Genomic DNA, 280,400 nt, shown 5'->3' on the forward strand with positions numbered 1-280,400 from the left:
CAAATACAGATTGTTAACCCAGGATTAATCTAAGCCCAGGGCTATAAGACTCACACTGCACTTCTACTAGCCCTGGGTTAAATATCTGTTGAAACACTAATGTTAACGCTATAATGTTGTGTTCGACTCAGTTTACTTTAGCTCCGTTTCACACTAGATTTTCAGGGCATTGTCTTTTCTCTGTAGAAGTCCCATCGTTGTTACTGCTGCAACAATCCAATCGCCCGCCAGGGATCAATACAATTTCTGTACTTATGGTCCCTCTAGAGGGTTTTCTCAACAGATGCTGATATTTGAAGTGATCTCACTTTCCTCTTCCGTCATTAATCTGAAAATCCCTGCTGTTCCCTTCAGAAAATCATCTTTTCAAATGTCCAAATGATGGTATTGTATGACATACTGTATGTCTAGGTTATATTTTAAGAATTAGAAAGGTCTCTTTTATCTTATCTTTATTTTTACTACAATATTATCACTTCACTATTCATATTTTTAAAAAATAAAGCATTGGTCAATTACACCCATTACAAGAATAAACATAAACATCCCGGAGGTTAAAGGATAAGTTCACCCAAAAACTAAAATGAGCTTGTGCAGCAACTTCAGACAGGGTGCGGACTAACTCTTTTAGCTTAGCAGCTACAGTGCAGACTTCATCTTAAAGAAGGGTGTAAAAAACATCTTTTCCAAACAATTTATGAACTCAGGGCTTCTGGAGAATTGGATTACGCTGAACAAGCTGAATGGGACCATTTTATGCTAGTTTTTTTTTTTTTTTAAGTCCTGATCTAGGAGAATGCTGCAACGCTGTTTTTCTTGTTGAAGCTCCAGAAATGTTTTGTGGACTACAAAACCTCCCCCGACTTTGAGCCGACTGAGTTTTCATTTTTTTAGTTGAATTTATCATTTAAAACAATAACGCAAACATGCAACATTGCGATTATATTTTCAGGATGTAGCATTTTTGTTCCTTTCTGTGCTTGGATTCGTGTGTGTGTGCCTAAAAATGTCCCCCAGTTTCAGATTTAAAAGTAAATTTAACAAAATTGAACTTTTTGCAAAGGTATTGAATTGGACAGCATTATGCCCTGCAGGTGTTCCTGATATTGTGGCCATCAACCCCTGTGTGTGTAGCTTAGCTCCTATAAGATGGCACTATAAGATGCAAGAGAGAAAATGTAACCAGGTGGACGTGTTGCTGCAGGCCATCTGGGAGCAGTGTGCAGCATTAACATATAATTAAACTATGCTAACAACAGTATACAGCACAGTATATATATGTATATAACACAGTAAATACAAAAAAAAAGAAGTCGGTGTCAAGTCGACATATTCTCAGTTGTAGTTATTTTTTTTGAGAACTGCTGAGGCTGTAGAGAGGCACAAATTATGATTTTTTAAAATAAAGACACACATTTTGTTCAATCCAAGAATAAATCTAATCAAAAACAAAACATAACATTTATTTTTATGTGTCGTGATGCTAAGGTAAACTATAAAATGGATCGGTCACAGACTTTGAACACAAGCAAGAAAAAAAATAACACCCTCTCTTGGGTTTCATCCAGTGCTTTCTGCCTCTCTCTTCTTTCAGGAGGATGTGAGCAGGCGTCACACAATTAAACACATATCTGTATAGGGTCACACTCAAGAGGTTGCACTTTTACTATCTGCTGTTGCTACGGCAACCCATTCTCTTTCCAGGTCTCTGTTGAACCGTTAACACGGAGCGGGAGGAGCAGAGATGGCCTGCCGTCCCTGTCATGACCAAAAGAGGGCGCTCACTTCTTTCAGGACATGTACAGCATGAAACAGGTTTTTTGAGGAAGGGGTAGAGATCAATTGTAAAAATGCTTGTAAATTATTTATAAAACCATATAAAAACTGTCTAGTAACTATTCAGTCATAACATCTCCCTCGTTTATTTTAGGCATCGTCTACTTCTGGCTGGTGTCTATAAACAACCTGGCCGTCCTTTGTTCTGAGGATCTCTCTTTATTCCTGTTGAAGGGTTGTTTTTATTGAGTTTTCCTGTTCAATATGAGGTCTAAAGGTTGCAGGTGTTTGTTACTCAGATTTTAAAGCACCCCCAGGCCAATGTATGACTTTAGGCTGTATAAATACATCGGACATGACTCTAAACACATCCAAATTCTTGTATGAGTTATTTGATTGATGGTGTTGTAAAGCCCGGTGGTTACTTACGAACACATGCTCGTGATGTTGTCTCCGTCATGGATGCTTTGAGGGCTGTATGGGCTCAAACTGATTTTAGCCAAAGCGCGTTAGCATGCTTCAGGGGCTGGTGCCAAGTGTGTGGGTGCATTTAAAAAGGTTGCTGGTAGCTTCATATTGATCAGGGCAAAGGTTTTTGGTACCAGAGAGGTTGCTAAATAGTGGCTATGTTTGTGGAGCTGAATAAACAGTGATGTCAACTGCACAGCTGGTGGCAAGGCATCAAATGAAACTGCCTATCAAACCAGTGGGGCCAGCTAATGTCAGATTATAGGTCAAAACATTTATTAACATTAATGCTGAGCTGCAGTAGGAGAGCTCATCCTCCAACTTTTGGCACATTTCATAATGTGTATTGATAAAAACAGTAAATAAAACTGGCAGGATGTGAGATTCAAATCATTCAAGAATGGTTAAATTATTACTGAGGGTGATGCTGCCTGGATCGGTGGCACCGGCGTCGACTGATGCCACCGAGTCTAGCAATCTAGCAAGCTAGTAAGGCATAAAAAAGCATTAAAAAGTTCTGAATGTCATCATTTTCCTCAGGCATATTAATTGATTGATTGACTGGTATAGTTTTATTTCGAACAAGTAACAAGGCAACAGTAAAATAAAAGCTTTCAAAAGGAAAGAGAAAGAAGAGTGAGTCTGTACAACAAATTCAATAAAAACCTTTCAGTTTAACATATTACGCACTTACATAAAATAGAATAGCTTTGTTGTCCAGCCGGAGCAGGAAAATTGCCTCTGGTCTCACCCAGGAAAATACAAACACAAACATGTCCACAGGATTAAGACACATCACATCAGATATACATCTACATATATACATATACCACATCACATACACTAAGTACTTGTGAAGTTTCTCCTATACATACAAATTAACTCTCTCTTTTACATATATATTAACTCATTAGCTCATTATTGTATGTAAATATATATTACTCATTAACTAATAATCTTTACGAAGAGAAATTTGCCAATAAAAAACTCTAACTAAACTTACTCATTGACCGTTAATAATGAAGTGGGTGTTAATAAGGACTCTTCCTGCGAACATGATAAACTCGACTCTGACACAGCTAACGTTAGCTTGCTAACATGTAAACCATTCAGAATGAGCATACACAAGTACACCATATTATATGATTGACACTTTAAAGGGGCACTATTTACAATATTAATGAGGTGATAACACAAAGTTAGAAATATGTACTTTTGACTAAATAAACAAGCTGTTCTCAGAGGAAAATAAGGAAGATTAGCTAGAGAGGTGGCAGGGTCCGCCAAATCAACTCAGTCCTTTAAGGTCCGTTTGTTTATTCAGTCATGAAAACAAAGACAGTTTGTTTATTTAGTTTGTCTCTTCTGATTACAATTTCTTCCCCAAAACTACATAGCGCACCTTTAATAATGAGGTGAATTTGGAAGATTACAAATTACGTTCCACAAAAATAACAACAAACCTCAAATAACGAAACATTATGTTAATAAATCTTTGCTAAATTACCTTCTAACGTTAGCTCGGTTAGCATAATCATATATTTCCCTATAATTCTCAACTGTGTGAACACTGCTAACTCTAAAACACATATATTCCTCTATGTATGCATATATAAATGCAGGGAATTTACAGTGGATTAGCTACTAGGTTTAAAATACTGTTTGCCTGACTGAAACTGTAATTTTTGGAAGTTGCAGTGACTGTTTGCACAGCATTACAGATGCTTTCAGCAGCTGGCATACACATTACTAACGCCTTAACTAGCTAAGCCACAATTTAGGTTTTAATGGTGCAACCGGATTTAGTTTGCTAAAGTCACTACATTGAAATTAGCTCGTTGTCTATTCAGGAGAGACTTCCCATTCAAACTTAGTGATGGATTCATGATTAGCTGGTGCAATCCAGTCAATATTTAGAAAAGAACAGGAGTCTTACTTTTAAATGGACACAATCTATTCATTTCGTCCACATTAGTAGCAGCCAGACAGAGAAGTCACACCCAGAGCTTCACTGTGGCAACAGCAAATGAGCAGGTGAATTTAGTTTAGCTTGAGTGCTATGTCTCTTAATACAGCAATCCCTGTGAAGATGTATGACACACAACCAAAGGCTATGCAGCGGCTGAGGTTTGGTTAATCGAAGACTAAAGAGATATTGGCAACATTAACCTTTCGAGCACCTTTTTTTCTCCAGGTAAATATGCACGTTAATGACTAAATAAGCAGGAGATTGTGTTGTTCTGCCCAAGGCCAGAATAGATTGTGCTCGGCTGCACACATAAGAGAAGCAATTTACGATGTTGTGGTTGTCTCGGCTTAAAGTGACACTGCCCCTCTCTCTGCGCGTATGGTATCTTTTTGTTTAAAGGTGTCTGCAAGCAGACATCATCCAAAATCAGCAGTTTCTAATATATATTATTACACAAAATCAGTTGCATTGAATACTGTGAAAAAAGCACTTAAAATCCATCCTTTCAGTTGAGAAAACCTGATTTAGATGTGTAATTATCACATAAATCACTGTGATTATACTTTATCCATTAATATATATGTGTCGTCACTTTTCTCTGCTGTGTTATTTTTTAATAAAAGGCTCAGATTGAAGCCTGATGTGTAAAATTATGTTATGTTTTGATGTAAAGTGCCATAAAAGGCTCAAACACCTACCTCACATAGCAAACCATTTAACATTTAAGGAAGTTAAATGTCATAACCACCAGGGGCTGCTGTCATGCCAGTAACAACCGGCTCAAACTCATATTTCCAGTGACATTCAACAATTCAACAACAACCTGTTATTTAATGGCTTGAGAGCAAAAAGATCATGTAAACAGTGTATTTATAGAATATGTAATCGGTGAAATATAAACAGTGATACACAATAGGTGCGTATACTTGTTGCTGTACAGAATACCTTATTTTTATTTCCCTACTGTGTTTCCAGTATCAGGCTTATAACTGCACAAACATCCGTCACGCTAAATCAGGAAACTGTTCCATGAAAATAATTAGTTTTTTCCTTAGTTTATGTCTGCATCATTTCAAAAATGGTAAAATAAAAAGCACACATGAGGTTTTAGTGAGAAAATGTGGACTGCGTTCAGTCTACTCAGCAGACACCCACAGAGGATTGATATTTTTAGATCAAAGGTACGTATAACATCCACATAATGTACTTTAATGCCCTTTTTTTGTGATTTTGGCATCCCACTAGAAGCAGAATTTTCTATCATCTCTGAATGCCAAAATTCAACATAACTCTGTCCCTCCACACACACACACACACACACACATGATTTACTGGATAGACATTTGTCATAAATAAACTTTTTAAAACTATTTTCCGGTTCTTCATTATCAGCAGCAATTTCAATGCCGATAATAATCATTTTTTATTACCAGCCGGCTAGTAATTTTTTCACCTAGTGAGTCTGTGTGTGCCGTCAAGGCAAAATGTGTTCCTGGAGACAACGTTTGTAGCAGGAACGATCCACAGAATCATTTCTGAGGATCTTGGCAGGTGTTTTTATGTCCGTCGGCCTGTGGCTGACAACCATGTGAGATGTAGTCACAAGACTTCACAGGTGTGTAGTTGAGATAAAAATGAAGGTGGATCTTGAAGATGGCTGTGGTGCGAACAAGGAGGCCAGAAGTAGAGGGATGGCCCCCCTCACTTTACACCCCCGGTCTACATTTGTTTTGATGCAGTCACGAAACTTTTGGGAGGATAAGTCTGATCCGGCCCATCAGTACCGAGTGCTCATGCAATAATGTTGTAATGACTACTGAGTAGTCATGGGTGAGAACGAGGGCTGTCACGATATCCGAGTTTCACTGGACGATCATTGCAGCCAAAAGATATATATATATATATAGAAATTCATCTAGATTTTGTTGATTGTGTGTTTTGTCTGTGTTTTGCTAGTTAACAGTTAACTGTTACTGCACTTTTTGCTCTTCTTCTCTGTTAGGTGGCAGTTGGCAATCAGTGTTAAAGTGCATTACCGCCACCTACTATGAGACAGCGAGAACAGAAAGAAACAAAACAATTTAAAGCAGCTGGATTATTTAAACACTATTATCATAGTCTTTTATTGACACATTATGGATATTTCAATATAATTTTAATAATAGTCAGTACCAGTTATCAGCGACAACCCCAGTCAGAACTTGTTGCTGGGAGTTAAGGCTAGTGTGATCCCATCGTGTGATGGTCTCTCTAAAGTGCCAGTTATTTTCTCCATAAATAGTTTGGTGTAGAAAACATCAAAAAATTATGAAAAATGCCAATCACAATTTCTGAGATAAAAATCCATCCATCCATTATCCATTATAAGTGCTTGTTCTTGTGCAGGGTTGCTGGGGAGCTGGAGCCAATCCCAGCTGACATTGGGCGAGGGGGTACACCTTGGACAGGTCTCCAGTTCATCACCGGGCTGACATACAGGGACAAACACTCACATTCACGTGGCTACGGGCATTTTAGCGTAACCGATTAACCTGCATGCCTTTGGCATACGCAGCGTATTTCAGTGGCTAAACTTAATGCAAACATGATATCAGGCTGCTTGTTCTACACAGCGACACAAAGAAACGTCATAAATAAAAACCTCTTTATACTGGTTTTTGTGATCACTCTTATTAGCGACATTTTCTTTTGTTCACAAGACGACTTCTGAACTCAGAGGAAAAGACGTTAACGTAACAGTTTGTGTTTGACAGAACGCTGTAGGTCCAGTTTTCCCTTGTGCACACTCTGTACCTTAGATGTAATCTGCACTGTAGCCAGCCCCTTATATAAAAGAGTTCAAAGGTCACACCTGTGACAACTGTCAGCCGGCCAGCATCTCAAAAAAATATATCACTCACACGTGGAGCATATGGCCAATCTCTCTCTGCCCTGGCTGACCCGTTTCATCTTTGCACAATATTGCTTCAAACAGACGGTGACAAACTGACTCATTTCTATGTCTACCAACTTGTGGGCGTTTTTAGACAGTCACAAGCTCAATTTTATATAATCAAATATCAGCAGATAGTCTGTGTACCCCCAGAGTTCAATAAAAAGATGACACGCTGATGAAAAGATGCGAGACACAAACATCATATTTTGTCACAACCATTAGATTATAGTTTATTTCAGACAGAGGGATTTCCATGTGCCCCCTCCTCCGCTGTCTTCTTCTTCCACTTATCATCATTGTTATTCTTCAGCTCTTTAAATCTTCCTCCATCAGTATGATTCAACATTTGTTTAGCAAAGGAGGACTTTTATAGTAAAGTCTTGAAAAAGCAGCCCAGTCGCCAGGATTACATTTTTGCAAACCACAATTACATTCACATTAGACACCACATTACATGTTTATTACCTGACTTCCATATCAGGAGGTGCAGATGGTGGTGAAGTTACAGGTGGCGAGGCTGGCAAGCCAGAGTCTACGTTTCAAACATTTTTAAGGAGACCATAGGACACGTCCAGCTGTGTTTGTGGCAGCCAAAACCGGATATTATTCATAGGAAGTCCAGCCATTTCCAGCCGTGTTTGTGGTGACAAAACTGAGTATTTTAAAGGAGACCTTGGGCTATCTCCAGCTGCTTTTGTGGTGACAGAAGCACGTTTTTTAAGGAGACCTTGGCACATTTCCAGCTGTTTGTGGCGACCAACACAAGGTGTTCTGAAGGAGACCTTGGGACGTATTCCAGCCATCAATGTGGTGACAAAACCAGGTGTTTTAAAGGAGACCTCGGGACATTTCTATCTGTGTTTGTGGCGACCAAAACCAGGTATTTTTCACGGGAAGTCAGGCGATCTCCAACCGTGTTTGTGGCAACAGAAGCAAGTGTTTTGAAGGAGACCTCGGGGCATTTCCGGCCCTGATCGTAGCGACCAAAAGAGGTATTTTAAGCCAAACCAAGATGTTTTCCTAACCACAACCAAGTGTTTTTTGTGCCTAAACCCAACACCTAACCAAACGGAGAGCCGCAACATAAAGAAACTCAAAGTTTTAACTTATCTGTGGTTTTGCAGGAAACGTGCTGTTCCAGCATTTATTCTGCAGATTGGGTCGGGAAAAAAAGGGGCACACGGGCTCTTTGTAGGGGGATGAGTGAGTGGACAAAACAACCAAAAACAGGTCAGAGCTGTCATAAGCAGAGGGGTCACTCTAAGTCATACAAGTTCTGCGGGAGCTCTAATGAATCCCATCAACAAAGCGAAAATCTCGTGACCTCGGCATTTGCATTTTGAGTAATTCCCCTAATGTATCCATGAAATGAGAGACGTCTGGGGGCAGGCGATTATGCCTCAGTGGCTAGTCTTTTTCACTGGGATTTTCACTAGTCACCGGAATTAACATGGCTTAAATTCTCTCCGCCCCATAGCTAATTGAAACAAGTAATCTCCGGAGTTCGCCTTGCACAGAGGGACGGGGAGGACTCAGCGGCGTAACATGTTATCCTCACAGCAGACACGTTCAACAAGACCGTCACCGTCTCCCAGTGCACTGCTGCAGAAAAAGCAAAGCAGGAGCGGAAATGGGTCCCCTGGTAGAAATAACTTTTGTATCCATTCTCCACAGCTAAATAATTCACTTATTATGCTAACTGTGCTAAACAGAAATAGAACAGTGGTTTGAGGAGCTGACAGATGGGAGAGAGTCGATGCTTTGTAGGGTAATAAAGAGATGTAAAACACTCTGTTCAATAATATGCACAAGTGAGATCTGAATTCTTTTCTTTTGTTTTTTTTCTTGTTGTTGCACGGTTTATACAGTCCCCTGACAGCCCACAAGACTGCCAGTCAGTCTAGTCGTGTAGCTGGAATTTGCTCCAGCAGAGGTGGGGATGAATATTCAGAGGCTCAGCTGCCTCCAAGGCCCACAGAGACAGGGCACACACCCCTCCAAGGACCCCCTCCACCCCCCTCATTTCTCTCCACACACACACACTCATCCACTTTCCACTGATGTGGTGGAGTCAGTCCAACACTCCACAGGTGTGACCCACTCAGACCTGTGAAAGCCTCCACACACCACTTGGTCCTGTGATCGGGAAGGCAGAAAGAGAGAGCAGCTGCGCATATGCAGGAAGCAAAGGCGGTATTATCAGCACGAGGCTTCTATTGGATATCATGGAAAATTAATCAATCCCTCCTCCTCCTCCTCCTCCTCCTCCTCCTCCTGCAGGACTGGAGGTTGCGCCGATGCCACAGTTCAACCTGATTGATGAGGAGATTCTTCTTCTTCTTCTTCCTCTTCTTCTTCTTCGCAACACACTTTGTAGACTTTGTGAAGGTTAATAGCCAAAAGATTGATCCATCAATCGCATGAGAGTCTCAAATAATAACACTCCATGCCTGGTTTAAAACTAATTTCTCGCTTTTTTGGCTGAAGAATGTCGGACATTTACAGGCATGCCCTTGGACATGATTTCATGTGCTCTGCTGCAGAGTGCTGTCCGTCTGTGACACACACACACAGCCACACACACAACCACACGCACACAAAATAAGATTGAGTTTTCGCACTCGGTGATTGGACTTGATGTGCTCGTCAATATCTACGCACAGCATCCTATACGCGCTGCAAAGGCTGCGCAACAGCACCTGTAAGAGTCGAGAAGCCAGAAGCGTCATATTTCCAACCATCACACCACGTCTGCCTGCCGTCAGCGTGATACTGTGAGGACTGAGTGGATTTAGGAGCATAATTGTAGTTCCACCTTGTCTTGCAAGTCCCCCCAAAACACCCATTAACTGCCTTAAATAGTGAGATTTTCTATTTCCATTTTTAAAAGAGACATGCAGTGTGATTTCCAGACCCTGACACTGAAGTCTGTCTTTTAAACAAATGGCTGCAAAAGGCTTCATCTAACGTGCCGTAATCTGGCATTCACACCTTTTTCTCCCCCACATGCATTGATGCTGCATTTCTTCCCTGATAAAGGCGGTGTGTGTGTGTGTGTGTGTGTGTGTGTGTGTGTGTGTGTGTGTGTGTGTGTGTGCGTAAATGTGTGTGTGTGTGCTGCGATGCATTTAACATCAATCACATCCAGTGCACGGGGCGCATACACTCTCTCCCCGTCTATCAGCTGGAAAGTGCTCACGCCTCGGGTGCGGGATGTGCGCCGCTCCGCTCTATTATCCCGTTCAAATCTGATCCTCTCATCGCAGGGAGCCGTGTAATGTGTGAGCGAGTGGCCCTGCCGGACGCGGACATCTATCCCCCACAGTCTGCACAGAGAGGAGCCCTAAAGTTGGGGACTTGAGACTTTTTTTTTTTCTTTCTTTTTTCCAGCACCACTTTTCTCGCGGACGGCGCTCGCAATGGTCTCGTTGGATCGACGCAGCCTCGAAACGCGTGCGGATTCCCTTTGGATACTATAACAGTGTTTAGATGTTGGGGAAAACCCTCCGTTCACAGCTTGATGGACTCAACGAGACGCGGTTTTGCTTTGGATATGGGTCACTTCTTATGAGAGGATTCTTCGCGGGCAGGAGAGAGGGGTAAGTACAGCCACCCAGGCTGCAAAAAAATGGGTCATCCACGGCAATCAATTGTTTGGAGAGCAGAGAAAAAAAAACATCGTGACTTAAATTTACTTAAGTGCCAAGGCGGGGAAACGGAAAGATACCCACAGTGATGCAAATCTGAATTTTTATTATCATTATTATTATTATTTTGCATCAACCAATCAATGACTCATAATGTTAGGACAGTTTTGAAAAGTGCATCGCCTGTAACGCGCAGTGCAACGCCCAGGACCGGAGGTGCATTGGTTGTATTTACGCGTTAAGGCGCTGCGTTTTTGTGTGGAGCTGTGTGCCTCCCGTGCTGCGCTGCAGAGGCGCCCGAAGTCTCACGAAATATGATAAAAGAATGACTCAATATCCAAACTGCTGGAGCCACAGGGGGGGGGGGGGGGGGGTTGACGTGTAGTTATAGTGACAGTTTTTGTAAGCACGGATCGGACCATGGGGACATCTTTGCAAAAGAAGAAAGAATAATAAAAAAAAAAGAACCAGCCTCTTCTTCTTCTTCTTTTCCTTCTTCATCACCAGCTCCCACAGATTTATCTCATCTCCACCTCTCTCTCCTCTCATCCCCGTGTCTCCCCCCCCTCAGCCCTGAAACAAGTTGAGTCACGTAGGGTTGGAGGGGAGAGGGGGGGGGAGCACCCCGGCTGGGTGGTGTCTTGTAAGTGTGTGTGTTGGGGAGTGAACGGTGTGTGAACCATCGATTGTCAGTCACTGTGCTGTGCAGATGTGCAGCCTCCTGGCAGTGGAAGCCAGATTGGAGGCAGTGGTAGAGCTGCTGATGTGAGACTGCTGCTGTTGTACCCCTGAGCAAAACTTTAATGGGTTACTTGGGCATGCATGCTTGTTATTGTGTTGACAGGAGTATGTATATGACGCCCTTGCTTTGCGTGCATGCTGGCATATGAAACATGGCCGGAGGTGGTGGTCAAGCACAAGGTACCTGACACACAAAGCAGCCTTGGTATCAACACCGCTGCTTCTCTTCCAGGCTGCTCCCTCTGGCCTCTTTTTTTCTTTTGTGGGGCCAGAGATTAGCTTTGTGCTATCTTACTCTCATGGCTTCAATTCATGATGATGAGGAGAGGAGGAGGAGGAGGAGGAAGAGGAGGAGGAGGTGGGGTGCTATGATTGCAGCCAAGTATGCCATTGTCTGCATTTCCCTCTGAACTTACAGCCAGGAGGGGAAATGTTCCTCATATCAGTGGGTAATTATCTAAAGAGTCTGACTCAGCAAAAGAGAGATTTTAATTCAATCTCGGCCAGCCTCTGAGCTCTCCCACGAGATAGATTTTATGTCTTACGTTGGGTTATTCTTGTTGGCATGTTCTTCACAACTGCAGTGACTGATAGCCTACCTGGATCTGGCTACAAAGCATGCTTAAGAAATCTCCCCCAGAGAGAGATTGGGAGGAATACTGGTAGCTGGCAGCGAGGTGCAGCAGGGCTTATTCAAACAGCCTTAGATTTACTTTTCCCAGCTTTGCCTGGCTTATCTTGTCCTCTGAGTTAGTTTAGCAAGTGCAGACTCAGCGTAAGACCCCTGGTTTGCCTGCTGCTAAGTTCTTGTTAATACGTCACGGGCCAGAGTGTAAGCAGCTATGAGGAGATACTGTAGCATTGCCTCATTCTCTGCTTCATAATACATGAGGACGCGCCGGCACACCGTGGAATACAAATGCTTCTTCTTTATTTCGTTCTGTTGCTATAGGGGTCCTATAAGACATCACATTCAAATGATGAACGATCAAAGTAACTGGAATCATTCCAGCGGAGGAGGGGAGGCTTGATTCCTGCTCTCCAGTATCCACATCTCTTACACTAGCAAGTCTGCAATAAACAAACATGTGCACTGTTTCCCAAAACAGACCTGTGGTGAAATTCCCAACAGACCTCCGTTGTTCTCCCCTTTTTTTTTTTTTACAAAGGCTTGTGCTGGAAATGGGGATGTGTGTGTGTGTGTGTGTGTGCATGTATGTGTGTGCGCAGCGTATAGAGCCCAGGTTCCAGCTTCAGTCTCCTCCCGGCAGACGCCATCTGCTCGCTGGGGAGGTTTTCCAAACAATCCCATAGTAAAGACGGGGGAAATGAGAAACATGGCTACACTACAAACACAGCACGCTCAGGTTTTTTCTTCTCCCCCCCCCCTCTTTAAAATGAAAAACAGGTCACTTAATCTAAAAGAAGAAATAAACGAGCGTATAAATACATGAGTAAATAAAAAAACCCTGCCCTAGTTCGTGCCCTCATGTTGCATTAGCACACTTACAGATGTATTTTCCTTCCTGTTCATCCAGAAGCATCCATTAAATTCTTGGTGATATGTCAGGTTTACGAGAAAACATATCATTAATGGACGGCGTGTCCCTCTGAGGTAACACTTCATTTTACAGGTCTGCAGATTTCATGGTTAGCAGGTGGTAATTACCAAGCGACATATTTGAAATTTCTTTGAATTTACCACAGAATTACCACAATATTTATTGAAAATGCCTCCAACATGGTTTCATGATAATATTCTGCTATTTTCCAACAAGCAGTTCATAAATAGCAGGTAATATCTGTAATTCATTTCAAGGAAACTTCCCACTGGTTTCTGCTTAACTTCTGCTGATGGTGCCGTTTTAATTTCCAACGGGTTTCCGTCCATTTTCCCCTCAACAGGCCACTGAATCGAAGCGAGTCATTGCAGCTTAATTTCCAACAAGTTTTCTGGTTAACATCTGCTGATCACGGCAAGTTAATTTCCGACTACTTCCCGTCTAACTTCCCCTTAGCAGGACACTTAAGTGAAGTGTATTAAAAGAATGTGCTTTGATTTATTGACCTGCACAAGTTGAGCAGAAACTACGACGTTAAAGGGTCTCTGAGGAACTTCTGTGTTGTGCTGGAAGCCGGTCGTTGTTGACGTGTGTGTTAGCAAAGTACGTTTCTGCAAAACCACATAAGTTCGAGCTGTACGTTTCTTGATGTTGCAACTTTAAGTTTGTTTGGGTTCAATTTTGTATTTCTCTCATGTCACAACACTGTGGTTATGCTCTGGTTAGGTTGAGGCACAAAATCCACTTGGTTATGGTGAGGTATCAAAGTGGTTTGGCTGAAAAATACCTGTTTTGGTCCCCACGAACAGCTGGAATGTTCCAAAGTCTCCTTAAAAACATTTGCTCATATCCCCACGAACATGGCTGGAGATGGCCCGCCTCTCCATGAAAAATATCCAGTTTTTCTTGCAACAAACGTGGCTGGAAAATTTCCCGAGGTCTCCTTATAAACTCTCGCTTCTGTGTCACGAAAACGTCTGGAGATGGCCAGACTTCCCGGGAAAGATATCCAGTCTTGATCGCCACAAACACACAGTTGGAAATGTCCCGAAGTCTCCTTCAGAACAGACTGGTTTGTCGCCACAAACACAGCCAGAGTAGTGAAATATCCAGTGGTGTAACGCTTACAAATGATGGAACACAGACTCAAACTTGCGGTCGATCGTTTGACAGCCTTGTCGCCTGTAACTCCACAACCAACTAACGTTAGCTACTTTTGCGCTCTCTTAGCCGAGCGGAAAAAGGCACTGAGACGAGCCACTCGAGAACGTACATAAACTCACATCCTTTGGACAATGGCGAAAATTACAACCCGAGTTCTTCACAAAGAAATCCACAGTCCAGCAGCGTCAAACAACATCAACAAATCATCCACAGGCTCGTGTAGGCAACCGAAAGAGACGGGGAAGGTCTCATTATTCACGTCATGTTACAATCTGCTCACATATGGACAATAAAAAAGTGATTAATGTGTATAAATAGCTGCAATCTTTTTACATGGAGCTCCTTAAGGCTGCAACAACTCATGATTTCAATGTAATGGCCTGCTGAGCTGAGAAGATAAACACAAACTACTTGGAAGTTTCCTGGGAACTAATTAAAGAAATTACCAGCTATTTATGTGCTTGTTGGAAAAGAGCAGAATATTATTGTTAAATCATGCTGGGGTCATTTTCAATACATTTTGAGGGAATTATTGTGGTAATTTGGAGGTAATTTTAAAGACATTTCAAATACGTTGCCTGGTAATTACCAGCTTCTGACAATGAAATTTCCAGTCCTGTAAAATGGAGTGTTTTTTAGGGTTATATATGTTGACAGTGAGAGTCTGTGTGATATTTAAGCTCATAGATACATGAGGAGGAGTTCAAGAAGACCATTTATTCTGCATTTTAAGGAGCACTGTGCTACTTACTACAGGCTTATAAACAACGACAGATTACTTGATACCAGAAATAGCAGTTTGTAAGACCAAACTTGAGTTTTAGAAGTCCTACAGTTGGAGAATAAAGGACGATAACCAAAACTATTACTAAAATAAAGGTAATAACAGGCACTCTGACAGCGAGAGGATGTCCCATTCTTCGGCTGATGGATGTAAATTTAATGTTTGTCCTTGTAACAGGTAATCACATCCAAACAGACGCTATTATCTCTCAAGGTTCGGCTATTTCACTTTTTGTGCATCAGGGTTGTAAATTTAGAGCAAAGCAACAGGTAGAAATTAGACCTCCGAATAGCATTTTAATGTCGGTAATACATCTTTTGAAGTAATTTGCCTCTAAATATTGACTTCCATTGACGAGTATGAATTTCACAAAGAACACGGATTTGGGCCCTTATTATATTCCTGACATATCATTAATTCTGAAACAGTGTGGAAAAACGATTGGATTTTTATTAACAATGGAGGGAAACAACAACAGAAAAGATCCAGAAGAGTGATGTTGTGCATTTCCTGAGTCATCATACATACAGATTCTTCCTGGGGCAGCATTGTGTGAAATGGAGTGTGAAATGAGTGCACTTAACATCCCTGCAGTGGATTATACACATTATCTTACACTAGGGTTCGAGAGCATCTTGCCTCTCTCCCGTGAATCTGTCATCAAGTTACGCTCACCTTTACTCCAGTCCATTTAATGTTTCCTACATGCCTGAGTCCATTTGTTCGATCAATCCGTGCCATGCAGGACTTCAAGACGCGAGTGAAACAGTATCCTCAAATAATTCTTTACATTTATCTGAACTCACTCTGAGCATCACACAGGATTCGCTTCGTTAGTGTCTCGTACATCGTTCACCGGAAAGTTTTCAAGCTGACTTTTTAACCCGTTTAAACTTTCTTCTGCTCCTCAGTTTGCCCTTTATCACAAACTATATACTCATCTAGAGGTGGTAGTATGCCTGTCTTAATGATAGAAGGGAAATGTGCTTTTGTGCTCATTTATATGAATAATAAATGAACACCTCTACTGAAGCAGCAAATTCAACTCAAAGCACTTTGACACCCATAAAAGCAGCTAATGCACTGTGCAGTTTGGGTTTGTTTTGTTTGTTTGTGATTTTTCTTTTTCCATTTGGATAACTGGCCGAACGTAGCAACATAGGGGCACATTAAAGCAACACTATGTAGAAAATTGGCATTTTGTGCGTTTTGGCGCCCCCCACAGTTTCTGAGTGCAACACCACTGTCATAAATACAAATCCCAGGTGTGTAGCAATTTGTTAGAGGTAATGTAACTGACTACAATTAAAACTCATGATGTCATAACTGTTATATGTTGAAGTAAACATGTATGTAACGCTGTGATCCTACCCTCTCACTGAAGTTACATAGTGCAGAAACAAGTGACAGAGACACCATTCACCCTATTACAAGACACTGTACCATCAACATGATTTTGAAGCTGTTATGTTAAGGGAAATAAGTTACATCATGTTGCTTTGATATTATTGCAGATTCAATTTAATTATCATTATACAACCAGGAGTGTAGAACTTAATGATGGCTGTAGTCCCTTTATGCTACTCACAAACACAAAATTATATCACTGGATGAAACTAATAATAAAACGTAAAAACAAAAACGACTTATTTCAGGTGAGGAAGAATTAACATTAGAGATATTATAATACCAGTGATTAAATGTAACTAAGTGCATTTATTTAAGTACTGTACTTAATTACAGTTTTATACCTTTCTTGAGTTTTTCCATTTTCTGCTACTTTATATTTCTATTTGACTACATTTTGGAGGCAAATATTGTACCTTAAACTAAATTTAATTACTTTAGTAACTAGTTACTTTGCAGATTGAATGCTGCATCATAGCTAAAGTAGCACAAATTAAAGGAGACTCATTTTCAGATTCATACATTTATTTTGGATTACTACTAGAACAGGTTTACAGGCTTTAATGCTCAAAAAACGTATCAGTTTTCTCATCCTGCTGCACTGTATTCTCCTTCTGTCTGAAACGCTCTGTTTGAGCTCCTGTCTCTTTAAGGCCCCTCCTCCCAAATACCCAGTCTCCTCTGATTGGTCAGTGCACACATGCCTGAGCCAGCACAGCTCACCGTGTCAGTGATCATCTCTGTTATGTTTTCAGCTTCCAGTTAGCTTCACTTCTATCGTGAACATAGACAAAAAATAAGCAAATGTGTGACATGATGACGTAGTGTGATGTCAAGAAGTCACAGAATTAAAGGCGGGACTACTGACGAGGCGTTTCAGGAGCAGTGTTTTCTGTGGGAGAGAGGAGCTCCTGTTTCAAGATCTTACATGCACAAGAAGCTAAATAATAAACTGAAAGAAAGAAGAAAAAATGAAAAAGCATAAAAGGTTTTCTTTAATTTATTGTATTGACAGTCAGATTAGAAAACACACTGATTCTGATAATCAGTGAAATGCTTAAAATTGGATCCAGATTTGTAGTATACAGTGTGTACATACATGGAAAGTATGACTTTATAGTACTTTTTATAACACTGTATAATGCTACATTTAAACAATGCAGCATGTTGTAAACAATGTAAACATATCTGATGATGCCGTTTAGTGCAAATATGAAATGACCGGTAGGATCAAGTTAAAATAGTGGAAAGATACAAAATACAAGAAGAGCAACTCCTTATGGAGATCAATGGTCCCACGTCACAGTCTGGTACTGTCGAGGTTTCACTCCCTCACTTTTACTTTCTCCGCCATAAGTGGCCTTGACAGACCAGAAATGCCACTGGGAAAAAAAGTGCTGCTTTCCAAGAGTAAAAGGAAGAACAGGGATCACAGTTACAGCCATGTGTGCCCACAGGTTCATTTTTGCTGGAAATGAGTGTAACAGCTCTGGGAAAGCGAGACTGTAGAGAACCATAAACTGTAATAGATGAGTAATAGAAACAGCTGGATTGAAAACGAGCTCACAGAAATGAAATTTCACCATTTCATCATAAATCTCAACCACCAATGCATCAAATATCAGACGCTGATGATGTGAAAAACTTACGCTGATTGATTTCCTGGCATGTTGAAAGTATCATCACCCATTAAATTGATTTGGCAAACATCTGCCTTTTCACAGATTCAGCAGGAACGGAGCAACATTATCATTGATTTGGAGTTGTGTTTCTTCCCACCTGGTGACTGTAAGACTGCCATTTACTCTCTTTTAGCTCTGTTTTTGGTTCTTTGGCTGCTACATACCTCACCAGCTGGTCACTAAAGTAACTTTCCACTGCAGCGTACGGCTGGACTCGACTCTACTCGGTTTTTGTACCAGGTTCTTTATCGACTTCGTTTCTCACTGTAGATAGTTACTCTTCAACGTAAGCAGGATTCTGAGCTGATCGTCTCACGGCGTTGTGCCTCAACAACACACAGAAGCTTTACTTTGCTCTTCATAAGCTGCAGCCTTTACTCACCAACAAACTGTAATCACACGGTGCATTTACTGCTAAACTGACAACTTCACTGCTATCCCTTTCCTCTTTCTTTTTGTCTCAACTACGCGCTTAATACACACAAACATATGAAGAGGCTACTCTTATAACAGAGGTAATCGAAAGGATGGTGTTCTTGATGCGTCTGCACTTTGTCGATTGATGTGTTTGGTGTGGGGTTTTTTCCTGGGCTGCCATTTTTAAAATCTGGGTCAGGAGAATAAAAAGATTGCAGCTGCTATTGATGGTAGCTTGGCAATATAAAAATGCTGAGTATGTGCAGGATGCCCCAAGTTGCTCGAGTGACAATTCTCTGATCAATCAGTGCCTCGACCAAGGAAAATATACTAGGTATTCAGAATCCAAAAGACAAAAAGTGAGTCGAGTTTTACCATGCAGTGGAAAAACAGCTCAACTCTGTCAGCTGTTTGGTTCGGGCAAGTTGCAAACAGTGAGTCAGTAAAGCTTTTTGGGTGTAAACAGCTGACTACAGTGGCCTTAAAGCGATGTTATGAGAGTGAACCAAAACAGTAAAGTTAGGGCAAAAAACAAAACAGTGAGAGGAATCAGGTGATAATTATCTGTTGGTTCGTGATAACAGGTAACACCTTTTTACATCACACATTCATTTGATCCATTGTTAGAACAAGTCAAAAGAAGTCTTGCGAGGATAATCTTTCCAAGTTTCTAAAACTCCTTGAAGTGTTGTCTGGTAAAATTTTCTTTTGTTAGGATCAAGTTTCTGAGTGTTTATTGTCATATTCTTAATTAAACCTCGACCCCAAGTTATAAATTTGACTAAAAGCACGTGTTTTCTTCCAGGTGAGTTTTCATTTCTCCAAACACAATGTACATGTACAGGTGTTGTGTGTTAGCAAGTTATGTAACATTACTGTCATGTCTGTCTTTTGGCAAGAAATGTATTGTAATTGGCGCTAATCTGCCATTAGCATTAGCTACACTGACATTAACCGTTAGCCTGCCAGCTAACAAGTGAAAAATATATTGTTAATAGCTAACCAGCAGCTACACCTGGAAGGAAACATGAGTGATTGTATTCCTGTTAAGAACGTCGAGTGATGGGGCACTTCTTTATGTTAATTTTCCTCTCAGGGCTTCCTGAAAAATACTGACAAGTATAACCGATATGTCACTGAGAGATTTCACCTTTTCCATGTTGACATTTTAATTGACATAAATCAGACAAAATAGAGATTTCATTAAACCCGCAGAGGGAGAAAACAAATGCGTGAAGAATGAGCCTTTCGGTAATCACACATCAAACCGACTTAAAACCACAAAATATGAGCCGTGCCTTCCCTCCCTGAACCTCACACGGCCCTCAGCTCCCCACAGGCTGCATTAACATATAGACCTGGGCATCTCCAAGACAATATATATTAATGCTCAGCACCTGAATGCGTTCTTTTTTTCCCGGACATGAAATTATGGCTGCCATAAAAAAAGCGAGCCGCAGCCTCTTGTGTTCCCTTCTTTTCCACCCATAGAGTGACAGTTACAATGATACCGGAGACGAGAGCCTCGGCTCAGAGCGAGAGCTCTGACAGCTCTGGTGTTACCAGTAACAGTTGCCTCCTATTTTCCCAAACTATCGCCTGTGATTTCTTCTCCTGCTATTCATGTGGGGTTGTGCCATGTTTGCTGATTTCAGTGCTTTTTCCTGTATTCCATCTGCATAATGAAATAATGGAAAAAGGAGCTGCTGTCATGTAGCAGCAATTCATAAACCATATTTAAATCTACTTTATTTGTCCTCTCAGATAGATAGATAGATAGATAGATAGATAGACTTTCTGATTCTGTTCTTCTAGTTGAGCTCAAGTGTGGCCTGAGTAAAATTTAACAACACAGCAACACTGCTGCTCAGATATTCTTTCCACCTCTGAATGTGGGTGTAACCGGACAGAGGCACCAGTCCACTGTGATCACGCTGCACTGCACTCCTATATATCCCACTTGTGCTCAGTTTTCCCTTGAAACCTCCAGAGGTAGTTTAAAAATGTATTTTTATCAGCTCCTTTTTCAAAAATATATATCAAGAGGTTATTTTATTATTTAAAGTTCATGTTTTTTATGTGCAGGCCTGCATAGTTGGGTTTTTGTCAGTGTTCTTGCCTTCAGATCCAAGTAAAAATCCATGATAACGTGGACTAAAAATCGTTTCCAGGCATAGAAATGACAAGATAACCTCTCAGTTTCCTGCAAAAGTCGTGAGTGTATCTTAAAGGGGCACTATGTAGATTTGGGGAAGAAATTCAAACTTCGAATTTTAATATTTACAACATTAATGAAATAATAATACAAACTAGGAAGTATTTATTTTTTCCAGTACTGAATAAACAGTCTCAGAAAATAAGGTCCCCAGAACACTGTTTGAATTTATTAAGGTGGCAGGGTCCGCCACATATAAACAAAGTAAAACAGTATGAAACTGCGTTATCCTTTAAGGTCAGTTTGTGTATTCAGTCATGAAAACAATGAGTTTGTTTTTTTAGTTTGTTAAGGCGTCAGTCAATGAAGATCTTTCTCTTCTGATTTTAATTTCCTCCCCAAAACAGCATAGTGCACCTTTAAAGAATCATAAAAATGAAAACTCAGTCATTGTACATTGTACAATCATCCCCATGTAGAAGGAAAGTCAGGTGAAGTTTTGCAGTCCACAAAACATTTCTGGAGCAGACGCCCTACCTGAAGCAGTTACACAGGCTCAAACAAGTGTACACTTTGTTCCGTGCATTTTTGGACGTTAATCCTGCGGTGATAAGTGTTCACAACACCTGCAGACTGCACGGAGGGATTCAAAGCTGAGATTCAGATGAAGAGCGATTAGCCACAATCAAAGTCTTTCTGGATCAGGTCTGTGGAAAGTTTATTTTATTATTTTACATAGTGTCCCAAATGTTTGTGAATTGTGTTTTCACAATTTATTTTTGAATGCAGCTAGAGGATTTAGGTTCAGGGTCGGAGAAGTCCACAATAAGAAACAAACAAACAAACAAACAAACAAACAAACAAACAAACAAACAAACTTATCTGACGAGGAAGGTGTGACAAACTAAGTAAAATGACTTACTGTATCTCCCCTAACAAAACTCTCTGGAAACACAAAAGCATCACAAGCGTGGCAAATATCTTACAGACTACAATGCAAACAGGATTGGCTGGGAGCAGAGGGAGATGAGTTGTGCCTGAGAAACAACCACCTCAATCTTGGCCCCGCATATAGTCGAGTGGTATCAGGAATGAGCTGATAACCGGCACACCTGTCACACATCAAACACCATCAGTCAAACTGAGCACACATTCATAGCACAACAAAATACATCCACAGTCGTAACACTGTCGTTTGGCGCTCTGTTGAAAGATGCTAAAAGCTCCGACTGAAGAGTCAGATGGTCATTTGCTGAGGGGTTCGTCACTATAAGCAACCGTGCTCACATTATAACACAGGAAGGGACATGTAAGGGAACATTAAAAAGACATAACTAATGCAGAGGTCCCCCCTATTGCTGTAGTCATTTGATACATGCACCAGTACTTACCTCAAATCCTCATAGATGGTATTACCTCCTCCTGTTTGTTGCTGGTTGGTTTGTCAGCAGCATTACATAAAAACTACTGAACAGATTTCCATAAAACTGGATGGAGGCTGTGTCTCAGCACAGCATAGACCCCATTAACTTCTGGTGTGAATCTGGATAAAGGGACGGTTTTTCTCACTTCCTTTAATATTGTGAGACAAAGCTTTTTTTTTTTTTAAAAAACATTCTAAGGGAGAGATGCGTGGATCTTAATTTTAAAAATCAGGCATCTTAGGTGGCTGGTATCTACGAGTGAGTACAATTCAATGCACATCCAAATAAAAATCCGGATCTAGCGGATTTGAATATATTTTATTTGATATTGGATTAGGCTTGATTGAATTAAAGGCGACTGTTGGGCCTTGGCGGACACGGCGCCGAAGGACTAAATGCAAAAAAATACAGCTGTAAAGCTTCCAAAAGTCTTGGCGCTGAACGGTGTGATGAGTATGAAAATAATGTAAATCTTGCGGCTGTCACAGTCAACAGGTCTTAACCCACTTATACACCTATAGGATACCCTATATTCCAGAAACATTTCCATTTATATACTAGCTTAACAATTTGATGTACCAAATACATTTTCAGGTTGAATGTGGCAGATGTAGAGCTTTATTGAGCTCACTTTTTTCTTTCCCTTACCTTAATCCAACGCTTTGAGTGCCTGAACAGAAACAATAATAATAAAAAGTTTAATAATCCTTTAGTTTGCTATGAATGGATGTTGTTTTGCATGAGCAGATATAAATTACAAATATACAAATCCCATTCTCTGTCATATCTCTGACACTTTAAATTGTTTTAAAAACTTTAAATTAAAATGTTTCTGATACAAAAATGAATCCATGTGGAATTAAGTTTCTCTCAACACATATTTTTCTGTTGCGAGTTAGTTGAACAGCAATATTTCCAGGCATAGGCGTCGTTTGCGGGGACGTTGTTTTGTAATAAATGATGAGTGAATGTGCATGTTTCAGTTTTCGATTTCATATGTTCGACTACTAAATGGTTTTAAAAGTGTATGTGGAAAATTAAAGGCTTACAGGTTAATTTCGCCTGACACAAATTGATAATAAGGCCCGTCAACATCAGTTAGGCCCCTCTCTGTGCGGATTGCATGTTCTCCCCGTGCTTGTGTGGGTTTCCTCGGGGTACTCTGGTTTCTCCCACCATCAAAACATGCACGAATAGGTTGATTCTCCACCCAGTACCCTTGATCAAAGGCACTGGCTACGATCTGGAGTTAGTGCGAGGGTTAACCCGCGCCCACTGCTCCCTCGGGACTGGTTAAATGCAGAGTACCAGTTTCACTATGTCGTACATTGTATGACATGTGATCAAATAAAGATTCTTCTTCTTCATAAAATCTTTGCCTCCCCCAGCACAAACTTCCAACTCCGCCTGTGTTTCTAGGAGACGATGTTGCAACAGTAGATTTTCGACCAATGTGATCAACAGCACTCCCCGACATTATCACCAAAACACAGAATGAGAGAATATCTTTTGGGAAAAATGATGAGAGTTCATGGACTTCAGTGAAGGAGCACTGACGCTCTTCTGGCTGCTTGTGACGGCCATTTTTAAATCACTTTTTCATTTAATTTCTTACTTAAATGTATAAGAAACTGTACCTCCAGATTAGCAGTTTGTTACAAATCCATATGGCAAATGCTTCTCTTGTACTTTAAAATGCTGCTTTTATCCTACGTATTGCAGTCAGGGGTCCAATAGGATCCATTCCAGTGAAAATAACACCCTAAATGAGGTGTCCAAGGGTCTTCAGTGCACACAGATTGGAGGACGGGGCAGTGGAATATCTTCTTCTATCTTCCCAAATGTTTTCCCGTGTAATGAGCACAAGTATGAATTATGCATTCCACTTTTTTTAAGACTGTGCATGAACCAACCCATTCAAGGTGAAGGTGACAGGCTTGTTGAGTGGATTCCAGGTCAGGTAGTTACAGTCATTTATAATGAAGCCTTGCAGATGTGCTACTTTTGGCTGTCCTTCTGCTCTGTTGCTTCGCTGCCAATTGGGACACCATAAAAAAAATCTGTTGTTTTAATGGTGTTTGGTGCAGGTGGAGTTGGTTTCTACAATGACTCCCTCTGTAGCAGAAGATGTTTATGCAGCCCTCATTTAAAAACAGTGGTGCCGATAGTGTGGCTGCAGTTATTGGCTCTGACGTCAGCATTACAAAGGATACCTGCGGACAGCTCCGGCTCTCACATTCTCAGTCCGCCTGCTGGAGGAAGGTGTTTGATTCAAAAAAATGACTCTCTCCTCAGAAATAGATTTCCGAGCTCGCTGGGATGAGATTAGTGTGGTGCAGGTTCTGGAGAATCGACAGAACATGAAGAGAGCTTTATAGCTGCTGTATGGCTGATGTGCCCTGGCATTAGTGTCTATGGGCACCAAAGTGAAGCCTGAATCCTCTGATGTCCTGCGGTGATTCATTTAGCTTTGCAGCGGCTGATTAAACTGTCTCTGCTGTCATTTTAACAAAGGATGACAGGATGACAGTTTGACAGAGACCTGTTTTATTTTGAATCCGCAGTGCACCGTTTACAGCTAACAGTGGCGTTGACGTATTAAAGTGAAACTTGCCATCACTGGCGCAGATGTATGCAGGCATACAAAGGCAAACTGGCTTGTGGCAATTTAGGGTTTCAAATTGTGGTTGCAAACGAATGAGCAGGAATGTTTTTGCACACGTGGTTTTGGTTTTAGTTGTTTCCTGTTTTATTTTGGTGGATTTATCCTCATCTGGCTTGTTGTGACTCTCTACTTCCTGTCTTTGTCCTTTTCCCGCCGTTTTCCTGTGTTTATACCTGTGTTTCATTGGTTCATTCGCCCTTGCACACTTAAAGTGATAGTTCGGGTCTTGTGATGTGGGGTTAGGTACTTATCTCTAGTCAAGTGTGTTACCTGCAGTAGATGACCGTCAACGGGAAATGAAAAGCTACAGAGCCAATGAATGGGAGGCATGAAAATGTCGGATCCTGTGGAGACGTACCTTCAGTTCATCTGTCTCCTGTTTTTTCAGTCCTGTCTGTACTTAAATTTTTTTTGCTTATGGATTACTCCTGTTTCGTTGCCCGCCATTTTTCAGCCCAGTCGCCAGGATATTACAGCATGTTAGCAGTTAACGTTAACGCATTTAATATCCGAGGCTGACGTGTACCCAATGTGGCATATCACGTCTACATAATGCTTACTAGCCGCCTGTTGCAACAGGAGGTGGAGGTGGAGGCGAAGGTGGCGGCGTTATTACTTCCAACAAGGCTGCCAAACGGGTGACCGGAGTTTGAGTCACACCACTGGATATTTTTAAGGAAACCTGGAGACATTTCCAGCCATTTTTGTGGTGACCAAAAACAGCTTTTCGTTACAGGAAGTCAAACCATCTCTATCCGTGAGCGTAAAACTGGTATTTTAAGCCAAACCATGATGCTTTCCTAATCCTAACAAAGTGGGTTTTGTGCCTAAAGCTAAACAGAGCACAAGCACAGCGTTGTGACAAAAGAGACAAAGAAAATTCAACCTAAACAAACGTAAAGTTGCAACATAAAGATGCTCAGATTTCTGCATTTGGGTCCTCTTTCGACAACATTGACAACATTCTCCCAGCGATGACTTTTGATTTATGGAAGAATTAACTAAGGAAGGAAGGTGGTGAGAAGGCGAGGAACGTGCAGAGGGGGATATGTGCTAAATTGAGGTGAGCGCCAGTTATTCTTGTAGTGTTTTTCATATCACAGCAATTAAAAAAAGTCAAGCGGACTTATCAGGGCTCACACATGTTAATATTTACTGAATCTCTGCACTAATATTGCCTTAATCCCCTGCATGAGGGTATCATTAACATGGGCGTCTTAAAATAAAATCATAAACCTATATCTCCTCTGACCAACTGCTGTGCACACACACGCATAAAAGGCAGAATATGATTTAAGTTCTGTGAATATCCGTCTCAACCACATCCACCCACACTAAACACGCAGAGCGGGAAAAGCATATGCACATGGTGTTGAAAGGCACACAGAGAAAATGATACGTGCTCTGGAATAAAGGCACTTATTACAGCGTGCTATACACATGACGTATCACATACATCTACAAACATGCAAATCACAAATGCACGCAGGAGCTAAGGGGGCGGATGCAAAGAGAGCGAGTCCATGAGCTGTATGAGAGCTCTTCTGAGATCTCTCTAGCCCACCGTGGGTGTTTTGTCTTTCCCGCGAGGGATGCTCGTTGTTTTGCGGAGGCAGGTTCAGCTCCAGGATTAATGAAAAGCTCCATCTTAGTCATGAAAAGAGCATTTTCACAATCTATTTAACATCATGCATACCAAAGGCTCACATTAGGCGCTGTTGACTTATGCTCGCCTACAGCAGTGTTTTCTGATGCATTTATTGCCACTGCTGTGATCTTCAGTGGGTAGGCTGCCCCCCTCCAGCCGTGCCCATTGAGTTTCTTGCATTTCTCATGTTCGCTGTCAGAAAACTCATTCTTCAGTGCCGAGATGAAATATGGCACGCAACTGGAAGTCTGAGGGAGTTATTGAAGAAATGAGAGTAATAAAGCTTCCCGGGACTTTAGTGTTCTTTTTGGTTAATGTCTTTTATTTCCCGTCTGCCGATGGATGATTGGCCACAGAAACAGAGGATTCAGTGGCACAGAGCTCGCTATTAGCCAATTTAGTCATACCTTTATAGGTCAAACACAGCACTCTGTGAGCTCGCTGTGTGAGTGGGACCGGGTCACGGGATCGCAATGTTGGATGTTTCTATCTCAGTGGCCGTGCTGACCCGAGAGAGCCTAAAGTGGTGTAATAGGCAGCAGTGGGAAAGCTCACAGAAGTGCATTCCATGAGTGCTTGATGTTATTTCAGCGGTTGCACCTGGTGAATTATTTAGCACAAATGGTTGTAATTACACAGTGACTACAGTGAGGGCGTTTAGGGTTGTGGTGTGTCTAGATCTTCGCAGGGATCACAGGACTACGTGATGAACTCAAAAGGCATTCCAGGAAACTGCTGCGTGCTCCGGCTCTCCTCCTCCCTCCCTCCCTCCCTCCCTCCGCCTTTAGCTCTGTCAGCAGTTTCTCTCCTGTGAGTGGCTGGCGTCAGGCCGGCCCTCTCAGAGCTTTTAAAAGGCTGTTAAAGGTCCTTGTGAGACACGGCCCCTATCCTTCCGCCGCCACCCACACCGTCCACCCAGTCCGCCCACAAAGCCCTCTAAGCAATCACAGCTTCTCAGCATGTCAGCTAGCATTACTGTAACCCCCCTTACGCCTGCAATCAGGGCTCACCCATGCAAGGGAACTGGGGCAAAGCGAAGGCACTCGCTCGTAACAGGCAAAAAGGAGAGACCGGTCATCTCCGCCACAATGACCTTTGAGGGCCTTTCGAGGATTGTGAAGTGATGGCGTGGGCGATGAAAGATGGTGAAAGCAATGCTCTGATTCAACTGTTGGCGTAAACACAGAATGACTAGCACAGCAGAACAAGATGCAGCGAAGGACACAAATAAGACACAAATGTCATCCAATTCCATTTTTTTAAGGAGGAAGACAACTGGAGGGCCCATTATGTGGCCCCACACTCCATGTCCTGTCCAGGTTGGTTCGTCTGTCAAGGTAAAATGGCAGCACTGCAAATTCTGCATGACAGCCGAAGCTCCCCTTAGGGAGACTAAGTGGCGTCAACCTGTCGTAGTCACACACTGTTGCTGACAAGGTGATGATGAACACCTTTCATTAAAAGGCAGAAGCTGGGCTTTTCCTGTGAGGGAGCATGTTCTGGTCTTAATGTCAAAGGGAAAGGATCGAGGCTGGAACAGAAAGCCTTGGGGGTCCAAACTCTGTATGATTTCTAGGACATGCCATGAACTCCTTCGTGACACCACGATGCACACTCAGAAATTCATAGGACTGAAATCAGAGTTGCATTCCTGCTCGGATTGGAGCACTCCCACGAAAATTGTTTGAATCCTGTCACAAGCTGTCAACATTGTCGATGCAGCAGTCAACGTATAAAATGTGGATTTATGGTGCTTAAAGCTGCACTACAGCAGGAGGCGACTACTTCGACAATTTTAAAGGTGCACTATGGAGAAATTTTGATCAGAAGAGAAAGATCCTCATTGACTGAAATCTTTTTAGCTCCTAAATAAACAAGCTCTCTTTGTTTTCATGATTGAATAAACTGAATAAGCAAACCGACTACTGACTTTTAATATTGTAAATAATAGAGTTTGAATTTCTTCTCCAAAACTTCTTAGCGCCCCTTTAAGTTCACTTCTAAGAAAAACCATGGCTTGAGTAGTCATTAAACTAGACACAGCAATACTGGCCCAGGAGAGGCAACAGCTCATAACTGGCAAGAAAAACAGTGTCCAGTTTTCTCTGATCACAGCACTTGCTTCCTGCTAATTAAGAAGCATCTAAGACCCAAACTTTGATTCACACGTCTGTCCCCAACACCAGATTTTAATTTAATAAACAAGGTTAATCAATGCAGTCTCAGTAACCCTGGATGGAGCGTTGGATTGCAGCCGTATTTTCACGAAAACAAACATGTTTTCATAAAGAAAGTCCTCGCCTGCTGTAGCTTCAAAATATAATGCAGCGCTCCCATTAGGTTTTTGAATAAATACTGTATACTGTAGCTAAAAATACCGATTGTTTTTCCGCCATCACACTGTCACACTGCTGAGAATTTTTGACAGATGTTCAGAATCTGTTAGGGAGTTAAGGAGTCAAACTGTGTGGCACAAAAGCAAATCCCCTGCCAGGATTTCACACAACGGCTCATCACAGGCAAAAAAAAAAGATGAACCACCTGCTATAAATGTTCCATCATGAGTCCAAAACACACAACAGTAACAATAATAATTATGATAATAGCGACAGCACTACCACTCAAACCTCTAGTAGGGAGACTAGCGGTGCTTGTAGCACTTTCTGTGTCAGCAGGAGTGACTCACCGAGTTTTTGTGTTCGAGCGCTCAAATTTTGACACAAAGTACCCTCGTTTGTCTACTACACACAGAAATGTTTCCAACTATCACAGAATTCATTTGATGATTTCAGGTGTAAGGAGATTCATTATCTGCTGCTCCAATACTCGGCTCAGTTGTAACACAACCCAATTTTAATGCACCTGAGAACCAATCCGGACCGGCCATGTTGTTCTCATCCCACAATGGATGATTGATGTTGCACTCTGCTGTAAGTTGATACGGCGACTTCCTGTCTTAAACGACCGCTGTTCCAGACCACTCTGAGACCACCGTTCACTTCCTGTTACAGCTGACAAAACCGAGCACCTTTAGCAACCGTTGGACATTTTCCAGTTGAGTTTGTGGTGACGAAACTCAGTAATTTAAGCCAAAACATGATCTTTACCATTATCTTTAACCCTAACCAAATGGTTTTTGTGCCTTGGCCTAATTAGACCTTAACCACAGTGTTAAAAAAAACATCAAATTTGAAATTAGAAGAAACAGAAAAAATTTTCACATTCGGCATCTGTGGTTTGCAGAAAACTAACGATTATTACCTCCGCCAACTAGGTCATGTTTTCGCCCGTGTCCGTTTGTTGGTTTGTCAGCAGGATTACACAAAAACTACACACCGGATTTCCATGAAACTTGGACGGAGGATGGGTCTCTGTTTTGGTCACCACAAACACGGCTGGAGGTGTCCTGACTTCCTGTCAATAATATCCGGCATTTGTCGCCAGCACATGTCTGGAAAGTGTCCCGAAGGTCTCCTTCAAATAAATTCAGTGGTTTCACTTACAAATGTTGAAACACATCCTCATCCTGATATGACAGTCCGGTCATAAACATTTTATGTGAACGTGATTTGACACGTATTGTAGAGAAGTCAATATGGTACATAGCCTAAGAAAAATGACTGACTGATTCATCGATCATCAAAATAGTTGCCAATTAATTCTGACTAATCTTAGCAGCTGTAGTGGAAATGTACAATGCCGACGTTTATTCTGTCGATTAGGATGAAAAGTGATACATACCTTACCTGTAACCTCTGACCTGTAGCTGTCAGATGCTTTTTGCCTGCTGTGATAATCCACATGGGTACAGCTGTCTTGATCCTTGTTCTCTGAGGTTTTGTAATTTCTTGCAGTATCTGCTCAGTGTCACAGGAGAGAGTATTCTTTGCATGCTTTGGTACCTGTCGGTTTTTCTCACCCGCTGTCGTTGCATGCTGAAAAAAAGGAGTGTAATAAATGTGTTTTGTTCTCATTATAATTTTATTAGTAACTGTTGTATATTCAGTGGCGATGCAGTTGAAGATGTTTGAAGAAAAGCTCCGCCGACACTGTCTTAGTTGTATAACAAATTTATTACAATAAGTTCAGTATCGTATACAAGTAACACATTACTTGGAGAGTCTCCAGCCGAATAATGAAACTCTGCCGACAATATGCAGACAGCTCCTTATATACCGAGCTTGTTTTGGTCAAAAACTTAGTTATATCATAAGGTTCATATTAAGAGAGAGACAGAAGAACAGTAGAGGCATCTCTTGTAGGGTGCCTCACCACACTGTCCTTCACCTCTGACCCAGAGCCTCCATGCCTCTGCTGATCTAATTATGTCAGTATCCTGGTACCCCTAACTAAATAACCTCCAAATCAGGAAGGCCCAAACAGCAATTAACATTCCAATATATTCTCCTACTACAAACCATTTGTATACGTATGCTGCATCTAACAGCAGACACCTCATAACACTTTTTTGAAAAGGAGTTACAACCACCCCCAACCTTGGAAGACACTTGTTTAGCTCACTGTCACAGCATGGTGGCTTGAAATTTGCATAGATGAAACGCCTCCACTTTTTACCTGATGTAATACGAGTAAATAATACAAACTTCAACTTTGTCAGTTCAAATTAAAAGTACTTATACTTTCTCACCTGAAAATCAGTTTATTGTCAGAAAGTTCACATGCCATGTCAGGACACACTGACTCTTTTCTCGGTGAAAGTGGGGCGATGCCATCATAAACACAGATATAGCGCGCCGTCTGGTCAAAAAGATGAAACCTGCATTTCCATTGATTATTCAGCTCAACAAAAAGGGGAAGATGCATAGCAATGGATCCATTAGTGTCCAAGAGCAGAATGTAAATCATGACATTAGCTCGGATCTCTCAGTAAACACTAGTGTCTGAAGTACCCTGGAGGCCAGCGCACGGCTTCAAATGAGACACAGCTCCCACACCTACAATCTATCCACAAATCATTACCGGCCTAATGAGCAACATCAAACCCTGACATTACGACAACTTACTACCATCTCCATGACAACTGGGATCGCAGAAAAGGAGCGATCCGTCACCGGCACTTCCTCTTTCCTTTGTCTGCTGCAGGTTTCATACCCTGAAACTTTATATCATCAAATACTTCAGAATGTGCCGTTTCAGCTGTCTGGGACGATGATGCTTCTGCACATTTTAACATCAGAGGATTCTATCTACACTTGCTTTCTCGGTGACCACACAGTGTTCAATTACATTGATTTTTTTCCCCTCTTCCTTTGTTGTCCTGCTGGGTATTTTATAAGCTTGCAAGGTGCACTGTGTAAGGGTAGGCAAGTGGAAGAAAACAACTACAAAATAAGATATCATTTTATTATCAGATAATTAAAACGCATAAAAAAAGAGGATGAAAAGAATTTTTAATGGATAAATTAACATATTACTGCTGTTGTGGAAACCTTGAAATCCCAGATGTTAATGTTTTTACACAAGAGGAAGGACTCCACTTGGAAGAAAAGTGCACCCTTTCAAAATAAATGAGAAAAGGCTTTGTTTTGCTTGTCACGGCACCCCGGTAGTCCTCGTAGAGATTTAACTCTCTCTGTGTTTTCTAAAGCAAAGTCTCCCTTTTTGTGATGAAGATCGTCAGTATGTCTTCAGTTGAATGAAAGATTTGGGGCTGTCATACTCACATATTGTGCCAATTTTAGCTTTGTGCAGCCCTATTTGTGAATATATTCGAGGCCCTCGTGTATCTTTGACAACATTCATCCCTGACTGCACTTATTTCATTCGGCTGTTATGATGGCACAGCACTTTAAGGGCCATACATCTTGTTTACATGCGTATGGAAAATGCATTGGTAATGTAATTAAGACGGTAATGTGAGTAAGGTGAGACTCATGTGCACTGTGCTGTGAATGTTTGTATGATGATGCTCTTACCGAGAGAAAGCATTGTTGGAGTGACTCGTGTTGAGTGTACAGGCATTCACAGAAACCATTCAAGAATAGTTATTGTCTTAATGTCTTAATAATTGATCAATTTGTGGCTAAGTGGTGTTCTCTCATGGCATGATAATGTGATTATTGATACTGTATATAAATAGCTTAATCGAGCTTTTGTTTTACACAGACTATAAGTAAGATTTGTTTTGATAGTATCTTTACTTACAGCGTCTGCGTGGCTCTAGAGATTAATTATATATTCATTTAAACCTTTATTTAAACATGGAATGGGATAAACAACGAACAGGAAATTTAAAAAAAAGTAGTATACATCTTTTCTTGGCTCCAGGCGAAGCTGCATGTAATCTGATCTGTCTCAAGTGATGTCACTCAATGGCTAAATTGCATTGTTGGTAATGTAGGCACCAGGTTTTGAAAGCTGTCCACTAGTCTAACATTGCACTCCTTTGACACTGTTGGACTCATTATGGACCAATCAATACAGCAGAACCAGACATATCGCCTCTTTTATTGAACACAATCTTCTTCCTTTTCAAAACCTATTGACATACTCACATATTGTATCACACTTAAACACATTTGAATGTACTAAATTGGTGGAGTTACCCTTTAAATAAAGGATGGATTGCCGTACATTTTTTTATGACAATGAAGGACCCTTGACTTACGTATAATCTTGCTTAAAATAGGTCAAATTCTTCTCTCATCCTGTGAAATATCTCAACATAAACTAGATGTTTGTCCAGACCTTCATTGTTACCAGACAAGAATCTTATAATGGCTTTTTTGATCACCTCACTTTTCCACCACGATGTTCCCAGTTGTGATTTTGAGTGGATTTTCTCAGCAAATATTGAAATTTGGCCCTGACATTTTGACGTCCATGTTCCCAGCAGGATGAATATTTATTGTCCAGCATTTCAAGGCTCACATTATTTAAAGAGTTGTGGCTCCAGAGAAGCAGAACTGATGTCTGAGCTTGGTCAAGGTTTCACGATAAGTCTAGTTTCTAAATTATTTCTGGTTTTATTAGTTCATTCAGATGAAAGTGTAAAACGTTCGGGTTCTACTTTATATCACAACAATGGCGCTGGTGTCCAAAATTAGGTCAGGTTGCAGGTGCTATTCTGGAGACAAGGTTGTTGTAATGGAGTCCTTTGTGTTACTGTGAGTTTGCATGTATTTAAAAATTAGCATAAATAATTAGCAATCACTCTCACTTTGTGCTGAAAGGCCATTTCAAGTTTTTACTGAACACATTACACCTGTTCATGAATTTATGCATGTCTCATCAGCCACACTTCGTCGCACAAGAAGCACCTTTCATATTCACCGACGCTATTGTTTTGCATGTGGACGCGGGGCTTGAGTTGGTGTGTTCTTGTAGTAAGACGCTTACACTCATCACAGCAAATGGGATGGCTGTCTAATAAGCGGCGCATACTTTTTAAAATTAAACTGATTGAACTGACACTGTCATTTCCTTGTTTAGTTGTTATTACCTCAGATACTGACAATTTGGCGCCATCTTCCAAATGCATTTCTGAATATATCTTTGTTAGACATAATGGGCTAGGAGCGGGAAAAGAGAGGTAATCACAAATTGGTTTTTAAGGTTGTGCCAGTTAATTAGCACCTGATTAAACGGTCAGTGGAGATGTCCACTTACTGCTTTGGGGTGAGGCTGTGAGCACCATTAACAAAAACTGTTTGAAGTAAAAGGAGAGATTATTAGGCTGCACAATGTCGGAAGAAAACAAAGCACAAAATCCACAAAACTTTGGTAAACAAAAATAAGTACATAGAGTTTATGTTAATGTCCATTTAGCTGTGCACAACGAGAGCACAAAGTAAGTCGTAATCAGAAACACTGCCATGTTGTTGTCCTTGTTTTTTTTTCTTTTATAGGAAGTGATTTTGTCCAGGAAATGAGTTGTTGTATTTGCCACTGGTAGAAGAAAAAAACCTCATTAGCAGTCAAGCTATGCACTCTATAAATCTGTCAGTGACATCCTTCTCTCCTGCCCCCGAAGACTTGTTACAGTGTTCAGGGCAACTTGTGAAGTCATGGCAGTGTAAACTGATGTTTGAATTGTGACATGAATGCAGACAGAGAGGCGGCGTTAGTTTCTGGAAGAGACATCTTTCTCCTCTAACAATGTCCCTTTCTCTTTCATTCAGATAATCTCAATTGAGATTACATTGTTGTGCCGTCTTCCAAAGTGTCACATAGCAATCACACACTTGTAAAGACCTTCAGAGTTCAGACAAGTGTGGATTATTCTCAGTTGTAGGCTGATATGTTGGAAATTTCTGGTGTTTGTTTTTTTCTTTGCGGCTGCCTCTTCTTCCAAAAGATGGAAGAGTGGAATTGCTTAAGTTGTGCTCCTTTTGTCCTGTTTGTCAGGATCTCTACCAACAGTCACAACAGTATTAATCTGTCTGGGGTTGAGGACTGACAACCGGCTACATTTTGGAACAGATTCTAACTTAAGGCTCCTACGCACTGTGCAATGTTGGGCTGTCACAGAGGAAAAACCGACAGTCTGAAGAGAAACGGGGAAATCTTTGGTTATCAGTTTGAAACGGCTGCTGCTACGATCGCTGTCTTCACAACAACCTATCGGTTATGTTATAAAAAAAAGCATGCTGACCTCTAGACTTTCATCCAGGAGACTGCTGTTTGGCCATAGTAATCACAAGGGGAGCAAAGCAAGAAACCTAAGAAAGAAGGAAGGTTACGTTACGTCACTGAATCTTACTTTTGTGCCAGACTGTGGTGACAGCTGTATTGAAGTCTATGTGAGATGCATGGAGAAACACACTGAAACCCTGACATTTCTACGTCATATGACTTCTGATGAAGAAACGCCTCCAGTGAATGAAAGGACACACTTCAGAGAGTAGGTTAACAACTGTCGTTTTCCCCAGATGATTGACAGGGCTGATAATACTATGACCAAACCGGGCAAATATCGCTGATGAGACTGCAATTACACTGCGAACAGGAGTTTTCCCAAATGAACACAAGGGATGAACAACATGTTGATAAAAACATCTTTGTTAACGTATGCTCTGAAGTGTGTTCTTTCTTTTTCTGGAGGCGTACGACGTAGATATGTTGGGTTTTAGTGTGCTTCTCCCATAGACTTCAATACAGCTGGCACCAAAGGGAGATTTGGTGACATAATGACCCTTCCTTCTTTATTAGGTCCCTTTAATCAGCAATTCATTGCAGATTTTGACAGTTTTGACAAAATGGAAATCAAGATAAAATCAGATCAATTTTATTTATGTAGCCCAAAATCACAATCACATTGCCTCAGTGGGCTTCACAATACTTAAAGTGAACGGTATCCTCTGTCCTCAGACCCTCGATTCGAGTGAGGAAAACCTCGCCAAAATGAAAAAAATGCCCTCCTAACAGGGGAAAAAAAGATGAAAGAAACCTCAGGAAGAGCCACAGAGGAGGGACAGACATGCAATAGTTATCACAGTTTACAAATTTCATTGACAGAATGTCTGATACAAGTAAATTATATAACACATCCTGTATGTGAAGAAAAAAAACAAGATTTAATTAGGCTCATCTCTCACAGTGTGACAAGCAAATAACCTGTAAAATTGCTGTTAAATCACTGCACAGAGGTCTTTGGTAAAGATTTGCTAATCCCCACTCAGGCAAAACCCTCCTCTTATCCAATCACCTGTCCCTACAGAACCAGTAATGTCAGTGGCTTACGTTAATGGTCTGCAATGCAGGATTTTCTGCTGCAACCCCCCAAACTCTCTGAGCTCGAATACAGTCTGGTTGAGTTGCTGTCACATTTCAGCAGATATTTTCCGAGTCCTCATTGACAAGCGCTGTCAAAGTTTCCCATTGCTGTTTCATCGTAACAAAGACATCAGCCATCACTTAGAGACTGTTTCCAGTCACCATTTTGCTGCTGATGCTGGTGAACAGAAAGCTTTCCAGCCTACACACTGACCATGCATTACACGCTGAGTGCCCGTGCCCACCTGCAGCTTTGGAAGGGGACCCCGCACTGCCAACATCTGCTGAGGTCTCGCTGGACCTGTGGGCTGCAGACCGCTCATCTGCACTTCTGAGTCTGTTTGTCTTTGTCTTCACATGAGAGCTTGAAGGATAAAAAGTGCTTTGTTGTTGAAAATCCACATTCATTTTCTCAATGCAGAAAAAAACATTTTTTTACTGGACCAAGAATTCATCCTGAAGCCGTCTGACAGGTACATTTGTAGGTTAAGGAACAGGTGTTCACACTCATGAGCTGGCAGAATAATTTGATCAATTATGCATAGAATAGCTTCCCCACATGCATGATAAAGTCTCTCTGTGGAGCAGCCTATAGATCTAGCATCTGCTGTTGCAAGAAGAGGCTCCATCCTACACAACATAACACACACTTTCAACACGTATTGTCAATACATAGTTGTCTCTGATTTAAAACACAGCACTGCAAAGTAATGAGACATTGGTCAATAGATATTCTGATGGGGGCGAAGGTGCCGTTTTTGCTTCAATTTTGTTGTGGTGATGAATTCTTGTCTCAGACATTTTTATTTATTTTCCATCCTTATTGATGGGCATTATGGGTTTGATCATTACTAGTAGAGGTCTGCTTTTTCAGGCCATTAGAGTCATTAGATCAAAAGAGCATTTGCATGTGTTGTAATGACTCTACAAGTCTCAGAGTGTACGTCTCCTTTGACATTTTTTTAGATATCTTCTGGCTTTGACTGAAAGAAACAAGAATAATAAAGCTCCACTAAACAAAAGGTCAGATCATCAAAGTTCAGAACATGATCTGCGACATCAAAAACCTTTTTAATCCTCGCTGCAATGTTTCATTTTGGTCACTATGGGGCAGGTATACATCAAATCTAGCTGAAAGACATAGAAATAACAACACATTCTATAGCTTATAAAGTTGTTATCGTTACTTCAACCTCATCCAGACATAACTAGGGCTTCAACTCATTATTGTTTTCATTAACGATTAAATGTTAATCGATTGATTACTTTGTCTACGAAATGGCCATTATAATCCAAATTCCTTGTTTTATTCAAAAATAGCCAAAACCCCAAATACAATCTACAATCAGAGCAAAAATCATCACACAAATGTAGCTGAAATCACAAAACGTTTGGCATTTTTGCTGCAAAAGTGACTGAAAGCTTTAACCGATTATCAAAATGGTTACTAACTTTCAACTGACCGACCAATTGATTGATTGACTAATCGTTAAAGCATGAAGTAATGAGTCAAAGCAACATAAGCACGTATTTTGAGAAGTGCTTATGTATATATATATATATATATATATCACTTTTAGTAAAGTAATATTTTAAAACAATGTATTTTCTTTTACGTTAGTTGAACTTTTGAGTACCTTGATAACACTGATCGTATTAAATATTTACAAACAACATTCATGCCATTGTTTTGTGGTGCTCACAGTTTCCATTGAGTTGATGTTGGTGGTGAAACAGCGCCCCCTACAGGAACACGTCTGGTCACTGCTGCCAGTCAATCTACGTTCAGAGACACTCCTGAAGTCACAGGACATGGATGTATTATATAACTGGATACCGGACTGGAAAATGGCGGCCGTTGATTTCAATGGAGTTGCTCGCCTGGCGCATACGCCGAAAAAGTTTCTGACTTCCGGGTTTACTTCCGCGTTATGGGGCCCATAGAGCATGCGCAGTTGAGTCACCCCCCATGTTGCTCTGGGGCCTCCCATCATGTCCTGGGGCAATGAGAACGAGCAAATTGCGTGCTTGTGGATGAGTTTGACCGGTAATGACAAATCTACACAATCAAATGATGGATTTATAGGGCACATCAACCGGTGATGTTCTCAAAGTCATGGTTATAGAGTAGTTGTTCTCCACTGTTTTCCTAACCCTCCTCCCGGTCGTATGCATTTGTTTTCAGTGAAGTCAATCGGTGGATCGATGGATTATCATATACATGTTATGTTGTGTGTATTTGTGTAGTCTGATCTGTCATAAACAACAGATTACATGTTACGGGGCGCGTTTGTGTCGCGGACTCACGGTGCCACAGAGATGGGAACTCTTTTTTTTTTTTCACCGAGACAAGAGAGCTGAGCCTGTGGCCAAGTTACAAGTCATTTATCTACCATCACAATTAGTCTGAAGCTGTTTAATGAAGGTAAAAATGAAACACAAGGTAAATACCCTGCATAGTTCTTCTCTGTGCTACTCTGATCAGAGTGGCGTCCTTAACAATGGGTCTGGCAACCGACTGCAGGAATTGCTTTATCTGTTGTTGTGACTCCTATCTCTGGTCAATAGGTGGTGTTTTTTCTGTTCACACTCAATATTCAGCCTTTAACACACTGCTAACTCCTAACCCCCATGCAATATTTTAATACACCCACTCTTACTCCAAACAAAGATTAAGCTTTCCACCATCTACACAAGACATCTCTCACTGATATAGTCCCTCCTGGAACTATAAAGAGGTGTCCCCCAGGGAAGCCTTCTGCCCAAAAACCCTGGAGCACAGAGGACAGTTTAGTGTTTCATACTGTACACAATGACTCAACTAAATGCACACACTTATGGCACTATATTCTACACATGTAAACCACAGTAATTATGGCACATGTTCCACCAAATACTAACAAAGTGATACACCATGTCCAATCTCCCTCTATTCAGGATCCTGACTATCTCCCTTTCAGGCGGAGCTGGCGTGACGTGTAAACAATGTTGTTTGCGAATCCAATAAAGTGCGAATATCTCTACCGAAGTGCAAGTGCCATTATTCATGTGCATTGTTAAGTTGATTGTGCATATATGTATAAAAAATAATTGTAAAATATTTCCAAGGCTCAAACAAATCTGTCCCAAGTAAAAATTGTTTAATTTGTGATTACAGTCTGCAAAACTGAGAAGAATAGTTTGTAAGAGCCAAGTGAGAGTATAACATATGTAACTGCATGTTGACTGTTGTTTCTTACTTTCTTTAAATAGAGAATGCTTTGACATTACGTAAGTAAAATGTGCATTTCTTAATTAATTAATTTTCTATTTTTCTATTTTATTATTCATCTTTATTATTTATTGCGTTGTAGTTTATACTTGCATCATCATCAGTGTGCTCTGCTGCAGATTGCATAATTCCAGGCCAACAGACTGAGACGGTTCAAACCGTAATAAAAGGTCGTTATGATAGGATGAAAAGGATATTGAACATCAGTCAAGGTGACACACATCACCGAAACTATCACATGCATGGTAAATAACTTTTCGACTTTTACACAGCAGTGGCACTGACAGTGAAAGTGAAAATGCGGTCATTAAGCGGGTAATTTAACGCCAAAATACCTTTTAGAATTGCATTTAAAAATACATGCCATTAAAATATGAAACTTCATGAAACCCGTTCAGAGCTGTCATTAAGCCAACAGGCATCCTCGCTCCCGAGACACAGCGGGGCCGCGCTTGGGAGTTCACGCACACCATAGACGTATGTAGGCCTACATAGACGCCTCATTGAGCGGGTTGTTCCGCTGCTGCGATACGTCGACGTCGCCGCCATATTGGAGGAGGCAGCTCTGCCCCGTGAACTAATACAAGTGAATGGAGTGAACTTTAGAAAGCTCCTTCTACAAAGTGCTATAAGTTAATGTCTCTCATTTACACATTCACACACGAACGAATATATTCAGGAAACAGACAGGAACCAGAAACAACGTCTGTACCGTCCTCTGATGATTATAAACGTTAACTACTCCTCACATGTTCAGTATACAGGTGGGCACCAAACCACCGGATGTACTTTTATAATGTTTTTATGAGTGTTTACAGCTGCCAACGTATGCAACGCTGCTACTGTGATGTTAAATGACAGTTAAATATTGAATCTGTGTTTATAATAACCAGATCCTGACACGTAAATGTGATGTCTGTTGGAATAAAAAAGTACCAACGTCGTTTTTACACAGTGATGTCTGATAATCTAAGTAATAAAATTAACAATCATGGAGACAAATAATTAAAAAGTCCGCAAATCAAGATAAGAAACTGCAACTGGCAGTGAGCCTGCTTTCTTTTCTTTTAGCAGTGAAGTGATAAACTCCATGACAGAACATTATAAAATATGATATTGTATAAAATAACATTACATGGTAAAAAGTAAAAGTTGCAGTAGGCTACTTTTTATAAATATGCACTATATATTATTATTATCATCATTATTATTATTGTTATTATTATTACTATTTTTCTGCATATTCTTGACTTTGAATGGGAGCAACTGTAACGCAAGCAATTTCCCGTCGGGGATTAATGAAGTATTTCTGATTCTGATTAATATATTACGCAGTCAGTTGTCCATATTTAAGTTGACAGTATGGTAGACAGATGTCTCATTTACATGTCAGGATCTGGTTATTATAGACACAGATTCAATATTTAACTGTCATTTAACATCACAGTAGCAGCGTTGCATACGTTGGCAGCTGTAAACACTCATAAAAACATTATAAAAATACATCCGGTGGTTTGGTGCCAAGGTGTCTGCCTCCTCCAATATGGCGGCGACGTCGACGTACGGTCCAGTGTTCAATGAGGCGTCTATGTATATATGTCTATGACGCACACAGCTGTGACGTCACCATGGAAAAATGAGACTTTGGGGGGGCTTTTCTGGCCTTTAGAAAACATTTTGACGTTTTAAAAGTCCATGACTTAAAAAAATATGGAATACAAAGATTAGCAATTAACAGTGGTTACAGCTGGAGGTGTCCTGAGAACAGATTTACAGGCTTCTCGTTTACTGTTGCGGTCTATGGGAACATTGCGTTCTGGGCCCCGTGGGATTTTTTTGTTGCAATACCACGAGTGGCGACTGAGAGGGCGGCGCCATATCCAGGTTTTATAACAGATTCATGGCTGCTTAGAGACTGTAAATGGTAAGCAAAGTTAAGTCAAGCTTACTTGTCTTAAGTTATTTCAGTAGTTAAGTCAACAAAGGGAAAGTTAGCAGGTTTTTTTAGCAGGGGACAACAGGTTAACATTAACACAATGGTCTTAGCTGTTTAAGCCGAATTCAAGTCCAACCAGGGAGAAATTAGGAGACTGTTCAACTATTATCCGCCACGAAGGACATTAATCTTCATCTACAGGTAGTTGGTAAGTGAAATAAACCGCTCTTAAGTGTCGTTTCTGTGACTTTTTGGACGTTGTCGAGGTTATTGTTATGGGGCGTTCCCTTGCAGTCGGAACTTGGAAAACTTCCAAGTCAATAGCCCGAGGTCTCCGACATAAACACAGATTACATAACAGCCGTAGTGAACAATTACTTTGGTTAAAATACTTTCATGTAGGCCTGCCTCAACATTGTACAATCAATTACAATACTTGAGTAAATGTACTTAGTTACATTCCTTGGCTCTGGTTGTGTAAGGCTGGCTAATAGAGATGAGAGATGCCCATTAGAAATATTAGCAACATCACAATATGGTCAAGTGCTATATCCAAATTGCAAGAAGCTGCAATTTTTTGATAAAGGTAAATTGTGTGACAAAACAGCATTATAATAAGGTGCTGTTGTGCTGCAGAGATGCCCTGGCCTGCAAATCTTGTTCTCCAGAGTTTGTTTGGTTAAATGCCATGAATTGCAGTTATTTTTAATTATTATTTGATATTTCTGACATGAAATGTTTGTGTCTTCTCATGCCTAGTCACATCATCATGTTAATAGTTTTTTCAGTGAACTCATGAAATGGAAATTTTGCAAAATTGTGATGCAAAAATGATCACTTGCACTAATTGTGAATCATTTTGCAATCGTAATAAATGTCAAAATAGTTTTTTGATTTTTTTTTTTTACCATATCATGCAGCCCAATTTGTTTTTATGCGTTTTTTGTTTTTTTAAGATGATATGAGAGATAGATATGCACATTTTCTTTTACTGATTTAAACATGACTCTGAGTTGCACAAGAAACAGAATATTATGTAGTTTTGTTCCTCAGGCTCATGACTTCAGATTAAAGTATTTTCCACCGTTTTAAGTAAAGGGGCAGGGGCTCTCTTGGGTGTACTGGAGCACTGTGAGACAACCTCAGCAGGTAACTGAATACAAATTGATGGGCAGAGGCTCTGAAAGTTGGACTAGAGCTCAACTTTAACAGATTTTGGTTTGGCATATTTTCTTACTGTTTTATGCTGAATTTAAGAAAAGATGGTTATGTGAGAGTTTTAAAGATTAATTTGACATTTGAAATACTTGAATAACTTGTCCCCTTGTTCTCTTCCAGTGTTAGTTAATTTCGTAAAATGACCCATTAACCTGTCTTATCATCTTTGGTTGTAGACTTTGTGTGATTCCAATAACATGATAGATGCAGACACTTGAATTTTCAGCCTTTCTGCACATTTTGTCGGATACCTTGGAACAGAACAGTTCTTTTCTCCGGATGTGCTACAGATTATAACAAAATTGTACTCGGGAGGGAGGCCTTCTGTTTCTGGATCTCCTTCCTGGAGTCCCTGGGTCTTATGCATTTTGTATTAGCTGCAGGAGATAAATAGTGTGTATTGAGTTTTGTGAAAGTGATGCGGGAGATTAGTAGACTTTCCCAGTGCCATTATAAGAGAGGAGACAAACCACCTCCAGCATTTTGAATAGAAAAGTTCGTAATGCCAGAGCTGGCGGTCGTACGACACTTATCTTGCACAATCGTCTTCTTTATCATAGCTGAACCGGGAAAGCAGCGAATCATGTTCTTGCGCTGACGCAAGCGCACAGTTGAGATTAACAACACTGATTTGGTGTGGCTGCAGACAAACTTCTTATAGGCATGAAAGAGGAGGATATCACTCTAATGCACAGGATTACTAAGAAGAAAGGTGAGGTTATTTAAAGATTAGACATTAAACTTGCATTTGTTCAAGTGCTCTGGTGGGATGAGCTGACGGCGTCACTCACAGATCTCTGGATTGAGTTCGTCTTGTGAAACCGTGCACATTGGTCGTAGAAATATATCCTGTGGATTTAGAACCTTATTTTGGGGCAAAGTCACTCCAATTTTAAGTGAATTTTATCTGATTTGACTGGTGACTCTTAACATGAAGTTTTTATGTCCTGGTGAACATTGAAAATGAAGACATGGCTCTCTCCCCATTCATTTAGATAGGGGCCTGGTCTTGTAAGCCAGAAATAACTGCCAAAGGGTTGTTGCCAAGATGGCAAAAGTTGCCCAGATGGACTTGGACTTCACTCTGCCATGCATTTTTCTTTTTCCCAAATAGTTTATATAAATGGTTGGATGAGAGACGGGATCGTATTCAGAGTAAATAAGCAGCTCTGAGGTCAGATTGAGACTCGAATCTCAACAGCGTCCACTCAGATACTTGATGTTTGTGTGAGAGTTGTTCCCATTATCTCGAAAAATCCTAACAATCATAGACTGTACTTCCAAACCACTCACTCATGCTGATATGCCCTAGTTTTCCATATGTTGCAGCTTCAAGTGATTCTGCTGGAAACAGGTCTCCCAGGGGCACAGGTTTGATAAGACAAATTCTTTAATCCTGACAGACAGGCAGGTCTAGCTCAACAGATACAGTAAATCAATCAATGTGTCTGAGAAGTAGCAGCTCTGTATCGACTGTGACCCCACTCCCCCTACACAGACACATTCTAGGACATGCTACAGAGTGATGGCTCGTGATACAATCTGTCTTCATGTTCACAGCTCTGAACATGCTAAGCCTTTTTAGGTTGTATTCTAAAAAACAAGGTTTTTATTTGACCTGCAAGATGAAGTATGCTAGGCATCATTACCAAGCCCCGCTTAGAGTCAACAGGAGGCTGGAGATGGTTCACCTCATGCCATCTTTTCATCGGCCCATTAACCAGCCTCGGAGAGCTGGCGAGCGAGAGAGCAGCTTTCAGCGCCAGAGGCTTTGAGAGGCCAGGACGTTGGGATATATTTTAACCTGTAGATTCAAGATTCAAGCCTGCCCTCTGACTCATATTCAATCCCAACCTCAAGGTGTGCCTGTGATGATAGATGGGAATTCAAAACTTTATAGGGAGGAAACCTAGTATCAGTGATGAATAACAAGTAGAGTTGGTGCCTTTATTCGCCCCACGAGAAGCCTAAACAAGAGTAGAGTCAGTGAATAAAGGATAAGACTCTGTAAAGACGAAGGAGAGGAACCGAGGAATATGTGGGTGTATATTTCATCATTATAGCGAGATGTTAGTCATTGAATCAGTCAGTCAGTGAATGGGAAGTCAACAGTTTTTAATATGCTCCTCTGATTCCCCGATGGCTTCCCCCTCATAGCATCTTCATCCTTTTCAAGCAGCATGAGATTTCTCCCCCTGCTCTTTCCAGGGCAGGAGAATCAGAGCTTGTTCTCCCATTTCAGCCCATTTATCTCCTGCTAGCTGCAGCTCAGTGATCTTAGCCCTCCATTAGCCTGCACAGAAAAGCATCCAGTGCAAGTAAACAAAAAATTTAGGAATGGCCCATTTCTTCTTTCCTCCCACTGTTCTCAACCTTGTCATCCAAATGACTTACCGTATCTTCAAAACAACACATTACAATTTGCCGTGTTGAAAAAAACAACAACAACCCAACTCTGGCCTCGTGTTAATAGGCCTTGTTTGTATGTCCTAAAATTTCTGTAGCTGGCACAGAAATGGAGCAACTCTCTGGTGTGGTTGTCATAAAGTTGATGTTTCAAGAGATAAATTACACCCGTGCGTCCTCAGGGTTCTCAGCGAAGGGAAATCAAACGGCCACAGTCAGCTATTGCATAATGTCATGTCTTAGCAAGATTTACCACATATCTCAGGGTTCTAAATAAATCACAACTGTCAACTGCGTTTTGCTATTTCTGTAATTAACGTGCCCTAGAGTTAAAATATTAAAGCTCCCCGCTCCCATCTCTGTTTATATCCAACAGTGACAAAACACTTTAGATGACAAGGGAAAAAGATTGGGATCATTTGATTCATTTTGTTGTCTGTAAAAATGCTTTTCCCACTAGACGCATCTGGCAGTGATGTGAAAAATACAGACATCATGCTGAACGTGATCCCATCCATTTTGAATGAACACGGCTATTAACCTGTTTGCTACTTCATTTTTGAAGAAGCCACAAAGGTAGGGCTCATGTAAAAATGTTCAAACTATTTTGATATTAAGCCCAGAAACTAGACTATACCAGAGATACCGAATGTTACCACTAGGTGTCGGACGTGACTCAGCCTCCCCTGATAGGATCATAATGAGAGCCGCTGAATGACATAGTCGTGGCACCATTAGGGCAGCTGTGACACGCGTGTTTTTATTTCTCACAACCATTCAACCTAACTTGTCTTCCTCTAAAGTTTAACATGCCAAGTACAACTTCAGACAAGATGGCAGTAGCTACATTTCAAGTGCGTATTTGAACCTTGCTACTTCTGATGCAAACCTAACATTTCCCACAGCTGAAGCTTCATATTAAAAACATTTAACTGGTGAAAAAACAAGTTGACTTTCATTATGAAGTAGGACAGTCACAGGAAATGCAATGTGTCCAGTGAGTTCAGCACTTACCACTATTGTTCATCAAAAATGCGTCTTCAGAGCACAACATTAGTCATTTTTGGCTTTTGTTGACAGCGGATGAAATATGTCAGGTATTAGTTTTATTCAGGCTGTGGGAGTAATGAACAAGAGGGAGCTGTTTGTATGGAGGCAGCTGCACCCTCCAACTTCTCAGTGAGGTAACCAACCCCTTTTCCCTCATTAACGATATCAGGCTTCCTGTTAGCATCAGGTTTAAATCTGAAATAGGCAATCGGCAACAACTTGTTACTGTTCAGCGTTTTCTAATGTGGTTGTTGGTAATAGAGTAGAGTAGTGTAGCAGCACTGTGTACACGACTGTAAACTCTAGTACATCACAACAAAACGTAGGGAGACATGAGCCTGTGGAGCTAGCTACTCCACTGTCGTGGGCCTCCTGCTTACTAGCTGCAAGCTGTAAGCTCTTTTCACCTACACCTGCAGTTCATGCGGTTTGCAAGACGTCACACCAGAGCTCATACACCAGACTGGACCAGCAAAACCAGAGACCTACCCAACCCCAACAGCCACTTAGTTTTCGATGATTTGTTTTAAATCCTCACACTCGATGGGTGTTGATTAGTTGATCAATAAACCATTAGTCTATCAACATCAAATTTAACTAAAAACTCTACAAAACATCTTCAAAAGGTTCTTCTTCTTCTCAAATGTGAAGATTTGCTGCATTTTTCTGTTATTAAATCACTCTAAATTGGATATCTTTGAGTTTTGGAGTTTTCTTAATTTTCTGATGTTTTTTTCTGCATAAAATAATTGCTGATTAATTGAAATAATAATCAATGGATGAATCAATAATGAAAATAATCATTAGTTGCATCATAACACTCTTTCAAGGTGAATTCTGGTATATAAAAAGTTGAGACACACAAATTCTAAAATAATATTGTTGCAAATTTAGTAAGAAACCAAGCAATTAGGACATCTCTTACTCTGTGACATTGGCATTAACTTTATTGCAGTAACTAGTCATAATTAGCTGTCCTCTGTATTAAATTTCACTCCTGAAAAGATCTTTAAAATATTATTAAAAGTCAGAAACTGAAGTGCTCTGAGCAGTGTGCTGCAGAAATTCTCTTAAATTGATACTGATATACTGATAATTATTGCATGAGAAATGCTTATTCCTGCTGATTTCCTCCAGATTTTAAAGACGATCATACTAAGTAAAGGATGGATAAGGAATTACTGTTGAAATTGATTCTGATTGATTGTATTCTGGCCTTTCAGCACTATTTTTTTACCTCGCTCAGTTGTGTAAAACTGCTTAAAATGGTATCGAATAAAAATGGGGCCACACTGAACCAAACAACTGTCGTAATTAGAGCAAACTGAAATACATGGTCAGCTTATATGACAATTGTGTTGAAAGCTTGAGCTGTAATTTTCTACAATTTGGTCCACTTTGTTGCAGTTTATAGCCAGCTCTGCTGTGAGAGATACTTTCCTCTTTGGCGACTGTTTACTTTGACAACTGTAATCAGTTATTATTGTGAAGTATTCAAAAATGCAGGGAAACACGACTCAGACTCTGCGAGGTTTGGCTGAGGTGCTGCTCCTCGAAAACACTTTGAAACATAAGAGAGAAGAAACCCCATGTTCAGGCTGCACAGATCTGAGCGTGTGGAGGATTCTCACTATTGTGAAGTATGACGCAAACTGGTATAAAGACTTCTTTATGTCTCAAATGCATAGTTTGACAGCTGGCAATAAAGACTACGTTCATCAAGACTTTTTCTGTACTGATGCATGGGGGTGTACGCGGGCCTGAAGATTTGCTGTCAAAATTATGCACATATTGTAGCAGCAACGGAAATTTTGATACTTGCAAATGTCCTATAAAACCCTATGCTTTGTAACATTTGCATAATAACAATTGCATAATTGTACTGCTGATATACAGTATCATCTTAAATTCATCACCATCTAAGAACTTAAGAGACAGAAAAAATGGACTGATTGAATAGTAATTCCAGTGTTGGGTTGGCTACTTTGAGTGGCGGGGGTGATTGTGGATGAATACTTGTAGAATTGAAATATTACAATCGTACAGAGTGAGTTGTATTGATAGCCAGCATTAACTTAAAGCATTTTAAGTATGTAAAATGTGTTTGGCATACTCTTTGCGACAGCAGGTCGCAAGAAGTACCTATATGTTCAGTCATAGTATAGTATACTTCACAATATAGTTACAGTACAAAATAAAACTTTGTTGTAAACTAGTTGTTTGCTTAAACTTTACTAATCTTACGTTTCAAGTTTGCTCAGATATATACTTTTATAAACTAAAAAGTTAGTCCCAAGAAGTATTGTAGTACACTTGCAAGTATACTACCAGTACATTGATATTAATACACTTACAACATAAAGTACACCTGGGAAATATACTTGAACTGTACCTAAGTTTACTTGATAAAAGGAAGTGAAAGTGTACTTCTTTTGAATGCTAAACATCAACTGCTGCTGTAGCCGCTATTAATCACATCACACTGAAAACCACAAAACTGTGTGTTCACAGTAATACAGCGCAAGCTATGTAGGCTAGCCAGGTAGCTTAACACTTAAAAAGGCTAATTTCTGAACAGGCTGATTACTGAAATGAATATTACCGGCTATGCAGCGGTATAATAAATACATGTAACATCGACTGGACATTGCAACATGAAATACAGAGAGAGACTTGAGTTATTTTGCGACATGAACCTTACAGCAGTAATATTAAAATTTACATCGTCAGTATCTACCGTAATGACGGCAGACACACGAAGCAGAGGAAGGAAAGAGAAACCCAAATTTCAAAATAAAAGTCTCTGAACATAATTTTTTCTGAATGCAAAGGATTCACAGCATAAAATAGGGACCATCCGTACACATGGGTCAGACAATGCCCATCTTCAAATTTGGCCTTCATTTTGATCTCACCTACAAGCCTTTAAGGTTTCGTGACTGTATCTTGCACAGTTGTGACAACAGACAGACAGACTGCTGGCAAAATACTCAAAAGTTCTTCTGTGGTTGTTCTCGGTACAAAGATGTCTCCAGGACCACATTTTGCCATGATGACACACACAGACACACACACTCTCAAGGTGAAAACATTACCTGCCGAAGCTGTTGCGGCTGGCAATGAAATATTGAGTTTCTTTCAGGGGTGGCTTGGGGACCCTTTGGGTGGGTGGGCCGCCCCCTCAAGGCAGTGCAACGCTGAATTCTGATCACTTGTAACAAAAATATCAGTCATCATCTAGTTTTTGTTTCTCCAGTGTGAGGATTTGCTGTTTTTGTCTGTTAGATATCATTGTAAACTGAATGTACCTGGGTTTTGAATATTAGCAGACGAAATAATATGACATTTGAGGACATCACTTTGGATTTTGGGAAATTTATAATGAGCATTTTTAACAACTTTCTGAAATTTAGTTGAGTTTAATCGAATTATTGAGAAGGAAGGTAAATCAATTTTCAATGCAGCCCTAGAAGATTTACTATTTTTAACCAACCCGTTTGCTACAAAGGCACTATAATGCTGCACAATACAGCTGACAATGATTATAAAACTGCTGGCAAAATAAAACATTAAGTGCTTTCACTGAGAACAGTGTCAGAATTTCTCAGGCTGGGAAAAGCTGTGTTGATGTGCTGAAAGAGCAGATCAGTGACAGATGGTGGGCTCAGTTTTAGTGTATTGCACTAATTGCATTGCAGTTCTCTGGTGTTGCTGCTCAGAAATTAAGGTATCACCCTCAGACCAGTTACAAATGTGAGCAAAGAACAACACCGGAAGTTTGATCCATTCTTATTGATGCATCTCTTTGAGGCTCATTTTTTCTTTACTATAGAAATATTGTGACCTCTTCTAAACTCTCCGGTCCTTGTGTGCAGCTTAGCTCTGCTCTCTCCATTCATTTTCCTCAGGGCAGCCTCCCTCTACCTTCCTATTGATCTGCTGTGCAGCATCAACATGCTGGAGTGTCAATTAGAGAGCCCCTCCTGCCCATCTGTGAGAAGAGAGCTACAGCACTTCTCTAAAAGTTTCCCTCGCTGGCTTTGCCAACCAGCAGATGCTCAGGTCTGTGAAGATGAAGAGGGGAATAATCTGCTGAAAATAAATATACATTTATCTCAGATGTGTCCTTGTTTGTATTTATTATGTTCCTTATGCAATACTGATTGGATTGTGAAATGCTCGGGCTTGAGCTGTAACATTTCTAATGTGAAGTGTTGAAAAAACATGAGGCTTTCAAGGTGAAGGGGTTGGTCTGCAAAACACTTCATCTTCAAAGACAACACATCAAGTGAAGTGTATTTGTAAGGGCAGGCTGGTTGAGGGACACCTTTTCTCAGTGAAAAGATATTCTGTTCGTAGCATTGTTGTTCTTTGCAAACCGAATATTTGCAGTTCTTTTTGGATCACATCATCCCCATGACATCTCTATTTATGTTCTTTTAGAGCACAATCTGTCTCTAGACCTCCCTCAAACATCAACAAAACGGCTGCAACACTTCCTAAATATTAAAATGGCCTGCGTTCTTGAAAACTAGTCTTTGTGACAGATGTGTAGGCGAAGCGAGACCGACACAATGTAAAACACCACCCACGCTGTCGCTTCCTGTGCACATTAAAAATCACCATTCTTTTTTGATAATCTTTCAGTTGAGAATCCTCAGTAAGTTGAATCTTCTATAATAAAGTTGCCAAAAACAGACATATTTAATGTGCAGAAAGGAAAATTGGTGAAAATATATTGTAAACAGACAGATTTTGTGCTTTTCAGATTAAAGGCGTTTCTGTATGCCGGTGTAGCTTGCATGGCCTTGTAACAACAAACACTTATTTGCCTGAAGGTTATTGTATGGCCTTTTGAAACAATGCATAGTCTATTGCAAAACATGCTTTTGCACCTGAGGAAAGGTTGTTCTCCTGATATGAATCTCTCCTTATTCCTGCAGCTGTCTGTGACATTTGTAAGCTGGTAAATAGCTTCTCTGTTTTTCTCGTGTCTCTGTTGTACATGGTTATTGAGGTACACCATTATAGGTTGATCTGTAGATATCACATTTTGTCTTCTCATTCGGCGCCCTTTTATTTCCTTTTTGAGCACTGTTTAAAAGCAGAGATGTGAATCTTCACTGGCCAAACGATTCTATTTGATTATGATTTACCTGTCAACGATTCAAATGCACAACAGTTTTTTGATGCATTGTGATGTATCTCAATGTATGGCATCGTCAATTTTCTATATTACTGCACATGGCTACTTTTTCATAATTTAATAAAAGCAGTAATATGAATCTAACTTCCCTTTTTATTTAGAAAGTTTTAAAAAAAAATCTTCAACAGTCTACTGCTAAAAAGCTGCTTCTTTTCAATACCAAGATCTGTGTGCAACACAATCACCAGAATAAATGTTAGCTAAGTACATTCAATTTTCTATTTCTCTTTTGCACAACGCTGAGCTTATGCTCTGGTTAGGTTTACACACAGAAACCACTTGGTTAGGGTTGGAAAAAAAATCATCGTTTGGCTTGAAATACCTGTTTTTGATGCTACAATCATGGATTGAAATGGTCTGACTTCCTGTGATAAATAGCTGATTTTGATCACTAAATAAATGGCTGAAAATATCGGCATGTCTCTTTAAAAAAGCCCGGTTTTGTCTCCACAAAGACAGCTGGAAATGTCCGCAGATGTCTTCAAAATATCCAGTAGCGTGACACGAACTGCAGTCCGCCATCTGGCAGCCTTGCTGGATTGTAAAAACAGTTTGTTCTTCCCAGTATGTTCAGAAAATCCTAAATGTCCTCATCCCTGTTTTTTTTACTCACTGCTGATATCTCCCTCACTTTTGCAACTTTAGTGTTATGTTCTCCAGCAATTACATTCAAGAGCACAACGTAACCTAACCACTTTTTGTCAAGCTGAGAAAATCGAAAATCAACAATCAACATAGGCTGCAAACTCCCGATTATGCTCCATCTCTGCATTGATGCAGAATCTTCCCCATCGGCATTGAGATGCATCCTGCAATCGATAATTTTCCACACCTCTTTTGAAAATCTGACCAAAACTAAGGTGCAGTGTGTCAGACTTGAAAATTTAAGATGATTCACACAATTGAGTCTGTGTGACATACAGTAAATTTCCTCAAGCTGAAAACAGTGATGATGTCTAACCAGAATTCACACTGAGTATGCTAATACTGCATTTTCCATTCAGTAACTACATCACTACATGTCATGTTGAATAGAGCTCTGAAAGGTGGTCTTGATTAAAATGGGATTTTTTTTTCCAACAGTGGCGGTAGTTTCTAAAATGATTTATTCAGTAGATATAGCCAGCCCACCCGCATAGCACTGAGATCTTTAAGATTAAAGAATGAATTACCTACATCCTGGCCAAAAAGGAAACACTATAAGATATTCATGTGGAACAAGACAAAACAAGCTGATTAACATGATAATGCATGATGTAATCTTGCGAGGTGTGAGATCCTTTTTCCTTCAGCTGCACTCGAGATACTCCTTCAGATTGGCTCCCTGTTTTTCAGTCTGAGGGAGACATATGAGCTGTCTCCCCACCAGCTCTTCTTTTGTACAAACATGAAGTTTGATGACATCTGTCTTGAAATCTGCAGTCTTGCAGAACAATTTCTTATTTGAACCGTTCAATGTTTACAGCTGTATTTTTTTTCCTTTTGCCTATCTATACTGCGCTGTGTTGGCAGCTCGCTGCCTCCTCCTCAGTGAATGCTCTGATATGAGATATGCTGGTGCATGGTTTGTATGTGGTTATGGGGGCTAAGGTGAGTTGGCTGGATTTCCAGTTGTCATCTGTGCTGCAGCAGTTAAAGTGGACCTGCAGTGAATCAACTCTGAAAAATTACTTCGTGCTCAGTAGGAGATAGTTGGGTGTATTCAAAGGACCTTGTCACTTCCAATATGCTCTCAATGAATCTCAGCCATTGCCGATCCAAGGCTTCCACCCACTCTGCTGGAAATCCAATGTCTACAGCCCTATTCTGTGACTGTGTGCAGGGAGATTGTTCCTTCAGAGCCTATTAAAGCTTCAGGAATGAACAGGGTGTAGATATGTACATACGAGATAGCTTGTAGTGGCATATTTTGTGTCTGTAAGGTATGCATGTAATGTGTGTGTCAGAGGGAGAAGAAAAGAGAAGGGAGGGAATGAAACTGTCATAGTGTGTAGACGTGTGTTACAGGATGGAGATTAGAAACTTAAAATCAAGCTGTAAATCTGCACCTGAACCTCAGCAGCTTGTTTACAACAGTTGAATCTGTGCAGGATCTGCATCTTATAACCATCACAGCAGTGAAACAATAAACAGAACCACATGAAAACAGATGTAGGCATAGAGCTGAAACACTGAGTTGGTAGACAGAACATAATCTGCAACTGTTTTTGATCATCAAATATGGATTTCTGTAAGTTTTTAAGGAAAAATGCCTCATTTGAGTCTCAACTATGAGGATTAGTCGTTTATTAGTAGATTAGTAGTTTTTCATGGCTGACAGTATCATTAGTAAAAAGAACTGATAACCGTTAATTGGAACTGATGTACATTTGTTGTAAAAATGAAAATCTTAGTGTCAAAACTTTTTTTTAAAATTAAAAATAATAAAAAAATAACCAGTGATGGAATATAAATTACTCCAGTATACTCAAGTGCTCTACTTAAGTACAATTTTGAGGTACTTGTTCTTTACTTGAGTATTTTCACTTTTGTCACTTTATATTCCACCACATTTATTTGATGACTAATTTGTTTGCAGATTCAGCCTGACATGTAACCAATCAGCGTTGTGGGCGCCCCCTACATAACACGGCAACTTGTACACCACCGCGGTGGTTGAGGAAGACAGTACACCACAGGTGATCAAAAATAAATGGAAAATGTTAATACGAAAGGTAGCGATTTATCAACAATGAGGCAAATAAATAACTATAACTACCTCTTCTGAATATGTGAGTAAAAGCTCACAAAAGATGGCTTGGAAAAAAACAAAATACTTTGAAAAATAAGTATAAATATTTTAGCAGCCGGATAACCAATTCTGCATTTTGTGTATCTACATATGTATAGGCGCTTCATATTACTCTTGACTACAATATTTATGAAAATGAAATGTAGGTTTTTCTGGCCTTTTTCACAGCTTTATTTTTTAGGACAGCTTGAAGAGTAACAGGAAATGGGAATGAGAGAGAGAGTGAATGGCATGCAGCAGAGGGCCACAGGCTGGATTCGAACCCTGGGTGCCACTGTGGCAAAGGCCCAGCCTCACTCTACAAACCGAGACCCATGGGGCCCCTCATGAGATGTAGTTTTTGACCTCTATGTGACCAAATCCACCTATGAACCCTGCACGAACCATATTTGCTGCAGCTGGATAGCCTTGCAGAATGATGACTGACAGACAGAGAGAGGATGCTGCATCAGAGCCAAAGTAGCAAATTTTGAAATGAAATAATTTCATCACACACACACACACACACACACACACACACACACACACACACACACACACACACACACACACAGACACAAGAAAAGCGCTAAGTATTTGATCCGATAATCAGGCATTATTATCGATCTATTCTTAATTTGAAGAACTCACTTTGCGCTCTGGGAAATAATTATCTCAAATTTTCACTATTTTTTCATGTTTTATAGATCAAAGAACTCAACAAAGCAAGCGATAATGAAAATAATCATTAGTTGCAGCCCTCATGAGCTACAGCTGTAATAATAGAGCCGAGCTTTGGGCTTCAAGTTTTCAATATGTCGAAGCGCTGTTTCTATATCAGATCAGTATGTGTAGAATATTGTATGAAATATAAAAATATGTATCAAATATCCCGGGCTAAATTACAGGCACCAGTGATCTGGATGATATATCAGTCAATTTTGGAACCTTAAAGTATCTTCTGCTGTGTTAATGGCTGCTTAAAATCAGAATGTGCCTTCTTAATGCAGTGATTTCTTCAGGTGGATATTTTTCTTCTTGCCAACTTTGGACATAAAAGCTGCTCTCTATCTGTAATAGCATAATTACAATTTCAAACCCATTTCTTAGACCATACCCCCGTTGGGTTGTTGTACTCTTCTACCCTGCAAGGCGTAGACTCAGACATGCTTAAGAGACGCTGAGACCCACATGTGAAATCCATTGTAATATAGGTAATTGATTTAGCCTGTTTTTTTAAGCAGAAATACCTGGGTAATGCTGCAGTTGTCCATTTGGCACAAAGAGATATCAGCTTCATCATTAGCCTCTTTGGTCCTTTTGAACCTCCCTTTTAAACTTAAACTTTTAAATAATTTGACAGGGGCTGAAGAAGTATTGTAGCAGCAATGGTGATACATTTTCTAGAAAGTAATAATTTCTCAGCAAAATACCAACACACAACGGCATTCCGGCGACTACTGCCAGTGCCGACAGCGCGGTCTTGTGTTATTGGAACCTTACAAATTTTTTTTATGAAACATAATAGTCCAAGATTATCAAAATATTGTGACAGAGGCTGAGTGTGCTTGCAGACAAGGCTGATAGCTGAGAACAGAGCATGGAGCTATGACACTCAGCCATGTCAACGTTGAGAGTTCATAGAAACCTTTTGAATTCAAAGAGGTTGATGTAGGAAAAGTATATAAGAGAAAGAAATGAGTTTGGGAGTGGAACTGTCTCTTCATTCCACATAATGCTGCAGTAAAAAGGTTAAGCAAGAAAAAAAGGCATTGAAAAGCTCATACCAATACAAATGCCCTTTTTCTGTTTTCTCTGTGCACTGTCTCACTGCTCTTCTCTTTTTCATCTTTCAGGAATACACTCTGAAGCCTGTGGACCTAAGCAGGCCTGAGGGCTCTGACATATACCAAATCCCTGCCCAGGGGAACGGGGGAGATTAAAAACTTCTGATTGAGGTGGAGAGGAAAGAAACACAGAGGGAGAGGAAGAGAAGAGGGGAGAGACCGAGAGAGAAAGCTTATCGTTTCACCTTTGTTCTTCCTAATGCCCCAAGTGAAGGATCTCCATAGGCAAGTCTGTGAATAACAGCAGACACAAGAGCCGCTGCCCACCACGGTGGTCAGATGATGGAGTGAGGCAGTGAAAGAGGAGAAGAGAGCGGGATTACATCCTGTGAAAGAGCCAAACTCGTATTCTACATTAATTGAATGCCTGGGAGAGAGGAGAGACATGAGAGGAAGCCTTTTCTGTGCCAGCTGCTTCAAGAGGTATTGCAATTAACCCTCTGGCCATCATAAAATAATACCTGGCTTCTGTTGTTTTCTGATTGCTGGGTTTGGTTGTACAGTGTGGATGTGTGCTCGTGCCGTGGTCATGTTTCAGCCCCCGGCGTGTAGACCGGATCGGACCGGCTGTCAACGAAACAGCCTGATTGTGCCGCTGCTGCTGCTGCTGCTGCTGCTGCTTCTAAACAGCTCCCTCAAGGCCGCTCAGGCTGCCAAACCCAAAGGGCCGGGACACACACATTTGAACTCCATCCGCATTGACGGGGATATCTCCTTAGGTGGGCTCTTCCCAGTACACGCCAGGGGCCACGATGGCAAGCCATGTGGGGAGCTGAAGAAGGAGAAGGGCATACACAGACTGGAGGCCATGCTCTTTGCCCTTGACCGCATCAATAATGACAATAATCTACTGCCTAACATCACACTGGGAGCACGTGTGCTGGACACCTGTTCCAGGGACACTCACGCCTTGGAGCAGTCGCTCACCTTCGTGCAGGCTCTGATAGAGAAGGACGGGACAGATGTCAAATGTCTTGGTGGGGGATCGCCAATCATCACTAAACCTGAGAGGGTGGTGGGCGTCATTGGAGCCTCTTCCAGCTCCGTCTCAATTATGGTGGCCAACATACTACGCCTGTTCAAGGTAAGAAAACAGCACACTAGTTTGTGTAGGTTTCTTAGGACAAGAATTAAATCATTTGCAAACAAACTAAGTTTACCACAATGGTTTAATTAAGTGTCTCAGAGACCATGTAGTAACATCCTCTGTATCAGGGGTACTCAAAGGTCCACTTCTGATTTTTTATTTAAGGACAGTTATTAATTAGTAACTTCATTAATGTCACATCTCTCACATCTCATGTCTTTAGTAAGTAATAATAAAAAAATCTCCAGTAGACAACCTTGAACCTTACCAGATATATGCTCCTTGGGGACCTGTTGTACAAAAATATGGTTGAGTTTGCTGATGAAGATTTTTTAATAGAAATGTTTTTTTAAATCTTCCTTTGTAGAAATGAAATACATTGGGAAATGTCAAATAGTCTAGCATCTAAAAATGTAAACTTTCCTTCTTTAATAACCTTTGTGGCCATTTGAGTATAGATTTGTGAGTTAATGTGGTGCATCTTAATGCACCATGATGTCCCTGTCGACGCACATGCACCCTGCCATATAAAGTGATGTAGATTTAAGAGTTTACGACATTTCCATTAATGCATCATGAGTGTCAAACTAATATTTCTGTGGGGATAAATAACACCAAAGCGAATCAAAGTCTCTCAGCATCTTTTATTTCATGACTGTTTCGGTACGAACATTCATTGCCAGTGTGGCGGAGAGCCTTACAAGATTTACTTGCCAAACAGAAAAATATGCCCAAATTTAGAGCTTGGTAGACTCTGACAGCAAATTCTCTGGTGTAATGTTGATGCATGAACTCAGCAGCAGCAACACACAAAACTCTCCCCAGCAGTTAACATCGCCACATTGTCGACAACAGGGAAATAAGCCACATTAAAACACACTCATCTGTGGACATGATTGCTGTAAATAATCTCCAGATTCACTGTGTATTCAACGTCACTAGCAATTTATTTCAAAATAGAGAACATTACACTTCATAACGTATTGTAGTCTTCATAAAAGAGGTTTTTTGCCCCAGCGTTGCTTGTGACAGACTGAACCTTTTGAGGATGCTTCCTTCATACCCAATCAAGATTCTATGACCTGTTACCAACTCCTGTCCCAACTTGTTTGTAGCTATTGTTGAGGTTTTCAGTTGAGTATATGCCAAAAAGGATTAGCAAATGATTCCATGTAGTTGTATTTGTTCTACACAGTGTCCCAACTTCTTTGGGAATCAGGGGTTGTAAGTATGAAATGCACAGACCAAAGAACAGGAGCTGCGTCTGCTGTTGAATACTGCGTAAAACATAAAACCTGTGATTTGTGATGTTCTCGCTTTATCGATCCTCCTTATATATTAGTTTGAATAATTAATAACGCCGGCTGGAAAAACAACAGGAGCTGCTGAAGATTGTGAGAGAACAATATGTGTTAGTTATCTGCTGCCACGCAATGGACACTTTCATAAGTTTGGAGAGGAGATCTCTGGGTAAATCTCATCACTCTGACTGTTGCCCTGCAGGAGTCGGTTGCTAAGCAGTGAGAGGTATTGCCTGTCATAATACAGAAGTGATTAATAGCAATACTACTCGATTTCACATTTACCCCATAGCCTTTCCTCCAATCAGTCTTGTGTTTACGTCTGCTTACACTACTGAAAGAAATTATGTCCTGTTCATGTACATTAGGACATTTGATGAATTATTTAACACATATTTTATTTTCTAGCCAGCCAGCAATGGCGAGTGTAATAGCTCTTTCTACTTTACTGAAGGTGTGATTGCTGTTTACTGCTCGGCTCACTGCAAAAATAATACACCTTTCTTTGACTTTCAAAAGAATGACTTTTTATAATGTACTGTCATGTGTTTAAATTGTTTCATGGGCAATTACACATTTTAGCACAGATATTACTCAAATCGCTTTCACTGGGATCGGCGAGGTGGTGGCTTATTTAAATTCAATGGTAATTAAAAAGAGGGATTTTTCCTCAGATAACACTCAGACTTCAAAATGTATTTCAGATCCTCTGTGTCCTGCCTTTACCTAAAAAGCTGATTATAATCCTGGCTCCAAAGTACTACTTTCACCTTGATCTCACATAAAAATTCATGCCTAATCCAGACAAAAAATCCCTCTTGTCTTGCTTAAAAGTACTGGGAGGTCAGGTGGTGGCTCAGTCACAAAACTGTCCCTGCAGCTGACTCAGTGTCTTACATAAGGACACATCAACAGACCAGGTGTTAACTCTCACCAAAATGGGCTCTAACCTAATTGAGGCGTCGCAAGATTGCACCTTATTTCTTTTTGCTGTCATTTTCAAGAGCAACACAAGATTGTCATTTTTATAATTACAGTAATTTTATTTGTATAGCACTTACATACAGGAAAAAGTATGAAAACACAGCGTAAAAACAAACATACAAACATGCACAAACACTATCATGATACACGGACAAAAAACAGACAAAAGGGGGGGCGAAAAAGGGAGTATTCATAAAAACACTAACCTATAGAACTGAGTTTTCAGCAGCCGTTACAGCAACATTATGTAGAAATTGGCATTTTATGCGATTTGGTGTCCCCTACAATTTCTTAGTGCAACACCACTGTCCTAAATACAAATCGCAGGTCCGTAACAATTTGTCAGCTAATTTGTAGGTGCTAACTACAAAAAACCTCATTAAGTCTTAACAATGTTATGTCTTGAAAACTTATGTTGTACGTATGTATGTATGTTGATGTAAACATGTATGTAATGCTGTGATCCTACCCTCTTACTGAAGTTACATAGAGCAGAAACAAGTGATGAGGGCTGGAGTGGCTGAGACAGAGACACTATTCACCCTATTACAAGACACTATCATCAAAATGAATTTGAACCTGTTATTTTAAGGTTAAAAAGTCACATAATGTTGCTTGAAGTCATTTTGCTTGTGGTTTTGACAAAACAAACAATCTGAATATTTCCCTTAGGCTCTGGAAAATTGTCAAGACCATTTAAACCTCTTTTAATGGCCAAAAAAATAATATAAAAAATAACTTACTGGTTAATCAGTAATGAAAAGTAATCATTAGTTGCAGCCACAGGCGATGGAAATGATGTTTCACCCTTGTTTCTGCTCTCGACACTAAAGCTCTCAGCTCTGGTGCTGAATGCTAGACTGCTTTTGAACCAGACCAGACTCTGGCACTGCCTCCTCTACTGCCTTCCAGTGTGATCAACACTGAGCCATCTATGCCAACACCATGGAAGACAGACGCTCTGCAGTGTGTCTGGATATTATTACAGAACTATGATTATGACACAGACTTCCTATTTTTAATGTGTTTTTTTAATGTTTAATGAGTGAAATCAGTTTCTTTTTTCACATAAAAAAAATAATCGAGTCAGATACTAGCTGTCTGCACAGCTAGTAAAATGTTAGTCTTAATGTCGAACATGAGACTTCACATGTTATACACATGTTGTTTGGGGTGCCTTGTCTGTAGTTGTGCTGCACAGCAGTGTAATTGGGCAAATGCTGTAATTATTATATTATTCGTCATAATTCCCGGTTGGGCGCATTACTTATTTATTTGAAACTATGACTCATTGACTTTGGAAACATCTTTCATATTGAACAATTTAAAAAGAAACTTTTCATTTTAAGAGTAGATTTCCTTGAACTACGAATATAATTAAGCTGAAAAACAACAGGAAACAGCAGCATAATGGGCTTCACTCTGCCCAGTTAGTTTCTCTCGGCGTGATACATCTCAAGTTTTCTCGAATTCATTCAGTATTGAAAGTGCTTGGTGACCAGTGATATATTGGCAGCTCTTGGGCATATTACGCACGCAGTGATCACTGTAGTGTTGCAAGCTGTCTTTTAGCTTCTTTGTACAAGATTTTTGGACTGCCAAAGTGTGTAATGACCGTTCCTGCCCGCTCCCCCAACATAAATTCACTGTTAACCCTTTTGGACCAAGGCTGTTCAGGTTACTCTGGAAACAGTTTTTTGCATTTTTGAGTGGTCCAAGCATCAGTCATGTAAGGCACGTAAAGCCAGGAGCAACGCTTGTAAGGAGTCGATGAAGTCCACCATAGTTGTTCTTAGCAATGATGGGAAATTGGATACGTATACAATGACTGAATGGTGTGTCTTTACAGTGGCTCTCATGCCTGTGGAAAAGCAAACTGGTTCTTAAAACCAGAGACAAACTCATCATTCCAGAACCAGCACTTGGTTTGCTTTGGTCGAAAAGAGTTATATGAATATGGTGTGATATCTTCCTGTCTCACAGCTGATTTTGTCTTACCTGTCTTTTTGACTGAAGGTTCTCTTTCTGTCATTGAAGTGAACTTGACATGCCACAGCCTGGCTGAGAGTGAGTTTGGGCTTTTAGGGAAGAACAAAGCCTACCTCTGTGAAGGAAAGGGGTGCGTTAGATTCAATACAAGACTAAACGAGAGCATCATTGTTGTACAATAATAGCTTTATCTCGATTATCTTGTTTTCATAATCGTTGGTAGGCAAATAATTAAGATTACAGATGACAAAGTAGGAACCACCTCACTGAATATAATCACTATCAAGTATCATCCCAAAGCGGTGAGTGGGAATTGTGCTTTTTTTGCATGTTAGTTTATCTAATACTCCCCAGCAACAGCCTCCAGTACAGTATATGTATAATTTGATAAGCTCCCAGATTCCAGGGTCTTACAAACCACACGGGATGTATCTTGCTTGTCGAGGCCCCAAGCGATAACCGGCTGAACCCAGTATGACAGAACACACACACACTGAAGTTTTCTGCATCTTTTATATGTTCTAATGTATGTATGTTATTTTCTTCATTGTATGTATGCCTTTGTGCATGGGTGTGCTTTATCTATACCTGTTGGTAATACACATAAAAATACTCGAGACGAGCATGCAAAGCCTGGCGCATGAACTCTATATTTCTTTCTGTCTCCCACACATAAAATATGCCTATATGCATGCTCACACAGGTAGGAGTCGGTGTGTGCCACAGTAATGAGCCTCTCCAGCAGCGTGTTCTTGATCCCACTCTCACATGGAAGCCTCAAATCCTTCGTCATTAACACAGCGCTCGTTCCCTCTTCATTAATGCACGTAAGCGGTGTCCTTGCATATTTAATTTGGATTTCTCTGATCTCCCTTCTCTTTATCCTCAATGTATATATTAGCATTCCCCTCTTCTTCCTTTTTACGCTCAGACAGCTGGAGGTTAAGAAAGCAGCTTCAGTCGGACGGCAGTAGAGTAGATCAACACAGTGAGATTTTTTTTTCCAGTTCATCTTCAGTTTCTGTCACTTGGCCTTCTTTGCGTTTCACTATTGAAAATCAAACACTTTTAATGGCGCTCCCCAATCAGTCAACATCCACTCTAATTGAATAGCGGTCATTACAACAATCAAATAAGAGAAAATGCTCCTGACATGATGTAAAGCAGTCTCGTCTTTAATATAGATTTAACAGTAAACCTTTAATGGAGAGTGGTGTGGTCATTTAGGTGGGGTCTTGAGTTATGGCTTCCCATGGAACCACGGGTCAGCCAGATGCTTGCTGGTTCTACTGGTCATGATGGACCTGCTGCTGCCCCCAGGAAAGCAAACTGACTTAACTTTACAGCCGTATCATAACACGCCCTGTGCCAGCAAGACATCATTTGCTGCATGATCTAGCCTGCAGAGAGGAGAGGGACAACCACATCTACAAGCACTGCGGCTAGACATAAATGTTTGCTTTAAATGGAGGCAATGCATGCACACGAGTACAAACTCAGCATACTGATGAAGACAGGCAGACCCTTAGACGGGTGCATTACTGTATGCTTGTACAACCACACACACACACACCACGTGCAATATCGCACCACTCAAACAAGCATGTATATAAACACTTCACACGGAAACACAAGCATATACACAAAAGCAATCAAGCACATTTGCACGCAAACCACTTTAAACCCAGCAGCAGCCGCCCCGATGTAGTTAGCAGGTTTAGAGCAAAGTGTTTCCTCAGCACTCGGCTGCATACAGATGTGGTCCAGAGCAGCTTGATGAATATTTCACTCCAACCTTATGTAACGGTAACACGGGTACCAGGAGCTGCAGCTCTAGAACATTTTTGTGTAGTTGACGGAGAAGTGGGAGAAGCTGTGACAAGCAGTCGGGGGAAATGATAATTCATGATCACAGACAAGCTATGTCAGATGATTACATTATTCATTTGCGTATTGCAGATGCGTTCGTAAAGTTGACACGCATCACGTCCAACACAGATTGTACTACCAGGTCTGTCCCTTTTCACTAGTGTTTATCTCAGCAGGAGGTCCTGACAGGGATTTCCTTTTTTAACACAGCTGTGACAAAAGTTTGGCTCTTGTTCAGAGAAAAGAAAAAGTATTTTATCATAACTTTCATTTGTTTCATAATGTGGTGCAGATGAGTGGCACAATAGAAAGCCACTGACCCAGCAATAAGAAGCTCACAGCCATCTAGCCTTTAACGCTCACTGGAAAACATTTTGGTGGCTCCTTGTTCTGACATTACACTTTACTGGCTGGCTGGACAAAGCATTTCACATTCACTGTAGCGGTTTCAGTAGCAAACAGACCACAGAAGAGTAAAAAATAAAAATCAATTCAGTGGAAGAAAAGTAGAAGAACATGATTTTTCATGCAAGAGCACCCAGGCCTTCAGCATCCCACTCATTCTGACATTTCCCTCACCCTCAGGTCATGCTCTTGTTTCCAAGTTTTACATTGGAAACGCAGCTGACCCACTGATTAACTGTTTATGCGCCTTCACATTGTGTAGGAACCCTCACAGCTAACGTGCAAAGACAAATCATGTGCCTTTGGTTTGTAAAGACCTCCAAACAAACAACTTCAATACTGTTGTGATCATCTCCTTCACATTTGATCCTGACCGGTTACTATGCTGCTCTCGCGTGACATTAAGGTAATTAGTGTTAAGCAGTTTAATTGGTCCGAACCCTCCGTGGGTTAACTGCTTCAAACTGTCAATAGCAAGTAAAGCAAATAATATTTAGTGCTGAATAAACAGGATAGATTATGAATAGTTTATTAGAGATTGCCCTGAGCTGCCATCTCTGAGCTTTATTTTTTCGTGAAACCTTTTGGGATTTTGTACATGGTAACATTGCTGGGAAAAGCATGTAAATAATGAACTACGGTGTTGAATAATACATCTTTTATGGCAATTTATTTTTTAGTAATTATAAATATCCTGTCTGTTATTCCAAGTAGTGTGATCTAATACAATGGATCAAGACATCTCAGATTTAAGTAGAGATTCTTGCTGTTATTTGTGGGAAAGGGTTGGTCCAGAAATGGAAACGCATTTTAGGGATAAAAAAGACAGAGTCAAAACAGCCTTTTAAAATCAGATTCATAGCCTGAAGTATCTAATGTTTGCTTTTACTACTATCGTGACTCTGAGTCATTTCTGAGCGTGTGTGCGCACTTGGGGAAATAATTAAAATTTTAGAGAAGCTGCAATTACATGACAGTTTGCAAGGTAAAAGCTATCAGTGTCGATCTCATTTAAAGTATATGCATATAGCGGCAAAACCCAGTCACACAGCAAACTGTCAGGAGGATGTCAGACGTCATTAGCAGTTGACAGTTTCTTTCACGATTCCTTGAATGAGCGAGCCGATCCATTCTGCAGCTGTTGTGGTCAAAGCTCCACCACATCCCTCTCTCCCAGAGGTGCTCGCCATCTGCTTTGTTGCAACCTCTCTTAGTGAGTTAATGGTTATTTCTCTCCAGTTGATCCTCTGCACTGTAAACATTTTAGCTTTAGACCAGTTTGGTAAAATCTGTTAACGTTCGGTTAGTATGATTGGTTAATGCACATTTCCTCTTTTCTCTGTGTGTGTGTGCCAACAGTGAATGAGCTTTGGTTTACAAAAGAAAGAAAAGCTGTTTGGTTTAGCTTTGAAACTGCAATTCAAGTGCAACCTTTGTAGCAAAAAGCTATCCATCCATTTCATAAAAGTAGATCTTAATTAACATTATGTTCATTAAAAGTTTCAATGAGAACCATCTCCTCCTTGTCAGCTTTTCAAAACATATTATTTGAGCAGCATTTTATCTTTTAGCCACCGGGCTCGTACTCATTACGAATGAAGCAATAACCTGGGCAGAGCCTCTATAGTAAATTTAATCAAATCTACAATTTTAAATGCATGCTCTTTGTTGTTAATTTAGAATTTCAGCTCAGACAGAATTGGATCAGAGGTAAAAAGAAATCCACTTGAATAGCAGGGTGTTAATCTTGCTTCAGATTTGTGTTTTATTTCTGTCCATGTGTTTTTTAAGGGAATATAAAGTTTGACAGTCCTTGAAATTTAGTATGAGAGGTTTTATTTTGAAATGGCACTTATCATATCCTTTACACCGAGTTTCATCACTGCTTGGTTGAAAATTAGTTACCCTGTTTATAGCATTTCATCATTGTGTCGGCCCACACTTTTAATGAGTATGGATCGACCTGATAATACCACATGGTTTCTTTAATAGTCGACAATCCTCAAATATCCGGTACATTTCGTTTCATTTTAACCTTGTTACGGTCGTCATATGGGGAGTTTTTTGAACGATAAAAAACAGGTTAATGTCATGAAATTTCATGCTCAATCTCACCTTGTTCTGGTGGATTTTATTCCCCAATAAACCCTCCAGTGACACAGTAAAATGACGGCCCTGTGTCACAATTGATTTAGCAGCCCATTTCGAGGGAATGACAGCTAAATCAAGATAAACTAGTATCAGCCTATCGAGGCATCTCACTTCAACCAAGCCCATTCATTCAGTGAGCCTGTGACAACACCATAGTTAACATTGGCTGCTTCACTATGAAGCCATTAAAGACTGCTCTCTTTAAATGTACTTTCATGCAACAAGGTGACATGATTAAACTTCTAGGTGACAACATTATACCATATACTATGTAGTAATGCAATGGGATGCTTGATGCAGATATATATTATAGTGACAAAGTTATATAATTTACAGAGACACATGTGGTCAGACTCTGAAAAAAAGAGCAATGATTGTCAGATTTCCTCATAGGTTTCAGTGTAAGCACATTTACAGTGAGAATATATTACATTCTTTGTTTGGTAGACTGTATCATTATTGCTTCCAAAAGGGAAGCTGCAACCCAAATGGATAGATAGTATAGGAGCATTGTTACTTTGTAATTTTAAAATGAGAGCCATTTTGGCCACAGTACTGTAAGCCATTGTGGGAGCTGCAGATAATGATACTGCTCAGTTCAGGGAGGTGATATTTTTCCATTTTCTGTATTTTCCTATGCCATGTTTTGTCCCTCCTCCCTCCTCTGCCCTGTCTGTCCTCCAACTACTCCATTAACGAAATGCTGACTGTCCGATTGTGAAGCCAACACTTTGTTTCTCCCTTCTTTGATATTTAATTTACAGTAATAGTATTGATCTGTCTCAGTTTTTGGCTTTTACCAGTCAGACATTATTACATTTGGTAGCCTGTTGTTCTTGGACCACCACAGGGGCTTCAGCATCATCCTTGTCATCTTATTCTGCTCATGCACACTTCCTCCTCCTACCGTGCAAGGCCCTACCTGTCTCAACACATGAGAGGGGCATATTGTGGAAAGTGTTTTTTTATCCTGATTTCCTGATCCTAAATCAGAGCACCAAACATCTCAGCTTTTCACAGAATGGGTTGTTTTGGGAGACACTGGCACCGACCTATTCAGTCGTTTTGGTGTGAAGTTGAGTGAGCATTCGACATGGCTGTTGATTCATGTCAATTTTTCCCAGTCTTTCTGCCTTGTGACCACTTAAATGAAAGCAGTGTCTTTTTTCGTTCAGCTGCATATGTCCACAAGTTATGAGCAGTTGAAAATGTTCTTGTGATTGGAATAATCTGTGAAGTCCTGAATAAATAAAATGGCTCAGAAATCAGTTTTCTATCCTAAATTTTGTAGTTCACGTTAATTTAGATTGTTTTTTTAAACAACAGCCTGTCAACCTGAAACCTTAACTCAAGTTTAGGTTTTACTAAATAACGCTTTAAAATTATTTGCATACTTTATAAGTGGAATTTCAACAGGGCGCACTTGTTTGACAAGAGTCATATCAAATCATAATGACAAATAAACTTTTAGTTTATGGACCTAAGGGCATGGAATGCATCCTAAATCAACCTTAGAGCTGATGTAATGCTTTCGTCTCCACCTATTTACATTTGCATGATGTCATTTTATAAATGAATTGTTCCAGACAAATCAAAAACCTACATTTAACGGGCACATGGAGGGTGGTATAAAGATGCCACAAGTGTCCTTAAACTGCCACTTTTCCACTGGGAGAATAAGAATATTTTAATCTTGAGCACCAGCGGAGATAAAACACGATAAATTTATTTATTTTTTTAAAAAACAAAAAACAAAAGAAAAAATGGTGGAGTAACAAAGGCATTGTGCAGCAAAAACAACAACAGTGTATTGAGGAAGTGACGGCGGCAAAGAGTTTTATCTGTGGCTGCTCTGCAATCTTTATTATGGCTTGATTCTCTACTTGTGTTATTTTGCTGCTGGATGAGTAAGTGTTGATTCATGGTGACTCATTTGTCTAAAAAAAGATAAGTTCTGACAATGCACAAGGCCACAAGACAGACACTTTATGATAACAAATGTAAGTATTCATGACACATATTGGAAGTGATTTAAATAATGTTAAAACCATTCCAGCAACCATTCCTGATTACAATTCTTCATGATAGTTGTGTTTTTTCTCTCCTTGATCTGTTTTGTTGTACCTGCATTAAAAACACAAATCACTGGTGGCAGGTGTTGGCCGCCTCTGAAAATTTTTTGCGCGCTGCGTGTTGTGCATTCCTTTTATAATTATATTGTTTTACTCTATAATTATATTTTGCCTTAGATGTGATCTCATCTCACCGAATTCAAGCGACTGGTTGTCCATGCACATCAGATGTAACTACCTTTCTTTATCTTTGGGAGCTGACAAACGTCCATCCAGAATTCAAATACAGACCTTGTACCATCTGTCAGTCTTCTTCACACGCCAGGCACTCTGGTGTTGTCTGTATGTGTGTGGGTGGGTGTGTTTGAACACATATGTGCATGTGTCGCTTACAGGCTGTTTATTTACATTTTTAATTCCTCAATCCTAAAATGGACACATGTTCATAATAAATCATGAAAACAAACAGTGTGAAAACCTCCTGTATTCCCTCCTGACTCAACATGCTGGCATGGAAAGCTAATTTTAATGACACAGAACCCATCGATGTTGCTTTTGTTGAAAAAGTGATGGCTGTAGTCGTGTGTATTTGTGTTGCCTTTAGTAAACCACGTCGGCTAATTCTAAACAATCATGTAGAGCTGTTCAGTTCATCTGCAATTCCTCAGCTGCCTCACAAGCGAACAAGTGAGCCCTGTTGTAGACCTCTGAAACACTGTTTGAATCTTTGATTTCTTCAGTGATTTGAAGTGAAATGAAATGGAAATTCAGTCTTATTATCAGGCCGCTAACAGGGGACTTCAGATTTATTTTTGTGGTAATGTTACTGCAGGCAGTTGCATTTTTAAAAAGCAGCAAAAAGCCTCATCTTTATCCACATTTCTTCCATCTATGGTGTTGAATCCAAACTGCTCATTACTTCACGGATGGTTTGATGTCATGATTATTTGTTTGTGTGACAAAGGGAAAAATAATTGTTAGGGTTATTAAAAGTGCAGGAGAGCCTGCTTTAGATAAAAAGAGTCAGGGAATTTGACAAACAAACACTCCTTGCTGGTGGCATGAACCTTCTGAGCTTATACACAATTAATGTTGAATTTGGACGGATAATTATAGATTGAATATTTAATTTTGATCAATATTGAGATGGTAATTTGAATTTTTCAGCTACTACTATTACAGCAAAATCCACCTCAAAACACTAGACCTGAATATTTGGATAATTGTTCATTAGGTATTCTGTTTTTCAAATTTGCTATTCGGATGTTCTTTTTTTATTAAAAAAAAAAGGCTGTCAATACAGGCAAACTGACACTAATATTCACTGTTGATCACAAGCAAAGCTCAAAAAAACACTAGGGATGCACTGATTAAATAGCTGAAAACTGATACTGGTTGATATTCGCCTTGCTGACTGGTATCAGCCTATTGACAATTAAGATGGCGATCACTGATGGCAACGGCCGACGTTCAGCTGGGTGCACACGCTATCCAATCCCGACTTCCTGTAGACCGCAGCCATCACTTTCTTTACAACTCTGGCAACATGGCGTGCGCATGGACCGAGCGACGTGCTGTGGGCATGTGTGTTTTGATTTCAAACAGATCTGAAAGAAAATTGCACCATGTGGGAGTGTGACACTGTCTCTGAGAAAGATCAGCAAGTTGCAGTTTGCGAGATATTCGAGTGACATTTACTGACATCATCCCCTCGGTGAGAGCCCTGAGATGTCTTTTAAGTGGAGGTTGACACGGGTCATGTTGTTAAAACAACAAAGATGCATAATTAGAGGCTATAAACAAGCACTTTGCTCAAATAAAGTCTGACCCAATTATCTGCACGACTGCTGCTTTGATCAGGATGATAAACAATGCGCACAAGCTGATCACCCAAAGAGGAGGAGGGCACAAACGGAGAGGACGCGGTCCATTCTGGATGACATGCTTGAGGAGATTCTGGAGGAAATTAGACCAGAAAGGCCATGTACGAGCATCACAGCAAAATGTTTAACTAGAGATTGTTTATATTAAACTATTGACGCATCCCTACAAATGATTCGCTTCTTCCAAACGAGAGTATAAAGTGTCGAGAGCAGATTTCAGAAGATATCAGAATATACTGGAGCTGTAGAATCACTTGAGGATCCACTTTCTGATGTTGGGAATCTGGTTAGATAAGTTATCCAAGTTATTCAAACCACACATCAAAAAGAACTGGACCAATTACAATCCAGCTGATCCCGCACAGCAGCTGGCAGTGTGATTCTCTCTCTCTCTCTCTCTCTCTCTCTCTCTCTCTCTCTCACACACTCACACACACACACACACACACACACACACACACACACACACACACACACACACACACACACACACACACACACACACCATGGCTGCAGTGTTGCCCAGGGTGAAACATTATTTTAAAACAAAATGCTCATGTTGGTTTCTTTGAAAGGGCAAAGTTCACTTTTCTTTTGTACAGAGTCTCAAAACTGATAAAATGTAGTCGAAGGTTATGAGAGAAGTCACAAATATAACTGAATACATCAATAGATTATAATGTTAGTTAAATAATGTAGTATAGCCTAGGAGAAGCAAGCATCTTTTTTATTTCATTGATATTTTTATACACAATTTTAATTATTTAACTAACACTATGTTTGATTTATGTCCTAAGTTATACTTTTGAATTGCGACTTGGCTGAAAGCCTTTTACTACATACTTCTACTTTATGTTTGAGATTCTTTCCGAATGTGAAAAACGCATATCTTATAAACAGAATTGACTTAACACGAGAGTGCATTTAATTTCTCTCAAAAACAATCAACTGTGCGAAGGCCTTTCATCCGTTTTATTGTGGGGAGCAGTCCTGGTCTTCTGTCTGTTCACCTCATGAGTCTCCAGCTTCCTCCCACTGTCTGAGGAGATGTAGGTCACGTCAGTTTGGACACTCTAAATTGCATCTTGGTGCGAGTGTGTCAGTGTTAAGTGTTAGACGATATTCTTTGCCTCATGTCTGATGCCAGCCCATAACGCTGTAAGACCCTTGATAGGAATATGCAGGCATGGAAAATCATGTATTGATTATTTGAAATAAATATGAGCGTTAAATGTCAGGTTTCGTTTAGCCCTTCAGGACTCATCATTTTGTATTTGACAGTTGCAATGATCTAACAGAGGAAGTGGATATACTCATTTCTCTATTGATTGTCGCTTCAATAGACTGCAATTCAATTCAAGGCGGAACCATGTTTGTGAATTAGCGTGTGAAATGCATCTTTATCTGAGCAGTAATTCCAGCCACATTGTCTTATTGTTTAAAGAATTCTGTCATCAAAATGAATGACTGCAATTTGATTATTTTATGTGATTCTACATACGTCATTTTAGACAAAGAAGACAAATCTTTATTTATCACATACAATCACACAATGCAGAATGTAGTGTAACTTGTTCTCTGCATTTAACTCCATCCCCGAGGAGCAGTGGGCAGCCAACACATGGCACCCTGGGACCAACTCCAGATCTGAGCCAGTGCTTTGGTCAAGGGCACTGAGCAGAGAATTTAACTAATATACATGTTTTGATGGTGGGTGAAACCGCAGCACGCAGAGGAAACCCACTCAAGCACGGCGAGAACATGCAAACTCCACACAGAAGGGCCAAGCTCCAGCCAGGAATCAAACCCACGACAGCAAGTCGTGTTGCTTCTTAGTCAAGCAACAGAAAACTTCTCACTTCCTAAAAGCTCTGCATATACACATAATATAGAAGAGCCAGTCACACTTCTCTCTGGCTTGTGATTTTAATCCCTTGTCCAGCAATGAGGTTGGAGCTTTACTGCTCGCTTTCACAACAGTGTACGTCAGTCACTTTTTATTTTGGCAGCTCTTCCAAGCGCCGGTGAAAAAGAGCCATATCGACTTAATGTTAGCTTGTTAACGGTTATCTATCTATCTAAACGGTCAAAAATGCTACAATCATTACATACAAAACGAATGGTAAGCTGTTAACAATATATACAAGCGAACTGTGAAAAGTATTTTACCCAAGTTGTGGATGAAAAAGCACTGAGATAACTTTAGAAGTATACTGAACCGACTGGACATTTCTAATATGCTGTCTTCGGGTGTGGTGATTTCTTTTGCGTTACTAGGGCAATCCTGGTATTATCACAATTAGGGGTGGGTAAAAAAATCAGTTCACATAAAAATCTACATTCTTATCTCCTGCGATTCAGAATCTGTTCACGAATGTCAAAATTCGATATTCTTAAAGTTAATTAATAGCGTGATGTTGACGGAGGCAGAGCTGGACTGCCATTGGCCCTTACACTTAACTACCCACCCCTTCATGGGTGCCCTGCCTGTAGTCATGGTGATCTTTGGCATGTGCTAATCTGGCTGTGAAGAAAATGGAAGTGTATTGATTTGATATTGAGCTACACAAGCTTGATTAAATATTTTCATGGCAGGATTTACAGACCAGTGAACTATATGATTGCATCACAAGGCCGGTACCTGTGCATTAGTGAAAAAACTAAAGAGCACAGCAGTATGTTTTATGATACCATATCAAGGTAAATACATGATATCAAATGCCTTTGATGGGGAAACGTGCTGATGTAGCCGAACTGTTGATTGCAGGTGTCAGTTTATCTTGAAAGGTCCATATCACACTGAGCTCTAATATATCTGTTGACAGTTAAAGGTCAGTGTGGTTTATTATCGGACAAGATGATGTATCGATCTTTGATGGTCAGGGCCAGTCTTTGGTGGCTCAGCCATGCTCCTTTCATCCTTATCATTCCCACAACACCTATACAGGTGATTACAGCTGCTTACTGATCAGTGCTGTAATAGACTGGTGTCAGACAGGCAGAGGGCCAGGCTGAGCCCACAAAACATAATCAGCTGTCTATGGGAAGTCTGAGCACTTCTTATCAAGCAGCTTGGCTGAGCAGCACAGATCGATTGTCAAGATGCTGTAACATCAGATTCACCAGACTGAAGAGAGAAGTTGAATCCTGTTGTGGCATTTTATTTTATTTTTTCCTCTGTGACATCTGGTTCATGAAATCGGACATATCATAACCTCTCTGAACATAAAAAAAGACCCAGTGTTTCTCCTGGGGCTGCTAGATTACGGTTGAGTGAGTAATTATTTAGGCAAGTTTGTTTTCAAGACACCTTGGACAACAGGCAATTTGGTTTGACCTATAGTGATTGTCAGTCTGACAGTGAAGTAGACAAATGCCAAACAGTGCGGAGAAACTGCAAACAAACTCTGCTTGGGTGTTTTTCCTTCCTGTGCACGTACACGCACATATTAGCAATGTGGGCATGTGGGTCCTCGTGTTTGTGCTTAAGTGCTGCCAACCTGTGTGTGTGTGTGTGCAGTCCGGGCCGTCTATTTGTGAAAAGGCCACTGGACCTGTCGGGAATTGTCGAAGAGCATTTGTCAACCCCCACCCACCAACTCATTCTGTATGTAGTTTTCGCAGACTGACGACAGTCTGCAGTGAGGCATGAGAGAGACCATTACACACATGTCTAGCACGCTCTAGATGATGAAGAGATCTGGGAACCTATCCTCCCATGAAAACTGCCTCTGGCCACGAGGCTGCATGCAGAGGAGAGGATACAGGCCCCAGCCAAACCTTGCCAGGCTCTGCTGACATAACCTACACATGGTGGAGCCAACCCGAGAAGACTTTATGTCACATTCAAGTGTTAATAATGCAATGAAATAAACACAGTGTTCTCACTACTGGAGGACAAAGGAAATACAAAGGATGTCTTTATAAAGGTTTTCAAGAAACAGTAGAAGAAGAGACTACGAAAGCAGAATTTAGAATAAAAAACATTTTTTGATTATTTTGAAAATATATTATGATTTCAATATGATTCATGATAGGTGGAAATGATCATTTTTGCATAATAAATTTCATTTTTGTTACTAAAGAAATGTTAAAGTCATGGTGACATTTGTTTGGGTCTGCACCTAATAAAACATGTTATCTTACATCTGGAAAACAAGATTTGTGGGCCAAAGAATATCTGCAGCACTACAATACTTCATTATAATGCTGTTTTGCAGGCATGTGACTCAAGTCATTTGGTCAGGGTTAGGGTTCCAAGTTATTATTTTCTTGGGCAATTTAAGTCGAAGGTTGTGTTAAGTCAAGTTGCGTTCCTAGTTAAGGAAAAACATGTCCAAAGTCATATCAAAGAGAAAAGACAAGGCATTAGTACCTGTCTTATAATTATAATATTGGTCAATTTATTAAACCTGCTCAAAAAGTATGATAATGAATTGAATTTGTATTCTAATTACTGATATTGCTATTTGCGTAATATTTTGATTAATTGTGCAGAACTGGTTGAGAAAATACTCTGTCCACAAATGGCTAGAATCACATTTAAACCTAAACCTCAAATATTTGGTGTAGTATAAATAATTATAGTTAAAAAATACTTGTTATTAGAGCCCGACCGATATGTCGGGTCACTAATATTATTGGCCGTCATTTGCCTATCACGGATATATCAGTATCAGTGTTTTTTTGGCCAATATGAATATCGGAATTTTCATCACGCCCTGATATTGGTATCAACCCCGAAAATCCAGTATTGGTTGGGCGCTATCTGTTGTCATGTTAGCATAGACCTGATTGGCATCAGTGAGTTGTATGTAGTTTGCTGATGTCATATTCAATAATTTCTAGACGCTGAAGTTCACATATTTCAGTCATCTTACAACATACTAACTTATCTACCTTTCAAATAAAAAAATGGACGTCAGTTGTTGAAATATCATGTTTATAGTGAAAGAGAATGCCCATTAAAACAATGTCCTGTGTCTCACTTACTTTTCAGGTCATGTTAAATGCCAGGCTCATGTTCTGTGTGAGCAAACCACATCAATGAAGCAATTAGGGGAAACTGGACTGCTCGGGAATGTTAAGTAGCCACATAGCGTGTCTGCCTGATCAATTCTGACCAATATCTTGTCAGCTGCTTGGGTGGAGGCAACATCTGTCCTATGTGGCTGGGAGAGCAAAGGGTGGAAATCTTTGAAATTTCTCACGATGTGATTCCATCTCAGAGGGGTGCTTTGATACCGTGAAAGACGGTGGCAATTGACAGAATCAACACTTTCTTATATCTGTTAATTATCAGGTCTCATCAAACTGGATGCGAAGCAGCCAAACAAAAGAGAAGTGTCTGCAGGGAGACGATTATATCTCGATTTTTTTCCAGTGTTAAAACCTCTGCAGTTCTTACGGGTTTATCTAGTATTAGAAACCAATTAAGACAAACTACATTTTGTGGCAGAGTGAGCAGTTATAACAATCAAGGTTTATTTATCAGATTTTCAAAAGTGAACCAGTCTTACAGTGAAGCAATATAAATTCAACATATTTTATGAAATTAATTTGTTTCAAACTTCTTGCACAACTGATTTGCTCTCATAATGAATAAATTACTCGACAATCCCCCGAGTAGTACGCATGGTCAACTGCACGGTCGCATTCTCTGCAAAGGTGTTATCATTTATTAGCACAACGAAAGTATGCATACTGGCACTAGCATGGCATGGCGTGTTAACTCCTCCATTCAGTGAGAGAAATTAGTCCGTTGTCGTGGAACTATTATGAACCTTGATTAAACAAAGTCAGTGCAGCTGTCGTCTTTGAACTTATTTTTCATCAAGCTGTTTACTCATTATCACTCGCTAGTTTCCTAGCTGTCTGAACGACGGTGACTGTCACTGCTCAGCTGTCACTCCGAGAGACACCGTGTTGTGCTACGTTATGTATATACACGTACACGACTGGACAAGATGGAGCAACAGACCGACAACCGCCCAGCCTGCAGTTGACAGCTCAGTCTCAGTCTGATCAAACAGCTGTAGACTGTTGCTGCTCATGCCTCCTCTTTAATTAAAAAAAAAAACCTCAGACATCAACTTAACGGAGGGTGAGAAAGAGGAGGAGCAGTGAGACTGAGAGATTAAAGTAAACTGTGAGAGACTAGAGCTTACGTGCTCCGTATCCTTGGATTTGTTTGGTACGACTCTAAAATGGCATAACTTGCAACTAAGCATTCATTTACCTTAAATTAGTAAGAAATGGAGTAGAATGGCAAAATATCCATCACGTTAACTTTCTTTATTTCGTCCATAGGTGGAAAAAAATACACATTTTTGGCATTGCAGTTGCCTGGAAACCAGATGAATCTGCTGAGCTCATTTTCTCCGTCAGATACGTCTAGTCTCCCTCCTAGTCAGATTTAAAGCTCATCCTATGTAGTCAGTCACAACTGTTAATATAAGGTGGGTTGGTAACAATAACTGATGGAGAGGCATTACTGGCCCAGCTTTGAAAAGTCACATGTTACACATTGCATTTCTCTGACTGGTTGAGGAGCTATCCAAAAGAGTCCAGTTTACAGGTCCGCCCAGCAGCGCATCAGACTCATAAAACTCAGATCAAACTAGTCAAACTAGGCAGTATTGATCAACTATAAATCAAGATTATGTTACTACATAGCATAGAAATTTTGTGACCAGGCGCCATTCTTTCCAAAGGCCAAAAATACAGATTTCATTAATTTTTAATGAAACAAGACATATCGAAAGTAATTGGCCATGTAAGACATACTGTGGATACATGTTCACAGTATATGCTAATATACTGAAAATGTAACATCTGTAACAACATTTAGGCCCATGTACTTCTTTATGACTTGTCAAATCATACTCCAAATCGTGTAGAAAGCCTCAGCTGACATGAGCTAAACTAATTCTTATTAGAATGACTAAAATCACTGTTTTAGACTGAGCGTCAGCATGCAGTCAAGTACCGAGCTAACACAGGATGTTTTTGATCTTAGCAGTGTAAGATGTTCCATTAAGAGAAAGATAGAAAAAGAAAGATCTCAAAGACCACAAATACACCCTGGAACAGAGTGGGCAACATAATCAAAAGGTGGAGATTATATGTCACCATCAGGACCTCACCTAGATCAGACTGTCCCTCCAAGATGGATGATAGTGCACGAGTGAGACTCATCAGGGAAGCCAAGAGGCCACAGTAACCTTAGAACTAGGGCAGCACTGTATGGTAGAGTCTGTCCACTCTGTGTTCAAAAACCCTTTAGAGTGTCTTGTGTTGTTCTGGGCTGAGTGGTACGATGGAAAATGGAGGCTGGTCCTGTCTTAATTGTGCAGGAAGACATTGTCAGCCTCAACAAGGGAAGGAGCATGCTCTTTAGCCTGATGAAACCAGGATAAAAGACTTTTGGTATTAATTACTAAAGAAAAGTGTGGCATCGAGCCCTTTTGTGCACTGTAACTCAGCGGGTGCACCACTAAAGATGCATCATTTCACACCCTTCAAATCCATGGAATATTGTGTCTGCTGGTAGGCAGTATGATGAAAGCACCATGCTGTGGGCTTCTCTTCAGGAGGGACAAAAGCTCTGGTCAGTCAGGCTGGAAGGGAAAATGACTAGTTCCAAATCCCAACATATGCTATGAAAACAATCTGCTGCCCTGTGCACAAAAATAAGAACATGAAAGAAGGATTTAATCTTTCAACGTCACGACCATATTGGACAAAAAAACAAAAAGAAGGGACTGCATGGAAAGGCACGATTTGACACATTTCAGTGAAACCTTCCGTCTGTTCTTTTAAAACTGATGCTCAGTTGTTAAAAAAAACCCTTTCTCATTAGATTGATGATGATGGTGATGATGATGATGATGCGTAGGAGGTATCTTTACAATTTGGGTATATTTAAAGTGGTAACAGACAACTTTCCGCCCCTAGCATTAACAAGTGGTGTAATTATTGGCGCCGCTGTCACAAATACAACTGGGTCACTTTCTGTTTCCCTCTTATATCTAACAACAACACAGGACAAAACAAGACTGTATTAGTTAATTAAGTCTATAGCAAAGAAGTGAAAGCAGATAAATGGTGACAAAATTGCACAATGATTGCAAGGTTTATTAGGAACCAATCTTATTCTACAGCCAGGCATTTTGCAATTGACGTTTAGGCCTACTTTGTAATGATATATCAAAGCGAAATTCTTTTCTGACATGTGCTACACATGACAATGCTAACCCCATTTTTAGGGATGTTATCATCATTATCTCAGTTTGGGATTGGAGCATGAATGTATTGTAGAGCTGGATACAGTGGCGTTGCAGAGCCTTGCTTCCAATTTTGCCCTGTGGCCACTCGTGTTATTACAGCAGAAAATTACCTTGTGGCCCAAAAAGCATTTTCCACATTGTTAAAGAGACATCTGTAAAACTGTTGCCAGGACACCTCAACCTGCAAACAAGGTCAGTTATAGCTTCATTTCAGGAATCTGTGATGGAGGTTTTATATTTGTAAAGGGGATGGACAGGGTGAGGAAAACGATTTCAAAATCCATGACATCATCACAATGTAAAGCCTGTGGGCTGAGTGGGAACCCACGGCTGAGGGGCAGATTAACCAAGAAGTAAACCTGGAAGCTAGAAATGTTTTTCGGCGTCCATAATACATCCAAAGCTTGGAGGTTATATTGCTCTGTTGCAAACTGGAGGTGAAGCACTCTAAAGACTTGGTAGATTACCAGGTTAAATTTAGGGTTCTTGTAGCCTGTTTCATTGGAACAAAAGTTAGGATACCATTGCCCTCTGTTGCTTTGATTAAGACCAAACCTTTTAATCTGTATTTTACAAGTCCCCGAACATTATGGATGAAAAATACTTACTTTTTTAAAGGATGATTCCATTTAATTACAAGCTAGATCCTAGATTGTCGTAGTTTTGGTCAGATACGTCATTTCTGTCAGTTATGATAACAGTGTTTTCACCAATTTAATTGCAGACATCTGAGAGTGGCATCCCTACAGCAAAGTCAGATAAGTTGAGAAATACAATCAACCAGATTGAAACCACTTTGTTTGGAGGTAGAAAAGAAGGTTAAAACACCTGAATTGTTGATAATATATTGAGTGAGGACGTTAGTTTGTAATCTCTAGAGATGTAAACAACTGACAGTTGTAAAAGCTGTGTGATCTGTGTGTTTCTCACCTCGCCTGATTTCTTTTTAGCAATGTCATTGAATTGTCTGAGTACGTTATTATAACGAACAAAAAGCATGTCATAAAATAAGATCGAAGTCTTCATAAACCCGAATTATCTTTTAAACTAATAAGAAAATGTCTTAAAGCCTTGAATTTAGATGAGATGATGAAACAGCCCTATCAACTCTCATTGCCCAAGTGAAGCTTGTCTCTGTTTCTCCCAAGTGTTAATTGAAGGGTGTGCATAGTTGTGTATCAAAGGTGTTTTAGCTCCCTAGTTTCAGCACACTGTCAAACAGACACACACCACACAGCGAGCAGCTTACAGCACACCACAGCATGCAAAAAAGCTTCTGGCAGAGCGCTGCGGGATGATGCAACAAGGTGTGCGATTGTTCACAACTCTATTAAAAAAGGCCTTTGTAAGTGAGCTAAATATAAGAGATGATGGAGTAGATGTAGGCCTGTATTCATAGATCAAGTGTTTGGCTGTGAAGCGCTTGGATAATGCTTCACCGGCTGAGAAACATGTGAGGGATGATAGGGTTTATATGACATATGTAACAACTAGGAACAGATGTGAACAAGTGTAGTGGTTATAGTGGTAGATGTAAGGTAAGGGTGTACAGAGATTATGTATTTTTGTATCTGTATGTAATTTGTTTATGACTCTATCTGTATATTAGTGAAACTTTTAAATCTGAAACTCCTCTTATGCTTCCTCTAATAAATGGTTTTATGAGACAAAATAAGATAAGATAGAAGTTTATTCATCCTGAAGAAGATTTTTGTGCCAGAGTATAATTTTTTATAAGAATAAAGCACAGTTGAGTAATAAGAGTGAGTGTAAAAAGAGCGCTTTCATTTCTGACAAAATATGCAAAATATGTCACTTTTCAGGTTTATAGCTTGAGGCTGATAATATTGCTGACTATTAAGACTGATTTTATATTTTCATGTGACTGAGATGTGTTAGATGCTAAGCAAGAATATAAACCTCAGAATTAAAAAAAGGATTAAATTCTCCTACATTGGCATCGCCAGACCAACCTCTCAGTTCATTAACGTTTTTCAAGGGTCGTCATCAACCGGTGCAGACAAAACTGCTTCTGGATGCAATTGGATAGACCTACAACCAGTCAGGGCTACAAAACTTGCGATGTAGCACTGAGCGTACCAAGCAGAATGGGCAGATGATGTTGTCTCACATCAACTGAAGGTCCCTGAATTGATTGAATCGAAACTGTATCAAGCCAGACTTTGTGATATTGGCAAATATCGTGTCACTGTCCAAAGAATCAAAACCTTATTGCGGTGTAACTGGTCATGCAGTCACTCTTGTCGATCTAATATGAATGAAGATTCAGCAACCGGGTCACTTATTTCTTGTCTAGAATTTGTTCAGAATCAGATTGCGGTGGACTGCCAAGGTAATATAAGTGAAAATACTAGCCTCCTTCATACAACAGAACCCTGCTACTCGTACTGAAACCCCATTGGCTCACAGAATGTCCTATGAGACCATAGTGTATTAATTCAAGGTATCAAGCCTGCCTCAATATTAGATATACAGTTGTGGTTGGTCTGTCACAAACCAGGATGGATAGAAATCTGTCTGAACAGGAGAGCAACCAGGAAAATCTGCCAGAGCTCGCAGATTTGTTGGGTTCCCTGACTAAATCCTTACTATACTCATGGAACCTGATACTGACCAAGATAATTACTAAGATCTGTGAAAACGCTAGCATTGCTCCAACAGTGTCTGATGAAGCAAGACACCTGAGAAGACAGATATTCAGACAGGTTGTAAGGTAACAGTTAAACCACATCATCTACCACTTTATTCGCTTGTACATCTATGGCAAGAGCGGTCGGCTAGTTAAAGTTAAAGTTTTACTGTTCACCTTCATTGTGTCTTCCAAATGCATTTGGCTAGTCTGGAGAATTTACCACATTCCCAGAACTGGAGTTATCTTAATCAGAATAACATAATTGTTAAAAAAAACTATGGTAAAGTAGAAAAATAAGATCCCACTTGTAATAAATCCATATTATCCAGTAATATAATGAAATGCTTTGAAGTAAGCTTAATTGCATATCCTACTTACCCGCAGTAATTACTATGTACAGTGGGATTCATTACCAGTGAAATTGAGAGATAAAACCGTTTGGGCATCTTTACTTCCATATTTGAATCATAGCACATCACTGCTAAACAGATGTTTATATTTTTATGACTGAAGATATTAGCCTTACCCTTGAAGTATATGGGATCAGATGGACCCAACTGACAAGACCTCGCTAATAACAGGGAGTCTCTGATTAGCTACTTATGAAATTATAAACATCTTAAGTGCTATTTACATCTTCAACAATCCCCTTCATCCCACACATACAGCTTCAATCTCCATGAGTATTTTGGAATAATGCAGAAGTACATCCGTCGGGACAAGAAAAAACAAAACATTGGCCTCACTAATGCTAAATAAGTAATCAAAATAATTGGCCTATTCATGAAGCAAACAAAAGCCAGAGAAATAAGCTGCTCTCTCTAACTATCTCTCTAAGTGAAGTGGGCAAGCAGACGGAGAACAGCAAATAAATCCAACTCATCCAGAGGATTATGGAAAACTTTAGTTGCTAAAATTTGCCTAATTTAACAATCATTGAACACTTTCAATAAAATGAATCAATTTGTTGTTCTTACCTAAATCTGACCTTATTTTTTTTGGTCATCAATCACATGAAAAGACCAACAACAACAATCAATTGATCCTACTAACAAGTATTGTCTGCGTAGTCAAAGCTTGATTCAACTCATTCAATGTAACACCTCTACTGGAAGGTATAAAGGATCTCTTGGCGCCGGAAGTCTGCAAAGGTGGTGCACTGTACCTCCATCCTGGCTACAACTTATATTCACCATGGAGAGAGTGTGATACATCACTGAGGATTGCCTGTCCTTTCCCTGCCAGTCTGGTCTCACAAAGCAGTGATATACTGTGCTGTTGTTGACCTGCATTCTTGCTAGACATATAAACAATCTTACGAAGTTTGTTCTTTTTTTACCACAGACAGTGAAATATACCAGCAATGAAGCAGAAAGTTAAAATCCACTCCAAACTGTCGAAGCTTCCTCATGAAATCGCTGTAATCATATTGTCCTGCTGTTGTAAATACTCACTAGTGTATCTTATCTGCAGATGAAAATAGTCCCCAACAATTGCACTATTTACGTATGTTTATGTATTTTGTGCTAGAAACTACAGTTGCCAGCAATTTAAGAAAATTGCCTTGTCTTTAAAAAGAAAATTAAATTGCTGTCTTTGGTTATATATATATATATATATTTGTGACCTGTTTTTAAAGATATATTTCTTCAGCAGGAATCAACAGGCCAGTGCCACAGACAGGTGGGGAAGGCTGTAAATTATTGAGAGATGAACAAACACATGGTTGGTTTTCAAGTTCAAGATCAACTTTATTTGTCCCCAAGTTTTGTAGCATAAAATGCAACCAAAAAAGAAATAAACAAACATGAAATAACATAGGTGCAGCAATTAAAACAATATAATGATGACTATCTTGCCACCCCCCTAAATAAGGTATGACAAGTGGTAGATAACAAAATCATCCAGCGACAGCAGCATTATCAGAATCAGCACAAACAAGCACAAAGTTGACCTTTCCAATTAAAATATATCAACAACTCTATTCCAGTTGTAACAACATGACAAAAAATGTACACAAATCATCCGTCAACGACGCCAACATGCTCGTAATGGGCAGCATGATTTTATCTTTTCATGTGGTGAGAAATTAATGGAATAGTGCCAATGTGTATCCTTTAACTTCTAGTTTTTGACATGACAAATGGGTGAAGTGGTGTCCAGATTGTGCAACTGTCACACAGTCCGATTGGTGGTGGAGAAATGTGGTGTTCACATAATTTCTGCCTGAGTGAGCTCATTTCGCAAAAAATGGTGTGTGTGTGTGTGTGTGTGTTGCCTTTTAAGTATAGGCAGAGTTGATACAAGTCTCTTTAGAAAGACACTCTTTCTGTTAATAGCTTTTGTACTATTTGATTTTTTTTTACCTCTTTATGCTAACAGGTCTTTCTCAATTGCAATTAATCGAAATACAAATAATTGCATAGGATGTATAAATGCAGACAGTGGGTCTCATATACAACTTAAAGTGAATGGTGTATTCCACTGACAAGTAGAAACATTAATTTTTAATTTGTCCGCAGTTAAATATTAATTAGTTTTATTTTTCTCTCTGAAGTCATGTAATTTTAATCAGCTAAAGTTACACTTTCTCAGCATGAAATGTATTTTAAACTTGCTGTGTAATCATCCAAATCATCCATATCCAAGTATGTAATAATAAATAATGAAACATAAATTTTTAATTGATTATCAACCACAACAAGAGATATCCATGTATTATGTGGTATCTGTTTCACAACCGTGCCAAACGGAAGTGAGCTCTAAAAAAAGAAGCAATGCAAACTTTTCTGCTTAGCGGAAATTCAAAGTCAGCATACCAAACGATGATTGGTCAGCTTCATCACAGAGCATCGCTAAGCCTTAAAACTAACCCAGTTTAATGCGTTTGCCACAGTCGTTTGCTCATTCTCCGTGGTCCTCTTCAATTTTCCACTGTAAGGACAAGAGGAGGAATATTCTGAATAGCTGTGAGGAGACATGTTTATCACTTTCCTGCAGATACACGTAACAGTAAATTTGTGTGATGTGATGCCGAGGAAGAAGATTTTCCTTTAGTCGCTCCTGACCCAGGCTACCTCTGCTCTGACATTTGCAAAAATGATCTGAGGTGGGAATGCTATCTGTCCCCTACAGCCCTCAAAGCCTGCAGGCTTAAAGTCAGTCACATACAGGCCTTGAAGCCAGAGCAAAACTTTTTTTTGAGTATTTTGCTGAGGGGTATGGCTCTTAAGATCCTAATTTGGCTGTTTTTTTTGTGTGCATCACATAGCATTTTAACGGATGGAGCCGTTGAAAATGTTCTGTGGGTGAAATTAAGGCTTTTTATGTTTAATGATAATTGAATTGTCAGAAATAAGTGTAGCATATAATTGTATTTTTGACGTTTTGCAGGGAGAGCTTATTTTTTAAAAATTGAGCTCAGAGGTGAACAAGATGAAGTTAATTAAGCGTCTCCTCCTTACAGCATGTATCTGAACCTGTGAGAGTGAAAGAACGAGGAATGTAACTTTTAACGACAAGAAAATCCCTCTTCTCCTCCACTTCTGCATCACCGCCTTCATTTTTCTTCCTCGTTTTTGTGTCTTCTAAGCCGGCCTTTTTGTTGTCTTTATCTGATAATGTGTTTTGTCAGTTTCCGTTTCCATTTAAATCGACATCCCCCATCCCTTTCTATTTCATAGTATTTTCCATCTTGTTGTTGATAGGGCTTCCAGTGGGTGAATGAGTTCACTCCCATTCTGTTATCCTCACTTTCTTCTGCTGACTGTGTCCCATTCAGCAGAGGAGTCTCCGAGGGGCCAGGCGGAGAAGCCGGGTGTCTGATGCAGACCTCCGTATTATAGCAATTGATAGCGTTTGTTGAACCATAACTTCTGCAGTGAAATAATAAAAGTCTGGTGTGTCAGCAAGGGTATTATTTGAAATACACCACTAAGAGAAGAAGAGCGATTATATTAAAAAAAAAAAAAAGAGGATGAACCTCGAGTGGTGAATTTCTCCCTCTATTTCTGATAAGTTGGCCATAGTTATTCTAATTAATCTGCCGTACTCTGAAAGGTTCCACTTCCGTCAGGCGTAGTCATCTTCTGTGGCTTTTATCAGGGGGCAATGTAATTTTCTCCCCTCGACCACATATCACAGGCACAGAAAACCGAACTCTGATGGCAACTATAGAACGTATTCTTTCAAAGGAACTCCAGTGGGTATTCATGAAAAATGCATGAGTGGCGACTGCACATGGATGCTCCCTTAAGCTGAGGCTCGGAAAATATGACAGTGACAAACAATGGTCTGATATGTCAGCGTTACTACAAGGAAGAGGAGTATCTGAACGAATGTGTGGGTGTGTTGCATGCTTATATGTATATTACAGACTCAGTGGGGCCGGTCACAGTCCCTTAGGCGCAGACTGTTGTACGACTAAACCTCAGAGGTATTCTCTCGGCTGCAGCTCCAACTCTGAGTATAATAGCCCCAAAAATGTACACGAGGAAACACTCAGGCTGCCTCTTGTTCTAGTTACATGTTAAATCCGAGATTGTTAGACTCCATCTTCCCCCCGTGTCTTTGAATTCAACATCATGAGATCAGACAAAAGACCAATAAAACCCACTCAAAGAGTAAATTATTATTCTTTTCCTTGAACCAGGCTTCCCATGTAGTCCTAAGATAATGTTATGGATGTAGATGGAAGATAGAGCAAATCATGAAACGGCAGCAGTGTTTGATCAATTGTCAGTGACAGACGATGAAGATGAGTTTGCGATAATTCACTCATCCCGAGTGGCACATGTTGCTTTGTATTCCCCCAGTGAGCCTCAGCCGATTAGGACTATAATTGCGACGCTTTAGCGCTTTATGAAATACGACCTTTCAATCTTGAACCTTTACCTCAATTCTCCAAAACAAGGGCCTCTAAATCAAATTGAGCGATTGAAGTATGAAACAAGGCAATAAATTAATTCTTGTAATGTCTTCCTGTAATGCTGTTTTGTGGTCACGGTCATCACAGGGGTGTCACGGCATGGGGCGCTGATAAGCCAGAGTCATGCTCACATGAAAGACAGGAACAGCTAACAGGCCAATGTTAAGCCCGTTTCCCCTCTAAAGCTGATAGTCATGGTCTATTTTAACCAGACCGCACTGAGCTGATAACTTTGCCGGTACATGTTTGGTCCCACAATGATACAAGATGTAACTACGGGAGGTGAGGAAAGCCAATTGGGAGGCGTAGAGGAGTTGCTGTGCCAGACATTATCCATGAAAGGGAAGTACATGAAAACGGACAGATATTAAGAATCAAGGGACCAAACAGCGAGTTAGTGAGGTGAGAGGAATAAAATTAACTTGAAAGGATGAAGAGTTATTGTTGTTAGCGGAACGCTACATTACTACAAAATGTCAGCAAATGCACATGTTGAGCTGTCGGGCATGTCTCTTTAATCAGCTGGCAAAAAATGTCATGAATATCATTTTTTCTTTTTTTTTTCCTACAGAAAGGCCTAATTTTCACATTTTCTTTTGTAATCCAAGTCAACCTAATTATTTTGGGACTCATTTCGGCTGGGTGTTGCCATGCTTTTACTTTTAGCTCATGCCCAAAGCCTCCTTGGTAATGGAATTTGAGCCGCCCTTTTTGGTGACTCATCCCTGTTCCATGAAAGGAAAAGAAGGTCACATTAAATGGGGATTTACATAAGGCTATCTGCACAACTATGAATTCCCACGCTATTATGGCAGATTTCAAAAGGCACACAAATGCTTTTGGAGAACCATCAAAAATTAATTGGAGACAAGATGATTGAGAAATCTGTTGCAAGACACTTTCCCATCTTGTCTGTTAGTATTGCTTGTTGAAGTGTGCACCGTTTTCTTACGTGGGAGAAGAGATGATGTCATTACACCATCTTCAGGGACCAGTGCTTTCAAAATGTCTAATGGATGCCTATGCTAAAAGGACTCAAATAAAAAACAGACATTTCTACCCCCCAAAATAAATCTTCCTGCAACCTGAGCCCTTCGTTGTAACTGTCAAAATCCGTAAAGCTTCCCATCACTCGGAGAATAAAGGAAGAAATCTTTGATGTTACAGCAGGGGACACCGCAACAACCTGGAAAGTTCTCACTTGCCAATATTAATGTTTGCTCTACCCTGTCGAGCGAACTGTTTGTACCACAATTTGACACACAGACCACAATATTGTACAAAGATTTGCATCCCAGGTGGTCCTGTTCACAATATTGAACATATTTGTTATATTGGACAGCACATAAAAGATACTGATCTGTTTAGGCTGCTATTATTCCATATGGGCAGGCCATTGATAAGAGGTGTCTAATTGAAACGGCAAAGTTGAGAAAGGGATCGATCCTTACACTGGTGCAGAGAGCTCTCCTTGTGTGAGTCATATTATTAGATTTCATAGAATCTGATAACCCTTTTGCTTTTGATTGATCTTTTCCATTTCAAACATTCAGACCCCGGATCAATGGTTCTGCCCTGCAGCTACAACTGTCAAAGCAGTAGCAGGCCTGAAAAAAAAAAACAGGACATGGTCATTCGAGGAAGAATTGTGTGTTGTGAATTGTTTTGACACGGGACATGTTGCCTTTTAACGATCTTGCCAGTACACATCATCAACATTATCTCACCAAAGCATAAAAACAGGCTAGTTTTGCACAGTTTTTTCCTTTCTTGAGAAGCTTCTGTCAGACATAATTATGAAACAGTGACGCTTTTATGGAGTCTGTCAGATGAGAATCAAAAAGAGCCTTTCACTCTCATGGTCTTCACATTATGTCATTTGATCTTTTCACAGCGGGTTTCTAAAGAACAGGGATTTGACAGGGAAGGGAGGAGAGTGAGTAAGCAGAGCTAAGTGCCCCTCTCTAATTCTCTCAGCCCAATCTCTTGAGATATCCTACTGGAGCTGGTGGGTGTAGCTATATGAACCAAAGGGCTGAATGAACTGTAATGAGATTAGTAACTACAGTACACAGGAACAACCATTTTTATGGGGCTGCATGGCTGGTATTGAATATCCTCCTTCAGCTGGTCCTGCGGCTCAGCTCGGTCTCAGTGTATGTAGCATAAGGAAATATAATCCTGAAGTGCCGAATCTACACGGCATATACATGCGTTCCTTAAGTCTTCAATGAAAAGGTTTAGCGTCTGCGGATCTTGTCGAAGGTCACAATATGTCATTCGTATGTATGTTGCATAATTCACACAGTGATCTATATATAAGCAGCTGGTACAAAATAGACAGAAAGAGAGAGAAAAAGGACAGAGAGACATCGACTACAAGAATACAGAATACTAATTTTCTGACTACAAGCACCTGTAGTTTGATTAATTGCTTGGCCCAATCCCACTCCACCCCTTGCCCCTACAAGTCCAGTTTTGCGCTTTCACATCTTAGGGTTAGGGTGTCCTGACTCTTGGTGGGATAGAGGGGTAAGTTGTAGTGCCCTGCAAATGGAGGCTTTTCAGAGGCGCACTTCTAACTTAGGGCTAAGAGAACTTTCCGTCGTTCCAATGTATTATGGGCCTTTTCAGATAACAAGCATAAAACAATCACTCCTAGTTCTTGGAAGCTAACTAGCTAGCTAGCTAACGTCACTTTGTTATTAGTAATTTGTGCGCTACAGCTCCTCATTTTGTTGTATTTAAATTCATTCTCTTAGCACAGGTTGCTACTGTAGAAACATGGCGGTGTTACATGGCAGACTCCCTCTGTAGATATAAAAGGCTCACTCTAAGGAAAAGAAAACACAATAATTCGTAGTTTAATGGGATTAAATACTAACAAAAATATAATGATTATTCTATTATGTTTCTGCCAATATATCTCCCTAAATCCCCCTAAATTCTAAACTCTGGACTCTTAATGAGAAACTACCAAATTAAATGATAATGGACAAAAAACAAAACACCTCTGTTTGTGTACAGAGCTCATACAGACTGCTGTTTTTACAGTTACTTAGTTGATTAGTTCAGCTTTTGAGTGCAGGGTATAATCACTTAACTACTATCATAAAATCCTGTAAACACTACAGACAAGCAAAACTAGGATTTTCTTGGGAGACCCACCTTTTCAAGGTCTTGGTTTGACTTTGTCCACTTCAAGTGAACACCGTTGTGGATAGTTTGTGTTATGAAAGCAAAACAGACCAACAACAGGATGTTATGATAGTACATTTGTGATTTGAATTCAAAAGTAACACTACTATTAAATCCCTCTGCTGATGTGTATGCACTTCACCATGTGAGTTCAGGGATTTTCTCTGTTCTTCAGACAGTTAAAAGTACTTGTGTCCCCCTGTATGTGTTTTTGTAGTTTCTCATTAAAAAGCAAGTGAAACAACCACACAGTAATTATCAGTGATACAAGAGGACACAAACACAAAAAAACATTTAAAGTGCTGCATGACTCATTTTCAGTTCCCAGAATTTGATTTCCCCATGAGGATCCATGTAGCAGTGATGACGCTGGATGGAAGTCACCATAACTGCCTCACGAATGAGTTACCCGTCAGTCCGTAAGACTTCATTCTTGCAGTTTGTTTGTAAAAACCCAGTGTTACCACAAACTGGGCCAGAACTAAAAGGTCAAAACAGTTTACCTTTTTTTTTCTTTTTGGAAAGAAAATGCCAAAGGAACAAGGGAAAATTCTCCCAAAAAAGTCTAATTTATTTCTCTGAAATGTTAATCTCTAGGTGTTTGTGGCTTAGATTAAGGGTAATGAGATATTTTTGACTTGAAATTAGATACATATACTGACCTGTCTCCATAGCCCTGGAGAAGCTGGTCTAGCTGCACCAATTCTCATTCTGGTATGGGGAAACACTCAGGCTTGATGGTATTTCTAATACCAATCACAATCATCTTGGGCAGGGCTAAACCCAAGATGCAGAGATGGTGTCTCTTTTCTTTTGGATGTGGAGAGGCGATTCCTGGCATTAAAATGGCTAAATCCTAGCAAAAGAAAAGGTTACAGCTGCTAGCTTGTTTATGTTTGTACTGTCAATGGCCAGGCTAGTTTTAAAGTAACTTGCCATTTTCAGCATGTAGTTTTCTAGCTTAGAGGTTGGCCTGAAATAGGTACCCAATGGCAGGCATATACCAACAGTCTACATCAGCTGAGTCAGACTTGTGTGGACCTAATGAGGTGAATTTGAGCTGTGACAGTGAAGACTAATTTCCACAGCATAAAAAGCTGCATCACTGTGCAAGAAGAACAAAACATAATACAGCATGCACCATGTTACTACTTCTCCGGGGTTTAGCATACGTTTACTATTCTGCTTCCCTGACGAAATTTAGATCTGACATTTGGGTTTTATAATAAAAGAAAAACTCTATAGTTCACACACTGCATGCTTTTTTACCCTTGAATTCATCCTCATGAAAAGTTAATGTGCTCTCACATACGAGCAGAGAAAAGATCAGCAGCTGATGAAGGGAATACAAGCAACATGCTCTCTCCAGTGAGCTTCCACATTTTAAAACGAATGAAAACAGAAGCCAGAATAACACTGTTATACGTAATCTTCTCATTTCGCCTTATTAAATCCAACCGTACACACACACACACACACACACACACACACAGACACACACACACACACACACACACACACACACACATTGAATTAAGAATGAAATACCAAATCAACACTTGCTATTCATAGAAACACCTGAACCTTAGAAACACTCTACACTGCAAAAACTGTCATGAATTCACTTTCCCTTCATTAGTGACTCTATAAAGGAGGCGTACTTAGGATCACCAATGATATTATTTACCCTCTAATCAGGTTTAACTTCCACATGGACCTTTAGTGTTTCCTTGACCACCTACACTAATCATTCAGACAGGCCGACCGGCAGAAATCCTCCCATGCTCCTCCTTGTTACTGCTGCTCTTGTGCCTAATTTGAATCCTTCTCCAGGTCATGTTGTCTAAATGGATGAAATGGGAAAAGAAATGCCCTCTCTGGCTCTAATTTGGACTTCACGGCCAATCTTTGCTACAATACTCATTTCGAAAATTGTTCCTCTAGTTACCCTATACGGTGGGAAATCGAGGGTGGGCTTAGAGTGTCTATATTCTATATCCTGTTGTAATTAATATGGTGAAACATAACTAAATTTGTTACATTATTAGCCTTTAAGAGCTTAAACCAGTTTGCTTAAAGCCGTTATTGATTAACATATTTTTCATAAGCTGGCTTCTCCACTTGTAGCATGGTAATTGCTCACCCCGACCCCGATGATCTGTGGTGCAGTCACTAATGAGCTTATGAAAATCATAAGTTCCTGGCAGGAACAGCGCTCAATATTAATGAACAAACCCCGAGCTGATTTAGGATATGAAATTAAATATGAGGATAAACTACACTCTATCTCAAGGTTTGGATGTATTTCTTTTTGTTACGGCTGACAACCATCGCAGATCCTCCCCTCTGCCTTCTTCATATTAGGGAGAGGAGAGACAATACGAGTGATTGGGGGCAGGGGCAGTGAGATTGGAGAGAAAGTGAGATTGGTGTGTGTGTGTGTGTGTGTGTGTGTGTGTGTGTGAATGGGGGTGGTGTGGGTGGTCAAAGACGGCAAGATTGAGAGGCAGTGTGTATAATTAGGTAGAGTAATTAGGTTGTATTTATAAGTCAAACAACGTAGGAACAGAATCTTAGAAGCATCCCCTGGATTATACAAAGAAACTAGGACTAATGCATTTCATTAATGATCAATCGATTTGCCAATCAACATCAACAGTTTTGATCATTGAGTAATCGTTACTGTGATTTATTAAGCAAAATTACATACATTAACTGGGTCTAGCTTCTGTAGTATGAAGATTTTCTTTTATTTGGGGTTTTTCACTGCAAATTGGACAGAAACAAGTAACTTGAAGGTTTCACTTTGGGTCCTGATATTTTTCTATGCTATCTGATATTTTATTGACTGAATCCTGCATTAATTGATTTATTTTAAGCCAGTTAAGATCAGGAGAAACACAAAACACAATATTAACATCACCTTTTGGTTTTCACCCAGCTCCTGAGTGACATTTCTGGATCTAAAGCTGCTAAATGGTCTCACGTGTTCAACGCCTAATTTCTAACTTTGTCTCTCTGCTTTTTGGTGCAGCACTGGTACAGTATTGTACACTCGGTTTATCGGAGCTTTTTTTGCTGAAAACAGCTGCCTGTTGCACCTGGAAATGACACTGATGAGAGCTTTCGAGCAAAATCAAATGTGAAGTTGTGGGCAAGAAAACAATGACAAAGCTCTGAAAGACACTAAAATGATGAGGTTATTTGATCCACTGTGATCCACATTGATGATATAAAAAAAGCCCTATAGTAGTAATGTTGCTAGGCCTGTCACAATAGCTACTTTCTGTTGGACGATATGTTGTCCCAGAAATAATTGCGATGGATGACCCAATTGGTTATAAATAAAATGTGAAAAAAATGCTTGGGTGCTTTACCCAATTCTTATAATGGTAAGGGAAACTCATTCTTATGTAAACAAACAGGCATATAAACAGGCATGCCTTAGCCGTTGCCAACAACGGCTAAGGCAAAGTCAGAATTAATGATCAAGGTCATGTACGTTCATCGATTGATGAAATAAGATATGTACATACGATAAGAAATGTACAGTAAGTCCATGACGTAATTGCTGTGATGGGGAAAGGTATCTATCCTTGTGAAGCAACTCCTGTTGTCACCTTTATTCCTCACCTTTGCAGACATGACTGAATCCAGCGCAACATGTCACATCCAATATTCATCCTAAAATTATGATTATGATCATAGATTACATTTTAACTCTCTTTCTACTGCCCGTCGGATCCAATTAGCCATGGGTAGCTCTGTGAGTGGGTTCGTTTTTTCCCCCCCTTCTTCTTCTTCCTGTCAGGGAGTGACTCGCCAGCCTTCTGTGACCCTGTCTGTGTTATAAAGCTGCCCATCATGCTGTTTTAATCATTTATCCAACCAGTCCTGAAAGCAAGCTGTGAACTGCCAATCCTTCCCACCATGTGCCAGGTTGCCCAAACCCACTGATCAAGGAGCACATGCCAGAAACGGAGTGTCCAGGGGCACCGTCCCAGGGCTATTTGAGGGTTGCTGTGACACATTTCCTCAACCACCCTTCACTAAACTGTCCGCTGTAGCATCTAACACATGTATGATAAGATGTTTCCCTGCATGGTGTGGCAGGAGGTCTGCCTCTGTGACATCCACTGAAATACTGAGTGCAGTCTTTAGGTTTGAGCCTTGCTCTCATAGGTCATGACAAGAGCTAAAAAATAATACACTCTATTGAATCGACAGTCTTCTCACTATCAAATAAGAACTGAACGGATTGCGAACTCACACATCATGACAAGTGAACAGTCTGTACATCATACTGAATGTGTTAATTACTTCTGAATTCTTTCTTGAAGCGTGATAGTGGGATCTCATTAGAAATATGCCACACCTTTCTTAAAAGGAAAAGCAGGATTTCATGGGAGACGCTCACAGCTCTGAGACTTCCATTTTCAATGACTTGCTGTGACCAATAGCATTTGCTCCAGCTGTTGCAATTCTCTAGCTTATTCTTGGGGCCGGGGAGACTATCTCACTGACTTGCCAATAAAATGTCTGTTGCCACTGGGAAAGAGCAGGAATCGTCAATTGGTTTCACCTTATCTACCTTAAACATGCCTCTGCTGACTTCATGCTTCTTCCCATTTCTTTTTCATTGCAGTTTTTCATTGTTTTCTTTTGCCCCATCCTCCCTCTGCACATGCACATAAAGAAGCTAGTCAATTACTGAAAATACATTATCGAGCAGAGGTTTTTAACAGAGACATCAGACAAAGTTAAAACAAGTAACTGCGCTTTAGGAGACAAAAGCTAAAGGTCTACTCGTTCCTTTAATTGTTGCCTGTCCCCAATTATCAAAGAGCGACAAATTAGTATTCAGAAGATTCAATTATACATCAAAACACATTTTAATAACCCTTTGATTTGATTCTGTCTCTTTACTGCAAAGGCGTTCACTTAATATCAACATTCTTGGACTTAATTGAGTGCACATGCAGGATTTGACAAGGACTGCATATCTCTTCGTCTCTGGAGACAAGAGAGGAGGTCAGGCGAGGTAATACCGATCGCCCCCTCAGTGCTTCTCAAAATCAGAACTCCAAACAATTGTGGAAATATAGATGACAAAGCCTGGCCAGGGAATTGCTCTCAAAGACTCTGATTGAAAGCTCATGTCAGGGAGGCTGAAGCAATCAAAGGACTTGTGTATTTCAAGTCGAAAGAGGTCATGTTGAGAGCATGATAAATCCAACAGTCTGATCCACCATTCAAAGGCAGCTGTTTTCTATTGCTGGTGCTGCTCGCTGGTGTTCCTTGCTCTCTGAAATATTGTCTCTCCACCTGCCTTGATGTGCAACAGTTCCTTAAGATGTCAGAAGAGAGATTATGCATCGTTGCTTCAGTGGCATCTAAATTCATTACCTGTCATATACACTTTGAGCCTCTTACATTGTAGTGACTCAAATCTAATATTATAAAGAGGGAAAGAATATTTAGTTGCAAATGTTTTTTAGATTGAGGCAAACTGAGCACACTGAGGTGCCCATACTGGCAGGTTTGTAAGGGAAACTACCCAGTAATTGAGAAGCTGCCTGTTGGCTCGTAATGCTGCCAAAATGCCAATTAGCACACAGGCACACAGCACCTGCCTGCTTCACAGAGAGAATGTAATACTGGCTAAAAATACTGTGATACTACGAGCTAGCATTGGCCGAAAATATAGTGATATTGTGATACAATGCATATTGAGTTCATCTTGCCCTGTATATACAGTAGTGTTGGGTACCCTTCACATTTGAAGTGATACTGGTACTGGTACCCAGTGCTACTTTTTTCGGTACTTTAGTCTCTTTGTAACAACAAAAATGTCATCTCGGTCGTAAAAATTTCACCAAATACTACAGCATTGCTTCAAAGGAGGAAGCTGTTCAAAGACCTGGAAGCAACTGGAGAAACAGTTTTTACTTTGTGCACTTTTCTCAACCTGGATTAAAATGACAAAACTGATAGAATATCAGCACAGTACTAAACTAAAAAAAAAGATATTACTATATATATGTGTGTGTATATATATATATATATATATATATATATATATATATATATATATATATATATATATATATATATATATATATATATATATATATATATATATCTTCTTCTATCCTTCTATATCCTATATATTATTCTCAGAAACCATCGATTAAAAAACGACAAAAAACACCTGATGACGATTTAGCCTCTGGGGGAAACTGCCAGTGCTTTGGGGCTTCTGGTGTAGCCAGTGGATCCCAGATAACAGATATCTGGGCCAAGACTTCCTTTGTAATTCACTGATCAATGTTAACAGTCTGATTAGCAACTTCAGACTCAAGCATGAAGTTGAGAGATGACTCTTAATTTATCTGCATATGAATGCAGATACATTTTTCAAACAAAAAGCTAATGGAAAGCTGCATCTTGGTCAGATGATAACTAATGGGTTCTGAGATTGCATTACAGCCAGTTTGTTCCACCTCTTTTGCTCTCCACATACATTGTTTACCTGCATGTAGCCAAAGCCCACTCAAACATGATAAGTCAATAAGTCAATACCACTCCAACTGCAAGTGGAAACCAGAACGCTTCCGATACCAAAATCTTGTCCCTTGCCTACAGATTCTGCATTCAAATGCGTCTGTTTATTTAAAATGAATACACATACAAACATTGTGCATACTTTTTAAAAGATGCTCTGATCAGTATTTTTATGGATGAAATAACAACGTTTAATGTGAAAGTGGTTGTGTAATGATAAGCCTACAGAGAATTATCAGCTCTGCAGAGTTTCAGCCTCTTTCAGCTCATAATTTTTATTTCCCGGCCTGCAACTGCTGTTGTTGTCAGGAGCCACAGCATGTAGATGTTTTCATCAAAAACATTCTGCTAAACCCACTGCACACTACCTGCCCAGCACCAAACAGTAGACTGACAAGGTTATTGACTAGCTGGTAAACATGGTGGAGCATTTAGCATGAACAAGCCGGATATTTCCCCCAGGAAATAAGAGCAAAACAGAGCTGAGTGAGAATATTGGACTTTAATTTATCAGGTGGACAGAAACATGACTCTAAATAAAGGCAAATGATCTTCTGGGTCTGCTGGAGGTGTAAATAGGCAACTGTTTGCTAACCTGTTTGTCATATCAATAAGACCTCATGAGATAATAATATGTTAATGTTGTGTTTAAAGCTTGTTCCACTTTGACCTCAAGGTGCATTCTCCCACCCAAGAAAAAAAACGAGTTTAGACTTAACACCAAATAATTATCCACCCCTTACTGCAAAGATAAGCTTATAAAAAGGTTTACACTATTACACTATCTGTACTTTTCCTCCGGTGTTCCACCTTGTGACACGATGAACCAGAACAGAGGGCACCTGGCGCTAATCATCACAATTAAGCAGGAGGTGTTTTTTTCTCGAAGCCGCCATATTGCCTGCATTAACCTCAGCGCTTTCAACTACAGGCACATTTTAATAATTAAGGAACTCTGAGATCATCAATAATTGAGTCGTTTATTCATTAAACAGCAAAAGGGAAGCAACAGGGGCAGAGTCAGTAAAGTAGACTCTGCACAGTTTATTCTGAGCTGACAGGGAAGCCTGATCCTTAGGCTGTAGATTGGACTAAACAACTTTATGAATTAGAATGTGGGAGTCAGGTCTCTTGTGGTTTGCAGACAGGTTCTCCAGTAGGATGACAGATATGTGGTATGGATAATTGGGCCGAAGATAACTGTCATCTGGCCACTTAATGAAGATAATCAGCTTTTAGTTTGACAGCTCAGTTAGGGCTACCCAGTATTTTACTCCCTCTACATACATTTATGAAGATGTAGCAGATCAGGCTGTCAATTACAGCTTGAAATATATAATGTTTGTTTTTAGGATTTTCGCTTGCTCACCAAAGAATTTCAGTTCCTTTTTATTTTTGTGATTTTTATTCTGAAAGAAAATACAAGCGAGAGTACTCTTTCTCTGCCTACCTTCTCCTGATCACAATCAAGACAAAAGCTGGTCATGACCATGATTTTAAAGCTGAACAATGATAGAAAGGAAACAAGTTTACCTCCATTAGTTTGGCTTTTTAAAGTCTTTTAAATCATTTGTTTTTATATTTAGAGCGTAAGGAAAAAAATGCTTGGGATTAAATATCATATAATTTTGAATAAACAGCAAACACCACTCTTCACAGCAGCAGGGGCGTGACTTCATGGCTCTGCAGACTGAAGCTCAATCTGAATCTCACGGGGAAGCAGACGTTAACAAAATGGAGATCAGCGTGGTGCAACAATTTGCGTTAGTAACAAGTTGCAAATCATGCTTTCAATTACATCTTAAATTACGTAATTTTTGATATTCTAGGTTTTTTCGCTTGCTCACCAAGAAGTTCATGTTCTTGAGGATTTCAGCTTTTTCTTTGTATAATATCCTGTATTTTTGTTTGAATTTTATTCTCTAAAAGATACAAGTGAGAGTACTCTACCTCCACCCACCTTCTCCTGATCACAATCAAGACAAAAGCCGGCCATGACCATGATTTTAAAGCTGAACAATGACAGATAGGAAACAGAAGACTGCAACTATCTTTCCATTAGTTTTTGTTTTTCAAGTCTTTTTGCTGCATTTTTCCCTTGCTTTGCAGACTCTGTGTGGATATTGTTAACAAATACAGAGCTGCTGCCATCAGCACCCTGCATACTAATGAAAACCATGGGAAGAATTTCTATTATTGCCCTCCCAATTTATGCACTGTTAACAGCTAGAAGCTACCCATCCCATGAAAAGAAGAAAATAATAAATAAATAAAGCAGCCGTTTATACTTTAAGCTTTGCCTGCACCTGCCTGCACAAAGTGATACTTAAATTTGAAGTGAAATCCGGGCAATGTTGTTTTGTTGAATTAATTAATTTGCGATTCTTTCAGAGATGAATTCGAGATAGACAGCTTCTCAAAAGACCATACTTGAATGTGTGGGTGGAGGTGTGCAGCAATCTGCCCTTGATGGTTTTTGTTTGATTGAATTCAAAACAGGAAACACTAAAGCTGTTCTTGTTGTATAATGTAATGCAGATGTTACCATATGGTTATTGTCTATAGTGTCACCTGTTTTCTGCAAAAAGGTCAGAACTTCTAATAAGACCATTGTAATTGTGATTAATGTCTGTGACTTGAGAGAGAAAAAAAAAATCATTTTCCTGAGTACAACCATACATGATTTCAGTCACACACCCTAAATCATGACAAACAGACTCACTGACCGTTCCTATTAGATTCTTCTCAGGCTATTTATTTTCATTGAGCACTTGTATAAGCGTCAAGCAGTGTGTGTGGTTTGTGGAGTGGGTTAGGTTTGCTGTTTAATTTGTAAACTGTTTAATACCATTGCTTGTGACACGAGATGCACCAATTATAGTATTCAGTAGGGCTGCAACTTTACTAGGGTTGTTCAGATACCAATATAGCTAATGCCTTGAGTTCATGTTGTAATATCTATTTAGCAGTCGTTCTAAAACGCAATCGTGTTTCACAAAGTGGTGAACCTCGCCCCATCCTTGCTTGTGAACGACTGAGCCTTTCGAAGGATGCACCTTTCATACCCAGTCGTGATACTGTGACCTGTTACCAAGGTGTTTCTACAGGTGTTTTTTGAGCATTCCACAACTCTCCCAGTCTTCTGTTGCCCCTGTCCCAACGTTTTTGTCTCCTTTTGTCCCAGCAGTCCAAACGATATTTACTTTACAATGATATAAACAAAGAAAAGCAATGTTGACAATGTTAAAAACGTCATTATCAAAATAGTTGGTTGTTTTTGTGCTGTTGATTGATGCTTTTTCAAATGCATTGAGATGATATGATTAGTTGACAAACCAAACAGCTGAAAACCGTGCATGGTTGGTGTCTGTGTGCAATTATATAATCAGTTGTAACTTTAAAAGCTTGGTGTTCATTCACAGCTGGAGAAACTACAAGCTTTAAATATGTGGTATTGTGGATCAATCATTGTAAAATTATACACTTGACTAGACTTGACAGTTAATCCACTCTCATCTGACATTCCCAGAAACTAATGGATGTAAGTGAACGAAACCCACCTACTAAATGTTTTTCTTAAACTTCACTTCATTGTGCAGCATGGAGACTTGGTTTTAATTTGCTCCTGCCTTGTTTTTATTCAATGCCTGACAGCTATTCATCAATTAACTTAGAATATAGACACAGTTTTGAGAATGTCCAAAAGTCACTGAAAGCAGGAGGGTAGGGTAATAATCATGAGCAATCGTGCATATCCAGCTATTTCAAAGGAGGACTTTAATAGGTTATTGAGCGACAGTGAAGTGAAGCTGAAGTTGTAGTGAAGGCATTCCTAATTGCAAACTCTAAATGTCAACGTCACATCCAGTCATTTATTTTTTTTATTTTACAAAATTTAGGGCTACTTACAGCAATTATCATCTTGATTGATTAATAATTCAGTCTTTGAAATGTAAAAATAAAAAAACTTGTGAGAGTGCTCATAACAATTTCTCAGAGCCCAAACTGACATCTTCAGATTGCTTCTTTTGTCACGATCATGGGGACACAGATGGGGAAACGTGAACACTAGGATCACAGGTGAGCGGTACGTAGAAAGTGACGAGACACAAGATGATACAAGTACAAAATAAAACAGAAAATAACTGATCAAAAACCAAAACCATGAGATTTGATTATCTTAATAGTTGGCAACAATTTTTTTTCAATTGACTAATCGATGAAAGGGGCACTATGTAACAATTTGTCGCAATGTACATGTATTAATCACTTTTTTATTGGTCATATGTGAGCAGATTGTAACGTGACATGAATAATAAGATCTTCCCCTGCTTGAGGGAAGTTTGTGGACAATTTTTTAAAGTTTTTTAATGCTGCCGTACTGTGGATTTCTTTGTGAAAGACTCAGATTAGATTTTCCTCGACAGTCTCAAAGTATGTAACTTAATGCACGTTTTCTAGTACACCGTTAACGGAGAGCAACGGCTAACATAAACAAACATAAATGACCAACTTCCAGCACAACACAGAAGTTCCAAAGAGCCCCTTTAACAGACTAATCGTTGCAACTCTAACAAATGATCATGAAAAGATTTAATTAATTGGATCACGACGAATGCTTTTTGCATATGTGCTGTGTGCATAAATCTGTCTGTGCTTGCTCTTTAAATGTATATGCACCAGAGACTCTTTGAGCACAATGTTGTGACTTCTTGCCCTTTTTACGTTTGAAGTAAAGGAAGGCGGTGACACTTTTTTTTGTTTGTTCAGGAAGACGGCGTATCGACATTAAAGAACAGAGAATCACACAGAATTTTAAATAAGCCTTCAAATGCAGCTGCTCCGTTTATATTCCCCTCTGTTGGATGGATAGCTGCAAGTTGAAATGAACACTGGAGATGTTCAGATTTAAGCCCACACAAAAGGCGAACATAACCTCAGAACATAACCTGCCAGTTCTGATAAGACGCCTGATTCACTCAAGATTGTGTGTTTAAAGTCAGGCGGATTAAAGGATGACATACAAGCGACGGGGCCTTTTTAAGGGTCACTGAATGTGACACTTTGTACTGCGTTGTGGCCTGCTCAGTTTGAGAAAAATAATTTTAGGTTGAAGGAAAACATCTTGCCTCTTGCTGTCATTCTACACCCTGCAGTGCAATAACCTTGATGGCTGGGAATTGATGATATCTCAGGATCTTTATGAGGACATTCAGTACCTTTGTTATTAAGTGGCATTTTATTGGATTGTGAGGTTTTATCTTGGGGTGTTTTTAAGCACACTGCAGAGAAAGAGACCTGGCAGAGGGAAGCTTACCCCCTTCTTTCTGTCTTTTTATTTTACAACCATGATTAATAATTTCTGCCAATTGTTGTGAAGGATGAGTCACTTGTATTTAAGTTTGGAGCGTCATCACACTGCATGATTAACATTTTGTTGGAAGCCGGTGGGTCTTTTAGAAGCCAAAGAGGAGAGGATAAAATTCTGTCTCCAGCATTTATCTTCAAAGTTTTGCCTCCACTGTTCATCTTTAAGTTTTTTTTGTTTCATCTTTTATCGTGCCCAAACCATCCCTAAAACTTCCTCCTCATTAACTACCTGGTGGAGGTGTTGGCAGAGGATGTGTGTATGTATGAGTGTGTGTGTTTTCTCTGCAACCATATGGTTTGAAATGGGGGGTTGTCACGTGTTGTTGCATGTCTCTGTGGACTTGTGAACCGAGGCTACTACTGTGTTGGGCGGGGTGTTATCTTTCATGCTTGTGGCTATTTTTCATCATGTGAGAGCCATGTTGATGTCTTACCGGTTGCATCAGTGTTAGTGACAGATGATCAGCCATGCACAGCAGAGAGGATTCCCCCATGTGCTGTGTGTAGTGGAGGAGGACACAGGGATGTGGCTGGTGTATATTTTGTACCCTGACTGCTTGGATTTGTTTTGCTTTGTAGTAGAAATCCTGGAAGCGATTCAAGCATGTCTGGTTGCTGTTTCTGGTATTTACTCTGGCAAATAAAATCAAGTACTGGCTACTGTCAGAGTCGACTCGTGACCAGAGAAGGAGCTGGCCACTGCACAAATATTCACCTCACCTTTTAGTCGTAGCTGTAATTTATCTCAGCAGTGAATCTGTGTGCTGCTCACCTTTTATGGCCCTTTTCACAGCAGGGGGTTTGACTTGTCATGAAAAGCACAGGTGTAATTAATAACATTGATGATGGTCGCATCCCATTTAGTTTAATTTCATGGCCCTGGTACCATGCATACTAACTCACTGGGATGGCTTCCTCTGACACTTAAAAGCACTTGAGCATTGTAAATGTTACTAGTTCCACCTGTGCTTTCACAGTGAAGACAAGTCATTATGTCTGCCATTAAAAAAGTGATTACTCATGTTTAAAAACCACTGAATTTATGGCAATGATATTTTAAAATTGTTTTGCCGTTTAAAAAAAATTCAGATTTAAGTTGTTTGGTTTCACAAACTTAGATAGAAAATACTTAAGTGGTCTAATACTTGGAATAAAGGATATGCAAAGATTAAAACAACATATTGTGATTATTTTGACAGTTATTGCCATTGCGTCAAGATTTTAGTGGGAGTGTTTTTTTTTGTATGTCAGTATAACAATACAAATGATGATAATGTGACTTTTGCTGAGGTCTGTACCAAACAAGCATGTTCCCTGTAGGGTTGATCTGATGGCTGATCCTCTAATGTCATCTTGTCATGGAGACAATATAACAAGGGTTAGTTGTTAATGCCGGTCCGTGCACTCTGGCGCCATGTCCCGCTTTTTCTTTTCTAACGAAAACAGCTCAGTTAGGTGGACCCAAGATTCTCGGTTCCATCTTTGTTAGTGTGTTCATTTCAATCGTATCGATGTTCTTTTGCTCAGCTTCCTCTATGTTTCTAGCTTCAGAGACCGAACACAGCTAAGATATGAACATGTGGCGTGGAGACAAAGGCGCTTTTAAAGCCAACATGGGGATGTATGTAGGATGCTCGCCCAGCTGGAATCTAAGGGAACACACTTTTCTCAGCTGGGTGAGACAGTTGGAGGTTGCCGTCAGAGTGACAGTGGGAGGCGTTTGTGTCAACAGTGGTGAGCTGATAAGCAACTCCTGCCTTACAGCAACTGTAAGGTACACATAGTAAACCCTGCCATCATCCATAAAGGACGTCATCCTCCGACATGATGTTTCACAGTGGACAGCATCATATGCCAGTTTGGTAGACATCGACCAACCCTAGTTCCTTGTACATCTGAAAAATATGATCTATAGGCAGGGGCATCTCTTCTGCGTCAGAATGCTTCATTTATAATGGTATGTTGTGGCATTTTGGACAGTGCTTTTGTTCATATTGTGTTTGTGATAATAATTTGATTATAAGAGCCCAATCAGTATTCAAAAACACTATTGTTTTTGGAGTTGTTGCCCAGTAAAAAAAAAAAGGTAAGTTTAGTCTAAAAATGTGGCTTGCTAAATCAGAAGGTAGAAATTCAGACACCAAAGTTTATGATGAAAAATTCAAGCTTGGAACATTCAAGCACTAAGGGTACTTACTCCTCTTTGTACTTTAGACAATTTAATACATTACAGCTTTTAAAATATAGCTCTTGAGTGGCTCTTGAGTTTTCTATCTGAATATGTGTAACTGAAACCACATATTTGAATTGCACCACTTGAAATGACCTTCTCCTGATTTTTAGAAAAGGAGATTATACAAACTCTGGCAGATGGTTTTGAAAGTATGTTGCATTCCAATTTCAGTAGACGTATACTGTAGTGTTTACATTTTACATTACAAGTAGATGTTCAGTTTCTTATAAGATTTAAATTATTTCAACCTTATGTGTTCTTTAAAAAATGTTTCATTAAGACTAACATCATTGGAATTAAAACAAAACATCGAGTTGCCAGTTTATAAGACTAGATAAAACTAATGCAGTCAAATGCAACAGTCCGGTAATAAATCCTGCCTTCACAGATGTTATAAAATATGAATATGAGCTTTTTTAGAGAGGTGTTCATTCAACTTAATGGTTACTTAGAGGATATTAAATAATAAGTCTGTCCTCCTTGGTCTAAATTGAATTGTCTTAGATTATTATAATTTAAACAAACAAAACTATGACATTACCATTAAAAAAACCTATTAAATCACCTCAGGAAGATGATGTAGTCACTCAGTAGCTCAACATGTAGCCTTATCAAAAGGTGCTACGTACAGAAAATTGACGACTGCTTCCAGGCTAATATATGGTGTATTTTATTAGTTTTAATGCTGGACATTCAGCCATCTTCACTAATATCTAAATGCAGTCTGAAGCCTGGAGCTATACTGTAAATATTTAAAGTGTGATGTGTCAGCAATCTCTGCATTTTGACTCTCATGTTTGAAAAGAAGAGTGTCAGCCCATGTGTGTGATTTAAGTAAACAGAACAGGTGGCCCTCCCCGTCGGCAAAAATCTTCTTTGCCTTTTTCCTCACCCTGCTATAGTGCAGGTGTGTGTGCGTGTGATGCAGTGCAGCCAGGTCTCTAAAACCCCCCTCAGAGGTTTGAATGACACGCTTCCCTTGGAGCGGTGGGAGGCAGAGCCATATCAGACTGTGATGGATGGTGTGAGGATGCTTTCAATGATGGATCTGTAGGACGGGACTGGGACTGACTGTGACACAGTGAGCTGCCAAAAACGGTGCTGGAGAAACATCCTCTGTGGTCACATTAGAGATAGACTCATCCTGTTTTCACAAAAAATTTGAAGTGCTCATCTGTGTTCACATGATTACACATAGGGATGATACTGTGGATTTTTTGGGAAAATCTGTCCTCGTCCACACTATAGTGAGTACGTTAACTTGTTTTTGGCTTACTTAAAACAGTCCTCTTATGTACCATCGACGGACTTGGTTGTGTTTTCTTCAGCAGCTTGAATAAAGGGTCACCAGAGGTGCCATCTCTGGTGAGCACAGAGAGGAGAGCAGAGAGATAGAGACCCAGATAGCAGGAAGTCGATTCCTCACACACTCTGTCTTAAGGTCTTTAACAGATGGGGGATGCTATGTTTAGAACAGATGAGAAATGCCTCAAAGAACCTTGGAGCATCTTCGATATCCAAAGAGACCTGAGAAAACCCTTGTGACAGAGTTTGAACTTTCAGCACATACCACATTACATGGCATTGTGGTTCTATATTGACACTGAGAGTTTTTAGCCAGGTGTTAGTGATGTCAAAAGTGTTTTTTAGAATATTTTCTGGTAAGAGCAAAAGGTAAGAACTTTTTAAATTGATTTGACCTTATTAATATAAAAGCTGTAGAGGTACTGCTCCTAATACTGCTTTTTAAGATGATTTTTTAGGACATTTTTGGACAGTTCAACAACAGTCCCTGGCGATGTTGCGATTATGTGACATGGTCTGTAACCATTTGGCTCCCAAGGCACTCCAAGATGCTTCTACTCTACCTCTAACTATCAAATTATCACAGCAGGAAATGATATAATTACTGTGTTGCCTATTAATTTTTATCAAGAAGAAAGTATTTGCTGGTCACGGCTTTAAAAATGATGAGATTAGCTTGCTCTTTTAAGCCACATATCACTATAAAACCAACCCAGCACCTGTGTTGATATTAGATTATGGCTGCATAATAATTGTAAACAATCATACTGTGATTATTTTGGCAGATATTGTGAGTCCGATATGGTTCACACTTAGTGGGAATGATCACTTTTGAGTCACAATTTTAATTTTCACAAAAAAAAAAAAAATAATCATGATGATGTGACATTTGTTGGGGTTTGTACTAAACAAACATGTTTTCTTACATTTAGAGAACAAGATTTGTAGGCCAGGACATCACTGCAGCACTATGTGTTTTGTCACACATCTTACCTTTATGAACAAATTGCACCTTCTTGCGATTTTGGATATTACACTTAGAATAAATGAATAAATCCACAAATGGACCCTGCTCTATTGTCCTTCCATTTCTAAAAGTGTTGATTACAATCAACAGTCCAGTTGCGCATACAATGTATAAAAGGTTTTCCTGTGAAAGAGAACCATAATTACCTGCATGTAGTTACTTTCAACCCCTGTACAGGACACATTTTTAGGCTGGAGTATATATGCTGTAGCACTGACACATTATCACTGACTGGCATAAACAGAAACAACATTCTCTTACAGGCTGAAACAATAAACTACATTAAATATTACTGCACTGTGACAACTTGATTTATCCGTCATTATTGTTGGGGTTAATTGACTTCCTCCTTCATAGAGCGGAAGAATTGAACAACTCATTAAGAGGTCTATGGGGTTCTGCCACAGGTTTAAATAACATTTAAAAGTTCTCCAAGTTCAGCTTTTCTTGCAGCACAAAGCAGGTTTCCATTTAGGAACTTTTTTCCAATGAGTTCCTGGAGTTTCTCCAAAAGGCTCTATCACATACACATAGATTGCTTCACATCAGCCAGTGGGTCTAGTTTGCAGGCTAGTGTGAGTAACATTTATGTTTGTCTTTAGTATCTTTCATGCAAACTCCGGTCAACAAAGCTCTGCTCAGTAAGGTCATTTGTCTCATCAATTCCAGACAAAATCAAAGGGATGACAAGAGATGTGGAGCTGATTTCAGCATGCAGGGCACAAGTGTGACACAGAAATCAATATGTGGAAATCATTCAACAGAAAACTGACATGCATGCACAAACAAGCACACAGGAACACCCACACATGCTCAGTGTGGTAGACAGCATTTTACTATCTGGGTTGCTTATGCCAGTGTTGTAGTCAGGACCATGTAAACCGAGACCAAGTCATGACCAAGACGAGAGTGTATCGAGACCGAGTCAAGACCAAGACAACATCAACCTCGCAATTGTTATTCAACACTCCTTACCCATGTTCTACCAGCTACCTAACTGGAAACAGTTGTGCTAGCATTGTTTTCTGGGTGACTCTTGTCTTCCAAATCAAGCCATCATACAGTACTGAATGTACCAAACAATTGTTCAATACATCAATATCCCTGCAGTTGTGGTCTTGACCAGAGATGGCACAATAAAAGATGTTATCACAGATTGTGATAAAACACGCAGGTTAAGTTTATTGTGGTAAATTTTCATTATATGAATAATCGTAAATATCCTCACATGAATTACTTGAAAAGCTGTCTAGCTCATTAGCTCATTTCGCCTAGATAGATATCCTAGATAGATTTCCAGATTATTTCGCATTTTTATCTTTTCAGATACCAGATTCCAAAATCGTTACCAGGCCTGACAACACAGCTTGTCCAAGGTATCGCCGACAAAAAAAGTTACAATCGGACTTGTGAAAATCTGCTTCTATTTGATGATTATTGGGATGATATTGTGAATCGCAATTATTTTGTTCAGGATAACCGTGACGAGAAATGTTCATATGGTCCCATGCCTAGTCTGGACCAGTCTTGAAATAAAATCCAGAGTCCTCTTTTTCTAAAACCGAGTAAAAATACGATCGCTTTCGAGACCCAGACCTTTAAGACCAATCTGAAGTAATACAACACTAGCTCATGCGTGATAGTCCAAACAGTTGTCATCTGTTGCAACCACTTCTCTGTTACAACAATTCATAATCTGGAGGAAAGCACATCAATTTGTCTGAAATATACTAAAGCTTTGATTGGCCTGAGTTGGGTCGACATTTCTGCTGGAGAGTATTCCACAAACGAGGCTAGCTCTACAGTTATTTTGACATCCCCGAGTTAGACGGGGGGATTTCCATGTTTTGGGACAAACATCTTGAGGCAACCGCTTCATCCTTCCTCATCCTTAACGGTCACATCACCAGCAGGTTTAGCTCGGTTCACAAATCCTCTTTGAACTGGGGAGTTACCATCACTTCAGTAGAGCTGGAGTCGACAGCAGAGAGAGTTCGGCTCCCCAGAGTGATCTGCATGATTGAAGCAGAGATGATGTCAGCCTGGAAGACAAAGCAGGATGAGCTCAGTGTTATTGGCTTCTGCCTTCTTCTCTCAATTCAGTCGAATGTCAAAATATTAAAGGTCAAATCTGAGAGATGGAAATATTATGAAAAGGTCTAAAGCATGCTCAGAGATTTTATCATCATCCTCTCGGGGGTGAACATTTGACAGTGTACAATATGGCCACACTGCATGGCTGTAACTGACTGCACTGAAATTAGGCACCATTACCTCACAGTCCACAGTTTACCATTTGAGCTCAATTAACTGTTGACCTTAACCCATTATGAGTATGCAGAGCAGCAAAATAAACACCCAAACACAGATGACTGAAGAGATGAGGTGCTGGCTTTGTGACAGTCCAAGAAAATAATTGAGATAACAAATTTATTTCCACCACTATTCAGACACTTAATACAATATTACTTCAGTCTGAATCATGGCCAGATGTCCCCATTGTTTTCAGTGCTACGTTGTTCATTCCCGGAGCAGTGAGAATCTGTTTTGTTATATCATTATGCAGGAATTGGTTTTCTATTCAGGAGGTTCAGCTATTTGCTGCTCCACTTACCCTGACAGTAACAAAGTGAAACTTTAATCTCCCTTCAGTGTCAACAGCAGCTGATAGCAATTAAGGAGAAAGCCTGGATACTGAAGTGGTACGTTTGACTCAAAGAGTTCACCCCCCATGCCTCACAGCAAAAGTCTAAACGACTTCTCTTTATGTTTGCAGCCCCTGTCCAGACCCAAATTTCTTTTCAGGCCTCAAATTGAATTAAGAAGCTATGTGAATGAAATAATTATGTACGTCTATATTGTCTGTGTCTGTGCAGATGTCTTATGAAAACAAAATATTACTGTTGTTTTCATTGCAGATTGTAAGTGGCCATTATATAGTTAAACAACACAAATTAGATGCTGTAATTTCAGTAAATCTAATCTGCTTCAAGCTGGAGCAGCAAACTGCAGGCATTATCTCTGCCTGAATATAGTGAGTAGACTGCCGTTTTGCCCACTGACTCTTAGGTATAATGCAGCTCTTTCTGTACTGCAGCCAACACACAAAGCTCCTGCTGTGTGAGAGTGAGGAGCTTTTTGCACAGTGAGCTCTGCTGTTCTGTAGCTCTCTGACACAGAGCAAAACAAAGCCAAAACCCACTGTTCATGGAGTGCAAAAGCAAACCTTGAACTGTTTAGACTCTGGAGCCTGGCAGATGTTTTAGTGTATGATTATCACGTCTGTTTGTTTCTACATTTACGCTTGTCTAAAGACAGCAGGCAGAGCTGCTAATTGTTGATGATGTCAACAGTCCAATGCCCACTGTGGGTTAAAACATGTTCCCATGTTTCACCAAAATGTTTTCATGTTGCTGTGTGAAAAATATGCTAATCTGATGAGGAAGCTGGGGGGCAGCCTTGCTTTTGAGCAGTTTGAGGCGAATTTTCATTTAGTAACAATTTTTTCTATAAAGAGATGTCGTGAACCAAAAACATTCAGCTAGTTTAGCTCAAATTTAATAAAAAACTAATGTTACTTCTTAGCCAATACAAAATTAAACAGCAGAGAGCGAGAGAAAACAAACATAATCAGACATGACAAAAGACCATAAAGTGTCAGACAGTTGCAGCCATTAGCATATAAATTCTAAGTTAAAAGTTTAAAACCAGCCAGTGGGGTGAAACATTTAGGTTTTACTACCCTCTGTAATTCAGTCCATTGTTAAGGTGCAAATAAGAGGAAGTCTTTTCAAGTAGTATTCAGGATTTACCTGAGGGGTAACTAGAGTTAAACATACCTGAGATATTCTTTAGTGGTTTAAAATTTCAGAAGAGAACTGCAACTTTTGCAAGAGACCTTTACGAAAAACACAATAGAAAGTACCCTTCTTCATGTTGCGAGTGAGCAGTCTACATTTTCATACAGTACACAGTGATGAAAGTGATATTTGTCTCCTGTACTGAAACACAAAGCACATTGATGAAGCGCAAAGTTTTAAGAAGCTGTTCCTGTCCTTGAGGCAGAAAATGCTTTATTCTGATCTGAGAAATTTGATGAAAAATATGTGCCAATTACAATAAGGGCTGAAACTAAGTAGAGATAAACCGATCTAGTTTTTTTTAGTTCTGATCTGATTTAGTACTTGAATTTTGATGCACAGTTAATTTGGATTAATTTGGGTTTATATATAGTGTTCACTATAACACATTCTTACTATCCTTGAGGCCTGTCATACATGCTGAATCATTTTCCTTCGACATACAACATTGACAAAGCTGTGTTTTTCTGTAAAGTTTGAAAACTGCATTTGATTACATCCCTGTTTACTAGCTAGCTGTGTTCTTTTTCCCAGCTTTTGCTGACACATTTCTGTGTAACTTGACGTATCACCACCACCTGTAAATTGCTATAATGTTGTGACACCATAGTGTGTGTACATATCCTCATGTGCAGGCGTGAGACAAACAAGCCCTATAAAGAAACACAGTGCTACGAGAGGGAAAACTCCACAGGGTTCCTCAGATCATTGATCAAAATTCTTGCTGATTAATGTTGTGTTGACTGACCAATCAATTAATCCATTAATTGTTTCAGCTTTAATTACAGTGTAAATGTCTTATTTCTTTTAATTGTGTTTGTGAGTAATTATCAGGATTTGTTTTGAAATTGAGACTCATGAAATTGGAATACAGTCACTGGTTTCTTAGTTTAGTGTATCAGTTTAGTGTATGTATATATATATATATATATATATATATATTACATACATATGAGACATAAAGGAACACAGCTTGACTGCGCTTATCTGTTTTGAAAGTCAGAGTTCCTCTGTGGTGAAATGGGATTGCCAAGTAGTGAGGAAGTATAAACTATGTTTACCCATCCATGTTTTTCATGTGAAAGTTGATTGAAGCAGATGCTCTGCATTTGGTCTGCACTGCAGGTTGCAAAGATCTGTCAGGTGTCTGAATTACAGATGCAAATAGAGTCAGCTATTTTGTATTCCAGCATAATTTGCACAGAAAGTACCGCACCTCCACCTCGGGTCCCAACATTATCATCATTAAGTTGCTCCTCATCTCAACAGGATGCTCAACAAAGCAAACAGCAGTTGAGATAAATGTGGCACCAGACAGTCACTAAAAGGTCTTAAATGATGCTGTAAAACATAAAGGGAAGCAACACAATATTTCTTTGCCAAATTATGATTTTTCGAGAGGCTTTAGGACCTAATTGACCTAATTGATCATTTGAAAATGTTACAATCAAATGTCTTGATATCAGCAGGGCAAAATTTGAAGTATAAACAAGGCTTTTCAGAATGTGGTGTCCAATCGTAGAGAGAGCCCAGATGGGACTGAGACACAAAACTGTGTGCCCAAATATCTTTACATCTCCACACAGATTCAGGGAATAGTTTGTCATATTTAATGTGAGTTATTTGTGCTGGAGTATATTCAAGTAGAGTCTTGAGACTTAGATGTAATTTGAATAAGAAGCAGAGAACAGTGCTGCAAAATATCATCATATCATGTTTCACTGAGGTGTGATTCTCACCGAAATGCAAATAAAGTGAAATTCCAACAGATGCGTAACTATTTTTCCAAAATGATTGAAATACATTTTTTCCCACTGCACTCTCAAACTCAGCTGCTAAGTGATAACATCACAAATGAACGTTGACGAGTGAGATCATGCAATATTCTGGACAGAATGGAATATTTGCACCTCTATCTCAGCAAACAGCAACTTGTCACCTTCACAGCAACTGACACAGTGTTACAGAAATCTGCTATTCCTGGCCCAGAAATGTACCTGCTAATACTCACAACAATTAAACAGCTTTGCACTCTGCTGCAGAGAACATGTGGGGTGTCAGAGCTGAGAAAGTCACATGCCAGGCAGGCGAACATACTCATACTTATGATTTATTCTCTATTGAAAGACCTTCTTCAAATAATGAACTTTTGTTCATTTCAGATTCAAGGTAAATAACAAGATGACCTAGACCTTAATCAACATGCATCATGTTGTGCATACTTAAAAACTTATCCAATATTCAGCAGACCACCCTGCCTGGTTTCTCTCAATTTAATAATGTGTAGAAACCCTTGCTCATTTGGCGCATTGCAGGTCTATATTGATACTCTGTTTGTCCATCTGTCTATTTATCCGTCAGTCTGTCTTTGTGATCCCTAAAATGGAAGGGAACAAATAAAGGACAGCTGTGTGACGAGGAGAACAACACACCTGGCAACAAAACAAGTAATTAATTAGCACAAAACAATAACTTCAATTATAGAGACACAGACACCCCATGTGGGGTTAATCATACTGAACAAAGCATTTTTCAGTATTTAAAAACTATATACAGGAATCCCTGTGACTTATTAGAAAGTTCTGGTACTGAATATTTCTAAAGGAACCTTTGGGTTACATGAAAATGTTTCTGTCTCTTTAAAATCCTTAAATAACCTCCATAAGTAGTATGTTAAGCTTTGTTAAGCTCTTAAAAATCCCAGGCCATGAATACACTCAGTTCCATCATAATGTTTTCCATATCATTATTTAATGTTTTCCCCCCACTGAGGCACGCTCGGGGGATCAGCTTAAGGTCTCGGGTACTGAAGTGAAGTACCTCAGTGACTCCGGACTCTAACCTGTCTTCATGAATACATTTCAAACCAAGCCGGGGCTTCTCGGACAAGCATGGAAAAGGCTGTGGCGGAAGAGAATAAGAAAATAACACAAACAAAACCCATGTACCGCACAATGAGAAAAACATTTTTTTCCCATGTGTAGGTCTAGAAAATCAGCACATGTATGTGTATATATATATATATATATATATATATATATATATATATATATATATATATATATATATATATATATATATATATATATATATGTATATATATATATATATGTATATATATATATATATATGTATATATATATATATGTGTATAAAGTACACATGTGTATAACTTATTTTCATGGTGGTCATATTGGCTTGCTCCAAACTAAGATAACAACAAAGACTATTAAACCTCTGCTTTATTACTGACTTAAATGTTCACGAGGATTTAATTGTCATTATAGGGTTGCATAATGAAGCGATAGTTTGGGACTCCTTCATGCTACATAAATGTATAACATATATACAGTGATATGGGCTATAAACATCTATACATATATACATAAACATGTATACACCCAAGAAATACTTTTGCGGTGCATTTTTTAAATTTGCATCTGGACAACAAGATCGTGATGATCATATGTTTGGCATCTTCACATTAAAAGCTCGACATCAGGTAAACACTGTCCATCAACTTTGACTGCGTGTGAGCAGCAAGCATCCATGCTGAAAACACAGAGTCCACCTCTCCTCGTCCCGCTTTAGTCCTGCGCTATGTCGGCTCGGAAACAAGGTCGGCCCGTTGAGTGCCACAGCTTGATCTGGGATTTTGTGGTGGAGACAGGTCTCTGTAATGGTGTTTAATTTCCCATTGTTTGGCCAGCCTGAATCCAATTTTGTCTATTTCATTTTCCTGCTACTGGACATTAGCCAGGAGCAACCTTAAATCCAAGATGGATTAGCGCGGCTCTTATCTGAACTATCTTCCTCTACTCCCTTGGTGTTGGTCAAAAGATGCTGTGGGGAGTGATCGTCTCCAAGTCTGCTGCACTTAATCCAAACCCTGCACTTTCTTCTCCAGTGCTGATAAAGCCATTTCTGCCATTGGCAATATGTGTTTCAGCAAAAAAATTGATAGTTTAAAAATACAAAAATGTAGCGAAATTTGAGGGAGCTACCCGCTGCAGCATCTGCATGCACCTATGTTGATGCAAAACGTTATTACTGTAGAGTATTACTCATTATAGAAACTGTACAGTTTTACTAAAATGCCACATAGGTCTATTTACCAATCTCTTCTCTTTCCATTTCATTAAATACAAAAGTTTGCCAAAAAAGCCAAATTTTAGCCCCCACACAGTGAAAGGATGTGGATTCAGAAGAGCCATATCCTTTCATTTCTTGTGTTCAACCTATTCTGCTCTCTGGTCCAGTCAAACACCTGTTAATATTGGTGCCAAGTGGCCATTTAGGCTTTTATACACAAGGCTTGTAGCTAAATATTGACCCCCTTTTAACTCTTATTGTGGTGCCTTTATATTTTTAACACAAAATGCAGCATAAAGCACAAACTAACCACCTTCTACATGTTTCTATTTCTTCTTTTCTATCCTGTACTCTCAATGTATATGCACTGTATCACAGACAATCTGTGGCCGAGGGATAAAGTCAAGATAAAACTCGAGTTTTATTTATATATTTTTACACAAATAAGAGAGCTAGGCCAACAGTGCTGTTCATCTTGGTGAGAGGAGGTTGCCCTGAAGTCAGATGTTTAATATCAAGGGTTATCTGTGTGTTTATGTGTGTGCCTGTGCGTGTGCCAGCCTACAGGTCTGCAGTCTGTGATAATGAAATGCTGCATGTGGCAAAGAGGCATCTAGAGGGAAAACAGGGCTGTTTTTCATCAGGATAATGTTTCGCTGAGCACACCTTCTCGTCATTCTGTTTAGACACACAAAAACATGACGACGGTTCCTCACCAAAAAGGCACACCGTGTATCATTACCAGGAAACACCCCTGCCTTCTGTTTTGTGAATCACTGTGTGCCAAAGGGAGGAAAAAATTCCATTTTCACGAACACAGTTTGCCCATTACAAAAACTGACACGGTGCAATCCCGTAACAAAAAATCCCCTGTGCTGAGAAACACAACAACTACCACCAACATAATCTACCATTATGGACACTCAAGAAAAGGCTTTGTGCTTTAGCTGACCTATTTATTTTTTAGTTAAGTTTCTTATGTAATGTTTCTCTCTTTCATGCACACACATCAGTAAAATCTTTGGAGCAGTGGGAGCAACAGAAGCCTGCCATGATGCAAGGTCTTGCATTTATAAAGCTTTATTATTCTAAAAGCTACTACTGTGTACCCTGTAGCAATGGAAAATGTCAGAAGTATGATAAAAAAAATACAATTACATGTTTCTTTTCTACTATGTTTATCACAGTAAGAAGCTACAGCCAAGAGGGCACTATTCTGCAGTGTGTATAACATGGGATGATAAGATGCTAAGAGACCTTTTTATGTTTAGCAAGTGACCCGTACTCATGAGTCTGACATTCTCATCATCTCAGCTTGTGACCTGGCCAGCCGGCTGCAGCATAAGGGAGCACTGAGGCAGGGTGTTAAAAGGCTCGGCGGGGGTTCAGGATCAGTCGCTCTGTTTTGAGTCTCAAAAGGACGACAGCTTGTTGGATGCCATCAGACCTCTCCCTGAAAATCTGGGTGTTATACCTACAGTATTTCTAAGAGTAAACGGAAATAGGCCTGATTGTTTGTGGAGCCAAAGCAGGATGATTGAAAGTCAGCGCTTAGCTTCAGTGGCCAACGTTAAAGATCACAAACCAGGCCCGAAAATGTGGCGATATCATGGACTCTGACCTAAATTTCATTAGCCGCATTAAGATCATTATTAAATTAGCCTACTGATCACCTCAAGAACATTTCAACAATTAAAGGACTTAATTGACGATTAACATTTCCATTTATTCACTATTGTAATGGTATCTTCATGGGTCTCTGTAAAAGGTTGATCAGATGGCAACATATTCATAGCATTTTTACACCAAATTAGGGTGTGTATTGACTGCGTATTGACTCGTTTCACATTGCCATTTGATGATTTTGACTTTTTTTCTTTTTCTGTTGTGCCTCCTTAGATGTCACATGCCCATTGGAAAACAGTACAAAGCAGTTCGGAGGCCAGTGACAATCTTACAGTAGTTACTTTATTAATATATTTTACTTTAGTTTCTCTCAATCTTAATGCTATCAGTGTTCGTGTGCTGCTTCAACGGAGACAGATGGAAAAGTACTGATAAGCCAAGGTCTGAAACGTCAACATACGTTACAAGATGGCACCAGAAAAGGGCCGTAAATTAGCATGTCCACCCAGGTGTCATCCAGGTGTTTCCATCACTGCCTATTGTAGCTGGAGCCGATAAATACTTCTGACTACTGCAGAGTCATTTGACTTGGGAACGAATGCCGATTGTACCCCTTCCCACTGAAGACAAAAGCCAGACGTTAGTGGATTTTTTGTCCATTGTGAAAGGCTAAATCAGAGTGCTGCTGCTAGAGCCCTTACTGAAACCAGCAAAGTGGATCACATCACTCTAGTTCTCAGATCGTTAGACTGGCTTCCTGTTTGTGAAAGAATTTTGCTGCTCTGTTATGAACCGCCCAGACCTCTTAGATCGTCTGGAACAGGTCTGCTTACTCTCCCCTGAGACAAAACTAAACACAGAGAAGCAGCTTTTAGTTATTATGCCCCACATATGTGAGACAAACTCCCAAACTTTTCTCAAACAAAGGCAAGAGACTTTTGTGTTTGTCACTACCTTTTGTTAAATCAAATTTGTGCCTATCTTCCTCTGCACTGTAGCTGCACTGAAATATTTACTCTCCTGTTTAACTTATCTTCTTCTTTTTTAACTTTATTTAATCTTATTTAATCTTCTTATTTTATCCTATTGTCTGTTTTTATATAGATTTATGTCTCTTTTATATCTTTTTTAATGCCTTTGTGTCTTATATAAAGCACTTTAAATTGCATTGTTGCTGAAAGGTGCCTTCTTCCCTTTTGCATTCCCTTCCCGTTACTGTTTTCAAGCTTATAATATTATCAATATTCCTCCCTGCAGATCCCCCAGGTGAGCTACGCCTCCACAGCTCCAGAGCTCAGTGACAATACCCGCTACGACTTCTTCTCACGCGTGGTACCTCCAGACACCTACCAGGCCCAGGCCATGGTGGACATTGTAAAGGCCATGCGCTGGAACTATGTCTCCACAGTGGCCTCAGAGGGGAACTATGGAGAGAGCGGCGTCGATGCTTTCATCCAGAAGTCTCGGGAGGATGGTGAGTACACTTGGCCTCATATATCATTTCTGCCTGTCTTGCACCAGGCGTGGGAAGATATTATTCCTAGTGAACTTTCTGTACAGGAGAAAATCGGTGAAGCTCGCAGACATGCAAGCAAAAATCAATTAGTAAGGTCAAATGTTAGATTTGATCCCGGGACATGCAAACAGCAAAAGGTCGATTACAAACTTTAACATGTATCATCTCAGTACAGCCACAGGATGTCTGTTTGTTATAAATACACATTTGCTTATGATGTGAATGGCTTTAAAGCAATATAATCTACAAAGATTTACTGCAGCCTTCCTCAACTTCTACTCCTTCTTTCACCAGCAGTTAAAATCCCATCAGTGTCTACACTGGATCTGTTTTGATACAGTACTGCTGTATTAAAATTGTATTCATTTATCCTTTATGTAACTGTTGAAGCCTCATTGTTGGTAAACAAAAAAGATTGTTTAGGATTGTCTTGGTCAAGAAAGGAAACAATAACAGAGTTGCAGACACACAATATAAGAAAGAATAACCCCCCCCCAAAAAAATCACAATTAAACAGAGATGTAAATAATCATGAATAACATTTGTAATACAATCATGTAAAAAGATTAAATCCTGAAAAAAAAACCTTAATAGCACTTTCAAACAAGTAGCTGTCAAAAACCAGACACATAACAAGAGCTGCAACAATTACTTAATCGATTAGTGGATTGAAAGAAAATTGATGGGCAGCTATTATGATGTGACTGATTATTTCAGTCATTTTTTAACCAAAATGTCAAGTGTTTGCCAGTTTTACCCACTTAAATGTGAGGATTTGCTGTTTTTTCTTTGTCATTTATGATAGTAAATGAAGAGTCTTTGGGTTTTGGACTGTTGGTTTGACAAAAGAAGCAATTTGAAGTATTCACTTTGGGATTGCATTTATCTCAATGTTTTGACATATTGTCGACCAAAGGACCAAAGGAAGATAAAAAGTTGAATTCATTTTTGGCTCTCATCAACTTACTTTTGGAATTAATGTTAATTAGTGACAGCTAACTTGTGAATTCACGGCCATGACCGGCTAAAAATGAGAAGCTGCTACCTGAATGTGTTGTACACCACTTTTTGCTAATAAGAAAGATTAAGGAGAGAAAACCGATTTCATAACAGCTCAACAAATATGTGTGTCTGCCAATCCAGGTGTCAGAGCTCAGAGTCAGCTGCACCTGTGCCCCTAAATAACGTTTCACATTTTCACACTCACACTGACTTTCACTCACATATGCAGTGAAATGTTCGCACTATCGAGCCCTGACAGTGTGAGTGAAGCACGAGCGGTTACGAGGTTGTTGTCCCAGTTGTTAAACTGAACGCTTTCCTGTTCTGTCAGGGTGAAGTCGGATAACAACTGAAAAATTCTGATTATTTTTTTGTGTCCAGTGTAGCAGGGTGTCTTTAAAGTCATTGTTTTGGGTCTCTGGCCCAAACATAAACTATATATTTGAGTGCCATGGTGCTCATCACCAAAACCACCAAAACAAACTGCAGGCAGGCTTTTTGCAAAGCACAGAGCTCAGACAGGCAAAGTAATGTTACCTCCCCAGAAACTGCAGAAGGCCGAGTGAAACTAGTGTTTGTTTAACCAAGTTGAGCGTTTTTTGAGGAGATGGAGAAGATCGACTCCAACGGGATGCTCATGTTTCTCTGTGTCTGCTGAATGTGTAAGTAGGCAGGATAACATGACAGGTTGACAGCATGTTAGAGTTTGTTTTGCAGTTCTTTTTGACAACAGCATTATGTAACTGTTTTACCTTAAAAAAGCAGCTTCAGAATCATTTTGATGGTACGGTGTCTTGTAATAGGATGAATGGTGTCTCTGTCTCAGCCACTCCACCCCCCCATCACTTGTTTCTGCATGATGTAACTTCATATGTAACTGTAGGATCACAGCGTTACATACATTTGTTTACTTCACCATACAAGTTTTCAACACATTACATGTTATGATGTAATGAAAATGAAATTTGTTTGTAGTTAACGCCTGACAAATTGTTACAGACCTGGGATTTGTATTTACAACAGTGGTGTTGCACTCAGAAACTGTGGGGGCGCCACATCACACAGATTGCTAATTTCTACATAATGTTGATTTGAAAAGAGTACAAATATTTCTCTTTTCTTAATTTTAGCACATTTGCTTAATTTTCAGGATAAATACTGTATTTAGGTTTCAGGAGTAGAACTATGTCTGTGCTACTAGATTATACTTCAAAGTTATTAATTCCAGTAAAACACAAGGCTGTTGGCTGCTGTAATTATTACGGCAGCAAAGGAGGAAGTCAGGTGAAGTAGTATAAAGAGCAACAAAGTCAGATTGGAAGCAGGTCAGGGACAGATGATTGGGTGGTTACTAACGTAGTATCGTGACATGCGATGAATGTTAAGTTCGCCTGTTGCTAGTTCGCTGTCATGTCATTTTGACAGATCTCAATCTATTAGAAAATCAACTCGGGAGCTAAATGTACAGGCTCAAACAGCATTTTGTGGTGGAGAGAGAAAACTATGCTGAGTTTAATGAACAGAATTTCTCCGACATTAGCGGTATTAACTTTTTTCATTTCAGTTTGTGGATCACCCTCCTTTTGTGTTAACCCTTTTCCAAAAAATTACTCTACTGAAGGAGTTCACAAGGAGTGTTTTGGTTGGCTAAGTACGAGTGTAATTAAAAGGATGAGACTTAAAGGTGCCTCGGTCATGTCTCTGGCCTGCACTGTGCGTGGACAGAATGAGACGAGCTTGGCTGTGGTTGCTCATCAATTATGTCTGTCACTCTCTGATCACTTAATCGGTCGGGCAGACATCAGGCACAGCTTAGGGATGGAAAATAACTGATGCTGGGTCAAACATGTTCAGGATTTTATCAAGGCAGAAAAATCAGGTAATGCATGTCTCATAAAACTGTTTACAAGGATAGGCAGATCCCATCTGATTAGTAGAATACATTACCCAAGCTGAGGTGCAATTATTTGATAGTGTCACATATGGGGTGTGAGAAAACAATAAAAACACTGCCAATAACTTACAGTGTCATCCATACTGCACTGTTGCATGATTTAGATTCAAGGACAACCAGAGGTCATGTTCATTGTAATCAAAGACAATTCTAGAGCTAGAAATGTTAAATCCATGAGGAATTTCTGTCTTTTTAAATAACTTTTTGTCATTTTCATTTGCTGAGCAGAATTATTATATGCACATCACTTATAGACATAAGGCTTGTGGAAACCAACAGTAATGAAGAAATGATATTTGAACATATTCCAAGCCACAAATTTATTTGAATACATTTCACATGGGAAATTTTTGCCAAGTTTGGTCTGGAATATTCTTAGTTTGCGGGAAAGACTTTGAATAAATCCTTGGCCTTTATCTGCAAAGATATATTGAGTCCATTGCAATCTGAAGAGTCCTTTTACACTTTCAGTCATACAAAATCTGTATCTTTTATTAACACGATTAAGAAACATGATATGAATATTATCAACAACAATAACTTCCTCAACATGTTCCTTGTTAATCATTAGTTAATTAATTAGTGTCTCTTTTATTGGGTTGGTCCCAATAAACAACATTGTATTTATTTATCTCCAATAGAAAAGAAAGTAGAAATAGCAAGTCTGATTTATTTCTCAAATTGGATCTGAAAGATTGAGTGTCATTACTGTTATATTACTGTTATTATTTGTAAGTGATCAGATCGGTTATTTGGATACAGACGTCACCTAATATCTGCATGGGTTGCTATGATAACGCCATAGCCGTCAGTAATGCTGACGGCTATGGCGTTACCAACACAGAAGCATGATCAATCATCTCGCTCTCCAAACGCACACTAGTCAAGTCACAGAGCCGACAGTGTATTTCAGCGTGTTTGTCCACAGTCTGTTGTTCTCTGTGTTGTCTTCCAGACCACTCTGCTAATAGCAGCCTGGATTCTGCACAGCGACTCTGATGCTGTGACAACATAGCTTTAGCTGATTAAACAATTGTCAGTCAACAAACAATCAGTCAACAGGAACATATCAGCTAATATGACACTAGTTTGTCTTTTTTAAATACAAAAATGCCAAACATCTCCCTGTTTTGACATTTTTTGTTTTTTTAGGGTTAGTTGAATTTCTTTCTTCGTCATGTGTGATGGTAAACTGAATATCATGTTGGATGGATGAAGTTTCGTTGGACTCGAAGGAAATGTTGCACATTTATCACTTTTATCTTATGATTTTTAAATTGATTAATCAAGAAAATGTCTGACGGATCAGATGACAATAATTGCTTGTTGCAGTGGTAACCTGTGGTACCTTGCACTCTATTGGTGGTTGTATTGTTCTTTTGTAGTGACTGATTTTCATGTGTTATTTTTATGTTCTATACATGTGACTTTATGGTAACTTCAGTTGGTGAAAATAACCCTTTAACTTTCTATTTTTATCCACGTATATACATACAAAATGAGCCGGGCTTTGTCATTGTTTTCATCATTTAGTTCACTCCAGGCCAGTTCCAGCTCTGACTGGATACACATCTCTCCAACCAAGACATAACAAATCAAAGTAATTGGCTCTGAAAAAGCAACCGATATTAGTTATTAGATATTTTCCTGCCAAGTGATTATATCAGTTTGATCTCTTAATTGAAATGCTCTCCATGGTGTACTCAAACGGTATTAAACCAGCAAATCTCTTGACAGTGGAAAGATTTTATATTGATATATTGCAAATACACTGTCATGAATTTACTGCTGCACTTGTGCACTTACTTTGCTAGATAGCATTGTTTTGAACTAAATGTACCAAGAAAGTAAGCGGAAAAGGCAAATAATCTGAGTCAGATCCCACAGCAACAACCCTGGCAGCCCAGCAGCCACCTGCTTGGAGTTGCACCAGAACAGCTTTTCCCCCTTAAGAGAGCTCACAAATATAACTCAGTACAATGTGGATAAAAAGCAGATGATAAAAGGTAAATATGAATTCCAGGTGGGTTTATTTTTTATTTTATTTTTTTTATATCTCTGCCTTTGTGTGTCTCTTTGTTGGCATACAGTATCCTAAAGCTTGGAATCGGTGTCCTTAAGTGTTCCTCTTCGTGGGGTATTTGAGGTGAGCAGCTTCTCATCTCCCATGTACTGACCCAGGATGTGGTCCCTCCTAAAGGGAGAGATAAGACAAGAGATGGACGATACACAAAGATAGAGAAAGAAAACACTTTGCTTTGGAAAAACCACTCGAGGAAACATCAGATGTGTGAGAATGTGTACGTCACCCTTGAACTGTTTACATAGACAATATACCAATTAGGGATGCAACGGTAGAGTTTTCCCACAGTTCGGTATGCATCACAGTTTTTGGGCCACGGTAACGGTACGGTTTCGATATCTTAATATAAAACTACTCACACTAGCAAAGGCAATATTGCATGTAAAAATAATTAAAAGCAGATATAGTCAAACCACAAACCTTATTATAAAAATTTAACACTTATCTTAATTGCCTTCCATAAAAAACATATGCAGTATCCAATCAAGTTAAACAGCAAACATTATTGTAGTATTGTATTGTATTGTATGTTTGCCTTTGTGTATTGAACCCAACAGGGTGTATTGAACGGTTCGATAAAATATTGAATATTGTTGCATCCCTAATACCAATAGTACCAGTCTTTCATCTGGCAATGTGCATCTTTCAATAATATTTAAATAGGAGATACGATAATGAGCTATAGAATAAACACTCATAGTATATTGCCAAATAATTTTGTAGTAACATCTAAAATGATGTATTCCCAGCTGATATGGACACAAGATGCTTTATTTCCTTAATTTCAGGGGCCTGTTTTCTGGAACACACACAGTTTCTGAAATGGAAAGCTCATAATGGTCGTCTGGAGTCTACTTCATGGTCTCTCATTGCTTGCTATTTTGGTATTTATGAATATAAGGCTCTTTTTGAGAGCAGCCTTTAGGAAACAAACAGGACACGGAGAGGCCAGTCAAGTGTGGGCAGAAGAAGTCCAGAGAGGCCCATCCTCGACTGCAGACAGCCCTTCTCTCTGCAGAGATGTTGATTACTGTGGAGCATGCCCCAATAGATGTCATTAATCAAGTTAATGAAACACAATGTCAATAAGAACCCTAACAAGATTCCCTTGCAAACCAATGGCCTGCCTGACATCAACATGAGAAACCCTGCTAATGGAGTAACTGCCGTCCCTGCTTGATGAGGAGGATTACAAGCATTAGCCACAGAGTTGGGATGAATAAGCGCATGTGGGGAATGTAAAATGAAGACGAAGAAGAGAAGGAGAACACAAACAACTCTGCATTGCTCCTGGGTGATTTATTTGGAGATGCAGAGAACAGACAATATTAGACTAGGTTGAGGTTATGCCTGGTAGCAGAAAGTAAAATATGAACTATGATAGAAGAAAGTAGAGCCTAATTAAACTGTATTAATGGATTCGTACAAACATAGATCTTTTAACTTCATCAGAAATTCTTTCTTTGAATAATTTATTTTAAGAACAAGGCAATAGTCAACATTCTTTCTTGTAATAAAAAAAAAAACCCATGAATAGACCAAAACCAGCAAAGTGGTAATCCATCTCTGAATACCTTCTACATCCCTGAACTTTATGTTGCTTTCAGCTCAAAGCCCTTTCATTGTTACTGATGACGTAAAGCTTCAAAAGCAGATCAGAAATGTATCATCGTACTTTTCAAAAAGCCTTCCTCTTTAAAAAAAATAAAACAGCCTGGCACTGCAATTTTTAGCAAATGTTACTCAAACAGGAATAGAGAGCTGCTGGGATGACTTATTTTTGCGGGCTAAGTTAGCAACAACCCTGGTTCCCTCGACAAAAAGCCTGCCAGATTTTTACATTCTATTTTGGATCATTGCCCAAAAGAAGCTCTGTGGCAAACAAGTTTATGACACTTACACATTTTGTTCAGCAAGATAATCTTCACAAGCGAGCACCACTTTTAACTTTTGCAGTGTGAATGCGATATAAAAGCTAACACTGGGCTATAAACAAACTATATCCAGGTCGCATGACTTCAGGGTCACCACCACTATGCTTCCTGCTACACTATACTTTACACATTTTACTATGAATTAATCGATCTACAAGTTGTAAGTTATAGTCAGAATAGTCTGCAACAAAAGTCTGCCTGTAAAGACGCACTAGTGAGTCGATGAGTCTCTGAATTTGGCGTAAGGACGTTTAATATCCTCGACGATCTCTGTAGTCTCATTTAGCCACTTGTTAGTAACTGCCTTTAATGCATTATTATTCACGTGTGGGGAAATTACTGACGTATTTTATGTAATTGAACCAAATGTGAAAATCTCTTAAAGGATAAATTCACCCAAAAATAATAATTCACTCATTATCTACTCACCCTCATGTCGATGAAAAGTCAGGTGAGGTCCACAAAACATTTCTGGAGCTTCACAGCAAAACAACAAAAACAACAAACAATAAAATGGCTCCATGCAGCTTGTACAGTGTACTTCAAGTCTCCAGAAACCCTGAGATCCCTGAGATTGATTTGAAGAGATGTGCTACACTCTCAACGGGCAGTCAGGCTGTGCACCCACTTCACAAACAGAGTGTGTGCTTTTAGCTAAGCAGCTACAGTGAAGAATATGGCTTGAAAAAAAATATGTAAAAAACAGTCCTTCCAACTGGAGACTTTGACTACACTGGACAAGCTGTATTGTGCCATTTCTGCTTTGAAAATCCAGAAATGTTTTGTGGACTATCTAATTCATCCAACTTTATTCACCCATCAGTATAAGAATGAGTAGATACTGACTACATTTTTGGGTGAACTTATCCTTTAAGCTTGTGTGAACCACAGACTTTATTTTAGGCATTTAATGAAAACCCATTGACTTTGACATTATTATTTCCTGGTTTTGGGACTCATTCCTCTATAATTAGTGTATTTGTTGGGGACTATTTTCTGCTGTGGATGGATACATATTTGGTTCTCTTTGGTATTTACAGCAGCAAGATGATGTGGTGATAGCTGTTCATTGTTGGTTTTGTTTTTTTTCAGTTAAAATCTGATGACATTGAGAAGCATATCATCAAACATATCTCTAATAAATATCCATGTTCCTTGGTAAATTAAGGTAAATTAATGGAAAAACGTTGCAGGATGTGGTGATTGGATTAGAGAGAAGCATGTCCCCACCCGGAGGACCAGGGAGACATTTGAACATCTGTATTCTAAATGACCACAGTCACCAGGGGAAGAGATCACAGCACACTCAGCGATGTTCCTGCTCCCATCCATATGGCCTTTTAATCTCTAGTTCACACCCGTGTGTGGCACGTCAGGCAGTTATGTCTTTATTTATTATTTGACATCACGCAAATGACCCCTGAGTGCCTCAGATATGTCCGGTTGCAATTTGTTTAAACAATTACTTGTCATTGCTTAATTGGGCAGGGCGAATGGCTGAATAATCATCACTCGCCTCCTCCCGCTTTCCTCTCTCTCTCTTTCACTCAGGGGCTTTCAGTCAGTGACATAATGGTTATGAATCACTCTTAATGCAAAGATATCGTAAAAGCCAATTTTCTTAAGCAAGTACTGCTGCTTGAACTTCGATCTTTAGTGCTAGATACAGTACTCTGCAGAAATGGTGGGTAGCGTCAGCACTTCAGGTCACATCATGCTGTACCTAAAGGTAAATGCCGATGATGACATTTTTGCATATGGGAGCATGTACTTTGTAATGTAAATGTACGTTGGTAAAATTCAAATGAAGAAGAAAATGTAAGGAACAATGTGGTGCCGATCCAATCAAGAGAGCAGAAAACCTAAGCAATGGATTAGGGTGTGGGGGAGGTTACGGGGGATGCTGCAGTTTAATTTATCCTGAAGTACTCGGTGCATGCTGCACAAATTAGCCACAAAAAGCAATGTGAATTGGAACAGATAAGGTTAGTGGCTGCTAAGCTAGTACACTATGTATATAATTACATGGATAATTTAAAAAAGATTAAAAAAAAAGAGGATACTGACTGAAAGAAGATCAATACCACTTTGCTTTTAGTCTGTAGGGTGCCAGTGTGATGTCACACGCCTACAAATTGAGCTTAAATGACATTCATTGGGTGTCACGTTGTATCCAAAAGCAGGAGATAACCAATTAACTGTACAAGAATGATAAAAAGCAACAAATTAAAAATAAATTTGTTAACAAATTTGTAATGATTTGTTGCAAGAAAATGTAATGCAGGTGTGTAATAGCTCTGTGATTTGGAAAAAAGCTACTTTAAAATTATTACCAAGGTTTCGCGGATACAGGATTGGATTCTGAAAGATCCTTAAATCTGCCTTTGTCTCTCCCAACTGTTAGGAAGGAAAGGAATTCAATTAGACAACATAAGACAACAATGTAAATTGGACAGCTCATGCAACTAATCTGGATTACAATTCTGTAACTAATCCATACAGCTCCTCTTCCCTAGAATATATCAATATCACTTTTGTCAGAGGGATAAGATTTTCTCAGCTTCCACTAAGCACTTTTTATACGGCTTCATGTTATCGTCATTAGACTGGGCTTACATATTGTATTGTTCAATATTATAAAGATTTGATGAACACCTATTTCAGACTGACATCTTCAGCTACAGAATAATTATTTAGTTTTTTAAAATTTCTTACAACAATGATGACATTTTGAGCAAACTAAGTCAATAAATCTAATAGTGAATCTTGCCGATCCTGGTCAGTCGTAGCTGTGTAACTGCAATATTCTTCCCCTCTTGTGTTTTTTGACATGATATAAAAAGAACTCTGATCACAACTTCAACATATGGATCAGCTGTGACTTATAAATTGGCCACTACATACACCGTACTGAGAGATCATTTCAAAATTGCTCTTTTGTACCTGCTATTTGTGATGTTATTGCTCTTGGTCTGTACTTTTTGTCTTGTGAAAGGAAGAAAAATTAGGGTTGCACAATGTGGATTCTCATCCGAAACTGATAACCCTGGCCCCAACCACTGATAATTTTATATTTGTGTATTTTATTTTTAGTTCATATACTATAATTGTGAGAAAGGCAACAGAGATGGGTGATTTGATATTCCATAGCTCTGACCGAACCAAATCTTACAACATTGTAAAAATCACAACAGAAGATCAGTTCTGACTTCAAACGTTTCTTATGTTACATTTAAAAAAAAAAAAAAGCCACAAACATAATTTGGATTTTGTAAAGCATTTTGCTTAAGAATTCAAGCACTTTCATAACTCCTCAAATCAGACATGTCAATGTGTCATATACCAGATACAAAAATAAAGGCTTTTATAGAACCGAAAGCCTATGACTGCTTAGTCTGCAGATAAAACGCAGTGACAAAAGCCATATAGTAGACGAGTCAGTGAAAGAAATTCGGCTTCGTATTACTGGCTCGCTCTATCAGCTATAATTTCATTATCAGAATAATACATAATAATATAAGTTTCTCATTATCAGGCTGATCGATATCAGTTTCTAGCTGCCTTTATACTCTGAATATGGGACACTGATTCCCCAAAGGGGCGGTGTGTCATAAGGCTTTGCTTCTACCAAAAAAGACATTTACTGCATCTGTCCTTATAGGAAGAGCTGTTAAGCTGTGTGTCCAATGAGCACATCTAAAGTGCATGTCTACCAAGTCTAATACAGTAACCTCTTACCAAAATTCACATAACACCCTTAAACTTGATGCGTCATCTCAAGAATCTGCAAATAACAGAACAAGTCATTAAAGAGATTGTAGAGACCATTTGGGGCTCCATTTTATGACTCACTCTTTAGTCAGTGGATAGCACAACATTTTATTCATTGCCCATTTACCCGTACAGTTCTGCTATGAGTAAGAAACTTTATTAAATATTTATCCTATAGTTTGTTTTTTCTTTGGCAACATTTTTAGCCGTGGTATTTATGCACCACACACCCCCAGAGATCACTTGGCAATTAATCAGTGTGGGCAGAAATGTGACATCTGTTTCCTCAGCTTTTTGTTGCTTTACATCAACAGAAAATCATTTTCTGGTCCGCAGGGTTGGCTGTTGCTGCTCAGGCTAGGATACTGAATTGTTAATTGATTAATCCACACAAATCGATGTTATTGCATCTGAAAATAATCTTGTAAACTTTGGAAATAAAACATATCGCTTTCTGTGTGCCAGGTGACAACCCCAATGCTTCAACAGACAAAAACACTATAAGACAGAACTGTTTTCTGGGAACAGCCCCCAAACTTGATTGTTGTTCAATGTTCCAATTTCTATCTGGGCAGCATTAAATGTGGGTCTGGACAATGCAAATTATTACATCTGGACGCCCTTCCAGGAGAAGTATGTTTTGTGATTTTATTTAAAACTGAAACTGAAATCAAACATTGTCTCGTTTTTCCCAAACCCATGTAGCCAGGGGCTGAGTAGAGTAGCAATCATCTTTAAATTAGGTCATTCAGTTAGAGGTATTGATTCCTTCGGGATAATTAGGTCATTCCAGCTGCAAAGGTGATCAGATTTAGCATGGGCAAACAAGAGAACAATCACATAGATCTGAAATCATCAAAAAAAGAGTTGAGGTATATTTGAACACATTTTGACAGAAAGGAAATATGTAAAGTGGAGAACAAAGTGGGAATTATTCAGTGATCTGTTTTTGCCAATCATGTCTCTGGGTCGTTAAAAACATTTGAAACCGGTACCGATACCTTTACTTCGATATTGTCCTTAACGACTATCACCAGCACTATTAGATCTTTGCAAATCAAGCATGCTGCATGTTTATTGGCTCACTGACGCTGATGAGATTAAATCTTTAGGTATTGAAATTTGGTATTGTATGACAAGACATTTTTAGATACTCGACAGTTTTGAGACAATCCGGTCGGTGCCATAAACGTATCAGGGTTCTATACAAAGCCCTAATCAGGTCTGTTGACATCTTAAGGGCTGCGTTTTTAAAAATAAAACACATAGTACATAAAAAAGAGGACATGTTAACACTCAGCCAGCTTCATAATAAACAATCTCAACAACTTAGCAACTGAACAGCTTTAACACCTCCTTTTCTTATTTCCCACTCCCCCACTTTGTCTTGTTTAGTGAGAGAACTGAGCTCTAATGTTTTCAGTGCCCTTATTTCAGATTTGAGTGGGTATGTGTGCTCAGAAGACTTGTGCTTCATCTCATAGTGGTGCCTCACATTGCCTCTTTTAATCAAACACCATGGTTTGGAACATATGATACATACTGGTTTGTCTTATAGTTAGTGGTCTCAGCTGCTGTTGTCCAGTCTTGATGGAAATCGTATCTCTAAGTAAATTCTAGACTGGACTTAAGTGATTTTCCTGCTGGTTATATAGGAGCATTACAGTTTGGGATGCATGTGTCCAAGCCTGTGGTGACTCAAACTACATATTTTGTTTTGTATTACAAAGGTTTACAAATAGGATTCTTAAAACCTGCTTAAGGAAGGTTTATTAAAAATGTGACCCCTGGGTGAGATGGTGATGTGAGATGATCTGGTAGCTTAATGCCACAACTGGTAGCTCATCTGCCACAACTGGCCGTAGAGAGGGTGAAAAAGGTTATCAAAGATGGCCCTTACCTTGTCCCTCGTCTTCTCCGTCACTGCCTCCACACTGTATAGTTCCAACCTGATCCCCTTGCTGGCCTTTTTTTAACAGCTTATTGAGACTATTAGCCTTCAAGACTGATAGAAGATCTGCAGGAGCCTGTTGCACACACTGGAGGATTCGAGTCTCCTCAGGAAGAACAGTCTGCTTTGTCTTTTCCTGAATAGGGCTTCAGTGTTGAGCCCATTTGAGCTTTTACTGATATGGATCCCAAGGTACTTGTATGAGTCAACCCTCTCCACTCCATGTATGACATCCAGGACAGGGGCCCTATTGTTACAAGCTCATTAGTTTTGCTGATATTGAGCCTCAGGTGATTGTTGTTGCACAGTGTGATGAAACTCTCTGTCAATCCTCTGTACTCCTCTGTAAAAATAGTCTCTATGTGAAAATTATTCACTGGAATTATACATGTTAATATAGTGAAAATACGCTTAAGACATTTTGTTTAAGTTCCTTCAAAGTCTTCCCTACTGTACATATGCAGTATGATTTTGGACAGACATGGATTTAAACTACAACTTGACTGGTAAGCGGAGGCATATAACCGTAAAGCGGTAAAGATTTCGGTAATGCAGGGGAGTTTCTGTCATGTACACTACCTGCATCGAGCAGACTTCACAACTCACTTGTAAACTGTCTACAGTGTATAGCATTGCTCAGCGTGGAGCCCTGTATGACAAAGTCCAAAAGAAAGCAAACACATCTGTCAGTACATTTTCCTTCAGAACTATTGTTCCTTTCAAGATGGTTCCTGCTAATGAGCAGGTGGAAGATAATATTGTTTAGTCAGCGTTTCATCTACCTTCAATCTTCTACCCTCTTTCAAAGACACCAGCTTTAGCTAAAGCCCACAGACTTCTACTGTAACCCCTATTTAAGCATTTCCAGTTGAAACAGAAGGAGTTTAATCTTTGTTGTAAACCGATGGACTATTCCTTATGGAGAGAAAAGTGATTTGATTTAACAGTATATGCAGAAAGGTGTGATTGTTGAAAGATTTGTGTGTATTTTGTTTGGTCTTTTGAGTTAAACCTATAAGCACAGCATGAGATCAACAGCAAAGATGTATTGTTTCCCAGCAATAAGCAGTTTTTCAGGATGTTGAAGTGGTGGTGGTATTTTGATTAGACCTTTTCTCAGAACTGTGTGGGCAGGACACACTCTTTGATTGATGTAGTTTCATCTACAAATACAGGGCAAAGTACACTAATCATCCTTTGTCACAAACATGTTTTAAGTATACAGTATATAAACCTTAGCAAACTCCCAATATTTCGCCAGATAAGATACGGTAAACCTGACAAGAAGTCTTTCGGACTAAATACTTGAATGCACATTGTAGCCTTTAACATTACATTTCACAAACAATTAGTTAACCATTCTTTTTAAAAAATCTAAATGTCACAGAGTTAGGATGTATTTGTTTTCTGAAGGATTTTCCTCCATGTGCTTTTTTTCTCTTAAAAAGTAAGGGAAGCAAACAAAATCAAAGCAAAGCAATTAGTAAGGACATAACTCAAATTGGTGTCCTGAAAGCAATCCCCTTCTGCAGAGTGCAGACAAGTAATTGCCCATCCAAAGCTAACTTGAGTAGGGGTGTTACGATTCTCCAAATCCTCAAACAAATTTGTCCATGCTCTTGTTAGACTACATCTAAGCTTGGGCTATATCCAAATATTGGCCAAATATTGCGATAGACGATCTTTAATCCTCTTATGGCAGAGACCACATGTAGCCTCATTCAGATCCCTTGGCTCCCCCTTTTCTCCTGCTTCAAACCCAAAATATTGCCAAACCAGTGAGCTGGTGTTCCTCTTAGAAACTAAGTCTTCTATATTGGTATGTTAAAGTGCTGTGTGAATGTCTCTTCATCAGGCCAGTTAGCCTGCAGTAACCTCCGCCAGCCCAGTCTCCCTCCTACCTCGCCAAAATTGTTGCATGTTGCCTCCGCTGCCTTGATAGCTTGGCGTGTATTTTCTTTTCAAAGTAAAAGCCCAACAATGCCATGACAACAATGATATCCAAATTTTTTGGGAAATATCGCAAGTCACTGCAAATATTGTGATAATTGATAATTGATTATATCTAATATTGGCCCAAGCCTACTCGCATCTGGGTTTGAAAAGATTTTATGCCCAATGTCATTTACTTACTTCTTTAAAAAGATAAGGGTATTTCAGCTTGACTGTATTTTGGTGGCTTTTTGCATTTTAGGGTAAGCCAAGTCCAAATTATATTCACCAAAAATAAATATTTCATAATTCAACAAAAAATTCCAGTCTACAGTGATTCAACAATAAACAATGTAAACAATAAACAACAAAAAATAGATTTCAGTTTGGTCAAATTTTGGTTTCTCAAATCTGTCCCGAGTAAACCATCTTCCCAAACAAAGCAAAAAAAGCTCTCTTACAATGTTCAGTTCTTAAAGAGATCTATACAGGATCTCTTAAACATCTCAGACACTGTTGCCAATAAAGCCTTTGAATGAGTAAGCTAACTAGTTAGCGAGCAAACATTCTTACTGTACCTTTACAGCTAGCTATTCCACTCCTCAGTTTAAACTGAGCAAACAGGCCTACACACCGCACAGTATATATAGTCCTAACAGCCAGGTCAAAGTCTCATTTGTTCTCTCTTTCATTAAGTTAGAGCTTGTGCCTGAGGTAGGTTGTACTTGTGTGAACTAATTAGCTTTCAAGCAGGTTACCTCACCACGTTTCCCATTTGCCAGGTAGTTGGCTCACTAGGTAACTCGTATATGTGCTGGCATTTTTTCTGAGTTGACAAGAGTGTTTGAACACTGAATGGCTGTGACACGGCTCTGAGGACTCAAAGCAAACAACTATCATTATTTACTTTGTCCATCACAGTCTCTAGATTTAACAAAAAGGCACTGACTATAAAGGTGATCCCTTCTTTCCACTCACACCGCAGCTTCACCTCAAAATAGAGGAGCACAACTTTATTCTTTTGAGTTGGAAATGACCTTTAAAAGAGCAGCACCCAGCCATTAAATGAAACTGGCTAGAAACAGATCGGGATTCAAAAACCAATGCGAACCACAATTCATCCGCACCAATTATATATCTGGACATTTTTCATATCCCTCTTCGAAGTCATTATTTGATTCTGTGAGGAGCCAAACTCAACACCTCAGTGAATAACCATTCACATATGAATGATCTGTCCCTGTATCTGCATTTAAAGTTTAAAGTCTGTGAAAAGAGTATTAATATCCCAAGCAGAGTATTCACACATCTGTTGAAAGACTCTGAAGTGAGTCCTTGGTCTCTTGTAACAAAGAAAACCAACCTTTTGTATCGTTTCCATAATAACTTTATTACTCCAAGGTGTTCACCACCGGCACAGTCCCAACAATTTCTTAAAACCGTTTGCTTCCTCTAATGGGGGATAAATGCAATTTCCTCCCTGCACAAGGACCTTGAAGGATCAATTTGGATGCGATGGGAAAGGCACCCTTGTGTTAGCGAGGCAGGGAGACTACTGTCATGAGGGGGGGGGGCTTTGGTGCCTCATGTGAGAGGCAAACATTGGCCTGAACCAACCACTGACTATCGAGGACAAGCAATCTCCATACACAGTATGATGAAATAACCTTGATGGTGGAAACTGAATTTGATTTAGCAAAAAAAAAAAAAAAAAAAGCAGCTCTATTTTGAACAAGATTTCCATATGGTAATAGGCTGCACAGTGAGACACAAATAGGATTCCAATTGTCCCATTAGCCCTGATGAAATCAGGAAAATGTCTAGGCTTGGCTAAACATCCAGTATTGATTGAAGGGGATGTCGGAGGAATTATAGTTATTCCTGACCAAAAGCATTTGCTTTTGCAACTACAGCTGCAAATATAAAGTGTTCTGCCATGCATCAGTGTATTGTGGGCAGGGATTTTCCTCAAAGCATTCAGTTAAAAAATATCTTTTTTGAGGATAAGCACACACCATTGGGATTTATGTTCCACAATATGCTGATTAATGTATTTTTTAAACCAAGTCTGGGTGGTTTGAATTTCTGACCAACGATGCATTTTCCCTTTTGGGCTTTCCTTATTCCATTCCTTATTCACCTGTAAAACGTAACATAACCTTGATTTAAAAAGGGAAAAAAAAGACATTTCACAGCTTCATAAAAATGTGACGCTGCCCATCAGTCTCCAAGACAAACAGCAGGAGGCAGGGGAAATGCCATAACAGTCATTTCTTTGTTGAAGTATAAGAAGAGGCAGCCATTTCAGTGGATGGGAGGAAAACAAACAACCTTTTATTTTTCTGTTGCCATTTAAAAGTTGAAGATAATCCCCCATTTTTCTCTGGCAGATTTCAAACTCACCAGAGGTACTGAAGTTTGCAACTTTCTCAGTGAAATGTTAATGAAAGACATCAGCTAGCATTCAGGATTTCAAGTGTTATTGAAGACATTACACTGGAATCTTTCTCAAGTTATGGGGGCCCTGCAAGACTGTTTCTAATTTGATTCTGAATGAAGAACAGAGCAAGAGCGATATAGCCTGGCAGGAATCACAGGATACATTTTTGACATAATGTCACTTTGACTCAGGGCGTGTCATTTCTATTACAAATGACAAGACTCTTAACAGTCAGCTGAAACAGAGAGAGGGAGAGGGGGAAGGATTGAGAGGCGTGTGGGTGAGACAAAGTGGGATCGGATTTGAGGGTTTGAAAAAGAAAGGAATTTTTGCAGAATGCAGAGAAACAGTTGTTTGATCACCAGTAGTAAGTGAGCTGCTGCAACTGGGATTTCATTACTTATTTGTTGTTTTGTCAGTCTGCTGAAGATCTGATCAAAATGAACAGTTCATCCTTTACCGTTTATATTAGAAAACAAATGTGCACTATATTGCGATCACACGGCAGACTGCACCATTTCCCTGCAGGAGTTTGTTTTGAACGTTAACATACATTTCCTGGTTTCTTGTAGAATCCAGGTCAATCAGTTGCAAAGGAGCGGGGTGGGATATTGCAACATTTTTCAGGGATAAATCTATAATTTTTAATCTCATACTTCCATTTTTCCTCTCGTATTGATCCGTTTTGTACCATCAGCAAGCTTTGTGAATGGATTAAGCTACCACGCAAACAAAGAGAATGTGGTGTCCCAACATCAACACTGTGATCAATGGCAGAGACAGGCCGGGTCAACAATTTCGATGCCTGTGTTTACTGAGGCAAGGTATTGGAGTAAGAGGGGCCGGTGGAATAAAGGGTGCAAACCAGAATCAATACAACAGCTATCATCATTTGCAGGGTTTATTAATGGCTTCGCCTCAAGCCGTCAATGAGAGTAACACTCACTTGCATTTAGGGAACCAACACTCCAGTGTTTATGCAGCTCGCCTCCTATCAATCATCACAGTCTAAGTTGCTCTCAGCAATGGTCTGGCTGCCTCCACTCACCTCACAGAAACACCCACTTCAATCATGTAATGAATGGCATCAATTATGTGGCCAGGCTGCCAGGATATACAAATGATTCAGTGTGGGTCATAGTCTAAAGGCTAGCAGAAGTGACTCTGCGAGGCTTGGTTTAATTCACTTTCTTTCTCTCTGCTCGTCGCCGTGGCTCAATTGAGTTTTCATGAAATTCCAAAGGTATGTTCACCTTTTCACGACAGGTGACAGCCGCATCAGTCACACAGGAAACAGCCGTAAGGCAAAGAGCGTTTCCGACAACACTTGCTGCGTTCCTGACAACAGTTTCTGCTTATTCTTGTGGTAGACAGGAAGTTTCACATTGGTAAAAAGCCTTCCTATTTAGAGACTACAGAACATGTCATCTGCCACGTCAGACAGCAGAGAAAAAAAAAAAGAGTAGGTGCTTTTCATGCTGGTTGAATTGTTTCTACAGTATGTGGCAGCTATTCTGTTGAAGAATAGGTTCTGTTCAAGTCAAATATCATGGCGGTGTAAAGCAAATGAACAAATCCATTTTTCCTGCTGTCAAATAAAACTGTTGAACTCTGGGTGATAGATGAACGAAAAAAGACATGAATGTCTGCTGTGTCAGAGCTCACAGAAAGATTATTGAGGATTTCTGATTAATATGGAAGATGATATATGATTAAAAATGTATGTGGACTCGGTGTAATTCGATCCCCAAGCTATCAACCAAAAGCAATGACATAAACCTTTAACTGAATGTTGTAGGGTTTTCAAGACAAAAAAATGATGGTGGGATTATCACTTCTTATGATCCATGAAGGTGTCAGCTGATGAATTTTGCTGACCGTGCAAGCTTATCCTGGTTCATCTTCTGTACGGGTCTCTGCTCTTCAGTCTCTACAAAGATTAGACAGCGGTGTGGCCTCGGGGTACAGCACCATGTCCATGGGATTAGCCTGCTTTAACACAACTCCCACTGTGCTGACCTGCAGACTTGAAATTGTAGTCCTGCTTGACAAGGTCTGCTCTACAGGCCCGGCTACCACAGCCAAGATTACCATATTTGGGCCCAGAGCTCTGAAGCACACTGACATAAACGGTGCTGCTGCAAAGATCTAGGGGTGATCCCCTGGGGCTTTTTCATACATGTGCTAGATCGGCTTGACACGGTTTGACTCGGCAAGTCAGCCCAGTGCAGCAGGGATTTGCATTTTCATTACAACAGGGATACCCACTTGAAGTTGTGTGTTCAATTTGTAAGAGAGTTGGTTTTTGAGTCTCATTCCCAACTTGTCTAATATTGACGCTTTGGGATTGTAGGTTGGGTCGGTTGGCATCCCCAAAGTGTCAGTATTTGACGAGTTGGGAATGAGACTCAAAAATCAACCTTCTTACAAACTGGGCCTTTAACTGATGATGCGCTTGTCTTAAGTAGTGGTCAATGGGGCGACTGTAAATACTCTTCCACCCCGAAGTATTAACAAAGAATTACCCAAACAAAGCTTTGTTTATTCAGAGATAAACACTTAATTTCCAATAAATTCTTCACAATTATGAAATGGCAAAATCAGAAAATGTCGGGTTTCGCCAGCAGTAACTTAACAAGACTCCCGCAACAGCTGAAGGTGAACATGATGAAATTGTAAAATAAAGCAGATATGTAAATGTAGCAACAGGGACACTGAGTTGTGTTAGAAGCTACAAAAGTACTGAGAGCTGAACACACACAGACTTTTAATAATGCCTTTCTCTCTGGTGTCCTGCATGAACATATCATGGTGTAGCAGCTAATTGCATTTTTTCTTGAAAACCTTTCACAAGTGGAAAGAAGTATCAAAAGTGTCAGACATTCTTGGGCATTGTTCATCCATCAGCCACACAAAAATGAAGATGGCTGCCTTTTTTTTTTCAAGATGGCCACCATTTTCAGCCAGGAAGGAATATTTGGGGGCAACCTTCTGAAATATTATCAATTATTTTCCATCCTACCATATTACAGCCATTGATATTATTATTGTCAACCAGGTCATTCTTGTGAATTGTGTAGATCGGCAACTTCTATTGACCATTTTTGAACATATTTTGAAGAAAAGTTTTGCAAAAAATAACGTTGTGTTTATGCATATTTTTCACATTGCTCTACTTTATATTCTGACTTAATGGCAGAGAGCGATAACAAAAGGGACTTTTTGTGGATACATTTAAATTTTCTAGTTCAGTTCGAATCCACAATTATCAAAATCAGCCTCAACGATGACAAATAGGGGGAAAATAAAGGCAGCCATCTTCAACAATGGCAGCCATTTTGAAATGTAAGTGGCTAATGGGATTTTTCAAAAGAATGCTTGGAGATAAACTCAGGCATGTTTTGGTGCTGAACAGCCTCAACCTCGTCTTGTCATTCACTATCATCTTTATGCTGCCGTAGAAAGCTGAAGTAAATGTGCATCACCTTGTCTAAGACTATCTGCAGCAAAATAGGGATTTAGGAGTCTGTAAAGCAGTCTCTGTCTAAAGGGTATTCATATTTTAACATGCTATATGGTGGTAACTGCAGTTACACTGTCACTTCGTTCATCTGACAGGTCACACAAGACAAACGCTTTAATTAAAAACATCATATAACATGATCACGAAGCTGTTCTGTGCTTCATGTATATTTTAAGGTATGAGAATCTCCTATCTTTAAAGTAATTTGCCACAGGACAAAGATGTCATGGAGTCGTGCGTTACTCATTTTATATTTGGCCCGTATTCCTCCATCAAGTGCTCCTTTATTGTAGAACTGGGAAATGAACAATGTGTGCACTCTGCTGTGAATTCTCCACAGAATCCTTGACAAGGCTTGAAAGATAAAGCAGGCATCGAATAGTCAGATCTTCATGTGTTTGATTGTGGAAGTGGGATTTCTGTCTGTGCATGCAAATGAGACTTCCTTTTTTTTTCTCCTCCCCACTTTTGTCTCTTACTGTAAAGTTGGAGTTTTGCCCATAAATCTCCATCTACAGGAATCATACAAAGCAATTTGAAAATGAATGAAAAGAGATATTGTTTTTTAGTCCAACAAAAGAATTTGAATTGTGGCATATTGCATTAACATTATGTCCAGAAAGTAATGCTGGCTTCGTATGATAGACAGCCTGTTTTACTAATATTTAAGAAGAGACTGCACATGTTTAAACCCGCGTTTTAAACACAGCTGCAGCAAATCTATTTTGCACATTAGCTAATCCAAATTATCGTTAAACACAACGCTCATTCACAGTTTGCCTTCAGTCACAATATTAACTACATTATGCATACTAAACACAAATTAGCACATGAAAATAAACTGGTCTGGCTGAGTGGTTGATATGCCATGTCTTCAGGAGAACATCAGAATCTTCTAGTAGCGATCCCTGAGGCCACAGGCAAATTAAAGTCTCATCATTATCTGACTTTGCTCATATTGTTTATGCCATATGAAATGAGTGGGATTGTGTCTGTAAGGAACGGGTGAGCTGTTTCTCGCTGTGGGCGCTAGTTAATGTGCCAGCGTGCATTAGAAAATAAATTAATTAATTATCTGGGGTACAGTGGTAGCCTGGAGGTGAAAGAATCCGACTTGTAACAGAAAGTTTCCCAGTTTAAGACTCATTTGAGCTGGGAGAGGCTGGCTGTGGGGGGCTGAATTGACTTTGTAACTACTGTCAGCATGCCACTGAGCTGGGCACTGAAGCCAGAGTCTTTGGCCCTGAAGGCTGGACTAGTGAAAATATATGCATGTATAAAAATGTGTGCTCTCGCTGCACTGTGGGCCATTTCAGTGCTTCTGTAGTTGACCCAGTGGAAATTCACTGTAGCAGTGTTGGACAGCTCTCATGTTCACCTGGTTCTGAACCAGAGGCCATTTCTTCTGATAAGAACGGACAAAATATGAAGATATATAAGTAATAAAACACCAGAGGACTTACCGATCAGAATTTACACTCACAGCAAATATTCATACATGAGCAAGAGATGGAAGGGAACCCTGAAATCTGAAAATCCTTTTGTTGTTCTCCTACAGTTCTCTCTACAGTTTCAGTTTGATGTACTCACTAAAATCTCTCTAAACAGTCTAGCTGCCAGATAAAAGGAGCTCCGGTGTGATAGAAAAAAAGTATTGATACACTGTGATGTTACTTTTATTATTACTGTGTGCTCACAGCAGTGAACCTTTAGTTTATTTACAGTTAATATTCTCCTAAAATAGCTAGAATTCACAATTTGTCACAAAAAAAAAAAACATTCATGAATTTTGGTGAATGAATGTGAGCAAATCTGCTGGCTCAAAAATATACATACAGTAATTCTAATATTTGGTTAAATGTCCCTTGGCCATTTTCACCTCAATTAGGAGCTTTTGATAGCCACCCACAAGCTTCGAGTAGGCCTCTGGCTGAATTTTCAACCACTCAGAATCAGTGACAGAATCAGTGAAGTTCAACTAAATTTGTCGGCTTCCTGGCACAGACTTGTTTCCTCTGCACAGTTCTCGATGGGGTTCAAGTCAGGACTTGGAAAGACCATTCCAAAACCTCAATTCTAGCCTGATTTAGCCATTTCTTTACCACTTTTGATGTGTGTTTGTGATTATTGTCCTGTTGGAACACCCAACTGCAATCTCCAATCTTCTGGCTGATGATTTTAGGTTTTTGGTGATAATCCTCTTTATTATTCCATTTACTTTCTTTAGAGCAGCAGATCCACTGGCAGCAAAAAAGCCCCACAGCATAATACTACCACCACCATGCTTGACAGTAGGTATGGTGTCCTTGGGATTAAAGGTCTCACCTTCTCTCCTCCAAACATATTGCTGCTCAGTGTGGCCAAACAACTCAATTTTTGTTTCATCTAACCACAGAGTTTTCCTCCAGAAGGCTTTTTCTTTGTCCATGTGATTAGCAGCAAACTTCAGTCAAGCTTTAAGGTGCCACATCTGGAGAATGGGCTTCTTTCTTGCACGGCAGCCTCTCAGCCCATGTTGATGCAAAACACATTTGACTGTGGACACTGACACCTGTCTTCCAGCAGCTTCTAAATCATTGCAGACTTGCTTTTTGATGGTTTTTGGTTGACTCTTGACTATCCTGGCCAGTTTTCTCTCAGCAGCAGGTATTAGTTTGTGTTTTATTCCCGATTGTGGCAGTGACACAACCGTGCCATGAACTTTATAATTACAGTTGTTTGTGCAGTTGATCTTGGGACATGTAACTGCTTTGAAATGGCTCCAAGTGACTTTCCTGACTTGTCCGATTAAATAATGCACTCTTTCAGATCAATGCTGAGCTCCTTAGACTTTCCCATTGTAGTGTTTGTGGCTGAGACTAATAGGTGTATCAAACAAGCCCTATTAAAATGGGCACAGAAAAGTCACCAGCTGTTCAATCACTCAGAAGAAGTTAAGAGGCCATGCTACAAAAAAGAAAAAAAAGATTCACACAACTGTCTATAATCACCAACATTGATTATTCAGGTTACTGTGTGTATATTTTTGAGCCAGTAGATTTGGTCACATTTTCAGAAGACCTATAATAAATTCATTACTGAAACAAACGTCATGAATGTTTTTTGTGTCAAAGTAGTATGTGTTCCACTCATTCCTTCACAGAAAAATGAGAGCTGTGGAAATTGTAGAAAAATTGGAACTGAAGATTGCCACGATAAACATTTTCTCAACTTTTGACCGCAACTGTTTCTTCAGCATACCATTTTCTCTGCACGAAAACTTAATTTCCCCAGGTCCCCAAGACCTGTAAACACACCTACATGTGTAAAATTGCAAACATTATTTGCAATTTAACCAGAAAGCACAATAACCATTCATAATTTGTTATTTGCTACAATGATATAAATGTATATACATTATAGAGATGCAGGACATAAAATTCTCAGTTCTTTTTTTTTCTTAGAATGTCTGACTTATCTTCCCTCACCCTCAACACCTCTAAAACCAAACCAAACCAAACCGCCTAAAAATGTACAAACCAGTGTAGCCAAAATACTACAACAATGCCTGATCTGACAGCTACAGCATCTCTTATTTTAACATATCTGTATGTATCTGTCATATATATTGTACGCAGCAACATGAGGCATATGATGAATAATTTTATACCAGCTTTCATCATCGAAATTTTCATCTTAACCATAAAAATACCTTCATACAAAAAGACAAAAAGAGCACACATAGACTTGCATATTAAGGTTTCACTTTGTGAAGTGTTCAGAGACCATGTATGCACACAGACTGTAAAGTGCTGTTATGAGTTCTAAAGAAGCACTTTCTAAGCATAAAAAATGTCATTTAAAATGTGCAAACAGGTTTGGCAGGTCATTTATAATTAAATGGACATCAGCACATAACTAATACAAACATTTTAAAAATTGATTTTTTATTATGAAGCAAAGGTCGGGCTTGAAAAGTGATTAAGAACACAGTGTTTATGATTGGTTCATTTTTGTTCAGCACTGTGGTATCTATTGACTTTTTGCAAGCAGAAAAACATGTTTTGAATTGTGCCAAATCAAGAATGCTGCATTTGCAGAGAAAATGTTGCTGCATGAGATTTCAGGGAAAATTATATCACTGTCGCTTTGAATTCTTTTCATCTTGCTTCTTTGATGCAAAATTGGTTTGGTGCAGCCGAGCACTTAACAACATCAGGGTGTTCACAGGGTGTGTGAAATATTTTTCCTTTCTGCACACAATCCTCTTCCAGGGATTGTTTTTGTGAAAGGCAACACATACTTCTTTGTTTAATGCTGTTATCTCTTAAGTGCAGTATTAAGATCAGCATGTAGGATTGCTATTTTCCAAAGACAATTTAACATGAAAAGGACTTTTCATTAGAGACTGTTCTTAGACTACCAGTAATTGAGAAATCTTTTTTTAAAAGAAAGAAAATTGTTTTGTCTGGGGGCAAACTGAGACTTTGTAAGGACATTTAGGAAATGTTAATGAGTCAATCTTTATTATCAGTGAATGTCAAATTCATGCAAGCACAAAGATATGCACAAAAACATTTGAACAGAACCACTTAAAAGCATCCAAAATAAACCACCCACAGTTTGTTTTAACCAGTATTCTAATCGGGGGGGCTGTCTCAGAGAGAACAAGGTGTGCTCAGACAGTATGGTGCAATTCAGAAAAATATGACCTCTGGACCTTTCGTGTTTGTTCGCTCCAAACAGCAAGTGCTTCAGCTACACATGTGTTAGCTGTGACGGACGCACCAACCATATGTGGGACTTTGTGTGGTTTTTTTTACTATGCCCCCGACGAAACTCAGAACTCAGCAGGGATTCTACTTATTTCTGTTTTTTTCCTTCCGGTCTCTATTTGTCCTCCAGCAACTTTATCAAGTAGACTCACAAAGTGCTGTGATTAGTGCCAATTTCTTTACTCAAGTTGAAACATTTTTAACTCACACAAGATGCGCGGCAGGCACCCCACCTCAATAATGTATTCAAATTTTGTTTGAATAGCCAGTAATGGTTAAGGTGCATACCCAAAATATCCACAATAAGGTTCCAGCCTGCTTCTCTACAATCATCTATCAAATAAAGGCAAAAAATAAAAAAATAAAATAAATAAATAAATCATCTTAAAAGACATATAAGGGACTCCTCAGCAAATCTTTGAGACTGTACTTGGGCACTGTGGTGCTTGGAGCCTAACGCTAACTGCAGCAGGCTAACATGCGCTCAGTGGAAACTCTAATGTGCTAATGTTTCCATAGGTGCTTCACAGTTATTTGGAGCAGAGCTAGGTTAGCCTGCTCACATGATTGATTGAGTTGTGAAAATTACATTTTCTTTTTAGAACTTTTTTTTCTTATATGTTGGATTCACATTAATGTGAATTTTCACACACAGTTACATAAAATAAAATGATTTATCAAACAATACTTTGGTGACCCCTCAGCAGTAACTCTGAGGACCCTGAGGGGTCATGGACCCCCTGTTGAAGACCCAGGGTTTTGAGGGTACAGTATATCATGTTCACCATCTTAGTTTAATGTGTTAGCGTTTGATAATTAGCACTAAACAAAAAGAGCATCTGAGGCTGATGAGAATGTTACTGTCATCAAAGCACTGGACAGATTTAAATTTGAGTCCATGTTTCACCAAAGTTAATACAGTTAATCCTGAGGGGACAATGACCGTGTGTGGCAAAGTTCTTGATAACTAATCCAATATTATCAAGACATTTCGCAAAGAACTACAAATATGACCTTACAGTCGTACCAGAGGAAAAGCCACAGGGTCACTAAAATCAGTAGGATGCATCCTCTGGGGACCATTCATGTCTATGCAAATACAACCAGTAAATGTTTGGATATTTCACTGAATAAGAGAAAACTTTGACCCATGGGTGGCACTGGAAGATAATTCAGGGGATCACAAAAGTAATCACGATTTGTCCTCTGTGGAAAATGAAAGTTTGCACCAAATTCCATCGCAATCCTTCAATAGCTATTGAGACAATTCAGTTTGGTGGACCACCTGACTGATATTGCCATGCCAAGAGCTGTGCTGCTAGCATTACTGAAATTCACACAGTCAGGCTTTCGTAGAGTTATCAGGTTAGGCCCGGATGTGTCCCATAGAGCGCCTTAACAGCCAGTTCTTTTCAACCAGCAAAACCCCAAAAAAATTCATAGAAAGCCCAAATACCGCATGATGAACTCGCTTTATGCGTCAGGTCCCTGCACGCTGCCGGTATTCTCACTGTTAAGCTCTGTTCATGCTGGAGTGAAGGATCTGCCAAAATGCTTTGTGGGTATTCTGTGCTGAAATGGGCTGCTGCTGTCTGCCCTGCTGGTTTTCCTGCTGGCACATTTAACAGCTTTTTCAAGTAAGCAGGCATTGTGACTGCTCAAATCCACACATACTGTACGAACGAGGTGGAAGGTCGATCGAGTTTTCAGCAAGTCCAATTCAGTATTTAGAGGAGTTAATTAGAATGAATCTTGCAATATTAGAGTTGTTTTTGTTTGTAGAGTGAGTTTGAGTCGTGAAAACTGGGCTGAGAGTTTTTCGAAGCATTAACAATGCGGTGAAAAACAAAATTATTTTTAGTTTATTTGACTTTTTCTGACATTCACAGTTTATTGTCAGCTGTGGTATTAGACTGTATTGTTTGTGAAGTGTTCCAATTATTTTCCCCCTACCTGTATGTTTGTTTGTTAATGTATCTGGTTGCTATGAAATCAGATTGGTATTTTGTTTCTAACTTCCTATACAGAAATATACTTGCCAAAATCTATTTTATCATTAAAAGGGAGAACGGTTTGATATGATATGGGTATTTATTTCCTGTCTTCTGTAATCAGTGTTGATTAAATGGAAACACTCTAATTCGGATGATTTTACAGATGACTAAATTGAGCCCTGAATTTTGACATAACATTGTTGGGGAAACGTGAACTTCAGCAAAGATGATCAAATTTACAGATGCTAAACATCAGCAGTCACAGTAGTCTTAAAAAACAATCTTAGTCAAACCCTAATTCAATAGAAAGAATGTTGTTTTCCCTTTTTGCCTCAGAGGGAAAACTGAAAAACAAAGCTCTTTTATGCTCCACATGATATAACTTGTGTCAAAACTGAGAAGAGTCTTCCACAAAATCCTAACCAAGAAGCTCTCTAATGATAAATGTCTTTCATGAACACCAGTTATCCTGAAGGGTGGGGTGAATGTTGATCCCAGATGAATAGAAAATACCTAAACAATAGCACATCCTGAGGGCTGGACACGTCTCTCAAAACATGAACCAGACAAAATCTTTTTAAACAACTCCCACACTGGGTAGTCAGTCTTTTGTAGCTTCAGGTTTTGGATATTTATAAACATATTGAAAATGTACCCAGTTTTGATTTTTTTCTGTCCACATTTGTGTCTATTCTGCAGGGACTCCAACAACAAATTAGCAAAACAAAACACTTGACTTTTTTTGTGCTTCGTTTCCTCGGCAGGCGGTGTTTTTTGTACCATATGAATTCACAAATGGTGTTTAGATCACCTTCCCACATCAGTGCGCCCGCTAAAAAGCTGCGTTCTATAAATCAAATGAACTACTGTTGGGTTGCATCATAAAAACATCTTATAGGGTGATAGAAAAACAGGCAAATCAATCAGTCAATTAGGAGATGAAAGCAGCTGCTGCCTCTGCAGTGTTTTGTCGGCATTTAATTGGTGAGGAGGTGATGATGACGGATGGACAGAGGTCATTCATGTCCTGCAGAGGTTTTCTTCAGGACAGGCACAATCGCAGGCTTGGTCTCAAGGACAAGAAGGCAAAGAGAGTCAGGGTCCGGTTTTTGAGGAAAGGGACTTGGGTGTATTATTCAGCCATTTTGACACTTTAAGCAACAGTCTTGAGGTTGTACTTATTTTGTACTGCTTTGCAGAGTTTTATGAAAATGTTCCTCCAGGTCTGCATTTATTATGTATAACAGAATGCTTGATATGATTTCTGCAACCCGGCGTAATGAATGGGCAAAATGGGCTTGTTTGTGGTCTGCATATTTTGTCCATATCTCTGCAGTTGTGATAGTGCAGCTCTGTTATCTCACAGGCCTGGCAGCTTAAGGGCTTGGATTTTTCCTCCTTGGAAGCTCCTGTGCTCCAAGGCAACAGGTCTCTCTAATGATGGGAAATTATGCTTGTGGCACGTCAATTATGGTGCAAAAATACTCCCGAGCAGCTGTGTATCATTTCTTGAGGCTTAGCATTTTCTCATAAGAGGTTTTCTGTGCTATTGCAGGTCCCTTCCCCTCCCACTCACAGTATCTCTCACAATAGCACCAATAAAATATTAAGCAAAAAAAAATATACAGCAGCAAATATTCCCTCTGAGTTCACTCAGAGAGAAATACTTTTCAATAAAATGACAAATGACTTTTCTCTTCAGCGACGAGACATTTAATTTCACAATTTTACAAGAAGGAAAAAAGCAAACCAGTGTGGCCAAATTTGTGAGTGAACCTTGTGTGATCCAACAGAACAAATTTATAAAGCACCAGCGGCTTGTGAAGGCCTATTACCTAATCATTGTCATCCTGCCACTGCAGATGACCTCATCTCCACAGAAACACAAAGAAGAGCAGCAAAGTGAAATTCCAAAACAGTAGGAGCCGGCTGTCAGGGAGCCTCCTCCATATGGCGCCTGGATTCTTTTTTCTTCTTTTTAATTAACACCTTTTGAAAGTAAGCAGCAGTCCTTTTTCACACAGGGCAGGTCGGAGGTGTGAAAAACACTCTCTGGAAGAGGTACAGCCTGCCCAGAATGAACTAACAGGAATATCCCAGTCCGAAGTGCCTCGAGCCCTCAGTTTGAGGAATTAAAACTCACTTACGCGTAATGAGAACCAAAACATGTTCATTACCGCTTCAACAACAAGTTGAACATCACCTTTGTTGTTATCCTTAATTATGGCCTTATAAAGCACATATAGCTAACATGTTAGCATCACATTTCTTATTTGGTTTATCTGATATCGCCATGCTGGTGTTGTTGGTCCGTTTAGGGAGCCGGTCAAGGTTGAATAGGTCAAGGCGCAGGACTCTTCCTCAGGAGACACAGATTTGGGTCCCATGTGAAGTGTATTGGTATATAGTTGTTTATTATCAGTATTTACTCACTTTCAGCTGGCTTTTGCTCTCTTACCAACTCCTGAAGGAAATATCTGGCTTTTTTAGCTTGCTTAATACTTCATCATATTCATCATATTCTTTGCCAACTTTGTCTGTTCACCACTAAGTGCCAGGCAGAAAACTGAAAGAATGAGCTGAAAGATGCTAAAATGCTTCATACAGCTTAGGTGGGAACCGCAGAATCTTTTTACATACATATAGTCATTTGATCTGCTGTTTATATAAAGATATTGTAAGTGAAGGTTTAAGGTTACAGCGTGATGGATAGTAATATTTTACATTTATTAACATGTTAATGTAATTGGCCTGGAGTGATCAATTCTAAAGCAGAGGGTAAAATTGAGTGATACATCGCTACTGTTTTGTTGCTCCTTGTTGCTCCTTGATATTTAAGGCGATAAACTTGGAGTTGCACTGGCAGGCCTTTTTGTCATTTTTTTAGGGTATCAGAAGTGCCAAAGCATGCTTGAAAATTCAGTCAATTTGGTGGCACTGAACTATGACACTATTACAGAGTCAATTAGGTAGGCCACACTCTAAAGCACTCCTATTCTTAGGGTTTAGTGTGCGGATTCAGCTCTGCCTAAGGCGCTTCTGGACTGTAGTCATAGGAAAGGGGTCAGGCAGAAGTCAATTGGTTTGATTGAAACCGCTGCCCTTGCTTTAGAGGAAGGGTGAAAAATAAAATGGGACCTTATGAAGCCATGTTGTTTTTTTTAGTCTTGCTCTTTGAAGAGCGATTGTGGTTGAAGGGCTCGTGTCAATCCATCTGCTAATGGGATATCTCTGGCGATATCTCAGAGGAGTAGACTGGCTGGCCTGATGGAGGGGCTCTGTCACCATTTTTTTCAACTTAAATGTGATATGACAGACACCACCTCTATTAATGTCGCTAAAAGTTTGAGGGGTGATTCATTCCGGCACTGTGTCCTGGTGTTTAAAAACATTACAGTGATTAGCTTGATGGAGGCGATACTAACTAAAGGTCAAATTTTAAATGATGACAGGTTTTGACTCAACCCACATGCCCTGATCCAAAACATGCAAGAAAAAGTAGGTCATTTTAGTTCACAACAAGTTTGGCATGCCAAATTTCTGTTAGCTCAAACTTTTTCCGCTTAGTGTGCCAGGTAATAATAGGTAGTACTCACATTGGCTGGTGAATTCATTTCAGAAACTCTCTGCATGCTATTTTTTACGGAAAAGTAATGTAGTCTTTATTTCAAAAAATGACGAGAAGCCATTCAACGATGGACAAAACACCAAATTTGAAAAAAGCCTACCATGCTGTCAGCCTTCAACAGTTTTGAAAATGATGTGATGATGTGATGTTGATGTGAAAAGGCCTGAAGCCTGTTGTCCTCCATAATTTGTGCTTCAGCAAATCAGCCATTCCAGGAAATATTTTATTTTGATGTCTCATCTCGGCTGCAATTCACAAAAATTTTGAATTGTAATTATTGCGACATTGGCCTGTAAAAGAAAAACAAACAAAAAAAACCCCTCTGCAGATAATAGTTAAAAGTAGCACAGCGGTATTTTCATGCTTGCCATCTGTCCTAACCTTGTGATGACACAATAGATTAATTCTTCCCATTCAAAAAACAACAAATGTTTTTTTATTACAGAAAATGGACAGACGACACAATAGTCAATAGTCTATGAACAAAAAATGTCTTTTGTTAAGACTTTGATAGAAAAGTGTTGATTCAGTTCTATTGTAATTTTTGAGTGTTGCTGTATTGAATTATTATTTTGTCCTTAAAAAACACCTTATGATAAAACACATTAAATACAACACCACAATGAGCTGTATAGCTGTATAATGCCTGCTAGCCTGCTGACGTTAGAGCTCTTGATGTCAACAATGGAGCTGAAACCAATCTGACGTGAATACAAGGGACAAGAGCACGTATATGTTTTGACTTTCTTTCAGACTGCAGGAAAAATATCTTCAGTAGACCATCTTTAAAGCAGCATTAAATCATTTCTTTTGGCAACTCGGGGGCAGTGGAAAATGTTGCAAACAACACAGCTACTAGTAGAAACATTAGCTCTACGTTTGAAACATTTTCTCTCATTATGTTTACTACCATTGTTTGCTACAATCAGTTGTAGAGCATTTTTTGCTGGAAATCAGGGCTGCATGATATGGTGAAAAATCATATTGCGATTATTTTGACAGCTATTGTGATTGCGATATGTTTCACAATACATAAGAATGATCATTTTTGGATCACAATTTTCATTTTCACTGCAAACATTTTTTAAAATCTTGATGATGTGACTTTTGTCGGGGTCTGTATCGAACAAAAAAACATCATCTCAATAGATCTGGATAACAAGATTACATACCAGTACATCTACTCTACAATACTTACTACTGCCATTTTGTCATAAATTTTACCTTTATCAAAAATGGCAGCTTTTTGATTTGGATATTGCGATTCCCACAATATGTTGATTAATTGTGCAGTCCCCCCTTTATTTCCCATTGAAGTAAGTGCAAGTTCACGAGAAAGTAGTGAGAACGTCAAAAAATAGGCCCCTCTGGCAATGTTAAACAGCCTGTTTAAAAAACTTCCTGGTTCTGTGCCTGGACCTTCACCAAAGAATAATCGTCCCTTGGCCCATGGTTAAAGTTTTTACCAAGTTTTATTGAAATCTGATGATTTTTGGAGAGCCAGCTTAAAACACAGCCTCCCTGGCAGAAGTAAAAATGACTAGATCTAGTATTGATTTTTTTAGTTAGCGCTTATTTTACTAGGGGGTGTTTTTTAAAGTAGCTGTTGAACTCTGACACCATGTCTGTGGGACAGCCAAATAAATATTGATATTGTTTTAAACATGACCAAATGTTGGAGCAAACAGGTTACACACTTAATAGGTTGACCAACATTATTTTATAGTATTTTTTTCTAAGGTTCACTATCCTGTTCCAGAAATTTTAGTCTACAAGTATCACTGTCTTTCTTCCCTCTGTTATACACCCTAAATTGTTCTCTTTCAGATATCATTTTACAGTATATGCCACACACCACTGACTGAAATTAAAGTAATTATTTTCATTGTGCATGACTGGCATTGAACTGGTATGTGTGCTCTCGCTTGATTCAACACAATGTTTCAGGCTGAAGTGTGAGATCAAACAACTTTGTTCCCTCTGAAAGCACAAAAATAAAACAGCCCTTTAAAGTCAGAAGCATCTAGATCTGAAAAAAAATAAAATAAATAGAAAAAAGATAAAACAAAGATGAAGATGGTGCATCCCACATGTTAATTATTTACTTGAGTGGCTCCATAGACTAAACACACAAAAGGACATGTGTGAAAAAATAACAGGGGAAAGATGTACAATTAGGAAAGTCAGTGGAGCAGAGAAACAACAAATTGTGTTTTCAGACCTAATACTATTGTATTTTGTTGGTTTAATTGAACATGAACTGAGCATGGACACAGCATAACAGATTAAAGTGTACAACAAGCCACGCTGACGGGGCTCGCTATGGAAAATATGTCTAGGAAATATATTTGGAAATAGCAAACGGCCTCGTTGGGCAGTCTTTTCTGGCACGTCAGAGCATATAGGCAGTTAAAGTTACACAGGATACACTTGGCAAGAAAAGAGAATAATTTGCAAGAAGAGATTATTTAAAATCTCCTCACATATCCATGAAAACAACCTCATGACGCAAAGCAAGCCAACAGCTAACCTAGAAGATTTGTCTTTGTATTGTAAATGCAGCAGGAAGGTAAAACCGTCACAGGCAGTTACTTTTCCAGCATCAAACAGTGTTTCTCAGGATCTGGTTTTCCCCTTTGTCAGTTCAGTACTTAAAGTCTTCCATGAACTTTTGTGACTTTTCTGCAGTTCACATTTCATTTGTGAAACTACAGCAAAGCTGCTGAGAACATTATTATTATAGTGAACGTGTGTTTTTTTTTTAACATCGTTAGTTACCACTTTTCACATAAGATCTAAACATGATCCCATTCTGTTCTGACCTCAATCAAATTGGCTGCGAACAGACATCCTCATCCAGCAATAACTGAACATTATTGGCGATTTAGTGCTGTCAGCATTCAGCTTCTTGTATTTTTTTTCTCAAAGAGGTCTTTACATAATGTATTCAAATTGAAGCACAGAGCAGGAACGCTTTAGTTTGCATTGGAATAAAAAATAAGTCTTTTTTTTCAACAGGTCTGCTGCAAGGTTAGCAGGCTGGCTGCTGTTTTTACAAGTCCTGACTTGAGTAGGAAATTACAGTATGTTTTACTTTGAATTATCACATGAAAGCCATGAAATTGGAAATGGGATGTTGCTAATGTAAAATACAGGCAGACTGAAGGAAGTGACACTAAAATTGGTTAAGTACGAAGCTTTTGTCAGCTCAGGTGGAGGATTAAGACTTAATTCTGTATTTTTGGTGCTTACAGTATTACACCATATTGAGCTGATGTGTACAGTATACTGCACATTTCATACAAGATATAACTCTAATGTTAACACGTGCATATATATTTATGTGTAGTCATATGTGTCTTCATTTTAGTTTTACTGATTATAGACAGTGTCATGTGTACAGTCTGTGTCGCACGAGTCTAGGAAACAGACGACTTCCTTGTGTTTCCCTGTGGTGTTACTGATGGTGCCGCTGTCTCAAAGGCAGTGTTAACAACATGGCTAACGGAAGCAGCCTGACTAATGTCCAAAACAAAAACAACAGCAGAGTAAAACATTCAGTAAACGACGTGGAGTGAATGCCTGTCCCTTTTGTTTTACCTCGGTTTCTATCACTCTCCTTCTTTACCTTCTTTGACAGACAGGCCAAATCTCATAGTAAAAGCGAGACTTATAGGTAAACAATCTATATGTGGATGGTATGATTTTTCTACAGACATGATGGTGTGTTCATGTGCTGTAGGAATTACAGGGAAAATGTTTTTCTGACTGGGAAAATTCTCATGAATGCCCTTTTGGAACAACAACTCTGAAAGTCGGAGAAAGTTTTGGTACACAAGTTGCAGAGTTGACGTCATATGATGCTAAAACATGGCGGAGGAAAGTAAACATTGGGTTGATGGTCAGAAACATTTACCAAAGTCATGTATTGTGTCATTGTGTTGTTTTCTTAGCTCTTCCTCATCACTCAAATACTGGAAACAGCTGTCAACCTGTTGTTTAAATGCTCCTAGCGATAAAATGGAAAACAACTTCTTTATGGCATCCATGTTGCTTCCACGTCCCGACATGATGCACATGAACACAATGAAGTCGGAAGAACGACTTCCCAACTCGGGAAATGGAACCATCTGAGGAGCACGTGAATGCAGCATTACACTTAGCACTCATTATGCACTTCAGAATGATAAGTTAAAGCAAAAAAGGTTGCTCTGAAACTTAAAGCAGTGGGGGAAACCAGCTGTAAACACAACATTTAAATTGTATCACCTTAAAAAGTTGTTAGCAATTACTGTAGTTGCTTATTTAAGAGTTCAGCACACACGTCTATCAACCTGCTGTAAATCCAGTACTCACATTTTTCTAAACTGTGTCTCTGTCTCCACTCCTAAAGGGGAATTATCTGGCTCAGTTAGCTGCTAAATGTTCTACTGTGTTCACTAGTTAGTTGCTAACTCTGTCTTTTGCTTGCTGCTGAGCAGGTAGCGTACATTGGATTTTAATCATGCTTATAAAAGCTACCCACAGCAGCTGGTGAGAGCAATGAGACTGAAACCAAACAGTAAAGCTGTGGGCTGTGAAACCAAAACATTGAGCTGAAAATCAATAAAACAGTTCCTAGAGCTGAGAGAAACTGCAGAGCTGGTGATCTCTGTGGTTTTGCGAGCCACGTACGGTATGAGATTTTCATGGCATGATAACCATCTTAGAAAATGTCATGGTTATATATGTTGTGTATGAAACCCTCACCGTAACCCTGGAGCATAACATTAACACGGAAGGGTTTTCACAGATAATGTCCTGAAACTTGATATATACTTGAAAGTTTTTACACTAATACAGTAGAATTCAATACCTTAGATGAGCAAATGTACACTGTAAGATAATCGTCAGTTTTCATACCACGTTATACCTTATAATCGGTATACTGCTGCAGCCCTAATCTTGTTACTTGTAGTCAATGTAAAAATATTGATTGGTGAAGGTTCAACAAAACAACCAAATACAAAAAGGAAATAAAGAAAACATCTTTTTGAGAACATGTAACATAAAATTTATAAAAAAAAAAGACTACAAATAAATACAAATGATGAAGCTGCTTAGGAAAGGACCAATTATATATATATTACATAAAATAAGGGCTAAATGATATGCAAAGAAAAATCATATTGTGATTATTTTCAAATAGAGAAAAGCTGCCAGTCGAACACGTCAAACTAAAAACGGACAAACACGTCGACCACTTGCCATGGATGTTGGAAAATTACAGTATTTACTTAGATGTTGATGAAGGTTCTCAGTCATCCAGGTCATTGTAATTCTAAGCGCTGTATCATAGGCAACTTGTCCTGTTTGGTAAGTCGGGAGTACTGGAACTGGTAGCTTACCCTGTCCTGCTGTTACTGGTAAACAGGAGGATCCTGTGCTCTGTACGACAGGACTGCCTCTTTATGGAGTTCTCTGTCCTGATTGGATAAAGTCGGCAGGGAAACCAGAAAATGTCTTTTCTTTTTTACGGCATGAGCAGGAGGAGGATAGATATGGATCCCTGACCAAGCACTCTATGACAGTTATTACCATTGGAATATAGAGCTGTTTAACACTCATTTTAATAAGATAATAACGCTTATAGCAACTTTAAGTAGCAGCTTTTCTCCGGCCACCATATTGACGTCTTACAGTTGGATAGAAAATGACAAATCCCTCTCCAAAATGATTGTGTGGAGGACACACAATGAGTCAAATTTTCTGTTAAGCAATATACAGTAGCATTATTATAGAAGCATTTATTATGTGTATTATCTTGCAATTGAAAAACTGCATTAAACAGAAAACTGGTTTCTTGTGTCATTTTTATGTAGTTATGTATTTGATACCCCGGTCAGGTGAAATTGCAAGAAATATACAGGAAGCAGAAGAGAAGCCTCCTAAACACAGGGCACCAAATGGGAAGAAGAATACATTTAGTATTAAAGGGAGACACAGACCATGCCGTACACTGAGTCACTGCAGTTAAAAAAATCTATACCAAACAGTGGTCGAGTGAGGATCTCATGCTATAAGAAGGGGAGATGCTGCTTTACTGCCCAATCAACGCAGTGACCTCAATTTGATGTGCCATTAAAAACATGAATCAGCTCTCATTTTGACAGTTTCTCATCTTCTTTTCTATACAAACGCGCCTTCTCTCTGCAGTCTAAATCAAATCGTTAGCTTATTTGTTCATGTGGCAAACATGAAAGTGTTGTGTGTGTTCTTTGTGCGGCGGTGACATAATCCGATTTTGCGGTGGTGGAATCAGTGTTCACATAATTCAAAGACAACAAAAAATGCAATGCTTGTTGATGTCTTGACGTGAAAATTGTATGAGATTGTCATGATCTCAGATATAGTATGTCTGTTTTTATCTTGAAGGCATCTGAATATGAATAAACGGCAGGGAAAGAAAGCTGCGTGGCTATTGTGGCAAAGACATATTACATGACTGTGGCTATCCTGATGGTGAGGTGGATACTTGCCACTGTTTCCATTAATTTTAGTGAACACATTTTTAAGATAACGCCAGAATTGTCCTCTGACTGTGGGAAACTGCAAAGTGATGGCACGGCGTTGCATGCCTCTCACTTATCTAAAACCATCAATTTCAGTAAACATCGAAAATGGTCGATAATAGAGCCTGTTTGAGTCAACTGGACAAGTGGGTCATCACACACAAATGGCTGAAGTGATGAAACGCTCTCACAACTGCAGTCAAGACTCACACTCCCTGCAGCAGTAAACTAAAAAGATGATGTAAAGTATCCAGACAGTTAAAGTGTGATTCTTTGGGAAACCACACATCACTTCTAGGATCAGACACGCAATGCACTCCCCGCTCCTGATCTAACCTACAGGTTACAGACCTTTCAGAAAAACCGAAACAACAAGTGCTCATCACAACGTGAGACTTGATAGTGATGCACTGGGAACCATTAATCCATAATCTAGGCTTTCATGTTCAAATCCTCTAACCTGGCTTCACCATGAGTCACCGACCAAATCTTCTTCTTGAAAGGGAACAACTGACACATGAATTGAAGTGAGGTTGAAATCGTTTCAGCAGTACAGTTTGTTGGGCTTAGCTTACAGATGTAACAATTCTTATATTTGCTCTTTTTGTTTTTTTTTTATCATTCCAAAACACACTGTTAGCAGTCGCTACCCCAGCTTTTGATTTTATGGAAAAATATGTTGACAGGGGGATACATGGCTTGCTACCGATTTAGTAGCATCGGTTTCGTGAAATTGTACTCACTCAATTGTATCTAACATTGTTGGAAGAAATCCCTGGATCCGTCCCTTTCCCCAGATCCACACCAAAAGCTAATGGGGTCTATTCTGGGCCGAGATACATTGTCCATCCAAGTTTTGTGGAAGTCCATTCTGTAGTTTTTGTGTAATCCTGCTGACAAACTAATAAACCAATTAGCAAACAAACAGACACGGGTGAAAGAAGTCAATAATTGTAATTTGGAAACCCATTTCTTGGCATTATGATTGATGAGATATGATTTTGATGATTATATTTTGATAATCGTTTTATAATCACATCACAGCCCTCTGAATCAAACTGTAAGGTGCCTTGAAATTCTCAACATCTTGGCATAAAACCTGGTAGGAAATTGTATTCCAGTATGGTGAACCATGCTAAAAACATATCTGCTTACAGTACTGGTATAAAGGTGTTTCCACTGTCGTAACAAACAAAATGAATGTATTGCAAATTCATTGTTTTAGTTGAGGAGGTGGAATAGTAAAGGTATCTTTATTTGAAATGAGCAAAAACCTAATTTCTTCTCTCTGTGACAAAGAAACTGAAAAGACACGGCACAGGTGGGGGTCACAAATTAAAAGATTTTGTGCTTGTATTTCCTGGTCAGGGGGGATATCTTGCTGTCTTGCTGCCATCCTTGTTTCATTTTTCCTTTCGTGTCATGACTGAGCTGAAGAGTTACGAAATCTTACAAAGATTTACTAATTCGTGCTGGATAAAGAAACATTTTTTAACAAGGCTGGATGATACATTCAGAGGAAATAATTGAGACACAGAATGTGTTGTTTTTTTTATCATAAACTCTTACTGGTTATTGCAGCCTACCATTATGGAAACTTGTCTTTACATCATCTATCTATTGCATATTTTTTTTCTGACAAAATTTGAAATCTTTGCATGTCTGAGGATTGGGTCAGAAATTCTGTCTGACCTTCTCAAACTTAACGAGGTTCAGTGACAGCTGTGCAAGAAGGAGACTGTCTCAGACCTCCAAACTTTTTTTAGACAGCTAAATCGGGATTTGGCTGCCCCCTTATTGAGCAGGGCATCAGGGTGGAAGACCACAGAATTAATGGAGTCTAGACCTCCACAGATTTGCCAGTCACACACAGAGGACAACTATCTACAAGTCCTAAAATGACAATGGTAGAAGCCTTTTTGCTGTTGGATTTCTCATCTGTGTGAGCTTTATGCAGCAGGTTGCTGAATGTGTAGGTGGTGCATAAATATATGACTCAGCAGATGGAGAGGAATGTGTTTAATGTGATTAATTTGCAGTTAATTGTTCAGTTGTCTAACTCGTAGTGGTTGTTTCCTCTCACTGCTTTTCAGAAGTCAACTTTTCAGGCTGAACAGTTCAGACACAGTACATAAACACAGACTCACTTTGGCAGAGTTATTTGCAAAGTTAAGCTTCCTCGACGCTAAACTGTTCAGGGCTTGGTACAGTATATATCTGTATAGGATATACTATGCACATGCTGTACAGAGACATTTCTTGGCGGTGTCCCTGCTGTCCTGAGAGCTGCAGCATGCTACAAATCAATCCTTCTGACAAACATGCCACACTGAGGCACTCTGAAGCTCACACAAGAAATCCTGTTAAAGAAGCGCTGGAAGTGTTGCTTCAGATGCACAAAATACATCATATTTGTTTAGTTTTTTGTTTCAGATTAAAGGGTCTCAGTCCGCGTTGTTTAATGTTCCAATGATCCACCAGGAATGAGCCAGAGCAGTGCCTTTCCAGATGGCATTGCGTCACAGCAAAAGTTGAACCTGGTTCAAATATTTTTTCCTGCTGACACCCGTCGGCACCCCCTGCCGCTCAGAAAGACAGGCTCCATTCAAAGGCCAGAGAGAGGGCTGTGTTATTTTACAAAACGGTCAAGTCAGTCTGAATGCAGTCAGTCTGTGTTGTGTTGTATTGTGGGTAAGGATCACACTTACCAGGACTGCCTTACAGCACTTTATTGCAAGACACGGGGCAACAGTATAACCTCCGTGCGATCCCAGGAAAACAAAGTATTCACAGCATCTTGCACAAATGTTCTGTGTGCCTGTGCAGTACCATGAACACTAAATGGTCCCGACTAGCCAACATGGCCATGACAGTAAACTCTAGCTACACAGCAGCTGAGCTACACACAAGCCTCAACATCTAATTAACAGTTTTATTCATGAAAATATGTAAATCTTTAGCTCCAAAACATTGACATATCAATACATTTACAATACAGTGAAAGTAAATTGAGTAAAGAAAATGTGAACCATTCCAGGGAAAATCCAGAAGAATAAGAGGAAGTGAAACACACAAAGCTAGAGACCATTTTGTAAGTTGGATCACACTTCGTTTTGATCTCAACTACACACCTAAGAAGTTTCGTGACTGTATCTTTCATGCTTTTGATGCTATTGCGCTGACCAAATCTTTCCACAGACCAACAGACAGACAGAAATATAAAAGGCCAGATACTCAGATTAGCTTCTGTGGTAGTTTCTGTAGTATTTTGCCATAATGACTCACACATACATACAGACAAAGTGAAAACATCACCAGCTGAAGCTGTTACTACTGGTAGCGAGCGCTTAACTTCCTGTTAACATTTCCTGTTATGGGAAAGTGCAAACTTGAAAACACACTTAATGACATACAAAAAAGTAACATTATGTTAGTTCCCATAATAAAAGCTCTGAGTAACTTTCAAAATATAAGTTTCCGCCAAGTCCTCACAGAAATGTACAATGGCCACTTGAAAATCAAAGAGCAACAACATACACACTATTGCATGATGTCACCTCATTTCACGTTCCACAATACTGCTAAAAATCTGTTCCAAGTGAGACAAACCTGATGTCAAACACACATACTGTAGATAAAAGGTCTGACCTAAAGAAACTCTCAAAACCAGCCAGGCTGTTTCTTTCTTTTGAAAGTAAATTATCATCCTGATGATCAATCACTCTTCAGGGAAATACAGCCTTTCACCATCTGAGTTTCATTCTCCCAAGAAGTCCCTGGCAAACTGATGAAGTAGCCACAAAGCCCTCCATTTCTTTATACCACCCATGATTGTGTATTTGCACCAAATTGTATTTGAAATGTATTCAAACAACAGATATGTAGAGTACCATTTTTGATGTTTAAATCACTGTTGGGCTGCCTGATATGTTGAGAAAATCATGTTGGGATTATTTTAACAGATAATGAGATTTCTGTATGATTCAGGATTAGTGGTAATGATCATTTTTGCATCACAGTTTTCATTTTCACTATAAAAACTATTAAATTCATCTGGAGTCTGTGCCAAACAGATATGTTGTCATACATCTGGAGAACCAGATTTGTAGGGTAGGGCATCTCTGCAGCACTACAGCACTTCATTTTAATGCTGTTCTGTCACACATTTAAAAGAAAAAAAAAATGGCTTCTTGCGATTTACACTCGACCATATGGAGGTTTTGTTTACATTGCAATTAATTGTGCAGCCCTGATTCACTGTATGTTTTGTTTTCTTTCTCTAAATTATCATACTGACTTCTATAAACGTCTGTTTGTTTAGGAGGTGTGTGCATCTCCCAGTCCGTGAAGATTCCCCGGGAGCCCAAACAATTAGAGTTTGACAAGGTCATCAGGCGTCTCAGAGAAAACCCAAACGCAAGAGTTGTCATAATGTTTGCCAATGAAGACGATATCAGGTAAGACCCTGTGGTGGCTACACAACACTCCTTTGAAGATTAGAATAACACGACCGCAGGCAGACTGCACAGAAACATATGGGAACACAGCCGTTTCAGTCCAGCTCTGCCAGACCACTGTAATGAATTGCAAAACAAAATCAAAGTGGAGCTGGTCAGGATGCTGACCTTATCCACGGCAACATCTGTTTCTTCACCTTTGCAGGCGGCTACTCCATGCAGCTAAAAAGGCCAACCAGACAGGTCATTTCATCTGGGTGGGTTCGGACAGCTGGGGCTCAAAGATCTCTCCGGTTGTGCACCAGGAGGAGATGGCAGAGGGAGCAGTCACCATCCTGCCCAAGCGGCAGTCCATCAAAGGTACAGAGAAGAGCACTATGCATACATCAGATGTCCCTGTATAATAAAAGCTTGTGCATATTTCATTGAAATATTCTTTTCATGTGATACAGAGCTCTGTCTGTTTGCAGGAGAATAAGAGTTGCTTTGTAATGCTTAACCATTAATCATTTGATCAAAGGTCCACAAACTAAAATTCAATAAAACAAAGCCACAAGTAAATTGAGCATACGCAATATTCAATCAATTATACTGTAGAACACATCAGAGCTCCGGCTCACTGTTGTTTACACTGACACTGACTGTGTCAATGACAATGAACCCATTGATCTGTCTAGGGTTTGATCGTTACTTCATCAGCCGAACTCTGGAAAACAACAGAAGGAATATCTGGTTTGCTGAGTTCTGGGAGAACAACTTCAACTGCAAACTCAGCCGCCACGCCGTGAAGAAAGGGTCCGGCCTCAAAAAGTGCACAAGTAAGATATTCTCCTGTTGTGGGGGAAAGCTGTTTAATGTTGTTTTTGTTCAAACTTTCAAGCGTCTTGAATCCTTTTGATGTCTGGAGGAAGACGACACATTGGGCTCATGGTGAAAGTGTTATGACAGCGCTGCCCACCTGTAAAAAGTGGAAACGCTATACGTTCAATATTCAGAATCAATCTCACAGCTCATTTCAGGGCTGTGCTGAATTTCTGCTGAGTCTAGTGTGTTTACCCACATGGCTATAACAAGTGAGTGGCTTAGCTGGGCAGCATGGTTAAAGCTTCAGGCTCAGTGCCATACGTTATCCAGCTGTGGATGGCACATTCTGTCTTGAGGCAGAAAAACACTCCCCCTTCTTTATTAAGATTTAAAAACCAATTACATGTAAGTTTTACAACAGATGAGGGTTAAACTACTGTTGTCTGCGGGTTTTCCTTACATAAGACTTCCTTACCTTCATCATTTTTAAGTTTAATTACTTTCTAAAAATCTACACAGATCAGTAACAGCTTGCTGCACTAATAGAAATCAATTTAAATGATGCTTCCAATGATTATATACATTTTGAACGGTTATACACAGGCTATTGGGTGTGCATTTAAGATATTCTTGATACAGTATTTTGCCAGGTCGACTGTCTTTTTTGCATTAGTGCCTGGCCACTAATGTGTATTTGTAGTAAAAGCAGGTTAAAACGACTTATTGATATACCAATCAGAAGAATTTAGATTTAGAAAAGAAGTATTTTTTGTTTCCTGCAGTTTCCCCAAGACATTTAAGATGATCAGCTTGAAGCTAACAGGGCAGCTAATGTTTACAGTTACAACCATCTTCACAGATTTCAAAGCGTGCATTTTCGCATCCACCTTTTTCCCTTTTTAGGTGTTTTTTTAACCACATTTGAGGGATCATTGCAAAAAATGTGCTTGTATCTGCCGATATATATATACAAACGGAATTTATTTACCCTCCAAAATTGTCGATTATCTTGTCAGGCTCTAAAAAATAGTACAAAAAAATAACCGTTGAGCATCTACAGAGTTTAATCTTGAGTAAAACTACAAAGATAAAATAAAATGGCCCCTGCACACTGAATAGATGCTCCCAAAAACATATTTATACATTTAAGTACAATTACGTGTGTGCTAAATAAATCTTAATGACATTTTCATATTACGTATATATGACTTATTTCAAGGAACCAGACTTTTTATCTGCAGTTGGGAATGTTTGCTCTCCCGAAGTGATGAGGCCAGCTGAGGACATAGCTCATATCACAATCTAATGCAAAAATTTGTATTATCAAGTTTACATTTATAAACAACAGCTCCATTCAGATTCTGTTTATATTTCAAATATGGCAGGATCATGCCATATGTCATTGAACCCTAAATAATGCACACACCATCAATGTTTATTTGAAATTTAAAGATGGCTTACTTTACATTAATGTGCAACGAATAAAGAAAATGTAAAACAGTACAAGATTAAGTTACGTAACATTGGGAGATGGGTTATTGGGTATCCACAGGGAGGAAAAGCAGGAAGACATCCCAGATAGATCAACATATCATTACAGGACACAAAGTCGCAAAATCATTCACTCTCACATTCATACTTAAGGGCAATTTTCAGTCTCTTGAATGACTGAATAATATGCCTTTTGGCAGGAACCACACACACACTCCAGAGAACCAAAGCAACAATCTTCTTGCTGTGAGGTGACAGTGATAACCGCTGAGCCACCACGCTGCCCTGGAGGCAGATGTCTGTATGCACAAAATGCACATACGCTACAGACATTGGTATTTAAAAGCACCAACGTGTCGTGACAGTATGCCAACAGGACATCAACACATGCATTACACAATAGTTTCCCAGACTTCAGTGACCAAGCTGAGTTTCACATAAGGCAGCATTTTAGCTAAGAAAAAGAAAACATGAAAGAGAGAATCTGGACAAAACATTTTAGTCTTATTTGCCTTTATTGAGTTCCATAATCAGTCGAATTTATGAATGTGTAAAATTCGTCTTCTGCAATTATGATCTTATTGTACCTTTAACCGAAATACACAATGTGTTCATGCTCAGTGTCAGTAAAATTAAACACAGCACAATCTACAGCTTCAAAAAGGACAATAAAGTTGAACCAGTACATTGCATCCTTCATGAAGGCAGGATTAAATGCAGAACTGTTTTGGCTCGCTGTACCTACTGTAATAAACTAGTAGCTGAGTGAACAACAATACGCATATGCCAGTAACAGCTGTGCATTATGGTTTGGTGATAGCATGTAGATAGCATGAACTCTTACAGAAATGTGTGACATATCAGAGGTTTTGCTATAACATTTATACCGTGGGTAGCTATCCCTTTAATGTCTCGAGCTGTAATAGATGACTCACTATGCAGAGCTGCTTCATAGCACTATTGGATTTTCAGCATATTTTTATCAATTTGATGGTAAACCTTAATTTGTCAGGTAGTTAATTCACTGGATATTCCACGAGCAGTTCCCATCTAAATATGTTTATTAAAAGGTTTCTCAGTCAAGTTTATGGAAAATGTAATATATCACTATTAGGGCTGGGTTAAAAAACAAATCATTTTCTGATTCAAATCAATCTTCTTCTAATAGATGCCTTTTACTATGGATGAGGTTCCAAAATTAACGTTTGCAAAGTAGAGCTGGGCAATAAATCAGTATTTTATCGTTATCATGATATGAGACTTTACAGTTTTAGAATTTGGATATTGTTATATCGCAACATGTCATACATGTTTCCTGGTTTTAAAGGCTGCATTACAGTAAAGTGATGTCATTTCCTGAATTTAACAGACCGTTCTGATTGTTCTAATACCTGCCTTTACCTATTTAGATACTATATCCACATAACTAATGATTATTGATCAAAAATGTCATTGTATTAATGTTTCGTCATCCCTAAAATATGGATACAGAGGGTATTTTGTCATAAATATCAGAAGATTTGAAGAGGCTTCTGTCCTGTGCTGTCTGTCTTTGTCTGAGTTTTGCTCACACAGTACAAGGACAGGCACTTTATGGTATACTCAGGTGCACATTGTAAAGTGCTGCATTAAAATCTGCATTATTTGTCTTTGTTGAAATATATAGTCCCACATTTGTCATTACTTTCTTGTTCTTTCAGTACAACATTATTAAAAACTAGATGCTGAAATCATAACAAAATCAGTCATTTCTTCTATTCATTACTCTGTAGGCAGATTTCAACCACAAATATCTGAAACCATTAAATTCCTAAACATAATTAAATACTTTTAATAATGCTCCACATTAGAGAACTCCATCTACAATTTACAGCCTTAGTTCTCCCAGAACTGTTCTCATATCCAAACAAAATTGGTTGTATCTGAAATATCCCGTAATTAATCAATACAGACTCAAATTGGATCGTAAACCGAATTGGGACCTTGTGATGGAATCAAATCAAGTCGGGAAGTCAGTAGCAATACCCAGCTCTAATAACTATAAACTGTAAAGAATATTAAAAGTATATTGCCCATCCCTACTGTGCAGAACTACTCAAATCCTGCCAGGACAATGTTACCAGTGCCAGACAAAGCACAGAGATTTTGATATATTACGTCCAGTAATAACTGTTGACGTGCATTTTTATATAAGTGTGGGAGTGATCGACACGCTCATATATTTGATGTAGGAGGACCCCAGTGTAGAGACTCAAAACTCAGGAGAACCTTGATGCTCATGTATTTATAGAATCAGGACTTAACAAAGAAAGGTCTTGGCACAACACTAAACAACTAACACAGCACTGCTGAAACAGTACAGACTCACTTAATGCACTTGAGAGAAACTACAGCTTTTACTCAAGAGGTGGACTGTAAAACCAACAGCTGGCAACGTCTTCACAGGCAGTGACACTAAGTACAAGAAAGAACACAGAGGGTTTTATGTAGGGTAACACTCAGGTGGCTAAGATAATACTGATAGATGAGTTAGTCTCAGATTTGGATGGAGTGACCCCTGGTTACCTGCCAAAGGAAATGCTGGCGAGAACAGAGATCTCCTTGAAGAGCTCAAGTGATGGTTTAGGACGTCTTATCAGCATCCTGAATAATACTTGGATCATTTGTTTACATTAGCTGAGGCGTAAAATATGGAACAGTGTGCATAGCTGGTGTATATTTCTGTAGTTGTGCAGCCATGATCTTTTGGTCTTGAGTCTAAAGAGAGTTTTATGAATCTGTCCTTGGAGTAATAATACAGAAGGTTATGTACAGTATGTTTTACCGAGGGGACCCAAACACAATACAAGCAGAGGCAGGTAGGTAGAAAAACAAAAAGTGAGCTTTAACAACACGCAGAAGTCTCAAAAATCCAAAATGCAAGCAACAAAAAGGCAGGTGACAAAGAAGCTGGCAACAAGGAGAATCCAAGAAAACTAAAGAGTAACACAAAAATGGAGGATAAATCATAAAGCCATGGGGAACGCAGGGGGCACACGAGGACCAGTCAACAAACACAGGAGACACAGGACTGATATGAGGACAAAAGCAGACAAACCGACAAAGAGTAAAGGTTTTTTAGTTTAATGTATTATTATGAAGTAAACGTTAATGAAATAATAAAAATAATAAAATGGCTATAGAATAATGACACCATGGTTCCTATAATCCTTGCCTGCACTGCAGTTTGGTCTAGCACGGGCACGAAAACTCCCATAAAAATGAATACTGACCGGCGATCCAGTTCAGTGGGTGTCAGTTTCCACTTTAAGCTGAAAAAAAAATCGGTTTTAAAAACAATAACAAATACATTTATGGATGAAAGATGTGGAAGCAGATATGTAACTGAAGATTAATAGTATTTTACTATTCTCACACCAGCCACAGTCTGTTCTCCCTGCTGCCGTGTGGTAAAAGATACAGAAGTATCCGCTGCTGTTCCACCAGACTATGAAGCAGCTTCTCCTCCTGAACTCATCCTCAACACTCCAACATAAAAATGAAGGGGGGCAATAATCTTTATTATTCTTTTGGCCAATAAATCCCATAAAATGACCAAAACAAACAATGCTACAGTTTGTTTGGACATTCAGGTGTGTTATGCTTGTAGCAGCTGAAGTGGCCTGGAGCTGTTCGCCTCAAGCAGAGATGTGGAGCAGGCTACAGAGGTCTGCTAATTTCCCTCTGAAGCCACACAATGCTTTATACTTTTTTTTTTTTAAACTTTTTTTTGCATATGCAGTCGTACTCCCCAATTATGTCAACATACTTTGATGTGTAAATCGATGGTGTGCCCCTTTAACAACATCAGGCAGGTGGCAGGTGAAAACTCAAAATAAACATCAATGGCCAGAGCCAAAAAACACATCACCCAGCGAAACAGGGTGCCTCAGTGATAGGGTTTTAATAGTTTCTGGAGGTCTTGTGGTAGAGGAATAAGACTCAAATATCTGAAATTGGCTAAATGGGCAGCACTTTTTAGTAGAAATCATGAAATGTCATTGTATCAAGGGTCTTAAGAAAATTATAAAATATCACCAGACTTGGGCTGCTTGAAAATGTGAGTCTGTTCACAAGGTTTCTATTTTATTTGCAGGCTTGTAAACAAGTAAGACAGGAAGCAGTCAACCAAATAATTGACTGAAGTGATCATAATACTGTAAGACATCAAAAACCCAGTCAAAGTTAATACAATACAAATACTTTACCTAAGTGTTTGTACTCTAAATGCTCAAGGTACAAATTTTAACTCTCTTGGTGCAGAGGTGCCCACATCAACATAGTAAAGACTCGCTATAGTGGGAGTGAATGCGGTAGGCACCTATATAATGCAGTCAGTAGCTCGCCTATCTCATTACGGATGTTTTAGTGTTTGGCTCTGCATCACGGGGTGATGGAGTCTCGCAGCATTTGTTTGAGGTTAAAATGGGACACTCGTGCCTCATCACTGGTGGAGAGCTTTTCATTGTCTCTGAGGCCACTGTGAGAGAAGCTCATGGGGCGTACCTCAGAATTATCAGTGTCCTGAGAGGGTTAGTCTCCTCAGCGTGATCAAAGGATAAGGAGGGCATGAGTGACTTGGAAAAAAGTATGACTTGTCTTTTATCTGTGAATGAAGGAGATGTAAAAGTGATATTGATTAATTTGGAAAGGAGAGGCAAGGTAGAGCAAGGACCCAGCTCATAGGCTGCTTATTCCTCCAGCGTATTAATGATGTGGGGGAGCAGCAGGAAACACAGCAATGCAGATAAAGCAAACATGCTCTGCTTTTTCATCCAAGCATCTATTTTTTAAACCGCTTATCCTGTTCAGGGTGGCAGGGGGCTGGAGCCTTTCCCAGCATGCACTGGGTTAGAGGTTTTGTGCCAGTTTGTTACAAGGGGGATTTTCTTTTGCACAATGAAAATAAATAGAACACAGAATAGTGCTTTGATGAAAATATCATATTATTGTTATTTTTCTGCCCATTGTGAGTTGGATTTAAAACTGTGATTAATTTATAGAAATTAAATTAAGGATTCATGATGTGGATTTTTTCAGCCGTTAGCAGACACCAATTACCTCTTCTCAAGATAACTGATAACTCCACATTTTTGTATTTTCCTAACCTGTAGTTTGTGCATATTAGAGGGTTGGAAAGGCTAAGATGGAGTGAGCAAAGATGGATGATTTAATAGTCCATAGCTTTAATAAGATTTGTGTTGTTAAAACTCTCCCCTCCTCTCTGAACCCTCGCAGAACATGTGTTGTAAATTGCAACAGTATTGTTTTCCTCTGAAACTGAAAAAACAAAAAACAAAAAACGTCCACACCAGCAAAAACATGTCTGACTCTCTAGCCTACACGGCACGGCTCTTTCCAGGTGCAGCAGTTTGATGTCATTAAGTGACAAAGTCATGCTGTGCTTGTTGTTGTTGTTCTCCTCCTCCCTCTTTTCTTTGTGTTTATTGGTGGATCACAAACCAACTTTGAAGGTCAATTTTATTCAATTCGCCCAAAACTCATAAGTGGGCTTTACAATCTGTACGGTGAACAACATCCTCTGTCTTGAAAGCCTCGATTCGAGTGAGGGAAAAACTCCCACACAAAATCCTTGTTGCGGAGAGGAAAAAAAATAAGGAAACCTCAAGAAGAGCCACAGAGGAAGGATACCTCTCCCAGGATGTACACGCATGCAAAAGATGTTGCGTGTACATAACAGATTAATTACAGAGTATACACATTTCAATGACAAAATATCTGATACAAGGAGATTATATAAAATATATGTAAAGAATATGGATCCAGGAAGACGACTGAGGAGGTCCGAGCCACACAACCTGCTCTCCACCATGGTGACCTGGAAGAGGACAGGCAACACAGGATAATTAGCAAGAAAATATCAGAATTAAAAAAAAGTACAGATACAACAAGGTTGTAAAATGATGTGAACGATCCATGGGGGGCCCTAAGGGTTATGACGTCCCACCAACTTGTCTTCATAGTATTAAACAAGATACGTTTATATTTAGCACAATCAAACTTATTCATACATGAAAATAATAAGAAAACAAAACAAAAGACAGATCAATTATGTTGCTTGTTTTAAGGATGCGTAGTAGCCGACTAAAACTAGTAAAACTGATTAATACTGATTGGCTACTTAGTTTATTAGTTATAACTACTCTGCACTATTTGCTGGAAGTTCAATGTTATATTGCCTTAATATAACCAGGTCTGGACCTCTAAATGTGGTTCCAGTATTGAGTTTTTGGGTATTTGTTGTTGCACATCTTCAGGGCACATTAACATTGTACTGTATGTGGAGCAATTAAGCTGCAGGCTTCATAAAGGTGACAATAATAAATAATAAAATAATAAAACCATAGCAATTTTGTAATGACAGTAGCAGAAGCAACAAATGACCTAGGGACAGAAAAATTGTCTAAATTAAATTTTAAAAATCTAATCATTATTATCACTAACAGGAAGTAAAAGTTGTCTCAGATCAACCAAACTGCAGCAAGAGAAAGACTGCAGGGAGTATCCACAGGCGAACAGACAGGGATTGTTGAACTGAACACTAGTTCAGGAAAAGGCAGAGCTTCTGTCAGTATACTGCTGTCTAACATGATCCAAACACCAGGAGCCTTTAGATATAAGATAAAAGTTCACTTTGGACAGCAACAAAACACGCTTAATTTTTTAACGTTTCCGTCTAGACATCAAAACAATACAGACTGTAGTGTTGTGATTGAAAAAAAAAAGTACAGACAACGGTGTACGGAGAATGTAGGACAGACGAGAGCACTGATAAAATCAACAGTAAGCAGCCAAAATCTGAGTAAACTTCTCAGAGCTTGTAAAGACATAAATGCTGTAATTTATATTTAAATGAACGGCTCTTAGAATTTGAAAGTTCACAATTTTGATGTTAAACAGTTATCCTTTTTGCTCTGAAGTAGAAGTCTAATCAGTCAGTGTGTTGAATTCCAATTCCAGGTTCTCAAATACGAAGATATGCTTCTTTCTGTCTTTTAAATCCTGTAAATTCAATATCTTCTTTTGGGTTTTGGTTGGAAAAAGACAGTTTTTTCAAAGACATCATCTTGGGCTTTAGTTGTGATGGACATTTATTATTTTACTGTATCCTGATTTTATATAAGAATAAGAATGTTTTTAATCAAAAACATATTTCACAGATTAATCAATGATGAAAATAGTTGATAGTTCAAACTGTAAAAAAAAGACAAAAATAGCATGTTGAGCTATAAAATCTGAGTCAAATTTTAAGATGAACCAAATTATGAAATAGAAGAGCATATACAACGCCAGTGTCACATTCATTTAAGGGGCAGCCCAACTGCCTTGGCAGGAAAAGACGGGATGGCCCATGGCCAACTGCAAGCAGAAAAAATGGTCAAAGGTCTGAGCCCACACACACTGTCACAAAATGTCTTGTGTGACACCTCAGAGTGGAAAACACCCACACTTTGCCTCTGCTTTGCTTAATCTGAATGGATTTCACTGCAAGCAAAACGCCAGCCTGGAGCCTGGAAAAACGTGTGCGAAAGAGCCAAAATGCCAACGAGGAGGGAGCCGGAGAGAGACTGGCGGGGGGAGAAAAGGGAAATGGTCTTATGGAGAAGAGACAATACAAAGTTAGTGTGGGTGGCCTGCCAAGCCTGCGAGAGAAATATCACTCTCACACCCATTCTGGCTCGCAGGATTCCCCATGGCATAAGCATGTCGGCCAAACTGTGACAATCTCGGTCCAATCAAGGCCCTGTGGCCCTTAATTACTGAGCCGTAACCTCCAACAATAATTCATGCATTTCAAAAGCTCATGAGATAATCGGGGACATTAAAACGCCTCTGGTCTTCGGCGAGGAGCTGGAGATGTAGTAAATGAAAGATGGCTAACAGAGAGAGACCTTTGCTGATTCGGGGGCTAGAACTCTTTCAGATTGAAGTGGCTGTTGAAAATTGCTTGAACCATAAGAGGACAGATGTTGCATGATAAATGACTGCTCTGTCACAGAATGTTTTATTATGGTTCGCTTGTATCCAACACTTTAACCGAAGCTGATAACCTCATATATAACGACCACATATATAATACATAAATATACATGACTGTCATTATTCTGACTGTCATTCAACATTTGAGGGCCATTTTTCTTGTCCCCTGGTGCAGTTGAATAGAAAACATCATGCTGTGTGTGTGTGTGTGTGTTTGAACATTTACATACACAGATCAGCCATAACATTTAAACCACCTGCTTTGTATTGTTTGTTGCTGATTGTTTGTGTCGCCAAAACAGCTCTGATACATCTCGGCAGAGAGACTCATGACTTCTGGGGGTTTCCTGTGGTGTCTGACACTGGGACATTTGTAGTGGATCCTTCAGGTCCTGTGGGTTGGGTGCTGGGGCCTCCATGGATCACACTGGTTCATGCACAGCCCACAGATGCTTGTCAGATTGGGATCTGTGGACTTTTGGGATCAGATTAACGCCTTGAGCTCTTTGTCACTATCCTTGGGCCATTCCTGAGCAGTTATTGTGGTGTGTCAGGGCGCATTGTCCTGCAGGGGGGACCACTGCTATTAGCTAGTGTTGTCCAGGAGGTTGTTTACATGGTCTACATTGGTGAAAAAAGCAAATTACTTGTTCAAGGCTCTGGGCCTGAAAATATGACTACAGTATTCCCTCAGAAACCCTCAATATATCATAATAATGAATGAAATCACTTAATATCTCGCCACAGGTAAGATCATGATTAAGGGTAATTATGGTAATTATACACTAGCAGGTACAGGGTTGAACGTAGATTTAAAATAGATGTTTCTTCTGGTGTCTCCTTGTTCCATTCAATATTTGGGCTCTGAATCAGTGTTACTCAACAAGATCAATCAGTAGATGTGTCATTCCTCAGAAACACACATTTTGATTTGGGGCTGATTAGGGCATTTACTGTTGACTCTGTACTGTGGTGCTTCAGTCCAAACTGTAGCCAGTAGAAGAATGACTAAATCACAAAAAAGATTTTTTTTCTGCATCGCTCTGTTGAGAGAAAATGTTTTCATAACCACTCATATTGAATAACATGTAGACTGAAGCTGTTAAATCTGTGATAGGCCAACATCAGCCAGTAGAATTGGTGGATTGATGTATTGATTGGACTTTAGTGTGTACCTTTAAAGTTGGTGCAGTCAGTCAATAAACACAAAGAAGAAGAAGAAGTGCGGCATATTGTTCCTGAGTAGAGCCACAGTGCAGTCAAGAATCAAACTCTGGTGGTGTGGATGTTTTTTTGGCCACATTTGGGCCTTCCATATGTTGAGCTTGAAAAATAATTACTGCTCTTTAAAATGTTTTGCAAAAAAATAAAGGACATATATTTTGAACTAGATGGTTTTTTTTTTTTGTAGGTACTTTTTGTTCTGTTGTATCCTGTATGCTTTTGGTTTTTTACAATATAAATGCAGGAAAGTATATTATCCAAACCAAATTGTTTTTAATTTTAATCACAGTTGCCACTATTTCACTTTTTTTTTTTTTTACCAAATGCAATTGCAAGCAATTCAGCTGCACAGCTACACACAGCATCATCATGTAATTTTGCACCCAACAGTTATTATTCAGGAAATTTCTGCAGGAGATCCCCCCACTGTGTGCTAATTAACTCGCTAAGCTTAATTGAATTCCATTTAGCAGGTAAATAAATATATGCCGCTCTATCATTAGCTCATCCCTGGTAATTAGTCTATTGTTATTCTAAATTGAACACACCTGCTTTTTATAATCTCTTTTCCACATACAGTGGAGTTACATTGAGACAGCTTTAAGATTTGAGGCTCGTGAGGAGAAAGTTAGGATTTACATGTTGTATATCCCGCAAAGACCCCACCTCCTCATAGCAATTAACAATCACAAAAACCTACGGAACAACCTGGGCCAGGATTAATAAAGCCCTATCCCAAGTTATTACATTGAGCCTATGAGCGGATTATCCCTGTCCTGTGAATGGATGTCTCCATTTCCTGCTTCTCTGGCTCCTCACTGTATTGGCTTCTAAATACACCCAGGCAATAAAGACTTAATTCACAGTCGGACATTCAGTCAAGCAGGTCTGGTTTCCTGGATTCGATCACATTGGAAGGTGTATCAATTTTGTAAAGTCGCTAATGGAAAATGGCAATGCATGTAATAGTGACTGGCACTGACATGTGAGTCCAAGACCTAATGTGAGCAAAATCTCACCGAGGGAAATTCATGTATTCCTTCTGGAGAGACAAGAAAGAGTTTTTGTTTTTAACTGATGAGATTTCCCAGAGGAGAAAACCTTGCACTCCAGATATTGGAATTGATTTACTCCACTGCAGCGATCCAGATATTTACCTTCTAGCTAATTGCAAGCGGCAAGACCCATTCAGTATAGAAAGAATAAGACTCACCGAGGAGCAATGCATTTTCTTTCTATGCCTTTTGGACACATGCCACACCCTCCATTTAAAAGCCTCAGCTCATTCCAAGTGATTCACACAGATTTGTCCCGTTTAACCTGAGCTGCGTTCCAAAGTGGGGGTGACACGAGGCCAGAAGTGTTGAAAAGACAAGTTTTAGAGATTGTTGGTTGTTATTCTCTAATTGAGTTTCAAGATGGATCTTTTCAAACCCTCTTTTCGGTGCTATTATGCATATTGGTTGTCAGGAACTAGCACTTAATACGCTGCTTCATAATCAGCCTACTTCAAACAGGGGTCGAGCAAACTCACAAGTAGCTAATTCTTAAAGACTGAACCATTCATAAAAAAACACTTGAATCTGAATAAATTTTGCTTGATTGCATGTGTTACAGGTCTTCTTCTTGATTGAGTGTTTCAAATCCACTTTAGTCTCCCTCACGATTGTTTAACTACATGGATACAAATCTGGCTCAACCTCACACTTGACATAGCTAACAATGAGCCAAACGGGTGAACAGAGAGGATGCATTTTCCATGATTTGAGCACATGTACCTATTTACTAAACTGCACACATTCAGTATAATTATGCATCTAATGTTGGATTTACTCTTTGTTTTTTGTTTTTTTTACAGATCAGGAGCGGATAGGAAAGGACTCAAACTATGAGCAGGAGGGAAAGGTGCAGTTTGTGATTGATGCAGTCTATGCCATGGCTCATGCCCTGCACAACATGCACCAGGAGCTCTGCCCGGGGAAGGTGGGCCTCTGCGCTAGAATGGATCCCATCAACGGCACTCATCTGCTGAAGCACATCCGCCGTCTAAACTTTGCAGGTCAGTCACGTTTGTCTCAACTCAAGAGGCCTTATAATGTGAGCTTTTTTGTTCATTTAAATCCAGACAGCGTGCACCAAGAACTGAGTCTGCAACATGTTCATGTTCACAATACACCCAAAAGTTTACCAAGTTGACTACAAAATGGGCTGAGATTACAAGCAAGTGTTTTTTGTGCAATTGCTTTTTGAAATGGGCTAGAGGACACACTGTCCACTGGAGTGTAAGCCAACAGGTTACAGTTGCTGCTTTTCTGTGCTAAAAACCAAACAAAAACTGAGGATAGTCGTATTAAACTGACATGGTTTGATCAAAAAGTGCAAAAAGGAAGAAAAAAAAAGGGTATGAGTGCTTCCTGAACTCAAATTCAGTTTGTTAGAGGTGCTTTTTGGATAGGGATACACATGTAACTCCGAGCCACACTCTTTTGAACAAATACAATAAAGACATTTTACTAGTTCAGAAGAGAGTGCCTTGGAGTTTTCTTGTGAAATGATTTGATACTTAAATGAAACCTGGACTGTGAAACACAAGCACTGTGTATTCAGCCCGTTCAAGGTGGGAATGTTGCACCATTTATCTGCCTCACTGTTGAATGATCACCGAAGGAGGCGACATTATGCCAGTGGTGTTGATTCAGTTTAAAAAGACAAAAAACAAAGCCGGCGTAATGACTGGTCTTCATCACAGCAGTATTGTGAGATGTCTATCTAAAAGGGGGTCACAAAGAGTTTTTAAGAGACTATGTGTTACCCCCACGGTCTAGGGGTGTGGGTGTGAAACATAAAGACGAGAGTCGGAGAGTGTAAATCAGTTCAAAAGACTTCAAGGTAAACCAAGACCAAAATAACAAACAAAAGCCAAACTATCCCTCCAATGAAAACTACCTAAACCCAAACAAAAAATGTCAGTTCATCCCTACACTTTGTGCCATATACTATATCTAGCTCCAACCCAAGCAGTATCAAAGTCGTTTAGCAAAGCTAGTGTGCTATCACGAGCACAGGTAATTAGGCTCGCTAAACACATTCACTTCTAACACCAAAGTTATGAAGTTATGAAGACGAAGCCCCTGGATTGGCAGTGCCGATTGTTATCTGGTACCTTCCAGTCGTTGAAAGAGAAAGATCAATCTCGCTCTCAACAGCATTTTACCAAAATATACACGATAGACAATACAAATATTGCTGGGCCTGTAACACTATCGCACAAGATCTCATATGAGATGTGATTGGATCATTTATAGCAGATCCAGGGTCAGTTTGCTGTGAAACATTACTGACATCGTTTGTGTACATTTGATAATCAGGTTCAAAATCGAAATTACCATTTCACTATTATGGAAAAACGAAGACTGCTTCCAGCTAAATGCTAAGGTCCTCATGCTAACATTAGCACTACAGCTATGCATACATAGGTATATTTTTTATCAGGTGCTGTCTCAATGCCAAAATCCAATGATCTCTCTAAGGAGCTAAGGAAAAAGGGTTAGATGTGTATAAATCTAGCAAGGGCTTTAAGAAAATATCTGGAAAAAAATTATTCCACTGCTCAGAAAATCATATACAAATGAGGAAGATTTCAGATTACTGCCAACTTGTCCAGACCAGGCTGACCCAGCAAATTGATCCCAAGATGTCAATATTGGTGACTGTGTCATGGTCTGCAGCTTCATTCGCTGCCTCGGGACCTGTTCAAATGTGAGGCCATCTGTTAAGAAGTCAAAACTGAAGAATTGGACCTTCCAACAGAAGTGAATCTGCAAAAAAAGTCTGAAAAAGAAGGAATGCAGGCTTCATGGATTGATATGAAGCAGGTTTTACATGCATTGAGTTATTTATGCCAAGTACTAGTTACTGAAGCCAAGGGTGTACTTACTTTTTCTCAAGATGGAAGTAATATAAGTTTTTGTATCTCACTATTTTCTGTTGAATTTACTCACCTTTTATCCATACATAAAGTTTCAGTGAAGATCATATATTAATCGACCTTTATGTCCAAAAAAGAGAAACGTTTGATGGGCTGCACTCACTTTTCCACTTGGCTTTAGCACCACATTTCTTAGCAATCCATCCAATAGTTGTTGAGACATTTCACCTTGAGCCGAAAATATCAACATGCTGCTTGCGCAACAGGAAAACTCAGAGAATCACCAAAGTCATGAGGATTTTCTTCTTGCAACTATGAATGTTTGACAAAATTGAATTACAGTCCATCAAACATTAGTTGAGATAGTTCAGTCTGGACCAAAGTGGTGGACGAACCAACAGGCTGAGATTGCATTCCTCAGAGCTATGCTGCTTCTTCTGCTGTATGACCCACTTTCCATTTCCTCCACGTGGCTTTACATTATACCGAGCTATCACTCAAGTTCACATTCATGACTAGCATATTAAAAATTAACTGCTTTCACACTAGGCGCAGTGATCCAGAGTTTCATTATGTAGACAATTTCTTTTTAAAGCAAAGCAATTTAAGACAATTAAAATTCTTTCTCAGAGACTTGAGTATGCAGTGTTTGCACAGATAAATTATTCATTTGAACACTAACTCTTCAAGCTAATCTTTCATTCTAATAACTACTTGTTGCATTGGCAGAATGTCAATTCAATGTTTTATTCATATTGAGAAGTAAAAGAAAATATTTTCCTTTGCTGTGCAGGCTTTGGTGTAACAGAAGATCAGGGACATTTTTATTATGACAGGGAGGGTGCCACAGTTAATAAATGGTTTTGTACACGAGGCATGTTCAGGTTGGGACATATATTACTATTCTGTTTAGTGAGTACAAACTAACTCATGCCTGGACTGAACCACTGCTGCCAGAGCCAATCCCAATCATTCTGCCCGAGGTGGTGTTGATTACTGAACACATGAGCAGAACATGTGCAGTTTGTTTTTGTCAGACCAACTTGCATCCAGCATCCTTAAAATAACTGAAAAAATACCACTAAAATGGTGAGAATCAGGATGAGATCAACGCAGGTTTTATCCACGTTGTTGAGTTGACTTCCAGAAAAAAACAACTCTTAAATTGACACGTGTCTGATCAACCTGCAGGACCTTTAGTTTCCTGCTTCGTGTAACCCAGTGCTTAAATTGTAAATTAAAAGGTCCTACAACACAGACAGAGTGCTGTTCCTGCAAGTCAGGAGGAGCAAAAAAGTGAGGGAACACATGAAAAATTTAATATAACATCCTTGCTGTGCCTGCAGCACAGTGGACAACGTCTGGGGGCTAGCAGTTAACAAAACTAAAACTGTTGTGACAAAGTGAGCATTATTTATTAATCAGGGCATTCACAATAATCACTCAAAATCAGCACAGAGAGGTGTGTAGTAAAAGCGGATTAACATAACTTTGCTCGCACTCTTTCCTCTTTTTCTCTGTCTCTCCTTGACTGTCCCTTCACCTCCCTGACGACTCGTCTTTCCTGTTTGTGGGCGGCTACAATGGGGGAAAATGGAATTATGGCCAAAAGATCTACAAACAGCTACAAAAAGCAGCAGGCTAAGACACCAAACTAGGTGACCGGGGGAGGATTATAGTGATGATATGCCAAAATACACTCAAAAGCATAAATCTCATGCCATCTTATCAGAAAATATGATTTAAAATACCTGCAAAACAGAGACACAAGCGATCTTGGAAGGAAAGGACAAATTAAGCCCTGGTGTAATCTCTACTGTAGCTTCTGTGTTGACTAACATCTGTCGGATGATTTATACAGTTAAAAAACACAAATTAACAATTAGCTAATATTAACACAATGTCAGACTAAATAAAGTAAGAAAAACAAAAGAGAAAAAAAAAGAAAGAAAGAAAGAAAGAAAGATCAGGTTTATAGAGGAGGCTGGTATCTATGACTAAGTACGGTTTGATGCAGGTCCAAAAAAAACCCAATCCGGATCTAGTGGATTTGAATGTGTTTTCATACAGGGTAGTCTAGGGATAGAAACCTGCAGCTACCACCTGCAGCTGAGATAATGGGGATTCAGAGAGGTTTTAGAAAAGTATCCAAACGGATTTGACAGATTTTGGTGCGGATCCAGATCTGTGGGGAGAGTAAACTAGACTACGCTCAGCAGGCGAACGTTTAGCAGAGTTTTAAATCTTATACCCAACGAGATCAGCTTAAATTATAGGTAAGCTGTTATGGGTGGTTTGACTTTGATATTGGATTAGGCTTGATTGAATTAAAGGGGACTGTTGGGCCTTTATGGAGGTATGCACTCTACTGAATGCCATTCTATTTTTTTCAAGAATTGCTGTCACTTATAACAACAAGCCATTAGTTTAAGTTATTACTTAGCTTATCGGGTTACTTCCTTTTAAGAGGTTGTTGCTGTGGCAACCAAGCTCTCTTCTGTTTTTTTTGCTACAATAAGAATGTATACAGGTACGTACGTTTAGGTAAGAATGGGGAATAGGAATTTCACTGCCCTCAGTAACCAGTAAGTAAGTAAAATCAGTAAGTTTATCAATGAAATACATCCCATGACTTGATAGAAACCAGGTGGAAAAAGTTAACAGTCTGTTCAGTCATTATGATGCCCTAAATCCCCAACTGCAGCAGCGGAGCTGCCCAGAATACAAGAGCATGTGTAAAAAAACAACTGATGGACTGCTGTTCACAACAGGCACTGCTGGGTTCACTGGTTCTCATGGTCTGTTTGAAACAGCATCTGTCTTCTCTTTTTAAAAACTTCTACATCTGATAGTCTGGGTAAATTTGGTTTATACAATTGTCAACTGAAGAATATGTTAGTTTCCCCCTGGCACATACTGATGTTTAACTCCATCTCTAAATATGTATAGATGTATTTATTTTTTCTGTACATTAAAGACAGTACTGAGCCTGGCATCAAATTCAGAGTTTGAGTTTTAAATGCAAACACTGTGGGAAAACATGGCAGCTTTTATTCCTCCTTTTGGAAATGATGGTTGGAGTTTTGGACGGACTTATTGACTTTTTGTGTTTTTACGTACATTTTCTGTTCTGCCCTTTTGTTTGAACTCACCTTAGACTAGACTTCCTTGTGTTTGGCTTGACTGTTGAGGGTTTATTCTGTAATATTATCTTCCTGAGTTTTCTGCTTTTTCTTGATTGTCAAAGCACTTTGTAAACTCTGTTTTTTTAAATGTGCTATATAAATAACGGTTTTTATTATTATATTATCAGAAAACAAAGTCAGTGCATGATGAATAAAATATTCTATTACAATAGCACCAGGTACTCATGTTAAATATCCTTTGTAAGAGTGGAAATAAAAGTCTTATTTATGTATGTAGATTGGCATTACACCCCCAAAAGAGATCAACATTTAAAAAGATTGTTTGCACAGTGAGGCCTGAGTGGTGCTTTTTGACAAGTGGCTTCAACAAGGTTTTCAGCCTGAAGCAGGGACTTGAAGCTCCATTGCAGTTGGTCGTTTTCAGCTGAATTTTGTTCTCGGCAGCAAACTGTATTAATGTTACAACACCATCTGACCAGAGGGGTTGCCTTGAGGTTACACTGCACTCTGCGTCTAATTGCGTCAGCACACAGCAGTATATTGAACTTGTACAGATACATAAAACAACAGCTAAGCCTGGACTGTGTATTATATTTTCAAAGACAGTATTTATCTCTGTGCTGTGTGATATTAGTATGTTACGCACCAGTAAGCACACAGGGCAATCATCCCTATTTTTCTTACAAACAAAATGTAAAAGTAGGTCATTTTTTGTCGTGATGAATCATTCTTGAGGCTGAGCCAGCAAGAATCTATTGTTACAGATTTCTGTTTGTTGTCAGCAGTTTCAGCGGACATCTGCTAAAAATAATTCACATTTCATCCTCTGCAGGGCTGCACTGCTCTCAAGAGTCCAGCCAGACCATATCCATAGCAAATGTATTATGTCTTAGGTTGCATATGTAATGAAACTCAGCTGATAAAGGTCAAATGTCAAAGAGCTTTTCAAAAAGAGTTCATAGTGGTCATACCCCTGGCAGGCTCAAAAAGCCATGTATCTATGATATCTCAGTGGGCTGTCAGGGTCTCACCAGGGGACACAGTTAGCTCACTGATGACAGATAACCTTTGAGAAAAGATGAAAAGCAATCTGACAAAAGTATTTCCTTGGTCAGGATTTCTGTCAGGAGTGCTTTCTCAATCTTGCTTTTTCACACAGATGGATCTCAAGTTATAGCTGTTTATTTATTCCAAATCAGAAACCTCTTAAGCTCATTCAGCAGCCACCATCGCTGCGGCCAACAAAGCAGAAGAATCAGACACATCCAGCCCATCTTCATGCACAGTTTGACACTCTTTAGAGCTTCTCTCTTTCTGGTTCCCACCTCAGATGCATCTAAGAGTTGTTTAGACTTCAGTAGGCCACAATTGAATGAAGCTTCCCACAGTGTTTCATGTCTCTTGCTATCACATCAGGGAAAGTGTTTTTTGCTTTGCTGCAGACGAACAAGCTGTGGCCTTTACGCTGTCGCGCTCACCTGGGACGGCGGTTATGAGTGTGGAATAAAGGTGAGCTCGGTGGGTTTTCCATCACTGCTCACGACCTCTTCTCAAGGATGTGCTAAGTCTTCATTGGTGTGCAATTCAAAAGTTACTTCTAGAGTGTTTTTTAAACATGGTTTTTGAATAACGCAAAATGTCAGTTTTTCTTTTAATGGCTTGACGCCCAGCGCTGTTATTCACAATAATCTGACTGTCAGCACCTTGGCATGATAAGAATGTACCGCTCTCACCATAAAGCCTCTTCATCATAGCATGGTATCTACTTCTGTCACCTGTTGTACACATACTGTAAGATTTCCAAGTACAAAAAAATAGATAGGTTATGTGAATAACAAATAGTGACTAAGACAGGCCTTTATTTCCCAAGCTGAATCTTTTTATTTTTCCGTTATGCATCACCATGTTTTGTGACCCTCTTTCTTTTGTTATACACTATGAAAATTGAGATAGCGCGTCCGCTCAATTTTCAAAATATCGGGATCTACAGCACAACGAACTCAGACATGTTAACAATAAACACACTTAAAACAGACAAAAAACTAAACTATTTAACTATGTAGCCTCAACCACAGTAGAAGCACAAAACTCAAGGAAAAATGACAAAATAAACACAGTCTGAGCACGTCAACAACATCAAGCAGGCATGACACTCCTCATGCTCATCCGCATGCTCCTCAAACACTCCCAGTGGGATATAAAGCCGCATGGAGAATGGAACAAAACAGCTTCGGACATGCCAGGTTACAGAGGAGGTACCTAGTGGAATCAGGGGGATAGAAGCTTCCTCCATCTGCAACAAATTCGCAAAGGGACGAAACTCAAAGCAATTTGGTGGATATCTGAATGTCTGTGCATGTGTCTTTTAATATGACAGTATCTGGTTGTATGTCAACCAGCGCTTATGGGAAAACATAAAAAACTTCCGTCATACGTATAGCACTAGGCTGTATTTATTGTGTCATTTTATATATTTAGTGTGAACAGCCTAAATAACAATACTGTTGACCAGCCAGCCTGATGGCTTATGTGACTGGATAATGCAGTGTGACGTCGGGTTGCGATTCTCCAAAAGTTGATTGTCTTTCAGCTGCTGATTTAAGGATACATTAATGGCACAACGCGACGCCTAATTTGGTCTGAATGAGGCCTCAGTCAGTTTGCTGACTTCATGACTTCTCTTGACTTGTGCTAGTGTTACACTATGTTTCACGTCTCATGTTGAATGGTTTCATCACAAAAGTTGAACAAGCAACTGATTAAAAATGAACCTTGGAAAAATTAAAGGAAAATTCATCCATTGTTATTTGTTGTCGTGATAAATTCAGGATAATGTTCATTTCCACACCAATACTCATCATGTCATACTCAGTTTGTTTAGCGGAACAGAAATGCTGTTTTTACTCACTTAATTCAAGTTGTTTCTTTTTTTGGTTTTTCATTTGTCCAGTTACAGTCACAGTGGTGGAAATGCAAAATCAATCCAAAACCGAGTAGTGCTAGGCCTTCAGATGTGATTGGATAAACGGCATTAGAAAAGGGAAGCACGTAAGGCTAACATAAGACACACTTGCACTGAGCCAAGGATGTTGTTAAAAAGCCTTTATCTGTGAGGGCATCTCAGAGTTAAAAATCACAAAGGAGTTGAAGTCGTACTGATAGAAACTGAAAACGCACACTTGCAAACGCAGCAGACCCAGCTGGAGTTATTCAATGAATGAAAACAGTATTTCTGTTTGAAAAGGAGAAACTAAGAGCAGCAAATTGGTGAATATGCCATGACTCTGTCGTTGTACTAAAAGAATTAGCGCTGTGAAAGTGTACATTATGGTGAATTTATCATGGTAGTTTATTGAGAATTGCTAAACCCTCCTCAATGTCTTAACCTGCCCTTTATTTGTTCATGCTGGTTATTATAGGAGACTCATTAACTGAATACTGGTGTCTATGGGACAATCTACATTATTTGTATTCTCTCCTTTGTAGCACCGAAACCCAAATGCATTGTTCTTATTTTTCAAAGCATGCCCTTTGTTTGCTTACAACACTTACAGCCCAGCTAGAGAGCACTTGTAGATAGCAGAAGCTTATATGCTGTGATTGAGTAATCATGCTAATGTCATGACAGTGACAGAGGGGCGGAAAAGACGCACACACACACACTTCAAAAGTGAAGTGGATCCGTGGTAAATTCTGCATGACTTGCCTGCGTACAGGTCATTAAGAGTTAATGACCGGTGTAGAGGGCAGCAAGCTGTGCTGCCATTCACCAAGGTGTCCCGGTTGTGCATCCATGCAGAACAAGCACACGTTGGATTAATGATCATACTCGGGTAATTCTTAAGGTGTGTATGTGTGGTGGAAGAGGGCCCAATACCACAGTCATTAACTATTACATATAATTACAAGCCCTCAATTAACCCCAACCTTTCTTTGAGAGCACACAAAGCAACGAGTAAACGAGTAGCCTCTGGTGCACGTGTGGCCTCGGGCTACCTTGTCACATTAGTGCACAGCACAATGCAGCGGTGGCAGAGGCCTCTGTGGGACTCATTATGCCCCCGACTCGTGTGAGGACTGCTTAGACAAGCAGTTTGTGCCACATGACAGGCCTAATTCCTCATCTGCAACTCAAAACGTTGACCACACTGGCCCAAAATGTACCGCTCTCTTCACCCTTAATGAAGACGACACACTGCACACATTCGCCTCAGAGAGAACGACAGACACACACAAATATTTCCCCATAGTGCCCTAATGTGTCATTTCATTAACAAAGACTAAAAGGCCAGATTTTGCAGACTTTTCCATTTGTTTTACCATAATGTGCACCACTTGAGCGGTATGATGCTTTGCGATCAGTTTTTTTTTTTATGTATGGTTGAGTCTTATGTATTTTAAAGGCCCATCTGGGGACGGACATTGCAAAATAGCTTTGGCTATGAATGCTGTGGTGTGTGGCATCTGTTCATACTACACTATCCCTATACAAATATACATTAAACAAACAGAAAAACTTCTCATGTGTCAAAATGTCAAGATATTGAATCAAAAGGAAGTATTGCATTTATTCGGCTGTCCTCAAGCCTCATTCTTCTGTGTTAAGATAAATTAATAAGAGTTAAGGTATTTTACTGTCATACAAAGACCACAGCTGAGGAACACCTGGGGCCAGGTGCATTAAACTATTTAATTTCACGTCTAAAACAATTTGTACGCACAAAGACATAAATATGCAATATGCATATGATTCTGTTTTATGTACTCGTTGATCAGTCATTGTAGAAATGGCTTCACCTCCAACTCCCACAATTTTACATAAAAGATGATGTAGAACCGCTCTTTGCATATCATACTTGTGCTGATATGAAGAACATCAAAGAATAAAAAAAGTGCAATTTAACCGATTATCTGTTCCATCAACATCACAGCAGAAACATTGCTCAAGGCTGTGGCTATTTATAGCACATGTACACCTAATTCATCACAGGTAAACCACCATCGAGGTAATATCTCAGTCATCTTCATTTAACGTCAGAAGGATGATAATTGATTCATGTTCAAAGTTAATATTGAAACAATTCAGGATCAGCTGAAGACATCATTAACAGGGAAGTGATGGCTCCAATGTAAATAAAATATATATATATACATATATAAAACATCAAATTAACTTTGTACATGCTCCACAGAGTGAATATAGAACACTCTGTCGAACACTGAGTCCAAGATAATAACGCAATCAGTGAAATTGGAAAACAACCTTAATAATGTTGAGCAATTTGCAGAGGTGACCTCCATTTTTTGGGTGTATCTGTGCTGCAAAGTTGACTACTGGCTGAAACTGGAGGGGAATGTACTTAACTTCGTGAATGTAATGTCACAGAGAGGAGAGGGTGACAAGAAGAGAAATAACCGGAGTCTCTGAATTCCGGGAGAGTTGACCTGAATTCAAACACACACACTTACACATCCTCGATGTGTACTGTTGCTCGGTATTTTACGACTAATGTTCAGTAATCTGGCTGTTTGGGGCAAATACAAATTTGCATTATAAACAAAAATAAACCCAAATGATCCTGGGCTGGTGGTGAACACACCCTTAAACAACCACCACTGCTGATGAAAATCTATAAATAATATGGTCCAAAAATAAAGATCAGATTAGCCTTTGAAATTAAAAATATTTTTTTTTTAATCACTACCTAAATCTTCCTCACCTAAATGTGCAGTCGCTGAAAGCCACAAAGACAGCTGTAAATCTATCAGAAGCATGAATTACCAAAAGACCCATAAAGCTGTTGAATATAATCACACTGTGTCGTTAGCGTAATGCTGCTACTGATGCTGCATTATTCTCTCAAAACCACCAGTGTGGTATTCAGAGTCCATTTGCCTCTTTCAGTTACAGTGGGGGGGTCCATGTGAGCACTTACAGGCTCGAGCACATGACCCCAGCCGCGACAGTGGAAGGCAGAAAGCTTCAAAGCACTTTTAAAAGCTTTGGAAACTGGAGGGAAAGAGGGGGAAAAGCTTGGCACGATAAAAATCTTAGATAGAAAATATGACAGTAGTCCTGGTGTTGATGTGCTTTATATGTTTATATAAACATAATGCCTCTCTGCTTGGTGAAGTCACTGTAATCCTCCCATGATCACTCACTGCTTTGTGATGTGGGCGGTATTGTCACAGAGGCGAGGCGAGTAAAACGGTAATGCTGTAATCCAGCAGGGCTGACTCATCGAGATGTGGATTAGGGCACTGCGTCCTCAAGCATCGAAACAAAGAGCAAGAAAAAAATACTCATCAGCAGAAATCCATCAGAAGCAATTGGCCACGTTTAGCTTTTGTTCTTAACTGGGATGCTCGTGTTTTGGGGGGGACTTAATAAGCCAGGCCACGCAAGAAAAACACAGGGGCTTACAGCTTTCATCAGCGTTTGAAGGTATGGATGTTTGTGGACGTTGATGTGAAAAGCAATTAGACATGAAGTTCCCTGGTTCTCCCTCTAAGGAGAACCTTTCCACGTTCTACCATGATTAAATGGATCGTCGGACTAAAAGTGTGGCTCATCTAGTTTCCACAGGGGAGCTTGCGGAGGAATCTTTGGTGTGCTTTCTTTGTGACACATCATTACAGCTCGTCCTAAAACGGCACACAGGAATACATCATCTTCATCATTGTGATAACAATTGTTATCACGATGATAAAGGGGAGAAGACCTTGATTAGACTGTATGAGTGGTGAGAAAAGTGTGTGTGAGGTCAGGAGGAGGTCAGTTGTCAACCTCTGGACCTCCTGTGAAGTTCCAGCTGTTCAGAGTCAGTTTCTCACTGTCCAAAGATGCTTGCAAGCACAAAATACAACATCTTAATGAATGCTGCTCGGTAGCTAGCAAAACAAAGCTGGTTGCCAAAGGGAGTTCAGGTCCTCATAATTGCACCAAGTGTGAGCACCAAGTTTTGAAAATGCTTTCTTGATGCAATATTTGCACATGGTAACACAAGTATTGTTAAAGTTAGCGGTAACACTTATCATAATCATCATTAATAAATGATACATTTATAGTTAATTACATTTGAGTGAATAGTTATTTAGCCGTTAACAAACAATGAAATGCTTCAGAAAACATTCATAAAGCAATTCAAAAAAGGCAACAAAAAGATCAGTAAGCTCAAACAAAGTGTGATAAAGGTGCCCGTAGGGAACATTGAAGTTAAAAAAAGAGAAATTCCAGGCATTCTTCTTACAAAAAGGTTGAAAAAGCCTTTTTTAGATACTGAGATTCTTTAAAAAATGTGACAAATGAGCTGAGTAGCAACCAGGTGTTACTCAGCTCATGTCAATATTTGTAGGAATTTCAGTATGAAATTGCCATCTAAAAAAAGACTTTTTCAACCTTGAAGACTGCCTTTGTTCATCTGTGATGGGATGTGAACTGCAGTCTCTGGCATGAAAATCAAACCAACTATGCACCCATTCACCACCCCAACCCCCGTACCACACACACTTCACAACACACCGGGTTAAAGGCCTTGGAAGTTGGTATCGAACGTACATTCTATCAAGGCTGTAATGATTTTTTTTTTCATTTTCAATTAATGCCAGTCGTTTCTCGATGAGTCTATTGGTTGTTTGGTCCATAAAATGGCAGAAATGGTGAAACATGTTGCTCCTTTATCCCAATCCCAAGGTAACATCCTGAAAAGATTTATTTTGTCCTCAACACAAAGAAATTCAGTTTGCTGAGGAGAAAGAAGAGCACAGAAACCAGAAAATATTCACATTTCAGAAGGTTATACTGGAGGATTTTGAATTTTTTCCTTAATAAAAAGACGACTCATTGACAATCACTATAGTGGGCGATTAATTTAATGGTCAGCAACTAATTGATTAAACGTCCACTCGTTGCAGCTCTACATCATATGCCTAAGGATGGTCTACTATGACTGCAATCCTTGGTGTATACTGTATGTCTTCATAAGGAGACATGTCCCGTCTCCAGAGAAGTTGTGAATATGTTTTTTGTTTAAAAAGAAGAAAATGGAAACTGTCTCACATTAACAATCGTCATTTTGGTTTTCAATGTCGTTAATTGGCTTGGTTTGCTTTCAAAGATCAGATTCATGCTCAGTACATTAACTCAGTGTTGTGAAGTAAATTATGGTGATTGTTCTCCCATTTAGGCATAGCTGGCAACCCCGTGCTCTTCAATGAAAACGGAGATGCCCCTGGACGCTACGAGATCTACCAATACCAAATCAGAAACCGAACGGCCGAGTACAAAATAATCGGCCACTGGACTGATCAACTCCATCTCAACGTGAGCATTGCCTTTTCTATCCCATGCCCACACATATCTACACAAACGGATTGACTGCATTTAACCTACAAGCGCTGTGCTCGCATTAGTGTTTGCACTGAAAATCCTTCTCTGAAAAGTTGTATTCTGCAGCTCTGCAGCCGTGTGTTTGCTCACTAACTCCTCCCAAACCATTTGATAGCGCTTACTGCCATCTTCAAAGGTGTAAATATCCAGAGGGCGCTTTAAATGATTAACAGGGCGGACTGTGATGAAAAGAAAGCCATGAGAGCTTAAGGACAGACACATTTAATATCATCTCTCCAGACGGCATCACTGACTTCCAAAAACAATACAGCGAGCAGACGGTGTGATGAAGAATCGGTATTATAACAGTAAATTACATAAAGGAACCAAACAAATTGTGTTTTGACAAAATGAAGAGGAAGCCTAGGGCAGGCAAAACAGAGTACAAGTGAACACATGAAGCAGCTTGAGAGGAGCTTTGCCTTCTTTACCTCTTTCAACATGTGCTGTGGAAGAAAAAGGAAGGAGGTTTGTGGTAGTCACCTACTGAGTGCGCCAGCTCTGACTCTTAAGCTGGCTGTATTTAATTAGTGTTCTTTGAGTTCTTAATTGAACGCACATTTGGAGAAAATTTTAACGGCTTTGAATGAACTGCCACAATTGAATAAAATTGATAACATAACATTAAAGAGAGCAGAGCCGTTTGAAATGATGAATTTAATTTATCTTTACAAGTGTGCTCGTGGAAGGAGGGAAAATCCACAGAGGAGAGGAGCATCCTGAAACAGAATTTATCTTTTGTTCCTCAGAACGTTGACAGCTGAGTATTGATTTTTTTAACACAAACAACTATTTACCAAAACAGAAAAAAAGAATAACATTGTCAGTTCCCTGTAGAGCAAACAATGGATTCCCTCTTTCCTCTCGTGTCTTGCCCTTCAGATAATTTGACCTCCCGCTGGTAAATTTTGCTGAGTCTTTGAGGAATGATTTATATGACCCCTAGCTTGCCCTTTCCGCCCCCGACTCAAATAAAAAAATAAAACCAAGAGGCATGGGAGCAAACAGAATGGTATTTCAGGTCTGGTTCAAACACCCAAACAGCAAGTAACCACGGGGTAGATTGTCCTTGACCTCCAGGGGTGCTGGGGATATTTTGGATCAATAAAGCATCACCACCTCTACACGCCACCACTTTATAGGACACAGAGAGTTTAATACTCTACAAATCTCTCCTCCTCTGTCTTTGTCTCACTCTCTGAGCCCATTCATGTCTATCTGTGTCCCCTTGCCTCCCTCGCAGGTTCGTTCGATGCAGTGGCCCGGTGGTGTCCGTCAGATCCCTTCTTCAATCTGCAGTCATCCCTGTCAGCCTGGCGAGCGCAAGAAGATCGTGAAGGGCATCCCTTGCTGTTGGCACTGTGAGCGTTGTGATGGCTATCAGTACCAGGCAGACACCTACACGTGTAAGATGTGTCGCTTTGATTTGCGGCCCAACGAGAATCACACGGGCTGCGTTCCAATCCCCATTGTTAAACTGGAGTGGAGCTCTCCGTGGGCAGTCTTCCCCGTGCTCATTGCGGTCGTTGGCATCATGGCCACCGTGTTCGTGGTGGTCACATTCATCCGCTACAACGACACTCCCATTGTGAAGGCGTCGGGCAGAGAGCTGAGCTATGTGCTGCTAACTGGCATCTTCCTCTGTTATGCCACAACATTCCTGATGATTTCGACCCCTGATGTAGGAATCTGTTCCCTCCGGAGGATCTTCTTGGGTCTGGGCATGAGCATCAGTTATGCTGCCCTGCTCACCAAAACCAACCGCATTTATCGCATCTTTGAGCAGGGCAGCATGTCTGTCAGTGCACCCAGGTTCATCTCTCCTGCCTCCCAGCTCGCCATCACCTTCACCCTGGCCTCAGTGCAGCTGCTCGGAGTCTGCATCTGGTTCGGAGTTGATCCCTCCAAGGCCATTATTGACTATGAGGACCAGAGGACATCTAACCCAACCATGGCCCGCGGTGTGCTCAAGTGTGACATCTCTGACCTGTCTCTGATCTGCCTGCTGGGCTACAGCATGCTGCTCATGGTCACCTGTACAGTCTACGCCATTAAAACCAGAGGGGTGCCGGAGACCTTCAATGAGGCCAAACCCATTGGTTTTACAATGTACACCACCTGCATTATTTGGCTCGCATTCATCCCAATCTTCTTTGGCACCTCACAATCCACCGAAAAGGTAAGCTTACAGTTACACAACCACTTTTTCCCTTTTGTCTGCCACCTTTTTTTTTCAAGTCATGGTGACACTTCAAGGTTTTTACGAATCTTTACAGCTACTCAACAGTTTCTTTAATTCCAAATCAAATTTGCTTTGCTTCTTAATTTCTGTCTTTGTTTCTTTCTCTTGGTTTGTTCACAAGAATGTTTTAATAATGAAAATGATTGCAGGAGCGTGCAGATAAAAACAACAAAACAAAACTACACATTAGCAGTGGTAGGAAGTTATTAACTACATCTACTCAAGAATGGTGATTAAGTAAAATTGTGAGATACTTTGCACATCTTTTTGACTCCTACATTCATCTTACATCTGTAGCTATTAGTTACTTTTCAGAATAAGTTTTACATATAAAACACAACAAGTAAAATATGATGACTTGTTACAAATTAAACCAGCCTTTATTTTCATGACCAGAGCAATTTTAGAAATGAAGTTAATAAAACTCAGTAGCTACAACAACAGCAACAACTAAAAAGGGGATGTCATGTGGGAGCCTAATATTTTAAATAAACTAACAACTGTGACAAGTGTGAGCACAGTTTCATGAGAGCATTCTCTAATAACTCTGCAGGCAGCACGCAAGACTGTGACTCACATGCATGTGACTGTTGTGTGCCATGGCGAATTAGAGACCCATGAGCTGTTTACTCAAACACAAGCTCACACTCATATTCCCATGTCAAATCAATGTGCCTGACCTCATGAACCGTGGACCTGGATCACATCCAGCGGGAGCACTAGGAGGCTACAGGTCAAGAGGGATCCAAAAGGGACATCCAAATGGAGGCTTGGCTTGGAACTCGCATTCAGCGGAGACAGCCTGGGTAAAAAGCCAAAGGGCTACAACAATGGCACAGTAGAAATGTGTAGATCTAGTTGAAAGAGTTCTTTTGGCAGTGTAACAAAAGCTCAGTGGCTACAAGAGAGGACAGTGGTGGGGGAAAAGCCTCACACTGGCATGGACACTATCAGTGGTGCCAGCATGGGTCTGACAGATGCAACAAATTAATCCTTACCTCCCTCCCCTTTGGGATTAAACAAAACAATGCATCAAAATGCTGGCCTGGAAAAACTGGCTGTGATAGTTACCTTTGTGGAAAAACGTTCTTGAGGGACGGAGTTGTGCATTGTGTCACGCTCAGCATCCCAAAATAATCTCTACAGTCTACGGCATTGCAGAAAATCTGCATATGACTGCAGCCAATTGAATTACATTAATAATGCAGGATGTGACCAGCAGTGCAATAACTTATTTTCACACCCTGCATGTTGTGTTAACACCACAAAGTCTAAACTAGTGTGAATCTGCATATTGGCCTCCTTTTACCCCATAAATCTCCTGATGTTAACACTAAAACTGAGCAACAGCATCTACATGATGAAAACAATAACAGACCTGCTGAGCTAAATGCATACTGCTTTATATACGTTACATTCACTGAAATATATTCAGGTAAATGTACTGAAATGTCATCCGTCATCACTATACGTTCTTGATCATCAGACCCGCAGCACACGCTGTACGGAAAAAGCAGACCGAGTCCACATTATTTTTTAATGCGAGTGTTGCACATCTTAAGTCGCATGTCAACAGCAGCCATGGATATCAGTGAGTTCTTTGTTTAATCATTCCATCTCCTCTCTCTGAAGATGAAAGAGAATTATACAATCACAGGGAGATTGAACAGCTTTTTTGGAGGATGAGGTAATCCATTAGCTAGCATGGCTTTGAATAGTAAAACAGAAGTGAATAAAAATCTTTGAAGGGTAAGTTAAGCCCTACTTTTGGTTTCTTCTTCTTTCTTCTTTTTCTTCTTCTTCGTCTTTCATACCTCACATTAATTTAATTTACAAGCTCTTAAAAACTTCTCTCACCCTCAAGACGCTCAGTTCTAAATATATATTAGTCACTTATTAATTATTATTTCCTGTAGAAGGCTGTACACACAAAGGCTGGGAGAGAGTTCCACTTTTATCATTTGGAAAACTTCTACCATTGCCCTGAGCGTTGTTAAGGTAGGACATGAAATGGAACACAAAATGGAAACCTTGCTTCAGGGAAATGTCCTACATTTCTTCTTTCCTCATTTGAGAGAGAATAATCATATTTAATATAATATAACCAAAGTGGCCTTTAAGTGTCGACTCTGAAAAACTTACTTTAACTCACGCTCTAATATGGTTTAGTCTAGTCAGAGACAAGGTACTTTGTTATTTTAGACTGCTTTTAAGAGTCCCCGAGAAAACAGACAGCATCAATCTTTTAACTGTGTCCCTAAAAACAACATTTTGATGGTGGTGATTCTGTCCCCTTTGACAACACCAAAGATGCTTCCTGCTTCTGATTAACTGGCTGACGTACTACTCGCTTTAAAACTTTGCCTGGAAAAATGTAAACCAAGGCTCTTCTGGTCTCTGTGCTGTAAATAGTTTAATCTGATTTTGTGGAGAATCTCAGTGACAGGCATGAAGAATAAATATATAAAAAAAAATAGCAAATCTTCCTGTTGATGGGCTCGTTTGCTTATGCAGGTCATATAGAGGCATCAGTATTAAATTGAGACGGTTTCATAACAAGTTAAATTCTCCCTGCAGTATATTTAACCATAATGTCGTCGGATCGTAAAACACATTTTTAACAGTAATTTGTAACAGTTTTTGAAAAGCACTGACGAAAGATGTCGTCCCTGCCTTGGGGACCCGGATTGGATAGCACTTAAACGTATCGTCCTTCAAGGCTTTCATTGCCTAACAATGAAGTAACCAGTTTTGCTGTGCGAGGCTTCATGTTAAAAAACAAACCCTGTGACTGATTCTCTGCGCTGTTACATAAACAATGTTCTTATTTAAGGAATTAACATGTCAAAGCAAACACACCTCATAATCATCGTACTGTAAATGACAGGCCCCACAAAGCCTCACAGCCCACGTTGACATGTCTTTCAGAGCAATTAAATGCTCCACTTCCTCCGGGTCTTGATTTACCTTATCTCGCCGCCTATGCGCTCATCACCAGTTTACAGCGGGCCTCTGCCTCAGCAGTACAAGCACAGTCATTTATTTGTCATCTGGTGCCAGGATAAATGTAACAAATGCCATGGGAGGCTTTCTCTATCATTCAAACAGGGACATCTGGTCTATCTATGGAGTGTGATCACGGGGCTTTATGCGAGCTGTAGGAATAGAAGTGACACCTGCTTACCTGGAGAAACAGTGTAAATCAGCGGCTGCCTCAAAGACAGAGGCAGGAGGAGAGGCGTCGGACAATAGCATGCATGGGAATGAGGCTTCAGCACAATAGGCTCAGTTCAAACACAATCAACCCACACAAAGAGGTCCTGCTTTTACAGTGCATGAATGGACTGATGAATTGAGTGGTGTTGTTTATTTCTCTATGAAGTCTCCATCACACTATTGGCACTGCCAACTCGACGACAAAAAACTGCTGTTAGTGCACTAGTCAGACAAAGAGTGGGAGTTGCAGTGAGTTCAACGAGACCAGATGTCAGACAGGAGTGTGCTCATGACTGTGTCGGCTCGATGTTCTTCCCCGCTACCTGTTCACACCCCCCTCCGATCCTTTCTGTTTCTCTCTTTGTCTCTTTTCAGTCCAAAGATAAACAGCATTATTCACATTCTCATGTCCCGCGGGCCCAATAATTCATAATGAAGATAGACGCTACAGAGCAGAGGGAGCTGAGCATCGTCGCGGACTTAAGAGAGCAGTCTTTGCATTCATTAGGCCTACAGCACAGCAGTCATCTGGGTCCTGCCTGTTGACCTCTGGGTGCGCCAATAATGGGTGAACAAGCCGTGAAGCTAATCAAGGCCAAAGAATTGTGATCTTTATAAATGACATTCTCCCATGAAGCTTTATTATTGCGTCCCCTAAGGCTTCTATTTGTTTATTAGCTTAATTAGAGTGCAATTATAGTGAATTCTCATGCAGCAAGCTCCTCTGCTGAACGATTCCATATCATGCTGAGAAATAACGCGGAAGCTTAATGTAGAGAGGGAATTGTGCGGTTTAAATGAATTTGATAGTTTGCATTCAGAAGCAGAAGCACTCTAGAGTCCCTGGTTGAAAATAGAATCTGTTTACATTTATTAACCCTCAAATTAATCTTACGATATCAGTCTCTCATTCTCACTCAGTTGCGCTGCACTCCGTAGGCAGCGATGTGGGATTCATATTGACTCCTCTCATCATATATGTACTGATAGATTGTTTTCCTTGCATCTAGTCAAGTCATTAATGATGCCATACAGTGCTTCTCCTATGTTATGTTTTGCCTCAGGCGCGATCTGCTAATAGCGGTGTGATGATAGGTGTGTGAGATACACAGCGACTCGCTTTTATGAGCTCCGGTCTGTGCATGCTCAGGTGCACTGCAATCAGGAGGAAACAAATTAATGGATTGAACCCTGGAGTTGGTCTGACACTGAAAACAGGACTCCATTTGAGCAGTGCAGTGGGCATCGGAGGTTTTCATTTTCAGTATGATAAAATACCAGATAAAATATACTGATGATCAAATACTGGCTGGGCAATAATTAAGTATTACCAATCCGAGGTAAAAGGTGAAGTGTACTAAAAAGAGGCATAGTGTGGGAACATTTTCTCCAGAAAGGCAAAAATGTGTGATGCCACTCTTCAGTGTAGTTGTACTGTACTGAAGCGCTATTCTGTACCACATTAAGAACAAAAACCCTGCTGCCATGTCCAATGATGGGACACAGACAAAGATCACGTCGCTGCTAAGCCAGGGGGAGGAAGTATGATTGGGTCCACTGAGATATGCTGCCAACCAGTGCAGCGGAGATTGAGGTAGGGAAGGGTAAAAAAAATCCATTCACGTAAGAATGGTGATTGTTATCTCCCACGATTCAGAATCTATTACAATTGTCAAAAATCAATTACTAAATTTTAATTATTAGCGTGATGTTGACGGAACAAGAAAGGTGGAACTAAAGTGCGAGGGTAGTGCAGCACCCAGACAATTTACAAGCGCACACATGCTAGAGTTATGTTGAAGTTCCTCTTCAGACAAAGCATTGGTTGCAAGCGTTTCTTTTATTTAATGACGGGATAATTACCATTTCAAGACGAACATTAAGTAGGCCACATGTGTGTGATTACTTTTTATGCCGTGATGAGACGTTACGACGTAATGTTAACGTTGCGGAGCAGTGGTCAGCAGTAACAAACAAGATCAGCTGACAAACGCTAACCAGCTAACAAACACACACCCGATCTTGAATTGAGAATCGTTTTAAAATCGAAGATCGACTCTGAATCGAATCGGACACCCCGGCAAATCGAAAAGTGAGAATGCCAAAGATCTACACCCCTAGATTTATATTTGTTTATGTTATTATCTACTTTCCATCTGTTAATTGGCTGAGCGAGGTTGACTCGTGTTTTTCGCCCACAGTGCTCTATCACTGTCTTCCTCCACTGTCTTTTCGTTGTTGTTGTTGTTGTTGTTGTTGTCCTTCAGTCATTTCCTTTCTTTTCCTCTTTGCTGATTCTGCCAAAAATAAAATTCCCTTCAGAAAAATCTCCTCCTGCTTCATTTTAACTGGCTAATGAACTCCTAACTGCAAAATGTTTTGCTCTTCCAGTCCATAAATCTTTTCATCTGATTTTGTGGGGAATCTGACCCGGTGCCAGGCATTAAGCATAACCATGCAGAAATAACCAATCTTCCTGCTGATGGTCTCGTTTGCCTATGTAGGTCATATAGAGGCATCAGTATTAAATTGAGACTGTTTCACAACCAGTCAGAAACTCCTTGCAGTACGTTTAATTAACTGACAGCAAGGGTTGCTTTGAAGACGGCTATTCTGGGTTGAAATACAGAACTTTCTCTTCCTGTTCAAGTGAGTAACAGCTTGGGTTCAACGGTCGGTCCCTTAGGCAGCAGTGAGCCCAGAGCAGTTCACTGGTGAACACTCCCTACAGCTGGGAGAGGGACCACTGCAGATGTCCCTCTCTCATACTGCCTCAATTCTTCCATTGTTCTCTCCAGCCAGCAGCCCCACATTGCACCACGACTGGCTGCGATGAGATGCAGCCAGTCTGGAGGGAAAGCACCGCGGAGAGTCACAAATAATAAAAACAAACAAGATATTCAAGCACGGGTCACATCTGGAGAGCTAAATGTTACTCGCTTTGGTATAAAAAAAACAGCAGGGATGTAGTGAGGGTCACTCGGCAGCTGATGAAAACTCACCCAGTCAAAAGGAAGAGATAGTATTATACAGTCAGTTCATATCAAATATTTATAGCTTAAGGTACAAAGCCCGTGAATGAGAGCCTGTGTTAGTTGAGTCTTACATCATGGCCCAGGAAAACATTTGATGCTGATGTGCCAGTGCATGTCAAGATGGTTTACTGGAATACTTCAGTCAACATTTGTTTTGATTACAGCTGTAAATCAGCTCTCATGGTGACTTAAGAACAGTAATATTTTTTTTTTTATCCTGCACCCACTCATTTTCACTTTTAAATTGAAAACCTGCCTGTCACATCCTACAGAGAAAATAAGACTTTTTTTTTTTTTATCTAAAGAAATATTTCTGTTTCTCAGTTGTTCATTATATGGAAGCCCTAAATGGTCATGAGTCAAACATAGTGTTACCTCAGTTAAATTTAATTTGTTTTCTCAAGATCACAAGGTAAATATGTCACTGTCGTGTTGTTTTCCGGAGATAACGAGGTCATTATGAGAAAATGACTTCATGAGATTCAGAAGAGTGGACCATTACATACTCTCATCTCATGATCTCAAGATGATAAAAAAAATAAAAAAATAAAATAGTTGCACCTTGAAGGCTTCCTTAATAGTAAAGCACCTTTAGAAGACAGGAAGGCCTGCACTGACAGTTTACAGTATGTTGCAGAATACACAGCCCAGATGTTTGAACGTCAGGCGTTTGAGCAGGAGTGCATTTGTTGCTAACTGATCAGATTTGGATCAGGCGTGTTTTTGACATACGAAGGAGTCGACAAGCAAGAGAGACGTAGAAACGTTATTTATTTTCACACTTGGATGATTATTGTTGTTTACTGGAAGACAATGCAGTTATCTGCATGGTAAAGCCCAGTAATAACAGCCTTTTGTATTCTCAAATAAAATTGTATCTGCCAGCTCGAGCCCACGTTAGAGTGAAAAAACTGCAACGCTGTGTTGTGGCCCTCTTAAATGGGAACACATACGACATACGACAGGGAGTGGAAAGCTCTGCCTCGATTATTATTGTCACCTACATGTAAATGAGAGTGTTAATGTCCTGTGGAGCAGGATTTTATTTTGGCCACATATTTATTATTGGATATTATTTCGCCAAAATGGCTGAATAATAATTAGATCATTTCATAGGATATCGATTTGCAGTTTGCGCAGGTATTACCTTAAACATGGCCTGGTCTGTCTTTGCAATCCATTCTCGCTCCAAACACGTTAAATACAGCAGTCTGGTCAGTGTCACTGTGATTTTAAGTCTGACGCTGTCGTTACCCCTCTGGTGTCACTTCCTCAAGTGTCCCTATAGTGCAGTGGTGTAAAAAACGAGAGAAGTCAGAGTCGGGAGTGATTGGGGTGGCTGGAGGGGTCATACGCTGGACTTTTTCATCAGAAGACTTGGGTTGGTGTAGAGTTTGTGACTAAGAAGGAAGAGTGATTTGTTTTTGTCTTTTGTCACGCAAGTAAGTTAACGTAGGTAAGTGACACAGCTTACTTACGTTACTTAAGTGATGAGACTAAATGTAGGTATTTTAATCCAAAATGTGATCTTTTCCCAACAATAACAATAACCAACTTGTTTTGGAGCCTTAATCTAACCAAACCGCAACCGTTTGACAACATCAGCAACAGTCCAAAAGTCATAATATTTTGTAATATGTAAAGTGCTTGTTAAAAGTCTAACTTGCAATCATTTTTATGCCTAACTCTAACGGGGAGCCCTTTCTGTGCAAAACTGACGCTAGAGGGGTTGATAAAAAGCGTCCTAGTTTTTGACGAGCTGGGAGAAAGAAGGTGTTGGTCTTTGTTGCATCTTTCCTCAAACCTCCCTGTCAAGCTTACATCGGAATACTGATTCTGAACTTAAAGTAGGTCATAGGTACGCCATCAATAGTCAGATCGGAAGAAGAGGGTACTGTTTAATCCAGGAACCCATTATTCCCTCAGCCAAACTTGTAATCACACATGATAACTACCCTAAATTATTTTTTTGTATCCGCATATAAGCAGATTTGTCCCTTTAAGTTAGGAAGGTAGTAGATATAACCTGCCAGCCGTTTTGTAACACTTTTACGGTTCTTTTGTTCTTTTCATCAAGTTGTGGACATAAAAAAAAATGCATGTTCTCAACAATGTACTTCCCTGACGTTTAAATGGTTTGTACTTACACTAGTTGATGAATCTAAAAGTAAGAAAACACTCAGAAAGCAGTCTAACTTGAGCACAAATATATCTATGAGGTTAATCACTGTCAGAAACAGCAAAGTATATATTATGCATGCTCTTTGAAACCGTTAATCACATCCTTCAATAACCAAATCATATTTTTAATAGCCCCGTCACCCTTGTTGCGGTTGGCTGCATAATATCTGAGATGCAACAGTAAGACATTGTTGTTAACATTAATGAAGATATTTGTTTTCTTTAAAGCAATATTGGACCAGGAAGACACGGCATCTCAGTGCAAATTATGTCAATACATAATTTAAATGTGTACATAAATAAAATAATAGTTTAACTGATTAGTATTTCTGGTTGCAACATTTGATCGACGAGTTGATTAGGCACGCACACTCCTAAACGGAAATCCCCAATATCATTGACAGACAGAGGCTAAGATTAACAGTTTTTTCCCACTCGCTGTTATGGTCTAAACAATATGATGTTACTGCAGCATATTACTGTTCATGCAAGCAAACAGTAAAAAGCTGAAATACTGACTTTGAGAGGACTAAAGTGTGTTTTAACATGCAAATGCTTGACTCACCTCCCCTTTTCAGTCAGTCTACAAAAGGTAGGAACGTCCCCCTGTAGAGAACATTGTTGTTGCATTCAAGTCTGCAGTCTCTTTAAATTGTAACTTCTGTGACACAACTTACAAGTTAATTCTTCTCAGCCGGCCAGTCAAGCAGTCACAACATAGTACGATGTAAAGAAATTACACAAGCTTTCCGTCAATAATGCTTCTCTGAGGATGACTCATTAATTCCGCTACGGCTTCGGAAACAATTAAAATGGAACGAGTGAGAATGATACATCCCCCTTGATTCAAAGGATTTGACCATGTGTAAAATTTTCACGAGCTTGTTTATGTTTTACGGACCTGCTTGTTATGAGTCAGAAAAGGATCCTATCGACTGGCGTTTTGAAATGTGTGCTCAGGTTGACGTGACGGCCATATTAAAACTAGTACGGCAGAAAATTAAACAAACAAGGTGGCCTTGGCTGGTTTGGCAGACTCGCCGTAAAAGCAGATGAGATGGTGATTTAAAACAAGTTTTATAACATCACATGCATCGAATAGTTTTGAAGCCTCGATTGGACGCAGTAGAAACTACTTCAACAACAGCTTGGCCAACAAACGGGTCATTGGGTGCTCTAATTATAATGATACACAGCAGATGTCACTTGTACTGTACAGGCCACTACCCATATAAAAGAATCTGCACAATCCAGAGACAAATAAAGGGCTAAACTGTTTGTATTCTGCATGTTTTGTGCTTGCCTCTTGCAGATGTACATCCAAACAACCACTCTAACCATCTCTGTGAGCCTGAGCGCTTCAGTGTCCCTCGGGTTGCTCTACATGCCGAAGGTCTACGTGGTTCTCTTCCACCCCGAGCAGAATGTGCCCAAGCGCACACGCAGCCTCAAGGCCGTGGTTACTGCAGCCACCATGTCCAACAAGTTCAACCCCAAGGCCGGACTCAGACCCAACGGAGAAGCCAAGACAGAGCTGTGTGAAAGCCTCGAAACACAATGTAAGAACAGAAATGCTAATGAGAAAAGCTGTTGCCTTAAAAAAAAAAAAACACTGTTTATCTTTTCTTGGTAATGTTTTGTCCTTCAGTGTCTGTAAATCAAACACATCGGTGCAGAGATTGGAAGCGTAGAGTAAAAAATAATTACTTATTAACAGATGTGTAGCATGTTATTTAACACTTCATTGAATCCAGTAAATGTGCCACTGTTCATTTGAATGCGAGTCAGAGGGAAACATTACAGGAATCTCAATTATGTGTGTGTGTGGGGAGAGAAGTCATGAAGTGGAAATCGGTTGTGAACACAGAACATATTCTGCTGTTCATCGCAAACTCGTTCTCACCTGTGTGACCTTTCTTTCCGGTATAGATAGAGACAGTTTGGTGCACTGCGCTCTACAGCGCTGTTGGTCATAGCTAAAGGCTTTATGTTGGCGAGACAATCGATCGTTTTGTTGATGAAATGTCAGAAGTCTGAAAAATGGCCATTGAAATCTCCCAGAGCTTAAGGTGACCTATTCAAGTAGCTTGTTTCTATCTAAGAGCTAAACCCCTAAAGATATGTATTTTACTGTCATATACTTTGATAAAGAGAACCAACTAATAATCACATTTCAGCAGCTTAAACCAGCTGCCAGAGTTTAACATTTTGCTTGACAAATGACTGAAACAATGAATCTATCAGAATAATTGTCCTTTCAGTTTTTGACGGTCAACAAATCAATGAATCGACTAATTGTTTAACCCCATAGACCCCATTAACTTTTGGTGCGGATCCAGATAAAGAGACGGATCCAGGAATTTTTACTCACTTTCTTCAACAAAGCAAGACATTTTTTCTTAATTTCTCAGGGAATAATGCATCGATCTTGATATAAAAAAACATATTTAGGTGGCTGGTATCTATAAGTGAGTACAATTTGATGTAGATCCTTTATATGGTGAGCTTTAAATTATTGTTAAATAGTTATAGTCTAAAATGTATAATGATACGGGGCTATTGAGTTTGATATCGGATTAGGTCTGATTGAATTAAAGGTGACTGTTGGCCCTTGGCGGAGGTATGCGCTCTACTCGGTGTCCTTCTAGTTTAGAGATAAAGAGAACATTTCTTTGATAGAAAATTAATTCATAACTAAAAAAGAAGAAACTAATTTGCAGTCAAGATAAATGACTTCCAACTTTAATGAGTTTAAGTCACTAATTAATTGATCTCAATAACAGGGAAAGTACTCTGAAGTCAGATATCGTCTTGGTCCAACACTGACATGAATTTAAAGCAGCTGCATATTTTGTTGATTCTGGCTGCTTCTGTGAAGACCATGAAACAAATGAAACCTAAAGCTGTGAGACCCCTCAGTTCATCCACAGCACTGCACCCAAAAGGTCCGGTGACAGGCATTAGGAACAACTATACTGTCCCACAAGGCCAAAGCACAGTAATCACAATTTTGACCAAAATTATACAGCTGAAATTGAACTTTTAAATGCCTGTTTATGCCTTTATCTCTATCTTAACTTTTTTTTTCAATCTTGCATACAATTCTAAAAATAGGTTTACATAAATGTTGCAATGACACTAAATATATCAAGCCATCTTAATAAGTTATACCTCACTTGAAGATTGCAGGATTTTTTCTTAAATAAATCAGATTTAGATTTTCTCAGGAAGAAGACAAGATGAAGATTGTAGGTACTGCACTTTGTCATTACATTACCTATATATTGTTTTCAGGTAATACAAAGATAGAGTGCAGTATCTGCATTTTTAGGGTCATATGTCAAATAATTGGTCATGATTTTTAAGAGATGAAAATAACTTATTTAATAAGATAATAACCGCTGCTCTACGTATAACACTTTTGGCTGAACAGTCAAAAAAGCCATTTTTCTCAGTTTCATAGGTAGCCTAGTTACTGTGGTTAGCATTCATAGGGTAGTATAATAACCATATAGAACAAAACAATCTTCTCTCTGATGGTCTTGTGGTCATAGAGAGACATCAGTATTAATCTGCGACTGTTTCATAACCAGTTAAAAGTTTCTTTCATTACGTTAAATATCTTTGAACAAAACACTCAATTTCCAGACCTCATCTTGTGTTCTGGGAAACTGTGTCAGGCATTTTTCACAGTTTATTGACATTAACCAATCAATTGAAATAACAATCGAGACATCAATCATGAAAAACACTGGTTGCAGCCAGAGCTTTAACACACTGTAAATAATCACGAGGCATCCGACTCTCCTTTCTGAGGCAGCTGCACCTCCCAGCGTGTGCCTCCTCCTACTCTCAATACCAATAAAAGTGCTTGGCTCTACTGTATCAGTAACACACCCTGGATTTATACAAGTGAAGTAAATAATGATTTTGGCGATTGAGTCAGCAGAAATAACTCATGTGACGTCCAGAATGATCTCCCCACCCGGCTTGCCTCGGGCAGGAACAGGTTTCAATCGGTCACGTCTGTCACCAGAGATACAGCCCTTCCATCTGGCTCGTACTAACCAGGAATCGAGCCCGTTGTCACTCATTTTAAAGCTGTGTTTACTCCTCACTTTTCGTACCGAACAGTCGTGAGAAATCTTTCCCTTCATGGGAGAATAATAGAGCCAACATTGTATTTACTGTTAACACAGAAAACTGAAATCGATATGTGACAATGCGCTGGAGTAACAATGGCGCACTGCAGTGAAGGCCATCAAAATAGCAACGTGTAAACACACATTAATTCCCATCTTACTTTAAATTTCTGTGGAGGGTTAATAGGGCCTTTTGTTACAATAAGTGGCAAGAAGGCAAAGGCACAGAATTGATAGCCAGCAGCAATTTATCCTGATGGGGTTAGCGTTTACAGGGGCCCGCACAGTGCATGGCTATTTGAATAAGCGCCATTTGTCATTGTCATCGCCGCTGTGAATATACGGCTTGATGAAATTGAAAAATTCCTGTCTGGGCCAGCTCCCCACAACTGCCGAGATCTGGTGGTGATATGTCAGGATTTATCTGCTCCACCTCAGCGAATCAGCTAACACAGTCTGGGGAGACAACTGGAAAGTTGAGGCCTGATAGCTGAAGGAAAGGGTGGTGGTTGTGGTGGTGGTGGTGGTGGTGGGGGTGGGGTGGGCAGCGGGCTTTACTGAAACCTCTGGTGAAAGTAATACAGGGTAGAAATGTAGCTAGAGACTCAAGAATTTATGGGAATTATTGGCATTTCTGCTACACTGCAGCACAAGGACTAAACAGCACCTGAACACTCATTTTTAGCCATTATACTCTATCTTACACTTAGTTACACTGGGAAAACACGTCCAAACAAACACCCTCGTCTGCCTCATCTCATATGCCACAATACTTAACCTTGACTCCATTGGACTCTCAATCTCCCCTCTCATTCTTCTCTTTCAGCTTTCTCAACAAAGCAGACCTACATCAGCTACAGCAACCACGCAATCTAAGGGACAAAGGCGCTCTTATCATAATTCAGGATTTTCACCCTGATGGAGGAAAAAACACAAAGTGGAATTTCACATACACACACAGAAAAAATGGATGTGTTATTGTTCGCGTGGAGATCACAGAAGCGTTGCCCAAAGACGTAACCCGGCGAGGGGAGACCACAGGGACGGACAAAACAGGGGACCAGAGCAGATAACAGTGCAATTGTAAAGTTCCATCTTCTGTCTGCCTCACAAGAATACACACAGAAAAAAAAAAAATGAAAAATGAAAAATACTTGCATGGCAGAGGCCTGAGGATTGAAGGATGGAGCTTTCCTTTTGAGTGTTTACATTTCAGCTATGCCCTCTTTCAAAGACTTCTCTGTCATCTCGAGCAGCGCTGACTGAAACTGGACTAAAAATCAAGAATCTGTTCAGGTGTTCTCAATGTTGTCTGCCAGTTTTTTCTCAAACTATAATTAATCTTCAAACCTCCAAGGCATCACAAGGGATTAATCAACACCAAAAAGGCATGAAAACATGGTCCATGGATTTCTAAGAGGAGCTCGTGTTTGTTTTTATTCCGGCCTCATGAGTCAAACGACTGGTGATCATCTCAACAATGCAACAAATCTGTACCAGACATGTATTAATTTTTTTAAAAAACCCTCTTGCAGCTCAGTTAAAAAGAATGACTACACGTATAAGATGGTCTCTGCCGATTTTGAGCATGCCAGTTTCAACATCCTGTGTTGTGTTGTTAAAAAAAATATATAAGAAAAAGAAAAAATACTATCTTTGGAATGCGTTTAAACTCTGTTGCAGCGTTGTTAACAATTGTTTGGGCCCGGGCCTATTGTGCATTAAAAACTGTTCTCAAATGGTGAAGGTCTAGTGAGTGATTATTTATCTGTGCTTAAGTGAGGCCATGATTTGTATTACCAGCTAGCCTAAGGCTGCCACTGCCCTCCGCATACCTGTATGTGCTTTGAAACAGGCTCGTGGTTAAAATAGACGGTATTCTAACCAGGAGATCTTACTGTAAGCTGTCATCCAGGATGACCCTCCCCCCCCATCACTGCCACCAGCTATTCTCTTGGTCACACATAGTGTAAGGGTAAAGCTTAGCTGTACAGATCTATTAGCAGGGGAATTAAGATGAAGTATGCCCTTGAGAGGCTTGTGCGATACGCCCTTAAGGTGATATCCATAATGGACCAGCTACTGAGAAAATTCATTACTATACATGTCCTCCCCGGGCACTCTCATGATAAGAAGGAGGTGTCAGGAAGTTGTAAGGCTCTTCAACAAATGAAAATCTAATTGCAAAAGTATACAATATATCTATCAATCACCCAGAGCTCGCTGAACAGATTAATAGTTGGCTTCGTGCAGTATAAAAGCCCTCTAATGTCTTGGGGGGGAAAAACATTGTGGGGTCATTTGTGTTGTGAATTCAATGCTGCTTTTCATGCCTCCCTCTGTATTACTTTCAACACCATTTGTGTTGCAGAATAAAATGTGAGTGCTGACCAAATTAAATGGCAAGTTAATGTATGTTATTAAATAGATTGATGATGTCTGCTTTATGTCCTGACATATCCTAAAATTGGGGAAAATGTACAAAAAGATACAGTGCCTGGCTATCTGACTATGTATTTGTAAAACCTCATGAAAAACTAATGAAGTGTGTGAAGCATGTTTAGTTTTTTTTATACAAAATTTTATTTCTATTAAAAATGTTTTCAAACTTCAACAGACATTTTTTTTTTTCAGGTTTGTGTGGAAAATCGATCAGTTTGTTCTTGGTTGCAACCCTTACATTAAAGATAAGTTCTGGGATTATTTGTATTTTCAAACTGGGCCCTGTAAATTACGTCCAGATGTGTAAATGATTCATTCTTACCAAAATTCTTGGTCCAGTAGATCCAGCCTCAGCCGGCAGCCTCAATGCAGCTGCAGCATAATTCTTCGGGGCAACTCAGAACCGCTGCCAATCACCGAGTTGAAGATTTTTCTGATGTGCCAATCTGTTATTTGAATCATGTATTGCTCTTATAAATCTGTTATAGAGAGCTGAAGTCACGCCCTCTCTGGTTTCCCTCATGGGGCCTTATTTCAGAAAATCTTTGTATGGGAGAGAATGGAGAAAGAATTTTCATTTGAATTGTTCCATGAATCACACAAATGATGTTTGTCAATTTAAAAGATATTTTTTTCAAGTCAATAAAGTCAGTTTGTTGTAAATAAAGTAAAATACCATCTGGTTTTGTGTTAAACGCTCAGCACACGTCACCAACACGAACATGGTCACCAACTCGGCACAGACAAGGTACTAAAAAGGATGAAAATCGCATTAAATCTGCTCATATTGACAACTGCAGTTATGTAGTAAGGTCAGTTTGTCAGTTCTGCGAGCTGTTAATATACAGGTCCAGCTGTACAAGGTTTAAGTTAGGAGTTTTGGTGACTGTTCAACGGGATGACATCACTAACGCGACTGTTGGCTGTGTAGTCTCAGGATGAAAAACTATCTTTTAAATTGACAAACCTCACGTGTAAATAATGTCACCATTCAGGCGAGATCAAAATATTATTTGTCTCTCTTCATTCACTACCATTCATATTTTTTTCCAAAAATAAGGTCCCATGACGGAAACCAGAAGTATATTCCTTCTATGTTTAAAGGATAATTCCAGTATTTTTAAGCCTGGGCCCTGTATTTACATGTTTTATTATGTAGATGATTTATACTTACCAAAAGTTTTGGAATCGGTTCAGTAGATCGCCTCAGCTCCAACGTAATCAGAAGGATACGTTGCAACTCGGACCGTCAAAGTTACTTCCACCAAAAGTGCTTGTTTTTGTGACAGGCTGCCATTGTTATCCTCAGTGTCTGACAACATTACAGAGAAGACTCCTATGGAGATAGACCTTTCTGCAACCTTGTGTAACCGAAAAAACAAGCCTTGTTCAAGGTTGTTTTTTGGAGATTTGATAGTCATCCAGGTCATGATATATCTAATCTAAAAGCTTGAAACTCCCCACCAGTCAGTGAAGCCTTTTGGATGAGAGGTGAAACGTCTTCAAGAAACTCAAGCAAGTCTAGCTGCCTTGGTACAGCTGTCGTTTAAGTCTCGCTCTAAAATATCATGAGAGGTGAGGTGTTACATGTTCACTTGTTGCCTCATCTTGGATGTTAAAATCAGTGAAATAGTCAGCCATCTTGACTTTGGATATAAACTAGTGCTGGTGATTTCTCCACCGTCGTCTTCTTGCAACAACTCACATCTCATGACATGTCAGAGTGAGACTTGTGTTTCTGGTGACAAAAATAATCTTGTTATGTAACAAAAAGCTCTGTAGGAATTATTTTATCGTAACGTTATCAGACACGTAAAATAACAACGTCAGCCTGTCAGTAGCAAAAACAAGCACTTACTGGACGTAATGTTGACAGTCGGAGTTCCCCCGCAGGATTACAACAACTTTTGGTCAGGATGAATCATTTACACACCAAAACATGCAAACATTAAAGCAACATTATGTAACTTTTTTACCTAAAATAACAGCTTCAAATTCATTGTGATGGTACAGTGTCTTGTAATAGGATGAATGGTGTCTCTTTCTCAGCATCTTCATCCCCCCATCACTTGTTTCTGCACTATGTAACTTCAGTGAGAGGGTAGGATCACAGCGTTACATACAGTTAGCACCTACATTGCATCTGACAAACTGTTACATACCTGGAATTTGTGTTTACTATTTCTATTTCTACATAATGTTGCTTTAAACAATGTAACGCCTCTTTAAAAATGAAAGGGAGGAAAAACTTTCAATACATGATTAGAAAAAACAAGTAATACGTCAGAAAGCGTACACAATCTTCAGCTCGGTACCTTCTGTCTGACTGTTTTTTATTCCTGTTGTGAATAATAATACTAATTAAAAACCAGTGTGTCAGCCCTCAAGAAAAAAAAGACAATGGCTGCCTTCCTCTGAATAATATGGTGCCACAGTTGCTCTGATAATAACACTGGAAGGACGGAGAATTGGTGGAGGGAAACATGAAATTATTTTAAATGAATGGTTTGCAGCTACTTGAATCCAAGGCCTCTGTGTGCAGCGAGCTCTCAGGATCTATCATCTTCACCACGCCTCCCTGATACCGCAGCCCACTGTACAAAAGGCTCCGAAAATAACAGTTGTTGCATAGCAAGTGTGCTAAATGCACGTCCAAGTACCAGATTACTGCAACGTGCAGAGCAGGGTATACATCATCTTCACACGACGGAGACAGAATGAGGTGTCTGCAATGTGTAGTCTCCTGAGATTACAAGGCTTTGCATGAAACACGCTTTTTTCCCCTTTTTCCTTGAACAAGTATATCATGCTACTGTGGCAGCAACAATAAAGAACACAATATCAGAAAATGATGAAGCCTTTTAAGACACAAGATTCATGTAGGACAGGCTTGTACAATGAAGTTTTAGTGGTAGTCCCTGAGCAGCTCGGGAAGTCCGTCACAGTTGGGGGCTCATACTTTTTGTTTTAATTTAAAATGCCAGGATTAGTTATATCTAACAGTTAGTGACACATTTATGACAATTTGAGAACGCTTCGCACTGCACCATATGAACACCAACATACTTTAGGTCAAAACAGCCACAGCAACTACAGTCAACAACAGCAAGGAGATGAAGAGGGAGAGAAATTCCCCAGACTCCCTTACAAAATCACTCAATTTTGTGAGTTGTTGAGTAAGGAGGATCTTCGACAACTTTGTGAAACGCTTTCTGTGACAAATTCTTAATTATTTGGGCCTTCTTGTAAATTTGGCGTATGTTATATGTGTTTTGCATATAGAGCAGGAAAGTGAGATCTGATCACAAGTGGTCACTCTCTCTCCACAGTGAGTCTGCATCACACTTTTTTATCGATTGATGGTTTGTATAATGCAGCTCCCTCAGCACCCCTAGTTTGTGCTACTCACAAAATGAATGAAAGATTATTTAAATATAAAAAGTAAGTCCAGAGCGTTTAAAGTATCTTATCAGAATCACAATCGTCAAAAAAAGGAAGTCTCAGTATTATATTTCAATACTAATGCGTCAAACAGTATTGAGAATTCAATATGAAGCAAACGCTTCAGTTCATCTTCTCTTTCCACTGCTCAACCACACCGAAAATTATTAATACAAAAACAGACACACTTTTTGGTCGGCTGCCAAATCAAAACTATGTACGGAAGACAGCACAGGACGCTGATGTGGGATACCGGCTGAATAAATCAGCAAATCAATACATTATTAATAAACAACACTTGGCTACGGCTAACACAAGCTGCAAATAACTTCAGTGTTGTTTCCTCGAGACCTACAAACTGCAGTAATCAGTCCCACCTGGATCTTACTGACGGGGTTTTTTTTGTGGTTATTGGTTCAAACGTGTGAATTAGCAGTTGCTTCTCTGGAAGACATCCACAAACAAAATATCAAGACATAATGAGGAGAATACCACATTATTACACTACTAACAAACAACACGTACTGCATGTAGATTTATACAAATACATATCTGTGTGTTAATAAATTAAAGAACTAATCACAGTTTATGTAACGTCATCTCACTAGAAAGGCTTGAATTTACCAATAGGCAACGCAGATGAAACATCTGTAACATCTTTTGCCAGATCTTGAAAGTTAAACATTTTTAAAAAAATCTGGATTTCATGTGATGTTTACTCCATCTATCGCTCCTCTCATTAGATTCAACAACTCCAACATTTTCCATATGACAACACTAAATAACCCAACATAGAAGAACCACACTGATGGACTACTACTACTGATTAGATCATTCAGATGATCCTCTCCCATAATGTCAATGCAAACCCTGCAGTTTCTGAATCTTGCTGAATCTTGCTTTAACCGTGAAGCAGCAAATGGGACCAGATCATAATGAAGCAGTTGAACTGTACAGGATGTTAAAAACCTGAAGTCACTTCTTCTGCAGTTATTGACGTCTATTATCATTCTTTATTTGAGTATTTACTGTATATTTCACAAAATCTTACAGGGACTCAAAATACATTGAAGGTACATTTTTTCTTAATGGAGGAAAGTTTTCATGATTGGGTCCACATTTTTTCTGTTGGACTCAATTTGTTTTAGACCCAAAAAGTTTAGTTTAATGACCCCCCCAAAAAAGTTTTGTCACATGAAAAAAACCTTTTTACACGTGAAAAAAAATAATTTTTACACATGAAAAAAGAAATTTTTTACACATGAAAAAAGAAATTTTTTACACATGAAAAAAGAATTTTTTTACACATGAAAAAAGAAATTTTTTACACATGAAAAAAAAAATTGACATAAAAAACATTTTTACACGTGAAAAAAAAAAATTTTTACACATGAAAAAAAATATTTTTCACGTGAAAAAAATGTTTACACATGAAAAAATACATTTTTACACATGAAAAAAAAGAAAAGTTCTCATGTGTGGGTCCACATTTTGTCTGTTGGACTCAATTAGTTTTTGACCCAATGCACAGTCCTGCACAGTCATGCTACTCTATTTATTGAAAACTAATGAGAGAATCATGCCAGTAAACGTCTCAATTTGCCGACTAAGGCATCGAAGAAGAAGTGAGTAAGGTCGCAGTGACACATACAAATTGCAGGCGAATGAAAAATCACCTTTTTTTTGAAAAAGTTTAGCAGGAGAAGATTTTTTTCTCTTCAAATTCTGATTTTTCCTTCCTGATAACAAAAAATTCACTCAGTTTAACGCATGAAAAACCTTTTTTCACATGTTTTCACATGATTTTTTTTTCACATGAAAAAAACATTTCAACACAATAATTTTTTCACATGAAAAAAACATTTCAACACATGAATTTTTTCACATGAAAAAAAAAACATTTCAACACAATAATTTTTTCACATGAAAAAAACATTTCAACACATGAATTTTTTCACATGAAAAAAAAACATTTCAACACATGAATTTTTTCACATGAAAAAAATATTTCTACACATGAATTTTTTCACATGAAAAAAAACATTTCACATGAAAAAAACATTTTTTCACATGAAAAAAACATTTCTACACATGAAAATATACATTTTCACACAAGAAAAAAACCTTTTGCCTCTAAGTGTGTTTCTCATAAACACACTTTAGATCAGCTCTTTTAGATCAGCCCCCTCAGGGCTTCTGTTAGGACGTGAGGCACACAGATCTCAGTTTGCTGCTCAGTTTGAACGGTCGACCACACACACATCTTCACTGTCGGTTCTGGTCGCGACTTCGCTGGTCAAAGATTCGCTTCACCACCAGATGCAAATTGTTTTTTTTTCTGTGTGCACAGAATGAAAGTGATCCAAATGTTTATTTTGCGGCCTACTGCTGCATTCCACTGTACATGATGCCACAGCAGTATTTATGTGGTGTTTGTGTTGTGAAGTGTGTATTTTCATTTTCATTCAGGTGATTCATGCCTGATTCAAGTCTTTGCAAGCGTTTAGTAATTACTTAGAACCAACTCCTCCCATCTCTTGTAATCTGTACAGTCAGCTGTAGCTGCTTGTGAAGTTCAGAGACTTCAGTTTGCTGTGGGCGTCGATGCTTTCTCGGGCAGATGAACTGTGATGCTGGAAGTCGGAAATATTTATAAACTTTCGACTTGCAGTGTGTTGCAGTATAAATACAGATGTAGTTTGAGTTGGTGTAAGCCTGCCATTGTCAGCATTCTCCTCCTCAGTGTTACTGTTTTCTAAAATCCATGTAGCTATGGTAAACAACAACAACAACAACAACAACAAGTGTGTAGGCAAGCAACCTACAATGCTGAAAATGTCAAGTCATCCTAACCCCAACTTAGTTGTTAAAAACCCAAACAAGCCTGCAGCTCTTACCTTTTTCTATTCTTTTGCCGAGACTGAGTCAGTGTTAGTACCAGGACTCCACACCTGCAAAACACCTGCCCCCATGATGCTGTTTCACAGGGACACTTTTACCCTGAACCAGAATGATAAAGGGTTGAGTCAGCTCTTTCTCCAGCTGTGGAGTATGGCTACGTGCTGATGTAAACAATTTAGGTTTCAAATTATTCCAAAAATCTGATCTATAAATGTTTGATGAGGAAGGAAACACACTCGACAAGGAAACAATTCGTTTTGGGTGAGAAACAATAGACACGACAGATGGATAAAGGGATCCTGTAACATATAACGTGAAATATCAGATTTAAAAACAGGAGAAAAAACTACTTTTCCTGAAATGACTTCCACCAGAATTCTCACTGTGCTCATCAGCTCCAGCCAGCAGAGACTTCAGTTTCTATAACTGAAAGCTTCCCTCTCGATTGTGGAGAAGACAGGTGAGTGTGTATTTTTTTCCTCCAACACCTGGCGTCTCCTCGCTTCAGTGACTCCGAGCCTGAAAGCCGGCAATTTTCAATAAAAGTGAAGAAGAATTTAGGACGACTTGAGATGTTGTTCGGCGGCGTAATGGCAAAATATATTGAGAAACAAATTTCTGCGTGGCGCTCGTGACGACACGAGTATTAAAGGGTTCAATGCAATCTACTCGACTGTGTAATTGCAGATAGGGAGATGCAAATGCTCCGATAGAGGTGGAGAGGTTTATCCACATGAACTGATGACTCTATAAACGTTGCTGCTTCTACACCACGTTGTTGATGAGGTGGTCATGATGTGATGGCAGACAACAAAATCCATATTCCTCCTGGGCGTCCTCATCTGCTCTGTGATCACAGTGACAATGACAGCCCCTTCAGATTAGAGTGAGAGTGGAGTGGATTAATTCAAATACTGCTTGCCCACAGAGGGGAATATTATGATACACACCCACAAAACCCATCACATGCGGTCCAATTATTAATCCTTTCATGTGGTCTTCGAATGGTCTTAGCAAACTGTCCTAAGACAATTGGACCGTGTCAGAGTCCGGAAACGTATCTTCTTGCGAGAAAGCTTTCAAAAAGTAATTTAAATTTGGTTTTGGTCATTAAATAACAATTTAATTTCATTAACCACTTCAACTGTCGCTTATTGCAGAGGATGGGAACTGAGTCAAAGCTAACTGCAGCAGTAAAGCACCAACGCTTGGACGATCTGCGCGGACAGATGAGTCCACACAGTAGAGACCGTTCTCGAATGCGCCTAAAGATAATACAACACAACTGCCCTCATGTGACAGAAAGAGCACTGGAGCACATTTGTCCAGAATTGAGCATCGACATACAGCAGGATTGAGAGAAGCAATGCAGCGGTGCTCCTCTCAAGGGTCCTTTGACTGAGCTCTCTCAGCTGTGCAGCACTGCGAACCATCATAAACAGACTCAACACTGACAGCGCCTGCTTTGCTTTTTTTTTTTTTAAAAAAAGAAAAAAAGTCTGATGGAGAGGAGTGATTTTCCGAGAGAAGAGACAGCGCCAGTCGCAAAGCCTCAAACAATTCACTGTGGACGGCGATAGGAGAGGGAGCTTAAAGGGGGAGAAGTGACTCTTAACGTATGCATGAAGCACAAACACAAAGACAAAAACAGTGCAGGCGCTCAGGACGACACGGAGAATCACAGCCGAACATTTTCACGAATATTCAATCAATATTTCATTCACCTATTGTCTTTGATAGTGATGAGTGATCAGAGATGTGGCGGTACTGTAGCTTATACACAGTGCATACACTATGTTGCTAGGAAACAGTACCTCATGAATATCCTGCAGTTATTGCACAATCAAAGGAGTAATGTTCTGATAGTTCAGTGACTGCGTAAAAGCAAAATGTTGGAAGGGTTCCTCCCTGAAGGAACAACGCTGAGGAATAATGAAACACACATATACTTCTTTGTGAATATACACAAATGCACATTTCAATGCGGTTGTCACATAGTAATATATACATACATTAGCTCAGTTGCTAGAACAGGCGTCCTATGTGCAGAGGCTCTGCCCTCGCTGCAGCAGCAGCCCAGCCCCTTTGCTGCATGTCACCCATCCTCTCACCCAGCCCCTTTGCTGCATGTCACCCACCCTCTCACCCTGTTTGCTGTCATCTCTCTGAAGCTGTCCTATCAATAAAGCCATACAAAAAAAAGTGGATTAATTTATTTTATTCATCTTCACTCCAGTTTATCAACCTGACTACAGCAGTCGTCCGTCGAGGTGTTTATGTTCTGTACGGTTGACTGGCGCTGGAGGAGAAATGTGCTTTACTTCATGAACATAATGTCACAGAAAGGAGAGGGAAAAAAGAAGAGACAACCGGCGTCTCTGGTGAGTGCTGAGCCCTGTGGGACGTTGACCTCAGCCTTGGTTTGTGCTGCTACCAGCTAGCTCAGGCTAGCACACAGTTATCCTGCTGTTAGGGGTGAATAAACACAACTGATCCCGCAATTAAACTTGCTTGCTGATAAAAATCTGACACAACTTTTTTTTTTTTTCTGGTGATCCATTTTCAAAATCTGATCTAATTTGTTTTCTCCTCTGTGTCTATGACTTGAGAACGGGTAGGGAAAACATCTGTGAAAACGTGAAATTTAAAAATTCCAGATTTTTTTTTGTCATGTCTGAAACTGAGTTTTAAAAATGTTTTTTCCTAAAAAAATCTTTTTTTCTTAAAAAAAAATTTATTTCCTAAAAAAATTTTTTTTTTCCTAAAAAAAATTTTTTTTTCTTAAAAATCCTTTTTTCCTAAATTTTTTTTTTTTTCCTAATTTAAAAAAAAAATGATCCTAAAAAAATAATTTTTTTCTTCCTAAAAAAAAAATTTTTTCCCTAAAAAATTTTTTTTTTCCTAAAAAATATTTTTTACTAGTTTTTTTTTCCTTTTTTTTCTGGTGATCCATTTTCAAAATCTGATCTAATTTATTTTCTCTCGTGTGTCTATGATTTGAGAACGGGTGGGAAAAAAGGTTTTGCCAGGATAATCTTTTTAAATTGAGTTTAAAAAAAAAAAAAAAAATTGTAAGGTGCATTTTTTAAAGTGTTTGTTTTTGTAAAACAAATTTTGACAACAAAATAATACACATCATTCACACATGAGAAAAAGAATTTGCTCTCCAGAATTTTCTTCTTCTTGAAACTATGTTTTTTTATATAGATTTCCATCGGGAATGGTGGTTATTTTACAATGAAGTGAACAACTCCCATGATTAAGAGACGGAAGTGACATACTGTGCCTTTAAAGGCAGCAGGACGATGTTTGTAGGCTTGACTCCACATAAACTACAGTTCGCCTGTTCATTGTGATGAAGGAGCACAGCACCCAGTGAAGAGTTGCTCATTAATGTGTTTACTGGACAACAATGAAGGTCAGAGGAACAGAGGGATTAGCTGTACCGGGCTCAGTTTTAGTTTTGGTCTTTCAATGGGATTAGCTAACAAGAAAAAATAAATAAAAATATCACCAGATTTTCCTGGAAAGTGCTCACAGGCAGCAGTGCAATTACTTCCATTCATCTATCTGCCTGTGACGTTTATATACTGGAGGTGTTAACTCACAGACACAGAAGAGATGCAGCTGTTGTCAGAAAAGGCTCCACATTATCAGATTCAATTATTAGATTCAAACAATAGTTTAACAATAATTAATTTTCTCATTTATCTCTTAATGATTTATCAGCCACCATTAAACCTGCATACTCTCTCCCAAGTATGTATGTGGATTTAATGTAATTTATTATTGATCATTTCTTCTATTTATTTTCAGGGACTATGTACAATATTAGACGTAAATGTTGCTTTTCAGAATTTGATGTATCATACCAGAGTGAGCTTAACGCTAAGTTTCATTTGTAACCCCATGGCAGGTTACTATGTATGTATACAGTATGTTTACGCCAGAATATATATTTATATTTACAATGTGTGCCATCAGGGGCGAAAACCTTACATCAAATTTTCTCAAGAGCAATTCCTGAGGGGAACACCAAAAGTAATTCTGTGACTCTGCTAACAAACACTCCATCAACCTGCCAAGCCGAAGGAAAACTACAGTCCTGCTTTTGTTACTGCAACACAGTGTTACTGTGGCTCGCTACCAAACGTCAGCTAACCACAGCATCATGAAGACTGATCTGTAACTCAGAGGAGAGCAAATGAAGAGTGGTGATGATTGTAAATGTATTTCATTGTATTCAGTTAGGGCTATAAGGGCACAACTGCTTTTATTGTGTATTATTGATATTATTGAATTTACATAGTTGTGTTTAAAGTACGGAAGCCCTGAGAGGCAAGTGAAGACTTTTTTTTGTTCTGGTGTTCAATTGTCAAGTTTTACTAGGATAATCTTTCTGTGATTTAGTTTCCATCTGTGAAAACTAAATTGCAAAAAAACTAAAACATGTTCAGGTGCAATTAAAAAAAAAAAATTCAGGCAGATATTACAAAAACAAGCACAAAATGAGCCTTACCAAAAAATTAATTTCCCAAAAAAAAAAAAAAAAACAGTTTTGTTTACACATTGCAACAAAAAAAAAATCTCTTGAAAAACTTTTTCACAGATGGAAACCTTTTTTTAGTAACCTAGAAAGATCATCCTGGCAAAACAGCAAGAGAGAAAACAATTTAGATCAGACTTAGAAAGTGGATCTCCAGGGCACAAGATCTCCTATTCGGGGGGACAAATCACACTTTCCAAGGATTCATGCCTGTATGTACTGTGGTTTTAGGGCCAAAAATAACCTTTGGGATAAATGCATTTCCATCTTATCCTCTTGTAGAAGTGCAAGCATTTTCATGATAATCATTAAAACTGTAACTCGATCACTCCTGATGCTTGTAGACAACGCAAATAAGTGATCACGATCCAATACTTGTTGTTCAGATACTGCGTTCCTGTGTGTGATGAGTCATAACAATTTACTTCTCCTTTCACTTAACCAATAAAGTTGATTCAGATTGAATTTATTTCATTAAGTGTGCTGAGGCACTTGTCTGCTTCCGTCGCAATGAACAATATGTAACTGTCATCCACTGCAGACGAAGATGTCATTAGTCATGTTATCTCCAAGGTTGTGTTTTTAAAGAGAACACACTCTACTGTCTGTAACACGCAGCCGGCGATCATCTCGACTGTGAAGTCCACTGAACGACGCTTCTAATTGAGCCCGAGGGAAGGCAGGGGGAACCAGACGAGCGCTGCATGTAGAGCTCCCCAGGTTAGAGAGACGCTTGGGTAACATGTTTCCTTCAGGGAGCTAACGAAACAAGTGCGAGGAGGTGGGTAGAGCCTTTACAATGAAAGTAGGCCATCCTAACAAGGACTGGGAAACACTGTGACAGTAGAATACAGAGCCGAGCGTACCGCAGCCAGGGTCTCTCATATTCACTGCCAATATTGCTTTCATTTGCTATGCACCATTTCACTCTCTGCTTTAAGCTCTGCCGACCTCAAATGCATTAGGATGTCGTATGGTAAATTATTTCTTTAGGCGTTCTGTCAGGGTGCTGTTTCACTTCAAGTATCTGGATCTTGTTTTTTTCAAATCATGCCGGAGAAATGTTTGTCTGATTCAACAACAGAGGTATGATGTTCCTTAAATCAATATTTTATTCATTTCTAAGATGTTTCCTGCTTCAATATTCATATTTAATAACAACTGACTTCACATTTCTGAACTTCCACTTCTGTTTTTGTGTATCCGACATTCACTCATGTGGATTGGAGAAATTACACCTTACATAGGGGTGTCACAATTCTACGAATCCACGATTAAAGGTCATGATTTGATCAAGTTTTAAATTTAAGCACTGATGAATTTGCCATTTTTATAATATCAAGTTTTGAATTTTACAGATCAACAGCTCCGTGGTTTCATACACTGACAGTTCTCATTTACCTTCATTAAATTATTCTTTCAAAAGAGAGGCCGCATGGTATCGAGTGTGACATAACCAACATATACTTTTTGAATATTCCACACTTGTAATAACAATTCTCCAGGCAGCTTGGAACAAGCTTTTAAATTTGCAACAACTTAAACCTTTCATCAGGAAAACAACCATATAGCTTGACTGTAAAAGCATCTATTTGCGACTCATATTGACGCTTCTTGTTAGGCGATGACCTCTAGTGGTATAAATGCTGCATTCATGTACTCATTCTGGTGTCCTCATGTGCGTAACGGTGGAATGGGGGAGCAACATGGACGCCAAAAATAAGTTGTTTTGCATTTTATCACTCAGATGTTTAAACAACGCGCTGACAGCTGTTTCCAGTATTTGAGTGGCAAGGACGACCAAAGGAAACAACACAATGACGATACAACACATGACTTCGGTAAAAGCTTCTCACCATGAACCCGATGTTTACTTTCGTCCGCCATGTTTCAGCGTCGTATGACGTCAACTCAGCAAGTGGAGAACCAAAATGTTCTAGGACTTTCCGAGTTGTTGTTATTCTGACGGCACATGAACGCACAGAAAGAACGAAACAGTCTGCATAGGGAGGAGGTCAGGGTGGATAGTTGGGGTTAACAAGCACAGGACTTTCATTCATTAGACCACTGTTATTTCAACCTAAACTAACAAAACATTATAGCTGCTGGACATCAGCGTGTTAGCATCGTCATTGTCCACATGCTGATGTCATGCTATTGTCAGCTCTTTCCTCAAAGTAGAGTCACTAGCAGGGCTGTAGACCCTGACGTCACACATATCAATTCCTATAGTGGTAAATTATGTATATTTTTTGTATACTACCTGCTAAAACAGTATAGTCGTATTCTGTGCATACTCTCCAGACAGTTCTTTTGTTTGATACAAGTTAACTATACATTCACCAACCAGTGCCTGTTAAGTGTGATCTACCCGGGCTCTTTATAGTGTGCTGAATGGTTAAACTACTGTTTGATTTACCAACAAGACTGAACCAGTGATTCGGCGAGCCAGCCAGAAGTCTTGAAAGGCTGCAATTGCAGAAACAGTGAGTCATCATCTCACTGACTTATTATATCCGCTGGCCTCGAGGAAAAAACTAGAGAAACAGACCAGATGTTCAGACGAAACACATCAAAATATTACATAAACACGATGAAAAAAGCGGATGAGCATTGTTCTCCCTGTCCTGTTTTGGTCAGCAGTATTACAGTTATTTCAACAACTTCCCTCACTGAATTACAGAATTATGTAACTGACAGAAAACCACATCCACACTTTTACAAGATGAGACAACCTTATTTAAGCTCCGACAGAAGCCTTCAGTCAGAATACAGTAGCACAGAGTATCAGCATGCAAACACTTTCCTCTTAGTATAATACCGTCGACTGGCTGGAGAACATGGATTTTATTTTTTGCTTTTCTTGTTGAAGTCTCTCAGGACGTCTCTCGTTCTTTTGTTGCACTTCCCGTCTTTGCTGAGCACGGTGAAAATAACAGGAGCTGCTGGAAGGAGGGAGTTGTTTCAGAAGTCTAAACCCAGAAAGCCAGGTGAAGAAACTGTTGAGGCACTGGTATTGATCAACAGTCCTACCCCAGAGATGGTGCTATGGAGCATTAAAAATCATATGTCTTGCTGCTTTACATAAAATGTATCTTTTTTACAACCAAGAGGAAGTAATAAAACGGCCTTTGCGAGGGCTACAAGGAATATCCTAGGTGTATTTTTTATTTTTATTTTTTCTAGCAATCTTGGAAGTGGCCAGTAATGTCTTCCAGGAGGCCCTGGAGCAAAACTAAAACTCACATATACAGTACAAGTTGAGCTCGTGGTCAGACATGGGAAGTCATGTACACGTTATGCTTTGACATTGTTAAGTCCTGAAAGGAAAATCAGGTTGGTTTCACGAACCCCCTGCACTGGGATTTTAACTCACAACATCCTGAAAGTGCTGAAGTGAAAAAAAGAAGATTTCTTTTTTTGTGCGCACAGTTTGACTCTTACAAACACACTCAAAACAAATTATATCACTGGTACAGGCAATGTAATGTAAAAACTAATCTCTGGTCTAAAACAGTTTATTTCTTTCTACACAACTATCCGGTGACCCCTGGAAATGATCCTGACCCCCAAGTTGAGAACCAACGTGCTACCATAGACAACGGCATCTGGAAGCCACTGAGGGAAACAATTAAGCAAGCTAGCGAGCGGGTAATATGATGCAGGAAGTGCAAAAGTATAATGGCAGAGGAAAAGGATGAGGCCATTAGAGGTGTGAATGTATGACCTTGAGATGCACAAAAAGATGAACTTCCACGGCCTCTGCCGTTTCTGAAAATGTCAGCAAACATGTCACAACTCGTGAACTCGGAGCTTTCTGAAAATCTGAGATTGTGAATACCATCAGAGGGAGACGTCCACATGAGCACAGCTAACATGATGCCCTTTAAAGGCAGCAATCGTTTGATGAAATAACCTTAACTGCAGTGAAGCTGATGAATGCACATTTAAGCAATGAGTCGAGCAACTGAGAATGAACAAGCAACAATTCTGACAACATTTGCAAGAATATCTTTGGATTTTTAGTTTGTTGGGAACAAGAACAGGACATTTTCTTATTCCCTAAGAAACTACAACTAACTATTTTTCTAGATCCACAACGAAAATAATTGTCGCGACAGTTGAACAAGCCAACGCACAGTGTGTATTCTGACACCCTCAATCAAAACAATGAAATTGACAGACGGAGCTTGATGATGTTGTGAAGCAGTGTGGGATTATGGGAGTGGAAGTCTTCCAGATCCAGGCAGAAATCATGTTCACAGACAGGGTAATGTATTAAAGTTTGATTTTATGTTAAGTCACATTTGCCACCTTACTTTCTCCATTGAACCGTCTCAGGTTAACATCACATATTTGATTTCATTACAAATTCGGTTTAAATGTCTAAAAAATGATTTGTACAATCAGCCACGCTTCAAGTAACACAGGTAGTGGTTAGATCCAGTAAGGATGTGAGTTAAAATAGTAAAAGGGAGCTGGATCGGTGCGGTGATTGCATGGTTTGTATAACAAATGAAATGACAAAGTGGATATTAAGTATCAGGGAAGATCCACATTTGTCTTTTCCCACGAGAGACTCCACATCGACTTAGTTCAGGCCGACTTTGCCGAGAAGTAGGTCAAGTCTAGACAGAGGTGAACTCAATCCCTGAAGCTGTTAAAAATCATGATTTATTGCGAGCCATTCAAACCCCCTCACCACAGTGACACTGCGGATGACACTGTAGGTAAATGTGATGCATAGGCTAAAAAATATTCTACTTTTTATAAGCACAGAAGGGTGTCTGGTCACACACAGGATGAGAGCTCATACTGTAATAGATCTGAACAGAAAGCAGAAGATGCAGGAGAGGAAATTGCTCCTCATTTTTAATGCACTTCCAGTTTGCAGGCAGATAGTCCGCACGGCCTTCTTAATGCTGTATGACCACTCACATTTCAACAAATATGGTCCACGCTGAGCAACACTTGCTTTGATTATGTTCATAATTCTTTGTTTCTTCCCATTGGAAACAACCAACGACTGAGAATATCTGCTTGTCCTTTGAGGCAAGTTGTCAACAAAATGCAAAGATTATGAGCTACCGGGGAATGTTTATCTCCAGTAGACTCGCTTTTCTACCACAGAAGCTATAATTTCACAGGAGCAATTGGGCTGTTAAACCTTCTATTGAGATTAATATTAAATACACATATTTTCAGAACCAGAAGAGTCTTGTACCCATTAATAAAGATCCACTTAAAATGGCTTAGTACATCACTCTTCAAGCCAAAAAGTGTTGATACAGGATTTTTGTGGGAGAAAATGTGTCTGTAATAGGACGATTATTCTTCACTCTTAACCAAAATCAGTTTTTCGTTTTTGACTCGGTCTATGTGTTTGCGTCTGTTTCTGAGTGTGGCAGCAAGAAGAAGAAAAAAAAAAAGAGAGAAGAAAATCACATTCGAAATTCATAAAACTAAAATGAAGTTATGCACAGTTGAAATACAGTTTTGCAACTTTAATCTGTGCTTTGAAATATTAAAACCCAAACGTTTGTAGATGTTTTACTTCAGTGGAGCACAAGTGATTGGTTTGTTCTGTTCTTTACTGCAAATCCTTTTTTTTTATGTTGTTTGAACATTCCCAGGATTTAAAAAATACTAATCTTACAAGTCCTCCTCACAACCCGTCCCCAAGACATCACGAACAATATGCAAATGTTTATGTAGATTTTGGCGAGAAACTAAACATTAGGTTACTGATTTATACTTTATTTAGGTAACTGTTCAGCCCAGTCTGGCATTGTACACATCTGCAAACCTCTGATACATTCAATGTCTATGTTTCATATCATATCAACATTTGTACCATAAAGGTAAAGTGACACAGTTCAAATGACCAATTCAACATAAATAGATCTACACAAGCTGACTTTTTTATTTGGAGGAGGATGGGAGCAGCAGAGCTCTATCACCGTGTAAGCCTACAGAAAGGCCATTTTTGACTCATATAAATTAAGTCAATTCAAAGAAGCAAACAGACACAAATTTGAGTCGATTCATGCCGGGCAACATGGACGACGAGATCGCGCAAAATTTGCCTAATTCCCATATTCATGTGAGTTCAAAATATCGAACTTTGGCAACTCTGTGTGACAGAGTCGGATGAAGAGCTGGACCTTCTGGAAGAATAAACACCCGGAGTCGCTTCGGATTCGGCTCTGATCCAGATGGGATTAAAAAGTGGATTTATCTTCACTCCCATTTATCAACCTGACTCTAGCAGTGATCTGCAGAAGTGAGCTCCATGTTCAGCGACGATCTAGCTGGTACGACAGACAGGGAGCGCGCCTGTACACTAATATGTACCTTAATTAATCAATTTATAACCCCACTGCCTTTTTCTCTTGTGAATTAGTGTATTATCCATGGCTGCCTAAACATCAATAACTGAATAGCATGAACACCAGTAACCAAGGGTTGCTGAAAGTTTTGCTTTTCATCAAGATCAATAGTGAATATACAAAAGACAAAATAATAATAATTTTATAATACTATACAGTTTACTACTAATACTGTACTGCATTGTGTAGTTTGGAGTTTAAATAATGATCCAGGACAACACAAGATTTTCCAGGACATTTAGTTTTCCATGATTTGTCAGGTTTGCAGGATGCGTGGGAACCCTGTTGTATGTTGAATCAACACAAACATTCAAAATCCTATTCATTATATTTCAAATTAAAGCTGAAGCTTTCATGACCTTTCAAATTCTTAACCAAACTTTTAAAATCTGCTTTGTGATTTTCTGAGTACAGTCAACCCAACAATACTCCACCGGTGGCCTGTGGTTTCATGACCTATCCCTCAGGGTACAGCTCCATTCCTAATGGACCTGACACTCCATTCCTAATGGACCTGCTAAACCTCATGCTGAACAAAAGTGACAACTTTAACTTTTCCTTTTCCACAATAATATAATCTCAATGCAACTGTCAAACCTAAAGTTAATATAGCTGCTGGGAATAACAATTTATACTGTAATTTTGTTCCCAGTGCAGCAAAAAACACACGATACTATTGCTTTCTGCCTCAAGGCAAATTTTAAATTCACCACTGGGTCTGAACAAATTCTCCAAATGCGAAACCAAATGCATGTTCAACAACCTGTGACAAATGCTATTAGTCACAAAGTCCCTCTGATGTAGAGGGTCTGATACAGGGTCTCATCAAGCCTTATCGAACTTAATCTCTTGGAGTTTTAAGTCGTGATGAGTGCACAAAGCCACAAACTGCCTCCTTCCTGCTCACTTTATTTGTTGCCTTGAGGCCACACACTGAGCTCTTAGGATCATGGCGGGGGAAAAAAAAAATAAAAATAAGAGAGCTGGATTGTTTCTATTTCTTCTCACATGGGAAGACATACTGAACAAAACAACATGAATTCTGGGTTTCATAATGTCTCATGAAAGCAGATATCCTGCACCAATCAAAGGCCAATACAAACAGCTGATTAGGCTATAAGCTGAGGTGCTGAGCCAAAATGAGAAATCTACTGTGGAGGTAATGGGCACACTCGAGGTAACCACACAGTATCTTTCATCACAATCTTAACCACACCAGTCCTCACCGATGTGTCAATTAATTGTGAGGAATACGAAGGTGCAGTCTGCTTCATCCAATGAGTGCAGCACTTCTACAGCAGAGCCAAATACAATGCTCATAAAAGTGACATATTTCCGCCTCCTAATTATCAACCGCCATCTGCATAGTGTCTGAGGGATTATGAAGATTTGTTTGGGGAATCCAAAACAATGAGCCCATACAAACAAACTGTGGCACATAGAAAACCAATAATATATTTTAGATGTGTGTTACTGCATTCATGAGATATTAATATCACAATAAAGACCCGTGCTGCTGCTGTCCATGTGAAGAAAGTGATGCATGCCACATCATGAAATGGGTAATAGGAGGCTAATTGACAGCAAGGGGCTGGATTGTAATGTGTCGAGGCGTGTTTACGGCAACCTGGTGAAAGTTTTGAGCTCCGTTTTGATCTCCAGCAGCTCCTGAAGAACGTACATGGTTCTTTAGGTAAATTAACAAATACTGAAAAAGCCAACATAGATATTACTGTTGTGGGAGCAGTTTTGTTATCTTTTTGTTTGTTTTGATTTATTTTTTGAGTCATGAGATTTTGAAAATGTTGCTTTTGTTTCAGGTTATTGTTGTTTGTGCATAGGTACACAATTTTGTTGGTTGTTTCATGTGTAGAGTTATTACATTGATATAGACCTTTTTAAATTAACCAAACCCAGTCCTCTTAAAGTGGATCGAACTGCGGACCAACAGAAAAGGTACTCAGTTCATTTTGTGTTCAAGTTGTCAGTTCAGCTCGGACTTTCACTGCTTTGGATTATTGGTAGTTGGTAGTTACAGTTATTTTTTACCTTAAATCAACAGTGTAACATTGTCCCCCAAAATCTCTCGCTTTCATATTTACAGAAAATTGGAGGTAAACCTTCACGCTTCTGTGTGTTGTAGACAGTTGCTGTTGAATGTGTTCTTTGCTCCATATCTAAAGAAGTGTAGTAGTTTCATCCTTGGACTAAACTACTACTCCAGCACAAACCTTGCTTGCGTTAGTGGCCATGGTTATGTGTTTTCTGTTGTTTTGCCAGCGTCCCAGTGTTGCTTTCGGCAGGGCTAGAGGGCTACAACACAATGGCAAAAAGGCCAAGCAAACACTTGTGTTATTAATGCACAGGTTAAGCAAACCAAGACAGACAGACCAGACTTAAAGTGCACCGGTTGAGTTCTTTCAAATATGTGCAAAACATGTTGAGTAACTGCTTTGAGTTCATTTGGAGGGCTAAAAAAACCCAATGTTAAAACACCCTGATACTGTGCAATTTTAATGTGCACTTTTTGTGGCTGTTATGTTAATTAGGAACCAAGGAAGCGTAGCAACCACTTTGTGGAAGCTTATGGAGTACAACTTAAGATTAAAGAATACAGGAAGCTGCTTAATGCAAACCAAAACTACAAGCTGAAAGATGCTAAAATGCTCTCTAGAACTGGATTGGAATATGAGACGAGTATAAAGACAGGAAACACAGAGAAGATTATTCTTTGGGCAGAGCCAGATTAACTGCTTACAGTCTTTATGCTAAGCTAAGCTAATTGTCTCATGGCTCTTGTTCCACAGTTAACTCACAGACATGAGACTGGTATTAATGTAACATCTAACTCTTGGAAAGAAGGTGAATAGGCATATTTTGCTCAAAATGACCCATACGCAAAGAAAGGAGAAGAAGAGGAAGCACATAACAGATATATATTTGCAACATAATGTCTACGATGTTTCACAATTCAAAAATCGGTCCCATTGTATATGTTAAGCTTCCCGTAAGCCTGTAAATAATGTTCACGGCAACGATATTCAGCATTTCAAAAGATTCTGAGCCAAGTTCTTAAGCAGTGCAGAAGAGTCAAAAGACGCCTCTGGAACACTTCAAAACATGCACTCTTCAAGCCAAACAAATCTTACAGAATTGTTGAGAGCACTCAAGGAAATGAGTCCAGGGACCTGCTCTGCATGTGTGCGAAAGTTGAGACAGCATAGGAAATCATTGCAGCTCACTCCACTCCCTCTTATATGGTGTGACAACCTACACATGTTTTCCTGGCACTCTATCCGTCTGATTTCAGTCTGAAAATTGTGCTGCCAATAGAAATTAAGTCCTAAAGACCTGCTTTAAAGACTCGCACAGGGAGTACGTGTCAAAGAGACACAGAAGTATCTGTTCTAAGGCCAAACAAAATAAATGTTTTCCATTCCTGTTTTCCTCCAGCTCTTCCTCCCTTCCTTCCCGTCTCCGTCTGCCTTCACAACAGAACCTCTATCTTCTGGGATCTGACACGTCCGGCCTGCTGACTGATACAGTAATTGGTGGACAGGTGATAAAATGTGTGTCAGCCGACTTCTACAACAATGTCCTGCTGATAGAAGAACAGATGAAACCAGCTGAGGAAAAACAGCCAGTAGTCTAAAAGCATCCTTATCCTCCAATTAGAGGTTAGAAATAACAAATAATTCTCAAAAACACACAGCAGCAGTATTGTTTTACTAAAAGCAAAAACTACGACGCTCTTGAGAGATAATTCATCATTTTCTTGGTTGGTTAAAAATGAAAATCCTCACACTCCATTTTGTTTTTGAAGGCATGAAACTGTTTATTCAATAAGTGGGTTAAGATTTAAAGGTTCTAACCAACAGAAAAGCACTGTGATGTGCAAAAACCCAAAACTTGGCACAGCAGACAGCAGCATCGGGACCCCCAAAAGCTCGATGCTCTGCTGTGTGTCCCTTGATTTGTGATTCAAAGGATCCTCATCAGACGTGTTTTTAAGACATATAAAAGTACTCTGGAATGAACACTTGTGTCTTTTAAGGTTTTTCCAGAAACACTATCCCCTCCTCCTTTAATTAGAATCGATCGATAAGCAGAAATTTTCAGTTTAAACTCTCACTGCTAGACGCAAAATGGTTCCTACTTTAATGAAAGGTGTACGCTCGGTGATTACAGACATTTCAACTTTCCACATCAAACTTGGGTAGGCTGCATTTTAGACCACAATTGTCTTAAATTGAAAGAAACTTTCCCTCTTCAGCAGATGAACCTGAAAACAAAATCTGCACGGACATCATTCTGCAGAGTGAAGCTCAAACATCCATGATGTGAACCAACAGCAAACAAAACCCATGTTTGATTGGAGGGAGACAATAGACAACTTTTCAAATTCCCTCCGCGTTTCCCTGTTGTTGGTGCGGTTAGCAACATGGCTACTTCACAAAGCAAAAAAATAAACAAAGGAATCCCAATTTGACCCAGAAATCCTGATCTCAGGTTTTTAAAAAGGCAGAGTAAAACACCCGGTTGTATTAATAAATAGACAGGTTTTGTTACTTACTGATCTAGTAGGAAGTACAAAGAATGCTGGTATTGAACTGTCTCAAGTCCCGCTGGTGAGGCGAAACGCATATCAGCAGGGGAACAGACTTTGACACAACACTGGTGCTCTCCATTGAGTGAATGCCCGTCCGTTCACTCTTGTATTACCCCGGATCTCATACTTTCCCTCTTCGCCTCCATCAGCGGGGTTCTTTTTCATTTGCAGGGTAGAGTTTCCACATCTTTATACATCTTCCAGTTTTGGCTGCGCGGTGACAGACGAGCTTCCTTCGTGCCATAATGTAACCTTCATTTTTCCAGGAAAATTCAAGCCCGATGGCAGACCGAACAGCACAGTGAATGTGAGGTTCACAGGGAACAATCTACTGTATATGCGGCTGTGTCTTTATTTTTTAAATTTGTACCTTATTTTCTTGCCCTTTACCGAGGCCCTGTGTCATACAACCTTCATTATTTTAGTTGAAATTGTGCTTAGATGGTAAACATTCTTAAATACATTTTGTTTAACCCACGTATCAAGAACCAATCTTACCCTGGTGATAGGTACAGTAATATCCCAGCAAAGGAGTATCTTGAGCTTCTGGCAAACATAATGAAGCTATCGTGTGAAGTGTGCTGTGTGCACTACACATAATAGGTATTTGAAGGTGACTGGGTTACATACACAGTGCACAGAGAGTGGGAAGAGGAGGGATGTCAGGGGGGACCTGCAGCTCATTTTTGCCCTGGGCAGTGGAGGATGGGTTAATCCAACCATGCACACGCCTGCTTGTGAGATCAGCAGTGCTTTGTGTCAGGAATGAGAAGGAAGCAGAGTGATTAAACAGATACTGGTGAAAGGAGTAGCTGAGAACAAGTTGAACATACAGGATAGACAGAAGTAGAATATGCTGCAGGAGGAAATTATATTGATGTTTTGAAACTGTAAACTTTTAAGATGACCACAGCCTCTTCTCCATGAAAAGGCAAACTTTTTTACAACCACGTCTGAAGTCAACAGTTTAAGTGTTTCATACTCAGAAGATACTCTGGCTCTGGGTGGAGTATATCAATTTAACAGCCTGCAGGTTTTTGGGTAATTCACCGCACTGCCTGTCAGCTCTTTGGAGAGCCTCCCTGCTGCTTTTGTTTTAGTACAATCATGAGTCCTTGAGGCTGACAAACTGCCTCCATCCGCCTCTAATGACGGAAGACAAGTCGACAAGGAAACAAACAACACAAGAGGAAGGTGCACCTCCGTCTTGCAAGTACAGTGAAATGAATGAACCTCATCACGCGGGATCATGATTCATAATCTACAGACATAGGTGGGTGAAGTGAGTGAGTAATACTGTCCCTTTCCTCGCAAATTACTGTCAAATTGCCCTTGATGAAGGCACTGAAGTCCGTATTCATCAGGGAGGCCACAGTACACAGTGATGAGGTCTCCAGGGTGATTTTATTTCCTCTGCGCTGTTAAATTTGAAAAACTACCGTGTTGAAAAACAAAACTTGTATGTGTGATTAATATCACTGTTGTGGTAATTAGTGGCGCAGAGCACAGGGAATGTCTTTTGTTAAAAAACTGAATAATCACTGACAACGAGGATTGTGACCAAAAAACAATGAACCGAATCAGTAAAACTGAACTGCACCGACTACTCAATATTCACCCATTTTCCTCTGTTCCTTATTGTTTGGAGCCACACAGACTCCACTGTATGTGTAAGAATGATAAGAAAAGAAAACAAATTGTCTATTAATGAAAACCGTACGAAGTACTGAAGAGGTATCTAAGGATAGATATAACTAATTGATAATCAATAACTAATCACACAGCACCTGACTGATCATTCTTTCTGCTATTTGAGTTTATTTTTAAGTGTCGATGGATTGTGAGCATGCACACATGTATGGAAAAAACAAAACCTTCTCATTCTCAAGTCGTCAAATACAGATGCTTGGTCAGTGTCCTTAGGCTTCAATCTATGATGCCTTACCTTCCCCTCTAGTGTCAGTTTAGTATGTGAAAGGCCCTGCGGTCAAGTTAGCATTAATAAATATGCAACGCCTGCAAGGTATTTGCATATTTTGACTTTTGGACTGTTGTAAACGTTGTGAAAACGTTGCATTTGAATAGGGTTAGATACAAAATACTACTCCACGTTCACTCACAAAACTTACATAATGCTAGTTACATCATTTACATACTTTAACTTCCTTATGCAAATCAATCTTGACTCTTTTTTTGTCACATCAGGGCCCAATCCCAATGTCCACACTCACAGACTGACACACTTTGAGGTGCGTTCCCGGTAAGTCTTTGAGGGTTTAGGGCTGTCCAACTGTCAAACTGTTAAGTCCATGACAGCTCTCTCACAGACATCTTGAGCCCTTTATGGGCACTTTCTGTAAGTCTGCATTTCTTCAGGGACATTACCCACAGTTCATAGTGTTGTAATGTTAAATACACGGGGTGGGTTACCAGGGGACACCCAAAAATGTTTTTTTAATAAAAACAACAGTCTGTGTGTTCATTTATTTAATCTGTCACCTACTGTGGCCACTACCACCATGGGAAGTTTAGAGGGTGGATGTTGGGAGGGTTTATGCAGACGCTCTGGTGCACCCTGTATTTGGCACAGTATTCTGTACTGTCTGCAAAAACTGAATGAAAAGATTTTTAAAAAACTCCCCAGAAACCAACGATAATCCGGTTGCTTTCATTATTCTATATGCAACATTTTTTTTATTAACAAATGGAAAATGTCTAAGTCATGACCTAAAAGCTGGCATTTTCTCTTCGAACTGATTCTTTCCTTAAATCGCTCGTTTTATTAAACAAGAAAAAAGTAATAAACCTCTGACTGTGTGTTTCTGTTTGTATTTATGTCTACTGCTGGTGTTTGTATTTATTATAAGGCTATATATTTTAAAACATGAAATAAAAAGTCCAAAATCTAAAGGGGAAGATTAAACACGTACCTATTTTACCATTTCAGCCCCTTGCAGACTCTCTCACTCAAACATTTACCGGGGATGTCAGCTCAGGATTCAAGGCTTTAGGGTGACATTGGGATTGGGCCTCGGAGTGCAAACTTTCCTGGGGGAAAGCCCAGTGTATGACCCATCCAACAACCCCGACCACCCCAGACCTTTCTCTACTGCACTAGAAAGGGCTTCAAGAAGTGGTGCTAAGTGATTAACTACAGCGTCAAATGTGTAAGTGTAGGGCCACTGACCAGGCTGCTGTATCTGACACAGTGGGAGTGAGAACAGCTTGGGAAAACATGGTAACACACAGCCAAGATGCCTTTCTAAACATACTGTACTGGCCTGAATATATGATGTTATTGTTTGACTTATGACATGTTTCAAACAGCATCCCAACTCTTCTTGGAGTGTTTTATTCTGTATATTATTCACAACATTATATACTTCTTGGAATGAAAAAAGTCAAGGCGGAGAGTTTCTTCAAGTCTGTGTTTTAGAGTTATTCAGCCATAAAATGTACAGGAAGTCCAGGTCAAGGTACGGAAGTTTGTGACAGCTCTTGTAATAACTTTACTTCCATGGAGGAAAAATGTTAATGAATACATTTGTGTAGTGCTTTTATCCAAAGCGCTTTTACAAGGTTTCGGCTGCTCTATCACCCATTCAAGCACACGCTCACACTGAGAGCAGTGATCTGGTACAAAAGGCGCTGGCCTTGACCATCGGGAGCAATTTGGGGTTGAGTGTCTTGCCGAAGGACACGCTTTGAGACGTGGACAGTGGGAGGTTGGGATCGAACCGCCAGCCCTGTGATTAGTGGACCGCTCTGCCTTCTGAGCCGGCCCTAAATCAAAAAATTCCCCATGAGTGAAAATGAGTGAAAATAGTCGGCAGATGTCTTAACTGTAGAAATAGACTGAGGAACGGATCATCTGTCAAACAGCCAAGAATTACCGCTGTCACAGACGACGAGAAGCTTTAAAAGACAGTCTAAAAAATGGAAACTGTCAGCAAAAATCATCTTGACTGCTTTTAGGAGCCTGACAGGAGAGTTTGTTTGAGGTGTTATAGGCTACACATACGTGACAAGTGTTTCATATTTTACTTTTTCATCTTACATAACTTAAGTCATGTAATAATGGGGAAAATTCAGTAGATTTCTTCTCTGTGCAATTACTTGATCTGGAATCGAGTATATTGCGTAACTACTCAACCTAGAAAAAATGTGAGAATCCCTTTACCCCACACTGAATATTTTAAAATCTGTCTTGTTTGCTAATGTTGTATGAGGTATGCTCAACCCAATTGCCAGAATAAATGTTGGCAATGTACGTTTCTGCAACTCATAGATATTCTGGGTTAGGCTTCTGAAAAGATCATGTTTTCGGTTAAAATACCTGCTTTGGCCGCCACAAACAGGGCTAGAAATTACCAGCTTCAACATTTAAGTGATGAAAACATTATTCATCAGTGGTTAGGATCCAATAATACCATACACATTATTCTGAAATACGTACTTAAAGTATATTTTGATGCTAATACTTTTAGTAATAATTTATCTTAACCAGCTTTGTATCACTACAATGTTGGTCGTATACGCAGCTGAACACTGTTAAAGTTCTTTCCACTTGGCCTTCACCCAGAGCCCTCCACTCTTTTTCTGGTAAAAATCCTCCAGACAATGCACACTGCATCATCTGGAGGATCTCGGGGCTGTTGTCTGTATCAACTACATATTGTGTTCATTTTTTTTTATGCCGCATCCACGGACACAAAGATTATACTCGGGTCGAGAGAGAGAGACGCCGCTCTCACTCTCTCTCGGATTGAGTTCGGGGTCTCTCACCAAACTAAGCTAGGCAGTGATGATAAACTATAAACCAAGATTCTGTTACTATACTGCCTATTTCTCACCAACGCTTTCAGAAACATAATTAAGCACACTGTTTATCTGCAATAGAAGAAGATTGTGAACCAGAAGTGGCTGCCATGTTGTTTCTGTATTGTAAAAAAAGGCAACGCCGATCAAATATGAACCCCAATCCTGATCATTGTCTATTTCTCGCCTGAAATGTGTTTAAAAACATATTTTAGTGCATTGTTTAGATGTATTACGATACAGTTTTCTGTTTCAATGTGGACGCAAAGCCAAAACCAAGCACCGCCCAATTCAGTAGCAGTACATCATCCATCAGCAGGAGTGTTTATTGGTCTGATGTGTCTGGCTTTCATACTTGGTGGCATTATGTTAGGGGTTAATACGACCTCAGAGATCAGTTGACAATCATGTTTATAATCTTGTAAAATTATGAAACGCTAGGAAATACCAAGCTGATAAAATTATGTTTTTTTAACAGGGTAATGGCCAACGATTTCCAAAGCGCAAACTGAGCATTTCAAACATTAAGGCTAATAATACATTGTAAATCCCTGCACCGTGAACCTGCTAAAAGGTGTCACAAGACTCACTCACAATTTTCATGTCTCATATCCTGAAATTGTGCTTCACAGTAAATGTGTCAGAGCCGGGTATCAAGGCTGAGAGAGCATAAAAAACTGAAAATACCAAACAATTATGGTAAGTGCATGCATTGCAGACTGGTAACATGATGCCCACACACTGATAACAAGGTAATGTAGAGGAAATGTGAGTGATAGTGAAAGGGTCGACACTGAAGGCGGTACAGCCTCCTGCTTCTTATACACACTGAGTTATCAGTCTGAGCAGCGCCGCCAATATCATATTCCTGCGATGAGTCAAAGTCACTTTCTCGCGGGGGAATCATCCATTGGAATCCTGGATTTGGGGGAGTTTCTGTATTAATGTTACCCTTTTTCTTCTTTTCTTTTTCTTTTTAGCTGGAGGAGCTTAAAATAAGTGAAGCACCGCTGCTCGTACAGTGTGACAAGTGGAGAGCCTGGAGAGATTACTTTCTCGCTGCTGTCTACAATAACGTAATATCGTGGCTTCTTACGCTCCGACCTCGGGGCTACACTTGCCACTCTCACCTACTGAATAGACGTGGATGTAATATATATATAATGTCTAAAATGTATGCACACAGTAGTTCATCTGAGTAAGAGCTTGGCTGATCATATTCTGCACACATCTTTTGCTCTGCTTCCTCTGACTTACTGCGATTGTATATTATTGTGGAACTTGTGGCTTTTTTTTCTCTTTTGGTTTGTTTTGTTAGATACAGTGGGAGAAGTTTGGGTTGGATCGGCCCGACTGGAGGATGAATGGCTGTTATGATGGAAGGTGATAGTCTGCGCAAACATAGTTAGTTTTTCTTCCTTATTGGCTGTTTCCAAGGTCAGAAACAGCACAGACAGCAAAAAAACATTAAATGAGCAATTCTACTTCACATATAAGAACTCAACTTGTGCATGAGTTTTTTTCTTTCTGTCTAATTCTTTCCATATACCAGAGTTACTCTTTTAGAGTAGTAATCAATCACACTTCAGGCAAAAGGAGACTTCCACTTTCGTCAAGGTTTTATTTCTTTGCTTTCTTCTTAAGAGTAAATGTACAATCTAATCTGAGCTTCTGTACTGTATAGTTATTTCAGCCTTTTTTGCCGTGCTACAAACTCTGTAACTACCAAAAAAAAATGACTCAAATGCCTGAATTGCTCAATAGGGATCACAGGTCAAGCAACAAAAGGGCCATCTGATTTCTCACTCACATTCTAATTGCCCTTTTCTCCACCTGATCCACAGCAAGAAGCAGAGGTGGGGGAAGTATCTCACAGAGCCATTAGTATGAGGCTTATCAGCCAGGCAGATGAATGGCATTCAGCGTAAGCAAAGTTTGAGGTGGGGACCTTAAGATATTCGCCTAAATGATGACCATTATTTCCCCTGCAGAGGACTAAAGGCAACAACAGCAAAAACAAGAAATGACTGCAGGGGAGTTTGGCATACTTCCTCCTATGTTTTGACAATGATGGAAGGATAATGAATGTTTTTATATCAACCTAATTGCCAGAATTGATGTTGGCAATGTTTCTGCAAACCTGCAACTTTATGTTCTTTAGGTTGAATTTTCTATTTTATGTTATAATAACACTGTGCAAGAAAACCACTTGGTTATGGTCAGGAAACATCATGTTTGGGCTTACAATACCTGGTTCTGTCACCCAAAACGCATCTGGATACTGTCCTGAGGTCTCCTGAGAAATATTCAGTGGTTTCACGCTTACAAATGTTGCAACACAGTCTCGAGCCCCGGTCACTGGCTTGGCACCCTTCTCTCCTGCAACTCCACCACCATCCCCTCCAGTTATGACCGTCAGTTCATAAACATGTAACGTGGACGTGATGTGAATGTGAATGATTCAGTGGTTTGCAGGAATATTAAATGGAAACATTTTATCCTGGCAAATGGGCTGCTTAAATATTTTGCAATGACAATGTATGTTTAGAAGAATAGGCCTATATTTAAAAACACAAAGGACCACTGAAATGATCACAAACAGGATTTAGAAATAAGAAGACAAACCCTGCATTCAGGTGCTTCTTAGACGGTCAGATTTCAGCTTTTGCTGCACCAGTACATTCCCCCAAACCATTAAATTATTGCTTTACCCAGGGTTCAATATTAATGTTTTTTTTCCACTTGCCCAGCTGAGAAAGCGGTTCAGAAGTCTACTTTTACTTGCCCCAATACAAACAGAACAAGGACACTGTGTGTCATATATGCTGAGCGACAAACATTCTTGCATATCAGAAATGTTAACTCCTGTTATTGTAATGTTTGTTTGCGCTCCAGCTAATAAACATAGTTAATCATTGCCAATTTCTCATGATAGTTTTCTCAGTACTGCGCATATAAACTGTCAACAGAGCTGAGAAGGAAGCTGGTTTGTTCAGAGCTTAACTACTTTACAGCTTGTATGATCTGGCAAATGCTAGATTTGCCAAACCCAAGTAGGATTTCACCTCCCTTGGCAGTGGTTATTGTTAAACCCTGTTTACATGACTTGTCAGGGTTAAAGCTAATGCTATTAACTTTTCTAACTAATCTAGGTCAGGCTGTGTAGTCAGCAATTAATGGTTAAAACTTCAAACCATATTGCAAATTACATGTGAGCTAAAAATTGATGTGTAAGATGAAAAGTTTCCAAACATCAACCAACCAGCTGCATATCTGATGTCACAGCTGACAACCGGCTGAAATTTTCAGCGTTGTTGTTCCAATTTGAGGACGTGTTTACTTGAAATTTGCCACTCAGGAACTCATTTTCTCTGACCTTTCCGACACCACACAAATGCAATAAAACAGTCTGCAGTCACACGAGCAGCTCTGTGAGGCTGTACCAAATGTGAACCTCAGCAAGCTGACACGCTTACAATGATAAAGTAAAAGTGCTTAGTGTAGCGTGTCGGCATCCTAACATTAGCAAATTAGAACTAAATAGAAAGTACCTTAGGGCCTTAAAATATTGCAATATTTTATATTTTAGCCTATATCACGATACACAATATACTGCATAAAATCTCCTCTCAAGCACTTTATGAATGTAAGGACTAGGTCACATAAATCACATATAATATTTTTGACCAGATACCTCAATATCGATATTGTGACAATATTGAACAGATGAATTTTGTCACTTTCATAAATGTTGAACACAATGACATGTTTAATAAACAGTCCAAGCTGTGGATGATAGGAATGTCATTAGTTTTGGAGGTATTTGGTCATAAACCGTAGTGTTACAAAAATAAAAATGTTGACCTGATGATGCCTCGAAATGAAAAGTCAGAGATGACCAAAGTTCATGCAGTCCGTCCTCTGACCACAGTGAAGATGTGTATAAGTTTTAATGGCGGTCCATCCATGTTATAGTTGTTGAGACATTTCAGTGTGGACCGATGTGTGGACGGACATTGCTCGCATGACTATGGCTGAGCTTTTTCTAAAGTTGACCTCTGGCATTGTGAGGCTGTTGAATAAAATACATTGACACTTTCATCTCTTCATTGCTATTGGACATCACATTATCCTGCACAGAGACAACCTTGGGCAGCTCAGGCATACAGCGGAGGTGTGGGGGGACTTCAGCCTCCTGAGCTTTATACCACATGAGACCTCCAACAGAAAAGACCTTTATTAAAGAAGTGTGTTTTATTAAGAATATATTCCTACAAGGGGGGCTCGTCCATCATCATGGCTGTGCAGAGGTCCATTATTACAGCCAGAGTTATCACTCCTGTCCCTGGTAACACTGCAGTGTTCAAACGGCTACTATAAGGAAGAGTTATGGTGACCAAGACTGAGAGATATATTACAGGCACGCATCACATGATGAATTACTGCTTTGCCTGGGCTTATTTGTTAGTACTTAGGGTTGGCTGTGATATATACCAAAAAGCTGTGGGCTGATATGGGGGCAGTTTGAGGTAGTCTGTCAGGGTAGTTGGGTATCAGACAGGCTGCTGAGCTATGAGAAAGAGGAAGGTGAGAAAAACAGAACATGATGATTATTTTTGGTTCACACAACATAAGAAGTGTAATCTTTCTTATAATCCTGTCATCCATCACTAAACCATAAAGAAAATGTACAACCCTTTAGTGGAGATTCATACATATGACCATTATACTAAAGCGTCAAGACATACTTTATTTTCCATAAATGTATATTTCCTTCGAGTCATGCACAGAATAAGTGTGAAAAATTGACAGGTGGATATTTTTTGGTCAGATATACCGACTCGTACTGAATAATGTATGTGCAATGTATTACAGAATATATATATATTACTGGTCAGGTTTCAATCTAAATGGAGCACAAAGTAGAACAGAATTTACAGGAAAATAAGGCAGAAGAAAATGCGAATGAAAGTGCGTTTCCATCCAGCACGTGAATCTCCAGTTGGGTGCCAAAAGAAAGGGGTAATGAGATGATGCAGTTAGAAGAGCACCAGTCAAACCTCAGATGATGGAGAACAATGTGGAAAATGCAATATGTGAGGAATGTCGAAGTTTCCTCACAGGTCTTGTGTTTTTGTCTGATGCTATTTCATATTTATGTCAATGGAGTGGGAGGCTTTAATGGATGATTAAGTCACGTGCTTCATGTTCATCACAACTTTATTTGCTTTTTTTTCTCCATGGTACTTTGCATTTTTATCCATACATCAACTTTTCTACTTCAGCCAAGCATAAACAAAAAGTTCTTGTGATATTTTGACTTTTTCTGGATGTTTTTCAAGCACAAATTGAGAATGCTCATTAAAGCAGGTGGATGGAAATGCAACTTTTGGCACTGAGTATACTGTAAACAGATTTGTTATACTGGCATGCATTTATTTACATATTTGCTGTATATACAGAAGTGGCAAAAGTACACAGATTATTTAAAGTGCGGATACTTGTGTAAAAAAAGACTGGTAAAAGTAGAAGTACTGCTTCAACTTATTTACCCAAGTAAAAGTAAGAAAGTACAGGTGCTGAAATGTACTCAAAGTATAAATGTAAAAAGTATCCCTCTACCTGCCATTTCTGTGTAAAGCTAACTGAACCTCACATCGTATTAATATACTTAAAAGGCTATTAAACTAAAAGGTAGACACGGAAACACACCAGAAGGATAGTTGATTATTGACACATTCCCGGGACGTCTAATATACTGATATTTTGGGTTAATAAAGCACCCAGGGCAAATGTAAGTAGTAGAGAGTACAGATACTTGTGGAGTTAAAGTACAAAGTTGTGAGAAAAATAAATACTCGAGTAAAGCACAGACTATTTCACATCTATTTAAGTACAGTAACAAAGTGTTTGTACTATATTGCTTCCCATCTCTGTGTATATATACTTTGAAATATATTTATTATCACCTTTTAATGCATTCACCATACAGTATAATCATCACGTGTGAGCATGAACAGGTCGTGAATGAAATAAACCAACATTGACTGTTGGCGGTGTGGTTTTAGGCAAGCGAAAAACACCACTAGTTGAGATTAAGATCGTATGACTGACTGACCAAGTCAGGAACATGTCACCAAACAGTTCAACAAAATGGAGTAGCTGTGGCTTTATTGTGTCATCTTGAAGAGAGACAACACTATATTGGTAAGCAGTGTAAAATACTTCTAGAGTCTAAATATGTAACTACTTTTAATACATTTACATTTCTTCAAGGTGACATTCGTACCTTGAAGTTCAGAGAAGAACTTTCTTTGGCCTAATAAAACATCAGCAAACAGCTGTTTCAGGTGAAGAGAAATATGTCATATTTTCTATTCAACGCTCGCTTTTCAGAGGAGGCAATTTTAGAGTTTCATGCTTAAAATCAGTTTCTTAGAAAATAATATGCTAATCTTCTTAAAAGTGCGCTGTAGGGTAATTCATGATGCGTCCGTGAATCATCCTATTGTTTGCTCACACATTAGGATGAATGCATGACCACATTTGAGTGCTCTCAAAAAGCATCTTTACTTGTACCTCTGTCACGTCCCCGGATGGCCCCCGCTTTGAAGCTTCATGCTTCAAAATGTTGCCTCGAGAGTCTCCAAAAACTAAATAAAAAAATAAAAACATATAAAAGAAAATCCTTTCATCCAATCCATCTAAGCCCTTACTGTAGCTGGAAAGGATGTCCCTAATGCACAAATCATGAATAGACCTGTTTACAAATGTTAGAACACTTGTATCACTGATTTAGACTTTGACAATTAAAGCTTTTGTCTCTTTCAGTAAAGTATGTTTTATTCTTTTGGTGTCTTTCTTCCCATTATGAAGACAGAAATGTTCTGTGACAGCTGGTAATCTTCATATTTTCATTTTATTCAAACTTAATTCATAAATTGTCATTCAATGCCGCCTCCAGTATGTCATCCACATGAGAAATGGTTAAGGTGACATAAAAAAAAAAGTAATTGTGTTAGTTTCCCCTCGATGAAGGCTCAGAACAGTAGGAAAAATAAAAAGATTTCCCCTTGGCGATGCAATCCAATTTTACCTCTGCCTTCAAACAGACTGCTAAGAAATGGATGGCCATTAAGAAATGGAGGTCTCTCTGTTTATGAATAAACATATTCCGAGACACCACTTATCATCTAAGTGAATTTCACAATGCAATCAATACTTCATGGTCACAAGTTTGCATCAACACAATGGGAGCTGAACCTCAATACCGCATTGCAATCCAGGGTCTATAAATCCAACTGGGGTGCTCCAGATGACTCCACAACTTTATATATTTTTTAATTCATTTAGCTTATGCCCTGTTTTTAAGGGAGGCCTGTCCTTAGAGGGCGGTGCCACAATAAAGTGTAACAATGCCATCTAGTGGCTACACCATTCACAATACAACACTGAGAAGTACATCTCAAGGAATCAAGTCAGTCCTGTGAGTCTGTGTGGTGAGATCGTCACTGAAAAGAAAAGATAAATTAATCATCTTTCAATCACTCCGCTTCAACAAGTAATCCGCAATGTTGTTTCATAACGCTGACAAGGCCCTTTATGTCTTGTCCATACTCTAATATGGAGTAGAAATATGATCCATGTGGTTTTCGCTGCAGCTCAGCACTGACGATCAGTTTCACAGGACCTATTTTAAACCCTGCTGGCCACACACAGGCCACCGACACCAGGACATGCCTCCGGCCCTCGTCTGGTGCTGATAGGTCGCAACTCTGCAGGTTCAAGCGCCTGAGTTTGTTCATTATGAAAGCATTCATCCATTTTCTCTACATCAGGTTTAATGTCTGTTGATGTTGCCATCTAGGGATGACGGGGCAATCGATGAAATGAAATACCACAGATACAACACAAAACACATCTTATGCTTATGTAAGTGCGTGATGGATGAGGCCACACAGAGATGAATGTTTCCCAAATGCACGAGTTAATCCTGACGAGTCACATGGGGTCATCTTCAGTTCCTCCTGAACCACCAGGATCTGGTGACCCGCATCAACAGCCAGATCAGTTCCAAAGTTCAAAAACATTTTCATGTCAATCAGTGCTTTAATGTACAATACAATATACATTTTGTATTACACAATACGTACAGTACAGAATTAAGAAGAGAATTGTACCCTTAGAAAATTCAGAAGTTGTTTCTACTCATCTGTATTTGTCTGCCTCTCTTCTGTACGTTCATCTGTATTTCTGCCTAATTAAGTCTGTGAGAAAAAGAAAAGGGGATGAGGAGTGTGACATGTAGCCATGGAGACTGAGAGGAGTTAAAGAGAAAGATGTGATATGTAATTTAATAAGAAGAAGAACAATATTCGAATAGTGAACTGCTGCCTGTAAAACACAAGGCCAGTCTGTGTTTGTTTCAAGGGCCGGACAGTCAAAACAGCTCAAATCACATCTTTTGACAATGAAAGATACAAATGTTTTTGCGTTAACTGTACATCTGAATTGATTTTGTGTGGTTTCCTGATCACCTTAAACTGACTGATGTAAACAAATATTTAACAGCAGTACAACACTTTGCCAAGAGCTGCCATTTTGTCACATTTGGACCACAGATTGTGACTTTAAGGCAAAATAACTAATTTTCTCTGTCTAATCATTTCACAGAACGGTTCAATCTGCTGTTCACAGAATTAGATTGAAGCTGCAACGATTAGTCAATTGATCGATTAGTTGGTCAAAAGAAAATCGATTATACGTTTCAGTAAAAATGTCAAATATTTGCTGGTCTGCTTCTGCAATGTTGGGATTTGCTACCTTTTTGTCATTTATGATAGAAAATGAAAAGTCTTTGGGTTTTAGAGTTGTTTGGACAAAAGAAGCAATACGAAGACATCAGTTTGGGATCTGGGAAGAAGTGATGATGACCAATTTTTGCAGATAATTTGCAGATCAATTGTTAAAAGCGGCAACGGACAACTTTCACTCCATCCCGTTTCCAAGTGGTATTATTGTTGCCGCTGCTGTAAAGACAACTGGATCGTTTCTGTTTTCCTCAGAGTCACAAATAACAAATAACACAACACTATAATAGAATAGAATGGATCCCAAGTTAAACTTCCTTTTCCTGAGTGACTGCGTGCCTGGCGGCAGACAAAACTGTACAATAATAGGGAGGTTTACAGGGAACATAATGTAAACGCAGATAGTGTCATTATTCTATATCCATTACAATGTGCAATAAACATTTACTTCATAATGATACGTTGAAGCAGAAACCCTAAATTAGATCATGAGGAAATAAATGCTATCTAAGCACTTTTAGGTGGGTCTTTTTTTTTTTGTTTATGGCAATTTAATGTTAAGTTGTACAGTATATAAGCATCGAGGAGAAGTCATCTTTGCAGACTTGTTTTACACTCCACTTCCAAAGGAAGGAACATAAACACTGTGTCAATATTGGGACCTTTCTTTTCACTGATTATCCACTGATGATTTGTAAATTCTATGTCTGATCAACCACACTCGCTAATGCCTCGCTCATAATAATTAGAAAACTTAAAGAAATGTATACATGGAAGATGAAACAACAGAGGCTGCTAAGCAGTACCAACAAAAGCTGTCGTTAACTGGACATAGACTGGACCACCCAACATCTGAAAATGCTTGACAGTACACTCATTTCGGAGAAAAATGTTGATGGTTTTCACTTTAACTCTGTGGCAGCATCTTAAAGAAATCCTGCAGAAAAATGGAGGCCCTTCATGTGAGAATGTGCTGGCGGCTCCAGTGACTGAAGGCGTCTCTGTTTACTGTTGCAGAAGAGTCAGGTTGAAACGGGTCAGACGCTTTAGACCAGCAGATCATCCATCATCTAATGGGGAGGGCAGGACAAGGGGAAACTGGTGACACCCGGGCTATTCCAGCTGATGATAAAAAATCATCAAGATGCCAAAAGATTAATCACTCCATAACTGTTTGTTTAGAAACGGCAGGCCAGTGGGGAAGAAGCTATAAAAAAAAAACCCAGAGATAACAAATAGAAGAACAAAACAAAAGTATGAGCAGAAAACATTTTATTGTTGTACATAAATACGACCAGTCTGTGAGCATTCTGCTCTGATGCCAGTTTTCTGTAAAGGTGTGACTGAGCGAACTCTCAGCATCCTCAATCAATGAAGCGGCTGGAGATGTTTACAATAACATACAGTAACATCAATGAATGTGTGAAGCTTGTTGGGGCCAATATATACAGTAGCATGGCAATAACAGCAGATTTCTTTGGGAGGTCCATTGACTGAAACATAACTGTATTAACAAAGACGGCTTGCTAAAGCATATTAATTGATTTTATTTGCTAAGAGTGGTTCTGAACTGGTTCATATTATGTGGAGAGGAGTCATTCTATTTTGAGGAGGCCTTTTGAGGAGGGAGGGGGTTACAATAACTATAAAATAAGATGCAATTAAAACTTAATTTCTCTCACAGCACCTGAGAGAGAAACAAGAGCACAACAAAGCCTTTCCAGGTAATAGTTTTCTTGTTGTATGGCTGGAGTTTAAACTAATTTTCATGGTCACCTTATAGACCATAGTCACACAGCAGCCATTTCCCTCTACCGTCATGCTCAGTGTGGGAAGCTCAAATGTCGTACTGCTGTGTTACAGGTTGCGAGTCCCATAAGCACTGTGAATCTGATAAACTGTTGTCATTTCACTGCTTTCTGATGAAGGCTGTATTTCAAGGTTTATAATCTATTAGCTTTTGTTCGACAACAACCAACGTTGCATTCAACTGCTTTCCAGCTGACATTTCCACATGACAGTGTTACTTAATTCAATAGAAAAAGCATAAATTAATCCTAAAATATCAACGCACATCTTGGACAGATTTATTAAATCCTGGAAGTGAAAAACATTGGATGTAATAATTGAAGTCTATGGGAGATGCATGGAGAAACACACTAAAACCCGACGTCTCTTCGTCGTTTGACTTCTGATCAAGAAACACCAGTAAATGAAAGAACACACTTCAGAGAGTAGGTAACTGATTTGTTTTTTATCGACATGTTGTTCGTTCCTCCCCCGTTTAGTTTGGGAAAGGCTCCTGTTGGCAGTGTAATTGCAGTCTCATCAGGTCATTAACCTTCTCTCTAAAGAGTGTTCTTTCATTTTCTGGAGGCATTTCTTCATCAGAAGTCATAAGACATAGATATGTTGGGTTTTACTGTGTTTCTTCATGCATCTCCCGTAGACTTCAATACAGCTGGCACCTAAGCAAGATTTGGTGACATAATGACCCTTCCTTCTCTTTTAGGCTCCTTGGAATACAGCAGCATAACATTATCCCAACAATTGAGCTTCCCACCCCGACTGTGACGTCACAGGTAAATAGTTGCCGTGTGAATACGGTCGATGGCAGTGGCCATAAGCCACTGGGTCTACAGTAAATTACATCCCTGCAGCATGATTAATGGCCATTAATTAACAGTTGGATGGGAGCTTTTCACTGGACAGGCTTGTATTACTAGCTTTAATGTTTCAATGGATCCCAGATGAATAATTACAACCAAATGTACTGTGATTATCACTGAGGCTGGGCGACAGAGCGTACAATTAAAGCTGAGCTGAGGATCTGAAGTATATAGGATTTCACGTGCAATTACACTTTAGTATTTCACATCAAATGCCCTTTGTAAACTTACCAAATGCGACAGAAAACAGAGCAAGGGGGACAAATTGTGAGAGCCACTTCAGATCTATTTTGATTTGTAAACACATTTTCTACTTAGGAATTTACCTAAGGTAATCATAATCACTCCCCAGCAGCTGTGAAATACAAATTCAACTCCTAATTCACTTTCAAAAACATGTTTCCCCCGTTGCTAAAAGCTTTCGCAAAACAATTTAGCTGAATCTAATCTCGGGTATCCATGTTAAGTTCACTGAGCCCGCTGAGCATTAAAACATTACACCAGTAAATTACAACAACATCATCATCAGTACGGCCTCAAAGAAAGAGCAGCTTGGATAAATTATGAAGACTTAGCTGACTAATGGCAAGGTCAGAGGCATCAGGGAAGTGAATATTGTGGCAAATATTTAAATTACATTTATTAATTCAAGCTGTTGATCTGCTCTTTGGCCCTAAATGAGTGTTGGTGATTATTTCTATCGTTTATAATCTTCACTGTACATTTTTAACAACTAAATAATTGAATTTGTTGTGCATTGCAGTGTTTGGCAGTTCAGTACAAGTCCTCCAAACTATATGACAATCATCATTTATCATCGCTTTCAAAAATGACAGGTGATCATTATCTGATCTCACTCTCCGACCAGCAGAACACCTCTCAACCATTACAAAACTCATTCTTTTAGAGGTTTGTTGATCTGCTGCCATCATGGTACAGGTTTGGTTAGATTTAGGCTCAAAAACTACTTGGTTATTGTTAAGAAATAACACAGGTCATGGTTAAAACTAGAGGTACTTGGTTAAGGTTAAGACAGGACACAGTTATTTGCAAACCAGTGAAGAAACTCACAGTGTTCTACTATGATTGAGTCACATGGTTTGTTCCCCAACCCATCTGTCCTGAGCTATGACGTCTACCGCTGCTAAAAACGATGTCATGCTTTTGTCCCGCCGTTAACCCTGACAGTCATAATTCACGCAGACCCTAGAGGTCCTTGTGAGGTAAATGTACACACAGGTTGTATATGGCATTGTAACAAACAACGAACACCGTCATTTTTCTTGTTAAGTAATTTTATCTGGCAGATTTTAGTGGGTGCAGTAGACAGAAAGATAAACAACCCAAGAAACCTACATATTTTCTTTATTGTGGAATAAAATGGTGCATTTAACAGCCTGTTGGTGATACAGTAGAGTCAGATGGTGCAGTAGGAAAGCCCTATGTATATTATTGTTATGTAAGCTTTGAATACAACCCACTATTCTGTATAGCACTAGTATGACACAATGAAGATTCAAGCCAAACACTGTGTTGATCCTAAACTTTGTAGCTTGAGCCACCTTCCTCCTGCTTTTCTGAATTATACCTACCTTCTGTTCGCAGAAGATTGAGCAAAATTAATTGGACACATGTCACCAGTAAAATGATCCTGGGTTGAGGGAGGTGAGGTGGGGGTAAATGACTGAGGAGCGCCAAGTTTGCAGTATTCCAAGTTAAGCGACCCGGCATGCACCAGCGACAGGTGGCGCCTTCATGAGCGCTCTGGGTGTTGCATGACAGCGACAGCTATGGGTTTATCACCATGGTCAAGGGGACAGACAGGCGGGGGGGGGAGGGAACAGGAGTTGAATGTCAGTGGATGAGACAGTACAAGTGTGACATAGCAAGGTGTGAGAGATAAGGAGAGACAAATGGCGTCTGAAAAAAAAAAAAAAAAGAGTTTTAAGCATTACTTTCTCTTTTTCAATTATGGCATGAAGAGATGAGGCAGATCACTCCTCAGCTGGAAATAGAGACTTCTCAGTTATCCCAAACGCTCCCTCAGCAGCCGAATCACATGATGGACAGAGAATTCCAGGGAGGCCACGCTAACCTCGACCCCACGCCTCTCTCTGAGCTAAAAGAGCCCGTGATCGTGACTCAAGCCAGTGGGACGACTCCAGGGAGTCTCAACCAATCACAACTGTTAATTCCTTTTGACCTGCAAAGAAATGAGCATTGTACTTTGGTCAGCGTAAAACATCCACCTCCACTAGTTAGAGTTCATGGATTTTCTTGTCCCCAGATGAACAAAATAACAAGCATCACTTCAAGTATCACTTCATTCTGACAGTTCAACAGCTTTGAATTTAGATTTTGCGATGGATGAGGCTGTAGTGACTTGAATATTCATCAAATGTAGGACGCAATCCTGACGTGTCAGAAGAGGTCAAATTCAATTACTCCTGACACTGCAGGCTGAGCTGACCCATATCCACACTCATATCCATCTCTGCTGTTGAGTGAGTGACTCAAGTTCAAAACACTTGCCTGATCAAATAAATACTACATGAGTAAAAGGCAAAAAGCACACCACTAGCTTTGTCTCTTGTGCGGCGCAGGGAATCAGATGCCCCCCCAAAAAATATTTCCAAAGACTGAAAAAAGTCAATTCCTTACACACTTACCACCTCTGCACGGAGGGTCAGCATTTCGGTCAGTTTGGATGTGTCTTGGGAACGATCCCTGTGACTGAAACGTCAACCTTTTTTAATAAATGATTGCAGAGGTGATAAATGGGTCTTGTGCATAAAGTATAATTCATCTGCAGCTCTTATTATGTGCAGGAATCGAAAAGAACACTTATAAAAGTCTGATAAAGTGATTTTTTTTTCCTCTAAAAGCACCTCTATACAGCTCTTCACCTCTTCAAGTTCAACACAGCAGTTGCTCTTTAAAGAACATCTAATTACCATAGCCTTGATCACACCCACCGTGTTATTAATACCTAATTTTGAGTTCGTTAAAATTCATTTGTGCGGCAACAGTGCTGTGAAAACCAATTTAGCTCAACATGCTATGTTGACAGGTTGACACCAGCCCCCACTCCTGTGAGGGCAACACGCCAAGATGTGACCAATTCACAGTCCTGCTAAATTGTCAATTAACATGTATGAAGACGGTATTATCTCTAACATCGGAGCGCTGCACACGTCTGTTCAACCATCTGTTAACTGCATCATGCCAGGGCTGTGTATGGGCCATACAGGCTGAGAGATTTTAGTTTCTGCTTCACACACTTGTCTCCTCATGAGTGTAAAAGTTTCAGTGAATGATTCAAAGGTTCACACCTTGAAACAGCCATATCTTTAAATTGTGCAATATATTTAACACCTAATATAGTGCCATCTTTAGCACCAATAAGAATAGACTCTAGCATGTTAAAGATGAAAACAACATGAGTTTTTATTTCCTCAAGTACTGGACTTAAACTGGCAATAGATACCATCTGCGTCTACAATGGTTCCCTATAAACGCTGCTATCTGGGAACGCTGTCACCCAGGAAAAAGTAAGGTCAACTGGAGATCCATTTCTATCATAGACTAAATGACTGAATAACCTCTTTTTACCCTTTTGTTCTGTGTTGTTGTTCTTTGCAACTCTGAAGAAAATAGAAATGATCCAGTTGTCTTTGCAACAGTGGCGCCAACAATAATACTACTTGGAAATGCTGGGGGGGAAACGTTGTGTGTTGGCACTTTAAGTAAGATTTTGAGGGACTTGTTCTTGACTTGAGTATTTGTGTCTCTTTAAGGCCCCCCTCCTAAAAAAGCTCAGTCTGCTCTGATTGGTCAGTTCTCACAGGCCTGAGAGGGCACTGCCCACCATATTTCCATATCAGTTCGGCCAGTGTTTTCTTAACCATGGCCGTGCTGGGGGCGTGGCTGAGGGTGGTGACTGTATATTTGTGACATCACAACCTTATAGTAATCCTGACAGCTCGTTTGAAGACACAGTTTCTGACAACGTGCAGTGCGTATTTCTCCAGGGATGGAGCATTTTGATAGTTTAACAGTATTTATATAGCGCTGCCTCATAATCAATTCTATAGTATGGGACCTTTAAATATTATTCAAATGCAGGACTTTAACTTGTAATGGAGTATTTTTTAGGTCTTCCCGCTTTTACTCTCTTAAAGGATCCGAGCACTTCTTTCACCTGGGTCAGTTTTATTTTATTACCCCGGAGGAGGAAGAAAGAGAAAGCCTTCTGTAGTTTATTCTGCAATGGTTAACATATTTAGATTCCACAAGACTGGCTCCACTCAGCAGCTTCACATCTCTCTGAGACTGAACAGCATGTTTCTCACTGCACCATTGATCACAGTGATAATACAATATAAGGCTGACTACTCTTAAGAGTTATGATGGCAGCTGAAATCTGTCCCCCTGCCTTTCTGAATTTGTGCTTAACTGACAGTCAGGTGAAGGTATTATCACATGTACAGTACCACTTGCTTCTGCTTGATTCACATCAGACCACAGGTTTTCTGGGTGCGATAAGCATTTCGCTCCGAGAGCGACTCAATGTCTCCCCTTACATTTTCCAGTTTAAGTATTCCTCTGAAAGTATAATTCAGCCAAAATTGAGTTTTCCACGCTGTTGAGTCCATGACGGGGACATGATGAACGCCACTTTAGAGTCAGAGAAGTGTGAAAAGTAAGCATTCAATTACTCTGGAGGAAAAGGAAGAAGTCTAGCTGCCTCTTCTACCTCACTGGCTGGACGTGTGTGTGTGTGCAAGCTTTGAAGAGGTGTAAAGTGTTTTGAAAAGGTTTTATTTACTTGGTTCAGAGGTCAGATAGAAGCCAGTCTCAACAAGACGCCAGAGTCAGAGACAAAACCATTTTCTCTCTTGTGTGACTGTTGCCAATAAAACTCAAAAATAACATAAGAACACTTTTTTTTCACCTTCTTGACAAGATTTGCGTGCGCCAAAAACTAGAGAAAGCCATGTGTAGTGAGCTTAGAAAAGAGAAAACTCCCTGACAAGCCTGTACAAAGCTATGAACTCAGTGCTCCTGTTGAAAAAGGAGCAAAACTGAGGCATTTTGCATCCAAAGGTATCAAATATATCTCCTGATTTATATATGCTGCTGTGGGCTTAGTTCTGACCAGGGTGTATCAGCATAGCAAAGCTCTAAGAGCAGTAAATCAGACACATGGTGTGACCTCATCAGCCACTCGCCCTTTACAAGGATTGGGGGCATTACCTTTCCTGATCGCATGGTGCACTCCCCGAAGCTCCAAAACATTATCCACAGTTGATAAAAATGTCTCCCTGATACTGACACTATCTGGATGAAAATAGTGCAGCCACAGACATGTGAGCAGGAGAGTTTGGTGGCCCGCGCACTGATGCCTGGGAAAATTGAATGTCTGCAGTCCTGCTGCTCTTAATGCAAAGAAACACTCAAAAAATTACAACTGGCAACTTACAAAGCAGTTTCGTGTCAAAATGACGCAAAGCAATCGATGAGTCACAGACCAATATCAAATAAAGCTCCCTATGTGTGGCAATAATGTGGCGGTAAAATACTACATCGACAGAGGAGAATCAAAATGAAAGAGTGAGATAAGACATGGCTCGAAGGAACAGACTCAAAGGAAGGACTGGAATATCAAAGAATAGGTAGATATGGACGGTAAATGAAGTGGAAGGGAGGCAACAGGGAGCCAGAAGAGGTGGAGTGTGAATGATGAGAAAGACCATTAGAAACAGATGCAGACAGTTGTGAGAAGCCAGTTGGCAAGTAGGTCAAGGAATTTGGAGAATACTAAGTCTTCACGGTACACATACACCTGAAAGCTTTAGTCAGGAACACAGTTAACAGCAGAGTCACGGCACACGAGGGCAGAACTTGGACAAGCATGTTATCTAAGACGAGCAGTCTTTTTTACTGCAAATCCCTTCTTTGTGTTCCTATCCATCCACCGCGGTTCAGCAGGCAAGCGCTGTCTGGGGAAACAAAAACAGGGATTTTGGTACTGAAAACTTTGGCAGATATCAGCTTGATTTGTCTCACTCAGGCGGCTGCAGACTCATAATGGCTTTAAATAAACTTTTTTCACAGAACCACGACCCTGTGAGTGAGATTTTATCACGATAGCACCTTTTAAAGCAGTTACAAAGTGCTGAGCAGGATACAGATAGAGAAAATTAAAACTACATATGACAAGTTGGTAGAAATGGAAGTTTTTTTTAGCTGTATACACAGTCAGCTGTTCTCACAGGCGGGAACTGGTTGTCCCCCGTACATCGTACCCACTGTACAAAATGCAGTCAAAAAACTTTACAAGTGTGCAGTTGAGATAAAAATTAAAGGCTGAGTTTGAAATGGGAGTTGTCCGTCTCATGAGTACTGAGTAATGACGTAACTACTGAGTAGCCTATGCATGGGTCAGAACATGACCATGTTGACAGGCGCCACAGCTGGTGTGATCCCATCACAGCATGGTGTCTAGTTAACATATGTTGCTGTCTATGTTTTAATTGAATGTTCTGTTTACTGTTGTTCAATATGTTCAATAGTTCTACCTGTCAGGCACTTTGTGACCTTGTTCTGTGAAAGGTGCCTAATTAAATAAAGTTTACTTATTTGCTTACTACAGGTAGAATAAGGACACAAAAGTTTGGAAATGCATGAGGACCATATGAGGTATTGTATGTGATACGCACATAAAAGTTGCAGGGACAGGGTTGTTTGGCTGAGACACAAGAAAAGAAAACTTCGGTGGTCATGGTATGAAAAAAAATAGGGTGTGGATCAGTAATCCTAGATCTCTGGTCATAGCATTGATTAGATTTTCTCAATGTTCTGCTGTTTGTGGAGGTTTTAACATTGAACCCTGCTGGTCAATGCAGGGTTTCACTTCAGAGAAAAACTTACCAGAACCAATAAGGAGAACCTTTTGTCCCCCATTTCCTCCATTTAGTTTACCAAGCATGTTCGGAGAGAATCTCATTATGGCCGGTATGATTACAGCAACCACAAGTACAAAAACTGCACTTGTGGGCACCTAATGTTTTAAAACAGACTACAAAAATGTGGCCCAGTACTTTGACACATGAAAGTTCACAATGTGAATAAAAAAATGCAGCCACTTGACAAATCACTCCTTGGTAACACTATGCCATTGTTCTTTTAACAATGCAATTCAATATCACCACAAGCTGCAGCCTCCAAAATAACCACACAGTTGGATCCTCACCTCCATGATAATATTACAGCCTTCATGAAGATTGGATTTACTGCATGACTGTTGTATTAGACTGCATTAGTTTAAGCTAGCTGTCCCCAGTAAACTGGGTATTATTATTACTTATGTGCCTGTGAGTAAGGCTCAGTGGCCAATGAAGTTTTTTGAAATCAATAAACTGAAGAAAAGAAGACTTTACAAACCTTACAAAACAATTAAAATCAATAACACAATCAACTCTCAATATTCATGTTAGATTAACTTATACTATATAATGATTTAATAAAATAACTCAATTGTTTTGAAAACTGTTGCAAGCCTTACTCTTTAAACATTATCTACAGGCATCTTGGTATCTCATATTGACACCATCATGACTTATTTGTGGTTAACGACATCACACTAACCCAAATATAGCCTGGGACAGTTTTTATGCTCTCCATCAACTCCTCCCAGACCTCGACCTGACCAGATGACATGGCTAAACCTCCGGCCAATGGACCAAGACATGCCTCTGGTGTCATATTACCATGTAAGTGAACCAGTAAGCCAGTTAAGTAGCTGGTGAAAATGTATGTAAGCTTAAGTGTTAAGCACTTATGACTGTATGACATGTAGAAACATGTAAGCTACTGGTGTAGATTCTGATATATAGATGGCGGAGTCATTAAACACCATCGACATCAAAACAGAATAAACAAAGGTTCCTTAGAAAAAGAAGAACAACAAATCTTCTCTAAAACAAAATATTTCAAAATAAAACATAAAAGCAGATCAGCACATGATCTTTATGTTTACTTTACATACTGTATGACTTAAACAGTTAAAGATCCAGGACCGGAATGATAGCTGAGGCTGTGTTTCTTTACGTGTGACATGTTTATGGCTGTTGTTATTGCTCGGGGTAAAGTTCACTGCCTTAACTGTCAGGGCAGGAAAGGTTTGGGTCGTCATGACAACCGGCATGTGGTAGAAAATACTTTTCAGGGAGGTCGGTTGTACCTGTCTGTTTAGGAAATAAATGTGTTCGGTATAAATTTGGTTTATTTGGCCAACATACATAAAAACACAACGTTAATAGAAAGATGGCGGAGTTTTCCTGTAAAAGTGCCACCAGTAATCCAATCCAAGTGTATTTCTGGTAAGGATGTTTTCATTGGAGTTATTAGCACTGGCTAATACTCTTGATCATGTTTCAGATTGTCATAAGAACATAAACTCGTAACAGCTGCACCGCTTTTCTCATGACACCCGATGGGAGGGGACAATGTGGCGCACCTATACATCAATCCTCTACTTAAGCCTCTATGGACAGAGCCTGGCAACATTTACGGCGTGTCTTAAAATAATACAACAACTCTTGACACGACATGCAACTGGAATACCAGAGGCAGAACATTTGAGGTCCGTAGCCTTGAACCTTAATTTAGACGGAGCTGCATTCATCTGTAGGTTTTTATTCAAAGCTAAATACAGAATAAGAATTTAAGCGATAAATAACTCTTTCGATTGTTAAAAAGGACACTTCGCCCTGGATATCACACTTCATCAATATATTTTTCCACTCCAGTTTGTCAAATCAATATTGACCATTTACAAAAACCTTATCTTGTTAATTGAAGTTGGCAGGGTGGTAATTTAGATACAATGAACATAATCTATTCAGCCTTAATGCATTGGGCAGCTTTCTGACTTTATCCCTGCACGCAAACAAATGTTGATTTTAGTGAAAATATCCACCAGACTGTTTAAAAGGGCTTGATGTTAATGCACTTCCCATTTTTTTAGGTTTTAAGCAGTGTGTGGTTTGTAATCAAAGTGTGCTAAATGGAGTGAGATAATCTAGGCGCATTTTTAATCAAATGTCTACCGTCTCATGGGCTCTGAATACTCTTTATATTTGAAGAAAAACAACACGAGTTTGGATGCACTCAGTTTTGCCGCCTTTATTTACATATAGAATAATTCAACACATTTATAATTCAGGACATTAAACTTTAAGAGGTAAACAATCACACTGACATTTACACCAAACAGCAAACCCAATCAAGCCCTAAACTTGTGAACTCTCGATTCCAGCCTTGTAAACAAGCAACTTCATCTTCATTTGTGTCAGTACAACTGGTTTACAGGAACAAATGATTCTTTAAGAGGTATTTAACCTGGCGTGCGACCCACCCTTCACTGTGCCCCCCCACCACGCTTCACCGCCCACTCAACCTCCAATGTCTTTGGAGTCACCACAAATACAAAAAAGCCTAAACAGCTTTTGGCAGTCTCTGGGTCTAGTCAGTAGAGGAGCATCAAGCACAGACTTGCACGCCGCTGGAAGGATCTATTACACTGAAAAAATTAGGAGAAGGCACAGTGTGACCAGACTGCTGCCTGAAAGGGAAGAGAGCTGAGAGCACTGAGGACTGTGAGCAGGTAGGTGGCCCTTAAAACGGAGGCTGGATGAGAAAGTGTTCACAGCAGAGAGTAGAAATGAATTACAGTCAACCCGTTTTGAGAGCAGGTGCACAAATAGGTGCAGTAAAAAAATGTAAATTGTACGAGCAGGTGATTAATGAAGACATGCTTCTATTTTCATCTACAAAGAGCTGAACATGCTGCGCTTTGAGAGCTATAAAGGGGCTTACAGTAAACAGAATGTGTTGTGCTATCTAATTTCAGTCGTATGTTACCATATTAACGATGCAGATATATGTTGAAGATTATACAGGATTTACTTACACAGAACACACGCACATTTAGTGTTGGAGCATGAAATCACTTAAGCGAGGCATGCAGGCTTCTCAGTTTGAATTTCACGGTTTTAAATCTGGGAAGCTGGATCATTGCAGTGAGGTCAGAGCTGTGAGGTTGTTGGGTGATGACTAACTTTAGATGGAGGTATCAAATCGATATGTAGCCTCAGCTGCATGACGGGTGTGGGCTGCGTTTTGGCAGAAAATAGGATTTCTTCTACATGAAAGGATTGCAGTTGGTAGTGCTCTCTCTGTAGTTGTTCTTTCTGTACTTGTGTCACACATTGTTTTTCTGTAAAAGGCAGTTATCTTCGATGCCGTTACGCTTGGTAGCTCCGTGAGGACACAATCAATTCAACAGATGAGACGAGAAAGTGAAGGAGAAAAAAAACACACGCTGATCAAAACATGCTGCCACACATAACAATGGGCAAGCTTCTTACATGTTTTGGCCAACATGTGTACATAAACTTGTCAGCCAACTGAACAAATTAGCAAATCTACTGGGACGTGGATTTAAAGAAATAACACCATTGCACTCATTTGACACCGAGAGGCCTTGTCATCAGGCCCAGCTTTGTGTGAGATAGCCAGCTGAAGCCAGCCTCTGTCTCGTACACTCAGCTGCAGTCACTGACGTGTGGAGAAATGCAGTGAGGGACATTCGAGAAGCTCCCAGATGCCATTTCAAGAGTATGTGGTCACTGGTGCAGTCATCTGCGGAGGGTGGCTGAGATTCGCCGGGACATGTCACGTACTACTGACACATAATGAGGCATAATGTGCTTGTCTGCTGGGCGGCATCTCTTTTTAACAAACGTCAAATACCTCCACTGGCATCTACTGAAGACTGTTTTTTGCATTTCATGTCATTAATATGAGAAGAGGTCCACTTGAAGTAATGTCAAGGGATGAGACGTACACACGCAAAGATGAAATTAGAGTCAAACATCACAGGGTTTGACCATGCGACGCAGGCATCACACAATAGATCACTGATTATTCTGTAGATGTCAGTGTTGAATCAAGTGGAATTAGCTATGAGACAAACTGTCAAAACACTATAGAAGCAAATAACTGCCATGCAAATCTTTTTAATTGGGATACAACATCATGTTAGGAAACAAACTCATCTGTCATATTCATATGAATATTGTTTCCTCCTTTATGTGTTCAGAACATGACAGAGTGAGATATATAAACATGATATCAACACTTGGTTGACTGAGGCTGAAAAGCTGAATATATTTTCTTTTCTGTGACAGTGGTCCAACATTTCAGATGGCCTGTCTCTCATTTTAAGCTTAGTGAATTGTTACGTTGCCTGTGGTGACAGCCAGCGTGTCTACATGCTGGTTATATGTAATTACGTTATGAGGCACAGCTCTTATGTTTTAAATCAAGAGATGTGTTTACTGGGCTGCAGCCTGCAGCAACAATCTTTAAAATCTCTGGGATAGCAACCAGGAAAGATGCTCAGGAGCTATTGACATGTTGTCTACAATGTCTCATCCCCCACAAGTCAGAATTCATTGAATCAGAGGGGAGGCCTAGGCCGAACATTAGACTATAAATGCAATGAGCTAAAATGGCCAAACTATTCAGCGGGAGGGAAGAGGAGTGGGTTTCCTTTAATGCGACAGGACTGCTGCCAAGATGTCTCCCGTTGCAGGCTGTTTTGCTTTTACCATATGTGTTGTGTAGCTCATTTTCAAGATCCACCAAGAGCCAAGATCGCTGCTGCTGCTACTGCTGCTGCTACTGCCCAGAACCTTTCTGAACATATGCTGGAAGCAAGTGTACAACCAAAAATAAAACACTTACTTTTTAAGATAGCAGGTTTATTTTCAGTGGGATGTCAGGACAGACAGTCAATATTTAAAATGCACGGTGAAATATTTAAGATTCAGTATTTAGTTCAATTATGGTACAAGTCAAAAAGAAGTCGGATCATTTTACAAATAATCATTTGGGCTTTTAGGTAATTTTCTATTTGTTTGAAGCTGAAAACCTATTTTCTCAAACAGCTTCTTGTTATGAGCAATGGGTCTTATGTGACCACAGATTGGAAGGTTATTATCTTTTATTATAGTTCTTCAGTGTTATTCACTCCATAAATTCTAATTAACAGTGGCTTATTTAGTCATGAAAATTTAATGTTGCAGAGAAAAGGGAAACTTTGAAGTTTTGCATTCCCATGCAGCTATAGCACGTGCCAAATGTAAAAATCTCACCATATCAAGATTGCAATCATGATGCAATCAATTGGACTTTTCGTGCAGAGTGATCTGTTTGTAAAGCTATGGCAGTGCTTAACAGCAATCAAAACATCCATGAATATAGACAAAATCCAAAGGTATTTTATGGTAATGTGTAAGTATTACGGTATCATCCAAGTAAACACACAAAAGACAGTTTCAGTCACACTGAGCTGTAAGCAGAAGTCAAACGGGACTCACCTCTTCATGTCAACAATATTTTCTGAAACTCTGATGTTCAGCTGCAAAGTTATAATGACAATAACATTATTTGCCACACCTACTTCATGACCCTGTCCAATGAGAAGGTTAAGACCTCTTAACTTGAGAGTCATTAGGTCAAATTTTACAAGAATAAAAAATAGGATTGGTATGAAGTGATGCTTGTGACCTTTCGTAACAGAGTAGATATATGACACATGTAAAAGGTTAAACAACTGTCATATGAGTTAGCTGTGAGCCTCGTAAGTATCACATTACACCTCATGTTTTTATATAAAACTATTTTGGTATCCTGAATGAAAAATCAACCAAATAATGGTGGTGGTGAGCAGCTTCCCTCCCAGACTCAACACTTAAATTGTGTTCCTACAATTAAGTAGTAAAGTTTTTTAATCAAGTGAAGGGATGACTGCAGGTGTGTTGAAACTGTGGTGGAACGCTGCATTCTGCATCTTTTAGCTGCTTTTTGGATGACAGTACTTCATCTTGATCCTTTTTTTTTTTTCAAAATTGTGCCTTAAATAAACTAATATCAATCAGGACTGGGACACCGTGGCACTAGTAGTGGGTAGTTATTTTAAAACTAAGCCCAACACTTCACCCAGTTTATTTAAGGCTTCAACAAGTTCCTTGCTTTATTAACACATGCCTCTGAAGGATTCCTTAGATAGGTATTCATCCTATGTTAAGGTCAAGTCTTACTGTAAATGACATTGGTTGCTGCCTCTTGCTGACAGGTTAGAGTAACTGCAGTGTGCTTTAGAAAATCCTGTCTGAGCAGTTTAGAGCAACTGATTTGTTTTCCCAAAAGTTTTTTTAAAAAAGCGCTGGCAACCTTGGACTGGCGTCTCCTTCATGTTCAAAAAGAGAATAAGCAATTCATAACACAACCAATTGCAAAGTTAAAAGAGACAAACACCTCAAGTTCTGAGGAGCCTGTCAGTCAATTTGCTTTTTTAGCCACGCATGTATGCAATGCTAACAAACTCCTCCTTTATCTTCTTGTCTTGCTGCAGACTCTTCTGAACCAGCAGAGCTCTAGAGGACGCCAAGATGTGGAAGAGGTCAAAGGTGACCGATCAAACTGCCGCTGGGCAGACGGGTAAGTGCAGGGCGGTGGACGCCTTCTCTGGTTAGGTCAGTCAAGGGGTTTGCATTGCAGCTGTCTCCGCCTCTAATCAGAAGAATGATGAGGAACTGGATCGATTTGATTTACACAACAAATCTTTAGACAAACTCATGATTTCTATTCAAGAAAAAGAAAAACCTGCAAGACAAGAAAAACATCTGGGAAGCTTGCCAAGTCATCAGTTTACAGTGTTTATACGAACGTAATGAAGAATACCAACTATATCTGAATAATGCTGTATTAAGTTGAGGCCTGACCATCTCGGCTAAGAAAACAAAGATGAGCACCACAAGTGGATGCAGTCCGAACTATTCATGGTTAGATCTCTGCTCTGTACAGTTTGTTGTCCACGGTGTCAAGAAAACTCAACAGCAAATATCATGATTTTGTCATCAAGGACCTGACACAGATAATATATCCTCATTCCCTGCCTTCTGCTTCCCAAAGATGTGACGATGAAGATGCCGGTCAAAAAAATGACCATAGATGCAAATAAGCTGTAATCACTGAACGAGGGCATGCAGTGAAATAAATAATGCCAGACAAACAAACTCTGAGTATACCTGAAGAAGAATACTAAGAGAAGAATACAGCTGCTGGGTAAAAGGATGAACGACAAAATCATCATGGAGGAACAACGCAACAGTTGCAAGCCACTTCCACAATTGAAGAGAAAATTGGAGGTGAAATGGTTTCCTTGTTTGATAGAAGACAAAATGAAGCCTTATTTAAGTTAATTTCCTACAATTCCCACAAAGTATTTGCACATAATTTCTCTCAAGCACTGTGCAAGATTCATCCTGAGATGTCGGCCGTGAGAAAATGCCTGAGCGAGCTTCAAGTTAAGTCTAATCAGCAGTTGCACAGCGCAACAATTCACACGCTGCTTTAACAACATATTGCTAACATACTGTATTATATTCTGTCTATGACTAACCATTATCTGTTGTTCCTGTTGTTGTGTCTCTGAATATTCTGTTCTTCCCAAGTTGTGTCTGTGTTTGTCCTGCCCATTCCTGGGTTATACACTGTATATTGTGGTGTTTTATGTTTCTTGTGTCCATAATCCTGTCGAAGTTCCAACCTGCCATGGTGCTTTTGTCAGGATTAATATTTACCTGTCCTGTTCCCTCTCCTGCTGTCACGTTGCGTGTTAAGTCGACGGTTCTGAGGGAGTTCACCAGGACGACAAAGGTATGCGAGCAGAAAAGAAATCGAATCACACAAACGATTCACCGTTTGTTAAGTGCATGACTCCATGTTGGGTGAGTTGCATGTAAGATTGTGGTCTTTATCACCCCATGAAAGGCATCATCTGAAATGGATGATTCAACTTTCAGTGTCACAACAGATGCACTTCATTGTGACATTCTCAACAATCGTCATATGAACACTAGCTCAAGGCTGTTGCTACGAGGCACTGCCATTGATTTCCATGTGTCTACCTTATCGTGTAATTTAAAAGAAAAATGCCACTTTTTAAACGTTAAGTATGTCCACATGCTGGTTAGCCCAGAACAGTATGTTGGCACAGTTCAGTCTAAATAAGTGAACCTGCTCTACAGGGACGTCCCCAAGGAGTGGTATGATCTCTCCTAAAATCTAACTTATCCAACTGACTGCCCCCTTAAAGGTCCCATATTGTATAAAGTGAGATTTTTATGATAAAGCAGGTCAAGGTGCTATATAAATACTATGAATGTATCAAAAACTCAATCCACAGAGAAATGCACACAGCCCAAATCCAGCAACTGTGCTTTCAAGAAGCTGTCAGGACTTCTGATGATGTCACAACTATAACTATAACTATATAATGATACAATATCGACACATCCTCATACCTAAACGACTAATTAGGTTGATTGTCTCCGTGTCTCCAAAATGACATACATCTGCCTCCGTCAAAAGAACATACATCACCATATTTGAAGCTTTTATACAATTAACACCGACACAAACTGAGTCACCCTTTAAAGTTAGCCTTACTGTATTCCCTTGTGATTTTCGGCCTGACCCCTGCACATTATCCTCGGCTTCACTGTGACGACCAGCACCGTCACAGATACAAAATACATTTTCTGTGATCCGAGCAGTTCAAAGCAGGTCTAAGAGCACCATGTGCTGTCAGGTTGATGCACAACATTGAGGTCTCGAGGTAATCAGCCGGGATGACACCTATGAGCTCTGGAAGCTCTTAAGCCTCACACCAACTCTCGCTATCTTTTGATTTCTTGTCTTTCTGTGACAAATACTCTGAAACAAGCACACAATGCTCAGGGGTATCAAATCATAGCTCTTGTCTTTCCCTCTTAGCATGACCATGAGGTAAAATAAGGAAATTATAGATGCAAGCCAACCAGTTATTAATTCACATCTAGAAAAAAGAAAATGTTGCAGTTCATCTCAAGAGTGATGAACTGTGACTAATGTAGTCCAGGACGATTTAGACCAGTGACAGAATCTAATTGCATTTGGACATGAAGAAATTAAAAAAGTTCAACATTAGTTATAAATTGGACAGCTGAGCGGCAAAGAACAGCAAAGTTTCGGCAAGATCCTTAAAAGCCAACGATGGCTAAAGCTGCACTGATGAGAATAAACACAAATCGCACAACAACAGTGAGGACAGGAGCATGTTCTGAAAGGCTTTCTGAATGCACTCTTATCATTCCTTCATTCATTTGTTCATCTATTTATTTGGAGAGGAAAGGGCCAGGTGGACTGACAAAGCCCCTTTCATACACAAAAGCAATTCAAATGCTTGTAAGCCATAAAAGACATGAAATAAGAAATAAACACAAATTTAGAAAGCTGAGAGAAATAAAAAAGATAAAAGCACAGAGCAATAAGTAGACGAAAGTGCAGCACTCAAGTACAGAGTATAAATACTTAGCATTCCATTTCTTAAAGAGATGAGAAAACTTTAATATCTTCTGTATAATGTCAACATTGTGCATCCAGTAAGGATACAAAATACATACGATTTATTTACGTACCAATCAGTGAGTCTAAGTTTAGCGCTGAATAAAACATACAAATTTCATGAATGAATGAATAACAAGAGAAAGGACTGGTGAACACATTATGAAAAAAGAAAAAAGAAATAAAAGTTTTCAGGCTCGATGAACATGCTCATTGGTTTTCGAGTAATACTTATTCTGGTTCATCATCATGGTGTCAATCAAACATGATGCTCTTTGGATCATTTGGATCAATGACTTCACACAAATGTAAAGCAGTCTTCCACAACAATTTGGTTAAACGGAACAAGCAGTCTTCAGTGTGACTGCAATAGAAACATGATCAGAGCAGCAGCTGGCCTCTCAGACAAGGACTGGGTTAAGAAACCTTAAACATTTTCCTGATTGCAACCGATTCATCTGACAGCTGTCAAGAACACTTAAAAAACAACATATCAAGAGTTTGTTGATATCAGATATACATAAATATATATATTGATATGCAAGATATACATTTTCACAGCATTTATCAAAAGCGTAAGTCATGTTAAATCTTCTCAAGAACAACAGGATCCTTATGAATCTTTCTCTTCCTAATTAAAACTATTATATTCCATCCAATACTTTGTACCAACTGACCCATGAAATCAATGCCTGGCTTAAACGCGCAGCTTTAATTTCTGTAAGACATTAATAGGCTGATCGATATTTCCATGCAAACACTGCTTCTAATGATGTCCGCGTCATCATCGTGATTCCACAGCGTGAGAGTTCTGCTTGTTAACAGCAGCAAACCTCATGTAGTGTTATCAGCGCTCTGCCACACACAGTACATGGTGTGTGTGGCACCTGCCGCAAGCAATTCACCTCCAATGCGCTTCAGACTGCGACATGCTGGGGCACCCCGCTCGTTTCTCCTGACTTAAGCTATATACTCCATAGTTTATATTCTGCCTATTGCAGGTCTTTCATGCCAAGAGAAAATAATTAAAGACCAGGGATCCCTGGACCGGCTGAACCCCTGTGATCAGCATTCAGTGATGCCCCCCTCGAGATTGCTGTGGGTTAGTTCATACTGGTACTCTCAGGGTTGCTGGGACTTCTGCAAAGCACTTTAACCTGCACTAATGTCTCATTCTAAAAAACAAGAGCTTTAAATAGCTCAAAAAGTGAGCTAAGATTAATTCATTTGTACTCTGTGGACCAGTCAAAACCGGAGAGTCAAGTGCTTGTTTTCCCCACACAAATTAGTTTCCCTGTTGTGAGTGCTCACAATTTAGACTGAACTGTGCGAGAAACAAAAGAAAAGAAAGTACTGTATAGTGCAAATGCGAACATAGGGAGCTTTATTATTAACGGATATCAACCTAATACAGCACATAGCACATCTACTTAAACACCTGCTGTGGCCATGAATATAAGTTGGCATATTATATTATTTTTCTTCAGGAATCAATGTTCAGTTTTCTGCAAATTCATATAACACTTTATCTGAACTAAACAACTCTATACATGACAAGCTGCATACACATCAGGAGGGAGAAACCTTGTATTAACTATCTTCAAGTAAAACACTTTTTTAATTAAAGTTAAATAAGAATTGTCCCATATTCTGATGAATATCAACTACCATTTTCAACATGACATAACCATTGATGTTTACAGCAGGAATACTTAATTTCGTACAATACGGACTATCAGTTTATTAAGCCTGCTACGGACATTAATAAATGCACTTGGGGGTGCATGTTCATATCAGGATTAAACACTCACTACTAATATAAGGAGGCCCCTGATGTGGGACAGTCCAAAGTACACTATGACAGAACACTTGCAAATGTCTTCTTGAACAAAGTTGTTTTAAAAAATATGTTGTAAAACATTGGATAATCGTCTTGCTGCATAAATTAGACAGTCACGTTCCTTCTGGAAAGGTTTCTAAATTTCTGACCCCACTGCTGGTCTTATATTATGTACTGCTCATTATGAGAATGCTTAACGCAGTGGGAGCACCATGTTGTGAGGGTGTAGTGTCAGAGCAAAGCCAACACACAGGAGATGTAGAGTAGGTGGGAATGTAAATTATGTTCTTGCATAAAGAGCAAAAGAGTTTTCTCAAAATACAAGAACAAGTACAACAGGCCTTTGGCAGGGTCACATTTAAGGCGGCAGAGAGAGGCATGCTAGCTTGTGCACTTTTACATGTCACTCACTTTATACAGAAGTATAATCCTGAAAAGGTTTGGAAAAAATATACAAAGATTAACTAAATGTAAGAAGTTAGTTGTAGATTTAGTCATAGCAACAGAAGAATTGTGGCATTTTATCCCGAAAAATGTTGATTGCTTTGGATAAACACTTGACATGGATGCTTGAACGTGATGTTTACACTGACAAATGTTCACTGGGTTCGTCTAGTCGTCACATTTGTATGTATTATCCACTTTTGAACTTAATCTGAATACATTTCTTGAACATTTCTCATCAATATACTGAACTTATATACGGAGTTCACATGTTTACAGAGACGGCTCTTTAAAATAATTGATAAACATTTTCAACTCTCACCAATATATCTTTAACCTGTCCCCTCTAGAGGTTAAGCCTGTCTAACTTTACATTTATTTTATTTTATATGATCAGGCATCAAGAAGAAGTCGAAGGTGCCCGGTGTCATGATAACACAGTTTAAGGAGGAACTTCCAGAGGGAATGTCAACTCCAGATTTCACCCGCAAACCCATCGCACTGACTATTCAAGAGGGTAAGTCTTTGTGTCTCTGAGAGGAATCGAGTTCATCACAAATGGTAGTAACAGCATGTATTTTTCAGGAGGGATGAGGAGCCAATCCTATCACACTGAGTATGTTGAGAAAACCTTATTTTTCTATTGAGGAATAATCAACATTATTCTCAAACTCTCACATAAGACAGAGGCAAAGGGACTTGACTTGTAGTGTGGTGATGTGTGGTGAAGACTTAAAGGCTCATTTCATCTTCCCATCTTTTTAAATTTTGTGCAAACTCACATATCCAAATCCAAATAAACAATTTGTCCAATTATTTGCATGTGGGAAAAGATTGAAAAAGTGGCATGTATCTGCAGCATAGCCATCTTTGCTAAAAATATAGCAATGAATATTTTGTCACTATTAAGGAAATCTTCATGTCATTCCATTCCAGGTAAATTAGCGATCTTTAAAGCAAAAATTACCGGCACCCCAACACCCACTGTAACATGGGGCAGAGCAAATGGAGAAATTCATTTTCATCCTGACGTGTGCCTGCAAAAGTACGATGAGGCAACCCAAGAACATACCATTGAGGTAAGTTTCTATATGTGCAACTGGGTGTTTGTTTAGGTTCAATTTTCTATTTCTCTCTTGTCACACTGCTGTGCTTCTGCTCTGCTTAAGTTTAGGCACAAGAAAGAAACCATCATGGTTTGGTTTAAAATACCTGTTTTGACAGAGACAGCATTTGACTTTCCATAAAAAAAGGCGGTTTTGGGCGGCATAAAAATGGCTGGAAATGTCCCCAGGTCTCCTTGAAAAAACATTGGTTTTGTTGCCACAAAAATGGCAGGAGATGGTGCCACTTCCCTGAAAAATAACTGGCTTCAGTCACAACAAACACGGCTGGAAATGTCCCCATAGACGGAACTGCGGTCGCACATTTGGTAATTGTAATACCGGTATACTTTATATAATGACTGCTAAAATATTCTGGTGACTGTGTTTCTAATGCAGGTAATAACTCAATATTGATCAGAATGACCAGAGGCTATAAACTGTAAGCGTTTTTATACTGGACAGCAACCCGCCAATTTGGCTGTCCTTTTTGCGGCTAGGTCCGCGAATTTAGACAGACCGCGGCATGTTAGGGGTCCGTTTTGGTCCGCCAATATGACGCCTCAGAGGGTACACTTTTTGCCGCCTCCATTGCTATGTAAATCCAAGGCGTTGATGTGCCGGCAATTGCGTGACATGGGCGGAGGTGTCGATGACGTGCACTGTTGTGTGACCCACAGCCGGGAGTTTTAAAAGCAGGAAACAGCTGATCACAGCAGTCAGTTCATCACTTCATCCGCGGACATCAAGATGAGCAACTGGAAAGCCTCTGAGATCCGGGAGATGCTAACCATCACAGCCGAGAGAATCGTCAATAACCAGATCACTCATCACTGTTCACGCCCAACTTCGTGCTTCACGTCATGTCACATGTTTACGCCTACCCCAGTGGAGGCTTTTCTGCAAAGGAGGAATATTACACCTCCGTTTCATAAAGACAAGGCGGCAGATTGCAGTCTTTACCTGGCTGCAAATGTGCCGCATTTTCTAACTAAAAGGGGCTAGTGTATGGCAGCACTGCTATAACTTGTAGTCCAATAATGCACCAAATGTTGTGATAAAACACACTATAAAATAAGTGCATTTCCAAACACAGTGCATAAGCCTCTCCATTGGCCTTATTATTGGAGTATCAGTGACCAAAACAACTGCTAGAAAAATACTAATATGAGTCACTTGAGGAAGATTCTGGTCACTGGTGCCTGCAGTCTAAGTGTAGCTGCTTTCAACAACAACAACAGAAATGCCACTAACTCTGTGTTTGCATTTCAACAGTTTCCTAAAGTCGCCCCGGAGGACGCTGACACCTATAAGTGTTTTGCAACAAATGAACATGGAAGAGCTGTTTGCACTGTCGTCTTGAATATCATTGAGGGTAAGATCCTTTATTATTCTTTAAAATACTGTCTCTCAAGTGTGCATTACACCAAATACCCTCTTTTCAAAGTTGTTTTGAATTGTGACGAACAGGTTATGAATGTTACAGTGATCGTTTGTTTACAGTTGGATTCTCCAAGACCAAAGAAATGCAAAAGACACAAGTGGAAGGTGAGCTTTCAAATACATTTACACCCCTTAAAGTTTTATCTAAAGGCTTGTGTGCCAATTGTACATTATTTTCTTTTTGTAGTCAAGCAGTTTGTGTTTTTCTGGCTGTCATGTAAAGGTTTAACATTTTAAGGCAAAAATATATCACAAAAAGAGGTATGCGGCGTCCTTTTCCCTGAAAATTCACAAACACTTCTGGGGACTTGGGCAACCAGCTGTTTACAAAGATAAATAGAGGTTGATGGTTTCCATCTAAGCTATCAATACTTGGCATGATGTAGCCACTCAGATTCTCTGTGCTACAGCATAGCCCATATATTTTCATAGCAACATGACATTTTTTTCATTAATTGAAGTTATTGTGAAAAATCTCCCTGTCATGATGCATCTGTCACATCAGGGCAGTGCCACTGTGCACTGACACTCAACACATTGACGGCTATCTTCGAAATTGACTCAAAAATGTGAACATCAGCAACCAGACTCAACAAAAGGTGCTCAGTGGTTTGTGATCGATCACCATTATTTTTGTTACAGTTTCCTTTTGCCCAATAACATCAAATGGTCTTTTGGACAGAGATTAGAAAGCTCGGGTTGTTATCCTAGGTTTCTCTGGCCTGAGCACTGTTAGGGAGATAGCTTGATGTTATGTTTGATCATTCAGATAATGAGCATGGGGAGCAGAATTTTATTTGGGAAGACAGAGATACTCTTTTGGGATGGCAATTAGTTTTGATTGGACACTCTGTCAGCCATACAGCTGAAACTAGTTTTGATTTATTGCAAAGAAAACTATTGTTATGGAGCTTTAATCAAACATATTTAGTAGCTCTAAATAAAGTTAATTGGAACCAGCTCTTTTTTTAATACGAGTGTAAAGGACAAAGCACGACAGATACATTCAGTGATGGAAGTTTTTTCGTTATGGTTCCCCAGATGTAGCGGACTTCAGGAAAAAGCTCAAAAAACGGTGAGTGAAATACTTTTTTTTAGCTGTTTGTCTGTTAAACTAGACTGTTTCAATGACAGCATGACAGTTGCTGAATGTTTTTGTGTGTGGGACATAATGACATTTTTCACTCTACAGTAATGCCGATGGAACACGTGAGGAAAAGCCGATGGACTCAGAGGAGAAGGTCTGGGAAATTCTCCTCAGTGCAGACAAGAAAGACTACGAGCAGATTTGTGCCGAATATGGCATCACGGACTTCCGCGGCATGCTGAAGAAACTCAATGAAATGAAGAAAGAAAGAGAGGAGGAGATCGCAGAAGTATGTGGCCTTTTAGTTCGTCTTTAATTCAACCACAAGCATATCCAGCAAAAATGTTTCAGCACCTGTTTATGTCTCTTGTTATTTTAGTAGCCCCTTCGTTCGGTCTCTCTTATGCTGTGTAAGCAGAATCATTAAATGTTTTTATACAATTTTGTATTCTCTTTATTTCTACTGTAGTTTGTTACACACATCAATAAACTGAAACCCATTGAGGTCAGGGATGATGACTGTGCAACAATTGAGCTGGACATGGAACTCAAGGATCCTACTAGCAAAATTTTCCTGTACAAGGTGAGGAATAAACTACTTACTCTGGTACAATTTTGCTGCATTTAATCTGGCTAGCTAACGTGTCCAAATGCTGCAGAATGGCGTCATGGTTCCATTCACCCAAGAAGGCGCTGACGAGCTGAAGCATAATTTGAAACAAGTTGGCAAGAAATATGTCTTCACAATTAAGAAGCTAGGTATAGAAGATGCTGGACTCTACTCGGTGGATGTTGAAGGCGTCAACGTTTTCTCCACAGAATTTAAAGGTAAAACCCTGCAAAATAAGATTGAGTTTACTTTCCAAGGATTACTTACGTATTGTTGCTCACCATAAAGATTGTTTTTCTTTTTAAATTGGATTTAGAACTGTCATTAGTGGTTTAGAAAATGGATGTGATGCATTGATTTGTTCTTGCCTGCCTGTGTCCACACAGTACCTGAAGTTGACTTTGCTGTCAAAATACAAGAGGTGAAGGCCGAAGAACGAGAGGACGCCCTCTTTCAATGTGTACTGACTGCACCTATGGGTCAGATTAACTGGTATGGCAAAAGTGTTCTACTGACACATAGTGAGAAACATGAAATCAGTGTATCTGAAGATAAGCTTATCCACAAGTTGATTGTGCGGGACTGTCTGCCTTTGGATGGTGGCATCTATGCTGCTGTGGCAGGAATCAAATCCTGCAATGCCTGGCTTGTAGTTGAAGGTAAGAAAATGTTTCTACATTTCTGTCATTGGGGATTCTCATGATGTTACATGCATTAATATGGAATATCTTGCAGATACTTTTTCTGACACCAAATACTTGTTAAATTCTGAATTTAACATTGAACTTAAAATTATAAACACATTTGACATGTTGTCCTTTATAGCTGATAAAGACCCTGCCAACAAGGGCAAGAAGGCAGCTCGCAAAACCACTATGGCTGGCGGCGGTGATGACGAAGATCTGGCAAGAATAGCTAAGGAACAGCAGGAGAAATATCAGAAAGAAATGGAAGAAAAAATAGCAAAGGCCAAGCAGGCTCAAGCAGAGAAAGAAGTGGCAGACGCAGCTGCCAAAGTAGAGGCTGAAAAGGCAGCAGCTGAAGCCAAAGCTGCGGCTAAGGCTAAAGCTAAGGCTGCAGCTAAGGCAAAAAGGGCAGAAGCTAAGAAGAAAGCCGCTGGTGCAGCTGGTGGTGCTGGAGGTGCTGCTGGTGAGGGTGGTGCCGCTGGTGCTGCTGGTGCTGGTGCCGCTGGTGCTGGAGGTGCAGCTGGTGCTGGTGGTGCCGCTGGTGCTGGAGGTGCAGCTGGTGCTGGTGGTGCCGCTGGTGCTGGAGGTGCCGCTGGTGCTGGAGGTGCAGCTGGTGCTGGTGGTGCCGGTGGTGCTGGAGGTGCAGGTGGTGCCGGTGGTGATGGAACTGATGGTGGCCAAGGTGTGGGTGTTGGTGGCGCAGCTGGAAGTGGAGCTGGAGCTAAAGGTGGAGCTGGAGGCGGAGCAGGAGTTGGTGAAGATTTTGAGGATGACGATGAATATGATTCATTTGACGATTCATTTGACGATTCTGATGAAGAAGGAGGTGGAGAAGGAGGTGGAGAAGGAGGTGGAAAAAGAGGTCGAAAAGGAGGTCGAAAAGGAGGTGGAGAAGGAGGAGAAGGAGAGGAAGGAGAAGAAGGAGAAGAAGGAGAAGAAGGAGAAGGAGGAGAGGGACGCGGAAAGGGGGGGAAACGCAGGAGACGTAAGAGAGAAGGTCCACTTGTTCCAGACACAGTAGTAGGTAAGAAATCTTTCTTTAATGCAATGCATGTTGAGAGACTTGATGACAAAAGATTGGCTTCAAAATTATTCTCCATAAATGTTTGTCAGGATGCAATAGCATTTAGTAATATTTGTAAAGAAACGACTAATTTTGGGATTATTATATGAGATGCATACTGTATATTTTATACTAATTGCAGAAGACATATTTGTATTTTGATGTTTTTCTGTGTTTTGATGTTCGTCTTCTCTTTTCCGTCTACATTTTACAATTCCCTAGCTGTTTATCATGTTGCTTGTCTTTTCCATCGACTTTCAGATTAATTATAAAAGTCTATTAATCTATTAATCTTTAACAAAAATGTCTTTGTCAATACTGTCAATACTTCTATAGAGAATTTTGAAACCAAATTTATCAAATAAGTAACTGATGATGATTTTGCTCAGAGTATGCTGAAAGATTGTACGGTACAGTACGTATGTACAGTATGTCACACTTATATCAGATCATCGTTAGGTCAGCATGAATATAATGACAGTTAGATATTAGCAGATTTAGATATTCATCATACTCTGTATAAAGCTGGTATTTATTATCACTAATAGGAGATAATTATGATGAGGAATCCACAAATCAACAAGGTGGAAAAACTGGGAAAAAAGGAAAACGTCTCAGAAAGAAAATTGTGGAGGTTGAAGAAGCTGTTGTTGGTAAGAGTTGTCAGAGGTTGCATGTTGGAGGCAATCTCCTGACTAATAAAGTCATTTGGGATTAAAATGACTTTGACATTTCCTACACAACTGTAGGAAATTCTTAATACCTTCTGACGTAGATGCAGTTAAATTAACAATACGTGTACTAGACAAATTCAACCACTGACACTTCACAAAGTTCTACACTGCTCCGCCTGGTTGGTCATACAATTTAGCTAAAAGTTCAATGTGGCCCAGGCAAATTTAAAAAAAAAAAAAACATGCAGTATTTGATCTTGTGAAGCCTCAGTGAAAGAACTGCTTTACCTGTGATATGTTAGCCTGTAGAGTTTAGAGTCTACAGATTTAAAGCCTACATTATAAAGTAGAGTAGTGTTAGTTTCAATGTGTGCTGGGAAATCTAATTTCTCACATGGTTTTCAGTCCATTGAAAACTGTAGGCTTTAAGTATTAACTATCTGCTAGAGTTGGCAGATAATTCATTATTTAACAAACACTGATTAATACAAAATAGTTTTATACTGTACGTCTATATATATGTTTGTTTTTGTGCCTCTTCTTGGAAGCAGAAGCAACATAGCATATATATGCTATTCTAATTCTGCATTCTCTTCCATCTAATCCTTTCCTTAAATATAGATTAGTCTATATTTGTGTTTTGGTCTAATATGTGTGCCTTCATGTTTCTCTACGTTTGTCTTTCTGTTGTCATAAACACCTTGTTTAACTTGTGTACAAGTTAACTATGAGGGTTGAAGAAAAGGGAAAAGTCAAATTACCAACAGGGGCCAGATGTTTAAAACTGTGTACGCACTAAGACAGAAATATGCATTCTTTTCGTCAGATTAATAAAGCTGTATGTACGTCTGATTCTACACAAACTTCATTTTCACTCCCACTTGTATTCATACATGTACAGTAAATGGATGCAGACGTGCCCTTAAGCATCCATTTGTACGTCAATACTTGTGATGCTCCCCCACTCATTAGACCAGGAAGAGGTGAAAATGAAAAGCGGAATGCAATTTAACAAAGTGGTTTCATCAGTGAGGTTCTCCAACAGCATCACAACAGCTGCCATCACACGCAGCTGTGGATATATGTAGCTCTATTAGCACTAATGCATCACAAGGGCTTGTAAACCATCATTGCTGTATATAATCTCATTCATTATTACTTATCGTCAGAAGGATGATCAGTGATTAATTCACAGAGTTCATATTGAAACTGACTTTACAAAATGCGTTTCTATCTAGGATCAAACGAAAAGATCAGGGAACAACAGGAAAGAAATGGCTCTGATGTAAATAAAAAGAATGATAAAAAATAAATAACTATTTTAAAATTAAGTGCATAAGTGCTTCTAGGTAAATTGAAAAAAATAACGCGATCAGTGAAACTAGCAAACAACCGAAACAAACAATTTCCTCTATGGTTTAATCTCTCACCTTATATTTTATTTCCACCTATAAAACCTGTGTACACCAGGTCTGAAGTATGTGTGAGGTACAAACATCATCATCACAATTTCTTCCTTTATTATCAAAAATTAGTCAAGTCAAGTCAGTTTTATTTACAAAGCGCCAATTCACAACAACAGTAATCTCATGACACTTTTCAATTGGTGCAGGTCTAGACTATACTCTTCCATCAATTAATTCACAGAGACCCCCCATGAGCAAGCACTTCTGAACCTCACAGCAGATCTTGACTTGACTAGGAAAAGGCGTACACGTGTTTTTGTTGTGTACACCCTGTTAAACATCTGGCCCCAGGTGGATTCAACTTGAGAACATAAAAGGTGCCTGTTTGACAAATTTTTAGGTAATTAGGTAAGTATCAGCACTTTTGCCACTCCTTGTGGTAAAATACTTTATAAAATATAAACGATACCATGTATCCAAGTAACAAGTGATAAAACAAAATCCACAAGGCCTTTGGGTTATTTCACAATGACACCATTATGTAACCCATCTTGAATTGCAAGTTGGATATCATCTTTTCCTTTTGATGTCAAGTCATTTGATGAGCGGATTTTGATGTTTTTCTGTGTTTTGATGTTCGTCTTCTCTTTTCCGTCTACATTTTACAATTCCCTAGCTGTTTATCATGTTGTTTGTCTTTTCCATCGACTTTCAGATTAATTATAAAAGTCTATTGATCTATTAATCTTTAACAAAAATGTCTTTGTCAATACTGTCAATACTTCTATAGAGAATTTTGAAACCAAATTTATCAAATAAGTAACTGATGATGATTTTGCTCAGAGTATGCTGAAAGATTGTACGGTACACTACGTATGTACAGTATGTAACACTTATATCAGATCATCGTTAGGTCAGCATGAATATAATGACAGTTAGATATTAGCAGATTTAGATATTCATCACACTGTATAAAGCTGGTATTTATTATCACTAATAGGAGATAATTATGATGAGGAATCCACAAATCAACAAGGTGGAAAAACTGGGAAAAAAGGAAAACGTCTCAGAAAGAAAATTGTGGAGGTTGAAGAAGCTGTTGTTGGTAAGAGTTGTCAGAGGTTGCATGTTGGAGGCAATCTCCTGACTAATAAAGTCATTTGGGATTAAAATGACTTTGACATTTCCTACACAACTGTAGGAAATTCTTAATACCTTCTGACGTAGATGCAGTTAAATTAACAATACGTGTACTAGACAAATTCAACCACTGACACTTCACAAAGTTCTACACTGCTCCGCCTGGTTGGTCATACAATTTAGCTAAAAGTTCAATGTGGCCCAGGCAAATTTAAAAAAAAAAAAAACATGCAGTATTTGATCTTGTGAAGCCTCAGTGAAAGAACTGCTTTACCTGTGATATGTTAGCCTGTAGAGTTTAGAGTCTACAGATTTAAAGCCTACATTATAAAGTAGAGTAGTGTTAGTTTCAGTGTGTGCTGGGAAATCTAATTTCTCACATGGTTTTCAGTCCATTGAAAACTGTAGGCTTTAAGTATTAACTATCTGCTAGAGTTGGCAGATAATTCATTATTTAACAAACACTGATTAATACAAAATAGTTTTATACTGTACGTCTATATATATGTTTGTTTTTGTGCCTCTTCTTGGAAGCAGAAGCAACATAGCATATATATGCTATTCTAATTCTGCATTCTCTTCCATCTAATCCTTTCCTTAAATATAGATTAGTCTATATTTGTGTTTTGGTCTAATATGTGTGCCTTCATGTTTCTCTACGTTTGTCTTTCTGTTGTCATAAACACCTTGTTTAACTTGTGTACAAGTTAACTATGAGGGTTGAAGAAAAGGGAAAAGTCAAATTACCAACAGGGGCCAGATGTTTAAAACTGTGTACGCACTAAGACAGAAATATGCATTCTTTTCGTCAGATTAATAAAGCTGTATGTACGTCTGATTCTACACAAACTTCATTTTCACTCCCACTTGTATTCATACATGTACAGTAAATGGATGCAGACGTGCCCTTAAGCATCCATTTGTACGTTAATACTTGTGATGCTCCACCACTCATTAGACCAGGAAGAGCAGAAAATGAAAAGCGGAATGCAATTTAACAAAGTGGTTTCATCAGTGAGGTTCTCCAACAGCATCACAACAGCTGCCATCACACGCAGCTGTGGATATATGTAGCTCTATTAGCACTAATGCATCACAAGGGCTTGTAAACCATCATTGCTGTATATAATCTTATTCATTATTACTTATCGTCAGAAGGATGATCAGTGATTAATTCAAAGAGTTCATATTGAAACTGACTTTAAAAAATGCGTTTCTATCTAGGATCAAACGAAAAGATCAGGGAACAACAGGGAAGAAATGGCTCTGATGTAAATAAAAAGAATGATAAAAAATAAATAACTATTTTAAAATTAAGTTCATAAGTGCTTCTAGGTAAATTGAAAAAAATAACGCATCAGTGAAACTGAAACAAACAATAATTTCCTCTATGGTTTAATCTCTCACCTTATATTTTATGTCCACCTGTAAAACCTGTGTACACCAGGTCTGAAGTATGTGTGAGGTACAAACATCATCATCACAATTTCTTCCTTTATTATCAAAAATTAGTCAAGTCAAGTCAGTTTTATTTACAAAGCGCCAATTCACAATAACAGTAATCTCACGCCACTTTTCAATTGGTGCAGGTCTAGACTATACTCTTCCATCAATTAATTCACAGAGACCCCCCATGAGCAAGCACTTCTGAACCTCACAGCAGATCTTGACTTGACTAGGAAAAGGCGTACACATGTTTTTGTTGTGTACACCCTGTTAAACATCTGGCCCCAGGTGGATTCAACTTGAGAACATAAAAGGTGCCTGTTTGACAAATTTTTAGGTAATTAGGTAAGTATCAGCACTTTTGCCACTCCTTGTGGTAAAATACTTTATAAAATATAAACGATACCATGTATCCAAGTAACAAGTGATAAAACAAAATCCACAAGGCGTTTGGGTTATTTCACAATGACACCATTATGTAACCCATCTTGAATTGCAAGTTGGATATCATCTTTTCCCCCACCCTCTTTTTCTACACTGAGTCAATGTTTGTCATTTCTGTCATTGCTGCTGATATTTTGTTTATGCTCCATGCTGATATTTTAATTGTTATTGTTACTGTTTTTTATTAATGTTATTCATAAGGCATATCCAAGAGCAAATGAGAAACATTGGAATGATGGTAATTACGATGATATCCCCTAAACTGAAAACCAAAAAACACAGAAGCGAGTGGGGCCAGTGGTGATAATTGCAACGGGCCAACTGCACGCAGTGATGAAGCTGCTGAAAATGGTGAGGGTGCAGACAGTGGTGAGCCAGCCGCGGCTGGCAGGCGTTCAGGCCGTGCACGAAAAGGCCCATTGATCGTGGAGACAGTTAGTGGTAAGATTACTGGTGCTGCTTTAATTGCTGCATGGGACGCACAATCACTGCACAAAGTCATTTGATGAGCGGATGACTTTCCCAGTGATTTGAGGGTTAACATAAAAAGTGTGTGACCACTAAGCAGAATGCTTCATTTGATCTCTAATTGGTTAAAACCCCTTTTAGATTGATGAGAGAGTTTAGCAAGAGTGGATTTAACCTTGAGAGTGGTTTGAATAAGTGATAATCAAATCTGATGCACTAATGTGTTTTCCCTATGGTATAAGATCTTATCATTTCTTCAGTTACCATAACAATTAATCAAATCATATTTTAGTCTTTACACATGTTTTGTAGACATTAGATTAAAACTGGTTATATAATTTAATATTTATGTCATACAGGTTCTATATCAGCAGCCAATATATTGTGTTTGCAAACTGTGTGAATGTCAGTTTGTGTGTATATGTGTGTGTGTGTGTGTGTGTGTAAGTAATGCTGAAATGCACCTATGCTCTCTGTTAACAATCATGCTTGCTTTATTAAATGTTAATTCAGGATGAGTCAGTGCTATGAGGTCAATTAAATAAGCAAACTGATCCTCTTCTTGATACATCTTGCAACACTTGTGTTGAGACACACTCTTCCATAATTTCAAGACAGAAGACCACCAAAGCTGACTATCCAAGATGACCATGCTCTTCATCGATTTCTGCACAAGACTGAATTCACATCAAACAGACTTTTTTCTTCCACTGACCAAAGAAGTGTCAGTCTTGAGGGAGATATTTTATATTTTAAGAACGTGTATTTCTTCCAAGACCAAGTCAACAGAAGCAAATTAAAGCTTCGATGACGATGTTCTTATGAGCTATGTCAAGTCAACTCTGCAATCTTTCAAGCTGAAGAAGGCCACTGCAAAATGAGACAATCAAGCTACATGTCTAACAAACAGACACATTCTTCAAGTTTAAAAAAGTGCAAAATGCGCTCTTCTTACATCCTAATAGTCTCTTCAAATATTACTTTATTTTTTTTTTAACATAAAATAAGCATCTAAACATGTATTTTATAACCAAATGGCATTAGTATATACACGATATCATCAGAAATGCACAAAGAAAATGTGTGATGTTGGAAAAGTGAGGTAAGTCTGTACACATCCAAACATGGATCATTGTAATTGTAGATCAACAATTACAAAAACTTAACAACAACTTAACAACAACTTGTATGCAGATTTCAGCTATTGGCTGAGTGCATTCCCTAACTCACTGGTTGATAAATCCTTAGATCCTGGAGTTCATTTTCATGCTGGGCTTTCTGACTGCAAAGTCATTGTTGGAGAACCAGCAGAGCTGCAGTGTAAACTGAGCAGTGAAGAGTGCGAGGGAATCTGGTACAGGGATGGAAATGAGGTAAGCTCAGGGGATAATGTGGTCATTATGTAGCATATAGGCTCTGATATTATTGCAGTACTATAGTCAAATAGGAATAGGTGATTATCATGTATGCATATGCATTAGAGCTGCAGATGAGACTATAATTATATTTGTTACAGTAAAATGCTTGTTTTTTTTTCCCAGATCAAATCGTCTGAGGGTATCACCATTACAAAAGACGGAAGTTTCCATAAGCTGAAAATTCACAAAGTCACTGAGGAGTTTGCTGGAACATATAAATTTGAAGCAGATGGACGGAAGACAGAGGCCTCAATTGTTGTTGAGGGTAAGAACATTTTCCTTACAGAAATTACTTAACTGCATCAAGGAGTTGCATCATTCATGAGAGTACTACATATGGTATACAGTATGAGTACTCTAAAGTTAATCTAAAGTGCATACATAGAAACTAGATAGCATGACTTTGCTTAAAATATCTGTCTGTATTGTTTTACTAATCATTGTAGATCCACCCAGAATTGAAACTGAGGAACTGAAGGCATTTGAAGTCCCTGTAACCGTGAAAAAAGGACACAAAGCTTCCTTCAAAGTACCTTTTATTGGACGGGACCCTACTAAAATTCAGTGGTACCTTGATGGTGAAGAGCTTGCAGATGAAGGAAATATCAAGTTAGAGCACGGAGAGGGTTACACCCGTCTGCTTCTAAACAAGCTGCAGCGCAAAGACAGCGGTGAAATCAAGATAAAAATCAAAAATGAGTTTGGCACTATTGAGGCCCTCAGCCAGCTTGTTGTACTGGGTATGTATACAAACATTTTTTTATATAAAGTATTTTTTTATGTATTTTATGTATAAAGTAAGTAGCCTACAAAATACCTGTCTAATTATTTTGCTACACCGTGGGTGGCGTGTTCAGCCGAGATTAATACTTTACATACTACTTTGCTTCTGACAGATAAACCCACTCCTCCAATGGGACCTCTGGAGATTGTTGAAGCCTCCTCCTCTCAAATTGAATTCAAGTGGAAACCCCCAAAAGACAACGGTGGCTGCAAAATAGACAACTATATCCTTGAAAGAAACCAAGTCGGCCGCAACACTTGGAAAAAGGTGGGGCCAATCGGTCCAGACGCCACATTCAAGGACACTGATGTAGACCACGGCAGGAGGTACTGCTATCGCATCAGATCGGAGACCGAGATGGGCACCAGTGAGCTGATGGAAACAGAGGACATTCAAGCCGGTACCAAAGGTAAACTCAGACCAATAATATGAAACCGTGTTGTCTTAGAGACTTTTTAGTAATGTCACACCAGCCATTAAAACAGAGAAATTTCTAGGACTATACCGAATACCACTTTTCTACTTACTAAGTAGAGTTTTGATCTGATGAGCCAAACTCTTTGTAGATTTGTGATATGCCAGTTTCCTTTGGCATATCTGGAACTCAACTTTTTGGGGGTCATCTTTGAACATTTTGAAGTTATCCCAGATGCTTGACTTTTTCTACATCTTGCTAGTGTTGTAACTTGCAAGCCTGGCTGTCACGCAGTCATGTGTCACAGTCCCAGGTTCAGTGCTATCAAGCCTAAATCTCATGTCTAAGTTTAAATCTGTCCAAGTCTAGTTTTTGTATAACTAATGATAGTTCTATATCATGAAATTGCACAGATGAATTTCCATGTGCCACTTTCTGCCCTTGATTCTGGACAAACCTTTGTAATCATGATCAATTCTCCCACAGTACAAAAAAGACTATTTATAGATCCCAATGTTTTTTGTACACAGCATACCCTGGACCCCCATCAGCACCAAAGATTGTCACAGCCTTCAAGGACTGCATCAACCTCTCTTGGTCACCTCCAGCCAACACTGGAGGAACCAACATTCTGGGATACAACCTTGAGAAACGCAAGAAGGGCAGCAACCTCTGGGGTCAGGTCAACCCACCGGACCAGATGATCCCAGGTTATTATTCATAGATCATTTATGTTTGATTATGTTATGACAGCCTGTTTCAACAAGGTGAAGGTTTAATGAATGCTGTAATTTCTGTTTATCATATATTTCCTACACAGCTAAGGGATTTGGTGTTAAAGATGTGGTTGAGGGCATGGAGTACGAATTCCGTGTGTCAGCAATCAACAACTCTGGAGCGGGTGAATTCAGTACACCATCTGAGTTTGTGTTTGCAAGAGACCCTAAAAGTATGTGAACATGTCTAAATGTTATCACTCATTATAATCAAGACTTCACAGAGCCTACAAATTGCAGCACTGAACATGAATCATGTGTTACAGAGCCTCCTGGTAAAGTCAAAGACTTCAAAGTGACAGATTCCACCTACACAACTCTGTCCCTGTCTTGGACCAAGCCCAATGACATTGAGGGGGTTGAGGATGAAGCCAAGGGATATTTTGTGGAGATCAGACCTGCAGAAAGCACGGAATGGGACCGCTGCAATACAAGTCTAATCACCATGAATTCCTATACAGTGAAAGGCTTGAAGTCAATGGCCATGTACTGGGTGAGAATCATTGCTACGAATGATGGCGGAGCGGGAGAGCCACAGGAGCTGGATAATTACATCCTGGCTATGCCCCCTCCTGGTAAGAAATATATTCAGCAGTTGTATATTAAAGAGTATAGAGTTTAACCTCTTCTGATGGTAGAAGTCATTTTGAAAGACTAAATTTAGTAAACCTGAAGAGATTCATAGATACTCTACAACCCAACTTTGAGTTACCTTGATCGGGATCACTGAAGTCTGGTTTAAACAAGATAAATGCACTGATGAACTCAGTTTCTTAAAATATGTTTATCATTATACACCTCCTGGACACATGATTAGGTACACCCGTACCATTTAATGCAATCATCATCACATCGTAAGGTGTTAATTTGACTATATTTTTATCATAGTGGTTGCTGATAGCGGTGGTGTTCCTACTATTCTTCCTCCCTCATGCTTAAAATGGGCTAAACAAGACAGTAGAGACACTAATCAATATAATGCAGTCCAGTTTAACAGCATTGTAAACTACAACCTCAATAACAAGCATATTAATCAATAATTCTCTGACACAACCGAACAATATTATCTTTATAAGGAGGAATATATGGCAGAACAGTTGTATTGGATTGTATTAGATCTCATAAAGTGGCCACTGAGTATATGTTTTGTGTAAAGTGACTCTAAGAATGCAACAGTAAACATAACGAAATCAGGATATGAAACAATATGTACATTTGCAGAAAAAAATACTATGTTTTTGTAGAAAAGCACAAAATTAACCAACATAATTGTATACACATAAAACTAGTTGGTGTAAATTTGGTTGAATTATGGAGATGAGGCTATGTTTGGATCAGTAATGAATTATTTTCAGGTCAAATGATTAACACAAATGATTGTAACAGTAGTGTATATTCAATCACAACCTGAAAGAAAAATAACATTTATCTGCAGTTTTGCAGTGGATTGTAGGTTACTGTCTGGTTTGCCCTGCCATCAACATCAAAATTAATGACAATTAGTGACCCATTTTTCTCCCAATTCCCACCCACCTAGTGAGACCACGATTCACTGATGCCAAAATCAAGAGCTTCATGGTGGTGAGAGCAGGAAATTCTGCACGATTCAACATTAACTTTGAGGTAATTAATGACGTAATTAACGTAATTAAGAAGACTTATGACCACGACAATGCAAATATGTATAGTGATAACTTCAGTCTTCTGACAAGTCTGACAAAAATATATTTTTCCTATTCTTTGTAGGCCTCTCCTTGGCCTGATATCACCTGGCAGAAGGATGGAGGGCCAGTGTCTAAAAAGGTAACCATCAGCAACACAGAGGGAACATCCCAGCTCCTGATTACTTCTGCTGAGCGCTCAGATACTGGAATCTACACCATCATTGTCAAGAACATCGTCGGTCAAGAAACCTACAGCATTGAAATTAGAGTCACAGGTGAGTTTGTAAAATACTGTACAAATATTTTCCTCCTTTTCCATATACTGTCAATAAAAAAATTGAAAACCCTTCATATTTGAACTCCAGATGAGCCAAAGCCACCAGGTCCTGTTGAGCTTGACGAAAACGTGCCTGGCACAGTGACCGTCTCATGGACCGCATCACCAGATGAGAAACGTGATGACAGGCTGCACTACATGGTGTCTAAACGTGACTCAAGTAAAAGACAATGGCACACCGTTGCAGATCACATCTTCAACAACAGATTCACAGCCTGCAACATCATGCCGGGCCGAGAATACCAGTTCCGAGTCTACGCAAAGAACGACATGGGCTCCTCAAAACCCTCTGAATCACCAAAGTGGCTGATTACTACCAAGAAAGGTATGGAAATGCAGACACAGGCCACATATTAGTACACTACTACACTTCAGAGTACTAAGGCTACAAGCAGAACTGAATTGTCTGTGTACTTTCTTTCCTTGTGTATCTTCATAAAACCAGCTAATTTAGTGTATTTAATTAGAAAAGCCTGATGTCATTGGGACAGAGTACAGCATTGTTTTTGTTTGTTTGTTTGTGTGCTTTAAAGACATTGCATTCTGGGCAATGCAATGGAAGCTCACAAAATGGTTCATAGGTCGATACAAAACAATGCAGGTACACACATTTTCGGGCCAATACAACAGTCTTTGAAGCATCACCATCAGTCTAAAGCTCAGCCCTCGTTTTGAGCTCACATTACCACACTTCTTTTCTCCTCTGTAGAGTATCCGAACCATCAGGCTGTCACATTAGCAAACACAGAAACAGAAAAGTAAACATTATTTCTGCTTTACAATTCTAACTCAATGCAATGTGTATCTACTTTCTTCCAGAAAAGTTCACTCTTAACATGCCAGAATCAAAGGTCTGTGATCTACAGTGTCCCCCCAAGTTCCTTGTCCCACTGAAAATGCACGCTGCTCCTCAAGGGTATGAATGCTACATGAGCTGTGCTATAAAAGGGGACCCAACACCGCATGTCACATGGCTCCGCAACAATATCAGCCTGAATACCAACACTAACTACTTCATCTCCAACACCTGTGGAGTCTGCTCTATGCTCATATTGAGGGTTGGACCTAAAGACACCGGGGAGTACAAGGTTGTTGCTGAAAGCCCGATGGGAAGGGCCGAGTGCTCCACCAAACTGACAGTCAGAGGTAAATCTTAACTGGACTGTGTCTGTGCTTTAAAGATGCTGTGAATGTTCTGCATACATTGACGATATTTACAATCTGAAACTTATAACTGGCATTGTCTTTTTTTCTTCCAGAATAAATGGACAAACTGAAGATGGTAGAATTGCTCTAAAACACCAACAGAAACCAAGCTGTTGGGATTCACATACTACATCTTCAGAGTTTAGCAAACCCTAGAATGTAGTAATAGTTCATATTGCCTGTGATACCTTCCTTTAAGGTTTTTAACTATTTGAATAAATGGAAACCTGTGTAGGAATTTGCTCATCAAAGTTAAACTCACAATAAGGTCTTAGGCATAAAAAGTTGCTGAAATAAATAAAAGCCACAAACATGTTTGTTGTTTGCTTGTTTTAAATTATGCAATTTCGAATGGAAGCTTGAAATACTAAGTTGCAATCTCGCATATTTGAACTGCAATAACATGCATGTTAAACTGCTAAAATATTTAGACTATATGACACTTTGAAGAAGTTATTTATTGATTTTAAAAGTTCTATGTTCAAATGTTTGTCCAAGGTGTATTGAACTGTCTGCTTGTGTCTTTCAGTTAATCTTTAGTTGGAGGTTTCTGTTGAAATATATAGCGATTGTTTGGTTGCAATTGTTTTTTTTGCTCAACTGTGGATTTAAAATCTTCCCCTCAATTTAAACAAAGACAATATTAAATACTGACATAAACAATTTAATACACTGAATGTTATAGTCTGTTCTACCTGTGGACATTTATGTGTGGGTTTGGTGTAAATAAATATTTCATACTGCTATTGTGATATGGATTTTCTCTTCTGACCTGCATTTGACTTTGAAAAACATTAAACATTTAACAGAAAATACATTTACATTCACAATAAATACCAAAAATGCTTAGACACATGCTGATAGACATGGACATATATTGTTGCTCTGGGTCAAGCCTTAACATAGGCACCAGGTATCAAAATTCAGGCCACTTGTTCACCTCCACGAAGGTTAATGTGAATTATCTTGTCCAGTTGTCTTGTGTTACCTCTGTGAGCATTTTTGCGGGGTCAGACATTTGTCCAAGTTTAGAAGCACTGAAGAAGAGACGGGGTGAACAGTGACACCCAGGCCTTAAACATGACTGACTAGTGCAGGGTGACACTTCTCATTTTCAAAGTGAAGTGCTCATTACAATGCTAAAAGAAGTGCTGCGCAACTTATGTCTGTTCTTTTTCAGTTTAATGAGACAGTACAAAATAATAGTGGCTCATTAGTATTAGCGTGAGGTTTAGCTTGTTTAGTTTGCTTTTCCCGTGATGTGTCCAGAGCAGCATCAGAGTAAATAGGAACATTTATGCAAATTGTCTAATATTTGGAACAAGCTTTCAGCATAAAATTATGGTTAATTATTTATTACATTTCTAAAAATGTTTAATAAACATTTTTCCTAAACTAATGCACAGAGCTAAAAAAAACAAACACTCTGTATTTAATTGACACGTACCTCTTGTTAAATGTTGGGATGAAGATCAGCCAGCCTAGGTGTGCAATTAAGCTAATGGAGAGGCAGCTCAACCCACGGCACTTCACTTCTCATGAGACTTTTTAAAAAGAGCAGCCAAAAGCACCCTGCTACACAGCTAAAGCTGAAATTTCAGTTTTGAGGGAGGGATTTGGGAGGTTTCACTGCTGCATATCCTCTTGTGCCCCCTTTTCAAGAACCTATAGCACTTTAGGGGCCAAAGTACATGCCAGTAAACCTATCCCCAAGAGGCAGAGGGAAGAGCAGTGGGTAAGGTTGCTCCGAGTGTCTCTGACAGACTTTATTGCCTCTCAAAACGCCAAGCCCACGCACAAGAATCCGCTGGAACCTGGCTGGCAACACACAGCAGAGAACAGCAGTTTACTTGAAAAAAATAGTAAGTACATGTTAACACATGGATGGAAAATCAATCATCAATATCTTCTTTATTTTGTAAACTAATCTAGGTAAATATGTGTGTGTTCTTTGAGCTAATCTGACACCAGTTTGCATGTTACTGTTTATTACTAGGTAATGAGATCTCCCTTGTTAGCTGAAGTCAGAATTCTTATTAAATATTGACAGCAGTTTATATGATTTTATTAACTTTCAAGTTTAATATGGTGAAAACCATTCCGTGTTGGTAAAATGTTGTTTACTATACATGCTGTTAGACGAGCAGAATATTCTCAGCTGAATGAGAAATAATGCGAACAGGAAAATGTTGAAGAAAGATCAATATCACACTAATGATCAGCGCAAGAGAGAAGGGGTAAATATAGAAACAGATGCACTAAAATCACTTGAACTCTTTCCTCCTGCAAAGACTAAGAGTTGCAGTACATTGTCAAGCTTGAATATTATATATTATTCAACATTTTATCACAAAAAAATGACAAATAATAAAAGTATATGCTCTGCGGCTAAGTGCAGCTCTGAGATTTGGGTCATAGACCTGACAAGTTATTCGTAAATCAGTTCACACCCTTGGCACAGCTATTTTCTCTCTATGACAAATATAGCTTCACAGCAGCGCACCGAGTGTGCTAAACTGCTAAACAAGCAGGTACTTCATCAACTAACAGAAATTGGCATCATTCAATTTGATTGAATGTATTGTAATAGTTTAACTGGCTATCAAACTAATGGCTAATACAAGAACAAAACGCTTCTGTCATTAGACTAATGAGATCATAAAAACTTGGGAAGATCAACAGAAGCATGGTGAAGACAAAGTGCC

The 280,400-nt window shown here is 39.4% G+C and overlaps 2 protein-coding genes across 3 annotated transcripts; both read left to right on the top strand.

The window, feature by feature from the left end:
• The first annotated feature begins 41,394 nt into the window (after nt 1-41,394).
• On the top strand, nt 41,395-202,709 carry LOC140998835 (metabotropic glutamate receptor 4-like). 2 transcript variants are annotated; one of them, XM_073469226.1, is made up of 11 exons: nt 41,395-41,594; nt 55,893-56,967; nt 116,025-116,241; nt 158,122-158,257; nt 158,463-158,617; nt 158,935-159,075; nt 171,675-171,875; nt 185,077-185,213; nt 186,523-187,458; nt 197,266-197,512; nt 200,922-202,709. In XM_073469226.1, the coding sequence occupies exons 2-11, from the start codon at nt 56,392-56,394 to the stop codon at nt 200,969-200,971; spliced, it is 2,796 nt and encodes a 931-aa protein (XP_073325327.1). In that variant the 5' UTR covers nt 41,395-41,594; nt 55,893-56,391; the 3' UTR covers nt 200,972-202,709. The 2 variants fall into 2 exon arrangements, with proteins under 2 accessions (XP_073325327.1, XP_073325328.1); XM_073469227.1 differs by lacking the exon at nt 41,395-41,594 and having other exon boundaries at nt 56,285-56,306; nt 56,387-56,967.
• Nucleotides 202,710-254,243: 51,534 nt separating this feature from the next.
• Nucleotides 254,244-278,438, top strand: igfn1.1 (immunoglobulin like and fibronectin type III domain containing 1, tandem duplicate 1). The gene is made up of 24 exons (XM_073467632.1): nt 254,244-254,292; nt 259,923-260,042; nt 260,462-260,604; nt 261,904-262,003; nt 262,132-262,169; nt 263,091-263,146; nt 263,264-263,447; nt 263,628-263,741; nt 263,818-263,986; nt 264,155-264,427; nt 264,594-265,208; nt 265,281-265,478; nt 272,344-272,486; nt 272,652-272,778; nt 272,960-273,253; nt 273,410-273,706; nt 274,243-274,422; nt 274,533-274,661; nt 274,755-275,063; nt 276,026-276,111; nt 276,235-276,427; nt 276,518-276,814; nt 277,309-277,635; nt 277,749-278,438. The coding sequence occupies exons 1-24, from the start codon at nt 254,244-254,246 to the stop codon at nt 277,751-277,753; spliced, it is 4,446 nt and encodes a 1,481-aa protein (XP_073323733.1). The 3' UTR covers nt 277,754-278,438.
• Nucleotides 278,439-280,400: the final 1,962 nt, after the last annotated feature.

This window comes from Pagrus major, chromosome 6 (assembly GCF_040436345.1).
Source record: "Pagrus major chromosome 6, Pma_NU_1.0".
Taxonomy (NCBI): Eukaryota; Metazoa; Chordata; class Actinopteri; order Spariformes; family Sparidae; genus Pagrus; species Pagrus major.

What these genes read in the sequence shown, in the direction of transcription:
- LOC140998835 (XM_073469226.1), top strand. Translation starts at nt 56,392, where the DNA reads ATGTGTGCTCGTGCCGTGGTCATGTTTCAGCCCCCGGCGTGTAGACCG. An exon ending in CAAGCGGCAGTCCATCAAAG is followed by an intron (nt 158,618 to 158,934) that starts GTACAGAGAAGA and finishes TGATCTGTCTAG; the next exon opens with GGTTTGATCGTTACTTCATC. An exon ending in CGGCCTCAAAAAGTGCACAA is followed by an intron (nt 159,076 to 171,674) that starts GTAAGATATTCT and finishes TTTTTTTTACAG; the next exon opens with ATCAGGAGCGGATAGGAAAG.
- igfn1.1 (XM_073467632.1), top strand. Translation starts at nt 254,244, where the DNA reads ATGTGGAAGAGGTCAAAGGTGACCGATCAAACTGCCGCTGGGCAGACG. An exon ending in AGGTAAGCTCAGGGGATAAT is followed by an intron (nt 272,487 to 272,651) that starts GTGGTCATTATG and finishes AAATCGTCTGAG; the next exon opens with GGTATCACCATTACAAAAGA. An exon ending in CATTCAAGCCGGTACCAAAG is followed by an intron (nt 273,707 to 274,242) that starts GTAAACTCAGAC and finishes TTTTGTACACAG; the next exon opens with CATACCCTGGACCCCCATCA.